Genomic DNA, 259,903 nt, shown 5'->3' on the forward strand with positions numbered 1-259,903 from the left:
GCTAGATTGCTGGGCATTCAGAAATTAACGGCAATGAGCAGGCTGACCAGCTCCCCGCGAAACATTGCACCGGGGCAGTGTTCAATCACTCACCCACAACTGCCGAAGGCAGTGAGAGATCCGTGAAGAACAACGGTAGAAACTGCTTGCGCGAAACTATCAAGGAGGTACACCTACAGCTGAGACTCACCAAGCATCTCTACCCATGACCTCATCAATCACTCACAGTGCTAGAGGCCCGACTTTTATGGCATATAGAATTTATTCTTCTAATCATTCCGTTTCTCCTTTTTCTCTGTAAATATAGATATGACCCCTGCTGTCCCGAATGCCCCTTTGCATATGCCATTCTGTCAATACTGCCTTTTCTGTTGCCCGGGAGCTCAGAAAGTCGACTTTTACTCTGCGCGTTTCCTTTCTGTCGCCAAATGTCGTGACTTGATCAGCGCTGAAGAACATCTAAAGGTTGTGCATGCGATGAATATTTTCGGCATTTAGTTTGTGACTGAAAATAAAAGTCTATTGCTTCCACAACTACTACTAGCAGTTGCACTTCTCCAGTTTGAATAATAGAATTTTTATGTTCGCAGTCACCCATTTTCTTTCCTTTTTCAACGGGTGGACCCAAATCTTGCCTAAGAAAGGTTTAGTGGGGTTGGGGTGAGCCCTACAGTTCTAGGTGTGTTTTTTTCTATGTCTTCGTTAGTTTCTCGCCTGCTAAGCCAATGCAGCGTATTTCACCCCGATATGTAGCAATCACCTCAACATTTATATACGTTACGAGGGATGACGACTGCCCAGACGTTTTCATTGGTCGTAGATGCATTGCTATAGCTAACATTCACTGGTGCTGTAGGCAAAATGGTACATTTTAATTGCTTCTGGAATGTTGTCATTGCAGATATTGGGTCACGAGATAATGCACGCATTCGACGTAAAACACTTGGATTACGAGTTCTTGAGAGACGAACAAATGGTAAAGGAATACACCAAGAGGGCGCTCTGCTTAAGGAGGTCGCATAGAGCAGTTGTAAGTATTACAGCCTTTTCAACACACACAAGCGCATAGAGGTATGCTTAAACAAGATGCCCCAATTGTGATTTGGCACTATTCTGAAACAGAGGGATGAAGGCTGGCGAAATAAGCCTAATGCAAGATATTTCAATGCACTAGACTAGCTAGTTCTATTTTTATTCAGGTTAGTTGACATAATTACCAAAATGTCAATGAAGCATACGCATGCATGTTAATATGGAACGTAAGTAGGCCATTTTCATTAGAGTGTATACGGGTACACTGTTAAAGGGAACATCGCTGCACACGGGGATCACTCGCTGCCATTGCCAGCCTCCGGCTGTGGCAAGTTTAGCGCAGGCGCAATGCCTGAAGGGAGGGTAGCTGTTTCGTAGTCTGAAACCGTGCGCCCCTGTTCGGCAAACTCAAGCGTAGCCAACTGTTGCCGGTACAAAAGAGGACCGCGCATGGTCCTCACTGTGCCTGCACAGAGCTCGTTGCATCCCCGTGTTGGGGCGATTTTGCCAAGCGGCAGCCACGTGCTCCAATGTTTAGCAAAGGACTCTGTGTACATTTTGCGAGCCAATTTTTTCGGATTGAATAAAAAAGCCCTCGAAATGTGAGAAATGCAGTAATAATTCAGTGAACCAAACTTAAAAAAGGACTCTAAAGTGTTCGGATTTCGTGGGAGCCTTAATTACTGGGTGGCCACTAGAATGAACCTATATCACGCCATTCTAGAATTATTATCAGAAACTAGGTACTAATACGCGTTTCTGGCAGTTTATTTCAAAAAAGTGAGCACAGGAGCCGTAAGGGCGAATTCATTAAATTGTTAAGTTACACATGAGACACAAACACCGACATATATTATTGTGAGATGTCAGCATGATGTGAATAATTGATGGTTTTATCCCCCTAAACGCATTTATTCATATAGAACAGTTAGTGCAATCAAACCTTAAAATAACCAGGACTTTGAATATGCCTGCTTTCTTCAGTATTGACATAATGACGAGCGTTTGCGACTTGCATAGGAGCTCCAGCGCAGCGCCCAAACTCAAATTCCCCAAAAAATTTTAACTCTTCATTGTTTCGCATAGCTCATAAATTCAGTTTTTTTTTTAATTTCACGATACAGTAAGATTAGTTTGGGCCGAGTTATGAAAAAAACGATAAAAAGAAGAAGTTTTCGAGTCGAATTAGTGTGTTTGGATCCCGATGCTGTCGAATCATTCAAAGTTCTTGTTCATTGAGTGTATACACGCGGTGGCACTGGGACCAGAGCGTCAATTCGAATAAACAAGAAGTTCAGACTAACCGAGTGCACATTGCCGAGCTTTTACTGCACCAATTGACCGCGCCTTCACGAGCGAGAGAGCAGCACACTCATTAGAGCTCACCACAAAATCCAACGCTTTTCATGAGGCCCATTGCTGAAGGCAGCGTTGCTCACTCTGACAAAAGTGCACGAGGAGCACCACCAGAACGAGCCACAATTTTCAACGGAGTCGTCCATATGATTTGTGGGCCATGATCATTTGGAAATTTCACAGCACACTGCATTGACATTTTCCCGCATTGATTCCGGCGGCATTGATAATGCAGACGGATCCATGTTCTTGTTATTGCAACTGTGCAGCACTACGGCAAAGAATTTTTTCGGCTGTGCAGTTGCATATACGTCAATTAAAATTTTCTGCCTTTTTCGGATATTGAGAGCATGTTCGAGAGCGCTGCTTATTGACGCGTGCTTTAGTTTAGTTGCGCGTCGTTCCTTTCAGAGCTAGCTCCTTTTACTCGCGGTCTGCCGTGCGGCTGCTGCCGCTGTGTACAACACTGTTGCCATTGTGTACAGCTTCGTGGTTACAGCTCAAAATCGCCTTTCGGGTGATTCTAACAATGTTCACTAAATGACGCGCCGCCACCCAGGGCATTGGTTTCCGACTGCCCGCGCCCTCACCCCTGCAATGGCTTTCAAGCAAATAAAATTGAAGATAAAACTGTAGCGTAGTCACTTTCATTCTTCCAGCAGGTCGCCTCCACAACGCTATACAGATTATGGGTAGTAAGAGGGAGAATTATAGGAATGTCACCAAGAGGGTGTCATTCATGGTGTTAGTAGTGTTCGGTCCAGCCGCGTGTCAACGCGAGCCATGCGGCAGAGAGGAAAGAAAAGTGTCAGGCAGGCCAGCAGGGTGATGAGGATCGTCGCGACTACGTCCACTTTGTTCTCAGTGCTTCGCAAGCAGTGCAGCACATGGCAAGTGCTGAGTGTTATGCCACTGCCGATATTCTCCCAAACCCCTTTACCTGCCTGCTGTCCACACCATTGAAGCACGCTCGATAGCTCTACGTTTGCGACCAGTATGGCATGAAGGGACCGGTGGTGAACGTTCTGAACGACGTGCCCAACACAGTAATGCCGGCTGCGGAACGTCCCCAGAAATGCTACCCTCGACATACTCATCGTGCACCGGCTCATTAACGAGCATTCTTACAGAAATAGTCAGGCAAAGAAACGCACCATGCATCTCTAAGCAAGCTTCTCTAACAGCACTCACTTTGTGGATAGGGCAGTGATTTTTTTTTATTTCACGGGCTTCCTGTATCATCCAGAAAATTGATCATTCACTTAGTAACTTGTTCACAGTATAATAGTTAGCTGTTCACAGATGTTAGCTGTTAAGCTAGTTAACATTTTGATGATTAGGTGAGTACTCGTCGCGTTGCATGTATATTCACAAATACTTAATCTAAGTGAACAAAATGTTAGCAGTCGCTACTCCAGCGACCTGGTGTGATGCTTCACTTTTCCCCAGTTATATATTGCGAGCACTATTTATGTACTTTATCTACTCATTTTAAAGTACCTCAGGTGGTCGAAATTTCTGGAGTGCTCTACTACGGTCCTTCTCATAATCATATGACAGTTTTGGGGCGTCAACCGCAACATATCAATCAATCAGTCTATCTACTCATTTGTACATACTCATCACCTTCACGCTGGCGTGGGTTATAAGACTCAGTCTCGGAGAATGAAAAAAGAAGTGTCTTACGCCCTAAATGTTGCCTTACAAAAGATAATGAGTGCTTTCCAGTCCTCTAGTCCTCTCCGTACTGCGGATCCTCATCAGCTGCCACTACAAAACACCCCTGCATCTACGTTCAGGTTGCCGTTTTTACAACGAGCCATCGGCCATGTCATGCGATGAGCACAGCACCTCGACTCTATCCTCCTAACTTGTGTCAGGGGGAGGAAAAGGCTTGTTATACCGTCAGCAGCCCTCGAAATGATCCACCAGTGTTGTCTGGCCTTCGCGGTGAAGATGATGAGGAATAGTTGGAGCAGTACTACGACGTATGTTTTTTCGGCCGCTGAGATGAGCGTACGAAACTCTCCCGCGTCCCGTTCTTTCTAACCGGGGTTGTCAAGACTTGATTTTTCAACCATGAGCTCGATTTCGGCTACTGGGCCACCTTTTCGCAGCTCCTCCATCAGATCTTCGCAAACCTTTCTGTCCGCTCCGACATCGTCAAACGGAAGCTTGCTGAGTGGGTCCAGCACTCAGGCGAGTCCTATCTGTCGTATACAGCAGACGTCCTCGCTCTTTGCCACCGCGTCGACAGCTAGATGGTGGGAAATGACCGCATTCAACATCTGCTCAAAGCTATGGAATCAGTGGCATTCAATGCTTTGGGAACAAATAATGCTATCACGGTAACAAATATATTCAGTGCTTGTCAGCGTCTCGATAATCTCCATCTTATCCGCTTGCCACCTGACGTACCTACCCCTAGGGCAACGAACGACAGTGAGCTGTGTACGTTTATCCGTTTTATAAATCATGAAGAACTACAACTCCAAGCTGTGTCGTGCTCTCTTCCGCTGTGCACGACAATTCCTGGTGGTAGCCTTCACACCACTGTGAGGAAAGAGTTGGCATCTATGGCATGCCCGCAAGTCCCAAGCCCGCATCCCGCACCAACGGCCACCAATGCTCAAGTTGCTGCTCTCGCACCACCTTCCCAGCACTCACCGCAGCCTGAGTCAGCAGTGCTCGCTTCGCTCAATGCTCTTTCCACAAGAGCGCCACCAGAGTTTTCCAACACTTGGTGACCACCTCGACAAGCCTGCTGTTACTTTGGAATTCATGGCCACATCTCAAGGTAGCCAACGGCGTCAACAAGACAAGAGGCATGGCTATGATGATTTTGAAAGGAATGAGTTTGCCCCTGTTTCCCAGAATCGCCACTCATACCCGTTTTGTCCTCGTCGTTCACCATCTCCGCCAGCCTTTGATGCAGCGGGTTCGTACCAGCCCACGCTTCATTACTCTCTATCGCCTACGTGGTGCTCCTCTTCTCTCTTTCGCCCGGCTACCACGGCATCTGTTCATCGTCAGAAAAACTAAACAATGCAGCTTCAGGAGAGAAAGCTGCATCTTACGGACTGCATAGAACTCCTGCGGAATGCACCTCAAAATATTTTGAATGTGTGTCGAAGGTGTGTGGACTAACCCCTTCGTGGACATGGGTGTGTCGCTTTCTGGTCATAGTGTTGAACTGTGTTCTCGCTTGCAAAAACTGAGGACTCCATATGACTGGCGTTTTCGCTGCGCTAACGAAGTTTTCGTTGATGCCTCCGGTGTTTGCACAGTACAAGTTTTTATTTAGAACATTCTACATCACATAAAATTTCTCGTTCGGCCCTCTTGTACTAACGCGTTAGTTTTGGGTTGGGGCTTTCTCTCCTTAGCTTCAGCGGTGATATCTTGTCGACAGAGTCATTCACATCACACACGCTGCACTTTCTTTTGGTATAGGTGGCCATCACTTGTGCTTTGTCACGATGGCTCATTGCTCCATTCCTACAAGTCTTGTGCATATTCTGAGCTGACATCATATACCATCATTATTGAGGATGTGCTCCTGGCACCGTGTGGACGTTATGTCTCTGGAGACCTTACCATTGCTTAATGCCTCTTGTACTTTCACTAGGTTCGATCAATTGCCACAGCTGTTAATCCTACTGCTTTTCCTGTTGTGCTTCAGCAGGGCGTCACTGTGACTTGCTTTACGAACATCGAACTCCTTTATTTAGTGTCTCTCCACGCTTCACCACTGTTTTTAGCTATCAGGGCCAGTAACGATGCTAAGATGACTGCTTTAACAGCCACCATAAATCCCAACCTCATGGTAGCACAAAAAGAAGAGCTTTTAGCTCTACTGCAAAAGCACACCCCTTCATTTACTGTCAGTTCCAAGATCTTGGGCCGCATTGCCGTCACTGTGCATCGTATTGAACCTAAAAGCAATTGAATTGTGCAGCCCCGCCTCTACTATGCGTATTTCGCTAAGCGGAGAATCATCGCACACAAAATGACCGACATGCTCAAACAAAACGTCATCCGGCCATCGTCCACTCTCTTGGTCGTCAACTGCAGTTTTGGTCTACAATAAAGACGAATCTCTGCGATTCTGCGTCGATTATAGAGCGCTTAACAAGAGTGCGCGCAAAGATGCTTACCCGATGCCCCGCATAGATGACGCACTTCACTCTTTGCAGGGGGTGAATTTTTTTCCAGCCGTGACCTCCGATGCGGGTATTGGCGAATACCTATGCATGAAGCGGAAAAGAATAAAAAGGTATTTTGCAGCACCAGATGGGCATTATGCTCCTGCCATATTCCAACGCATGATAGACACAGTTTTTCGTGGCCTCAAGTAGAAGAGGTGTTTTTGCGATATAGAAGACTTCGTAATAGTTTCCGCTTTTCTAGTCAACATCTTGAGCGACTGGACGCAGGTTTAACGTTCCTTTGCAACAGCGTAGTTCACCTTAACACAAAAAGTTGTCATTTCACCAAGACAAAAAATAAGGTGTTAGGCCCCCTTGTCAGCAAAAGACAGCTTTCGCCAAAATCCTGACAATTTCTGTCATGATGGGCTTCTTTCGCTCGCTAACTCGGAAACCCCTATGCAGCGTCTCGGGTCTGGCGTCCTACTTCCGCCCCTTCATCAGCCATTTTGCTACAATCGCCTCGCCACTGGACAAACTCATCACGTCAGGATTTGCCTTCGCGTGGAGCGACCACTGGGAGCGTGCTCTTCAAGCCCTCAAACGTGCCATAACATCCGACCCCATTTTATGTCATTTCGACGAAACTCACCTATGTTTTCACACACCGACGATAGTGGCCATGGAATTGGAGCAGTTCATTTAGAGCGAGACACCACTCCTCAAGCAAAAGTTGTTGCGTATGCCAGTCGTGCATCAACGGCCGCCGAGCAGAACTGCTGTATTACTGAGCAGAAATGCTTTACTGTAGTTTAGGCCGTACAAAAATTTAGACCGCATCTTTTGTTGTCTACAGATCATCACGCCTCAAGTTGGCAAGAGTTTGCTCTCCTTTATCACTGAAGACCTACTAAGGACAGCCGGCACAATGCACAAGACGACATCCGCCTACTTGTCTGGTTGACTGGGTCATTGAGCACTCAAGCTGCAACAGTTCAATTTCCACGTTCCTGGCAAAACAACCAAGATGCAGACGCTTTCATTTGTTGCCTTCTGCCACTATTGCCGTCAAGACCATTTGGTCAATCCTCGTCACATGAACCCGCCGCTGAGTCCCCCCAAACATTATCCCAACTATCGGTTGTTGACACGTAGGTTTCAAATCGCTATGCCCAGTTCGCCTTGAGCCAGCGTCATGATGCATACTGCTGGTGCATTACCGAACTCTTAAGTGGCAGATAACCTCATTCAATGCCTGATCACGACGACAACTGCGACAGTTTAGGATTGACTGCAATGTGCTACACTGTTACGTCTACACTACTGATAGAGACATGAGGGTTCCTGTTCTCCATTCTTTACGTCAGCAAGTACTCGAAGTCTTTCACGTCGACTCATGTGCAGACCACTTGGGATTCAACAACAGTAAAAGCTGCGCCAAGGAACGTTTCTTCTGGCCTCGCCTCTCCGAATTCGTGGACAAGTACATTGCATCTTGTCCATTACGTCACATTGACGGAAGCGACAAACTTCATCTGCGGCTGGCCTAACGCAACCCATTCCGTGTCTCGAGGCACCCTTCACCACCGTTGGGATAGACCTAGTTAGACCTCTTCTCATCACGCCAGCAGGTCATCGATGGATTGTGACAGCCGTTGATCACTTGACACGATACGCAAAGACGGCTCCCCCAACTACAAGCTCTGCATCTGACGTCGCCGATTTCTTTCTCAAAGCCATAGTGTTGCGTCATGGTGCACCTCGCATTCAGTTGAGTGATTGCAGCAAGCGTTTGCTTTCCTCTATCACTGAAGACCTACTGAGGACTTCCAGAAATGTGCACAAGACGACGTCAGCTTACCACCCTCAAACAAACGAGATTTTTCTCACGTTAACAGACATATTAGTGATGTATATCGTACCACACCACGACAAGTGGGATACGATTTTGCTTTTGTAACATTTGCACACAACACCGCTGTCCAAAAAACTACTGGCTATTCTCCTCTCTATCTCGTGTGGGGCCCTTTATTGACGTTCACCATCGACGTCTCTTTGCTGAATACTCTCGCTGATTCTTCAGTCATCTTATCCGAGCACTTCGTTTCCAGACTTGACCAATGCCATACGTGCTCGCCTCAACCCATAAGCTAGTCAGAAAGATCGAAGGCATCGCCACGACAGTTCCCATCACGATGTTTTCTTCAGTCCTGGGGATGAAGTGCTGCTTTGGACACCCACTTGTGCTCCGGGACTATGCGAAAAATACAGTCACGGTTTATTGGGCATATATTGTCCGTAAAAAACATCCGCACTGAAATATTGCGTCACTGCCACCGAGCTTTCGTCAGACCGCCAGTCCTGTGGTTCTAGGATTGCTCATGCTTTGCGTATGAAGCCACTTGTATGACGTCCCATTTCGTTTTAAGGCATGGCCGTGCCAGCCGCTCGCGTGCAAAGGGCGAAAAGTATTATGAGCACTATTCATGTACTTCCTCTACTCAGTTGTACATGCTCATCATAACCACGCTGGTGTGGGCTATAGGGCTCAGTCTCGGCAAATAAGAAGTGTCTTACGGCCTAAACGTTGCTTTACAATATATATGTTTATTCTACTAATTAACTAGCACAAGGGCAACGCGATAAAAAAGAACGCTATATTATATACGAACATGGCGCCACAGCATCCTTCATTCTTAATGTCGCCTTCGATGCTCAGTCCTTTTTCCACTAGCGTTTTTCTTAACCCGTGTATCTTTCCAGCGAGCGGAAACTGGTTAGGTGTCGACAGACAAACCGTCCCATTTTAGACGCTTGTTCAGTGCAATTTTGTTATGTTCATGCAAGTTCTCTAGTAGGCAGGTCACTGCTCCCAAAGAATGGACAATGCAATAAGGCTTCTCAAAAGCGTGGCATATGCTTTTTAGCATGGTCAGGTAGGCAAACCAGGAGTTCAACTAAGACAAAGTTCCCAGGTTTATAGGACTCTAGAAGGCGAGAGTTCTTCGTGTTGATCACTTGAGTTCATAGGTTGAAGTTGAGCAAACGTTGCCTTGCGTCAAGGCGTCGCTGATTCACTGTTTCTGAATTATCAGCACAGTGACTCCTCGGCACAGCGAACTCTGAGTTCTAAGAAATTGAAGTTCTCCCACGCACAAGAAATATTATAGTCACGCTTGTGGTCATTTTTTTGGGCGGGGGGGCGTCTTATTGATAGAGCTGTGCGCCACCACCCGTTTTTGCTCACGCCGTTCACTCCGCCACTCAAGTTTTCAGAGAGACCCCGCTGCCGCCACGCAACAACTGCAGCGTGCTGCCGTTTGTACTATTTGAACCCGAGTGAAAAATCTGGGCATAAAATGCATCACATCCTCGTTTCCTTTGCAGTTTTATGATTTTTCACTGTCGCGTTTGTGGTGTCTTGACTGCTCTGGTGTGTCCGTGTTTGTATACCCTATCTATATGAGGGCTGTAAAGCAGTTTTTGGTGGTAAACAATTAACATTTATTTTCTTGATCGTTTCTTGTTTTTCGGCACTCTTCGTGGCACCAGAATAGAGATTAACATGACACGATTAGAGCACATACTGTTGAGAGGTTTGTTTATTTTCTACCCTGCTTTACTTTGCGTTCGCCCCCTCCCCCGTAATTCTTCCTCGAAATTCGCGAGATTATCACGTGCGATAAACTTGTGATTTCACTGTACTTTTGGGAATTTCTGACGGCCTAATTAGAAATAACAAAGTGTAGCCCACAAGCTCGAGTTCCTGATAGAATCTGGGCTTAGAGATCACATTGCACTCGTGCTTTATGAAGACATAAATGTCGGAGAGACATAGCCTGCAAGAATTGTAGGGAAAGGAGTGCAGTGCAGTTCACTAGGCAACAAAACCAAAAGAATGGGCCCCGGATTATTTCATTTTCCTAACTAATGAATTATTTTCAGCGAATACGACAAAACACTCCAAAAAAAGGCCGACCTACTTCGAAGATTTTAGTATACATTTTGATTGCGAGAAAAATTATGACACTTTCTACAGGCTTTCATCCTCGCTGTCATGTTCTGCATAAAGTCTAAATCAATAATGTTTATACGCACAATGTATGCTCTTCCCAGAAATAACATATCACGAGCGCTAGCGAGGAACAATGCTGAAGCAATTGTGAACAAGCTGTACATCATGATCACCTGGAAGGTGCAAGTGATAACATCACTCCGCGTGTGATTCCTACCATCGATTGCTCCTCAAATGGAAGGATCTATTTATCGTCTCAGGCAAGGTGCTCGTACACTTTCCTGGCTGCTTTTGATCTTCTGTATTTATGTTATCAAGGCAAATGTATTCTTCAAAACTTGCTTTTTTTCGCTGCTGCCAGGCACCACCACTCAAGCCCAATGTGGCTTTGACGGGCCTAATATTTGTACCTCTTTCTTGTGAAAGGAGCAATAAAGATTATTATGTTACTGATATCATTAAAACGTTAGAAAGAATATTATTATTGATATTGTTACGAGAAGGAGACCGACTCGGAGGGGTAGTCAGAGATGTATTTACAGCCGGTTAAGCGAGCAACGCCAGCCACGAAGATTAGCTCGCGCCTGTTTTCATTGTCTCCATGCACTGGCACGTAGCATGACCCCCGGCGGTGGAGGCACCGTCCCGGTGCTTTAAAGGTCGTTATCTGACGCATTCTTGTAGGGCTTGATCCGCGATATGAGTAATACATTATTATTTCCAATACAATAACACAAAAAAATTTTACTCACGCAATCATAAACATCAGCCTATGAATTCAATGTTGTACACGTCACTTCTTTGCGCCAATGTAAATTCCCATTAGCTACCATATGCGTGTCAATACGAAATATTTTTGGATGGGCCATCTGCGGAGCAGTGCATTGCTTTGCAATTTGTGGGATCACCGGTGGGACGCGCCCCTGTCCTACTAGCGCAAAGTACGAAGGGAGGAGTGGGCTTGCGCCAATAACCGCAAGAGCGTAGCTGCACTCATGTCTCAACAAAAAATGCGGGCTTGCATTTGTGTAGTATGTATCTAGGGTAGTATGTATCTAGAGTATTCACAGCTGACATTGTGGTAGAGTAGATGGATATATGTAGAGTGGATGTTCTTTGCGTGTGCCTGAAAATCATACCTTTGTAGATGTACTCGGCTAGCAGTTGCGTTTCATCTTCTCAATAACTGTCTGAAAACATCTACCCTAGCGTGTTGAGGATCTTTCTTGTGACGTCATGTTGAGGCGTTCTCAATGGCTAACAAGACAGGTGTTTTTAGCTCCAAGAGAAAGCATCCAAATTTTCTGTGCAATTGCATTAGGTTGTAGTTAAGCAGTTTTTGGATGTCTGTTAGGAGTATGTTTATTTTCTGTCACCCCTTTTCGCGTGGTATGAAATGGTAGCGCGAGAAGGACGTGCAATATTGTGTTCGTTTCGTCTTCGATGTGTTTCTTCTTGCTTGGCGTGATTCGGGCTATCAAAGATGCGATGCTCATGACTGTGAGGCTGAAGTTTTCGGTCACTCATTTGATGACATGATTCTCATGAATATGCATGCCATGTGTACGTGCTTTCGAAAATTTAGATTAGTGAACATGTGATTTCAAGCTAATTCAAAGGCGCGCAATCTATATGGATTTGCATGTACCCAAAGTCGGGTCATCTAATGCCGGCTGATATGCTTTGCAGGATACGTTCTGTGACAGGCGGCTACACCAGTGTATTTAATTACCAGATAGATTTTTCAACTTTGCGTTAAGGCACGGCTAAAGTACGATACCAAGATAGGGAAGTATTTACATTCACTTCCAGAATCAAACTGATAAAGTCAAGTTATGCATCTTAGTTGTTATATTCCCAGCAATACTCTATTAAGTAATCTTACTTATAATGCGACTCTCTTTGCAGCGGTATTGGTTGCGTTTTTTGAAGAACGATGTTTTGAATGATGATTTGGACTCGGAGAACCTTGGTGACTCGGTCGGCACCAGACTTGATTATGAGGCCTTTGCCTCATTGCCCGACGACATCAGGAGGGTAAAACTTGCCGGCTTTGATAAGTCGCCGGAGCAACTCTTCTTCATCAGCCAGTGCAACAATTGGTGTGCCTGGTATGACGCAGACAAACAACGCCCGCGCTACGCACCACACCGATCACGGTGTCTTGTTCCTTTGAGGAACATGGCTGAATTTTCTCGTGCATTCGGCTGTGCGCCAGAGAGGGTGATGAATCCGAGTAAAAAGTGCTCATTATGGTAATGCATGATGCCCCCATATTTATGTTCTTAGCCATATTAAAGTCAATCTTTTTCCGCACTATTTGGTGAAATATAGGAAACTGTTCCTGAACACACAGCGAAACGTCTTGAGCTTGACGCGTTCTACTTTACACAGAGTGACGTGGTGTACAACAAACTGTAACTGTTAAGAACTTTATAGTCGAGCATAAGCTGAATATTATACGCTGCGGCTATAGAACCGCAAGACGTATGCTATAAACAATTCTGCTGATAGCTTCTTGTGTTGGTATTCATATAGCAAGTAAAATATTCGTAGATATAGGCTGGAGCATTTTCGAAAATATGCCATCGAACGATTAAGGCTTACTTTGAGGGAAGCTAATTTTTTTTCAATGCTGTGAACGACTTCATCTTACTATTCTATAGTTTATAACGTGCAAAAGGTCAGTGAACAGCTCTTTACTGCCCAACAAGAGCAAAAGCAGTCTGCCGCGGGAACTACCGCATTATAACTCGGTAGTACGCAGAGACAAAACACATATCATTACTGTTTTTGGTAACAGTATTAGGAGATGTATTTGAAAACGGAACGCCATGACGTGACGTAGTATGTCCCAAGTGTGGAGAAAGTAGTGAATCCCACAAGCATTTATAGAGCGCAAAAATGATAGAAATACTGCTATCAAGACACTATATGTCCAATGAATGCTTGTAGTTCCATCGGAATAACGAAATTGATTGCTGATACATAGAAGGGGCACAGGATATGCTCATTCTTTGAATACTCGGTGCCATCTTTTGTTGCCGTATCTATCTATCGAGTGATTTATCTAGGCAGACAGTACGTGTTTGTGACTACTGTCAGATTTCAGCATAAAATTTTATAACCCGCTCTAGGATAGTTTTTGAGCTTTTCAGAGCATTTAGGATATGTACGAAATAAGTTTTAGGAGTGTTTGTAAATATTTATTCTTCGTAAAATTTTGAGGGAATCTTACAGTCTTGTCATCACCTGGCTGAATTGGTGGTTAGATTAGCGAAAGAAAAAAGCAACATCAAAGTCAACATATCTTGTTTTAGTCTGGATGATACCACCGTTTTATTGTTAACGCCGTTCTCAAGCATTACAACAACTGCAGGCATTTCCGGGAATTCATTTCCGAGTATTTATATTTCTGACGCAGTGTCATGATGTGAAAATATTTTCTTCAAAGTTTGCGGATCCTTGCAGGTACTTTCGAGATTGCGAGTTTGTCGAAGCTGCAAACCACATTGTTTTTTTAAATCTTGCGAGCATACAAAAGGAATGTTGCTTAGGCAGATGTGATGTGAGTGCAGTGCTCATAAGCAACTATGTGTTTGTTCTTTCAAGCGCAAATGCAGGTGTCCATGCTGCCTTTTTTTATCTAGATAAATTAGCGTTTATGTTGAACGGCACACCTTATGGTAGTTGGCTTTTTTAATTTACTGCGTTTGTTGAAAGTGAATACAGATGTTTATCAGTACAAATAAATAGGTGTGCTCTTCATTATTCTTGTTTTTTGTATCTAAGTTATCTTCTTGACAATATTATTGGCCACCTTAGCTCGCTACAGTATAACACGTTATTCTCAGCTTCTGATTCTTGAAACAGATCTCAGTGCTCGTACAGCACTTTACTGATTTTCCGAAAATATTAGGCGTTCGAGCGCATTGAAAGACAGCCGATGTTACAAGATGTACTAATCCATTTAGCTACTTTAGCGAACCTGGGTTCTAGCGACGCGTCCCCACTGATGCGGTTCCCGAAATGTAAGGCTTACGTAGGACCCAGGCACCGTTTGGTAGATTGGAGGCTCTCCGATCAAAGGACTGATGCTGGCAAGTTGAGAAAACTAACACGAAGACATTTACTGACACGTTGTACAATTATTTACGACATGAAAAGAATAGAGTTCAGTGCTCCAAGAGCGTGGAGGATAGACCGTAACCCATTGTTCAGAGCAACATTTTGCACTTTGCAGCATCGTTTTAAGCTCTCAGTCCCACTCCTTCTTCTCGATTGAAAAACCAGCCACACATGCCACCAGACAATAACACACAGTCGTGGATGAGTCGTTGCACTCGCTGAAACGAATCTTACGGTATCCACCGTGAGGCAAGCTAGCGGACGTGTACTTAACTGCCATCTCTTTCTAGAATGTTAGCAAAAGATAACTGGCATAATTGCTTTGTCACGACCCACAAGGTTAGGTGGCCGGGCAGCCTCGCCAAACAAGTCATTGTGGAGAAAACGACTGTTTGGGCACTGGCTCGCGTTCAGTAGAAATTCCCCACATTCTTATCCCTTTGTGGCGTGTCCTGCCGCTGGACGCTCGTTTCAGAGAAAAGCGCAGGGATTTCAAGAGTTGAGAACCCGCCCGGCTACCCTCCTTATGGGCAGCACATCATGAACGACCAAGTGTCACAACAGCCTCCCCTTAGCCAGATGAGTCACGGGGGGAAACAGGCACGGCTGCTGCCTGAAAGTACGACGACACTCTCCGTATTTGAACGCCAGCAACTTGACTTCACTTGTGGCATTGTCTGGATATATGCCAAAAACTTTGCAGCGTCTCTGTAACTCCACCACATGTGCAATCAAGCATTCGGCGCCCTGCGAGCGAACAAAGCTAAAAGAGCGATGGTAAACAAACTTTCAGTATTCAGTTTTTACGAAAACTGGCGTACTCAGTACCCTAACGACTAACTTATGCTAAAAAACAAAACATACTGCATTACACGTTCTCACGGTGTGGTGCACAAAAAACTCAAAAAACAAATTAGAGACACTGCGAAGGGCATGCATGAATCACTTGGAAAGCGTGGCTATGCGCCCCAGGTTTTCTACTGAAATGTCTATTCTAATATTTATTGTCGAAGCGATATTGAAAAATCAAGCTTCACCACAAGAGGCGACTGTTCTGTTTCCAGCCAGGTAAACGTACAATGGTATGTCTTTACTGTCAAATTGGCACCTCCAAGATAGCACTGCTACTTTGAATGGCCGACACAATGAATCGCACTCTTCTTGAATTGTAGTATGCTATCGCGTGAAAGCTCAACTTCTGGCTCAAGTGTAGCATGGGGTGTTCATTACCATCATCTCTCTTCTTACTGAATGACACCTAGGTCTTGATCACTCACGTCGCCCTGGACTGTGAATTCTCGGTCGTGATCGCGAGTTTTATTCAAGACTGGAAGGCTGATCACTACTGCCTTCAAGCTTGAAAAGGCAGCTTTTTGCTTTAGATCTTAGATCACTTTCGTCGTTTTTGTCCCACGGAAATCATCGGTCGAGGCGCTTGCGATCGCTGAACAAGCTTGGCTTCTGGGAGTGCCAAATTTTTCCACAGTTTTTTAGGCTGCCAATAATCCTCCAGTGCTAAGATATTAGGCTCGATAGGTTTTCCGAAACCTTGGTCTACGTTGTAACCTAAATATACATTTACTACGGTGGCTCCTACCCCAATGCCAGTGAAACCCTATTATTCTGCTCTTACGATCAATTCCTCAATCTTTCTTCAAAGAAAGACAACACAACGTAGGAAAGAAACACCAGCCTATAACATGTTCGTTTGGTTAAACATACCTGCCTACGCCAACGCCGCTGAAAAAGCCACTGGGTCTTCCTGAGCACTTCAATTACTCTCATTCCAACTGCGTAGCAAAATACAAAGCACTAGTGACCGAGCGCATAATCCCTCACAGTTAATCTAAACGCTCATCGTGACTTTACGTTGTCACAAACAGTGTACAACCAAAATCAACCCGAGGTGCTATACACATCAAAAGCACCTCGACAAATTGGCATCAATTTTATAAAAAAACCAAGTGCCAAACGGCTGACGTTACTCTTAGTGTGTAATGAATCCTTTCGAATAAATTTTTAATTGATTTGATTTTATGCTAATATCATCCTCCGAATTCTCATTCAAGCAACATCGACGTGACAGTAATTGTATGCGTTATTCCACTTAAACCTCGAAAATACTAAAAATAAATCTTCCTCGTTTTTATCATCGTGACCATGCGTCTCACTTAAAATACGATTCCTCACACTTCTGTTCAAACATAAAATCCAAGCCGATGTCGCTGATTCTATATATGGCAGCATGTATTTAGGCACCCAGAACTATACTTTCATGTTGAAATAAAATACCACTTGCTGTGTACAACTGTCCCACATTTTTTTTCCAACTCAAGTTCTTGTTTGCAGATCTCTTGCTTCAGTCTTTGTTTCAAGCTCATCTTCTATAAGCGGCATTTCTTTCGTTCAGGTATCTTCCACTTTGTTACAGCAAACGTGCACGTAGAATGGGGGGAAAATGATTAAGAAGGAAGAATGAGAAAGGAATAGCTTGAGGTGAAGCATACAACCTTGTATACCCATCGAAGTAAAGAGGAATAAACTAAAAACATCCCGGCATATTGAAGTCTCTCCGTGGGATTAGCCGGGTGGCGCAGGGTCTGCCTTGTGTATTTTCTGGAGCAAAATGAGTGTTTCAATCAATATCCAAATATTGTAACGGAAAAGAAGAGACGCCGTATTGACGAGGTTGTGGATTAGATGTATTTGAAACCAGCGGTAATGGTGTCACCGGTTGACCAGCGATCAAGCGCAGACAACCCTTCGTCTTCCTCGTCAGGTACACACGCGCGTCACCCCCTGGAATATCAATATGCATGCATGTAGCATAGTTCATAGCCCCCGGCGGCATAAGTGCCATCTCGGCGCATATATATGTCAACGTCACTAGAAGAGTGGTAGGGCTTCAAGCGCGCAACATGTACATTATCGGTCGCCTGTTCGGCACGTGAAGGTGACGGAGCAACAGGACCCATTTCATGTGTCACAGGCGTAGCCACACGAAGGATTCGGTATGGACCTGTGTAGCGAGTAAGCAGTTTTTCTGACAAGCCAACTTGACGGGTTGGAGACTAGAGTAGGACCAAATAACCGGGCGGAAAGTGTACGTCACGGTGTCGTTGATCCTACAAACGCCGTTGCTTCTCTTGAGAGGTGAGAAGGCGGGTAAGGGTGATTGCGCGTGCGTGAGCGGCCAGGGTGATAGCGCCCATGGTATAATCACTGGTCGGTACTGTAGGGGACGATATGATGGTGTCTGGAGGGAATGTTTGTTCTCAGCCAAGCAACAGAAAAAAATGGAGAGTAACCAACAGTGTCATGGCGCGAAGAATTATAGGCAAATGTGTCGTACAGCAACGCAAGATCCTAGTCGGTGTGGTTGGTAGAAACATACTTAGTGAGCATGTCTTTAAGAGTTTGATTCAGACGCTCCATACGTTCATTGGTCTGCAGATGGTATGACGCAGCCAGCTTGTGTCTCGTTTGACAGGACTTCAAGGTGTCGGCTATGACCCTCGGCAAAACGGTGGGGCCATGGTCTGCAAGCAGCTGCTGTGGAGTTCCATGTTGCAAAATCACATCCTTGAGGAGGAAGTCGGTGACATTTGTGGCGCAGCTTTTTGGAAGAGCTCGTTTGATGGCAAAACGCATGACGTAGTCATTGGCCACGGCAATCCACTCGTTACCCGAGGAAGACAACGAGAAAGAGCCAAGTAGGTCCAAGCCAACGCAGAAGAATGGATCTGACGGAATGTCAAGTGGTTGAAGGCTTCCAGCGGGAAACGTCGATAGTGTTTTGCAGCGCTGACATTTCTCACAAGCCACAACATATCTTCTCACCTAGCGTGCAAGCCCTGGCCAAAATAATCGACGGTGTATTCGGCCGTATGTGCGTGACACACCAAGATGACCGGCTGTCGGAAGGTCATGAAGTTTATGAAAACCTTCCAAGCGAAGGTGTCACGAATTGACAAACAGCAGGGCCGGTCCAACCAGCTCAAAATTTGGCGGTATAATACGTCGTCGTGGAGCACGAATGAGCAATGAGACTGATTGGAAGATTGTAATTCGAGGCGCTCAATGATAGCACACAAATACGACTCACGGCGCTGCTCGTCAACGATGCATGTCATTTGCGAAAGGGAAAACACACAAGGGTCGGTGTCGGCGTCAGGCATAGCGCTCGACTCAGTAACCGGGTATCGGGACAGAAAGTCAGCGTCCTGGTGTGGGCGTCCGGACTTGTACGTCACCCTGTAGGTATACTCTTGCAGTCACAGAGCCCAGCCCCCGAGCCGGTCAGTAGGATCCTTCAGTGACGTAAGCCAATATAGCGCATGATGGTCAGTTAATAGAGATAAATTTCTGCCATATAAATATGGGCGGAACTTTGAGACTGCCCAAAAAAGAGCAAGACGTTCACCATCTGCAATGGAATAGTTGAGCTCAGCAGCTGGGAGGAGGCGGCTAGCGTAGGTGACAACTAGGTCTTGTCCCCGTTGGCGTTGGGCTAGGACGGCTCCTATCCTATGACCACTACCATCGGTTCGGATTTTTGTCGGAGCGGATGGGTCAAAGTGAGCCAATATGAGCGAAGCCGTCAGTGGCGTAAAGCAGCAGCTTGGTCGGTACCCCACGTAAATGCGAAGTCTTTCTTCAAAAGCTTAGCCAGGGGTCGAGTGATGAATGCAACATCTTTCACAAACCTTCTAAATTAGAAACAAAGTCCTACGAACCTCCGGACGTCTTTGACTGACTTGGGTACAGGAAAACTCGTGACTGCACAAATTTTCTCCGGGTCCGCCTGCACACCAGAGGCGTCGACAAGGTGGCCCAATGCCCCACAGCGTTGGTCTAGTGAATAAGATACTCGGCTGCTAGCCCGCAGATCGCGGGATTGAATCCCGGCTGTGGCGGCTGCATTTCCGATGGAGGTGGAAATGTTTTAGGCCCGTGTGTTCAGACTCAAGGAACCCCAGGCGGCCGAAATCTCAGGGCAGTCTCTGAAATTTCAGGGCAGAGTGCGACGACAGGAAGTCCATGCCGAAGATTAGATCGGGAGGGTAGTTTTCAAGCACCACACATAGAACGGGAAGATGGCGGCCGGCAATACTAACACGAGTGGAACACATTTCAGTGGTGGCCACAGTTCCACCATCAGCGACACGGAGGGCTTTAGTCGCTGCAGGCGGGAGGACGTTTATGAGTAGGCGACACAGATGAGCAATCATTATGGACACTTGAGCTCCAGCATCAACAAACGCCATCCAAGAAATACCGTCCTTATACAATTCTATTTCATTTTCTTTTCTTTTTCATTTTTCATTTTTATTGAAGGCAAAATTTTTACACTTTGCCTTGGGGGACACGACTAAAGGCTAAATAAACGCAAGTTCTTATTAGTAGGGATGTCAATAGAAGGTATGGGTACGTCGCAAATGATGCAGCACTACTTGCCAGAGCGGCATGACCTAGTTTTCCGTCCGAGAGGATCCATAGTTCACCGGCAACGGATAGCGGCGTATTTGGGGCGATGGGGAATGGTGGCTTTGAGGTGACGGCGAATGAGCCATGGCGCGACTGTTAGGGACGCCGGAAGAAGGGTATACAAGACTGCGCGTATACCAACGGGAGTCCTCATATGGGCGAGAAGAGGAAAATGGGCTCCAGTTTTAGGGCACCCAAGTGCTGCAGAAGTAGCGGGAATTATGACCAACTCGGTGGCAGCGGAAGCAGATCGGTTTGTCGTCTGCAGTTCTCTATTCGATCGGATTGCAGGATCGTGGAAGAAAAGGAGTCATGGCGTGGGGCATTCATTGTCATTAGTATGAAGGAGGCTTGGCAGACGGAGCCGGCCACAGGAAAACCAAGCTTTGCAATTGGCTGTCTGACGCCAGCATGAATAACGAAGACCGCCGGAGGCGTTTGTGTGGTGCCATGGTCGAGTTGAAGTGGAGGAAACAATGCCGGACTTGACACCCAAAGCTTCCTTTGAAATATACGTGTCACCCTGTCTTGCATGGGTGGTGCGGCACCGTGATCGGTGCAGGTTGATGTAACAGCCATGATAGGCAGCCACGTAAATTGAGGCAGAACACAGCGGATTTGGCCATTTCGAAGTGGCAGCATTCCTTAATAAACATATCTACGGCCGTGACGTTGGTGTAAACGAGAGAGTGAAAGGCGTCGTCCACGATGCATTTGAGTATGTGGCCTCACTCTCTGTCGTATTTGCTCATCCACTTTTTGGCACAACGTGAGCACGCCCTGTATATACGAGACATATGACTCAGTTGAGGACTGCACACGAGTGGCGAGTTTTTTTTTTTTCGCGCTTCCAATTGGCGACTGGGTCTCCAAAGTTGTCGCGTAGTCGCTCCTTGAAGATATCCCAGCTTGTGAGCTTGGTCTCATGGTCGTCGATTCAAACACGTTGGGTGCCGTCCAAGTAAATTATTACGTTTGCGAGCATCATGGTAGGATACCATTGGTGTTTCTGGCTAACATGTCTGTACATTCAGAGCCAATAGTAAACATCAACCCCAGATTGTGCGGAAAATGTGCTGGGATCACGGGGGTAGGGCATCGTCAGGTATGTAGTGGCTGGCACTACAGATGGAGGCGCTGACGGGTTGTTGCCATTGGTAGCCGTGGCCGGAGACTAAATGGTGCGGCCACTGCGAAGCTTCGTGGTGAGGACGGGGAACGTTCCACCTCCTCCAAATATGTTACAAAAAAGAAGAGACGCCATATCGTGAAGGTAGTTGATTAGATGTATTTGAAGCCAGTGGTAATGGTTTGTTGGTTGGTTTCTCAACACCTTGGTGCGACCCACCTTGGGGGATAGGCCATCAATGAGACGGTGCCTTGCTTTTTGAATAGTTCACTTCTTGATAGGGAGGTTTGGATTAACTAGGTAATACAGGTAATAATTTAAAAGTGTCAAATTTCTAAACAAACAAAAAAAAACTTGAAAAGGAAAATTCTAATAAACCCACAAAAAGTCTATACATATAACAACTGAAGTTATCTATTTTTAGCATTACATTCTTTTAGATTCTCATAAGAAATATGTAACAGCGATAAAAAACGTTCCTGTGACTGAAACCAAATGCGACTCGTCAAGTGAAGGAATCACCGGAAGTGTCAAGTTTCAGTTCAACTTTCGTAGGGGCTCTTCTAGCAGATTTTTCTTTTGACTTTCGAATTTTTGGCATGAGAAAAAGTAGTGCTCCAAAGATTCACTCTCATCACATAAAGGCACAAAGGTGACTGCGCCAGACCCGACCTGTGACGGTAAAAGTTCAATGAAGGGACTCGACAACGCAGTCTTGTATTTCTTCCTTTCTTGATAAACACCACTTGTGGTTCCAAGAAAACTTTAGCTGTGAATAGTCTGATAAAAACAAAGAAGATTTTTTGAAGTTACTGGCTGTTGTGCGTTTTTAAAAGCGTGCCCCTGTGATCTATTCCGAAGAAGGCGAAATAGGTAAAACGGACCAATCAAGGGAAGATACCGCTAGCTAGGGCTTCTGCATGCTCACTGAGAGCTAAATCTCTATAGCTTGGTACCAAAACTAGGAATGAGCGAGTTGTGAAGAAGAAGATGTGCCTGCAGCGAGCAGCATCGCCAACGACTGGCTCGCTCGGCTCGTGCTTCGGTCCGTTGCTGTGCCGATCGCTGGACGCTTTTTCACGCTGTCTCGTCGCTGTCTTTAACGGCTAATAAACCTCCTCACATTTGATGGAAGGTGCTGTTAATCCCCGTTGCTACATCCTGGAGCTTCGAAGCCGCACGCTACCACCTGTCATGACTGCCGACGCCAGTACATCGACGCCTTCGCTCCAGTTAAACTGTCCTGGCCATCCTACGCTACGGGAGCCGAAGGTCTTCAGCGGTGCGGATGGGACCGACGTCGAAGACTGGGTTGAGCACTACGAACTGGTGAGCGCCAACAATAAGTGGGATGAAGCCGACAAGCTGGGCCACGTGATATTTTATCTCACTGGCGTCGCCGAATTGTGGTTTAATAACCACAAACATAACATCCCCACATGGAGCGTCTTCAAGACGTCGTGTGCTGAAGTGTTCGGTCGGCCGGCTGTCCGCTAGCAGAGGGCAGAACAGCGCCTGCGCGTCCGCTCTCAGCAGACGGGCGAGACCTTTACCAGCTATATTGAGGACGTCGTCGACCTTTGTCGACGTGTGAATGACACCATGCCCGAATCTGACAAGGTCAAAAACATCCTGAAGGGCATCGACGACGGCGCATTTCAAATGCTCTTGGCAAGGAATCCAAGCACAGTTTCTGAAGTCGTCAGCTTGTGTCAGAGCTACAACGAGTTGAAAAAGCAATGCACTCTGACTAGGCAGCTTCAGCCTGGTGGTGAGTCGCTGTCCAGTTTCGACTCCATGCCCGACAATTCACCATTGCTTCAGCAAGTCCGAGCCTTCGTCCGTGAGGAAGTCGCCCGCCAACTTTCCCTAGTTCCCTTTACTCACGAGACCACCACCCGTCTACCTGCCCCGCTTCGCACTGCTATATCGGAAGAGGTTGCACAAGCTGTTCCTCTTGCGCACTACGAGCCACCTCTATCTAGCCATGGTCACTGCCCGGGTGTCGCACAGCCGGTAGGCGCTCCTGTCGCCTATCCGCCAGCCGTTCAGCCTGTGGCCGCGCCCCTAACCTATGCAACGCAGCCTGTGGCTCCTCCTGTCGCCTTTTCGCAAGAGATGCAGCCCGTAGCCGCGCCGCTCACATATGCAGACGCTGTACGTAGGCTCCCGCAACCACCCTACACCACGCGCTCACAGCCCGCACACCCGGCTGCTTATACTGCACCTTGGGCGGCGGCACCAGTCGCCAATCCCTGGAGGACGCCCGAAAACCGACCGATTTGCTACGCTTGCTTCACTCCCGGACACGTTGCTCGCTACTGCCGCCGTCGACCTCAGACGTTTGGCAACTATGCCCGGTCGTTGCATCCCGGCAGCCAACCCTTCGTCCAATACGGGCCGGTCTCGCCACCTCGCTATGCGCCTACTGACCACCTTGACTTCCAGCCGCAACGCGCACCCTCTCCTCGTCGGCAATCGCCACCCCCATGCGTCACCGGCCCGGACCTTCCGACCAGGAAAACTAAGCAACGCAGTCCAAGAGGCAAGAACTGCGCCGTTTTCGAACTGTCTAAGCCTTCGCTCCTCTCCTGCTAACGTGGTCGCAGTAACTGTTGAAGGTTATTGTACTTTTGCCCTTGTGGACACTTGCGCCGCTGTTTCTGTTATTGCCGCTAATCTCTGCCGTTTATTACGCAAAGTAACGACGCCGCTTTCGGGACTGTCGCTTCACACCGCAAGCGCACAGCAAGTAACACCTCTTGCAGCCTGCACTGCAAGAGTCTCCATTGAAGGCCTTCTTTACATCGTGGAGTTTATTGTTCTTCCTGTCTGTTCGCATGACGTCATCCTCGGGTGGGACTTCCTATCCCGCCATAATGCCGTTATAGACTGCGCGCGCGCCGAATTTGAGTTTTCACCCTTGTGTGATGGCCCATTACTGGACGCTCCTCATCAGCCGCCGAAGTTGCTTGTTCATGAAGATACCAATATTCCGCCTGAAAATTGCGCCCTTGTTCCCGTTTCATGCAACGCCTACACTGACGCTACAGTTCTTTTTATGCCTTCCGATATCTTCAAATTTCGTCGAGCTTTGCCGCTGCCTTTCGCAACAACTGACCTTGCCGCCGAAAGAAGCAACATGTTCGTAAGCAATCCGCTTTCCACACCTGTCACATTGCTTGCGGGGGAATGTCTCGGCTGCGTGCAGGATCTCGACCCTTCGTTTTTGTTTGATGTCCCGGACGACTACTGTGACCACCCAAATGCACTGTCGGCACTCGGGGAGTCGTCCAATGATACGTTTTCCAGCGCCATCGCCGACACTCTCACTCCCACCGAACATGCCGACCTGCTGGACCTTCTGCATGAGTTCAGGAGTTCGTTCGATGTGTTGCAACCTCAATTGGGCCGCACATCACAAGTCAAACATCATGTTGACACCGGACTACACCAGCCACTGTGTCAAAGACCATACCATGTCTCCGCTGAAGAGCGCCGCGTCATCAACGATCAAGTCGAAGATATGCTTCGTAGAGACGTCATTCGACCATCTCACAGTCCCTGGGCGTCTCCCGTCGTCCTGGTGCGTAAGAAAGACGGATCTATCCGATTTTGCGTAGGCTATCGTCGTTTGAATAAGATAACCAGCAAGGACGTCTATCCTTTGCCGCGCATTGATGACGCCATTGACAACCTTCACGGAGCGGAATTTCTCTCGTCGCTAGATTTGCGGTCTGGCTACTGGCAGGTCCCAATGGCAGAAGCCGATTGCCAAAAAACGGCATTTATTATACCAGACGGACTATATGAATTTAACGTCATGCCCTTTGGGCTTTGTAACGCGCCTGCCACGTTTGAACGTCTTATGGATAATACGCTACGTGGTCTCAAATGGGATATGTGCCTCTGTTACCTCGACGATGTCGTGGTTTTCTCCTATGACTTTCCTACGCACCTCCTTCGCCTCAGGCACGTTTTGAGTTGTCTGACCAACGCTGGTCTGCAGCTTAACCTGAAAAAATGCCGCTTCGCTGAACGCGAGCTCGTCATTTTAGGCCACATCGTGTCCAAGCACGGCGTATTACCAGACCCAGCAAAACTTCGAGCAGTCGCAGAATTTCCCAAGCCGACGACCATGAAAGAACTTCGCAGTTTTGTAGGCCTATGCTCCTATTTCCGGCGCTTTGTTCGCAATTTTGCATCTATCATGTCACCGTTAACCCAGCTTCTTCGCGGTGACGTGAACTTCACCTCCTGGTCCCCTGCGTGTGACGTTGCCTTCACTACTCTTCGCCGTCTGCTCACTTCCCCACCTATTCTTCGCCACTTCGACCCGACGGCTCCTACCGAAGTGCACACCGACGCCAGCGGCTTCGTGCTATGCGCGGTCCTCGCTCAACGAAAGCCCGGCTATTCAGAATACGTTTTAGCCTACGCTAGCCGCACTCTCACGAAAGCCGAAACTAATTACAGCGTGACAGAAAAAGAGTGTTTGGCTCTGGTGTGGGCACTTGGAAAGTTCCGGCCGTTTTTATACGGCCGCCCGTTCGATCTAGTAACTGATCACCACGCGCTTTGATGGCTCTCCACGTTGAAAGACCCTCCTGGCCGCCTTGCGCGATGGGCACTTCGCATCCAGGAGTACGACATTCGCGTCGTATACCGCTGCGGACGCAAACACTTTGACGCTGATGCCCTGTTCCGCTCACCTTTACCACCAAATCAGAAGTGCGGAAACACTTGCCTCCAGACCTTGTCATCGCTAAATCTCGACTCGATCGCCACCGAACAACGTCGTGACCCGTGGATCGCCTCTCTTATCGAATATTTATCTGGCACGCCCCACCTTCCAGTATCTCGATCCCTCCGACGTCAAGCTTTCCATTTCGCCATCCGCGATCAACTTCTTCATCGACGCAACTACGCTCCCGATGGCCGCCGGTGGTTGCTGGTCATTCCACGCACTTTACGATCGCAAGTATGCGCCTCCCTTCACGACGATCCGCAATGTGGCCACGCCGGAGTGTTCAAAACATATGAACGCCTTCGCCATCGCTATTACTGGCGCGGCATGTACAATTTTGTACGTAAATTCGTGCAGTGCTGTCCTGACTGCCAGCGACGTAAATCAACACTGCCACGTGCGACTGGCGCATTGCAGCCACTTCCATGCCCTGCCAAGCCATTTGATCGCGTCGGCGTTGACCTTCACGGTCCCCTTCCATTAACACCAGATGGTAATCGGTGGATTATAGTGGCGGTTGACCACCTGACACGCTACGCCGAAACAGCCGCTTTGCCGAGCGCTACAGCTTAGGATGTCGCCTCTTTCATTTTTCAACGCTTTATCCTTCGACATGGTGCACCTCGAGAGCTCCTTAGTGACAGAGGCCGCGCTTTCCTTTCCGAGGTCGTCGAAACTCTGATTTCGGAATGCCACGTCATTCATCGGAAAACGACAGCATACCACCCGCGGACTAACGGACTAACGGAACGGTTCAACCGCACGCTAGGTGATATGCTCTCAATGTACGTGGCATCTGATCATAGCAACTGGGACCGTGTTCTCCCATACGTCACGTTCGCATATAACACCGCAATACAAACCACCACGGGATTCTCACCTTTCTTTCTTCTTTACGGACGTGAGCTTTCCCATACAATTGATACCCTACTTTCTTACCGTCCTGATGCTTGCGACTGTCCACCTATCTCCGATGCTGCTAGAAAAGCCGAAGAGTGCCGCCAGCTCGCCCGTGCGTTCACCTCGGAAGAGCAACAACGCCAGAAAGAAACCCGTAGCACCTCTCTTCCGGATCCCAGCTATGCCCCAGGGTCTCTTGTGTGGCTTGCCATCCCATACCAAACACCGGGACTCTCCTCGAAACTTGTCCCCCGGTACGAGGGGCCTTACACCGTTTTGGAGAAAACCTCTCCGGTTAATTTCCTAATTGAACCAGTTTCCCGATCGGACGACATGCGCCGGCGTGCACGTGACATCGTCCATGTTTCCCGACTGAAACCGTACCATGAGCCTTTGCCTGAAACTTCTTAAGTCGCCAGGATGCCTCCTTTTTCAGCGGGGGCGATTGTGAAAAAGAAGATGTGCCTGCAGCGAGCAGCATCGCCAACGCCCGGCTCGCTCAGCTCGTGCTTCGGTCCGTCGCTGTGCCGATCGCTGGACACTTCTTCACGCTGTCTCGTCGCTGTCTTTAACGGCTAATAAACCTCCTCACAGAGTACACAAAAACGTTTGTGAGCTTAAGGCAGTACAGACCAAGAGACTGTCTGTTAGAGCAATCACCACTGATAGATCTTGGGGCACTTTACGCAATTCTCGGACTATTGCCAGTAGCTCAGCTTCGTAAATAGGGGTAAAGTCGGGTAATCGAATTCAGAAAGGCCAATCTAGAGAGGATGATACGATTCCTACGCCAGCGTTTTCTTCAAAAACCGAAGCGTCAGTCGCTATCACAATGAATGTTTCTAGATTGGCCAAATGATCTTCCAAAATGCCATATATATACTGATATGTGAAAAATTTGCATTCTTGGAAAATATATCATCAAATTCAACGCTAATTGAATCTACAGTGTTGAGTACAAGTATTTCCAGTTGGTTAACTTTTAAGGGGTCCAGAAGTTTCTGTATAATTATTACTTGAGGGCACTGTAGTTTAGAACATTGCTGGTTGAAAAATGAGGTCTGCTGGTTAATGAACACATGATGTGGCTTCCGCTAAGGTGATGCATAGATTTTAATGAATGTTCTTGCTGTTAGAATATGAAATCTTTTGATAAGAGAAAGCAAGCGGGATTCTTCGTAGAGGATATTGTTCGCAACATATTTAGGTAGCCCTAGATATAAGTGTAAAGATTCGTGTTCTAGCAGAATCAGTGGTCGAACTTTGTAAGCCGGAGCGCCAGAAAACAAAACAGAGCCGATTTATAATATCGATGAATGTACATGCATTATATCATGACGAGCACGTCTCTACGCAAACTGGCACAATAATTACTGAGCCTGCGCAGCATCCCTACGTCACGTGCTCCTTTAGCAACATTGTTTTCTATGTGGAAACTCCTGTTAAATGTTTCGGTGTAGGTTACCCCCAAGTACTTAACTGACTCGACATGAGAAATGGCGTCTTGTCGGTACAATAGTGAAATTTGCTCTGGGGCATTTTGTGCGATAACTATGATTGTGATTTTGTTTATATTGAGGCATAGGTTGATATCCTCCAGCCACGTTTCTAGGCTATTCATGTATGTCTGCAGAATCAGATACTGTGTGTGATTGTCCGCCGACGCAGCAAAAAATGCGATATCATCGGCATACACATATACCTTTACAGCTTGCTGTATGGGAATGGTGCATTGTAGTGCATTAAATAATAAGGGTGATAGTACTGACCCTTGTGGTAGACCTGTCGTTTGCCTATATAATAAAGAGTTGGCACCAGATTGCGAGCAGTAAAATTCTCTAACACCTAAGAGAGCATTGATCCAGGCCACAAAATATTGATGCAGTCCTAAGTTATGAAGCGAATCTAGCAGTTTCACATGCTCAGCGCTATCATAGGCTTTTGTGATATCTAAGGTTACCAAAGCGGAGTGTTGTTTCTGACATTGAGCAAGTTTAATTCTGCTTTCGAGATCCACGTGCGCACAACAAATGTAGCAACCATGTCTGAATCCAATTTGGCATGGGCTCAGTGTAAATTTTTCTGACATACATCGATATGTATAAGTCTATATAAAATTCTTTGAACAAGTTTTACTACGTTCGATTTAAGTGCAATGGGTCTGATATTATTTAAGGTAAACTCAGCACCTCCCTTTTTTAATAATAAAATAACTTTTGCCATTCTCCAATCGGGTGGAATCCAAGAGCATCTAAGTGAGTAAGCAATAATTTCGAGTAGGCCAAGTGGGTATATTTTATGTACTGATTTATTCAGCGACGTTATCATGCCATCAGGACCAAGAGCAGATTGGGGCAGTGTTCGGACTTCGTTTGCTAGTTCTGCAGGTGTGACCACTTCAAAATTTTCAGCCCTATGGGGGTGGGGTTTGGCATGAGAAAATCGTCGTAAAGCGACTTTTAAGGCCCTGTGCTATATCTTTTAGAAAGGCCTTCACTTCAACTGGTGACGATACTACATATTTTATATTTATGACAATACTACATATTCTATATTTCTTCGTACAGGAAGAACTTTCCTATTTTTCAGAAAGCAAAAAAGTGCTTTTCTATTGACCGGCTTTGAAAGGAACTCACTTCGGTCGTTGTTAAATTGGTTCTTCGCATTAGCCTTAGTTCTCCTAAAACTAGCGGCCACATATTTTTAATAACTCCAGTTCCAGGGAAACTGGTTAAAATAATTTTTCCATGCAGCTTTTCTTAGTCTTTAAGGCCACGAACAGTCTGCATTCCACCAAGGGTTGGTAGAAAGTTAAGAGCTTTCAATTGGGAATTTTAGTTTATTCAACACCTCTTTTAAAACGTCGCTTATTCTGATGGTGTGTAGTTCTGCATCATTCGTTAGGTTAGATAAAGCGCCTCGTAATACGATTTCTCGAATGTATTGAAGTTTTTATGCGTTACCGATGATGTATTCTTGGAGGTTATTGGACATACAACCTGGAACAATATTGGCATATGGTCACTACTTGTTCCCGAGTAAATTGCAGACCATAATAAGATGAACAGGATAGTGTTAAAAGAAGTTAGATCAAGCACTGAGGAGGACTGATTACTCATAAAAGTAGGAGTTTTTCTGTTATTAGATATAAAGTTATTCTTATTCACCCAATCCCCCACATGTTTGTCATTAAAATCATTTTTAAAATCACACGAAATATGATGAGAACTGAAGTCACCTATTAATACAATATCTTTTTGGCAATATTAAACTGCAGTATCTAGAGTGGAAGACTTTACAACACTCGAAGGAAAATAAGCATTAAGAAATAAAAATGGGAGGGACCCAGGAATAGTAATGCTTAACCCTAAAATCTCGCTTTCTGAAGTGATTGACTGATAGGACCATTTTAGCTCTACGGACGATTTTAGATGAGATAAATATTGCCAAACCTGTACCCCGAGTCGGGCGGTCTAGACAAAATGTCCGGTAATGTTTAATCCTAAAATACTTATTTTCTGCAAGCCAAGTTTGTTGTAAAGCAACAATATCAGAGGAATAATTATCGCGAAGATGAAAGTCTGTAGCTGCCGAAAAAATGGAGCGGCAATTCCTTTGTGGTACTTTTGAATTCCCTATTTTGAAGAAATACCAGCAGCACTCACTGCTTTCTCTAAGATGCCGTCCTTTCAAAAATTCTTTTTTGATGAAGTTTCCTTCTGATATTTTTTTATTTCTCAATATAGGACTAAGGAGCGTTGCGCCTCTATAAAAGCACGTCTTTTCATATATCTTAGTCACAGTGCGTTTGTTTTGGTGGTGAGACATGGGAATCGGAGTCCGAGCTCCAATCTAGGTCTTGCACAAGAGGCATAATTATTCTACGGCCATAGTTTGGCGTGTCTGGCTTTGACTTCGAAGGACCTGATTCCAATGGAATATCAGTAACCTTAACTGGTGAAGGTAGAGAAGGGGGCATGGAAGGTTGGTTACCTCCCTGCAAGATTGGAGTCAACTGAGTGCTCACTATTTGTGCCAATGAGTCCGTTAGTCTCACGAATAGAGAATATAGAGGCTTCGTCATGGTCCTTTCTACCATTGATGTTATTAGATCAGGCAACGACGACTCTAGCATCTGGTTTGCCCGGTTGGCAGTGGTGGCATAGCCACGTGAGCGCTCAGAGAGAATACAATGGGCCTCATGCCAGGAGCATCGTTGTTTTTCGATGATCTTTAGAAGTTGCAACTCATATGTCCTCTTGGGACAACTTTCATCGTCAGCTGCGTGATTTCCTCTGCGTAGGAAGCATCTCACCTTTTGGGTTGAACATTTATATTGTTTATGTTGGTCAGTACACGTGCGACAACTCACAACCAATCTACATCCCTTTAGGGTATGTCCATACCTTCAGCATTTCTTGCACTGCAGTGGGCGAGGGGATAGTGTATCTACACGACAAATTAGTGGCCATGCCCTTATTTCGGTTGGTCGAGCCGAGCCGGCAAAAGTAACGATCACTGATTTGGTGGGGACCTTTATGTTCTCAACGTTTCGCGAGAATACAGAGACTGCTCATGCAGCCACAAACATTTCAAGTATTTCAGGTGGTTTAAGGCTCAAGTCCACTCCTCGAACTAGTCCCTTCACACAGGCCAAACGGACAGGCACGAAACAGCCCACCGGCTTTGAGACAAACGTACATTTTAGGAGATCTGTCATGCAGGCCTGGTCCGGCGAGCAGCACAGGATGCCTCCACGTCCAAATTAACGCACCTCGGTAATCATTTAGTCCTTCTGATGTCACATCAGGGGTACCGCAAGGTAGCGTCCTTGGTCCTTTACTATTCTTAATTTACATTGATGACCTGCCAAACTATATATCATCTAGTATACGTATATTTGCTGACGACTGCATTGTTTATCGCTCTATAACAAGTGTGGATGATCACCAATCCCTCCAAAGTGACGTGGATTGCATTCACAACTGATGTAAAGCATGGCTGATGACTCTTAAGATTTCAAAATGTAAAACTATCTCATTTACCCGTAAATCAGCTTGTTCGCTCTTTCCTTACAACATGAATAACAATAGATTGACTAGAACCACAGGTTATAAGTATCTAGGCGTTCACCTCACACAAAATCTTTCCTGGGTCGACCATATAACTACCATTTCTGCTAATGCTTCAACATCATTGGGGCACCTTCGCCGCAACCTAAAATCCACTACTCCTCTCGTACGTAAACAGGCCTACCAAACATTTGTCCGGCCCCAGTTAGAGTACGCATCATCCATTTGGTCACCTCACCAAAATTATTTAATACAGAGGTTAGATGCTATTCAGAACAGGGCTTGTCGTTTTATCACGCGGAATTATAACATTTTATCCAGTGTAACCTAAAGCTCGAAGATAAAGCTCGAACTTTCGCGCAATCCATTAGCAATTTGTTGTGACATGGCGCTTTTGTCTCTCTTTCATAAATATGCCTACGCCACTCGATCACCGCTAGCGCAATTACAACTTTCCTCTCACTTATCGCACAGGTTGCACCATGACTTCAGCTACAACCGCCTCTACGGCACCACTAATGCTTTTAACTACTCGTCACTCCCGCATTGCATAGGACTGTGGAATGATCTTCCAAACAGCATCGCCCTCCAGCGTAATCACAACAAATTTTGCGAGCATCTTCTCAACCATTTCACTATTAATGCTTAGATTGTCCACTTACTCCCGGGATTCATATATCCCCTTTTTCTTTTTATTTCATCATCACAGTGAAGCTGTTGTTTAAATTTTTGTTCATTAACCCAAACCAGCACGGTAAAATGCGTAGTCTGTTTCACTACGCTTCATTTTGATCTGTCCAACACGCCATTGCATTTCTTTTATATGTTGTAAACTCACTTATTCATGTGGAATACATACGACTACTTCTGTACTTGGACATATTTTTGCTGTTGTTCACGTGCTACATTGTTCTTACTGACTTGTTAACCCAATTTGTTATTACTTTGTATCGACACCCCTCACACAATGCCTCTGCGAGGCCTGTAAGGTACTTGTAAGTAAATAAAGAAATGAAAGAAATAATAAATAAATAATCGGAAATCTTCCGGAGTTCTTTCTGAATTAGTTTCGGATTTTTTATGCGAATGGACTCTCCGTTGGTTGGAACCAGGGCCCCAGGAAAGCTCTTCAGACCACTGCGCAAAAACAGATTGATTGGAAAATCACTGTTAGGAAGGGAAGCCGACCAGGCAGATTATGTCTGGCTGGGAGAGGAGAAGACATCATGTTGATAGGCTTAACAGCACCGCCTGATCCGACCGCACACCCACAGGAGAAAGCATGAAGGTGCCCTTGAAGTAGCAGCTAAGGTATATCCCGAATCGAAACCGGACGCTCAGGCCTCAGAAAGCGCCGGCGAAAACCATGAGGGAAGCAGGGACGGAACAGAAGCTCCAAATACTTTGCGCGATGTCGCGTGAGCAGCGTTAGTCGTGAACAGTTGACCAGTGATCGAGCGGGGACAACCCTTCGTCTTCTTTGTTCAGACACGCACGCGCGTCGCACCCTAGAAAATCAACATGCATGCATGTAGCAATATTATTGAAGCAGTGAATGATGACTAGTGGGCGAAGCAGTGGTATCGTTGGTGTTATCGTAAATCACCTGCGACATTGAGCACTGGCGCATGTAAGTGAGAGCCGAGTAGCGTACTGTTATACACAATGTTTATTTGTTTTAAATGGTATGTGGGGTTGAGAATTTCCTTTCTCTTTGATTATTACTGCTTTTTGGTATCATTTGGAGCCTGACGTTGACAAAGACGAGGTCTGGGCACGTTCTCCTGCTTGTTATTGGTTGTTTGTTTATATGAAATACAACGCAGATCATATAGTGACCTTACGTGCGGCGAAAGCCAGTCATTGTCCTTGATCATCATCCTCATTGTTATGGGATATTGGGGGTGCCCTGCACGAGCCTATGCAAAAGTAAAACTTTTAGTCTGGAAAGCTCTTGTTCTTCATCGTTCTCAGTACCATCGTCTGTGGTGGCAGCGGTGCTGCACAGGACTGGCCTTGTTCATAAGCTACTCCACGTCACAAAGAAGTGGTGAGAAAGAGGAGTAGTAATAAATGACTTGAATAAAAGTTTTATATAGAGTCAGTATTCTAGTTCCTGTGCTCACGGTTCGAGGGAGAGCATCGTGACTACTCCGCTATCCAGGCATAAATAAATATAGTACGACTAGTCTGGTTAGTACGGTTACATCATTGAATATATGGAGAAAAGGGTCCCAGATTTAGAAAAAAACCCACCAAGACCCTCGCAGGCCGGTAGTAGAACCTCTCAGTCCCCTCTGCGTTTCCAGCCGCATGATAGCATAGAACGCATTATTATTATAGTCAAGAGTCCGAAGCGATCTCGTCTGGTCGGGGCAAACATAGTGCAAAGTAACGCAGACGCCGATCAAAGTGAAAAAAAGAGTGGCCATACGCCTTGCGAAGATTTGTATAGTCAAGAGTCCGACGGAATTCTGTCTGGGTGGGGACAAACCTTGGTCGGCGTTTTTGTCACTTTGGACTGCATTCTTATTAGCATGGCGAGACGCTTGTTGCTCCTCTTTTTGCTCAATTAGCTGTTTTGTCATGTAATTATTTGAGAGGGACACAGCGTGACACTTATCTACAAATTATATAATATACAGGCCATTTACCGCAGAAAAATGATTCATTTCACAGGCAAAACAGTATGTATGGCACTGCTGAGTACTCGGCAACTTCTTACGAAATTCGAGTCTTCTTACAAAATTCCTAAATTTGCGCACCTAATACAAAACACTCGGTCATGCTGCTCAAACTTCAAACTCTATTCCGTGACAAAATACACTTTCTTTCAAAGAAAGTCTTCTTTCGTACTTCCGAACATTGTATATTAGGCCTATAAGATGCCTTGAATTGGCGTGCCAGTATTTGCCCTTACAATGGGGAACATGTGTCCATTGCAAAAGAGTATCAATTATATGTGCCGAAAATACGAAACTGGAGCAATTCATTTGTTTTGCGTGCCTGAAATGCTTTACATTTATTTGTGTTCCTCTTTTCTGATAGTTTCATTTTTTTGGCTCGACACCAAGTAAAATTTGTTTTTGTGTACATGACGTCTTAATTTGCAAATGAACACGTAAGGTTTCAGACTGATGACAACGGACAATAAAATGCATTTTGTACATGTACACTTCCTTCCTAGCAAGGATGCAGTCAGTCATATCTAGCTCGCTAAATCGTCATGTACACAAAGTAATTATAACAGGGAGGCCATCAAACAGTACCTTAGTTCAAAAAGCGCTAGAATCTTGTTTGTAGAAAACGCAGGTGCAAAAAGCACACATCCTTCATTTACAAATTTTGCAAACTTGTTTCGGTTGGACCAAGCAGCACATGAAAATTATTTAAAGAAACAAATGAACCTATTATACTGAATTATTTACTTCTACTTCCAAGTTATTCACAAAGTAGGATAGAATTTTTGTCACCAAAGTAGGTGGCCTTCTTCGTATATACTGGCAGTAAGTCAATGTAAGTTGACGAGTCCACGGGCTACAGATATCCTCGAAAATATTCGGTAGGAGGCTATGGCTGTTGTCACTGCTCCGTGACGAATCAATCATATTTACAAGCTTTTTTTTTCTTCTACCTTCGTCTTGTTGCGCAGTTTTGTTAAACGAGCTCAGTCTTGAAACACGTTGCTTAAGTCGCAACAGAAACATCGTCTTTAGTGTTCTTTGAATCTCTTTCACCTTCTCTTGCCCGTTTTGCCAATGCAAGTGGTGTCGCTATGCTCCTAGTGTACTTTGTGGAGTGCCCCTTCATTTATCCGTAGGTGTGTGGTTTTGGGGCATTGTTAACACGTTCCAAGGCATGAAAAAACAGTAACCCGGCCTCCGAGATCACTCCCACGTCCACTATTCACCAGATGAGTGGACTTTGTGGTTTACGTGGCTACAGTATTGTTGTGTATATGGCTCTGTCAGGCGACTCACTGGATCTCTACGCGAGTAAAACAGATTTCATTGTCTTGACTTCTACCATACTTATTAATAAATGTGTTAACCGCTATACATAATCTCTAGCCAAGGTTAAAGCCTCGTACAAAGCAATCTCCATGAGGCTTTTGTTCAGCCTCAAAAATAAAAACAAACCTCAGGACGTCTTGGGCAGAGCAGTTCGATGTTGACTACCGAAAAGTGCATTTGTTGTGTGGATTCATAGGAGTCCCTACTGCGCAGCAAATGGTGTGGGAGAACTCGGGCATATTCATCAGGGGCACTATAACCGTGAGCGGTAAGGTTCGTAGCGTTTTCCTGGTATGGCGTTCTGAGCGCATAATTTCGTGCGGTTGTTAAAGAAGAACAGTTGTTCGGCAGTGAATTCTAGCCCAGCCAGTACTTCGTCCTTGTGCTCGTGATTCAAAGAATTGAATGCCTCGTTTGCAACCTTGCTGCGAACAAGATCAGCCTAGTTCTCGTCCAACGTTGTTTTCAGCACTTCTTGCTGTGCAGTTAAAAATAGCTGCAAACAAAGGCAGTGCTATCAAAGACAAACATCGCACAAATAAATGTCTTAAAATTTTGAAATTGGTGAGGATGCAATCGGCTTGTCAGCCCCACGTGAAGACTTAACGAAACACTAACAACTAAGATGCACTTCTATCGGTTTTGTCTGGAGTATAGGTCGAGATGCTCCATCTGCAAACCTATACAGCAGCTAGCAGACTAAAAAGTGCAGCATCTGATTAAATATACAAGGTCACATCGAGCTTTACCTGTACATCAAGCTAATATACTGTATTAAGTGTGCCACCTACAGAAAACAATATATATGCGAAACTGGGCAGCCAATTCATGTGAAAGTCACTGTGCAGACGCACAACACAACTTACCAAAAGCAGTAGCAGGTCACTTCAATCAACAAGACCGCAACTTCGACCGAGCCAAGTATTACGTTCTACAAACAAATTACCGGTTTCCACGAGAGAGAAAATACACATAACCATAATTTATACGTAAATTTGAGTCCCTACATCCATCAGGAATCAATATACCACCTGGGAATTTGGAATGTCTAAAAGCCATGGCGTAAATAAATTGATATTCACCGTCATGAGATACTTCTAACCTTAAAATAAACATAACTGGTATTAAATGATTCGCTGCTAGCCTACATTATACACTAATATTGTTCTCATTCACATTTTTTAAAATTAAGTAGAGATATGCTTATAACTATATATTACTATAAATGTTGCAAAAAACCTGTAATACACGGCTTCCTTCCAGCTTTCCTCGCTTCTAAAATCCCTCTTACTACGCATCGTCAAGGTCACTGCTATATCAGAAAGTTGTCTGCGGTTTATTCCGTCTCCTTACCCCGACGTGCCACCTACCCTTCTTTCTTTTTTTAACTAGTGTTTTATCACTTCCTTTCCATTTCCATTTCCAAATGACCATATTTTGGCCATTGATCTTCCCCAATAAACGCATGCTCTTCAGAACCCACGCAGCGTCGCTTGCCGTTGAAACCTTGTCATTCAAAACTACGCCATCTGCTTCTCCCCATTTTAATGCGACAGCGTTAAACAGCTCGTGTTGCAGAAAAATCGCTGCCGGCGTCGGCCACGTTGGTTGTGAGCGAAATATCGTCTGTGTGTCTGTTACCGAAAAATCAAGCTACCGATATAGCCGCGGGAGGCCGCTACTTGTCCACGCGTGCACGCGCGATCACACCGAAAAAGCCGTGCATCCGAAGGGGAAAAATGCTCAAAGACACGAGGTGCGGTAGTTTCTTTCATCCCTGCTTAGCTTCTAACGCTTTTGTCGGGACGAAGGAACATATAATGCAATTGCAGTATGCGACAAACCTTTGTAACTCCCTTCGCACTGGACGGATTCTTAAATTTTTGCGGTGTTGAATTCGTGAGGCAATTCCAGTTAAGTCATTCCATGGTTACTTGAAAAAATGCTTCAGGGCTGTTTTAACACATTTTTTCGACAGGTGTCACGACCAAATCGAGCCAATTTGGCGATGATAGCGCGCACTGCTCGAATGTACTGTGTGCGTGTTTGTTTGCGTGCGTGTGTGTGTGTGTGTGTGTGTGTGTGTGTAAAAATATATGAATAAGTATGCACTTAGATTTTGAAGAGTGCACTAGGTGCCGGATTTCGCTATCGCGTTCAACTTTTAAAGGCAAAGCGTAAGGGTGCCCTAATTTTTGTAACTGCTTTCTAGTTGTGTTTCTGCTTCACAAGCGTATGTCGCTCTCATAGGCAACTCTTTGTGATGGCTGGAGCAGCGTCCGACAGCCGGTTTCCAAGTTTCATGTCTTTCCTCTGTCTGTGACTGTAGCGACCACCACTTTGTAGCACAATGCTCCTATACTATGCGCTTTTTCGCCTTCCCCCCACCTCTGGGAAGAGGGCACTTGGTATCTTTCAACCTAACATTAAAGGAAAAAAGGGCTGCACTCCTCCACTTCATAGAATGGTTTTCTTTTTAGACGACGATTACCAACACAGACACGTGCCACCACTAGGAGATGTCGTCACTACAAACCCCCTTAAACTAACACGCCAAAGATGACAGGGCGCCTTTGACAAAGGCAGGTGCCCCCAACAAAACTCCAGCCAACCTGCCTGAGTCAACTCCACAGTTCACCCTGATTATCCCGCTACGTCCTTTTATCTCTCGGGTTCCACCTTGATTTTGTTATCGGGTGTAGTAAGGTTAGAAATGCTATGGAGATTTCTAGGAGAACAGTTTGAAACAATACGTACGAACTAGCTTATTTCTAGCAATTTGCCGAAACAACTATCAGGCTGTCCACGATCACACTGAAAATGGGGGCACAATTATTTTTCAAAATGCCTCTGCCATGTCAGTCGACTATATTTTACTTTTTTCCTGTCATCCAACGCCAACAGTTTTGCACTGGGCACTTCATCCATATCGGTGTGATACTTTAATGAGGCCCAATATATGGTTGGAAACGAGTTGTATACCCGACCTCGTCACCGTCTGTGTTCTATGTGTCTCCTATATATGGGTCCTTATATTTTTGCCATTCCGAAACGATGCCCATCCATACAATAATTAAGCCTGCTTGTTAGGCAAGCTCACTCATGAGGCCTTTACCGTAACAACACTGCCTGATGCCATTCTGTTCTCGAATTTCTTCGGGAGCCTCCTAAACACACCTAATGTGCAAGGAGAATATCCAGAGTACAAACGTTCGCAAATTCAAACACGCTAGTATAATGAAAAATATCAAAAAATAACACATTTACCCTCTCATACGCTGTGAGTTGGCATAATCAACGCAGCAAATGTCCAGTATCTTAGGAGTCAAGTGACTTTTAAAATCTTAGGATTCAAGTCCACATCTTAAGATTAGGACATTTGGATCTCAGGATTCAATGTCCACAATCTTAGGACCCAAGGGAGTTTTAAAAGAACCTTTTAAAATACGTAGGTCTTCCAATAGTTTGGTAAGACATGTAGCATCATGGAAAAATAATGGTGCAATGCAACAACAGCTTCGTGCAAAGAATGCGAATTTTATTCCTTCTGCCCACGTTATTTCTTGTAATTCTGAATCACCACTCAGTGAGTTGTAAATTTCAACTAGTAGAGAAGGTACTGCTTCAGGAAGCATTTCTTATACAATTTACGTTTTTCAACAAATCTGACATGTGAGACATTGCATATCAGTGTGTTGCTATGCATCTGACGCCACATTCTCGAATTGTTATCGTGTGACGTGCGATTGTTTTTACTGTGATGTATTTTAATCAAGCAGGTGGCTGAGCTAGCTAGTTGAGCCTATTTAAGGTTAGCAGCGTGAAATTTACAGCCTGAAAGCAACTCAAACAAGAAAGACATGAATTGTATTGTCAGAGAACTCTGCTCTTTGGGATGCGAGGTCGGCGCAACAGGCAAAGGGAATGTTGAAACTTTAATTATTTTTGTGTTCACAGATTTCTACTGTTAACTCGGCTATCTAAAAACTTTTGCGTTAATAAATTTTAGTTGGAAGTCATCGCTTGTGCAGTCTGTTTCCTGTCCATGGTCGTGCGTTATTCATGCGCTCTTAACCTTCATTTTTGGCGTAGTGCACCTGTGTGGTCAAAATAACGGTCATACTTGTGTTTTTTCGTAACAAAATACAAAAAAATGCCAGATCCCACGTACAGTGAGAGTTGATGATATGCGAAACACGAATGAGAAAGGTTGATATGTGACTTTGAAATGAGAAAACGTTATTACATGAAGGTAAATGATGCCCTAAATGACTTCCGCGTCATGATTATCATGTTTGGATGTGTTGTTGACCTTTGTCATCTATTCTGGTCACGCGATGCAAATTTAGTATATGCGGAGCTAGCGTAATGGCTGCGAGCATGGTATGAGCATGGTACGTTGTCATAATCTTACATGACACGCGTGTCAGAAATGTCATGTTTGCGTCAGTCATAAATTTTGTCAACCATTGAATTCACGTAGCATCAACGTTTGTATATGTGGAGCTAGCAAAACGGCCGCGAGGGCATCGTAAAGGGCCCAATTCACTCCAATGTAGCGTTGACGCACGCGCACGCTGGTCACAGCAACGCTACGCTAGCGTCCGTCGGCGTCCGCTACCAGCGTCCGTTGGCGCGGCCCGACGGCAACCAGTGCGAAATGTGACATGCTGCATTTCGCACCGATGCGTTACCCACACAACACTGCATCTGCCTTTTTTCGTGACGGAGGTACGCCAGACACGGTGAAAAGCGCATGCGTCAAAGCAACGCAGTGCGGTGCGGCTGGCGCCTGCGAGTATACATGGCAGGACCGGCGCCAGGCGTGGCAACACCGGCGCGACGCGACGAAATGAACGCCGCGTAGCACGCACACCACGTCACGTCGAAATGTATTGGCGGCTTGACTGTGGCATGTAGTCATTTTCTCACATGACACGCATCTCATGATTATTACGTTTGCACCAGTCTCATACCTTCGTAATCCATTGACGTCATGTAATGCCATATTTGGCATATGTGAAGCTAGCAAAACGGCGGTGAGTTCATCATGAGTGTGGCATGTAGTCAAGCTGTTACATGACACGCATGTCATAATTTTCATGTTAAGGTCTGTTGCTTGTGTTCGCTACGCAATCATTTCATACCACACCAGGTTTGCAACATGTCATGTGAACGAAGCTACCGCAAGAGCTGCAGAATCATGAAATATAAATCATACAATACTCATCCTGATTTTCATGTTATTACTAGTCAAATATTTTCCTAATACAGTCATGTTTTCCATACTAGGTTTGGTATTGATGCCATTATCGAAAGGGCCAGGAGAGCTAAAAGTGGTAGGCGGCTAAATAGATAGATAGATAGATAGATAGATAGATAGATAGATAGATAGATAGATAGATAGATAGATAGATAGATAGATAGATAGATAGATAGATAGATAGATAGATAGATAGATAGATAGATAGATAGATAGATAGATAGATACGCTCAAAGTCGCTGAAGTTCGCTAAGAAATGCGAAGGTCACTAAGAAAGTTCGCTAAGAAATGCTAAGAAATGAAAAACAGTTTTTGAAGAACACTTGTCTGTTACTTTTACTTCTGTATGCCGGCAAGCTCGGATAGTGCCTCTTCCGCTAAAAAGAATGAATTGTACGAAAAAATAATTTTCACTTGCTAGTGATGCTGATAAATTAGGTCATGCTTTCCTTACTTAAGATTTATATGTTGACAATAATTGATTGTAGCCCCGTCGCAGTGGTCTAGTGGCTAAGGTACTCGGCTGATGACCCGCAGGTCGCGGGATCAAATCCCGGCTGCGGCGGCTGCATTTCCTATGGAGGCAGAAATGTTGTAGGCTTGTGTGCCGAGGTTTGGATGCACGTTAAAGAACCCCAGGTGGTCGGAAGCTCCGGAGCCCTCCACTACGGCGTCTCTCATAATCATGCGATGGGTTCGGCACATTAAACTCCACATATCAATAAACGATTGTAAACGCGTGCGGGCGTTATGTGTGTACTAACGCAAAACAGTTCCGGAGTGTCGCAGGATGCCTTCCTTGCAAGACGACAACACACGTGCTTCACTCATGGCGCTAGAAGGCTTGTTAGGGAGAATAATAGAAAGCATTACGGCACTGCACATTTTTTTATCTACAGTTAATTTCCATTACACAGAATGTTTCGGTATGCGCTGAAGTCGTACGATTGTTAGTCGACGTCAAAAAGGTTTGCAGGCTTGCTTTCCTAAAATGGCATGAATACGCAAACCATTTCAATGGCCCCAAACATTCACTTTCACGGAAGAGCTGGGCAGTGGCCGCTTTCAAACAGATTGGCAGATAACTGTGTGCTGAAGAGTTGGGAGGGATTCGCTAGTTGTTGCCAAAATTAATTTATGGAGGTAAGCTTTGTAAACTTCACCGTTAATACAAATCCACTCGGTAGCTATTGGTTGCTCATCTTGGGGAATATTCTTTGTTCAGCTCCTTACTCAAAGTGCACGTAATTATTTCAATCACCGCGTGGTACGCTGTAGGACTAGCAATCAGTCCTACAAAAATCTAGCTGAACTGTTAATTGGTTCTTTGAGACTCAGTACACAGGCCCTTGAAGATATGTCACCTTGTCGGCTCAAGTAAGTAAGCCCGTAGCTAATAAATCATTTCGACGAAGTCACAATTATCAGTTAAAAAAGTTAATTCCTTATGAACAGACCTAATATATAACTGGACACTTCAGAAGAGGTTGCTGGATTCTTTCTGATTGTTCACTGATATTTTCACTAAATGCGGAAGGCAACAAAGCAAAAAGAAATAGGCTGAGTATGCAACAATCGTATGTGCGCAACCATTTGGGCCCATCGCCCTTTCTCTGTCATTCAATGCACCCAAGTTGTTACTTGCTATGTCATGTACATCAACCTTACTAATTGCTTACGATTATCTTCCTCTTTTATAACACCCATATGCTCGAAACTGCCGCAGGGATAGTGTTCAACAATTAAATCAGAAAAAATATCCTGAAGAAAATTTTCCGAGTAAAACTATCAAGATAGAGCTATCGACGACACTTGAAGGCTTATACATTTTCTTTACCCTGAACTATTGTCGAATAATATGGAGCCAACCCTTCGAAGTGACTGAACGCCAAAACTTCGCTTTGTGGCACAGGCGTAGATTTTATGCACTGAAGAGCCACTCTTGAATGACCCCGGCGCACTGCAAAAAGTAAACAAGTTTACCCACAGGTATCAATACATTATAATGAAGGAAAAATGCGAGACCAATTCACAACAGATTTGTGAGATTTCCGTAGGCACAGCGCTCTGTTGGTGTATTTTTTTATCACATAGTCGTTATTATGAGCTTCGTATCCTTCGAGCTCTTGTATGCCTTTCACACCAAATTCGTGCATATTCTCTTGGCCAATCATCTACAACAATAAAAAACTGCTTTGCCAGCCACATGAACTACTAGACAATGATGCCACGGAAAGCATATAGCGAATGCTATTATAAGTTCTATAGCGAAAATAACTTTCCCATTTTGCTACCCATGTCTCCCTGCGATTTGTTTCCTACATGTTCTGTCTCTGCAAGTGAATCATCTATGAAGTTGTGTAGGAATATCGCTGTGATAATCAAGCAGTAAATTTTCAGTTTACTATATGGTTCGAATCTGTAATCGCATAAATGTGGGAATGCCACCCTATAATATACTCACGTGATGCAGGAAACAATGTGAATTATCTTCTCGTAACGCGTGTTCTTTAGCTGTCTGTATCAATTTATTGTAAGTAGGTTCCACAACTGTAAACCCACAGAACTGAGCAGATAGAATGACCGAGTAGAATGAGTACGCCATGCGCGATTCGCAATGAAGATATCTTTACGTGCCATTCCGAGGCCACCGTAGGTCAGTGCAATTGGCCCGTTTGGATACATGAATGGACGGAGCATGTTGGCTGTCGCTACTGTAAAATCATTAAAATAGTGCGTATAATACGGGCTCTAACGAGCCTCATCGTACAGTGGTGTCGTCTGATCAGTCCAAATATAGTGAGTAGAGAGTGCCAAAGCCTTGATCTATGTCGGGAATAGTAAGTCTAGGGGTGCCTCCGGGTAAGGTTCTGCATCAGAAGATGAATAAAATGCACAGCTACTTCAGTCAACGCTAAGCAACCTCTTAAAGCACTTGTTGCTAGTTTCTATTACAAAACGAAGCAGTGGAAAATCGCCATCAATGAAAACTGTGCCAAGTGATTGCTAATGCGTAATGAGGCATGAATAAAGCGCCAAGGTGCCCGTTAATATAGTTTACAATGGTTTGAATACTCGTTTTGTCACCGCAGCTTCGCATGTAACGAAGTGTTTCTATCGACCTGCAGACACTGATGTGCAGGTTTCATTTGCGATGGCTTCTTTAAATGCAAAATGCAATGAGAACTTGCCTGTTTAAATAAATTAGTATCTAATGGTTGTAAACCGCGAATATGTTGCACACATTCTGCCGCTCTCGGAACCCATTTTGAAAACCCATGTGCACGTGCCAGAGCATCTGGGAGACGTGCTGGATGCAGACAAAAAATGACTCCACGTTTACAGTTACTCGCTTATAGGAAACGCGTACTCGTAGGTGACCACATGCAGCAGCGTCAAAATAAAAGCCACACTGCCTGGAGGAACCCGCTATGCACGACAGAGAACTGGAGAGTCAACCCCGCTATGCTTGCCACCCAACTCGGTGGTTTTCGCTAGCCGACAGTGGCGCCAGAACACACAGCCTTGCTAGTAGAAGCAGCACGCTCAATGCACGGCAGCAAATTTTGGTCGGGTCACGCATATTTGCTAAAGTTTAGAGATTATGGCGGCACCATGAGAGCCTTTGTCACCAGAAAGATGAAATGTGAAAGTAAAACACAATTTGGTGCATCCCAGTAGTCAAACTAGCCATTTTTTCCCCACTGAAGCTGAGGTCGGCGTCAAAATTCTAGCTTTCGAGGCTGTTTCCGAGCAGTTCCATGCAATTTTCTTGATTACTATGCTTTTAGAGCAGCTTGGCACGAAAAACGGAAATGCATCAAAAATGCGCAATGTGAGCAGCTGTCTCACTCCTTACCAATGCATGTGTGTTGGCAGTAAGGCTCAGGTTGCAACAGCCTCTTTTGCCCTACACATTAGCTTATTCCAAAGTGATTAAAGATGGATTGGCTGCATCTTTGGTACAGGAGGCTGTGTGCAAGTCATGTGTGCACAAGATATTGAGCAGTGCTTATGCTGAGATCCAGAGGTTTCCAACAGCAGGGTTTCCTGATTATGTGGTCACTAGATCCTGCGAAAAGGTGGCGAGATGGATCAAACATTTCAGCAAATGCGAAGTCTGTGAGAGAAATCATGAAAGCCGCTTTAGCCTGCTGCCCTACGTTCAAGTTCTTTATTGATACAAGCTCTTATTAGTACATGAAAATACAGAACACTTGTCAGACTTGTTCACAAAATGGCACAAAATTAGGAGTGTCGCATCCAGATATCATGCGGCAGTAGTATGTACGGCTCTCAAGAAGCTGGGCAGCACTTGCACACTTGTTAAGCTCGGGGCCAAAGGCAAAACTGAAAATAAAGGTGAATGTGATCAGAAACACTGAAGCTCCTCCATTCCTTGTGTTACAGGAGTAGTGTACAATATTCCTCAGTCATGCGCCAACAGTTATATTGGTCAGACTGGTAGGTGCATGTTAGATTAGGGGGGCACCAGAAGAAATGCGAGAATTTCCGAATATCAAACTTGTTTGCGTATTGAACACAGTGTCACTGAATAGCTACTGTTTAACAACAACAGGGGTGCAACAGCCGAAATACAACTTGGAGAAATTTTAGGAGCAGCAAAATATTACTTTTGGAGCACTAAAATGTAAATTTTGAGCAGGTTACAGAGAAAAAAATATGCAACTTTCATCACCAGATACCAAATTTTGAGCAGTATAAAAAAGAAGGCTTACATTTAGAAACAAAATAAGTATAAACCATTAGACATCACCTAAATTGTGCACTGTAAACATAAAGCACTGCTATTTCAATAAAAGTGGTATTTTGAACTACCCCACTGAGCCAACAATAATAAAGTCTATATTAGGATTTGCTGTGCCTTTAAAATCATTTGACAGACTCTACGAATTTAAAATGGATCTTCCAAGCTTGCGATCATGAAATTTGGGTCATTCCTGAAACCGAAGAGCACAGGTGGTGAAAAAAGAAACTAAAAACTGGTGTACAATTTAGTTTGTTTTCTTAGGGACGAAATGTCATACACTGCTCCGAAACTTTCCAGTAGCATATTTAGACATCAGTGATTACACTGATACTCATAATTAGGCAACGTACAAACGCATGACTAAGTGAGCATTATGTGCAGTGTCCCGTGACTAAGAATAACAGCCCCTTTTAAATCTTAATACGCTTTTCCCCAAAGCACAAGTGTAAAATGGCAAAGATGATCTATTCAGAATTCCCTGCACGGGTTAGACTCCCAAGCCAAGAAATTTTCTAATCACTATACCACAGCTTTCCCAACTTCCTACCTTGTTTTTTTTCTCTTTTTTTTCCATTGTGAGGTTAGGTATCGCTTCGGCTCTCCCTTGAAGGCGCATTCGACCAGGTAAAGTAACAACGGTGTGCACCCGTCGACCTAGCGACAGTACCGCAGATGTCCATCGCCAGGACCGTTGCCGGAACGACGCAACTTCAAGACAAAAAAAAAGAGGGGGGGGGGGGGGCTCAGAGCGTTCAATGAAATAGGGGTTGTGCAGTTTTTTAAGCTTTATTTACAAACTGTGCCATATTTCACAGCAGCTTTTGAAGATGAACTAGTTTTCGAAGCTTACCAAGTTTTCGCCTGTATATCAAAACAACATTGAGAGGAAGTGACAGTTACAATGGGCCCATCCTACAGACGTAATCTATAAGCAAAGAATTCTGTGAGCTGAGGTCGCAGATAGCAGAGGCGTTGCCAGAATGTTTTCGAAGGGGGCACCACCTTGATTAGAATGGGTCCCAACTAAGCAAGTAGATGTGGTAGACCGTCATTTTCTGCGCCTCTATATACCCTAGGAAAATATTGGGAGTGCAGAGGCACGGGCCTGGTGTGCCGCCCCCTGGCTACACTACTGCTGCATGGAAACCAGTGTGGTCGAGTACACATAAAGAGAAGAAGAGCCGGGGAGGAGGGTGGGAGTGGCACAGGCTCTTCTTAGGTTACCTTAGCGAGAGAAGTAGCTCTAACTGGAGCGGCACATGTATGATGTAAGAAAGAAGGTTTCATTCAACGTGCTGGCCGAACACACAGAGACAACTGACAACAAAATCGCCTGGAATAAGGTGAAATTACCAAAAAAAATGGGAAAAGAATTGAACTTCCGGGCTATGTCTAGACTCTCTGACAATTCGGACAACAACGGGGCACATTCTTGAGTATAATGAATATGATATTAACTTCCCTCAAATATACACACCTACATCCTATTTTGAAGTATACATATTTGGACAGTTCACACTATCATTTTTTAGTTTTAAAAGTGGCTCCTATGCGGAAACCTAAATGTTCCGCTTTTATGCGAACATTCATGGTCGGTGCTCATGTTAACCCCATAGTTGAATAACAACCACAACACAAAAAGAGAGAGGTGACAGTGGAACTGCAAGCCCCCGTGAGAGTACCCTCACTTATGTAACGCACTGTGGCATGCCACCAGTAACTTTTGCTGTTTTTACGGATTGTGTAGTCTGCAGAAGTCCGCGCACATGAAGCCAGAACTAAACAACGCTGTTCAAAAATGAAGACACTGCAAAGTCACATTAAAGTCACACATGCAACTGCCAGCTTTCCTTTGCCAGTGCGAGGCGAGATCACGTGATCCAACCCTGCACGTCACAGCGATTGCAGCACTCGCGCCTCCGGTGGTGGGCCTCATGCCCAATATGTTAGGGAAACCGCATGACCGACCCTTGGTACACTGGATGGTGCAGCAAGCAAGCAACCCTCCCCCTGTTAATATTTTTATACCCCAAGAGGAGCAAATATGTTATTTCAAATGGGGATCCTCTTCCTAATAAAAAATCTTATATCCAGCTTTGTGTGTCGTAAAATGTTAATAGATCTCTCAAATGTGTCAACAATGTTCAAAACTGAAAAAAATGCTGTTTTGGCAAATTGGTTACCCTTAACTGTGGGTGCGCTCCCTTGTGTTTACGCACAAAGGTGGTTTCGCAAATGCTCAGTAGACGATACACAACTGCCCTGCTGCGAACGGCGTGAATTTGCAAAGTGCAAATAAGCCCCGAAAGTGATGACGTGAACCCAAATATTTTACACCTACTGTGCTGTTTACGAGCACATGCCCCCCCCCCCCCCCCCCCAGAAGGTTATTCAATGAAATACCAGCTAATCAGCACCTACTTTAAGAATACGCTTTTCATTTTTCTTTTTCACGCACAGAACACTAGAAATTTAAAAAAAAACTTACTTGTGTGTTAATGCTATATATAGCATACGTTCATGACTATAGCAGCAAAGCATTATTTATTTGAAATATAAGGAAAGAGTAAAAAGTTTCATTTCAAGTTAGATGTGCGATAAATCGGAGGGGCTATTTTGTAAGTATTCTATCTAGAACAAGGCTGACATGAAACAAAAGAATGAAATGGAGCCACACTAGATTGGTCAAGGCTATTCTCATGGTCAAGACATGAGAATAGCCATGGAAGGTGCATAGAACAGGTGGAGGCCGAATTGCATCAATAAAATGGAGACAAAATGGCATCAGAACAACATGGAATCAATTGAAATGAAGAGCTTGAGCCTAAAGGATCAAATTAACCTGTTTCGCACCTCACTTACCATAATTATACTGCGAAAATCACAACAAATTGACTCCAGCAAATTGCAACACCAACTAGCATCTACTCAAGACACAAATAAATGGCTGAAGTCATCCCAGTCTGCAATCTCAAGCTTTCAAAAACAACATGTGCCAATATTTATGATGTGCTGTATTCATTTTATATTTTTACATGTGTTGAAAGCTATTCCAAATTTTCTTAGCTTGCCTACAAGCTTTTTGATCCCTCTTGCTCTTTCATTCTATCTCCTCCCATTCATATTAAATGCTTACAAGATAACCCCCACGTCGACATAGGCCGTTTCTAGTGAATTACACTTTGCAAAGGTGTACCAGAGCTTCCTTAGCCCCCAGTTGTGTCTCGTTATAGCCTCTTCTCAGCCACCCTGCACCTCATGAAGAGCAAATAACTAAAGCAATCGTTATTTTAAAATCCAGCGACCGCTGCGGACCATATAAAGGGCCCCTAAACTGCCTCCTATGATTTTTTTCAAATGTTTGAACTAAGCACCAGCATCATATGCAAAATTCTGCATGATCAATGATTCTCTACGTGGCAGCGCTATAAGCCGCCAGTGCTCCACAAATTCCAAGAAACAATCCCCCCATTCCCTTCGGGCTAGCACGTGACATGGAGAAGTTGAATCTGACGAGCAAATAAATATGCTTCATTGGTCAAGCAAGCACCTATGACTTCCTGTTAGCCTGCAAGAAGCTGTCCACGCAACTCGTCGTTTGTCGTGATGCCCGTGCTTGCACGTGCTTGCAAATCAGGTATTGTGGTCCGTAGGACAGGGTTCATACCGACACTATTCGTATAAGCACCGGCTGGCTCAGCAATAGTGATTCGCCAACAAGCACACAGTTGACAGGGGGGGGGGGGGAGTCGCGGCAACCGGAACAAGCCAGTGTTTGGAGCTCATCGATGATGTATGCCGCGCAAGATTTGGAGAGGTGCTCGGTAAGAGGGCAATGCAGCTTCGGAAGAGGTTCCAACGGAGGGTAGTGAAAAGAAGAATGAAAGGAGTAATTACTGTGCTTAAATAATCAAATGCATTAAACTCCGCTATTACAGCACCGTTTAAAAATTTCAACGGCTTTATGGCTGTTGTGCACTTGCGCACAACTTCTCCACCACAACTGAATTTCCACCTCTGGATGGGTAAATATTGCATCTGGTTTCTGGCTGTATGCAGTATAGCCCATATTGCGTGCCAGCACTGTTGAGGCATTAAAATATTTCTTGGCGTATGGCTGTGAGATTGGTGGCCTCGAAATCAAGCGGCAAATGTTTAGACCAGCAATGCAATTTCCACTGATTCACACTGTCAAACGTGGGACTCTGGTGCAGCATGGCATAATCTACATTGATTTTATTAGGATGGTGCAGGAAACTTAGTTGAGCACATTTGTGCGCAGAAGCAGCATCATTTGATGAGTAATGTGGGGTGTTTACATTATTAAAACCACACCAAGCTAACAGACAAGGTAAACATAGTAATTCAGATGAATTATTACTTGGAATTTCGTATTTTGTTTCTGACTAGCCACAATTGAATTTTCAAAACGAACTGAAAGGCATTGTTGGGCTTGCAAAGCAAGAAAAAAAGGAAAAAGTAACTGAGACCCCCTTTTGTTGTCTGCCAAGCTAACCCCGCTAGTAGCAATATAATCACCACAACAACTTTCTTTGCTGCGAAGTAACTGACATAAATGTTGGTGCTACTTTTACTTACTCGTATTGATGTCACGAAGCTTTTAAACGTCACTGCTCATTATATCTAATGTAGCTAGCAAGTCACACAAGCCTTGTCTAGCGTACTAACCCCCTACACAGAGAACTGCCTCTAGTTGCAATGGGCCACGCTGCACATAATGGCCACGCTGAACCCACGGCAGACTGCAGTAGTTGGCCTTGTTTTAGGTGCATCGTAAAGACGCGGTTATGCCAAATGGTGCGACATGTGCTACGAGTATGCACCATTTAGCTCACACTGCCGATCCACTCCACAAGTTTGACACACACGCACATAAAATTAGCATTGGTGACAGGCAGGCACTTTTCTAAAAGATACCCGAGACATAGGCAGACGACATAGGCTCCCGTCATGTTGCGGTAAGCTTAGACAAATTGGAAATTAAAAAATCACCTGTACTCGACTATGTAACCTCGAATCGAAAGAAAAAAGATCGATCACTCGGGTCGCTCGTACGCGACTAGCCGCAACTGTTCGTCCTACTTACTCGCCGAATACTCGCACACTGCGGCGAGCGGTTGATTAAGGTGCTCGTGAAAGGTATTAACAAGATGGCACTCGTACTCACAGATGTAATCTGGCTCGTCACTGGCGTTGCTGAGGCAGCTGAAATTTTCTTTTCTCTGCCAAAACCCGGATGACAAAATCAGTGTTGCCAGGTCTTGGTAAGGAAGCGTCGACGAAATCGAACAAAATCACCCGAAATGTGGCCAGGGAAGTATTTTTTCACAACAAAACAAACAACGATTTTAAGCCTCCCTAACAAAAGTGATATTCAGCACTCAGAAAGGCAGCGATGGTGTAGTCAACCAGCAAATGCCAAAATATACTGTCGCTCAGCTTGGCGAGCTGGTATCACGACCGAGGCCATGGTTGGCGCTAAAGACAGTGAAACGATTTTCTTAATAAAGTAGAATGCAACTGATAGCTTTTATACAGCACCAGCTGTCTGTATAACCAACAAAACAAGCGTACCACTTCTTACGACTGTGCTAAGCTTGCGTTGCGTGTCAGACGGACACCAATCATATCGGAGGGAATAAGACGGTTGCAATCTGCGCATCACAATTTCCGACTCTCAGGCCGTGATTTATCTAACGTCTTCGCCAAACGTTTGCGTGATTATGCGCCAAACACAACCTAAAGGGTCTCGTCACGATCAAAAGACACCGTTACAAAGAATTAGCAAAACAATTTGAGGCGATCTTCGCCAAAACGCGAAAACGCGAAAACCAGCATCAGCTGATCCGAAATCGCGAAAACCAGCATCAGCTGATCCGATTGCAGCGTATATTTCATTTCATCATGTCGGCGTTCCGGATGGTATGCAGTTGCAGTAGTCTTGAACTCGACATGCGTGAAAAGCCACGGTTGTGACGCGTGAATACCAAGCTAGAATGACGACCGTAGAGAGGCGAAGAAGCGCACCATTTTTGTCATAAATAAATTAGGTGGTAATAGAAGGCGCTAGGCGTTGCCACAAGGTTGGCTTCAAACTGTGAAATTCAATACAATAATACCGTTCAGCCACACCGTGGGTTCGATGCTTCACCCAGAAATAAACACTATTTACGCCCTTGAAAACGTGACCCAGCGTGGTCACATGTGTGTGTACTTTTAATCTCAGATACACCTCGCTCCGATTGTGACATACCAGACCACGTGAACACAATAAGGCAGCTCGTAAAACACAATAACTAAGCGTATACACGTGCATGCTTTATTAGTAAGAAATGTGCAAAGCGATAACAGTCCACCTACGCCTGTCCGCTATTAACTTAGTCCTAACAACATTAGATGTATACACTCTGGAAAAGTACCTCATTATGCTACCATCGAGCGTATAAGCAAAACATCGCTAAAATAACGAAGACTATGGTAGAGTGTGCACAATACGAGCGCTAGTTTTCAACATTTTTGACAGATTAAGCACCGAGGAAAGCTCTGCATCGGTGCAAAGCGATCGGCCAAATTATTACTTGTATTTCAAGGCATAGAAAAGGTAGCTGCTTCTTTTCATTGCAACAATATTATAGCACACTACATTATCACTGTTTCACATATTAAACCACGGAGCCACCACCACAGTATGGGATGGTTCTTTCTTTGAGAAAGAGCTGTAGTCTCAGGGCTCTGGTGACAGAGAAACAAAGAAGAAATAATTCTGCATATGACAACTCAACCATAAAACTGATGTACTACATAAATTATATTAGAAGCACTATCTCAATTGGGCTGCATTGCAAAAGAATTTTCGAGGCAGCCATTCGAAATTACGCACATATTTACAGATTTTGCCAACTTCACTCAGCCCAATGTTTGCTGTGTGTTGGTGTTACTGTGTTCTGAGAATGGTGCTGAAGTCTAAATCAGGATGCTGACGGCATAGCACCAACAGTCAACTGAGCCTAGCTGTTTCAACCCAGCACCTCACATTCGTATATGATGTCAGATATATGACACAGATTTCCTCCGAAATTAGCCTCATGTGGTTCAACCATCGAATCCTTTAGGAAGATGTGTAGATTTCAAATAACATAATGATAGTGACACCGTTCATCGTGTCTGATCTTCTACATATGTCATCCGGCACGACAAATTCCAGACATAGATTTCAGCATTTTCCCCAGCCTTGAATTCTGCCATGCTTGCCTCGACAACCTACTCATCGTGAGTTCATCTGATGAGCACAGTTCACATCTGAATTCTGTAATCCAACATCTGAACAAGGCACATTTGTCAGCATAAGCAGGTGTGCATTTGACGTCCAAAAGCTCACCTGTCCTATCCTCGTGTTCTCTGCATCCAGTATTCAGCTCTACCCAGGCAGATGTATAGGTATTGAGAGATTCCCATCTTCGAATACTAGATGCCGATAAGCCCTACAAGCTCCTTCACCTTATTTTTCTGAACTACGTACTATACTAACATTTCGTACCATGGTGCCAGGCCACTATACATATTCCCTCCACTTCGTGCCATTGATACACAGAAATGCTACTATATTGAGCTCCCTTAGACCAAGAACTCCCATAAATACTTTTGGGGATGAACAGATGCTTGCGCGACAGTATATGCTACTCCCTGAATATCAAATGAGAGTTCCACTACACATCATCGTACGACATATTGAATGCAATTTGTGCTAGATCACCGACTCGTCAAAGGAGTACAAATAGCGGCCAATCAGTTCCCTGACATGTCCTGAAAACTTATGCCCACTATCTGAATAGCATCACAGCATTTTTTTGTGGAGACTGAAGCCAATATATCCTCAAAAATGTCACTGTATCATGTGGTTCGCCCTGTAAACATATCCAGCAATGTGACAATGCGACTGAATCTTGAAGTGCCGAAAAACAATCTACTCGGGTGGTACGTACACCTACCTGATGCTATACTACACCTTATGGTATTTGCCTGGGAAAGTTTTTCGATTTCCCGTGTACTTGGGTGTATGTGAAAGACTTTCTAATTGTGATATATCTAATTGTGCTTACAAGTGAGCATAAATGGTAAGCGCTTATGTCATTGCATTATTACATGACAAAAATTACGTGATTTATTCGTGATAGGATATGTGAGCTCATCTCTTATCGGTACATGTTACACTCCCTCAGTTCAATCGTTGCATCTATTTTCCCGTGAACTACAGCAGATGTCAAGCATATCCGAAATATATCATAGGAGCTGTCAACATTGTCATTGATGCACTGTCATATAGCCCAAACAACATGTTCACCTGTCCCAGAGAAATAAACGCCATAAAAAAGTGGCGACTGGTTTACATGACAACTAATTCTGCCATCTGCAAGAAATATAAGCTTCGACGCTGCTAGCCTTTCAGTGGTGCAGGCTCATTCGCCAAAAATAGGAGACATATTAGCTTCAACACACGCTGTGACTTCAAAAACTGACCATTTATGCCAACGTGCAAACACAATTAGGCATGTTACTAGACTGCCTTTCATGCCCAAATACACGGGAAATCCAAAGGCTTCCCCTGGCAGATATCATAAGGTGTATGACATCACGTGGGCTTACGTACCACCTGTGTCGAATGCTTTGCAGCACTTCAAGATTCAATCACATTGTAACATTGCTGGATATGTTTGCAGGCCCAACTACTTGATTCAGCGACGTTTCTGAGGATCTTATCGTGCCATTAAATATACTGATGCCTTGCAAAAGACAAGCTCGTAGGGTCGTGTTGATGGCATGGTTCAGCCTCGGGTGAAATATATTCTTACTCCAGACATTTCTAGGCCACACACTGTTGCTCCTGCTTTTGTAGCTGCTGGCTGCATCACTCATGTCATCCTTGGTCCCAACAGATAAAGAAAGCCAATGTGGAGCGACAGTGTTCCACCAAGTCCTACCTCCCAATGAGCAATGAAAATGATGAAACCTAAATGCATGATATTCAAGGCAGACATTGCTTGCAACACTATAAAGCTTGCTTTAGGCGGGACTGTAGGTCTATCCAGTGACCATGTTCTTTTACTCTGATCGACACGAAGCCCACTTTCCTGCCAGTGACTACAATTCTCGTCTATGTTACATCATAAAGAAACTTCTACCTATAGCTGTGTGACAGCACATTGGAAGGCACATATGATGGCAGTGAACTAGACTCTTGTACACGCATGCATAATGAAATGATATGGGTTAAGCATCCCTCATTGGTGCGTGTTACCAACCTAAAAAAACCTTTCTCTTAAGTAACTTTTACTGAAGTTTCATGAAATAAGACAGATGATTCTTTTCCTAAGCAGAAGTCATCATCAGTGCACAAATGGCTTGAAACAGCAAAAATATCCCACTAACATAACATCAATAAGCATTCCCCGCAATGACGTGATTAAAACAGCATGTTAACTGGTTGTCAAATCAATCTAGCTAATAAAGCCTTTACCAGCATCATTTTTTCAGGCAAAGTGAAAATATTTTTTTGTGTTTATGCATTTGTTGTATCTGAAATTATAAATTGTGTGCGAAAAAAATGCCCCATTGAAGTTTTGACACCTGAGTTATGATGGCTACAAAAATTATTGAATAACAGCTGTAATTTAATCCTATGATTCAGTAAATCTGTTTTCCATGGGTTTACAAATGTGCTAGTTCTCGAGTGCCACAAATAAAAATGAGAATGTAATTTCTATTATTTATTGCCTGGTACTTACGCTCAAATGCCATGAAAAATAAAGTGTACCTTCATGTTTGCTGTGAGCTTGACGCCTGCAACAAGACCTCACTCAAAGAAAGGTTGAGGCACTATTCTAAATAACTGAATTTTCAATCAGTTGGAATAAAAAACAGTGTGGTCTTGCATCTCGAGCATTGTTTCATTAGTAGATCAACAAGCTCGTGGTCGTAAGTCATGCTTAATTGTCTTTCCTAACTCATTCACATCATGAAAGCACTGAAGCTTGTAAAGCCACATTTGCAAAACTTAAAGAATAAAGCCGTGCATGTGCCCCTGAATAGCAAAAAGCAATATTCACATAACCAATGTGATGAATGTGGTGAACCCTGTGGTACATCAAACGGTCCTCCAAACATTCTGAGAGGTATGCTTGGTCATATCTCTGACATGGTTTAGTAATAAAACTATAGGTGCCAGAAAGCTTGAATAGGACTGACAGATTAGGTTGCTATGGATTCATGATATTAGAACAGTACAATGAAGAAGTATAAAAACAAATGAGCCACAGGAAAACAAGCACCGATTAATGGCTGAAGTTTATTCAAAATTACAAAACAGATATATACTACATCCAGATGGCAGTACGCAAAATTGGTCAGCAATACCAAAAAATAAAAAAAAACAGTTGTAGATAAGAGTGGAGAACTTGTTTACCCTGCAGTATAATTGAAAGAAAGATGATGCATGATTGTTTTTCAATTTGACTGTACCTTCTCAATTGGTTCTTTTTTTTTCTTCAAAACATCATCACAGGACAACTCAGGAAGCCTGTGGTCGCACACGTTACTCAAGTCTTTTTTCCTTCTTTGTCGTGCCATTCTAAAAACCAGAAAGATACTGGATGTCAAGATTAGTTATAATAGTTCTTCCACTACTTGTTTATGTGAAAATTCACTAATATGAGCTCTTTTCGACTCTACTGTTGTGCATAATTGTTGTGCATCTTCTGCCTGAGTAGTTATGTTTTTAGTCAACTCTAGCACACTGAAATAATGCTACCATTCAGACTCCCGGCAGCTTAGTACAATGAACTGAATTTGTCGCTGACAGTAAGTCAATGAAGCAAATTCTCCTGCAGCTCACTGAATCAAACACACATTCAAGGCAAATGAAGAGAGATGACAGCTAGTGATAGCATTTTTCATATGGAAAAAGTCGTTTGGAGCAAGGGGCACAGCATTAGAGTTTAAGAAAGGCCATATAAATTGAGGAACATGTGAATATATATTAACAACAACAACAACAACAACAACAACAACAACAACAACAATAATAATAATAATAATAATAATAAATATTATTATTACTATACTATCCTCACTGTCACAATTCGAAAGCGACTACACTGAATGAAGGCCTGACCTTTTCAAGGCATGTTGCTTAACTAAAGAAAAAAACGGCATGTTTGATAACTCAGGAATATGAATACGATGATGAAAAAGGACTTAGGCCAAAGCCAATATACATAGCCCATGAAGCTGGCATTAAAGATACCTCATGTGATAAAAACTCGCATGAGCTCAAAAAATCACACAATAAAAGTGAGGGCTTAAAGTGGAACGAAATCCCGATCTCTACGTTGCTGTCAATTGTGTGTGTGAAATCGGTTTCTCATTAGAACCCACACTGTCCTTATGCTGGGCCAACAGTAGCGTAACCGGGTTGCGTGGTAGAAGCGTAGCATTGCGCCAAATAGTACACTATTTGAGTTCCGTTACAAGTATGTTTTTCAAAGGTGGTAAGTCATTGCAAAGAGCTGAGGTGAAGTTTATGATGATCTATATTCATCATCATCACCAGCGGCAGCATCGATCTGGGCACTGCCCTTGAAGACGCGGCTTTCGACGAAAAACGCAACGTGACCTTTCAAGCTCTTCTTATGAGAAGACGGTGATCATGAGGTTGAAGATGATGATGACGGCTTTCGCCTTCACGTCATCTTAGGAAGAAGCATGAGAAACGCTGCAAGATTGAAAATAAATTTAAATGGTAGTCGAGGAGTAAGTCGCCAAAGTTTAACGCCTAACAATACCTATCGGTGTACTAAGGCGTAAAACTAACTGCCTTCACGTCTGCCTTTCACGAATGCCCACATAAAGACAAAATACAAATAACGAAAAGCAACGTGACCTTTCAAGCTCTTTTTATGAGATGACGGTGATTATGATGATGAAGATGATGATGACGGCTTTCGCCTTCACGTCGTCTTAGGCAGAAGCATGGGAAACGCTGCAAGATTGAAAATAAATTTAAATGGTAGTCGAGGAGTAAGTCGCCAAAATTTAACGCCTAATAATAACTATCGGCGTAGTAAGGCGTAAAACTAACTGCCTTCACGTCTGCCTTTCACGAATGCACACATAAAGACAAAATACACATTACAGGATACGTACGTTGATTGGTAGGACGTCATGTTTATAGACGATGCTCAATATTGCAGCAAATTGGCACGCATGTCACTGGTGGTTAACGAAGGTGGAAATCTGTCTGCTACACTGTCAGTGGCGTCAAGATTAAAGAGACCGATAAAGTTGACGTAGCCTTGGCCATCGGCCACATGGGGGCTAGGGCGGTCGTCAGCGCTTCCACAAATTCTGTGTGAAATTCTGAATTGCGTTTGACAGACTGTCATTCATATGTTACACGGCACTTTAGGACACAGACTCATAAGGATCCAGGTCATTCAGGCACCAGCTCACCAGTAACTGACAGAACGAGGCCGCTCATTCGTTGAGCCATGGTCTCATTTGCCAGTAGACCAATTGAATGTCAAATGTCAGTGATATTATCAAGAAATGATACGTGCTAGTATTGCGCACTTCTCTCTGACGTTTTATGTTACTATCCTTTTGCACGTGTCGATACTGCCTTGCACGGCGCTTCATTATTTAAGAGCATGGCATTCCAGATTATTTAGCAATTGAGATTTTTTTGAGCCCACCAATGCAAACAGCTGCATTCATTTTAGATGAAACTCAACCACCGCGAATTACCGAGGAATGTTCCATGCCGCTTGTATAAAGGCTGACGCCGCTCAACGCTCGTCAGTTATTCGGTGACTGGCGTTCTGTGTGTTATTATGAGTACACAGCACCCATTGATTTCTGCGACTTGAGTATCCTTTCGCGGCCATAAGTTCAACCAAATAAAAACTCACTTAGAAGAATCCTACTGCGATGTTTTTCTCAACATCATACGATGTTTATTATGAGCGCGGTGGTCGCACTTCCACGAACACTTTGCGAATACAGCGATTCACGCGTCTCCAATTTCGAACGCAGAAGCATACAGGTCCCACGACAAATTTCGTGATGGAGCTGCAGATTTTCATAGCCAGCCTGTTTTAGAAAGACGCCGTGTTGTCAATACGTGGCCGCCTTGATGGCACGTAGAACAGAGTAAGGCGTCTTACCACAGAGATGGGCAAGCCACGGGGTATCCCTGGCTGTAGCGCACCTATGGCTCTATGTGTACAGATCAACATGGAAGTTTAAAATTCAGCCCATATGGGTAGATCACTGGCCAGGGTGCTCAACTGCTGTCCCTGACGTGGCAGGTTTAATTTCGAACGCGGTGGTCGCAATTGCATGAACACTTTGCGAATGAGGCACAGATCTCTGTCCAATAATGACACACGTCGGCTTCGCTATAGAAGCAGCAGAGTTTGCTGTTACAATCTTGTGCTGGACGCATGCGAAGTAGCGGCACGGGTTCAGTACCATATAAATCGCTCTCGAAAACCGATTGTGGCGCAAAATGAGGTGTTGGTGATGCGACGGCTTTTCAGCATGTAGGAATCTACGTGTAAAGATAATCATACGATGAAATACACATTATGCAACAGATTGCTCTTCATTTATTCATGATGTGCGTTGCCCAGAAACGATTGCAACTGCTCATCGCTTCAAAAGCCAGGAAAAGTTCTTTTGCCTAGAAATTATGACAGCGATTTATCACTGACACATGGTTTTTAAAAAACACCGCGGTGCAATAAGTACTACCAAAATTCGCACTTCTCGCTCGGATTCATCGGAGTTCCTGCTGCACACTTATACGCATTGGAGAACTCGGGCATGTTCATTAAAGGTACTATGCATCGAGAGCGATGTGGCACATAATTAGCGTCATATCTCGGGAATTGAGTACACCATTTTACGCAGTGGTTGTAAAAAAACAATTGCTCCGCTGACATGTCTAGCCCAGCTAGCGTTTCCGTTCTCTATTCTGGGATAAGGGAAGCAAAAACCCGATACGCAATCTTGGTCCCAACGAGGTCAGCCAGATTCTCATTGTCCCGATAGGCACTCAGGTTCTGCTCATTATTTAAAGACAGCTGAAAAGAAAAATCAAGGTATGTATTAAAATGAACACAGATAAATTTTGGTTAACGAGACAACTGCTATACGAGAACAAAATTTTGGGCGCAAGCATTCACTGGTAGATACAATGTACGACATAACCTGCAACTAGAGGGGTGCTTTGATCGGGCACTTGTTCTGTGTGGCCCATAACAAGCGTTTATCACAGATCTGCGATTCTCCGTATTTCGGGGTTTAATGCTTCATAATTCTCAATACCTTGATATTTTAGGTGAAATGTTACCTGAACATTCAGACTTCAAAATGCAAGAAGCTTATTTTCTTTGCCTGCAGGTTATTTGGTTTGTGTATATTATTGTTGAGGCTCCTCGAAGTCTGCATTGGTGGTCTAGTAGTCACGATGGTTGGCTGCTGATTGGAAGGTCATGGGCTTCATCTCGGTCGTTTCGGTGAAATATTGATGGAGGCGAAATGCTAGTGGTCCGTGTACTAAGCGATTTCAGTGTACAATAAAGAACACCAGATATGAAAATTTTCAAACACCTCCCATGGGACGTGCCTCGTAGTCATATGGCATTTGTCACATATGCTAAATTGAAGCACACTGTAAATTCCAGAAGGTATTCGCTTAAAGCTTTGCTGATTGAGACGGGGTTAGTCAGATTTCAACGCAATTCCCGGGCCTCCAATTTAGAATAAGTGGTTTAATTGTGGGCGACTACGGAGGAGACGTGTACACGCTATAGTCTGGCGGAAGGCGCAACCGACACGACCAGAATCCGTGCTATGAACCACAGGGGCAGAGCTGTTGTCACGTCTTGGCGCATATGAACGGACGTTAGCATGAGACCATCAATTCTTTCGCCTTAGGACCACATCTAGAGGAGACAAGAGCTCGCAGGCTTGCTGACCTACGATGGCTTCCCATATGATGTTAACGTTCAGTGAGACTGTCCTGGTGGTCTTGCAGCCATGGGGGAGAGCCTCAAGCGCATGCCTACAAACATAGGACCTGTGACGCTCGATGAGTGACTGGCATACTCCTCTCTAGACAGGCCTGTTCCCGTCGGCTAAACCTTGCTCTTTTAATAAGACACGTGATCTGAGGTTGTTTTAGCGTTTGAAATGTTGTCTTCTCTCTCTCTTTCTCTCTCTTGCTTTAAGACACCAGGTTATTTTAATAAAGCCTATTGTAAGATATGCAGGGATACTAAAGAGTTGTGTGCATTTCTTGTGATCTGGCAAACCATAGTGCCGTCATATGACAGCACTACGCTTTGCCATATGCCATACGATATGACTATGGTTTGCCAGATGACTGTATATCAAGATGTGCAGCTCTCCCTGGAGTCCTTCATACGTTGAGGTTTATTGTTTCATCTCAACACGGTGTTTCTTAAATAACCCATTTCTGTGGTCTACGAGGTACTGTTGAAGTAAAATTAACGGTATATGTGGCAAAATAGATGAATAATGAATTATTCTCATGCACATGTCGCAACATGCCGAAAGAACCTAACAGGGTCAGAATTGCCGTTGAAATATTGCATTTTTTCGCATTCGATGAAAATATTGAGTCCAAGTATTACCATTTCTTCTAATTGATGGCAATGACAAGAGAAGCGGTAAAAATTAGCCACTTGACCCCGCCATGGTGGTCTAGTGGCTAAGGTACTCGGCTGCTAACCCGCAGGTCGGGGGATCAAATCCCAGCTTTGGTGGCTACACTTCCGATGGAGGCGGAAAGGTTGTAGGCCCGTGTACTCGGATTTGGGTGCATGTTAAAGAACCCCAGGTGGTCAAAATTTCCGAAGCCCTCCACTACGCGTCTCTCATAATCAAATAGTGGTTTTGGGACGTTAAACCCCACGAATCAATCAAATAAGATTATGGTGGTTTTACAATTGATAACACAATGGCAATCATTTTGCAGGTTTATTGTTTTGGTTTGGCGACCAGCACTTATTGCGTATATAGCGTGTTGTTATTGAGGAGTAATGCTGAGACACCTGAAATCAAGAAAACTGCATTCACGCGCATCAAATTCGCCTCTCTCACTCTCTCTCTCTCTCTCTCTCTCTCTATATATATATATATATATATATATATATATCCTGATGAAGGCCACACTCTAGGCCGAAACGTCGAAATAAACCACGTTGTGACCGCTCACGGAGGATCTACTTGACAATATATATATATATATATATATGAATATATATATATACATATATATATATATATATATATATATATATATATACCAGTTAATGAGTATTACTCACGACAGACTTGTGTGACTTGCGCATGCAGAGCCCCCGATTCGTATATTCCTTAAGGAACGCTTTCATATCTTGCTGTTCGTAACTTCCGAAAGTGCGTATGCCTAGCACATCAAACGCGTGCATAAACTCGTGGGCGGTGATCTGCAATAAAAATGCTCTGTTACAGGGCAGATAAACGAACTAGGTAGTTCTATGATGTCAGAATTGTGAAAAGCAACACTGTCGCTGCTTTTGCCAGGTACTAAATTTTGCTCCCATAACTCGGCCGTGGCAGCGTTGTCACTAATTTTATTTTCTGTTTTTTTATTTATTATTCATTTGGTGTAAGTTGTGTAAATATCATTCGGCTATATTTAAAGGCTGCGCTAAAACAATATGGAAGCTTTACAGCTGGACCAAGGCCCGTTCCACTCGTCCAATCACACAAAGTGCATGTTACGATCATAGCTGGCTGCAGCATCAGCTGCGTTGAAAGCCCCGCTACTGTGCATGACAGGCATGTCAGCGCTGGTATCGCTGCACGATATCCGCAGCTATTGTTCACCCTGCACTCAATCTACCTCGCCAAACTCTATTTTGTGGCCTTTTTCCTCACACGTATGAAGGAGAAAAAAACTCGTAGAGGCTCTTCCACAAGAATTATAGAAAAAGTATGGAAACAACTACACAATATTGGCACTAGAGGTGTGCTCGGGTTTCGGGTGGCCAGAAAGCCCTGGCCCGGCCCATGGGCCGCGCTTGGGTAGGGCAACATCTTCTCATCTTGGGTCCAAGTTCAGATCAGGCAACTTCATTGAGCAGGCCGCGCCGATTACAAAGCCCATATCAAGTCAATAATCACGGTAAAAAGCACAAAACGCTAATAATGTCCAGTGAAGTGTATATGGGGTGAGCCTCAGCCCCAGCCTAGGCATCGGCCGTAAGCTCATTGGCTCGGTCGGCTTCCTCGGCTGTGTATCGAGTGTGTTATCTGAAGCGAGCCCACGCTATGCGCAGACGGTGCTCCGCGCAGGCTGTCACCCTTGCCCCTCGCATGTATATAAGCACACTCGATTAATTAAAGGCAGTGTTCGTTCTCCAGAAACCCGAGGCTGGCGTCTTGTTTTATCACATCGTGCGATACAAGGTGTCAGAAGTGGCGAGTCACCGGTTTTCATCGGCGTCCCGGGAGCCTGGAAAAGAACAGCGATGAAATTTGTGAAGCCACCGGACCTGCTACGTTTTACAGGGGACATCAGTAGGAACTCAAAGTTGTTCATACAGAAATTCAACCAGTTCCTGTCCTCTTCCGAAACAACCGACAAGAATCCCCGCCCGGAGACTGCAAAAGGTGCCCTTCTTTTGAGTATCGCATGCGAAGAAGCCATCGAGGTCTACAACACCTTCACTTTTGCGGTGGGCGAAAGAAGCCTTGACTACGCTACGGTGGTAAAAAAATTGAGGAGTTCTGCGACGCCCAACAAAACGAAGTCTACGAGTGATACGTCTTCCGAAAGAGGGTGCAGGAGCCGGGTGAGCCTTTCGAACATTTTCTGAGAGATTTGAAGACTCAAGCTCGAGCCTGCAACTTGGGTGCATTGGCTGATTCAATGGTCCGAGACCAAATCGTCTTCGGAACTAGAGACACTAAAGTAAGCGAGAAGCTGCTAGCAGACAACAAGCTTACCTTGGAAAATGCCGAGAAGACTTGCAAGGCGGCAGAAATATCCGCGGCACACCAAGAAGTTTGGGGTCAAGACACGAAGCAGGTTGACCCGGTGTGCAAACAAAGCCACGTGGCACGTACTGAGAGGTGCAGAGACTACAAGTGTCGGAAATGCGGGCGAACACACGAACCATGTAATTGCCCTGCGTTTGGAAAGGCATGCAGAAAGTGCAAAAGAAAGAACCACTTGGCAGTTTGCTGTAGGGCGAGTGCTAATGTCGACGAACTCGAAGAGTCTGAAGATGACTTCAACGTCCTCGAGATTTCAGTTAACAAAATCAACAGGAGATGCGACTGGACTGTAGAAGCGCGCGTGAAGAATGCGCCAGTGCAACTCAAAGTGGACACGGAATCTGAAGTTAACTTGCTGCCCTTCGGACCTTACAAAAAATGCACCCAAAACTACTACTTCAACCGAGCAGTACGGTCTTGCGTTCGTATGGTAGGGGTCTGATTAAACCCTTGGGTGTTATCAGGGCAGGAGTGGAAATTGACAGTCGCAAAACCATAATGAACTTCTTCAAATTGGCAGTCGCAAAACCATAATGAACTTCCTCAAATTGGCAGTGGCAAAACCATACTGAACTTCTTCGTGCGCAACGGACGTCAAGCGATACTTGGCCTGCAAGCAGTGAACAAGCAGGACTCCTGTCCCGACAAGTTCACAGGATATCTGAATATAGCTCAGAAAAAGTGGTTAAAGACTTTCCACACTTGTTTTCTGGCACGGCCTGTGTCCAGCGACGCTACCGGATGTTTCTTCGTGAGGGAGCAAATCCAGTCGTCCAAACAACTCGCCGGGTGCCCCTGGCCCTACACGAAACACTCGGGGAAGAACTACATCGCATGGAGTGAACCGGAATAGTCGTCAAAGTCAAGGAACCTACGAATTCGGAAGGCCCCCTTGTACTTGTACGAAAGAAAGACTTCAAGCTCTGTGTTTGCATTGACCCTCGAAAGATTAACGAAAGTCTAAAGCGGGAGCACTACGAAATGCCCCAACGCAAAGATATCGAAGCAGAACTCGCACACGACGTAGTCTTTTCACGATTAGATGCGAACTCTGGGTTTTATCAAATTTAATTAGATGACGAAACTTCGAGGATTTGCACATTCTCAACACCGTTTGGACGTTATCGATTTTTGAGGTTGCCATTTGACATTCCTTCGGCGTCAGAAGTCTTTCAGCAGACGCTCAATGAATTTTTTGAAGCAGTTCCTGGTGTAAAAAAGAATGTTGACGACATACTAATCTAGGGTACGTCAAGTAGAGCGCACGACGAGCGCCTTTGACTTTCATTACAGGCTGCAGAACGGGAGGGCTTGATGTTGAACCGAGCAAAGTGCACAGTCGGCGTCGAACAGATCGAATTCCTGGGTGGCGTTATCAGTGCTGAAGGCATCAGGCCCAGCCCTTCCCTAAAATGGGTATGATAGAAATGCCACCACCAGCCGATAAGGGCGCAGTTCAACGAATGCTGGGTGTTGTAAACTGTTTTGCCAAGTTCGTACCGTCGCTCACTGTGAAAACAACGCTGCTCAGAAGCTTGATCAAGAAGGACGCGGTTTTCGAATTGTCAGAAACCGCGCGCACGAATGGAAGCAATTATGCGATACCTTGAGCAAGAACCCACTGCTAGCAATATTCGATCACAAAAAAGAAAGTGACGCATCGCAAAATGAAATGGGCGCCGCGCTTCTGCAACGTCATGGCAGCCATTGGAAACCCGTGGCACATGCGTCGAAGGTATTATCGGATACGGCGCAGTGGTATTCTCAATTAGAAAAGGAGACAATGGCCATTCTGTACGCCTGTGAACGATTTGACCACTTCGTATACGGACGCAAAGTAATAGTCGAAACTGATCATCGCCCCTTGATTGCCATCTATAAAAAGCAATAGGCAATATCCCACCCAGGCTGCAGCGGTTTTTTCTACGGGTATTGCATTACAACATCGAACTATGCTTCGCTCCAGGGAAGCAGCTGGTGCTCGCCGACTTGTTATCAAGGGCCTCAATCAAAAGCGACGGGGCTGACATCACGGGTGACGACGCAGACATGCACGCTGTAGGTTTAGTGTTGTCACTTGTTAGCGACTACACGTGGAACAGGCTTACAACAGAAACCAGCAAAGACCCGTATCTAAGCACAGTTCGTAACAGCATTGTTGCCGGCCTGCCTATCAAAGGACAGCTCAAGCTATTTGCTGGCGAGCTATCTGAAGTCTAAGGCGTCCTTCTTAAAGGCTGCAAGATTATAATACCACCAAACGTGCGGAAGGAAATCTTGGAAAAGATCCACCATCGACACGTTGGCTTGAATAAGAGCAAATTAAGAGCGCGGCATTCAGTGTTTTGGTACGAAATGAATTCTGATATTGACAAATTTTTTTAGACCTGCGCAGTTTGCAAGAAGTATGCGTACTGCCAGCCACGAGAGCCACTTCAAATAAGTTCTGTGCCATACCAAGCCTGGTATAGGGTTGGTATAGACCTCTTTCACTACGGCGGAAAATCGTACCTCTGCGCCTACGACGCCTATTCAAACTTCCCCGAAATTGATGTGCTCACAGAAACGTCGGCGAGAGCGGTCATCGAATCAATCAGAGCTATCTTTGCCTGATATGGTATTCCCATGGAGGTCTGTACAGACAATGGCCCACAATTTGCAAGCAAAGAATTTGCTGCGTTTTCACGAGCGTACGAGTTCTGATAAGTTGCCTCCAGTCCAGGATTCCCACAGTCCAACGGGCTAGCGGAAAAAGGGGTACAAATAGTGAAAATGATATTAAAGGAAGCATGGAAGCTGCACAAGATGTTTGGCTGGATCTTCTCTCGTACAGGACTACACCGCTGGAAGCCGACGGCCGATCGCCTGCGGAGCTGCTCCAGGGTGGGATTTGCGCTCGACGTTGCCGTGCATCCCAAGGAAGGCCGAAACACCGGTCTTCAAGTGCCACCAAATGGAGACCAGCAAGCGCCCGCTGGCTCCTCTAAGGAAAAAAGATATCGTACGAGTGAAGAACGGGACGTGGACTACAAAAGCAAAGGTCGTAGTGCCGTTGCCTCAACCCCGGTCCTACAACGTCCTCACAGATGGAGATAGGCTACTGCGACGTAACCGGTAACACATTTTATTCACTCAAGAAGCGTTTTATAAAGATCCTCCAGAACTTCTTGAATGCGACGACGAAAGTGCTTCAACACAAGTGACACCATGGTGCCAATGCCCACAGCGCCTACAGTGCCCAGAGCTTCAACCTCGGCGTCACCTGTTCCAACTCTGCGGAAGTCGGTATACGGCAGCGTAAATCCCCTCGCCCCCTAACTTACAACAGAAACTTTGTGCAAGAGCCATGAAGCAGATGTGCAACCTTTGTTAATGACGGGACTGTCGTACAGATGAACCAGTGACGTGATCTACGCAAACTGCACTTTCTTGTGTTCCTTTCCAGTTCCGTGTTGCCTCCTCTCAAACAGAGGGGGATGTATCGAGTGTGTTATCTGAAGCGAGCCCGCGCTATGCGCAGACGGTGCTCCGCGCAGGCTGTCACCCTTGCCCCTCACATGTATATAAGCACACTCGAATAATGGCAGCGTTCGTTCTCCAGCAACTCGAGGTTGGCGTCTTGCTTTATCGCATCGCGCGATACAGGCTGGTTGGATGGTCCACAGTTCTAATGCGGGGAAGAGCAGAGGTTGAGATAACGTGACAGATCTTCAGTGATATCAGTAGGTTTGTTCTTTGAAAACTCACACTAGGTGGCGAACTGTGTTGTCTTCCCTCTTTGAGGAGTCTGCAAGCCTAAAAAGTCAAATTATGTCCTCTATCCATCTTGCAGCACTTTCGTCTCTGCGTTGAACTCTGGCCTCTATCGCAGACTTCGCTCTTTCCTCCCTCATCCACTCGAGCAAAGGTGATGAGAAAGGACCAAAGAAATTCACCCCACGACGTTGGCATTCCCTCATGTAGATGAAGGAGTAGGCCCCAGCCCCGGCCAAGGCATCAGCGGTAAGCCCATTGGCTCGGTCGGCTTCCTCGGCTGGCCGGATGGTCGACAGTTCTAATGAGGGGAAGAGCAGAGGCTCTGCTAATGTGAAAGATGTTCAGTGATAATATGAGCAGGTTTCTTCCTTGAAAAATTGCACAAGGTGGCGAACATTTTTGTCTTCAGCCAATGAGGAGTCGGCAAGCCTGAAAAGTAAATGCATGTGCTCTACCTATCTTGCAGCACTTTCTCCATTGCGTTGAACTGTGGCCTCTATCGTAAACTTGTGTCTCTCCTCCCTCATACGCTCGGGCAAAGGTATTGAGAAAGGGCCAACGAAATTCAGCCGACCACGTTGGCATTGCCTCATGTAGATGAAACCATGTGCCTGTGGAATTTTCAGAACAGCAGTACAAATAGCGTGAATGATGTTATCAGGTGCAGTCGTCGATAATGGCAATCCTGTTGAAATCCTCCAGCCAGACGTCGGCATTCTTGTAAAATGCCTTTGCCGTCAGGTGTGCTTGACGACAAGGTGTGCTGGCACTTGTGATGTAGTTGACATTTGTTTCGCAGTTATCCTGCATTTAGGTAGTCAACCACGCTGTGGCTGGAGGCCCTGTAAACGAAGACTGTTATGTACGTGTTGAGGCTCAAACTCAAACTACTTAGTGGCTTTGCGCCTTGGAGACTGTATTAGCTACCGTACATAGAATTTCCGACATAATCTCACTTGGCTAAGGCATATAGGCTAGATGCCAATCGAGAACGCGCATCCCCCGGCGATGTTTGGTATTTTCTCTCAAGCGGCTAACCACTGAAGTTGCCAGTCTACTTCACGTCGATATTTTTGAGTATGGTAATTACTGCATTTATTGAATATTGTGATAGGTCAGATCAAGTACACCATGGAAGAGTATGTGAAATAAAGAATGAAAGTGTACGTACCATTTTGAGCCCCCCATAGGTGAGTGCGACTGGCCCAAATGAATACGCGAATGGACGAAGCAAGTCAGCAGTCGGTATTGTAAAATCGTTGTAGACATACGAATAATAAGAGTTGCGGTTAGCCTCGTCGTACAGCGGGGTCGTCTGGTCAGTCCAAATGTAGTGTGAATGTAAAGAAAGGGCCTTTATCCATGTTGGGAACAATAGGTCGATTGGTGCATCCGGGTAGGGTTCTGTGGCAGGCGTTCAACAAGATTGTGTTACTCAAAGATGGGTCTGTTGCTGTTTACATACTTTAGTTGTTTTGTCAAATCGGCGGATTGCAACAATAAAAATTGTGCGACAAGCTCTGCAACAGGTCAATATGTTTTATTATCTGTTACCTTTTGCCACTTGCGAAAGTTTACATTCAATACCCTCCCAGAACGACATGCCGACCATAGCATTTGCCCCATTGTGATGTCTCGGCAGGGCTGCAAAGATGGTGGCGGCTTTACTATGAACACGTTTCACTATCGGCCACGAAAACATTAACCGCTGTTACTGCTTATCGCTGTCATGACCAGGGCGAGGGAAGCGTGTCGTTTGTGCGTGGAACGCCAGGATGCACTAGAATCATCGTGCACACTGGCATGTAGGCAGGTTTGTCACGTAGTTTTTGCATTTTGAGGGCATTTGTAATTGGTAGAAAAACGCTAATACTCAACAGATATAAATTTCAATACCGTCTATTCGGACGTTTTGCAAATCGCTGCACAACTTTGTCATTGAAATTTTTACCATGTTCGTTTCTTGAACAGTTAGGTAATAAGCAGATCTAACTAAACAATACTTGTCAGCACAAAAAATAGTATGATTAACTCCAGGCAACGCTTAGTAACATACTTTTGGCCGCGTCATGATTGCGTGTGCTGGCATATTTTTAAACTTAAGCTAAATATACCTGCTACACCCTATATAGCAGCCTACGCGTGGGTGCTGTCATGATCAGCCCCTTCACTTGGAATACATCAAATTATTATGGGAGGGTAAGATGGTTTGACGAATTCGATGCGCTGGTCATCACATCAACAATGTCACAATCTTGTCGTCTACGTCGTCAATCACTTTCCCCCCAAAGTTTTGGCAGATCCGTAATACCTGAAAATCGACGTTTTGTGAAGCATGCGGAGGGAAAGTTTCCGTGTTACAATTTGTCATTAAGCGACACGTCATGAAATGACGCTATATATGTACAAATGTTGCACGCACAGACATGTGTTGAAGAGTTCCAGATGTTTATATAACCAGTTGTTTGCACTTGCGGAATGATGCTCCCTTGTACATGCGTATTAGCAACTCCTGGAGCTGATATGAAGCGCTGATGCTTGCGAGAATGCTGGTCCTGGACGCTGCTACATAAATCATCTTCAGCGCATGGCAACTAACTACATTGACGTTATCCCAGCTTGACGGCTGTATCAATGGAGTACATATTTAACATTTATAAAATTGGGTATTCAGCCCCGCCACCAGTATTGACGTTTCAGAAAGATTTCTATTCGAAAAGTAGTTTCGAGGCCTGGCGTAGCTCTGTTGTAAAATGCTTCACTGCCACGCAGAATACTTGGGTTCGATTCCGGCTGGGACACTGGGTCGATGCTACCAATGTCGGGTATTTGTTAACACTCGCACGTTCAAATTGTCCGTGTGTGTTCTCGTCGTTCTTGTGTAGATACCTAGTGTCAATCATATGTGGCACAAAGCGCATAGCAGCTGCTTATACCCGCCTGTGGTTTTGAGCCACTGTCTGGCGGGAAGTGTTTGACAATGTGCGTGACCAGATTGGACATTATTCATATTTTGACGAGCACGTAAGTAGTAGTAGTAATAGACTTTTATTCAGCCAAATTTACAGGCCGAGCATTTCTACCGCCTGTGCGATCAGTCGACGCTGTTCTTCTTCCCCTTCGGCGCCGATCCAGTCGAGCCAGGAGATGATTGAAAGATATGGGGGAGGGTAATAGCTGGATTTCTGAGCAGTTGGGCAGTAAAACAGGCAGTGTGACAGGTCAGCGTATGGGGAAGGACAATTAGGACAGCAGGGGTTAGACCGTAATATTCGTCAAACCATCTAACCCTCCCATGCTATATTATGTTCACGCCAAGCTAAGGTGGTGAGCACGAGAGCACCCAAACTGAAGCTACTAGATAGATAGATAGATATGCTCAGTCACCAAACATGGCTTAGAAATGCTTCGCATTTAATAGTGGCAGAGAGCCGGGTCAGTTTTGTGCCACTCATAAGCCAGTATTGGCTTATGAGTGGCTCATAGGCAATTTATATCTATCCAGAAACGGTGAGAACACACATGGGTAATTTTAACGCTTGAGTTTCAAGAGAAGCCTCACAAAGGCAGTGTTGAACGTACGAATACAAAGAATGAATTTCAGTCTCCGAGCAATAATTGTACCCTATCATTCTGCGTGGAAATCACGTATTCTACCCCAGCGCCATGCCAAGTCTGAGAAACAAACTCTCCTGTTTGTGAAACGTCAATTCTGGTTGCAGCACTGACTATACATATTGAAAATGTAACGTATTTTTTTCTAAAATACCACCGTCCTCTCGAGTTAACGTCAATTATAGTGACGTGCCATCCGCTGATGTTGGCCTTTGCAGCAGTGTTTGGGACTGGCCTCCTCGTGAGCCCCAGCGCATACACCAGTGCTTCACGTCAGGTGACATGTTCTCGTGTTGGTAATGCCTATGTTGCTGTTGGCATCGTTGCGCAAGTGGAAACAACTACTAATATAAAGCATATGCGGCTCTTTGTGTATGTGTGGGTCCAATTGTGCATATCTGTAGAGCCAATTCATAGCTTCTCGCTCAATAGATGATTTAAACACGTTTACTTTGCATTCGATTGCTTCATAAAACATCGATTCTCAATATGCAGGGGATGTGCCACCCTTTTTTTTTATATAGGCAACATTGAAAGACAATATAGTTTTTCTGGCATTGCTCCTCAATTTCGTATTACATATTCCGCATTCTGTTCGACTTTTATTCTCGTGGGGTTTCTCTTCAGAATGTTACTTGTGTTATTCAGTAATGCGAAGTAGATGAGATGTTATGGCCAGACACGTTGCAATGGTGCAATTTACACTACCTATCCTAAGCAAGTCACATAATTAAACTGATAGTGCACCTTTAGCGGTGAGTCGAAGACACGTTCACTTGGGAAAACGCAGAGGTAAAGCCAACCAGCTGTCAAGCGGAGCAAACGCGAGAAGCAACAACACTCTTCGCCCCACCATGGTGGTCTAGTGGCTAAGGTACTCGGCTGCTGACCCGCGGGTCGGGGGTTCAAATCCCGGCTGCGGCGGCTGCATTTCCGGTGGAAGCGGAAATGTTGTAGGCCCGTGTGCTCAGATTTTGGTGCACGTTAAAGAACCCCAGGTGGTCCAAACTTCCGGAGTCCTCCACTACGGCGTCTCTCATAATCATATAGTGGTTTTGGGACGTTAAACTCACATATCAATCAATTCAACAACACTCTTCCTTCTCCTCTTTCGCTGGCATTCCTGCTTGTGTCATATATCAATGCTAAAATCATTCCTCCTCTTCCCCCCTCCCCCAAAAAAAGGAGCCTTCCTAGTGACCTACGGAACGAGTAGAACGGGTAGGTCGTAGTGCGGCTTCAGTCGATCGACACGAACAGTCTCGCGGCGGCCACGGCGTCGGTCTGTCGATAGTTTAACCGGCTCAACAATATAGTTAACCGGTGAGGCCTGACGTAGAACTTGGTGGAAGTTTTAGTACCTCGGCAACAGCTTGGTGGAATGACCAGGAAGAGATGAGGAAACTCGAAAGCATACCAACGTGCGAGGCGAATGTAACTGTGAAGCCAGGCTTTTGGTCGATAGGGTCCTTGTGGTACGCCTGATTTTGTGCGGTTAGGAAACGTGTGAGTTTTCTGCATTATTCCACATAGGTGGCGTTTTCGGACGGAGTTGTAGATTCTAAAGAGTCTAGACGATACAGGAAAATGGTCTCCATGAATGAGGAAGGGTCGCGCCCGTAGAATAGGAGGACGGAGAAGATCGCGCCCGTAGAATAGGAGGACGGAGAAGATAAGTTACAAAGGGAAGTATGTGGTCCCAGTTAGTGTGGTCAGCGTACACGAAAATGAATAAGATGTCGGCCAATAAGTGATTCAACCGTTCAGTCATTCCATTCGTTTTCGGATGGTATGCGCTGGTTGTCCGAAGCACAACGTTGAATTCACGAAGAACGGCTTGTACGGCTTTGGAGAGGAATGCGTATCCTCGGTCGCTGAGTAGTTCACGAGGCGTGACATTGCGAAAAACAAGACTGTGAAGGATAAATAAGCTAACTTCACGTGATGTGTCCTCTGGCAGCGCAGCAGTTTCAGCATAGCGGGTCAAGTCATCACTGGCGGCAATCACCCGGCCGCTCCCGTGAGACGTGTAAAGAAGGGGACCGTACAAGTCAATTCCGATGCGGTCGAAACGTCGGAAGGCGCAAGACAACGGCCGCAGTTGTCCAATGGTTATGTGCGGCGGGTTTTTTTGGCGTTGAAATTTTGAACACGAATGTACGTACTGGTGGACAAAGCGGTACATTCAGCGCCAACAACACCGAAGATGAAGGCGTGCATACGTTTTTATCACAGCAGTGTGGCCGCATTGAGGATCCGCGTGAAAGGAGTCGCAGTTAAAACACGTACACTCTAAGGCTAAATTACCCCAAAAAGAAGTAACCAAACCCAATGGGTGCGCGCGATGAACAGATAGACTGTTGGGGAGTAACTACAGAGGTATGGGTGCCACGTTCAAACAACTTAGTCTACCTTTTCTGTGCAAAGAGATGAACCGTGGGGGAGACCCGAGCCGTGCGCAAACCGTTGTTGAAGAAACTAGCCATCCTCCTCTCTCTTGGCTGGTGACGGTACGCGTTGCGTCACGCTCGGAGAGCTCGACGATGTAGGATTTACAGCCTGGTTGTATGTACGCTTGGATGAGGGTGAGCTGCTCGTTTTACGTTTTGCCGCACCTATGAAATCTGGTGCCGGTCTCGACACGTCGCCATGCTGCGCTGTATACCCCTGTCTTAGTCAAGATTGTAACGACCAACTCATGTATGACACCACTGGTCGGGAACAACGACTAACATGGCGGCCGAACAGTCACAGGTCTGTCGGATACATTATTTCAGTCTGACTCAGGGCAGAAATCAGCGCTGCTTTTTTTCACAAGTTGGTGATCATTTTCTATTCTGCCGTACTTGTCGGGTGTGCGATACGGATCGCACTTGCCGGCAGCGGGCACGGTCGTTTTTTATATCGCACGCACATATTGCACCGCAAATGTCGGATTCGGCGTCTGTAGTACGCCTGTGCTTTTTGACCACTCAGAAACGGGCCACCATTCCCCTCATCCGCCCAGAGAGAAGCTCGCTCATCGAGTGATTGCCTTTTTTCGCCGCCGTGAAGAGCTCTGGGCTGACGATTTCGGACGGATACCTCGTCGCTGTATTGCGAGTCATCCAAAACGCGAACGAGCTTGGTAGTAGTGTGTAGCACTTTGTTAGTGCACCGGCACAGGCTGGTGGGGCTTTCGCTAGCGCCAGAACTGAGTCTGTGAAAATTGGTTGCCATTACACTTCGTTTACCCGTTAATCGGAAGCAGGCAGCTCGGCGCAGACCATTGTTGGCTGCCACGGCGGCGGGCTTACGTTTCCCGTTGCACTCACTCGAGTTTGTGGAAAAGGACCACATTACCGTCGGTTTTTTTAGGCGCTTGCTCCAAGCCAACTCGGCGCTCTTTGTGGCGGCCGACGCTCCCCGTGCAAAGCTGTGTTTGGTCTCGCGTTCACTTGCTTGAGCTAAACGGTTGCACTCGCTTAGACCTCGCTGGTGGCATGGTAATTCGCCGCTTTTCGGTGTTATGAGTGCGGCTACCGCGCTTATGCTGTTGCGCTACGGCCATCGAAGTGCATCTTAGACGATATGTGACATCACGGTGAAATTATTTGCAAGTCCTGATTTACACGCAATTTTTTCATCTCACCTTGCACGTAGTTGTCATACCCATGCACATTCGTCCTTTCTCATGTGTGAATAACATTTTTTACAATCTCCTTGTGCAGCTGTGGGCACACAACATGCAGAAGGCTCTGTGCGCTGGCGTCTGCAATGTCTGTCATCTATCGCTTCCGTCGAAGGAGCTTCACAAGAACTGTACAATTGTGACAACAAAACTGGACTCGTACGTATGACCATAAATTATCTCAAAGAATGGAGAAGCTTAGTCAGTACAGAGAAAAATAAAAGACTTGAATGTCTTACTTTTGTATTTCGTTGTCGCAGTGACTCTGAAAGCAGTGACAGACAGCTGGCTAAATTTTTTTGTACGTGTTTTTCGGCGCCATTTGTTTCTTTATATTTAGTTTACTTAAATTTAGCACTTCTTTATATTTAGTTATAACCCAGCATGTGTGAGACAATCCAGGACATTTGCGAGGCACAGAAGATGGGTATCAAAGTCTTTTAAATAATGATGACAGTTAAAGAAACGACGACATCGAGACCTCAAAGTATGTTGTCCGAAAGACGCTCGAAGGCGACAGGGGCGTTGCAAAGGCCAAACGACATCACGTTAAACTCGTACAAGCCGTCCGGAGTTACAAACGCAGTATTGGCATGGTCAACCTAATCTAAGGGTACCTGCCAGTATCCCAATGAAAGATCCAGCGAGGAAAATAACTGTGCTCCAGGCAAACACTGGAGAGCGTGATTGATTCTGCAAAGTGGATAAACATATTTGTGAGTGATTTTGTTAGGGCACCTGTAATCAAAACAGAATCGAATGCTCCCGCCCTTCTTTTTGACCAGTACTTCAGGAGAGGCCCACAGACTCTTGGACGGCTGTATGACGCCAAGATCAAGCATAGGAGACACTTGATCGTGAATAACTTGGTGTTCAGCGTGAAAGACCTGGTATACACGCTGACGCAATGGTGCGTGGATTCCGGTGTCAATACGATGAACAAAGGCAGATGTTTGACCAAGATTCGTTTGTTTGAAGTCGAAATACGTCCGAAAGCGGTCGAGAAGTGTCAAGAGTTGGGTTCGTTGAACAACAGGAAGGAGAAAATCATTCTATGGCAGGAAAGCGTCTAGGGAAGAGGTTGCGGACGTGAGAGTGGGAGTAACACTGACGATCTGGAGGCTTCTTGCGTGAACGGGCAGATAACTGGTTCAAGCACAATCAATGTCCTCAAGGCGGCCGACGCATTCACGATGAAATATAGTGACTGGTACTGAAAGGAGATTTATGGCATAAATGGTTGCGTAAGTCATTTCGACCATCAGAAAAGCAAAAGGTAGAAGAACGATTTTTCGAGAAGTGAAGTCTTCTGACAGCGTGAACATGACGTTCGAAAAAGCGGTACGCTTCACGAGATCAACACAATAACAGAAGACAAAGATGGGATATCCGTCTCCGTGGCGACGACAACATCATAAATAGAAGACTTATTAGAATCGTCCTCGGAGAGCGATGGTAATTATAGTTCGGCTAGGGCACAATATACAATGGCATGATGTGGTGAAAGGAAGTCCCAGCCCAATATGACGTCGTGTGAGCAGTAATAAAAACGGTGAATTCAACCACGTACAGAACGTCCTAGATGAGTAGTGGAGCCGTGCACGTCATAGAATGGTTTAGGTGGTGCGCTGTTGCCATACGCAGGGAGAGACCAGAAAGCGGAATAGTTACTTTTTTTTAACTTACGACACATCGCTTCTCTCAATGCAGACACGGCAGCTCCGGTATCTAATAATGCTTGAATGGCAACACCTTCAATAAACAGAGTGGTTTCATTAGTGGGTAGAGAAGGAGGCTTTGTAGAGTTCGATGGTGGCTCAGTTCGTGCCTGCGGAACTGCGATGGTCCGTTTTGCGTTTGGGAAAGTGGTGCACACCAAAGCATCGGTGAAGGCGAGCGTCGACGTGGGTTGAAGGCGCAGTGGCTTGGCGAATAAGTGTCCAGAGATGGATGGAGTGGCAGCGTCTGTGGTGGTTCCGTATAGGCGTAGCCGCACGCTTCATCAATGGTACCTGGATGAGGGACGCGCCGGCGACAGAACCGCTCAACATGTCCAGGCAGTAGTAACAGATGGGTCTGCTATCCGATGTGTGCGAAGGGTTATTGGCAAGCGTTGAAGAACGGTGGTAAATGGGAACATGCTAGCCAGCCGGTACGCGTGTTGCGTAGAAGGCGTTCGTTTGGTGGGCAGAGTTGACGACGTTTGACGGCGCATGTGCTTGCCTTCTCGCGACGTCAGCGTTAGTCGCGTTAGTGCACACACATGGTGACTGGTACGTGATCGGAAGTGCCTCGCAGACGTGCTCTTCGATGGTTTCGTGCAGCGACGATGTGCAGCGATGTTTCATGCAGCGACGATACAGCGACGACCAGCCCATGAGTATTGCAGGAAAGAAAAGGTGCAAGGGACAACTGGCGTGCCACTTTCTCTCGGATGAATTGCTGGATTAGCGACGTCAATGCCGTCTGTTCCGGAGAAATTGCACCAACGCTCAATGCTGACGTGCTGGTCGTGTCTCGAAAGTCGGGCGTCCCGTTCAAATGCGCCATTTTCCCAACCCATCGTAACGTTGGCAGTTTTCGATAACTTCCGCAACTGTTTGCGGGTCTTTCGCCACCAGCATGTGAAAGGCAGCGCCTTCGATGCCCTTCCCAATATGTCCTACCTTGGCGGTTTCCGACATGCCACGATTGAAGCGACGGCAGAGGCCTACGACGTCCTCGATGTAGGACATAAAACCTTCCCCAGACAGTTGGGCGCAATCCCGCAAGCCCTGTTCTACGCGGAGCTTGTGCACTGTCAGTCGGTCAAACACGTCCGCGAAGGTAGTCTTGAAAGCGGCCCAGTCGGCGAGCTCAGCTTCGTGGCTGTTATCCGGAGCTCCACTACACCTTTGAGGTAGAAGTGGATGCGGCCAAGTTTATCGTTGTTGTCCCACCTATCATTGACGCTTACTTGTTTGAACGAAGGGGGCCAGTCTTAGAAGTTCTGCTCATCGGTGCAACTGAAGATAACCCGATCTCGCTATCTCGGGATGCCAAACAGCGGGCAGTTGGGGATGTAGGAGCGGTCAGCTGTGCAACGTCGGTGGACATCCTTCATGGCGAAGGTAAAGTTCGTATGTGAAGTTCAAGGAAGGAAAAGGGATCCAGCACTTTACACCACTTGATAGTGCGCCTTTAGCAGTGAGTTTAGGACACGTTTACTGGGGAAAACGCAGAGGTAATGCCGACCAGCTGTCAAGCAGGGTGAGCGTGAGAAGACACAACACAAACCCTTCCCTTCATTCACTGGCGTTCCCGCCTGTGCCATATATCAATGCTACAAAACCATGTTTCTATTGGTATTTAGGCACATATCATACACTATAGTTTATCAATTATGTTAGTGAAAAACATTACTTTCAGTCTTGCTACACTCTCATCACTCTTACTACATAGTTATAAAGGCTAATGCATTCGTCCACCTGACGATCGACAATATATTCACTCTCATCATGACCGGTGTAAATAATTAGCCACCTATATCACATTATACCAATACAAAATTTTATTGTCCTTCCGTTTTGTTGTTGCTTCAGCAGTGCTGCACAAGTACAAGGGTCTAAATACATTAAATTCAGTTGCACGGTGCTACTTGTTGAATATATTTAGGCAACCAACAGGCTCGCAAACACAAATATTCTTTTATTTGTATTCCTATGAGTTTTTGAGAGGCCTTATCTATCCGGTAATAAATGCCGTTTTGATATAGAACTTGAAGAATGCGAATCTGAGGGGTACCCTTATTTTACCGTTTGCAGAGTCTGTTCGAAGCACAAAAGTTCTACTTGCTAAGTGGTTGCTGTAGAACTGTTTGAGCCAATTTGTCTTTCGCATACCCATCTAGGTGGCTGTTACATTTACTTTTAAGCAAGGAAATGTGGGCTGTAGTTCATACTATCCAATATCATCAGCATAAATCATAAGAAATTATTTAGTACTTCCATCATTATTATTATCCATTATTATTACGATGTATCACTATGAAGGGTGTATTAAGTTTGTTAGTTACATAAAGAAAAAAACGGACTAACTGAAGTTTGCACTGGTAAAATTCAGATTCTTTTGATGTTGTGAAAGCAACTCTCCCCACTCGGCGACCGAGACGCACCACCCGAGGTGGTATAGCAAAGTGGGTAGAAGTAACGTACTGCCCTTATGCAAACAGCGGCTATTGACTCGATGGTCGCTCGAAGAGGAAGTGAAAAAGCTGGAGAAGCTCTAGTGAAGCTGATAAAATTTTATATTCACAGACTGTACAGAATAATCATACATAGTTATAGACCTAAAAATTACAAAAAAGAAATCTCTCCGGAAATTAACCATCTGTAGGGTGACCCAGCGAGATTCGGCTGAGCCGATGGTGTCCAACACCTTGAGCTCGGTTCAGAACGCTTAGCGGAGCACCGGGACTGCTTTTATTCCCTCATATTTACAAAATCGTCAACGAATCGTCACCTCTTTGTCCTGTGGTAGGACATCGCAGTCAGCAAATCAACAACCAATCCCGAGAACTCCACTTTCACGCACGTTGAGGGCTAATGCCCCCAGCGCCAAATAACGCAACAACTGAATGCAATTAAAGCAAACCTAAACCAAGGTCGACGTGTCAAGGGCAAGCTCAGTGGGTGCACAACTATCTAAAATTAAACCTATGCGTTCTGGGATTTGTGCCCATAAGACATGCATGGTAACACGTCCACTTATTGCTGACGGGAGTGTAATCCGCCCGTCCGCAGTGCGCCCTGAGTGAAACCGCTCGCTCCCCGCACGCCGTTCTACTTACGAGCTCGTTCTCTCAACTTCTGCCGTGGTGGTTTTTTTTTCAACCAGCATGAAAGGGGTAGCGCAGACAGAGCCGAAGGCATGCCAGTGCGACAGCTTTCATCAAAAGTGCCAACCGGACACCCGTTTTAAGCGCGAGGCAGACGTCCGATTTTCTCTGCGATTCAGCGTGCGGTGCGACGATGCGACTGCCGGAGTGGTGACATTTGATGACGTATCATCGCGTCGCACCGCCGCCCAGCCGGTGCGGCGAGCATCAAACCGGTCAGATATTTTCGTCGCAGCATCACACCGTCACATTGCAGCAGCCAATCACAGCGCGAGCATACAAGTGGCGTCACGATGCTAGTGGCGCCATCTCCATGCCGCCGCTTCCATCTCCCGTAGTCCAAGGCTCCAGGCGAGTCGCTGGAGCAGTGCGAGCGTGGATTTTCTGACATCGCCGACTACGGGGCATGTCAAACATCGAGTACATTTCCCTGGTTACGTGATATCATTCCGAATTGAACAAAGTGATGCTTGGAGGGTGCCTTTTTTGCACGAAAACGCCTGTTTTGAAACAGCTAGCGAGATCGGAGATCGTGAGCAGCGATGCAAGGTGATTTCGCAGGTAAGCATAGGCACCGGCGTCTCTGGCTGGCTCGCTTCGATTCACCTTTGCTCTTTACATCGATGGCATCAATAAAGTAATAATGTTTGCTAACGCATTACATAGGAGCGCAATGCTTGATAGTGTTGTCAAAAAGAAGCACTTGATGACGAGCTCGCGTGTGAACAGCGTAGGCGACAGCCGGCGCCCGCTGCTAGGCCTTCCTGTCGGAGTCGTGAATAATCAGCTGTTGCTGTGGTTACGACGTGCTTGTCGTTCACGAATGCGCTTTAATAATTATTTTTATAGAACAAAGCGTGGCTGTGCAATGTTGTTTGTTTTGAGCCTCAATACGAGAATACCAAGTCGTTCGACCCTGCATGCCGAGGCGCTGCATGGGGTGGAGCCTGCCGCTGATAGCTTCTTTGCCCTCGTGGGTCCCGAAACGTCGCATGCGGCACGCCGCACCATGCGACGCCGCACGCCGCATCGCACGTCTGTCTCGCGCTTTAAGCACGATACCGACATGCGATTTTCCATGCGATGCAGCGTCTGGCGCGAAGATGCGGCAGCCTGAGTGCATGATGACGTTTCGTGACGCCTCATCCTATCGCACCACCGCATGGCCTGTCCGGCGTGCATCAAACCGGTCAGATGTTTTCGCCGTCACATCGTATCACCACAAGGCCGAAGCCAATTACAGTGCTAGCAGACGATAGGCGTAACGCCGCTGGTGGCGCAATCTCGGTGTCGCCGCTTCAGTCACCCTGGTCCAGGCCAGTTCAGGCGAGACGACAGAGTGAAGGGAGCCTGGATTAGCTGATATTTAGTACCTTTCCCTTGTGACGTGAAATTATTCCATACTGAATACCGTGAAGTTTGAAGTGTGTCATTACTGCAAGACAACGCCTGTTTTGAAACGATTAGCGGTATTGTGAGCAATCATGCAAGGCTATTTCGCAGGTAGACAAGCAACACCGGCGTGTCTGTGAGCGGGCTCACTTAGCTTCCGCCTTTGCTCTTCACATCGATGACACCAGACAAAGTAATACCGTATGCTAATGCATTACGTACAAGTGCAAAGCCTAATGGTGTTGCCAAAAAGACGCGCTCCATGACGAGCTCGTGTGTGTGAACTGCGTAGGCGACGGCTGGTGCCCGCCATGCTAGGCCTACCTGTCGGAGCCGTAAATAATTAGCTGTTGCCGCTGTTTCAGCATCCTTGTCGTTTACGAAGGCATTTTATTCATAATTTTACGGAACGAATCGGGGCTGTGCAACGTTGTTTGTTTTGAGCTCCATTAAGGGGGATACGAAGTCGTCCCACCCTGCATGCCAATGCGCCGCATGGGGGTGGTGCCTGCCACTGATAGCTCCTTCGTCCCCATGTGTCTCGTAAGCCGCATGCCGCTGCCGGTACAACGTCGCGCCACAGGCAGCATCACACAGAAAATTGCGCATCTCTCTCGTGCTTCACTGCAAAGTGGCCAATGATTTCGGGTGTCACAAGCCCGCCAACTTCCGAGGGCTACCCGAAATGCACCGGACAGAAACGGGAAGTCGCCAGTGTCCACACAGTGTCGCAGTGCAAGCCGCCTTTCCTTGGCGGCGACTGTTACGAGCGCAAACAGCAAATGGTCGGGCCGTAAGCTGAACCAATGCGATGATCATACTGCCGCGCTGGGTTTCGGAAGAGGCCCATTCATGCACAGGGTGAAAGTGGAGTGAGGCAATCAGGGCGTCGTCAAAATGACGTTTCCATAAATACCTTTTTGTCGCCCACTTGGGTTTTAGTTCTTTTGTCTTGGGTTGATAAGAAACCAGAAAAGCTTGGTAATCTCAGGCACCCCAGCACTTCGCCGTGCAGGCACTGGAGTGTGTACGGTCAGGGTCGATGCGGTCTTACACTTCGATTGACTGCTGTCCAAATAATGCTACGTGCCGGAGCGAACGCAGCGCGAGGGCTGACATGCCTCCTTAAGCTCACCATACAAATAAAATATAAGAAAACTAATACTGCCGCACACCCACTTCTTACAGCAGCCCTATAACACTGTAGACTGCAATTCTGGCTACTACTGCTCGCAATACATAGAGCTCATTTTGCAGGCAGCTTGTTAAAGTGAAACAAATAAATGTGGGCAATTTCAATTTTTAACGGTGCAAAATGTATTCCTTTAGGCAAATAGCAAGCTATCTCGGTCGCAATGAAGCTGGCAAATCCCGGAACGCTGACATTGACGTACTATAGAGGAGTACGCATTGTAATATATACTCACTGTACACTTCTTCGACGTACTTCGAGTCTAGTCGATTGCCGGGACTTCCTACATAGGACGTAATGTTATTCAACTTTCGTATAGCAGCCTCTCGAATGCTGCGTCCAATCCACGTTGAAGATTCAAAAGCTTTCTGGTAGGTGCTGCGTATTGTTGACACCATCTTCTTGATTGCTCCTACCATGTATCCTAAAATCTCTGTTGGGAGAAGAATCATGTAAGCCTACAATTTCAGGACAATCTTTGCGCAATATATTGTTACGTGGAATAACGAGCAATATTTAGGTAATTTGCTGTTTTGTATATATTTAAGACTTCCCTCAAGTAAAGCTACTTGAAGCATATGGCTGCGGATTTTGCGAATGAAATTTCTGCCATCAACAACAAGAGGAAAGCCATAAGCGTTTTGTAAAAATAATGTTGCCAAAGATACTATAATAACATAAAACTCATTTTAGCTCGATTGGCATCGTTATGATCAAACTACTTAAAATCCACGGTAGACGTGAAACATAAAACACTCGTTCGCATTGGTTATTATTTTGTTTTAATTGAACATGTTGATGTAAAACATTTTGATTATACATCATTTTCTTAATATAAGGTAGGTATTTCCTCAGATATGAAGATTCCAATTGATAAGTAATAAATTAGTTCTGGCGGTAGAGTTATTGTGGTTTCACTATTACTGAACGCCTTTAAACCATATTGACAGCACGCAAGTTTTTTTAATTCATGTACCAAAAATGCACTAAAGATGTATTAAGCCAGGCACCGTGCCCTAACACCTACTTAAAAATGTGAAGCCTTTCTCAGTGGGCTGCAGACACTTTGACCGTTTTATCTATCTATCTATCTATCTATCTATCTATCTATCTATCTATCTATCTATCTATCTATCTATCTATCTATCTATCTATCTATCTATCTATCTATCTATCTATCTATATATCTATCTATCTATCTATCTATCTATCTATCTATCTATATATATATATATATATATATATATATATATTGATCTGTCTATCTATCTATCTATCTATCTATCTATCCAGCAGCTTATATCAGGGTACTCTGGTCATCGCGTCCGTTATTTAGGTAGGCCAAATCAACTATGGGCCAGGAAGAGGGTTGGACAAATATATAAGATTGATACTGATATGAATGTCATAAAAATCTTGTCGCGTATGTCATCAGATGCTTTCCTCCAGACGCATGTGGCATATACCCGTACACCCTAGGCTATATGCTAAGCCTGTATGTGCCACTGGCGATCGCAAAACCAGTAAGAAAAACTTACATCGGCAATGTTGACAAGACGATATAATAGAATAAGTTTCTTGGCCCCAACACAAAACTGAACATACGAATTCTGTATTGCAATGAAATACTGTAATACTGAGAGAGCCACGCCGAGTTTGAAAGCTACTTTGAAAGAACAAGAAATGCGAGTGCTATGTTGGTGAAACTCATATGTGGTTTCAGTGCTGGCTCTCCAATTTTACAAGCATCACATATGTACTCCTATGATACAGCCGTTACGTCGTGTTAATGCCAACTATAGTTTAGTGCCATTCACTGAAGTTCGTCGAGGTAGCATAGGCCAGGTCTACCATCTACAGAAACACTAGCGCTACATATCAGCTTACCATTTCTGATGTTCGTAATACTCATGTGTGTGTTGTCATTGATACGCAACAGTTAGCAACTGCTTGTACGAAACATATGAGATTGTTCAAAATATGTGTGTGCGTAAAACATTTGTAGATATTATGAGAGTCGTTTCGTAAGGTTTGCTTAAATAGGATACATCACAGTAACCATCCCTTCACATAGGCTTCCCATAACGTCGATTTCCGTGGTACACGGCTACTGCCAATTTTTAGGGGCGAAGCTCGTAATAGTCTGGGGTAGTCTGTCCCTCCAGACTAGCCAACACAGCATATCCGCAGACAGACCGACAAACAAACAAACAGACAGACAGACAGGCAGACAGACAGACAGACGAACGCACGGACAGATGGACGGACGGAAAAACAGACGGTTCACCCCACTCATCATCATTCACTTCGTGAATATGGTGCGACTTTATACAGTTCCGCAGTTCACGCCAAAAGCTGTTTCGTTGGTACCGGTTGCTTGTCTCTGAGGCAGCAAAGTTCCACACGCACATGCCCCCGTTGCCAAAGTTACATTTACTGGCAAAAATTAAATACCTCGCGAGTCCCATATTCTAGCGTACGGTGGTACTGTCAACACGAATAGAGCAAAATTTCACGTGAATGAGTAACAACGTCGTATCATGACGTTACGCGATAAGATATTTATTGTTGCCAAATCATGGGAACCCCTGATGACTTCGCAAGAAGTAAGTACAAGTTATCTGCGACATCACGTGATGTCCAGATGGCTTTCTGGCTCGCCAGGGCAACAACGAAGTCTACGGAGAATGACAGGTATTGAACAAGTGCCTTTTCGGGGCACCCGCTTCGCTTTGTGGTATGCTCAACGCAAGTCACAGGGAACCGACGAATTCTATATTGACGGTAGTTTTGCGAATACGACGGAAGGCAAGCACTGCAATAGACTTACCAGACTGAAAAAAGGGGGTGATAACCGCCAAATTCATGACTTTTCTGACGTGATTATAACAAGCGTCGCTTGCAAGCTTGCCCCGAAGAAACATGTATGGGTCAGTAAACTCGACCAACTGCCTGTAGACGCTCCAGGCTACTAAGTATTGTAGGCCCTTTTCGCCCATCGACTCGTTCTTGAAGAGTTTCACGAGCAGTGTGAGTACGTGCAGCACAACAAAAATTTGGTCTGGTCCTCCATATATGTCATTGGTGTACCTAGAAAAAAAGGTGTGCCATTCACCTGTCCTGAAAAGAGAAGCAGAGGTGAACAGAAAGTTATATTGTTGATAGTTATAGCACGAGAACAGAACGATGACAAAAGGACAAGAAGGAGATGAGCGCTCGTCTCCTTCTCACCCCTTTGTCACCGTTCTGTTCTCGCGCTACAACTATCACCATGTCATACTAACTAGTCCGAATCGCCACACCTCTAAGATATACTGGTGTCGAAATGCTGAACTGTCACATTGAACTGCACCGGCAGTACACTGCACACTCTACACTAACGGGTGGCATCTTCGAGAAACCAAAACACTGTAGACACATAATCGAATATTACATACTATTGTTTTCCGTAATCAAGTTTGAGCTCAATAAAATAATTTTGTATGAATTTTTTACTGAAAAGACGACTAAAAATGTCTACAAAACGGTGTTTCTCTTCAATTATTACGAATCCTTGTAACTAATGGATAGGTAATAATGATAATTATAGTGTTATTATTATTATAATATAATTATACAAAAGTAAACTCAGAACTCTATGCCCCAGGGAGCCTGTCTGCTACGAGATATGTCTCTGTTTCTTTGAATTCAATATACTGCGATCACTACCGAGATAACATGACAGTGCATTTCACAAGCGAGCGTGATGATGTAAGGTGCTGGGTAGATCGCGAGAGAACGCTTTGTGTCTCGAGTAGAGTTGGGTGGGGTGAAGTCCGAAAAAAAATTAAAAATATCATAGTGAATAGTTTTTATTTGAGCCCTTACAAATAAACACCAATGCAAAAAGTATCGTTGTAGTAAAAAGTATGTGCTACCTCAATATTGCCATGTTGGCACCATTATAAACATTATTTCGAAAATAATATGACATGCGCCAGATATCGAATTTTCCAACAACCTGCAGGGCAAAACGAGACGCTACGTTGGACGATACTATACAGTCTGAAAAAAAGTTATTTTGTTTTAGTTTTTGCCCTAAAAAACTTGAAATTCCCTCCGTGGGCACTTACGCAGTCCTAAGAAGCCCAGTCCTTGGACAGCACGCGTTGAATTTATACAGGAGCCGGTGTTGTGTTGCTCCGAGACTCTTTGCAGATCAAACATCGCCAGTTTTTGTTTGTGACAATTTACGTTTTTGTTCATGGCTCCCACCTCATTGAAATAATCAACTATTTGGCGCGAGATATCTTTTGACGTGTCTGCTTCACCTCTTTTTGCCATTTTTATGCAGATATGCTCAGGCGTTTTATGGCTTCTATCTTTGTTCACCAGGTATTGTGACACAATTTTTTCTAGCGCCTGTATCTTGTTTTCAATCAGGGAATCAGAGAAAAATCGTTAATACTAAATCCTGAGACGTGTTTGCGAACGACTTGACTTGGAGCTTCCATAATTTTTTATATGTCTCTTGAGAGCATCCTTGAGAACACGAAAAAACATCAATGCAGTGAGAATAGAGGAAGTCGTGTGCTGAACGGTGGTCACTTTTATTTTATGTGGATTTCCTTCCAGTGATTTCTATGTGATATTTCCCTGCATTTACGAACCTTCCTAAATGAATAAACTTGTTATATGATGTGTGTAATTGAATAGTTCATTTAAGACACTCTTTAAGGCAATGGCTGCCTTTTCTGCCGTGTTCTGCCCCTGTTACAAGCCAGATCTGAAAAAAAATTGCTTTGTTCCCGTGCACAAAAAGAGCCAAATTTTTTGGTGTTATGTGCTCGTAGTCAGGAGTAACAAAATAAATATTTACGTTGCTGTACTGACAAAAGAGTAGCTTCATGCATGGATCCGAAAAACCAACCGAGAAGAATTTCACCCCTTTTTGACGGGTCACGAAAACACTGACACTAGTCGCGTAGTTTTCCCCGTGCGAATGCTGTGAGCAACAATCAACCTTTACAGATTAAAAGGTAGGCAACAGCCGGCACTTATTGCTGCAAAAGGGAAACGAAAAATAGTAGTTTTCGTGTTAGCTACAGAGGCCAGCAAAATCAAAATGCCGAGGTTTACCCACGTCTCAAATTACCCCTCCCTACCCTATACCTCACAAGACAAAGTACACATTGAAAAGTTTTTTGTTCTGACCTGGAATATTTTCTATGCAAAACCAGATGAATGCATACTCTGACTTCTGGCAACCACACATGATATTTTTTTCCGTGACATGATATTGTTTCCCGTGAGTGATTAGCGTATCAGTTCCAAGTAACTTCATGCTTACAATGTCCGTAGCAGTCATCGTAAAAGCGTTGTGCAGGCCAATATCCTTGCATTATCTATGTAATATACAAAACTGTAGTTGCTCTAAATATGCGGTACAATAGGTTACTAAAGTGCTGCAGAGGTATTTTATCGCGCTATGTTCCAGTAGCCAACAGCCAGTCACTTTGCCCGCTCAGCATAACGTATTTAAGTTATAAGATGCTGCAATGGCGACACGTGTCTGCCCCTGTCACCCAGCTTGGCTTCGTCGTTATAAAGAACCGAAATAGCGTCATCACTTGTCGTGAAGTGGGATATATTTTGAGCCAGGATGGCAGCAAAGAAAGTTTCGGAGAACCTAAACGAGCAGGCAAAAATGCTTTCATACCTGGTGAAATGTATGGACTAGTCTCTCGGCCAAGGTTGAAAATAGTCATGTAAACTTGTTCAAGTTTAGGCAGGGTACCGTAGGTAGCGTCTACTGCAGTAAAAAATAAAGAGACGTACCATTTCATAAAATTCAGGAGAATTTGTTTTCATTTGTTCGAATGGTATGCAGCCAACAAATTATATCGCCCAATTTTAAAGCTAAGGATGTGGTAGCGCTAGTTCGTTCGTAGGTTCAGAAAACACTTGTATAGTTCTCGAAGATGATAATACGTTGAAATCATAGAACACGCACACTCGAAAAATGAACACTCACAACAGCGTTGATATCTTCAACGAAAAACATATTTAAAACTTCATAAGGCATATCTTACTAAATGATTACCAACAAAATGCACATATGTGGCGACACCATCTGCACGTTGGAATTCTGTAACGGTCCTAATGTACTAATCTAAGATTGTGACACTGCTGTGGCATCATAAGAAGAGTCGCGTGCACTGCAGTTTTCGACCAATGCCAGTGTCCATAACCACTATGGGGCATATTAAGTAGAAAGAAAAAAAAATGACTGCATATCTACGGAGTGAATGAAGGAGAGTGGGCCGTTTTTTTAGCTCCCAAGAAACTTGCTCAATTGTACCCGCCTATCTCATGCCATGAGCAAAAGGGCAACCAGAAGCAGCACACAAGACTTTTTAGGCGCTGCGCACAAGGCGTGGTATATGGGACTCCCCTAGGCTGTGGCAAGTTCTATATCGGTCAAACGGGGCGTTGAATTAATGAGAGACTGAAGGAGCATGCCAATACTTTAGGCAAAAGTGATCATGCGCATCTTCCAGCGCACTGTAAAGCCTGCGGATGTCTGCCAGTGTTTGAAAAAAAAACGGTGATTTTTGGTAGGAGCAAAAAACAAACAGCTAGAGAGTGCTTGGAAGCCTATTTTATCAAAAAGAGAGGACCCGATTGTATCAGTGATACATCTATTGTGTTGTATGCAACAGAAATGCATATTTTGGGTAACTTAGTGCTTTGATCATGATGCTGTGCGATGTTTGTTGGCTGTGCACGCATGCGCGGTTTTGTCTTCTTTCCTGTGCGTTTTCTAGACGGTCATTAAACAGTTGGTAGTTGGCGCTGTTCTGTCTTCTCTCCTGCTCTTCCTGCTTCACGATATGTTTTTGCGCCTCAGTCTTCTGCACCATGTCTTAGGACACTTTCACAGTGTTTAAAGGAGACATGCGTATCATTTCATTGTGACCAACCCCCTCTTATTGAGCGAAGTGTATCACTGAACGCATTTAGAAGTTCAGGAAGCGTCCAATTTTCGTACACGAGACGGGATCTTAGTGAAGTAGGCCATAGGCGCCAAGCAGTCGACGTGGGCGTCTTGCTGTAGTGCAGTGGAACGCACAACCTATCGGGTAAGAAAGCAATATGGAGGCTAGGCTGCTCAGAATGGAACGCGATGCGTGGGTTTTTCACTTATGCAGCGGTAGGCGGGCTGTGGCCAGGCTGCCGGGGGGGGGGGGGGCAGGGGGGGGGGGGGGTTGGTTGCGTGCACGCGTCAGTTTACTGCGGGGTCCTCACCGCCAACGAACCTCTTTTATTCAGTGGCCTCAAGCGCTTTGCGGACGCAGTCTGTCATAAGATAGTAATTGCGGCCGGCGTTTGCAAAGGTGATGCGGACACAACTAAATCAGTAAAAAATCGTCGCACTGTTGTTGAGCCACAGCGATCAAAGCAGCTCCCTCTGGTGAGTGGTTGGTGCCGATACAGCTTCGCTGCCGAGTATTCATTAGTTGTAATGAATTCTTTTTCGAAATTCCGACTGTCTCCCAAGACCAGCAGTTTTGCAGAATGCATCATTAAGTACTATTTTTGAAGCATTCTTAAGCACTACCTTTCGTTTAGATACGCAGTCTTGTACGAAATCAACAGTTGTGTTCTACAGCAGTTGTTCAAGTACACTGGACATCACATTTTCCGTGGAAAAGCTGTATTCATTACCAGTTTTTCTGTTACAAATGCAAAAAAAAAATCTCAGAAGGTACTGTTACACCTTGTGCCATTGACAATAATATCTGGAGATTTAGGTCCAGGAACCAATTCTCATAGTGTTCGCAAACGGTTTAGTATCAAATGCGAAGCGTTCCTAAGCATACTTCGGCGGCTTTGAGTCTATCTATTCATCTATCTATCTATCTATCTATCTATCTATCTATCTATCTATCTCTATCTATCTATCTATCTATCTATCTTTCTATCTATCTATCTATCTATCTATCTATCTGTCTATCTATCTATCTCTATCTATCTATCTATCTATCTCTATCTATCTATCTAACTATCTGTCTATCTATCTAACCGCCAACGACATTTAGCTTTTCTGCCTGTCTCAATACTAGTATCGATACAAAACTTGGTATGTCATAACATGGATGCATGATGAGCATAATTGACTAGTCATAACATGAAAATCAAGACGACAAGTATGTCATGATTTAAATTTCGTGGTCTTGCTGCTCTTGCGGTGGTTTCATTCACATGGCCTTTTGCAAAGCTCAAATGGTATGTGTGACATGACTGCCTAGAGAACATATTGACAGATCCTAACGAGGAAGCCGTGACAGGCATCTCATGATTTTCATGTTATGACTAGTTATCACTGCAAGCCACGCTCATGGTGCGCTCGCAGTCGTTTCACTAGCTTCACATGTGCCCAATTCGGTGCTACGTGACGTCAATGAATACCGAATGTATATGACGGCAAACCTAATCATGATATCCGTGTCATGAAAAAATTGGCTACATTCTACGCCTATATCTCCAGCTCCACATATAGTAAATTTTGAGTCACGTGACCTGAATATACGACAAAGGTAAATGACACGTCTAAACAAGATAATCATGATATGCGTGTCATGTGAAACAAGATCGCATGCTACGATCATAGCATGCTCGCGGCCATTTCGCTAGCCCCACATATACCAAACTTGGTATCAAGTGACGTGAATAGACGACTAAGGTAAACGACACGTCCAAACATGGTAATCTAGATATGCGTGTCATATAAAACATGACTATCTGCTACACCTTAGTGTTCTCGTTGCCGTTTCACTCGCAGCATATATACGAAATTCGGTAATACGGTACGTGCATGCACCACGAAGGTAAATGTCACATCCTAATATCATAATCTTGATATGCGTGTCATGTGAAACATGATTCTATGCTATGCTCATAGCATGCTCATGGGCGTTTCTCTAGCTCCACCTATACTTAATTTGGAATCAGGTGACGAGAATAGGCGACGAATTTGAATGACACGTCCAAACACGATAATAATGTTATGCGTGTCATGTAAAACATGACTACCTGTTACACTGATAACGTGCTCGTGGCAGTTTCACTCACTGCATATATACAAAATTTGCTAATACGTGATATTGATGGACGACGAAGGTAAATGTCACGTCCAAATAGCATAATTGTGATATTCGTGTCTTGTGAAACATGATTACAGTCTACGCTTATAGCGTGCTCACGGCCGTTTTGGTAGCTCCAGATATACACAATTTGGTATTACGTGATGTGAACAGAAAGGTGAATGACACTTCCAAAGATGATAATAGTTAATTTCTTCCTCCTCGGCTAGCTTCTACACTACCAAAGAAGGGAAGGTGTTTGAGGTTCGGAATGCACGCCCCTCGATGACCCGAGCACCCAGTGTCAGCGCGAAGGAAGAACCGTAGTTCGGTGAATAGACGCTTTAATGTAACACTCAGGCGTCTGCCCGGGTCCAAGCCCAAATCTCCGCTCTGTTTTTCTCAACCAAACACCCTCTTTCTAACTCTCGGTTGAACAAAGGGTCTCCACACAAGCCAATAACTCGTGTGGGCTCGCATCACCATAACCAATCGGAAAAACACTTTCATACCAGGCACCGCATTGCAAACAAGCACGTTAAAAATATAATGTGCGAAAATATAAGTTCTACGCATGCCACACTCTCTTCCATGCCAGGCCAACCTCTGTCAGTAGCCATTCTCACGCTCGAGATCCGCCAGCTCTCTCAATAAACGTGGCGTCGTCGAGGCTTCCTCAAGAGCGGTGAGTACGCAGTCAGGCTCTGTGCGCTGACAAGGTATGCATGCGACAGGGAGGCACCCGCCATCCTGCAACACACCGTAATGAATGATAGAGGGGGAGGATAAGCTTGTCTACGTGCCGCCACTAGGTCTCGGTCATCCGAGTGGTCGCGCGCCTGTTTCATTCTCAATGGCACACGTGCATGCCAACATGACTTACTCAGATGACCAGGTTTGACCTGATTCCTGCAAGACGTGCTTCCGATTAAGCTTTCCCCTTTAGTCCCAAACTGGGGGCAACCTTAACAGCTCTACCCGTGAACCACATGAAAGACGATGCCTCCATGTTCGAATGCGCGGGGCCTCCGCATTCGCTTTCGCAGACCCGATCAGCGTCGTCAGTTGACGCGTCGGCTACTCCTCCGCACTCTGCAGCAGCCGCATTAGTTGCGCTACACACAGCACGCCGCTGATGGGTGCCTCGTACAAACTATATTCATGGCATGGAAGTCACGCACGGCCTAATTTACGTCCACCTAACAACGTTGTTCTCATATTAAGTGACATATCAGCCTCATCATTCGTGCTTCGCATATGATCGATTCCCACAGTACGTGCGATCTGCCAATTTTTCGCACAGCTGGGTCAGAGTTTCCTGTTCATACATTGTAGTTTAGATCACGCCAAAAAAAATAAAAGACAATTTTTTTCAGCTCTACAAAAAACTTCAGATGTTGCACGCATAACGGTCTTCAGATTGCAGGTATCAGAGAATTAGTGATTTGGTAGGGTAAGTAGCATTGCAGACACGCAAAAATTCAGCGCGTGACCACAACATGATTTGGAAAAAAAACGTACAACGACCCTAAGCTTTGTTGTCTTTTGCGTTATGTAACTCTGCTTGCGTGTGAATTCGTAGCAATAATGGCATGTTGTACACATGTGTCATAAGGAGAAGCACAAATATATAATGCTATATAGTTAATTAAAATAAAATAAATAAATGCTTAACACTATATAACCTGTTTACCACGGGGAACTAAGCCAACAATTGCGTATCAAAGGGCACGACCTCCTTTGCTTGCTTCTGGCATCTTCCTTCTAAATATTTCCCACCAGTCCCTTTATGCATGATCGGCCCACCGAGTGGCTCCTAGCAATCTAGCAATCAATGTGTGAATTTTCCTTCCGGAATGTTTCGTTAGGTATTAGTGTGAAGCTAACAAGTATCTATACACAATTTAAGGAGGAAAGTGCATGCCATATACGATCTTCCCTCTGATGAGGGTGCATAATGGAGCCATGGAATGGTTATAGTACATATTGGTTTAGTGCCGGACAGTTTTTGATGTCCGTAAAGCAAGCGAAGAGCAATTTTCTCATCCAAGACAAAATAACAACAATTGCTTTTGGTGGTGGCTTAGAGTTTGCAGAAATCATAAAGCTTCACCGTAGGCACTCTTAAATGTGGCCTAAAAAGAGAATTAAAAATAGTAAAACCAGGGTCAACTCACAGTGGTCATTGTATGCTTTTATCTTAGAGGCGAGTTGCTTGTCCACAGGAGGCGTCGCGCCATACATTGTCATAGCTTTGATGTAGTCTTCCAATGCACGCTTTTTTCGTGATTCATGCAAGTATAATTGTTCTCTACTGTAGGAAAGCTGTAAATAAACAAGCCATAATTGCTCGCGGGTCATGTCAAGCCTAGATACCGGGGAAAAAAGTTTTGACGCGTAAAATAGCTGAGACACCCAAACTTTGGCGCAAACAGTAAACAGTATCAATTTTTATTTTCACCATTTGTGGGCTCAACCAGAATTTCTGCAAAAAAAACTGGATTTTACAGAAACTTAAGTCAGGAAACGATTAGGGTCTTTATCGCCATTAATAACGTGCAGGTACACCCATACTAGTTTCATATTGACTATACTAATTTACAAAACAAAGATGAATGACCACATGCCCAAGGTTTTCTTTGTTTTCCTTGTCTTCAATATTTGTTGGTTTATTTCTTATTATGAAGAATTGTATAAAAAGAGATGCATCGTACTTAAATCTTTCTTACTCGTCGTCGCCTGAAGTAACTTTCAGAATTTGGCTGTTTCCTTCGTCACGCATACTTTCGTGCAACTGCGAATATTTTTTAAACTTAATCACCATTCTTGGAACAATCGCTGATCACATTTCACAGACAAAGTATTGTGTGCTGCGTAGGCTCATGTATGTTTCATTTAGGATTTTAGCTGGACGAACAATATATGCCAACAAATGCACCAACACAAACAAGTCAAGCCTCATTGTTTAGGTGCAATGAAAATGCCTGTGTACGGGGACAGCAACATTTGGGAAAGCCTGACATGGCACGCTGAGAATGAAAGCAGGACAACTTATCTAAAAGTCATGTCGTTTCCTCAGCGTCCGAAGTCCTGTCTGCCAGCTCTACATCACTTCTCAGGGTTATCTTTTCGCCTGGCATTGCTCAGACTCTGTGGTTATCATCTTGGTGATTTATTCTTGGGTATCAATCACTACTTCTCAATGAAATATTGATTTTGTTTTAGTGTAGTCACAACCAGAGAGTTTGTGTTGAAGATATACAGGGGAATGCCATCGTTCGCTTTAGCGCTATCCCTGCCCGACTACGCCTAGATACTCATACGGAAACCACGCATGGCTCTACGAATACATTTTCCCTTTTACATCATTCCTAAAGAAGTCTGGGACCGATAACCCTTAATTTTGTTTCCAGAAGGAGAAAAAAAGTACGTGTATTTCTCGCACTAAGAGCTCCACCCATCTCTTAGTATATTTTGTTATACCAGGATTCCGTGCCACGCTTAAGGGCTGCATGTTGGCCGCTGGAGTTCTACACTCTTTCTAGTATTAACCTTCTGTAACTCGACTTGTCTGCGCTGAGTTGCGCTCAGGAGCCTGATATTTCGAGAGTTGTGTTTACTCTGCATTCCACTCTTCTTAATTATATGGAAGCCGCAATTTGATCAGTGCCGCAAATTTTCTATATGTTGCTTTCAAATCCTTCACGAAGATGACATTCTGACCAGTATTCTTTTTTTATTGGGGAACTCTGCAGAGGCATTTTGAAAATGACAAAAACATTTAGATATTTTCATTCAATGAAGACATCTACAAAGGCTACTCAAGCTCGAATGCTTTACAGCCAGCAGCTTCACGATGATATGTAATACCCCTTTCACACGTGGCAACTTAAGTGCACTTTCAAGGAGTGTACTAATGCTCACAATTGCCATTTGGGCGGTTCGATGCTACACGTGAAAGCGAGGTGTACTTTGGAAATGATGATGTGGCAATTGTCTGTTTGTAGCGGAACATATATTTGGTACTTTTGCGACCATGTCTCATCGTCGGACCACGTTGTCTTCGCTGAAGTAGCACAAGTGGCACATGCCATCTTAAACGACAAGACAACGAATGGCCTACACATGTGCAAGTGCGCCTTGAGGTAAACAACGAACGCGATGGACGCCGCCATTGCAGAGCCTGTGCTGCTGCATCCCCCTAGCGGATATGGCCGCAAACTGGCTGAGGGTGAGGGCAGCAAGGATGTTTCTTGAGTTATGACTTGTTTTAATACATATCAGTATCTGTTATAACGACAACAATAGTTAAAAATGGTAAGAGTTTCACTTTAGGCAACAGCCTATTCTGTGCAAGCCACTGGCAATGAGGCTACACACTTCGTGGCAGCAAAGTGTGTTTGGGGAACACACTTTCCGGCAAGTGTTCTTCTCAGCCAGTGTTACTTAACTCGCTCGTGTGGCAGCGCGCGAATGACACTCGCGGCTAAGTGCACTCGCTCTAAGTGCACCTAAGTTGCCACGTGTGACAGGGGTATAAAACTCCGAAGTCATACACAGACTAGGTGCGAATGAATAGTGATGTTTTTTGCTAGACTTTTGAAATCAATAGCATTGCGTAAATATTGAGCTTAACACTGACTTCAGGCCTACATTGTAGCCCAAAATTTTTAGCCCCCCTAGCGGCTCTATCTACATGAAGTGCAGTATTTTCTCGAGGTCGCATAATAATTCTCCAAGAAGCTGCGGTGAAATTTCACTGCTAAAGCGAAAAATGTACAGAGTTGCATATGTTTCCTCTCCATAACCATACAACTTCCTGATTACCGACGGTGCATATCATAACGACGCTGTTGGTAAGAGCCACAAATTGTCGTGATTGATATAATTTGATATACGGGGTTTAACGTTCCAAGCCATCATTTAAATATGAGAGACCAAGCCGTTGAGGGCTCCGGAAATTTCGACCATTTGGGTCTCTTTAACGTGCGGCGAAATTGGAGCACACGGGCATACACCAACAAATCGTCATGCGGTCTTGCCCTCTTTGCTATACGATGTTATGCAGGGACAGACTCACTTACTTTAATAACCCTCTTCTTGTTCAGAAAGTCTTTTTCGCCGAATTCAATAGAAAGCACAACATGAATTCCGAGGTCGAGAGAGCCGCGCACCATTATCTCAACCGGTTCGACTTTCGTCAATCTCGTCTCGTTCAATAGATCCAAGTTGAGTGACCTCATCCATTCGACGAGATACTGGGTCTGGGATGAAAGTATATCAAGAGATCAAACAATTCACAATTTTATGGCACATTTCGCGTTGTATCTCAATGCACCTCGCATTAGTATAGTTAACATGAACAATCGGAGAGACGCAGCTCTGTAGGCTCTGTATAGGAGACAACTAACATGTTCCAAGGTGACATCCGGCGAGCTGGTCCACGCTTACCTGATCGACTATGGGAACACAAACATCCTTTTTACTCAGTCAAGCACTCAAAGTGCGGTGTTTGTGCGTGTAGTCTAACTAGTTTCCATTTTTTGAGCGAAATCGGAATTCCGCTTCTCAGAAAATTTAACGTCTTATAAAAAAGTGATTCTGGCATATATACTTGTGTAGGTTTGCGCGACAAATAAAAGTAATATTATTGCTATAGCTAATATATAGACAATCTTGGTTGGATTTCGCCGCCAGCATCAGCGTCGATGTGACGTGCCGTATATGTATACGTATCTATATATATGAAAAAGCAAGAAAAAAAGAAATCAGGAAAAAAATATACTCCAGCGCACACAATCGAACGTGGTACCTCGGCGTCGTGAATGCGAGGCGACTGAGCTACCGAAGGATACCTCTTTCAACGTGCAGACGGCAAGCTATTTACACCTATCACTTACTGCTGTTGGTGGGCTTCTCGGGGGCAAACTATCGTGTTTTCAGCATTATCAGCAAAATGACGCATTGAGCTCGCGGGGCCACTTATCTATCACGTGTACCTTGGCCAACGGAAAGGAGGGGAGTGGAGGATCTATCACGCGCCCTTATCTCGAAGTGGGAGGGAGGGAAGGATCGTACGTCTCGACTGGTTTGGACTTCACCTGCAACGATGCTGTTGTGGTTACCGGGCACACAAAGGTCACTTCAATCATTGCAGTCTCCGTTTTCGATAAGCGTGGGCTTTTCAGACACAGCGATGTAACAACGGAGGCGCTTAGTCGCGTTCATCCGTACCTGTGAGTACGTTTCGTGCGTCATTTGTGCGAGAGAAACGTGGGGCATCTTTTGATCTGCTTGCCGTTCTGCGTGTGACCTTCTAATTTGTTGCAATTGCGTTCATTGCTTCGCCTTTGCGTGAACACTTGGACTTTTCTGTTATGACGCTCCTATTTGCACTCTCGCAACTTACACTCTGAAGAGATATTGTAAGATTGTACAGCCATTATGAGATTGTGCATAATAGATGTATAATGTACACATGTAAAATAATCTTTCACGATAAGAAGAGCTCAGAGTTGCCACTTGTTTGTGCTGTACATGTTCTTTAACACCGTACACCTAATTTACGTTCTTGTGTTTACAATTGTGAATGCACTAGCCCAGTACTGAATTCAAGCTACTGCCCAGGGGGCAAAGCCACTACAGCATGAATGCAAGTACGCAAGATATCAACTATATAAAATCCGGTGACATGCTAGGAATATTGATTTCACGCAAGAAAGTTGGAGAACGCAGCATGTGACAGATGTTCAGCTTTTAGTCAATGGTTCAAAGACGTATCGATACCTTCGGGCAAGTTGAGAAGCTGCCCGCATATTGGGGGCTCAATGGGGGACCAGCGCTGGATAGGTGGCACGCCGAAATATAGCACCTGGCGGAGATTAGCGACACAACTCAGCCTCTCGCGCACGCATGACCGACTGCAGTGTACCCACAGAGAAATATACTTTACAAAAAATGGCCACTGGAGCCTTTTTGCAGCCCAGCTGAAAAATGGTCTGACAAAGCACTAGATGACGTACCCATCCACGCTTTTACCTCTTTGTTAAGACATGTATTAGGCTCCTCAGGAGGACATTGAATACCAAATTTCGGCATCATTTTTTGAAAGAAGAAATCCTAATAATTTGTGCACTTTTTCACATCCGCACTACATCATGTTTCGCTGACGACATTTATGCATCACAACAAACAACAGTAAAGTATGACTAGGAAGTGTGGCCTTTCTGCATTTGTTTTGCCCAAAGAGGCACATTCATTTGGTTTAGATGTACTTTACTTGTATTCCCTTTGTGGAAGCATGGGTGTGTAGGCTAGTCGTAATGGGCACTCACTTTCAGAGTATGAGGGTACGGGTTCAAACCCCAACATCGAAAAGAAAAAAGAATGCTATTTTATTTATGCTGAAGACATTATCGCGTCTGACCAGCCGCTTGTGTCGCTGAAAGCAGCGCAGTAGCTGGGCCGCGTGGCCCTACGGGAATATCCACTCTCAGTATATTTCTCTATGGTGCACCACTCTGAGAGCAGGCTCGTGCGCCGCTGCCGCGCTTCAATTTGGAACGAACTGCTCGAAAAGCCATTGCGCCAGTAATACTGTACTGTAGTTTCGAAAAATAAATTTGTTTTAAGGCTACTCTCACATAAACAGTACTAAGAAACGGAGAGAAGCCCTGCAAAGCGGACTGCGTCTATGCGTATAGTATCGAAAAGACAGTGTTGTGCTGTGATGGCAGCTCCTTCTTCCTCATTTTCTGGTTGCGTGCTGGGTATGAGGCTAATTCTAGTGCTGGCTGACATGCCCCCATTTATAAGTTCATGCTGCGACGATTCCATACTGCCAAAATCTGCAGTAAACGAAACAAAAGCAGAGTAGAAGGAAGCTGCGTCAATCTTTTTCTGGCATCATTTCCACGTCCTGTCCGCGGTTTGTATGCACGGGGACGTTGATCAAGCAAACCTCCGTAGTAGCATAGCACGTGTGGTTTCGCACTGTTATTCTTGAGGGTGCGGTTACGATTAGCTACCACAGTCGCCTCACTTCAATGGGGGCAAAATGTAAAAATAACATCATGAACCAAGGTATATGTGCGAATAGAAGAACCACAAGTGGTCACAGTATTGATACGCACTTTACAGCGTTCCTCAAACTGATATCTTGTTTGGCACATGAAAGCCTAGTGATTATCGATGTCGAACTGACACCTTCATTTGAGGACGACACAGGAAAGCTAAAAAATTTCAACTGCGTTATTCGGCAACCTGAGAAACGTGTGAAAAACGAAGACATTTGATACTTCTCTAACAAGGCATACATTCCGATGTTACTTAGCCACGGCAGCCAGTGAGAAAACGCTTACCGCATCGGCTGGCCCCAGAAAACTGAGCATCGAGTAGTCCATTGCTTTGTTCAAAGCAAGAAATTTGTATTTTGCCCAAATTAAGCTAAAATGAGGCATCTCTGTATCGAGTCTTCACCGCAAGAGTATGTTTTATAACAGCGTAGAGGCGTAGATGAACGTGGCCTCGCCAAGTCTTGTGGACAAGACTGCTTTCATTTATAAGCAACTGTTCACCAAAAAATATATATATATATATATATATATATTTATATACTACCTGCCTATCGTATCACTCACTTCACGCGGTGGCATTGAAGTTTGGTTATGGTGGTGATATAGATGAAGGCATAAAAACTTAGTTCGTCCTAAAGTGCACGACTCAGCGCTCAGCAGGCCAGATGAAAAAAAATACATAGGCCGTATGTTGCTTAATACTCTTGTTTTATTTCCGGCAAAACGCCGTTCAAAACTCAACTATTTGGCCAGGGTTTCCACTGGTGGCTGTCTTCACTATCGAATAATTATAGCAGACACGTGCCGTTCGTCAGACAGGAGAGTGAAAGCAGAGTTTTGCTCGCCTGACCAGTTGGTTGCAACGCCGCTTCCTTTTTCTACGTCCTCCCTCTTTTTATATAAGGTTGCACTAAAATACGCAGCACTACCGCCAGCGCCGTTTGGTTTTCTTACGGCGAAGCGCGCACCCACCGCCTCTACCAGCGCGTGCTCTCACCGCCAAGGTGGTCGTGGAAACTCCAGTGCTGGTTCCCTATGAAGACGCTGGCTACACTGCGATGCTCATTGACTGACGTAAGCCAGCACTTTCGTAGAAGCAGATACGTTTGTTTTAGTGCCACGATACACAAGCTGCAGTGATATCAACTGCACATCATAAGAAGCTGTCGTAAGACTCTTCATGGAATCCTCGACAACAGCTTGAGGAGGCACAGACCAGTGAAGTTTTTGTTATTGATTAAATAGTCGTTGGCAAGTAATACTGCGCGAGTTGGCGTTGTCCGGACATGGCATTGGTATAGGGCAGTTTCGTTCCATAGATTTAGGCACTGTATGGCTTTTTAATAGAATACTTGCAGATTGCCTGGAATTTATTCCAGCTCGATCTGCGATTTTTGTTTTTGATATCATCAGAAACTGGCGTCTATCCAGAACGCCACCTTCACCAGCACTGTGTTTTTCATGACGCGAACTTTTCACAATGTTGTGTGAAGATTTCCGTAGTCTAGACTAATATAAACTACAAATCACCTGTGGTACCTACATACACACCATCGAAGGAGGTATGTAGGTATGTGCGCACAAGTATGTGGAATTGTCTTGATGAACTACACGAGGAATCCGTGAAGTTATTCATTTCATAACCTGTCACTAATATTCGCCATGAAGTCCTGTCTTCCTGTGCCATTTTGTTTTTGATTTTGACAGGACTTATATGATGGCCATGACAACGCCATGATGAAGGTGGCTCTGTAGATAGAAATGGTGAAAGTGTGTATTGTTGGCTTAGAAATACTTCGCAATTAAAATGCCGATGGGGCTTCTAGTGTTTTAATTGCGAATCATTTCTTAGCGAAATTCCGCGACTTTGATCGTATCTATCTATCTATCTATCTATCTATCTATCTATCTATCTATCTATCTATCTATCTATCTATCTATCTATCTATCTATCTATCTATCTATCTATCTATCTATCTATCTATCTATCTATCTATCTAGCCAAGCATGTGTTTGTAGCTCTTGTAACGGTTTCGATTATGTTATCGGTACCAAAACTTGTATGGCATAACATAACTATATGACGAGCATAAGCGACTAGTCATAGCATGAAAATGATAATATCCATGTCATGAATGTCATGACTTATATTTCATGGTGTTGCTACTGTTGCAGTGGTCGTAACACTGGTATGGTATGATATGACTTTATGGCGAACATAAGTGACAGACCCTAACGTAGGAACCATAGCATGCTTGTCATGGTAAACATGACTACATGCTATGCCCATTGAGTGCCCGCCGCCGTATAGCTAGTTTCGCATATACCAAAATATGTGTTAGGTGTCATCAATGGATGATTAAGATATATGATTGGTGCAAACATGATAATCACAATAAGTGTGTCATGTAAGAACATGACTAGATGCTACGCTCATGATGCGCTCGTGGTCATTTGACCAGCTTCACATATAGGAAACTTGGTATCACGGGACGTGAATGGATTGTGAAGGTATAAGACTGGTGCAATCACGATATTCAATATATGCGTGTCATGTAAAACATGTATACATGTTACGCTCATAGTGCGCTCACAGCAATGGTGCTAGCTTCACATATACTTAATTTGGTGTTGCGTGAGTTGAATGGATGGCGAAGGTATATGACTGGTACAAACATGATAATTATGATATACGTGTCATGTAAGAGCATGGCTCATGATGTGCCATACTTATGATGTGCTCGCCGCCGTTTCTCTAGCTTCACGCAGAGCAAATTTGATATTGCGTCGCGTGAATGAACCACGATGCTATGGCAGTTGCGAACATGATATTATTGACATGCGTGTCATTTAGGAACATGACTACGTGCCACGCTCATGATGCGCTCATGGGCGTTTTGCTAGCTTCACATATACCGAATTTGGTTTTACGTGACGCAAATGCACGACTAAGGTATATGAGACGTCTAAAAATGATAATCATAACATGCGTGTCACGTAAAACATCACTACATGCTACGCTCATAGCATACTCGCAGCCGTTTCGGTAGCTTCACTCATACTAAATTTGATATCATGTGACCTGAATAGACCGCGAAGGTAAATTACACGACTAAACATAATAATAATAACGTGGAAGTCATTTATGGCATCATTTACGTCTGCTTCATAACGCTGTGCTCATTTTAAAGCTACATGTCGACCTTTCTTATTCGTGATTCGCATATTATCAATTTCCACTAGACGTGAGATCTGCCAATTTTAATGAATTGCTATATTCAAGCGTGTGACACTGAAACACTAAGGCTTTATCGCTAGCATCTCCTCTCTAAAAAAACCAAAAACAAAACAGGACGCTTGAACACCTCCTTTAAGCACTCAGGCTTCATCGCTAGCATCCTGTTTAAAAAAAAAGGAAAAGCAGGACGCTTGAACTTCTCCTTTAAGGGCATTACACTATAGCTTAACCGGACCGAATTCACATCGCTTTTCAACAGTGCCACAATTATTGTTTACGTAACTTTGACTGCTTGAAACTATCCTAAAAGACGAATTGCAACTGCAGTGCCAAGTGCCCACTATGTCATTTCTTACCTTTATCAAAATCGTGAAGTACCCTCTAGGCATCCGTAGGGTGCCAGGAGTATACCTTCGCAGCTGCACTCTTTGCAAAGAGCGATCAGCTCAAAACCTCCGCATCGCTGCGCATTTCAGATGTTCTGACAACTGGTGAGATTCTATGATTCTGACACGCAATGTTGAATGCAATAAGCAGCTCCTCCCGGTACTTCACACTTTAAGGGCTCTTTATTTACAAAGCAGATTCAAACACTGGCATGGCTGCATGCCGAAACAGCTACTTGCTGGCAAAGAGGGCTCCTTTCAATTCTCACTTGGACTTTAGCCTTGTGTTTTATTTTTTTCAAAGTATCGCAAACATTCCCTCATATACAAAGCCGAGTTTTAGCTCATAAGAAGGGACGACGCTACCAACAGCGCACTTTCTGCTAAACGATATCTTTGTGGCCTCTGAGAAAAAAGAGCAGCGATGCTTTCTACGAGGTAAGCAATTTTGACAACACTGATCGTCCACAGTTTGTGCAACCATGCTATTTCTGCTTCACCTCCCTGTCCATTTAGGACGTGGTTATTGACAAGAAGGATACTCAATGACACGTGCATCTGCGCACGACTAAGGAGAATGGCACCTTCCTTTCATTAAACAGTTGGCATTTTGTATGTAAGCTTTGGCCCCTTGTTTATTGAAGACACGCGAATCCAAAGCAACACATGTATTGGGAGACAGTATCAACATTGAATGACCGTGAGAGCACCATTTCTTATAATGGTGCTTGCATATTACTTGTCGACCTAAAAGGTATTTATATGAAAGTAGGTTTTGAACGTTCACATACACTACGCAGTGTTGCCGTTTATAATAAGGTATAATTTGCACATAGCTCTGGCTCGTATGACGAAACAAAATTCAAACATGCATGGTACATCCCAGCTGCTTTCTGCCATGAATTTTGATTAGATTCTGATATGAGTGGAACGATGAGACGTATAAAAGTGAAGAGGCGAATAGAATCCTGAGTCTGGAAAAGCAACAGGAAAATATTACGAGGTCTTCATGAGGACGGCTTTTTTATTTTAACGTTCAGAATAAGAATAATTTGTTTAAACACAATTTAGCCAGTACTTAACCAGTACGTACATGAGTAGGTCCCGTAGTGACGAGTGGGACCTCATACCTATGATAACATGGTGAATCATATCGTAAAAATAGCCACACGCGCATATAACAAAAAAAAGATAGCCTTATACTACCAAGAAAATATTTCAAAAATAGTCTTATATAAAATCAATGAATGTGTAAAGGATATGGGCCCCATCCATGAGACTGAGTTTAACAGGGTAGTAGGTGCACGAATATATAAAAAACACGCAAAAAGCTAATGCCTTCAAGGTTAGAACGCGATAGCTTAATCAGCCCCCGCACCGACTTACTTCAAACGAGCTGCGAGGAAATAAATGTTTTTGCACGCAGCATTAGTCCTTTGAAACTATGCTACGCTGCTACTGAATATACATTTGCACATTGCTCCTTCGCCACAGATTTTTTTTTCTCATTTGCCGAAGTTGCACATATTGATCGGTACGGTTCCACATTTTCTTGCGCAGTTGCGGACTTTGTTATGGGTGGGCAGCTGAAAACTGCCCACAGGTAATGCAATGTAGTTGTTTAGAAACCTGATCTGTTTCTAGAATTCTACCAAGGAATAGTACATGCACTGAGAATACTGCTCTTACTAAATGACAATCATAGTACAATTTTTGCCAAAGCACGTCTACTCATTTAGGTGAATATGTGGCACAGCATCTTCTTGCTACGCAAGCAGTTCGTTTTTGATTCTCATTGGGAACTGATAATTTTTACTATTTATTCCATTTTGCTCGATTTTCAGGACACATATTTTTCGATCAAAAGCAGCGATTCGAACAATAACGCAGACGTTGCGATTTTTGCAAAATGAGCTATTTGGCTCTGCCACAATAAAAAAAAACAAGACCGACTTCATTTAACATCAAAACCTTTGAGCATTTAGTAATAATAGATGAGACTGTTATGGATTCTCAAAAGCAAGTGGTAAGTAAATAACGACCAGTGGCCCTATGGTGTGAACGTTGGGTAAACTGAAATTATTCTTGTTTGTAAGTCTGGTATTATTAATATTGATAAGGCATGTTTTTGGTAATAAGGCAATTACAGAAGAACCTATATTCCGTATGCCGAGGTACTCATACACCCTTATTCTTTAGTCATTGATAGCATCGTTTTTTAGAACATGTCGATTTAGGCTTGATAGTGTCACTTCCAAGCTGCCAACATATTGCTTCATAGCAAAAAAGTATTTAACAAAAATATTTCTCTAGAAGTGATACATGCTTGCTGTGCGCGAAAGCCGACCGTGTTTCATAAAAATTATACCACCCTGCTGGATAAGTTTCACTGTAGGGAACCAATGTAAATGCCATTTTTACCCTTCTGCAGAAGGCAGAGGACCAGATCTCCTAGCACTCATTTCATCAACCACTTGACAGCTTTGGTAATACAGCACCCATAATCAATTTAAGAACATGATGTGATGTTGCCAAGACTGTCCGTTGCTAAATACGCGAAATGTGTCGCAAAAGTGACAACGTGCGATGAGTGTTGTTTCACGGTGACAGAAAAAGGGACAGTAGTCACTCACAGTGAAGCATAGACACCACGACTGCTCTTTTTATCCCTCTTAGAGTATAAAAGACACCGAGTGAAAACTACCACCGTTTCCTCATTAAAACTACTCAATAACACAACAGCGTTTATGACATTCATGTAGTAATGACGAGAAAATACTGGGCTCATTGTTTTAAAGACCAAACGAAGATAACAGTGAACATATATAGATCTTGCAGAAGTATCGTTAAGAGGACAGTAAATCTGTAAGAGAAGGAAACGTTTTTATGGTTTGACCTAGTTTAGTAGAACAACTAGTGTAGCTCATTTGTCGAGCCTCTTGAAGTAACTTACCACTTGCACTTAAAGTGCGCATGTGCATGATCGTTTACACTTGTCTTTGTAGGTGTCTGTCTTGGAGAATGCACTAAACCTTTATCGACAAACCGGTAATTACTTTTTCACCTAAGTGTGCGTAGGGTACTTATGTCCAACATTCCTCCATGTAAATAAAATAAATTTTCGAAGCCTAGCAGGTCGTTTTCACTGTTAATAAAATTAACACTCATGGGCGCCATATCATGTTTCTGTTGATGATGTGCTTCTAATAGTTTGAGTTCTGTGGTCCTTGTCAAGACAAAAAACGTAAAGCTATTAATCGAGAAACAAATCGATGTTCAGTTTTCGACCAGTCTGAAGGTGCATCAGTTGAGTAAAAAGTGTGGGCGTTACTGTAAGTCTAAGTGTTATTCTTTCATTCAAGAAAATCTCACAAAAATAAGCGCATTGAGCTTGCACCATTCGGTTTCAGAGTGTTGGAAAAGTAAAGGATAAACGCTATTCAACTAAAATTACTTAGCTACCGGTTTTGCACAGTCATAGCTGATACCTGTATTTCATAGCTCGTACATGAACAATAAAAGCACCTCAGAAAGGGTATAGCGTTACGAGATTGAGATGTTGCTACGGGGCGCCAGAGATGAACATATTAGAAAAGAAGATGATGTTTGTTGTTATGTCGTGCAGATTGGGCTCCATCTTGTATGCCTGCCTGTTTATTGTTATATATTTATCCGACGCCTTTTTTGTGTAACAATTTGTAATATTCACACCATATTAGTAGTAACTTTGCAGCTTCATAAGTATCCTTGTATTTCTACGCATAAGTGAAATACAGTCGCACTTAAACTAAAATAATCGGTTGTGCGCCATTTTATTTCGGTTGTGTTACTGTTTTCTTCAGCGTGGTGTCAATTTGCGCTTTCGAAAAATCCCCGTCACCAGTCAGTCAAGAAAGAAACTAAGCCTGGTGAAAAAGTTTTAAATGAAATAACAGTGCGTTTACACGGTTCGGTATTGCTACAGCGAAATAGTAATGTTCAATGCAACGGGTAATTGTATGCGTAATCTTCAGTCAAGTTTATTTTGACACGCGTACATCTAACGCTTTATTGTGGCAGGATATAGCTTACTAATTGTGTTTCATGAGTTGCCAACCTCAATACACAAGCCGAGCGTAAATATTCCAGGAAAAAAAACTTAGAAACATGGGCGTTCGTTCTAATCAGCAAAATGCACAATGTTAGTTGAGACTCGAAGACAATAGCTGGACTAATCTTTACAAAAAGTACAATGTCAATTTTCTTGAAGATAATAGTAAACACGTGAATAAAAGTAGTGGCCATTCTGCTCTCATACTTGGGTAAACTCGTCGTTTCCCTTGAAGGTATTGCAGACAAATGCGTAGAAATCCTGGCACGGATCAACGCTGTGGTCGAGTTTCGCACGTATCCACTGTCCCAATGAACGGCAGCGACAGCCTCCGCATGCAGTGTCAGGTCGAAGATAGGACGGAATTTGATGCCGTGTCTCGGGTAATGCAGTCGTCCCTTCCGATCGAGGCACTCGCGATGGTCGTGTTACATCTAGCACCGAAGATTTGGGAACGTTGAGGGGAAACATTGTGCCCGTCTGGTGGTGAGGGACAAAAGTACTTTAGTACAATCATGAGCCAGCAATTTATTTGCTTACTGAGTAGGATACTTCTATCACAAGCAGCATTTTATTAAGCTGGCAAATAATGGAACGACAGTAAATGCTCCAATGAACGGGCGCTCTTACAGTAATAAAAATTACTTCACAACCTTTATGGGAGCAGAAATAGTTACTGTGAATAATGAGGATGTAGTTATAACACATTGACGACAAGAATTGCATCAGTAGAAAATGGTTCTGTGCACCATGGTGTATTTTTGCAAAATCTCTCCGTCAGGCCTATATTCTTTCAGCCTTATTGTTACCGTCCCGTGTTAAGGAAAATTATGACTTAGCATTTTAGCAGTGTAGAAAATCACACAATCTTTACATCTGCTTAAGCACCTGCTCAAGAAGGCCTAATCAAATTCCAGCCCCGGCAATGGCATTTCTCAGGAGGTGAAAGCTGAGATGTACCCAAATAAGATTTAGCGAAATTTGAAGAGTCCTCTCCTACCGCTGTCCCCGACTATAAATTCGTCACTTCGCAACTCAATACGCTGACACCTATATATTCAAGGATATTTTTCCGCATACAAAAAATTAATCAAGCAGGTGGGCACAGATCTAGGTGGAGGTCTCCCTACAAGGCAGGAATTTACTATATATGAATAGTTTGCAATGTTGATTAAATTTAGTGTCGGAGACTGCGCACTCTAAGCGCATTCGTTTTTGTTGTCACTACAGCTACAATACTGAGAAACCCTGGCGCACTTTGGCGTCATCGTTAGGAGTGAGTCTGTGTAAAGGACAGGGATGATAACATAGGGGTCACGCGTCTTTTGTGCCCCGCCGTGGTGATCTAGTGGCTCAGGTACTCGGCTGCTGACCCGCAGCGCACGTGTTCGAATCCCGGCTGGAGCGGCTGCATTTTAGATGGAGGCGGAAATGTTGTAGGCCCGTGCGCTCAATTTCGGGTGCACAATAAAGAACCGCAGGTGGTCGAAATTTCCGGAGCCATCCACTACGGCGTCTCTCATAATCATATGGTGGTTTTGGGACGTTAAACCCCACTTAGCAACGCGTCTTTTGTATTATGTAAGACCAAAAGTGCGCATAGGCTGCAGAATATCTCTATTCAAGCTGAGAGTAAACGCGTCGGCCGTCTTCAGTCAGGTCAACGCCCCACCGGGGTGAGCACACAGGTGTAAGAAACGCGAGAAGAGGTGGGCGGAATGGTTCTGTTGCATGGCTTTGGCAAGAACACCGTTCTTTCAAAATTTCTGAGTGGTAGCATGCACCCCCATTTTCAAAGGCATTAGGAACTGACTGATACATTTGTGCGTGCGCAGTAAACATTTAGCAATAGAAACAAGGTGCTGTGTTCTCTGTAGCTAACAATCTCATACTTAAGGGGAAAAAAGATTTAACTAACCAAGCACCCATATCAGGCATCCTTGCTGCGTTGGTTTAGTGGTTACGGTTCTCTAGCGACAACCCAAGTTTTCGGGTTAGGTCGTGGGTGCTTCATCGCACTCTGTTGAAAAGGAAATTCTTAGAAGCTGCGATGTTAGTCCCCGTTAGGGAACACCAAATGGGCGAAGTGTTGGAGCCCTCTACGCTTTCTGATGCCTCATCGAAATGGTAAGTTGTTTTAGCAGCATGATAACATGTTTGCTTTTAAGCGGTAACAACAACATTTGACTGGTTGATAACCTTGCATTTGACTTTGCAGGACACATCTAAAGTATTCTTCGAACCTTGCAACAGATGCATCTTCCTGCAGCTTTTCGGAATGCAACCGCTACACTTTGCAAAACATACCCGATTCTTTGTGTTTTAGCTTACATGTTTTTTTTTCTGCATGGTACATCACGAGCGCTTCTGCACTCGTGTGCGATAGCGATAAAAAATAAGGACTTACACACTGGTGAACAGTTTACTACTGTTCAGCACTTATGTGATGCTTACCGTGGTAGGAACCTCTTGCGATTGGTTGACGAACATGAATCGGAGTAAAAATAGGCAGCAGATTAGGCCTGGTCCAGCAGCGAGTAAAATGACCAGGCAGAGGCTCATCCATTGCATAGCCTGAGCCTTGTCAGTTTCCTGATCAAGAAGTTGTTCATACCGTAGTGCGTAAGCCTCGAGATCCTGGATAATTAGCCCCAATTACCGCGATCACCAGGTCTGACAATGTGAATAACATTTGTACAGCTATGTGCTTCTTGGGCCTTCAATGTAGTTTAATAAATTACAGTCGGGAAAGCTTACAAAGTTATTATCAAGAAATCATACCTACCGACAGGATGATTGACAAGAATAAAGCACCATTTCGTCAACTTATTTAGGTATTTTGTTGTTGATTTACTGTTGATTTACCCTTACTGCAACAGGCAGTTCAATTGTGAATGGTACAGAAAATACACAAAATCAAGGTAGTTTGCCAGCGTGAAAACTCAATAAACATAGTGGCTAATATAGCATTTTCATTTACTTCTTCGCTACTCTCATCTTTCCCCAATGGAAGAAAAAAAAAGGTAAGATGACTGCTAGCCCGTGACAATTTTCGCACTGATAGGCAGTAATATGAAAGTTTGGCAATCTCTCTCGTCTAGTTGTTCGCTCTTTAGAACTTAGTCGACACGTTTAAACACGTTAGTGAACTATGCGAGTCAGGCCAATCATATTGGTAAGCCGGCGTCATTGCCAAGTAGAGCGGAAGGTTACAAAACAAAACAAGCTGAAAAGTAACGCGTTTAAACTCGTTCGTGAACTATGCGTGTCAGGCCAATCATGTCAAATATTGGTCAGCCGGTGACTTCGTCAAGTAGAGCGGAAGGTTAGAAAACAAAACAAGCTAAAATGTAAATAAATATGGCAGGTTAAGAATCTCTACTCATGATGAAGGGTACCCGCTATGAAGGCCTAACAGGGCACGACGGCTGTCCCACATGTCTCAAATACTCTAACTTACCGAAGCTCTAAATGACAGCGTTCCTCAAAGTTACATCTTGGTTATGAGAAGCTCAATCTCAGTAGTCGTTTTATAAGCTGAAAACCACAACCAAGAAAGTGTAAGGAGACCGACATTGAAGTTTTCTCACACTTCTTGATGCTTCGAAGGGAAATACATGTACATTTAAGGGGTCGTTTTTATTGGTAGCTCAGTATTGATGGTCGTTAGCGTGCATTAATATTGCCTTAGGGCAAATTTTTGTCAGCATGGTTTAGGCAAGGTTTACAAAAAAGTTTGATACTTTAACTACCAACACGAAAAAAATTTTGACAACTAAAGCTGACACGCAAAAAAAAATCAGTGCATAATACAGATTTTGTAAAGCCCACATTTTCTAACGAAAGGAATGAAGAGTGTCAGAAAATATATTGCAGAAGGCGTGTCTTATAAAGCTGTCTTGACAAGTTAAAGTGTTTTTCGTGGCGACGTGGTTTAAGACACAAACGTTGCTGCACATGTTACGGTAGGTGGTTGTTTTGGTGAACATTAAGAAGGACAGCCGAAGGAGCTAACAGACAGGAAACACGAGAATACGCATATTGCACTCGCACCTTCATGCGTGTGGCTTCGCGTCTTGATCTTGAGGCTTGCAATATGTAACGTCTTTAGCAGTAGAAAGTTTTACCTTAATTTTTCAGGTTTTTGGCAACTGTTTGTGGAAGAATAAACCTGCTCCCTTTAACACCTCTCGTACACCTGGTCTATGAAATTGATGAGACCATGTCTTTTTGAAACCAACGGGCTACCTTATGCATCCACCTGATAGAAGAATAGATAGATAGATAGATAGATAGATAGATTGATTGATTGATTGATAGATAGATAGATAGATAGATAGAAACCGAACTAAAACAAATACCGAAGAGCTAGGTACCGAATGCGGGGGCCTGGGGTTCGAACCTGCGTTCGGACACCTCGCTGTGGCGCGTGTTCAGTAAGTGCAAACAGTCACGAAGTGCACGTCTTTCAAGATACTAATAGTAAACTGATGATACACCACGTTGTCCGCTAGTGGTCGAGCTGCTTCACAATGTTCAGAGTCACCCCCCCCCCCCCCCGTAGTATGGTGAAGAGAGATGGTTTCAAGTTCATCAACCCGCTTCGTAATTTTCCGTAGTCCACCTCCGAGCTCTACTTAGTTTTACTGGTAATTGTTACCCGTGCTTCATCTCTTATCTCATGTGTGTGTAGATTGGGAAGTCTTTTGATATCACTGTAAAGCGTGCGTTGAAGATATAGACGAGGAGAGATAAGAAAATATATAGAAGGGAGCTGCTGGTCTACAAGAGCCAATGTAGCGGTTAGCTGGATGTATATAGTGGACTCTTGCAAGGTGCTGCTGAAAAATAAATCAATAATTAGCAGCTTCGACTGATAACGCTCACATCTGTGTGTTTTTCCGTGCCTCTTTGTACTGCAGCAACGCGCTGCGTGACCTCTTTTTCTTTGTTTATTCGTGCGCTTGAACAGACAGTGACCTTCTTCATCAAACTTCCCTGTTTGTTGCTATCGCATTCATCACTTCAGCCTTGCGGTGTAACTGAAACGTTTTCGTTCTAAACATTGTATTGAGCCTTCCGTGGCCCTTTTGAGAACCTTTTTGCAACAAACGCATTTTTAAAGACTGCCTCTCCGGCATCAGAGGCATTCGAAGACTTTTTTCACTTCGCCTTGCTAAGCACTGCCTTCAGGGTTTGTTCATATTTGACCAATCTATGATGTATTGTGATGACGTCGCCATGCGACCTGACGCCATATTGACGGTAGAATGATATTTTCCAAGGATTAAGCCCGGCTTTCATGCGAGTACGATAAGAATAAAATTCACACGCATGCCGCCCAGTAATAGCAATCCTCCACACATTATTCAACATTGTCTTGCAAAAAAAAATACCGTTCAGTAAGGAAGAATCCAGAGACCCCTCTTGCGACGTCATTCATATCGACAGATTCGCTTGTCTAAGTTTGTCTGAAAAATATAGACCACATTACCATGATAGAGTAGAGTCCGCGTGGATCTTCCACAAGTACAGGTGCTTATCTTGGTTCTCGGGGTCTTCGCTTGGTACTAGTTAAAGTAGCGCCTTCCGATATAGGGTATCGAACATAAACGATATGATTTAGGAGGCAGCACGAGCGGTTTAGATGATGGAGACTGCGCCACTAGATGTCCCATACCCACTAGCACAAAGGTCACTATGGGGCTCGTGCTTGTGTTAAATATGATGTAAGAATACTGTAGTTAATTTTTTCACCGTTGTTTATTTGTTTCATTTGTTTACCTAACGTTTCGGTGTTCCGAGCATGACCACATTCTATTCACAAAAATAAATGTGACGTTTCGTCTTTCCCTGCATTTCCACAAACATATTTATTTACATCAATTGCAGGCTCTTTGTGCCATCCATGATAGGACGGTAGGAATATGTTTTACGGGATAAACAAACTGGACTGTGTTTTCATGCAGGCTAGCCCAGCGCTAACCATCGCTTTGTACTGTACTAGATAGTTTCAATTTAAAAATTGCCATTCTTTGCCTAAACAGGCAGGTGTGAAGGCATGCTTAGAGACCAAATATTTTTACCAATTTTTGAATGACGAAGATGAATGACTGCTGCGGCAGAGCAGTAAATACAGTGCTCGAATGCTTAACCAAATATCACAGGCTCGTTTTCCAATAAATATGTGTGTAATACTGAATTAATTGCTTTTGGGATAAAATAAAAAATTCTTTGAGAAACTTACCCGCACCAGACTATATAATGGTACTTGTGTTTATATTTAGGCACACTTCTTATACGTATTTGTATTCAGCTTCTTGTCTCGCAGTTATCAAAGTGTGCATTTAGTTTTTGTCCGGCGTTTTTTCGTGTCTTCTTTTCAGCGCTATATTAAAAGTATCTTTTCTCCCCTCAAAGCTTTATTGACAGTTTCAACCAGTCAATTTTTTGTAATATACTGAGGCAATACTTCACTAAAAATCTATTTATGGCTTCCTAAACTCATTGCACCTAACTGAATTCTGTTCCTCGCAATAATCCTCCTGATCACTAAGCGTCGTACCGATGGACACGCGGCAGATGCAGAAAATCAGAGTTTTCTATGAGATGGGTTACCTGTTGTGCGAGCGCGCCCTTCATCAAAGCATTCACAACCAGAATATGTCCACGGTGACCCGCCATTTTGTTTTGCAGAAGGTCTATATTATCCCATGCCACCGCTTTCAGCAACGCGAGGTGCCCTTGCGCTCGAAAAATCTATTATTTAGATGGTAGCAAATGTTTCCGTATTTCCTCACATTGTCTGTTTACTTATTTTATGGCATATCCTGGCAACTTCGTCAATACGTCTTGTGTGAATTTTCAAATTACAAAAGAAGAAATGCATGCTAATCAAGGAATAAAAAATATAACGAACCCCAACGCATAAGCGAATTATTGCAATTACTGTGAGAGTGAATAACAAGCCAATTGTTACATTAACCTCTTTGTTTCCACGCTCTTTGAGGCCGATCCCGCTCGGTTTTCCGTGGGAAACCTTTCGCAACCGCATTCGGCATAGCCTGTTTCATATAAGTTGCAATATTGTCCTAAAATGTCATGAATTAACAAGTCTTGTTTGATTATGTTTTGCAATGGTTCACTGCATCAACTGTTTCAATAAATTTTCTTCTTTGGGAAAGCTTTAGGCGCGCAATATTGTGAAGAAGAACTTCACAGTTGTCGCAGTTGTGGGCATGCGTGCTCATATTTCGGTGTACTTTAAAGAGCGCCAGGTTGTCGCCATTTCTGGGGCCCTCAACTATGGCGCCTCCTATAATCATATGGTAGTTTTGGGACATGAAATCTCGCACAACATATTAAAATAACAATTTTGGCATTCATTTTGTTTGCCAGGTTATGTGCTTTTTGAAATAAAAACAACTTTAAGGGTCGATTTATTTACTGGGTTTTTGAAAATACGACAAGGAAAATTAGCTCAGTCGGTGGCTTGTTGGCGCATTAAGATCGAGCACCCTTTGCCACTAAAGAGACACAGACACGCGTTTACAAATAATACCAACAACGCACAAATTATGTCAGTTTAGCGGGTGTATCTCAGTCTTTATTTCATATGCCGCACATTGTGCCTCGTATGATCACAGCCATGGAGGAGTATAGTGAGCGGTTAGGTGCGTTTCGCAATGCATTGATCGCAGTGGTTATTCTCGAATCTCAGGCGGTACAGACGTCGCAACTGGAGCCAAAGTGCCGCTTGAGAAACTCCCGCCGAAAGCGGATGTTAGCCCCGGTGAACGCACTCCCGTGATCATCACGTTGACGCCGCTACGCCACTTGATCGCCATAGGCACTGCGCCGTGTCACCTATAACAAAACGCAATAGGGTCCCTTTTTCCCTTCCACTCCATTTCCCTTCCCTTCCATTTCCACTCCATTTCCTTTCCATTTGTATGCTCAAATTATATGGGTTATGAAGCTTGGTACGAAAAAACTTCGGAAACCTTTTCCCACAAGCATCAACACCCGCCGACGATTGAAGTGTGATGGTGACGAGGGGTAAAATTTTAAAAACTAAAAAATTAATTTTTTTCAAATATGCCTAAGCTTATACATGTCGAAGTTAACCATAATTTTATTTAATGGTTTATTTCACACCTGGCTAAACTGTTGACTGCCTGTATGTTTGGTCGAGTGCCATAAAAGGGGGAGAGGGTACTCAGGCGATCTGCTATCAGAGCTTGTGTCTAGCACGGCGCATTGAGTGGTCCACGAGGCATCGCTAACTTTTAAAATGCGAAGCATTTCTTAGAGAACTTCAGTGACTGAGTGTATCTATCTATCTATCTATCTATCTATCTATCTATCTATCTATCTATCTATCTATCTATCTATCTATCTATCTATCTATCTATCTATCTATCCGCCTATGACTTTTAGCTCTCCTGGCTGCTTCGATTATGGTATCGATTTCAAACTTGGTATGGCATAACATGACCGTATGAGGAACATACTTGACAAGTCATAACATGAATATTGAATTTGTAGGTCATGATTGTCATGATTTACATTCCATAGTTCCGCAGCTTTTGCGGCGGTTTCGTTCACATGGCATTTTGCAAAATCGGTATGGTATGACAGTATTGCATAGCAAACACAAGCGACTCACCCTAAGATGCAAATCATGACATGCGTGACATGTAACAACATGACTACATGCCACGCTCATGATGCCCTCGTGGCCGCTTCGCTAGCGTTACATGTACGAAATCTGGTATTATGGGACGTGAATGGATGACGAAGGTGTTATGCTGGTGCAAGCATCATAAATATGATATGCGTCCTATGTAACAACATGACGACATGTTTCGCTAGCTTTCCTTACACCAAATATGGTATTACGGGACGTGAATGGATGATGAAGGTCTGTGACTGATGCAAAGATAATCATGAGATGTGTATCATGTGAGTACATGGCTACATGCCGCAGTCAAGGCGCCATACATTTCGACGTAACGCGGTGCGCATGCTCGCCGCCATTCATTTCGTCGCGTCACGAGCGTGTTGTGACGCCAGGCGCGCGCCGCTCGGCGTTGTTTTGACGCATGCGCGTTTCAGCGCGTCCGGCGTCCCTCTGTCTCGAAAACAGGGAGACGCAGTGTTGTCTGGGTAACGCATCGGTGCGAAATGCAGCATGCTGCATTTCGTGCCGGTTGCTGTCGGGCCCTGCCGACGGACACTGGTCGCGCATGTCGCGCCTGGCGTCAAACTATAGAGTTCTCGCGTATTGCTAACGGAGCGTCGCTTCACCCAGCGTGCGCGCGTGTCAACACTACGTTGGAGTATAATGGGTCCTTCATGATGCACTCTAGACCGTATTGCTAGCTCCACATTTGCCAAAGTTTCGTTACGTGACGTCATTGGATGACGAATTATATGATTGGTGCAAACATAATAATCCTGGCGGGCGTGTCGTGTAAGAACATGACAACATAGCACGCTCATATGTGCTCTCGTTTGTTTCGCTAGCTCCACATATACTAATTTGATATCACGTGACGTGAATAGATGACGAAGATAAACGACAAATCAAAACATGATAATCATGACATGTAAGTCATGTAGGGTATCATTTACCTCCACTTCCTAATGTTGTGCTGACCTTAAAGTGCCATATCAACCTTCCTCTTTCGTGCTTCGCATATAATCGATTCCCACTGTAGGTGGGATTTGCCAATTTTTCTTATTTGTTTTTAAGCAGTCAGCTGCCGCCTTCGTACGTAAATGGCGACAGCGGGAACGAGCCACCTAGTTGTGGACACATGGACTTCTACAGAAGGTACTCTACCAGTTTACATATACCTCGTTCATTCTCGGGTGCGGCGCTGTAGTAAGCGCATGAAATTGCGAGCTAACTTTGTGGTGTGGTTTGCAGGATGTTCCGACCACCGACCGGCACTTGCATAACCGTACACAATTTTGCGCGGATGGGAAGGCTGCTTGATTGTCGGTATGAAGTTGCCGCCAGAACTCGGCTTGCCGGGCTTGGTTTTGTGCCAGGACTGCAGCATGAGCCCTGAGAGTACGAGCTCATTCACATTTGCACTATCAGCACTATTCTTGAGTTTTCCGTGGCATACCCGCGTGGAAGATTTCATTAGAAACTTATGCACGCGTGCTCGTTGCGGCGGCTGCTGCGTGGTGGCGGCATCACTCACAACGCAGCCAATGGTGTGCTTGTTGGGTTTGATGCTGGGAATGACGTAACTGATAAGACAACCAGTGGAGACCAATCATCACACCACTGCCGCGCAGTTTTCGTTTTTCATAGTTACTTTCAGCTTTCACCGTAATAAACATTTTCTCAACAGCGAGGATTTTTTCGTTCAAAGCGCTTTTTGCTTCTCCTTTAGAGGTGGCGGAGCGCCGGTTATGTAAGCCGATATGTCAATCTGGACAGAATAGTTTCAAATTCATAAATTGAGTTTTAAAGTGTTTCAAGAACATATCGCTACTTTGTAAAAGTCAACCTGTAATTGGTATGCACTTCACTCATCTGAACCTCTCACCTCCTCTTCCTATGCCTGAGCCAATGTCTCAAAACAGTATGCACGAAGAACTTTTCGATATCCTTGTCGAACTATCAACGGGTGCACAGGCAGATGTTTATTGCCTAGCAATAAACACGAACAAGAGCTGTGGCTGAATTGAATCTGAGGCTTGCAGGCACGCTGGCACGCTGCCAGTGTGTACTTGCATGTCGTATGCCCCGCCGCGGTGATCTAGTGGCTAAGGTACTCGGCTGCTGATTCGCAGGTCAGCAGCCGAGTACCTTAGCTGCGGCGGCTGCATTTGCGATGGAGGCGGAAATGTTGTAGGCCCGTGTGCTCCGATTTGAGTGCACGTTAAAGAAACTCAGGTGGTCTCAATTTCCGGAGCCCTCCACTACGGCGTCTCTCATAATCATATAGTGGTTTGGGAACGTTAAACCCCACATATCAATCAATTGCATGTCGTACACCACAGGAGTGTTAGAAATTCAGCACTGACAACAAGAAGCCCTTTCGGCGAGTTAGTGGGTACAATTGGCCGCGGCCGCCCTGGGAGGCAAAAATTTTGTAATAAATCAATATGTCCTAAAATATTTACAAATAAACAATACTAAGAGTTCGTGCTATACAGATAGAGAAAAGCTCCTTTAAAACCGAAAAGTGCAGTTCTCAGGTAATCCCGTAGGAGCTTATATAACACAAACGCACCATTCTTAGAACTCGGGCATGTTCATGAGGTGAACTACACACCGTGAGTAGAATTGTGCGTATACCATCCTCATGATGTGCTGCGCTGAACACATCAATCTACACAACGAATTACGAAGAACACCGAAACCCCTACTAAATGGGTCGCGAAAGTTGGAACGAAAGTTTTTCGGAAACCTATTGCGACAGACATCCACAAGCGCGTGACGATTGAAACCTGACTAGGTAAAGAGGGGACAAACAATCATACCTAAAACTGCGCAGGATTGTTTCTTGAAATCGTTGAAATTTTATACTTGTCAAAGTTTACTGTAAACTTTCTTTACTGTGTATATGAAACCTGGTTGTATGGGTTATCGCCTCACATTTTCTTCGAGTGCAATAAATGGGTCAGGTGGGGAGGGGGGGGCGTATTCAGGCAGTTTGCTATTAGAGCTTGTGTTTAGTTCAGCGAGTTTTTTGGATTAGCGAATTCCCAGATCAATGGGCATCGTTCACGTTTCCGCGGTTTGCGTACCTTCAATAGTGTACTTAGTTTGCATGTTCTGTTTACTGGTGTGACATTTCTGAGCTGAACTAGCTCACAGATTGTGTAGATAGCCGCTCCTGTGACTGCCGACTGCTTTCGCTGGCGCACAGCTGGCATGCCCTCGCCTTGGTGACGGTCAACGAGACACGCTAAGAAATAAGACGATGTACACAACGCCTACCAAGTTATATTTTCAAAGTTTCTGTCTCGCTGCAGCGGTTCTTGACGATTGAGCAGCGTGAGTTTGCGAGCTGTTATGCTATTGTGCTCGTGAACATAGGTATCACACTCTCCTCCGTGAAGTTTTTTGTGCACATTGTGAGTACGTCATTTGGATAATAAAACAACTTTGCGTCCTTAAACTTTCTTTGTTTCTTTTCTCTCCCGCACGAACTTAGCGAGCCGGAAGGCGAAATAAAGACGCGTAATAATACCGACACATGAAAGGGTCAGCAATGAAAAAAAATTTCAATTTCGCGCAATGTAAGGCGAATGCGCGACTTCGCTACCACTTCGGGTTGTGCTGCTATAGTTTATTTTTATTTTTGTTCGCTGTTATTTGCCTCCTTATCACGTACATGGCGACAATGGCAACAAGCCGCCGACGACTGAGCCCATGGGCTTCAATGGAACTCACGCTACCAGTTTACATATAGCTTTGAACAGTTGCTCAAAATATTTCTTAAGCCCAGAAATTGTTTATTCTCTCTTCTGTGACGAAGGAAACAAGCACTGCGTACGCATTTAGGGTTCCCATGAGGTCAGCCAGGTTTTTGTTATAAGTGCGTAGTACAAGGTCTTGTGCTACCGATCGAAGGACAGCTTGAATGAAAGAGTCAAACTAACTAATTATTACTATAATGTGCTTACTTCGAAACCTAATTGAGAGTGCAATTGATTTTGGTCGAATGTGAAAAGGAAGTGCACTGATTTTGGGGGCCGGGCGCTCTAATTACTGCACTATCAACGCTCACGCATGGTGCTTCGCAAATGCACCTTTTATTGGTTGCGCCTGCTTCCTTTGATATTAATCTCGCTTGGAGCTGCATGCTAATGCCGTCTGGTGCGGGTGATGTGAAGTACTGCATCACGACGAGAACGCGCTGAGCAGTTGCCCTTAGCTGCTTTCAGCGGGAAACAGGGCAGCGCGAGGCAGGCCATTGGGAAGTGGAGCAAAACAGGACGCTCACAGCTCAAGTTTGAAACTCTGCCTCTCGCAATTCTCTAGGCCTCTGTTGTGTACGAATGAATGCAGGTACAAGTTGCTTCATTAAGAGCTTCCAATGGACGTTTTACACCTCAAGTGGCGATGCCTTCAATTCATGATGAATACCATTTTTGTATTCATGCAAACATCAGCTACGAAAAGACTGAAAGTGCCATTTTCGGCATTTGTAGAAGGGTTTAAGATGTGCCACCACTTTTTTTTTCTTGCGTGAATTCACAGTAAACGGTAATACTATTTCCAAACAGAAAAAAAAACACAGTGCAAGCAATTCCTATGACAAAGCGCTCAACCATATATGTTCGTGGGTGATTGATTGGCTGAATGCCCCTTTTATCCTGGCGCAAATCATCATGAGGGATATGCCCCTAATGATGCTGATGATGATGATGATATCTCAACAACGGCTCATACCCACGCAGAGAAATTGCACATACCTTGTAACAACACTGATTGTTGGCCTAGTTGGTACTTCATCAGTTGGTATTTACATACCTCATCGTTGTCCTCCATCGCTGCAATCATTTGACGTCGCTTTTGTTGGATTCGCATTGGGCCAAAATCTCCCACAGTTTTGTTGCGTATGCCTCAGACAACTTGTGCTGAAAGCGATGTTTTTGTTTATCAGTAAATGATTTGATCATCCCCCCCCTCCCCCCCCCCGCGCAATGATTTCTTTCTGCACCTAAGGTGATTCACACTTCCTCTAGTAAAGGAGGCATTGCAAGTTTTCTACGACTTATGTGTTTGTTTTGCGCTGATTAGAATTTCGGCACCCTTACCCAAGGACGTTTAAAGAAAAATTGCCGGAGTGAAAGCTCTTGCAATAAGGTATGGTATGGAGAACTTTATTGAAGTCCTGAGAATCAGTCAAAGACTGATGCTGGCTGCTCCCACGACGGGACAGAGAGGCCAAGCCCCGCTGCCGCCACACGGGCCTTCTAGACGGTCCTTATTTGGTCCGCCAGCACGTCACTGTGTCTCATTCACTGCCACCACTGTTGACCGTGAAAAGCCGCACCAGCCATTGCTGAACAGCGCTGAAGCATGCGTTCAAAATTGAGCAAGCCCCCACTCTTACCTAAACAAATCTAAACCCCGCATTCCGGATTAATTTTATTCATGACGACTGGGTTGGGGTACGTCAGCGTCTGAAGAAGCCACAATATAACCGCCTGTGGCTTGTTAAGTCTAAAATGTTGCGAGGGGAATTCCCCGCGCTTTAAGTAATAATGTTTGACTATATCGTTGTACGTGAACAGCTGGTTCCTAAACTCCTTAGCGGGAGATGCAGCTGCCCCAGGGATTGCAAGGCACACTAATGTTTGGACCTTCCTGTGCGCCACATTATTAAGGTTACGTAGGGCTCCCTCCACTGACCCAATGTGCGCCGGAAACCAAGTAATGATACGCGGAGTGATGTCCTTTTCCTGCAGCAGTCCGTAAGCCGGTTCGATAATAACTACTTCCAAGAAGGCTTTTGCAAAGCGAGAGTTGCTAAATACTAAAACTCTTCCCGAATCAATAAGAGCTAGGGAAATAGCCACATGCTCAGCGACCCCAAGATCTTTCGTATAAGAGGAAGCGGCGTTTTGAACGCTCCCTTTCCCATCTACCACCGCCACCACTGAGAAAGCATCTTTCCTGTTAATCCATACTGCGTCAACAAATGCTGACTCTTCCTCCTGACCCTTTACCTCGCGCAACAAAGCCATAGCTCTCGCCATTCGTCTCCTCATATCATGCACAGGGTGCAGAATTCCCGGAAACGGGGGGACCATGATATTAGCCCTGATCTTCACTGTTGCCTGCAAGATATGCCTACCAGCTGGCGTACCCAGCAACCACTCTCTCTGTGCTATACGCTGAGCCTCGGCAATTTCAACAAGATTATTATGTAAACCCAGCCACAACAACATATCCTTCAACGCACTCACAGGCAAACTGAGCGCTGCCTTAACGGCTTTTTAATTGAAGCTTCCAGTATGTGTTTCTACCTGTTTTTCAATTTAGCATAACAGCTACGTGCGAAAAATGGCACATAATAAATCCCTGAACCAAGCGCACCACATCTTCATCTCCTAATTCCCTCTGCCTGTTAGAGATCATTCGGATAGGTCTTATGGCCTACTGTGTCTTCTTGGTAATACGCTGAATAGTTATATTGTTCGATTTATTTGCATAAATTACAAAACCAAAGACCCTAATTCCATCGACTTTTGGTACCAACGACTCATTGCTGGTACAAGCTGTAATGCAAGTTTTTACTTCTGGTACCCAATTCTTTGGTCTACGACCTAACTTCTTGCATTTAAAGTTTGACAACTCTGACTTTTCAGAGGAACACTTGAGCCCCATAAGAAAGCCAACGCAATACCTTTCCAGCAAAAGTGAAGCCAGCGTTTTTTTTTTTCTCCCAAGACGTTGGAAACATGCTCTTTACTTGTAGTGCTCACTTCGAGATCAAGTGGTTTGATATGTTAGTGTGAATTCCACGTTAGTTTTATATTAACAGAGAAGTTTTCCCGACGAAATGACACACTGAAAATAGTATGATTGGCTGAATCTCCAAAAAACTTTGCCTCTAATTAGAGGCTTACAAAGGAAAATTAGTAACACTAAGACGCACTTGGAGCACTCTGTGTCCCGAAAACTTTTCCACATTACACTCGTTGGGCTTGCGAGGGAAACGCTCCGTCGTTTTGTGTTGTGCTCCTTTCGGCGTTCCAGTCTTCAACGCGACCAGCGTTCTGGCGGCATCGCTGCCAGGTGTCCACTCGCGACTTTGGCAGCCAGATACCTTGAGGCCTGATTCCACCGTCGTCGGCCTCTGCTGGGACCAGCAAGGATGGCGTAAAGGCCTGCGGCACTCCCCCTCAAGGAGCACTGCTTCAACTTCACCGTCCCGGAAGTGATGGCGTCCGTCGATGAGATAATCGGTGACCTCTAAGGCGTCATGGTGAGTGCTGTTCCTACAACACCTAAGAGTTTCGAAGTTCTTAGTTGCGGCTTGGTCCGCTGCACAAGCAACCGTGTTGATGGTAAACTAAGGTTTCAAGCTACAAGGTCACAAAATGCAAGTTGAAGCAATTGGGGCACCAAGTGTGCAAGGCAGTGTGCTCCGCCTCCCGCCGTATGTGTCAGATGACGCAGTTATTTAAGCTCTTCAGCCATACAGAAAAGTGGAGGGTATCACATTTGTTACTCAGCGAAGGCTTCAATCAACGTAATATCGGCGTCAAATTAAACAAGAACAGCGGAGCGCATGTTTCAAGCATCAGAAACAGTATAGTGTTGGCCGCCCAGTCGTCACCATTTACAGGCGTGCAGATCCGGTTTGGATGCACTGCGCGATCCCCCTGGAGTGCGTCATCTCCTTTTCTGCCCTAGTTTTCGTTTTGTGATAACGGTGGCCATCGTGGCCGTGCCAAGAGCTTTTTACTGTATCACTCGCGATTCCTCATTTTTACTTCAGCGTCGCCGTGCAATCAGTGTCTTGGCAAGATAAAACAAAAAGAGAAATCTTATCGATTTGCGGTTCATTTTAAAACAATCGTCGTATCTCGTTCACCAGCGCTGCTTCTCAAACACGCTTCTTTCAGAGAAAGACCCGAAAAGGCTTCACTTTAACTGGAAATGCCAAGAGTTTCTTTGAAAGAGATAGTGCAAATTGTTTCGCTTGACTGGAGCAAAGTGAAACGGCTTGACATTGTCCGCATTGTGAACCGAGTTTTGTCTACTCTAAATAGAATTTGCCACGCATTCTACGACTTCGCGATGAGAAACCATGCTACATTACTCGCCTTCTGCTCCAGTAGTTTTACCCCTGTATTTTTGTTATTTTGCTTCTTTAAAATATAATCACCATGCCTGGAACTCAAGCAGAAATACTGCACTATAGGGGGATCGCGCAACGCTGCCAAACCGGGTGTGGGGGTCTGTCTTGGTCAATGGGGAGTTTTAGAATAGCGCCCCGCGAGCCCTTACGGTGCGGTCGCTGCCTCTAAGCAAGCTTCGTACGCAAGTCGGTGTTCGCGTTTGCGGACCGCACGCAAAAAAATTCCAAAATTGCGTGCGGTAATGGCGGCCCGCACGTCACCCGCAAGCGCTGGTTTCGAGCCTACGGTGTCGCAGCGTAAAATCACTATATGGCTGTAGCCGAAACCATGGCCAAGGCGAGCCGAGCGGCAAGTCGCGGCAAGTCGCTGCTTTGCCGCTCACTTTCATGCGAACGAAACGCCGGTATGAAGCCTCCACAGAAGCGGTTTCGTTTCACTATTGAAAGTGACATATGCATGTTGCGTGAAGTTAGGGAGCAAGACCCCTACAAAGAGCCCACGTGCACGTTGGTTCTCAATAGCGGAAAACCTCTCCCTGGTGCTCGCAAGAGCTATCAGCGCGTGAGCCATCAGTGAGAGGTGCAACCTTCTCCTGGCGCAATTCGTTAGGGAAGACCGTGCCAACCTGAGAAAGTAAGTGCACTTTTACTTACTGTAGCATGTAACACTGTCTCGGAGGGTGTTTAGGTGGTGTGTAGGTCAAAGCTAAAGGTGCCACTTTTGCAGATCAGGAACAGAAGAACAATACGGGGAGAAAGAACATCTTCTTCAGGAAATTCTCGAGGTAGCCAGAGGACATGGCTACCGCATCCGTCCTGGGGTGGCCAGGAGGGCGGCGGGGGGCAGAAGTGCTTCGCTCTGCCAGGCTCCTTTGCCGGCAGCTGCAGCCGGCAGCATCGTGCGTGCGTTGCCGGCACCCACAACCGGCAGCGTTGAACGGGCCGAGCGAAGGCTCCCGACAGCGGTGCGTGACTCCGCGTGTGCCGCATTACGAGAGGACTCCGCGGAGTGCGCAGTGACCACTGGCGTCAGAGAGCCGAGTGTCTGTAAGCATAATGATTAGTAAATCAGAGAAAAGTGGCGGATTCATCCAAGTTCCCGCAACACAGTGTAGCGCTCTGTGTTGCGACAAAAAAAAAATTGTCGGCATCGTTTTGTATGTGGAGATTGCAATTGTGTGGCCTCAGTGAACATAACTCAAGCAGTGACTGAAAATGTCTGTCCTTCTTTAAAATGAAACTTTCTATGCCATTTTTTTATTATACATACTCGAAGGCAAGCCTGCAAATTTCGCTTTATCGACGCAGGCATACCGTGGCATGTGGGCGTGGATTGGTGCGTTGTCGTAGCAAGCATGAGAGGTGTGCTTGATTTCAGTTCACGCACTTGACGTGCTTAGCATGCCTACTCAGTAAGAAGGCAGAATAAACATAGCGCCGTGCATGGTTGAAAGAGTGGATGAAAGCGCTAAATTGTGAAGGTAATTTTCGTAGTACTTGATGGAAGATGTCACGTCTTATGAAACCTTTTCGTGCAGGGATAGTGATATGATTTGAATAGAAGGTATACTATTAATGCAAAGGGTGTGCCAGGAAATGAAGCACCTTACTAGCAACTACAATTTCCCTGTTAACGGTTATTGAAAGCTCTGAAAAAAGAGAATGCTTCGCCCAATGAAGTTGAATGTTGGAAAAATAATTGAACACGGTGTATCGGTAAACTATAGACGACATGTGCTGCCTGTAGGTAGCAGACATATGCATTCTTGAATCAGTTCGCACATTGCTTTTGCTAGGGAGGTTCAAACATGCGCAAGATTCAGCTGTCGCTTGCGCATGCTTCGATTGCTGCCTGTCATTGGTCACACAACTGTGTACATTTGATGTTTCTTTAACACAGCTTTAACATAGTTTCATAAGAGAAATGTGCAGTGGTAGGTCTACACAAGAATGTTTCATCTTCTAACGATTTTGCTTGCCATGAAGCGTTTGCGACACACTGAAGTAGTAAATGTGTGAACTGAAATTTTATGAGCAATTGTTATTTCATTAAGGGGCGACAGGCGCTTTCGAAAGCGTCGAAGTGGTTTGCTCGGCCCTTCAAGAGCCGTACGAGGTGCTGGCCCCCGTAACCTCGCCGCGCACGAAGGAGCGCAGCCCTTCCCAAGGTCGAGCTAGCTGCACCGGTCCAGCAGTCGATGCTGGTGCTGCCTCAGGTGCAGCAAGGGCACGCAGAGGTAAGTGTCGTGAAACCACTGCGGCAGTAAGAAATTCCCCTGGCTATGTTCTAGTTATGAAGACAGCAAAAGAAACCGAAGGACAAAAAAATGAGGGAAAAAAGCTTTAAGCTTTCCGTTATAGTAGCATGCAATAAGGAAAAAGTACTTGATCTGAATACAACCCTAAAAGTCTGCCATACTTTCTTCTCAAAGGGGAACGAACACAAGCCTGTCTAAATGGGCACTCTCTGTAGAGAAATCTTGTACTATTGGCTGATGAACTACTTTTCGCCGAGCATTGTCAGGTGCGGTCTTAGGACTATTTCTCGGGCCACACGAACAACTGCCTGCCACGCTTCGGTAACCTGGCCTGGGCCTCTGTGGACTTCTAAGGTTGTATCCGACTATTACTTAATGGAAGCATTCCTGGGACGGGTGCGTGGAGAAAGTGTAGCATGTACATACACTTTCTTAAACACTTTGCCACATGCGAATAAGGAGCAGTTGTTGCGGAACATGAAAAAATTTATTAGCCTGAGGGAACAGGTACTTGAACCATCGAAACAACCTTGAAATGTAACATGACTAAACATCATTTCGGAATACCAGAACAGCACACTATAGCACAACGGAAATGGTACATACGCCCCACCGCGGTGGTCAAATGGCTAAGGTACTCGGCTGCTGACCCGCACAGGTCGCGGGATCAAATCCCACCAGCGGCGGCTGCATTTCCGATGGAGGCGGAAATGTTGTAGGCCCGTGTGCTCAGATTTGGGCGCACGTTAAAGAACCCCAGGTGGTCGAAATTTTTGGAGCCCTCCACTACGGCGTCTCTCATATTCATATAGTGGTTTTGCGACGTTAAACCCCACAAATCAATCGAAATGGTACATACAACTCATACAGCAAACACGAACTTCTATGTAAGCACGTCTCTACAAGCAAGGCTCCCAGTGAGATCGTGTGACTAATCCATTGGTTGGCAAACTTGCTGATGAGCCGATGGACTCAGCGTGGGCCTTGAGACAATTTAGGTGTAGTAGAAGAAAAAAAAGCGGAGTTTGAGCATGAGTTAGTCAGCTGATGTGACCTTGAGCGTGCAAGGAGCTTATTCTAGTGAGATAGTCTGGGTAAGGGTTAATCAGTCAGAGCCCAGGTGAGCGTTTGGAAACTTGCAGAGAGTGCGAAATCAAGCAAGCCCTGAGAGGGAAATTTTTCTGCTAATTGAAGTACAATAGTTCTGCCAACCTATGGACGTATGAAACTTACAAGGATGACGGACGCTGTTCTAAAAGGTTCGGTGACATCGTGGCTTGAAGTCGAACGTACAACGTGTATAGAGCTTCATAGGGTCACGAAGGCGCAGCAGTGCGCAATGAACATCACACAGTCAATACCCTACTGCAGCATTTCTCTTTGAAGCGAAGCAAAACATATCTCACAACAGATGGGCCCAGTTGCACATATTTCCTGCGAGTTGAAATAAATGTTAACCACGATATTAAAAAAACGTAGCCGTTACGAGGCTTAACAAATGCGGCGAAAATACCAGTCGCGGAAATAAAATTACCCTTTCTTTCAGCTCGCATCTCTGGCAAAGCATCAAGTACTGGGGGTTGCCTTGTTTTGTGTGTCATGTGCAATGCTACAGTTTTTCTGATTGTGCAACCACAATGTATTTTCTCTTTGAACTAGTGTACTCTCAAGTCAGTTACATGTCAAAGTACATTGCTGCCTACTTGTGGCGCAAGAAAATTACATCAGGTAACCCGGTACAGAATGCATAAATTGTTCATTATGGGGTAATGCTCCAGGAATTTGTTTCCTTGCTTTTTTGTTTTACAATGTCTGGAAACACGCCGTGCATGCTGTCATTTCAGGAAGGAGGTGACCTGCTGACCGCCATCTTGAGTTTTTTTAAAGGCGGTTCGCCTTAGAGGCCGAAATGTGCGAAAGAGAGGCAGCCCTCGAAGAGAGACGCCTTAACATTGAAGAAAGGCGCCTGGCCATTTGAGAGCTGGAGCTGCAGCAACGAATGTGCGAGTTTGAGGCAGCACAAGAGGAGCGGCGTCAGGAGAGGGCTGCGCTCCTGCCGCAAAACCAGCTTCTAGCAAACGCACTTACGACACATGTCGACAGGCTGCAAAATTAATCGTTGTGTTAAATATCACTTTTTTTAAACACCCCCCTTTCAGCTGTAATCTGTTATGACTGCACGAGTTATGTGTCATAGTGGCCCATGTTAACTGTAGAATGCAAATAACTTTCGAGAAAGTGTGCATTGTGAAATAAAAATGAAAAATGTTGTTTGAAAAGTGTTGAAAACTGATGTCACGCTGTTTCCTTTTAGTTCGCTGAGCATATAAATAAACGACATTTTAAAGACGCTAATTGCTGTGGTGACATGGTAAAACAAAACGTGAAAGAAATTGTATCCTAATAGCTATATGACAACTGCAAAAAAATTTCCAAACACAAGAAATTGCCGTAAATTGCGGGTCACGAAATTTTTATTGGAAACGGAAAAATGGAGACTCTTCTGCGTGACAATGACGCGTTGTCTAAGATCTCTTTCAATATTGGAGCCTGAAAATCATATTTAATCTGAGCATATCGCTTTGGTGAAGTCCTCAAACAAAATGGAACAGTGAGGAGGTGGGTAACAATTTCCTGAGGAATGATCTTCGCAGCTTTTTAGAGCCTCCTTGAGCCCTTCATAGCTAGTTTTGGCCTTCTTCGAGTACATCTGCCTCAGTGGCTTTTTTTTTCAAAAAAAAAATCCGGCAATCCAACCTATAAAAATAACCAGAAGCGAAAATGTGTGATTTTGTTAAGAACTCTCATTTTTTGTATCGCATGTACCCTCAATGAATCACTTTACAGCCTGTCGACAGGTGCTTTAGGACGTTATGCTTACTGTATTTAGATAGTGTATTATAAACTTGTACACTGCTGTACTATTTATTGGGCTAAAAGTGTTTCCCAACCCTGTGCAAGTAACTGTCATTGACTATGCCACATTGTTTATTTGTTTAATGTTCTCTGTTAGTTACCTATGTAACTTCCTGTTTTACATTATCGCGCTAGCTATTGTATGTATTTGCTGATGGGCTTCTACGCACATGTGTAGTCAGGACTAAAAGGGGTCGTGCCACAATATGTGTGGCTTGCGCGCTCTTTGCTGCAAGCTTTAATTATTGCTCCAATAAGCACGACACACAAACCAAGATTCACTTATTCTCGCTATATAATTTGTTGTCGTTTTTATGTGCGCAATTTTGAGTTCCTGTATATGGGGACCGAGTTGGGCACGTAGCAGTGTAGCTGTTTTAGTCACGCGATCACAAAGCTTTGCACGCGTCATGCTGAGTATGCTCACTGTCGCACACATGTTGCGCACAAGCACCTGCAAAACAAACTCGCCACTATCTAGCGCACTGTTCAATGTTTCATGTTGTCGATGGGGTGCACTTTCGTTTAGCTAAGACGGTACGTCTTTCTGTATAATGCTATTGTGTTTATGCTGATTTCTTTCACATTACGAAAATTGATCTTAATGTTAATGTGCATCTGTTCATTTTTGTAACATTACGGAAAATATACTTATTGTTCATATGAATACATATCTGTTCATTTATTCGACGTTATATAAATTGTTCATATTTTTATTATGTGTGTGTTCAGTTGTTATACGTTACATAAATTGTTGTTATTGTTATTAGGTATATCCTAATTTCTTCAATGCTACATAAATTGTTTTTTTGTTTTTATGTACAAGGTCATTTGTTGTACGTTACATAAGTTGATGTTATTGCTATTATGTACATGTTCATTTATTCGACGTTATACAAATTGTTCCTACTTTTTTATGTATGTGTTCATTAATTCTACGTTACATAAATTGTTGTTGTTGTTATTATGTATATGTTCATTTGTTCAATGTTACATAAATTGTTTTTATAGTTATTAGGTATGTGTTCATTTGTGCTATGTTACGTAAATTGTTCTTTTTGTTAATATGTACGAGTTCATTTGTTGTACGTTACACAAATTGTTGTTATTGTTATTATTTTGTGTTCATTTGTTCTATGTTACATACATTGTTCTCTTTGTTAATATGTACGAGTTAATTTGTTGTACGTTACATGAATTGTTTTTCGTTATTATGTATGGGCTCATTTGTTTGACGTTACATAAATTGTTCTATTTGTAAAGTGGCAGCATCTATTTTTGAGTAATGATGAAGGTTCTTGCAACCAAAAACAAACTTCTGAATTGGTTCTCTTTGTTTCTCTATCATGGCTTTTCATTTTTTTCCAAGACGTCATGTGTGCATAGGACAGGGTGCTGGAGAAACGTTTCACTGTAAATGGTTTGCAGCACTCTTGGTGTGCCTACACTGCAGCGAAATCACCAAATAATTAAATTCTTACAGCAACCAATTTATCCCAAAGCCTACACGATATGAACATGGAGTCCAATTAGTTATCTTCCTATCATCATCGCAGAAATTTTCATGGATTGGTCCAACAATAACACGTATGCCACCAAGTGAGCACCAATTTCTTTGTTTGCCCACCTCATTACATAGTCATGAACACAGAATTTTCTAAATTGCTACACCGCTTGTTCAACATGTCTGCTTAACACATTTCCCAACACGAGTACTGTTGTGGCCACTGTCCTTCACAATTCGTTGCATGGTAAAAGCAAGCTTTTCTTTTTTTCCGCACCAAGAAAACTGCCTTCCCCACAAGTCTCTTAACAAACACACCAGCTCATCAGGCTTCAAGTGACAGCATGCACGAAAGTGCTTACATGCCTACAGACATTCAACAGACCATATCTGCTTTCGCGTGTATCTCTAGTGCCTCCCACATTAGGCTCACTATCAGCAACATGTTCGCCATTTTACAGAGATACTGCCTCCTAATAAACAACAAGCACTTGTTATGCTTAGGTGCAAACCTGAAATCATCTCCGCATTTGCGCAAGGCACACGAACAGGCAGCTGTTGTAGCACAGCACAGCGTCTCGTAATTCGTGCTTGCATGTTTAGGTTTCCTAAACAAGTGGCGACGAAAAGAACGCTTCTTTGCTAAGCATAGTGTAATGCGTCAAAAGCATAAAACATCACGTAACGCTACAACTATTACTAGAAATGCCATCTGCTTGGTGCGTCGCAAGAAAGTGCTACTACCGAACACTGCACATACCACACATGAAATGTCCGTTCGTACCCCTGAACAGTTTCTGACTAGCACCTTACTTGACAGTCAATACACAATTGCCCTCACCGTGCAAAACATTGCATGGAAAAGCACAATGAAATGAGTTAAAGTAATTACCAAACAAGGCCACACTGAAGCTGAACATGTCCAACTAAGAACAGTTCAGTTCGAATGTAACAACAAGTACTCCTCTAAAAGCGGTGGCCGAAGGCCAAAAAACATGCTGGTTTGGCTGCCGTACAAACACGTGTGGCAGTTTGCAAGCAATGTCACCACGCGGTACATTTGACCAACATTTTGAAGACCAATTATAATATTTTTCCTGAAATGAACAAAAGCAAACTCGGCTATCACCTTTCCGATCACCCACTCAACGGCCTGCCGAACGGTGCTCATGCCCTCGTTGAAAAGCTGTTGCTGCTCGGTGAGGGAAGCGCCGCCATGGAGCCGCATCAGCAGGGGCCGTAAAGGATACGCTGGGTCCCCATAAATGCAAAACAGGCACCGACGCATAAGGCGCTGCAGCTTGCTGTAGAGGCTGCTTTCTCCCAGGATGCCTGTGCACACACACACATGCACAAAACAAGAAAACGTTTGAGTTGCAGGTTTGCACATTTTAAGGTTGCAAATGTACGTCAGTGAAACATGTCATCACAGCACAAAGTTTTCGTGACAGTGCAATGTTTTCTACGTGACATATTATCACACACGTTAATCTTTGCCAGCCAAAAAAACGTGCAAACATAGGCATGCACAGTGACAGTGCGACGGCAGGGCTCCGTAAGAGGCAGGTGCTTGAATTTTAACATTTGCATGGTAACGACACTAATGTCATCTTTGCTAGTCCCTGCGATAATTACGTGCTTATTTTAGCAATACTTCACTCTCTTCACATTACGCCCATCCCACACTCATAGAGCACCAACGCTGAAGTTGTACCGTCTGTCAGATTTACTACAAGCCTTCGGCGCTAGGGAAGCAACAGACCTCCACTAACCAGCGTCGTGTCTCCTGCAGGATAAGGGTCATCCCGCTCGCACACAATACCGTAGGCCCCCATCACTGCCTGGTACTTCACAACGTGCGTCCGCTTGTGACCGGAGAAGTACTCGCTTTGGTCGACAGATGGACGGAAGATCGGTCGTGCAGTGCCATCGACAAAGCCCCAACAGTTGATCAAAGTGGCGCCGTGGTTGTGTACAGCCTGCATGGGTGAAATGAAATGGCCACATCACGTCAAATGTTACGCTATTACAACGCCACCACACTTCGAAGTAACTTAAAGCTCGATTATTAGCAAGGCAGTTTCTCGAACACTCATTCAATGAGGTCAACTATCGCTCTTTCGTGGTGCTTATACATCACAATATTTGTTCAAGCTCACCTGAGAAAACACGTTGAGGTTGTCAAGCGTAAGCCATGTGTGGGTCGTAAGGTTGTTGAGCAAGTGCCCGATAACACGATCGACGTGACTCATCACTTGGCTGACAACACTTGGCATGGTGCAAGTTGCCCGCCCAAACAGTGGTTCGAGGTTGCACCACCGGTTCGGATAGGCGAGCCGTCGCAGTGTCATTAGAAGGGCCTCTTCGCCAGGCACGACGACACCCTGCACGCTCGGCATGACCTGGGTATGCGCAGACCATCCTTCAGTTGTTTAAGGTGCTCCTGTTCTAAACGGAACCATCGTAGGAAGGTCTGGGGGTCCAGGGCGCTGGCGTTGATGACTCCGCCAGCAGACTTGTACGTGCGTGGTCTCGGTATCACGGGCACTTCAAAGAAGAGGTCCTCCAGATCACTCCGCGACATGTCAAAGTAAGCCATTTCATGGTACAAAACGTTGCGACACAGTCTTCGATGCCAAGGAATTTTAGCGGGAAATGAGACAGCCAACGTTTCACCAAAAACGACAAGAAGAACCCCTTAGGATTGGATTACGTTGGCTCCGTTTGTGGCTGCGCCTTTTCCATTGAAAACATTTTCATTCACTAGAAACACTTCGCGGGTACTAACTTTATTGACCATAAAGCTAGATATATTTTTCAATTACAACTTGTCTGCGCGTGCATTTTCTTTACAGTTTGGTATGATGTCGCTGCGATCATGCGTTGCGCTTTGCAGCAGGCCAAACGCTATTTTAAAACTCATATGGCGTGCGTTACGCCGGCAACACCCGCACCGCTTGCCAACGGTATTCTAAAGCTCCCTAAAGAATGCCGGACGGCACGCATGATAAGGCTTGTGCCATGCGCTCCACTGTTCGCGTTTCATTTGATGCCGATAGTACACTGGTACCTACAGCGTCCACATCGATATGACCAAGCCCGCCCCTACTTCCTATCAATTAGGCTCACCGCGGTATGCTCGAGTATCGTGGTATGCGCAGAGTGTCATGTTGTGGCTACCAGATAAGGTCATGTTGTGGCTACTTGCACAAGACCCTTCTGCCAACGATGTGGCACCTCCATCCATACATCTGAGGATTCTGTGTCCAAGTGAAGCTCTGTAATGAAGACCACGTGACGAAAAATTGCTTCCGTTCCAAGTCATACGCAGACGCAGCGCAGAGCACCTCACAGTCGCTGAAAAAATTCCCAGAACTAGGAGAGTCTCCTTCGAAGACGAATAACCAAGTTAGAACTTCCAGGTACATGGAAGTTTCGCAACGCAAAACCAAACCACGACAACAGAAGATTCCAGAATATTGGAATGACAACAGCACAACCGAGACAGAATTTCATGACGCCAAGTCGGAATACGCCAGCGGGTTTGATGCCGCGTCGCCATGCACAACGAGTGACAACAAAGTTTCTGCGCTGACTGGGGACACCGCGGCGTTGTCATCTCTGTCAACGTCGCCAGAGGAGACCAGCAACGCTGCGGAGAAGCGAAGTGCATCTGCTACGTCTTCAATAGAGGAACTGAAGGCCACAGAAAACGAACAATCCTCGAACGCATCACCGCTGGAGGAAGCGTCGAAAGCACCTCGGGGTGCTGGTCAACCGGTTAAATTGCTCACCAATATCCGACCTCCTGAAACGAGTGCAAGTGACGACCCTGATGAACGGCCCCCTGCGGGCCTGGAAGAAAGCGTGAAGACAACCCCAACGAAAGAAGTACAGACGGCGTATTCAGGGAAACCTAAAACGCCTCGCACACATGCTGTACAGGCCCAAGAATAAGCATCAGAATAGACATCCAGACACTGTAGTAGGCGGTCACCATAACGAAAATTAAGGAGTGACAGATTTTTGAAGCCACACGATCGATATCTTTGTCTCCTGAAAAAGAAAATGGCAGATTCCACATATAGAGTGAATCGATGATATGCGAAGCACGAACAGGAAAGGTTCATACGTCACTTTCAAATCACCTCAACGTTACAAGCTGGAGGTAAATTATGCCGTACACGACATCCGTGTCAAGATTATCATGTTTTGTTGTGTCGTTTACCTTCTTCATCTATTCACGTCACGTGACAACAAACGTAGCATATGTGGAGCTAGCGAAACAGCCGTGAGCACGCTATAAACGTGGTAGGTTGTCTCGTTCTTACATGACACGCGTGTCAGGACTATTATGATTGCGCCAGTCATATACTTTGTCATTCATTGGCGTCACGTAACACCAAGTTTGGTGTATGTGGAGCTAACAAGCGGCCGCCACCACATCATGAAGGACCCAATATACTGCAATGTAGCGTTAACGCACGCGCACGCTGGTCACAGCGACGTTACGCTAGCAAAACGCGAGCACTCAATAGTCTGACGCCAGACGCGACCGGCGCGACCAGCGTCTGTTGACGTGGCCGACGGCAACCAGCGCGAAATGCGACGTGCTACATTTCGCGCTGATGCGTCACCCAGACAACACTGCATCTCCCTCTTTTCAGGATGGAGGGACGCCGGACACGCTGAAATGCACATGCGTCAAAGCAACGCAGCGCGGCACGCACTTGCGAACATATGGCAGGACCGGTGCCCGTCGTGGCAATGCCGGCGTGAGGCGACGAAATGAATGCCGGTGAGTACGCGCACCACGTCACGTCGAAATGTATTGTCGCCTTGACTGTGGCTTGTAGTCATGTTCTCACATGACATGCATCTCATAACTATCATGTTTGCACCAGTCACATACCTTCGTCATTCATTGACGTCACGTAGTACGAAATTTCGCATGTGTGAAGCTAGCGAAACGGCCACGAGCGCATCAAGAGTGTGGCATGTAGTCATAAGGTTACATGAAACCCATGTCACGATTATCATGTCTGGATGTGTTATTTACCTAAGCCGTCCGTTCTCGTTGCGTAAAACCGAGTTTAGTACATCTTTATAATCTTTATTGCACTCATATCTTATACAAAATACGCACAAACTTTATGGTCCCATAGCCAAAGGCTAGTGCGGGTCCTAGCCTGTGAAGCTAGCGAAACGGCCGCGAGAGCGTCTAGAGCGCAGCATGTAATAATGTTGCTACATGACATGCATCTCACTTTTATAATGTTTGCACCAGTATCATACCTTCGTCTTCCATTCACGTCCCGTAATACCAAATTCGTTATAAGTGAAGCTAGCGAAACGGCTGCCAGTGCATGATGAGTATGGCATGTAGTCGTGTGTACATGAAGCGCATCTCATGATTATCTTCTTTGCACCAGTCACATACCTTCTTCATTCATTCACGCACCGCAATATCAAATTTAGTATAAGTTACGCTAGCGAAACAGCCGTGAGCGTATCATGAGCGTGGCATTTAGTCATGTTGTTACATGACACGAATGTCATGGTTCTCATGCTGGTGTCTGTCGCTTGTGTTCGCCATGCAATCATGTCATACCATACCAGTTTTGCAACATTCAATGAGAATGGAACCACCGCAAGAGCTGCAGAACCAGCGAATGTAAATTGTGACATTCATGACATAAATATGATTTTCTTATTGTGACTAGTCAAATATGTTCTTCATGCAGTCATGTTATGCCTTACCAAGTGTGGTATTGATACCGGTATTGAAGCAGCCAGGAGAGCTAAAAGTCATAGGTGGCTAGATACATAGATAGACAGATACGCTCGAAGTCGCCGAAGTTCGCTAAGCAATGCTTTGAATTTAATGCGTATTCTCCCGACAAGTTGTCTACAGCCCCAGATAACACGGAACTCTAGAGCCCCAAACTCTCAGCGTCACTCCAAGCCTTGTAGCTCAAGCAGTGTAAGTGATGTCATCACCTCTGTAACGTCCAAAAAGACTCCAGTAGATTCACAAAACCAAGATCCATCACCTGATGCGGGTGAGGACGATATGTTTTTTATTTTGTGCTGCCCACGTTCATTCTTTTTGCTTCCTGTTGCCTGTACCGTTGAAATACTTGCTACCCAGCCCTACAACCACTATTCGTTTGTTGTCTCTGATGCACGCAAACTGTCTAGTATTTCATATGTTTCTGTCAATCACAATGAAACCTTCATGCACTAATTTGTGAGTTCTCTGCTGTGGTGGCTATGCCCTGTTATAGTAATTGCATCATGTGAGTTACAATGCATGCTGCGTGTACTATTGCTGTTATTATTGGCGTTGCTTAGTTTGTCCGTTATACCTGTGCGCGTGGGTAAATTGCAGCGCCAGTCCTTCGAGTATCATCACGTTGACTTCATCTGCTGCAGCTTGACACAGGAGAGGCCATAGAGGCCTCTTACTCATTGCTTTTATGAAAAAGTTGATTGCTTTGTTTCCCCCGAAACTTATTTTAAATGGGCAGGCTATCTTTCATGACATTAAACGTTCGTGGTTTCAAGCATCTTGTCAAACAACAGGAGATAATGAGCCTTGCGTGCTCGCTCACTGTGGACGTGCTTTTTTTGCAAAAGACCAACTTTCGAACGCGGCATGACGTCATGACCTTCCGTACTAGCTTTTCGGTCGAAGCCTTCTTCTCCTTAACGCAGTCGAAGCTACGTGGCACCGGTGTCGTGTTTCTCAATTCGAGGTTCAGGCGGGGTGCGCATTGCCTCTTCAATGCAGAAGGCCGAGTTATCACGGTGGACATGTGTATTGACAGCCAGAAAATTTGATTCACCAACCTTTACGTGCCCGTTAATAGGTCTCTTGTCAATGACTTTCTTAGAAGGGCCAGGTCGTTTCTGCTAAATTCAGCACCGTGCGTGTTGCTAAGTGATTTGAACTGCGTTTTTGAATCGATTCCAGATGTTCGAGATCCTAGTCAAGCACGAAGCACCTTCCATTCGAAAGAGCTACAGAAAATATGTAGAGAGTCGAAGCTTGTCGATGCATGGACAACGCTTCACGGGAATACCTTTAAAGCTGCGCGCGTTCAGGGTATGTCTCAGAGCAGGATTGACGGAGTCTATATTCTTAACGGGCTCGCTGCAAGTTGAGAGACATGCGATGTTATTTCTTTAGCGCCTGGGCAACGCAAGCTCAGCGACTACAAGCCAGTGCTGTTCATCTTGAAGGCCCAGCTAGAAAGACATTGCTACAAGTTGTGGCAAATGGATTTATCAATCCTAAATGATGAAGTTTCGGCATCTGTAATACGCATTCATATTTATGCGTCTCTGGAAGACACGCCGCAAATAGCGCACACAGCATGGGAGCACTTGAAGGCCAGATGGCGTATGATTGCGCACGAGGCAGGGAAAAGGTGCCATTCACGTCTAACATCACAAATGAATAAAACATTGAGGCGTATTCAAGTCGTCGAGCGCGCAGGTAATCTAACCGGCGCAATGCAAGAGTACATTAGCCAAAAAAAAGCTAAATATGACCTCTTGCTGAGGGCAAGTTCCGGGGCTTTTACACGCGCAGAGGATTTGCACCTGCCTGCGAATGATTTAGGCAACTTGGCATACGCACAGCGAGCAGGGGTGAGCAAACACCAGCCCAGTACTATCAGCGAAGCACGAGCGGAGTGTGGGAGAATCGTCACAGATGTCAAATAAATCAATGAGGTCTTTCGGGCACATTTTGAAAGGCTCTCCTCTGGAGACCATCGCTCAAAAGACAACAACCAGCATCACAGAATAGCAGACTTTTATGAAGGCTTGCCCACACTCTGTCCTGAGGCACCTGATATGATCTGCGCTGAGGCGACAAAAGATGTTTTGCAATTTCTGAGGAAAATGAAGGCTACCACTCTTACAGGTCGAGACGGAATACTGACGGGGTTTTATATAAGTTTCTTCGAAGTCATAGGCGAGGCACTTACTGACATGATCAACGGGTTCATTGTTGATGGGAAAAAACTAAAGTCTTTCGGTAAGGGCCTTGCTGTCTCGCTGCCAAAAGAGGGCAAGGATCCTGATGATCCACGTTCATGGGGGCCGATTACCCTCCTTAACACGGACTACAAACTTGTAGCTGCGATGCTTGGCCTGAGGCTAAAGCCTTTTTTGCCCGATATAGTGTCACCCGCGCAAACGTGTGCAGTGCCGGGTAGGTCGATTTTCCAAACACTTACTCTGATAAGAGATTTGTTCTACTATGCCAACGTTGAAAACGTTACCGGGGCTGTCGTCTCGTTAGATCAAGCTAAGGCCTTCGACAGGGTCGAACATGACTACTAATACTGCGTACTTAGGATGTTTGGTTTGCCTGAGCAGTACGTCGGCTGTATAAAGCTTCTATACATCTACATGACTAGACGACTCCTCATAAATGGTGTGGAGACAACAAGCTGGCCAGTAAAACGTGTTCGCCAGGAATGCCCAAACAGACCGGTGCTCTTTGTTCTTTCCATAGATCTTCTTCTTAGGAAAGTGTTAATGTGCCGTAATAATCCGGGCTTTCTAATGACAAGTCTGGGGTCAGTTAACATCAAAGCTTATGCTGATGACATCTTTGTGTTCGTGTAAAATCAAGCCAGTTTATCAATCCCCAGGCTTTCTCGGAGCTGTTTGAACAGTATGCTAGTTTATCGGGTACTTTCCTGAATGCGGAGAAAGTCAAAGCCCTTCGTTTCGGTGGCTTTCACGGCTCTTTGCCGGGAGATATTTAATACGTGGTTGCCGTAAATGTTCTCGGGGTATACTTTCAAGACAGGGAGGTGGCCCAAAGAAATTGGGAGGATGCCGTACATAGAGCCACGCAAGTCTTAACGTGTTTCACCGACTTTAATTTATCACTTGACGCCAAAGTGACGGTGGTGAAAACCAAAGCATGCATTCGCATATGCTTTTTATAACGAACACATTACACTAAAACCCAAACTTTTTGTGAGCCACCTTGCGTCAATAATTGGAGCCTTTCTATGAGACGGGAAGACACCAAAAGTTCCGCAAAAGTTCCTGAAGCTTTAAAAAGTTGTGGAGGACTCAGTCTGCCAGATGTTGCGACATTCAAAAAGGCACTTGCAGCTAAAACAGTTCAAAAGTTGTTTCAGTACAATGTTTACTCTTGTCATGGTATATTGCTATTATGGACCGGAACTCTTGGAGCCGCATTCGCGTCGCAAAGGTATCGGGAGCCTCAAGCAAAATACCCACATGCCTTTTATAAAACAGCAGAGGGTCTCAAGCGTTCGGTTGATGGTGACGCCACCGAAGAATACTTTGCAAAGCTTGCACCCGCACGCATTAGCGAAATAATATTCTGTTGCTCTATTACTGACGAGTAAACACAGAGATGGATGCCCAGCAAGTGAAATTGCGGAGAAACCACGTACCGGAAATAGCTCGAGAATTTGATTAGCTGTGGCAGTGAGACGCGTTGCCCACTCGTCAGAGACTATCAAAGTGGGGCGTCGTTCACAATGAACACTGCCCCAACTACGGGAAAAGAGAAACCATCCACCACACGATGTTTGAATGCGTAGCGCCCAAAGGCGTGTGACACGTCATGCGTCGTTATTTCGGAATGTCGATTCCTTCGGGCACACAGCGCAGAAGGGGCTTATTTGAACAACTCACACAGTTCGTCACAAGGTTCGTCTTTTGGCGTTGCCGCTGTATGGCCGAAGCATGGTAACGATCCCAACGAGCTCCATACCCAGCGTTACAGAAGATTAGAAAGATCATGGTTCAGTATTTTACCGAACAGATTGAAATGCAGGGTGAAGAAGCCTTAATCACAAGGGGCCATGTACGTTCTTTAGGGGCGAAGCTCCTTATAGCGGCAACCGTTTGTCCCTCGTAGCCGTTGTAGTATGTAACAAGTATAACATTTTGGCCTTCAAGGTGGTGCCGGTGAGTGATTTCTTCTTTGCGTCGATGAACAATAGTGCTCAATGTACAGACCAATGGCTGCTAATGGGGAATGAGAGACCGGAGCATTCGGCTTTTAGTTAACGCGCATGCTGCGATCTCCATTAGCAGCCTTTAGCATGTGCATTGAGCACTATCTGACAAGAAAGGGTTGCTACGTTATACTCGCTGGTTGTAACCTCCTTAGTTTGAGAAAGGTTTAGCGAGCGTTCAGCTGCAGTGCAATGAATACAATGAGCTAGTATATACCATAAATGAAACCGAGGTGTTTATATGTGGGAAGTAGATAAGAAGCGCAAGCCGTAAGAAAGTTAAAGTCGAATTCTCCTGTCTCTCATTTCCCATTAGCAGCCATTGGCATGTACAATGAGCACTATCTGACACGAAAAGGTTGTTACATTATACTCGCTGGGCGTAACCTCCTTGGTTTTAGAAAGGTTTAGCGAGCGTTGGCCCGCAGTGCCATACAGTGAACTAGTATATACCATGAACTCGAGGTGGTTAAAGGTGGGAAGTAGACCCAAAGCGCAAGCCGTAAGAAAATGTGCGTGTGCCACCTCCTGTTTATACCTTGAAATGTCCGCTGGATGGCGGTGCTTCTATATGGGGAGTATATGATGAAAAGATGCGAGATGGTGGTACTTGGAGTGTTGAATAGATGGACGAACGGACACACAGACAGATGCATGGATGGACGCTCGAACGGACGCAGGGGTGGATGCATGGATGAACGCAGGGACGGACGCACGAACAGACGCACGCACGGACAGGCTGATGGACGCATGGACGATCACACAGACGGACGCATGGACGAACGGAAGCAAGAACGAATGGACGGGTGAATGTTTAGCCCCAGTCTCCATCATTCACTCCGTAGATATGCTGCCATTTTTTTTGTAAAGCTCGGATTGCGAACATTGAATTTCCTTTACTGCCGTTTAACTGGGGGAAAAATCGCTTCTTTCCGCACGTAATATGTGAATCTGTTCAAACAATTGCTCTTCGCGTTTATTTGTCTCTTTGTTTTCTTGAGTGATTTGTGATCTGTGAGAATCTTGAAATGCTGAGTGTTACATTATGTGTATGTTCTGTTGTTTGTACACGCCACTGAATTGATTTTGTTTCGCCAGACAGTTACTTGAAACGTTGTCACCAGTTTGCAATAAACTTACCTGTCTTAACCACTGAACCATGATATTTCATCATGCCCCTAGTAAGATGACGGTAGCAGCCGTCATGTTGCCAAAGGCACGCCGTCACTTCTCGGCATTGATTTTCACTCCAGGAAAATTTTTAACCTCCTTGCATTAACCAAACAACCATAATGTGATGATAATGCACTGTTTTCGAAATGTTGAAGTAATAACGTGGTAATGATGTTTTGCGAAAGTTGTGTTGACACCATGGACACTCAAATTTCGCGTTCTAATAGCATCGAAGGCTTCGCTTTGATCTATTGCTGACTCGGTCATACTGTCAGCCCCGACGTCGCTAAGCAGGCCGAGAAAGTGTTGAACACTTCGCTTTAAGAGATGTAAATAGGTAAGTGTCATTTCACTTTACCTATGCCGATTTACGAGAGTGATATAAATCGCTGACAAAAAAGCTTCATGTCATATTATGAAGCCCCACTTTGAATGCAATTCAGATTTAATGAGAGCACTGAACTAAATAATTATGGTGATGGAAGAACAACACTGCCATACAGAGATACGTTTCCAGTGGGTATTGATCATAGTTTCCAAGGTCTGAATCATTATGGAAATAACTCGTAGCGATTGACGTATGCATGGCCGTTGTTCGACCATCAGTTCATAAATCGCCTCTAGGTACTTAAATGACCAGTTAGCACAATATGTAGCTCACCTAGAGATAAGCAATATTATTGCGACTGATGCTTCTGTGTCAAAAGAAAAGGCTGGGGTTGGCAACTTCTCTCCTTCTATGAACTGGTCCTTTTCGATTCGACTCCCAGATTATATATTCATCGCAGAATTATTGGCTGTTGCTCTTGCCCCACGCAAATTACCTTCAAGCGAATCATTAGCAGTTATCATTACAGATTCGTTGTCAGTTTGTAAAGCACTTTCTGCGGCAGCAAAGGCAGAGCTGATGCATACGTTTCGGCATTTAGTTCCCAGAAACGTAAAAAAAACTGCATTTGCTATGGGTACCAGGCTACCATGGATTATATTGGAACCAAATGGCGGACTCTTTAGCAGCAGTATCCCTGAGTGGGCCCGCTAACCCAGTTTTGCCAGATATGGCTTACGTGACAGCGCTAAGGTACCGAAAGGCTTTTCTGCAATGGTGAATAGGTGAATGTGTAAATATAAAGATGTGGAGCATTTGAGGTATTGCTGGAATGAACAGTGGTGTGTATCTCGCCAGTTAGAGGTCACTTATGTCATATTGCACTCTGCAGTTCCACAACTAAATTATTACATTAGCAAAGCTCGATTCAAGGTGTCACCGCTGTGCATTTTTGCAATGAAATTGAAACAATTGAACATTTCTTTTCTATTCTGTCATCGTTACTCTTATCAGCGAAAACGATTTTAGTAGCTGCATTGCAAAAGCTAGGAATACAAGTAAATCTACCAGTACGTTTATCACTTGGCGGCACTTCATTTGGTTACTGCCACAGGGGTACATGCTCCACTGTGTTTGATTACATGAACGCAACTAAATGATAACCGTGCTAGTGGGCCCTAACCTTTTCAGATCTTTAGTTTATAATTCGTAGCGTAGTCTGTCAAAAACAAGAGATGGCTTGACCGCTTGCTCAGCAAACATTTTTGTTTATTGGTATTATTATCTCTAAACGAATTTTTCAGATTGGCTTTTTTTTCAGTTTAGTTTCATTTAAGTATCCTGCCGCCCGGTTCTTGGCGCATCCCTCTCTGTGGGTGAGCGCCATTTATCTCAGGTCATCAGCATCAGCATCGCCTCATTTTTGCGCACACGCGATCATCGCCTCTTTTTCCTGGAAAGTGCCTGGACACTACGCCATATCATGGTGACGTGACTGCTCTCATTGCTTATTCCTAGTCCTTATTCTTCACGAGCACTCATTGGAGATGTATATGATTGATACAGGAGGTTTAGCCTTCGAAAACTACCATATGAATATGAGAGACCCCGTAATGAAAGGCTTCGTAAATTTCGGCTAGCTGTGGTTCTTTACACCTTACCCAATTTTGAGCCCATTGACCTACAGCACTTTAGACTCCTTTAAAAATGCAACTGCCGCAACCGGGATTGAATCCTGCGACCTGCAGATCAGCAGCCAATTGCCTTAGCCACCATGCCACCGCGGCAAGGCACAAGGATTTATCTTTTTGACAGTTTATCCTTCAAACCACTCATTCATTATGACAGGTCGTGGAGGACCACTTCAAATGAATTATGACAATTTTTATCGAATGTTAGTATTTAAAAGGTATAGTTGAGTAACAGTGGGTTCCCGAGAAGGCAACAGCATCGCAGAAGGTAACCACAAAGAGGCCTTGCAAACACGCGAATTTTGAAGCTTTGATTATACTATGAATTTCTGTAACTTTCGGTTTTTTATGGTAGTAGAAAACAGCGTGTGCCTGTAGCCCTGAATAAACAGTCGTATAGCAGTATTGTGAGAGCTGTTTCTCATGCTAAAAAATTCAATCGGCATGACTTTCTTCGGAGAAAAGTGGGCAAAGTTTTAAATTAACGAGGAACGCTAGGCTGCCGTTCTGGTGAAGCGTAGGATGATTTTCATGCTGATGTTTCGTTGAATTTTGTGTCAACACGTTTGTCAATATTTATTATGAAACGACGTTATAGAATATAATACGCTTTATAGGAATTTGCATAACTAGATATGTGCACCCTATTGACATGTATGAATAATCATATGGACTTAAGGAAAACTTACAGATACCGTTTAGATAACATCTTTCCAAAGTCAGGTGGAAGCGACGTTGTTCTACGACGACTTGCATTATTGAGTGTTTGCCAGCTCTCAGGCAGTTCTCTTTGTAGAAACGATGAGCCTTGGCCAGATGAACTGCACTATTTACTTTAACCTATAAATGAATGTTCTTTTATTGAGTTACAAGGAACGCACACTACGAGAGCGGTAATATTTAGGTGATTTCTGTATTTTATTTATTTGTCTTTTATTTACGATGTATCAGATCTAGCTTTCGCTCAACACACTTCAATTACCACTGCTCGTATCTTCCGCCTCCGGTTCAAACGACTTATTGCTGTCTAAATCATTCTAAACATGTCTTCGCGGGGTGCCCCATGAAACATTATGTGGGCCCTCAGTACTCTATGTCACAGGTGTTAACATGTGCTATCTTCAGTAGCGCTAAGCGTGAGGCATCGCGTTCACACAGATCCGCTCGTGAAATACCAGGTTGTTACGCGTGACTCGAATAATAATTAACGTTCATCAAGAAGTTCTCTACATCATCAGAGACCACTGAATAGGGAAATATTTCGCAAGTTTCGCTTCGCTTAATTATCTCAATAGGGGACGGACGCAAACTCTACTGTATCACGTCTTTTGGACCGCACAAGACCTAGCAAGATTGGCACTGCCCATGGAAACTTTTTACGTGCAATGTCAATGTTGTAAGATATTGTGCGTTCTAAAGTTTTTTTTTGTTCTAAATGTAGCGACCAATAAACTTCCTTGTTGCGGAGCGAATTCACTTTGAGAAGTTAAAGTTCACTTTGGTTACAGCATCACAGCTAGAATAAAAGTGGTGCATGATGATATACATCCCTAATAAGCAATCTAAGGACACAGTGTGCCAACCTCAAGGATTGTCGTTAAAAGGTCTGTCAGAGGCACAGGCGCGTCATGTTACTGAAACTACCCAATCATGATGATTTTGACTGCGGCAGTTATGGGTCGAATAAGTAAAAACGCCAGAAAAGGCTGAAAGATGTCGAATTGATCCTAACACTGTAACTGTCAACAAACCAAAATATGAAGTAATATTTAAGCCCTGATTTATGTCTCGTTCATGGGACATAGAAATGAATATTGAATTTTGGGGGCAAATCAACTAGTCTGGTACTAGACCGAAACCATCCTATGTGCCACTGGAAGACACCTCGTATACGAGACATTGAGCGAAAAGAAAATGCAGGTGGTTGCATTGCCTTAGGATTCACGCATCGACCACCGTCATATCGTTGACTTTCATAAAATTCATAAGGGGTTAGGCAGTTCGTGATTGGGAATAACCAGGTTAACTGCTCTCGGACAGGACCAATAATTAAAATACCAACTTTCAAGCATTTTCATAGAGTAATTGTAGCCAAAGTAAAATATCGAAATCCTTGGAGCCATGGTAGGAGCCATTTTCACACACAATTCTAAAGTGAAATTTCGGCTTCCCTTTTTCTTCTGCATTCATGACGGTGACAATCACATTTAGTTTTCATCACACAATTTACCTATCCATAATGACTGGTTGTTTCAGTGTCTCTTGAAAACCGTTCAGTGAATGATTCAAACAAAAGGTTGAAACCACGAATGGCCAACGTAGTCTCTGACTTCGTCTGTGAGCATTCGTGGAAATATGCTCAGCTCATTCTCGCTGCGTTTTTAAATGCGAAGCATATCTTGGCGAACTTCGGTGACTTTGAACGTATCTATCTATCTATCTATCTATCTATCTATCTATCTATCTATCTATCTATCTATCTATCTATCTATCTATCTATCTATCTATCTATCAATCTATCTATCTATCTAGCCGCCTACAACTTTTATCTCTCCTGGCCGTTTCTATATTTGTAGTAATACCAAACTTGGTATGGCATAACATCACTCTATGAAGAACATATTTGACTAAGTGATAACATGAAAATCATGGCGTGGTTGTCATGAATGTCATTACTTACGTTTTATGGTCCTGCAGCTCTTGCGGCAGTTTCGTTCACATGACATGTTGCAAAACTGGTGTGGTATGGCCTGATTGCAAGGCGAACACAAGCGACAGACCCTAACATAAAAATCATGACATGCGTGTCATGTACAACATGACTACTTGCCACGCGTATGAAGCGCTCGCGGCCGTTTCGCTTGTTTCAGGTATGCCAAATTTGGTATTACGTGGCTCCAATGAATGACGAAGGCACGTGACTGGTGCAAATATGATAATCATGAAATGCCTGTCATGTGAGCACATGACTACATGCCACAGTAGAGGCGCCAATACATTTCGACGTGATGCAGTGTGCGCGCTCGCCCGCGTTCTTTTCGTCGCGTCAGGCCGGCGTTGCCACGCCAGGAGCCGGTCCTGCCATAAACTCGCAGGCGCGTACCGCGCTGCGCTGCTTCAACGCATGCGCGTTTAAGCGTGTCCGGCGTCCCTCCGCTGCGAAAAGACGGAGACACAGTGTTGTCTGGGTCATGCATCGGCGCAAAACGCAGAATGTCGTAATTCGCGCACCGGTTGCCGTCAGGCGCGCCGATGGTTGCTGGTCGCGCCTGGCGTCAGACTAAAGAGAGCTCGTGTTTGCTAACGTAGCGTCGCCGTGCCCAGCGTGCGCGCGCGTCAACGCTACATTGGAGTATATTGGGCCCTTCATGATGCGCTCGTGGCCATTTTCTTAGCTCCACATATACAAAAATTCATGTTATTTGACATCAATGAGTGACGAAATATATGACTTGTGGAACCATGATAATCCTAACACGCGTGTCATGTTAGAACATGACAACTTACCACGGTCGTAGCATGCTCGTGGCCGTTTCGATAGCTCCACTTATACAAAATTTTGTATCATGTGACATGAATAGATGACGAAGGTAAACGACACATGCAAACATAATAATCATGACACGAATGTCATGTACGGCATCATCTACTTTAACTTCGTAACGTTGTGCTGATTTTAAAGTGACATATCAACAATTCTCATTCGTGCTTCGCATACCATCGATTCCTTCTCTACGTGGGATTTGCCATTTGGTTTTGTTTGTTTGTTCACGTACAGGTGCATCAAAGCTGCTGTAATGTTACTAACTGTTACACTGCTACTTTTTTACCACTGACGCTGAAACTGCAGGAGTCCGAGGAACACCCGCTATACAATAGCTGGCAGGCCCAGGATGATTCTGAAGAGCAACATAAACCCAATTGGATGACTTCGTGGATGGTGGCCGTGCTCGCTTTGGGATTAACACTATTGTGCAGCGTTATCGCATTCGCCTTTGTACAGACCGCACCATCGTTCCGCAACAAAGCGACAACGGTAAGAACTGTGAGAGCGTGCACTATGTCGAATGCTACCGTAATTATGAGCACGTGCAGTTTTCCGCTTTCATTTCCCGATGTTCTTACACGGACATATACAGAGTAACTACATGCCGGAAAGAAAGAAGTGAAATTTAAGGTTTCTTGCTTCTTTGTTGGATGAAATGTTTATTATAACTAGCAGACCACCATGGCAAGAAAAAAAAACGGCTATTGTTATGTGTCGTGATAATGAGGCAAATGTCACGAAATATTTTGACCAAAAGGTGAACTGCCGTCAGAAAAGACAAAATCTGCAACCTTCAAAGTAAACGTGCAATGCTCGAGGAATTGACCTACTGGCATCTATCGGTGTATTTAAAGCCATTCGTGCATTTAAACTGCAACAAGGACGGTAAACGTAGATCACTACTTTTCAATGCTTGTTTGCGTTACTCAGCAAAAGATCAGTTTATGAGCTGGGAGCTGACCGCTGGCCAATGAAGCTCCCGTAATGACAGGGGTAGGCTATACGACCCCGAAAACACCGTTTGTGAATATGAGTGACACCATAGTGGAGAGCTTTGGAAATTTCGGCCTTCGGCAATGTTTTACGTTTTTTTAACAGGAACCTACACCATAGTATACAGACCTCAAGCATTTTTTACTTTATCGAAAATACGGCCGCCGCGACCGCGATCCCACAACCTGCGGGTCAGCAGTCGAATACGAGAACCAGCAACGCGCTCATTCACAGCGAGGGTCTCATTCTTGCGTCGCTGACCCTGTTGAAATAGAACTTGTATTTTGAACATGGATTAGTTGATGATTTCATTCTCTCAGCTTGTAAAATATGTAAATAGAAAAAAATTCGCTGCTCTCTCCAGAAAATCTGGGTGAAGCGTGTGAGTGTGAGCATCACCACTGTTTGTATTCGTGTTTCCATAGCAATAAAGCATTTCGTTGAAAAGTTGTGCAGGTGCTGTGTCGGTCCTTTTTGTTCTTGTGTTACTCGCCACAACGTATCGTTTGATGCCTAGCAACAACGCCAGTTTGATCTCTGTCGTGATCTGCAGGCGGACACCAGGGCTCCTCACCATCTCGTAAAAAGTGCGTCATCAAGGATAACAACAACATATAAGCGGACTCCTCTACTTACAGCCAACGCCTCAGCAAATCCTTTGTTAATGGCCGACGTTCCAGTCAGAGCGGAATGTCAAACGCCGTACTGCCATATGCTGTCAGGCGGGTTACGGATAAAGCTCGACTACAACGTGAACCCATGTACCGACTTCTATAAGTTCGTCTGCAATAGCTTCAGTGGCAAGGACGAGTTCGTCCACGTAAGTGCGTATGCCGGTCATAAAAACTGTAGATAGCACCACCTTGGTTCCACTAGTTTCTAAGATATTTTCTATAAGTAGTAAAGAAAGCCCTAACCGTTAAAATGTTTCATTGTCCTTGGAAATAATTGGCAATCGATCATTCATGTGATCATTCAAACACCACGAACCTAAAGACAAATAGTGTGAACAAGCTTATTAGCTCAATACGTTAACAGAAAGACCTCACTTCGCACCTCGCTTTCTTATGCGCATCATGTTGGCATCATAAGCAGGAAACATTCAAAATGAGAGTTCTCAAAAAAGAACAGCGCTTTTTCACTAGTAAGTTGGTGATTGACCTATAAAACTGATTATTCCAGTTGGAATCGCAGTGTGTGAGAGAGTTCAACTGTGGCGTTAGAGTAAAAAACCGACAGTGAAAAAAAGCAGCCATACTTAGTGTTAATAATGAAACTTTATAATTAAACGTTTCAAGAAAGCCTACTTTACAAAATAACCCCCATTTACTGAAACCTGTTTTGAGTGACCAATGACAAAAACTGATTTTTTAAATTTTGCCACTTTCGAAGTGTTCTTAAAATTTATTTACCTACTAAATGCGAATATATCTGTCTATGTCTATCTTTATTTCTTTATATTTTTTTCTATCTACTTATCACTTATGCATGGAGGCCCTTTTGGGGATCGTATAGGTGACAATTGACAAACACCGATTTACGGATGGGAGGGCATGAGCGTATGGTGAAGATTATGAACAGGTGAATATTATTATGAATATGGTGACATGCTTATCCCGTATATCAAGAAACTGTTTACTTGAGTCAACTGTAGCACATACCTGTACACAACACCCCAAGGAATTCGGTTATGAGACAAATGTTATTGGCATATCCTATCAACTTAAAAGTGGCGGCAACAGACTCTTCAAGAATAATGACACCATCGCATTATGAAAATTTTGTCGAGAAAATGGGGAACACGCGTCGGCGACGTTGTCGGTGCGGATAAAATCAAAGGGATAAACAGGTATAAATTGCATGGTAAGAACTGCAATCAATCTCAGGTATCTTGCGTGGCAGTCAACTGTTTTACCACAGAGCTGCGCAAATGATTCAAGCTGCTCACGAAATAGACCCTATGAAGTATTGTATCACGACAACGTCGACTCTAGTTCCAGTCTTCATTGTTGGCTTATTTATTTATGTAATAAACGATACCAAATCCCACCCATGAATCGCCGAACAATGATAGACTATTACTCGACCCGGAGGAAAACTGTTAAAAAAGTACTTCGTATGCTATGCACTTTTCACCGTAGCATGCTTTCTCAGAATCAGAATCAGAAATAATTTTGTTTTCCAACGAAATTATTGGGGGTCCTTCAGGCGAAAAGCTGCGTAGTACAACTTGAATGTGCCTGAATGCGATTCTTTCATGCTTTGTCCTGTTACATCGTCTACTGATAGCTGCAGCCTATGACGGTTCACGAAGTGGAACTTTCGCATAATGGGACAAACATCTGTATGTTTCATCCAAGAGTAAACTCTTTCTTTTTACCATCTTCTGTATTCAAATAGTAAGTTATCGGTTTTATCGATGTAAATACAGCGGGGTTGAATTGTCATTGACTCAGGCTTTGCACTCACTCGTGAGAATATTCTTATAATCCAGTTACAAATACCTGTGGTGTTTGAATAAAACACTGCATTTGTCTTCTTCACAGATCAAGGAAAGCCTTCGAAGAACCACCCTGGAAGATCTGCAGAATACGGTAGTACCACCTTACAACCAAAATGCTTGGGAAAAGGCAGCTGCGATGTACCAAGCCTGCGTATCTTTCGCATCGTCATACATGCCTGAGGTAACCGTTCATTGTGACTTTTATTAGAGGAGCTATAACATTTTCTACAGCCAGAAATATGTGAGGCGTGTATACAAACACGCTGTCAGTACAGTGATTTTGAAAACGGCGTTTATTCGTAGAGACTATAAAATACCCTACTAGTATCGCTTTTTTTCTATCTTGCATTGTAGCTAGTGCAAGATAGGGCAAATTCAAGTAAGTAGAATTAGTACCTAACAAATCGGCTTAGTAAAAGACCACCAATACACCTTCTTCCGGGTGCCATCACACATGAGCCGTTCTCTTAGCATGGAAGTCTCGAAACGTAGTGTTAGGCCTCTACACGTCTTTTGATCTCTATTGATATTGTTCTGGCGATTCTAGCTGCCCCCGAAAACTCTGCAAAGCTCCTTGGCCTTACGAAAATGAAAAAGGTGATTAGAACATGCAGGTACACACAATTCCTCTCTGAGGGGATAAGCGTGTTGCGTGAAGCTTATCGACATCTCGTCCATCTGATGCGCCACTCACTTATATATCGTGAAATCAGGAGACTTTTCTTGAGAACTTCCTATTACATTCGACAGGTATATGTATAAGCCCGTGATATCCTTTACATCAGGTCTGAATTGTGGTCACATTATGGTCACATTGTGGTTGCATGGTGCGCAGTGTTCAAGTCATTGAAATGGAAGAATGATCCAGCCTCTCTGGAGTTTGACGCTTCATAAAACAAGTGCGACCACTTCCGAACTACATTAAAGTAGCCATATTGAAAGGGCGGGGCAATATCTCTACAATATGGTCACAGTCTCTAGTGCGGATGCAGCCGGCCTGCACCACGGGGATTGGTGCACGAAATTCGTTATTGAACCGAACACTGAACTTGAACGGCTTACTTTCTGTGCACAAGCATTATATTCGAAGAGGAGATCGCCATTGCAGTGGTCGCCACAGTTACAAGGCTCCTGGTAACTATCACGGATCCTAAGGGTGCGTGTCGCAACGTTGAGCAATGGTATATTGCATGCCATGTTTTAGGATCCTCCACGCTTGCTAGTAAACATCGTATCTAATTCGTCGTATGGTAATGTGGGCTTCAAGTCAGTGGCGTCTGCAGGACAACGAGACAGCCAGATTTTCCGCCCGTACTCTTACTCACCGTGCATCACCGTATTCGTGTTAAGCTCGAAAACCTGCCCGGAAATGTGGAGGAGCACTGGCTTTTTCGCCTCTTCAGCAGTACTGTACTGCGCCTGGTAGTACCGATGCATGTAAGGCCGGCCTCATTGGCTACGGGTCCGCACTGTGCTGAAAAATTGACTGACATCAATCACATCGTATATGAATGCCCGTGCAGTTTTCTTATTTGCCCTACTCCACTCAATAGAATTTGAAAGCTACCCTGCACGACTCCTCCGACCTGCAATCCCAAGAGGCTTTGAAAGTGGGCCACCGCAGGAGCTATATGTATCTCGGGCTAGAGTTCCTTCATAGTGGTTATAAAGGGTGGGTCTTTACGACTCGCCCCATCGAAAATAATTCACGTAGCTGAACAAACGTTTTTTTGAGCACCATCGAACTAACGAAAGAGACCAAATAACATAACAAAGCAAAAAGATATGATGAAACACATAGCGCTCCTGCTAGCTTGATTTCGCCTCACGCTAGGGTGAAATTCATCATTCCTTCCCTGAAATGGACCTACTGACAATTTTTGCCAATTAGGTTCGCACGCAATTTCATTTTCTGCAGAATTGAGAATTTTATTGTCAACAGTGCTCGAGGTTTATACGGTCTTGTTACCACATACATCTATCTGTTAATCTGCGCTGTTACACTTGCTTACGTTTGGTGCAGATGAGGTTGTTCGCTGTCATTTATTTTCTTTTTACCAAAGATGTGGTTTTTTACGTTTTTTGTGCTCGAAGAAGAAACTATTAGCATTAAGACAAATATCCACTTTCCTGCTGCTTGTCAGAGCTTCTACCACACGTACATTGCGAAAATATGCATTCACAGCGTGAACATTCGGAGAAGCTTTACAATGAACACAAGAATCTCTCGTATATTACTGCCATCTCACGCAGCGTGTAAATACCATAATACAGAATCTAATTAAAATAAGGGCATATTAGACAAATAGATTAATTCAAAAATGTGTCAGTTGATACCTTAAAATCATTATTCGCAACATTTTGTTTTAAGTAACATGATACACTTCGCCGTATTATACGTCGATGTGGTTCATTGTACCAAACTTTCCACTTTTTTTTATTTACAAAAAAAGAACCTCACAATTTTCTTCATGTCTAGTGTCTGAAATTTGTTTTGTATTCTCTGCTGGCCATGTGTGAGAAAATGGGTAATTGTGGATGAAATTCACTAGAACAGTCTCTTAGGGGTGCTAATACTATGCTCACACCTCAGACAGGTGAGCTGAGGAGGTGGATGATCTCGATGAACTTGGACCTCTACAACTACACGACATTGTCGAAAGTCCACTCAGTCGAGATGATGGTTCGAGGCTCTCTTGACCTCGGACTGCATGTTATGCTGTACATATCGTTCGCGCAGAGGACCTTCATAGGGGACAGGCGACACATGCAGGTGAGTGCAAGAATGGTAACTTAACGTGAAGCAGTTGTAACGAGACAAAATCAGAATGCGTGTGCTCTTATGAGCAACGCTGGAACTATACTTGTAGACATATGTGCTAGTATTCCTGAAAATCAAATTTTTGTAGCTACGCATATGAGACATTGCTTCGTGTGTCTACTTTACCTAGTATATAGCAATAATGACAATCCTAGATTGGAATACCAGCCTTCCAGGCTACTTTTTGTAAAGGATAATTCAAGCTAGAGGAAGAAGATTCAGAATCGATGCTGAAGTTTTGTCAAATAGCCTCTATAAAGTTGTATAGAACAACCAGCAAAATTTTACAACTATGCGAACATGCAAGTCTGCGGCCATTCATAACCTTTTTAAGGGATGTACTACTGGCAATGTCTTGTTGTTGTGGCTACTTAGTAACGCTTGAGTAATTATTCCGGGAAGAAGAGAATGCTATTGTGAAGGCTGAGCACTCGTGGTGCGTATGAGTGTTTAGAAACTTCAAAAGAAAAATGATTCACTTGCTCCGCTCACTGCGGAGCAAGTGAATCATTTTTGTGCCGCGAATCATACTTGTGCCGTTTAACCAAGGATTATATTATAACGAAGTCCATAAATGTGACCAGGCTGGCGTAAGAAAATCGTACAACGCTTGACACCTTCAGCATTAATGAAGGTTAGCAGGGCCCTTTGAGAAATTTTGAATTATTGTGGAGAGCCGTTGCTGATCCTGTGTCCGAAGGACCAGTTGGGGTTATTTGATGCCAGATATTCACTGGCATTTAAATTTGCGTCTTTGTTAGTGTTATCACTGATTACATGGAAATGTTTTTCTGATGTTTCTCCTAGGCAACATTATGCAATGTTCGCCGCAGCTGGCATACATCTATGACGTAGATTTACTGCTACGTACAGAAGAAGTCTTGCTCTACGCTATTACGTAATGTCTTGCGTTGGTCTTTCGTTGCACAGTAATACTTACAGAGGTCTCAGTGACGCGTTAAAATTTATATTTATATCTTATCTTGTCGATATTCCACAATCTTATTCAAGTCCAGGACTACCGGTCCATTTTTGAGAACAGAAGACAATAATTACGAATTTTACAATACTGATAACCGTGCAGTAGTTGTTATACTAAGTGAAGAATGAAATTTAAATAAAAGGAATGTTATTTTAGCGCACAGTGCTTTTCCCGGTAGGGGGACTAAAATTGTTCTTAAGAATCTGCGTCTAGACAGCGCTGACCTTGCAAGATGTCCTTTACTTCATTTTTTGACGAATCCCCTTCAAAAGTTGCGAAAAACCTTTTCAAGTAATAATTAGGCAACATTGCCTTCAAAGCTATTAAAGAATGAAGATATGTTGATAACATGCTTGGAAAGCCGTCAACTATGGGTGAACAAAGCTCTTGTTACCAGTACAAAAACTACCTGGGAGAGTCCTAACAGTAAGACTGGTTAATGTTGACAAGGAGATAGTACAAAAAGCAACACATAATCCATTTAGCTCTAGTAATGTACGCGATGTTAGTCTTAACTCGAAATAGAGGGAACGACAGATATTATTACTTCAAGTGTGACTGTGAGGTAACAGAGAACGAAGTGGGTCATGGACAAGTTGTCTAACGTTGATGTATTTTTTTTAATTTCAACCCTTTTAACACTCGTTTTCTAGCATGTTCTACTAGACCACGCCAGAGAACGATTGTTAGAAGCATCAAAATTAAGGAGATTTCACGCCAAGAAATTATTTAGTATAAATGCATGGATCACTACTACATACCAGTATTACACGATGGCTGAATAATAGCTGCTACTAAGAGCTTGTAGTTTAGAAGTAAGTGCAATGGCAACACTGCTAAATGCGTTCAGAAGGTGGAAAATTCTTTGAAAAAAAAAAACTAAAAATTAGCGAAATCACAGAGATGCCTAAATCAACTTTTTATATAAAATTGTCTTAACTGTTTGAGCCAGTGAAGAATATGACTACAGAATATACACAACTGGAATTCTCATAAACGAGGAATGAAAGCAATCTGTTGGCTGCAGAATTGGTTGCACCAAAAATTTTGGCAGTATCCCAATTCTCATAGAAATGTAGTTTCCATGGTAATCTGAACGGTTCAGGTAATTTCTAGTGCGACGCTTTAGTATCACAGACACAAATATCCATAAGGCCGAAGAGCCTCAATGGTTACCGCGATTTCGGCTGTGAAAAATGGCACTAGAATGGTTGCTTTACTACTTCCATGTATGTATGTATGTATGTAAGTATGTATGTATGTATGTATGTATGTATGTATGTATGTATGTATGTATGTATGTATGTATGTATGTATGTATGTATGTATGTATGTATGTATGTATGTATGTATGTATGTATGTATGTATGTATGTATGTATGTATGTATGTATGTATGTATGTATGTAGGTATGTATGTATGTATGTATGTATGTATGTGGCTAGCATCTTCTCCATATTATTATTCTGCTACCCCACGCCAGTTCGGAATGTCTTCTGTGCACTCTGATTCGCTATTGTTTATTTTCTGGCTTTCAGAACAAGGTTTACTGTGTACGCAGCATTTAATTGTGCGCCATTTGTTACTTCAGACACTGATAGCATCAATCGCGATCCCTTTTTGTCTACTGGGCAACGCGTAAAACTTACAGCACTCTAAATAGAAGTCAGACTAACACCGACAGGAGTAATATTTTACTTTATGATTACCGCTTGAAACATTGAGATTCTAATCATTGCTGATTTGCTTGCGTTCTCCTCCGTCAGTTGCGGCGATTGCATTTGCAAAGCAAGTGTACCTATGCTCACGTCATTTTTGTTGTTAGCATCGCTGACGTTATTGTTATCATGTTCACTGGTAGATGGGCTTCAGCAAAGAACAAGACGAGTGGCTGCTAAAGAGAGACGATAAAGGATTCCTGCAGAACATCGGCGACTACTCATTACTCTTCCTTATGTATGGTGTAAGAAGAGGGGATGACTCCGACCTCGCTGCGATGATGGTCAGATACGAACGAAAACGTGAGATAAATTGTCTATTTCTTTTAGTTCTACTAAACTCGATAAATACACAATGCTCTCTTCATGAAGCTACTGTATCACTAATGAGTTTTTTTTTTTCATTCAAGGTGGAACACTTGTATTGCATATGTTTTAGACGTTATCATGGTAACACACAGCTGCTTAAGCATGAAAACGATAAAAAATTTTGTCCAACTTTACAAACTAGGCACTGTTAGTTAGCACAATTAAAAATAAAAAAAATTGTGCTAAATTGACATTCCATAGAGTACCAAATTTTAGGTAATTTTGATATGTTTCCGCCTTATTGCCAGACCAAATCATTAGTGTCTGTATTTGGTGGTATCAGAAGTACTTGTGTAGCAGTTATGAATTTTTTAAAGCACCATCCATTTTTGCTATTCAGGTAGGAAATTGATCATTGATTATGTAGTAAACAGCAACGACTACTGCTGCACCCACATGTGCACAGCCTCGCGCAAAGGAGCATGAGCTGCATACCGTACTTGCACCCCCACGATTCTTCTCGCTATCATTTCGATGACAAAAACGTTTTTTTAGGTTACAATTATGATAATCTTCTACAGAGGGCAATCATCATTCTAGGTAATATTCAAGAATTCGTCCTGTGCCGTTTAGTTCCAAAAACAAAAGAATTAATGAAGACGCCAACTAGACGCCAATGAATGCTTCAAACTTCACGACGTCAATTATTTTTGAATATGGCGGCAAAGTACTTTAAGTGCAAAATCAATTCTTATCGAACGCAAGCAACTTTAAGCGTATCTATCTATCTATCTATCTATCTATCTATCTATCTATCTATCTATCTATCTATCTATCTATCTATCTATCTATCTATCTATCTATCTATCTATCTATCTGTCTGTCTGTCTGTCTATCTATCTATCTATCTATCTATCTATCTATCTATCTATCTATCTATCTATCTATCTATCTATCTATCTATCTATCTATCTATCTATCCATCTATTCCTCCATCCCCGACCTTCTATTCTCGTGCCATTTCACTTTGCGTTGATACCTACAAACACCGGTATTGCACAACTTGGCCGTATTGCAATCACGAATATCAAAGCCACAAACTAAAGCTCAGGATATACTTGGAATGCTTTATACTGCACTGCCATTGTGCTCTCTCGGCCGTTTTGTTAGCTTGCTATATGCGACATCGCTGTGTCAGGACGTGAGTATAAGACAAACTTAAGTAAAACTGTTAGTGAAACTTGTGACATGCTCATCAAGTATACATCGCGATTCATATAGTAAAAGAGAGGACCGAATATGCATGAAACTTACGAGAACGTACGTTAAATTAGCATAGTACATACCAAAATTCACAAGCTTGCATGCATGCATGAGAAACATGCGAGACTGAAATGTCTACGCCATAAATGGTTCGATTTGTTTCATAGCCAAGCAATGCGTCTTACGCAGCTCCTCAATGACTTCTACGTCGTATATTGTTTTGTCACAGTGCACAGAATCTCTGAAAATATTTTTTGTTGTCAACATGTAAAGTAGGTGCGGTACGTATTGAGCATGCACATAACAACATTTCAATGCACGTATACAACAGAACCAATGACGATGATACTTTAGGGGCGACGCTCCTTCGTTCGTTCCCTCGTAAGTATAGTACTAGTAGCCATTTCTCTATAGTCATAAGAATTGCTCATTAGATTGCGTGTGTATATGTCCCTGGAAATAATATCGCTAGATGGCATTAGTGATTTCCGTATAGCTGACAAATAAAGCTGATAGATGGCGCTGTTATAAAAAATTCACAAAATATCAACGGAGTGAATTAGGATGAGTGGGACGAAACTTCTGTCCGTCCGTCTGTCTGTCACACTGTATGTCACACAGACAGACAAACAGACAGACAGACAGACAGACAGACAGACAGACCGACAGACAGACAGACAGACAGACAGACAGACAGACAGACAGGCAGGCAGGCAGGCAGGCAGGCAGGCAGGCAGGCAGGCAGGCAAGCAAACAGGCGAGCGGGCGGACGGGCAGGCAGCCAGCCAGCCAACCAGCCAGGCAGCCAGGCAGCCAAGCAGCCAGACAGACAGAAAGTCGGGCAGCCAGCCAGCCAGCCAGCCAGCCAGCCAGCCAGCCAGCCAGCCAGCCAGCCAGCCAGGCAGACAGACAGACAGACAGACAGACAGACAGAGGCTTCGCCCCACTCATTATTATTTACTCCGTAGATATGCTGTGATTTTCATTACTATTTCATAGATTTCAACCAACTAGGTTGATTTTTATATTATTGTATTTCAATCATTCTGCAGTTTTGGATGTCGTAAGAAGAGTACGTTCCAAACCTGACAATCCACGGTACATGTTCATCCATGAGCTCGGAAATAGGACAGATCCATACGTTTTTTCAGGTGGGCATGGTTTTTACTCAAGTTAATCTGCACATTGCACAGGTTCAATGCAGGTAATAATGAATGCTCAACAAAAGTTAGTGAATATAAAATGAAGGTTGGTAGGCATTGTATCAGCGGTCAGTAGAGCGTTTCAGTCTGCACGATATTCGAAAAAGCATAGCGTATAACTAAATAACGCGGGCGGAAACTGGCGCTTGGACAGGCGCTACCGGCTGTCGAGGGTTAGGAAAAAATAGCAAACGCATAATGTACACCCTTCATGATTTGAGAAGTAGCCATCGTCGCACAATAAGCCTACGAAGTTGGTGTTTTGTGTGTTTCTCTGAAAAACAACACCAAACCGGAACAAAAACTTTTGTAAAAATTAGCACATGAATCTATCTAAATAATAGCACTAGCTGAAAGCTTAAGAGCTACAGAGTGCACAACGATCACTTCATATATCCAAGGTGGCTGATAACTGAGTCTGGCTGGCTCTTCAGCCAAGAATAAGTTCTCGAAGATTGCGTAACTTTGGCTATGCTGCACGGAACTTGATAAATACTACAAGGTGGAGCAGTAATTTTTTGACGCAAGCATGAATATCTGCAGGTTTTGACGGTCTCAAAACTGACAAATAGAGAATGTGGGTACACCTATTTAAACTGAATTTACTTAGAACGCTTCTTAAAATATTTTCTAGGCAATATAAATGGAAGAATGGGAATATAGTTTGGCATCGCGCTGACAGGAGATTTTTTGACAAATGAGATAGGCAGCTGTTCCGTAGGGCCGGTCTACCACACATAGCCAAGTATGTGACTGTAAGGTATGCGCGGTTAACAAAAGAAGCCAGTGCAGTGCTATTCAAAGTTTACTCACTCTCTGTATTATTTTGTTTTTGACCAGATGATTGGGTGTCCTTTTTTTACAAGTACACAAACGGCACCTATAGGCACATCGACTTGGTTCAGCACCAACCTCATACCACCGCAATATTATTGGCCCTGTTCAAGAGTCAGTATGTGGGCATAAAAGGTTTGCGATACTTGGTCGCCTGGAGCATCTATCGACAGCTGGCCGAATTCACTGAGCCATATTTATTTCGAGGGGAAAGAACTGCCAGTGACGCTTGCTACACCCATGTAGAGACACCGATGCACTTGGTGATCATCTCGAAGTACTTTAATGACGGTGCGTATACTTTTCCGAAACTAATGTGATGTTTAAATTGCTTATCTATTCAAGACATGATAAATGTTTTATTCTTTGGCCGCAGTCACCTTTGCATTTGTCCGTGGTCTAACGAAAATTCTTGAAAGCTCTGAGGCATACTGTACAGTTCCTCGTATTTATTATGAGAAAAATCCTTGTGACATCACAATTTGCATCAGGAACTATATTGTCACGACGTCAAAACAGAGATGTTGTCGCAGAGATTGAGACACCAGAAGCAGGTTGACCTTTTTAATTAGAACGCGCAAGCGAGTTCTTTTTCGTCCATTTCGTAGTCCTTCGTGGCACATGCACAACTGCCATCGTCTTTCTTGAGCAAGCCCTTGACATTTGCCTCCCTCCGGAAGTGGTCGTACGAAAACGGCAACCGGGAGCTAATTAACTCTATAAATACGGTTTCATATGCACGACGTGCACGACTTTGGGCAAATGCTTTTGGCGCTTAGAACTACAATTAGTGTCGAGAACAACTTCGTAGTTCACGTCGTTCAAGCGTCACGTGACGCTGTATGGACCAAAGTACCGTCTTAGCAGTTTTTCAGACAGTCCACGTCGACGTATCGGAATCCAGACCCACACTTTGTCGCCTGGTGTGTAGCTAATAAACTGGTGTCGGATGTCGTAGCGTTGTGCATCTTGATGCTGCTGATGAAAGATGCGCACGCGCGCGAGCTGTCTAGCTTCTTTGGCAGGCTGAGTGAATTCTTCGGCGTCTACATGGATGTCGTCACACTCATGCGGCAACATGGCGTCCAATGCTGTCGTGACTTCGCGACCATAGATTAGACTGAACGGTGTCATCCCAGTGGTTTCTTGTCGAGCGGTGTTATAAGCGAAGGCCACGTACGGAAATCAATATCTGATCCCAGTTGTTATGTTCCGTGTCAACGTACATGCTCATCGTGTCTGTGAGGGTCCTATTGAGGCGCTCCGTCAGTCCGTTTGTCTGCGGATGGTATGCAGTTGTTCTCCGGTGAGCTGTACCGCTGAGTCTGAGAACCGACTCCAAAGGCTCTGCGGTAAAGGCAGGTCGTCTGCCTGTGATCACTGTTGTCGGAGCACCATGCCGAAGGACGATGTTTTCGATGAAGAATTGAGCGGCTTCTGCTGCTGTGCCGCGCTGCATTGCTTTAGTCTCCGCATAACGAGACAGGTAATCAGTGACCACAATAATCCATCTGTTTCCTGTTGTGGAAGTTGGAAAGGGACCCAGGAAATCCATTTCAAACTCGGTGAACGGCTTTTCTGGCGCTTCGACTGGATATAAAAGACCGGCTGGCTTGCTGGGAGGCGCTTTGCGTGTTTGGCAGTCGGTGCAAGTTCGCACGTGATAATTAACAGCAGCAGGTCACTTTTACCATTAGTACTTGCATCGTAGTCGGCACAATGTTCGGGTGTAGCCTAGATGACCAGAAGTTGCTTCATCATAGCACGCTTCTATAATTTCATTTCGAAGAGAGGCAGGCACGACGAGCTAGTGCGGGTTACCGATTGGCGAGAAGTTTTTCTTATAGAGAACACCGTTTCGCAAGCAAAAAGATAGTCTTCTAGCAAATAACCGCGGCACGTCTTTACGTCGTCCTTCTTAATATTGAATGAGTGGTAACAGCTCAGGGTCACTGCGCTGCTCTCGTGCAATAGTGGCCGTGTTGACAACTCCCAAGAATGCCACGTCGATGTTTTCGTCATCAGGAGCGACAGTTTCCACTGGCGACCGTGAGAGACAGTCGGCATCAGTGTGCCTCTTCCCATATTTATAGACGATGGTCATGTCAAACTCTTGAAGCCTTAGGCTCCAGCGCGCCAAACGACCACATGGATCTTTAAGGTTGGTGAGGCAGCACAAAGAGGGATGGTCGCTAACAACCTTGAAGGAGCGGCCGTAAAGATACGGACGAAATTTGATGACTGCCCACACCACGGCGAGACACTCCTTCTCCGTGGTCGAGTAGTTCTTTTCTGTGTGAGAGAGAGTTCTGTTGGCGTAGGCTATCACTCTTTCACAGCCGTCTTGCCACTGCACAAGAACGGCACCTAGACCTACATTGCTGGCGTCATCGTGAAGTACTGTAGGGGCGTCCTGGTAGAAGTGCGCCAGGACTCGAGGTGTTTGCAGGCGTCGTCGTAGTTCATTGAATGCCATTTGCTCCTGTTCACCCCAAAAGAAGGGGACATCATCACGTGTAAGTCGTGTCAATGGCGCCGCAATAGACGAAAAGTCCTCGATAAATCGCCGGTAATAAGCACACAACCCTAAGAAGCGTCTCACCTCCTTTTTGTCATGGGGTGCAGGAAATTGCGCTACGGCGTCTATTCTGGCCGGGTCAGGTCGAACACCCTCGTCACTGACGACGTGGCCTAGGAAGCTAAGTTCGTTGAAACCAAAAGGACATTTTTTTCTGGTTTTAAAGTCAGGCCGACCGAGCGTATGGCTGGGAGTACGGTGAATATATAAATAAATAGACGGCTGAGATGTTCCTCTAATGATGCTGAGAACACAATAACATCATCCAGATAGACCAAGTATGTTTGCCACTTCAGGCCCGATAGTAGGGTGTACTTGAGACGCTGAAAAGTGGCTGGCGTCGAGCACAACCCAAAAGGAAGCACCTTAAATTCGTAAAGGCCATCAGGCGTCAGAAAGGCCATTTTTTCACGATCTTTCGCGACGACTTCTATCTGCCAGTAGCCGCTGCGGAGGTCCATTGAAGAAAAGTAGCGCGCATGACGCAGCCGATCGAGGGAATCGTCTATGCGGGGCAGTGGATAGACGTCTTTCTTCGTGACTTGGTTCAACTTGCAATAATCAATACAGAAACGCGACCTGCCGTCTTTCTTCTTGACCAAAACCACGGGGGACGCCCAAGGACTTTTGGAAGGTTGTATGACGTCATCCACGAGCATCGTCTGTACTTGCTTCTGAATCTCCTCGCGTTCTTTCGGAGCCACACGGTAGGAGTTTTGCCGAATTGGTCGCGTGTTGTCTTCAGTAATGATGCGGTGCTTGGTCAATGGTGTCCGCTGGACCTTTGACGTACGTGAAAAGCAGTCTTCGAATTGGTGTATAAGTCCAAGCAGGCGCTTCCTATCCGAGGGCCGTAGCGTGAAGCAGATTTCCACCGACAAAGTTGTCGAGGCAGGGACTGTCGCGTCGTCTGGTTGCAAAGCACAGCAATCGCCGGTTTGGTCTATACCGTCGAAGTAGGCAATTGCGGTACCCTTCTGGATTTGACGGCGCTCGTTGCTGAAGTTTGTGAGGAGCGATTCTGCCTGTCCACCAGTAAGCGTTAGGATGCCTCTCGCGATGGAAATGCCTTGCGTGAGCAAAAAAGCGACTATGTGCTCCACTATCACATCTTTATAGGAAGGGCACCCACTGGACACAGACACAAGGCAGCATGATCTTGGTGGGAGCGTCACATCGTCGGCTATTCGCAAACGGCCGCGTAGTTCGTCGCTGCTGTCGTCGACATACGGATGTGCGCAAAACGTCACCATAAGTTGAGGGATGTTGATAACAGCGCCATGATCTTGAAGAAAATCCATGCCCAAAATTAGCTCTTTACAGCAGTCTGGCAACAGGACGAAAGTGGCCACGAAGCTAGAATCCCGAATGCGAAGTCGAGTGGTGCATTTACCCGCGGGAGTCATCAGCTGACCACCAGCACTCCTTATGTGTGGCCCTGTCCACCGTGTCTTGACCTTTCTAAGGCGGTCGGCGAGTTCTTGTCGCATGATTGAAAAGTCGGCGCCAGTGTCGACCAGTGCAGTAACGTAATGTCCGTCAATTAAAACGCCAAGATCAGCACGTACAACTTCACCGGCATTAGTATTAGTCGTCGTATTCATCGTCGTATTCGTCGTGGTTGTCGTCGTATCTTTTTGCGATGATAGGGGGAACTTTTCGGTGTTTCGACAATTGGCAACTTTGCCCCCGGAGGTCGCAGCAGTTGGTTTCCCCGGCGCGGGCTAGGCGAACGGCCTCTGGTGGCGTCCGCGTAGCTCTGAGGGAAGTCACTGTGATGTGCAGGAGATGGAGATCGCCAGCGACGCGGTGTAGTTGGTTGGCCAGTCGACAGTTGATCGGCATCGTGGGCACGACGGTCTTCAGAGCGGAAAGAAGCGGGACGAGAAAAGTTCCTGAACCCGGAATCGCTATGAGGGCAATAGCGGGCAATGTGACCTGACTCTCCGTAGCGGAAGCAAATAGGTCGACGGTCAGCCATGCGCCACAAGTCAGTTCGGCGAACTTGTGGTCGTCTCATGGAATCCCGTTGCCACCAAGCTACGGCAGTGGGTCGTGGCTGGAAGGGTGTCGCCACAAATGACGGTGGAGGACGACGGACCGCATCAGCGTAGGTCGCTGGATGTAGCTCAAGATTTGGCGCGGGTGGTGTAACGGCTTGCCTCAACTCCTGGCGGACGATTTCGACAACAGATGCGACGGCCGGTTGGGTAGGAGAGACGAAGAGGGCCCGAAGTTCCTCACGCAGTATTTTCCTAATCATTTATCGCAGGAAACTTTCACATACCGCAGTGTTCTCAGCTGCAGCACTTACTGCCGTGTGGTTCCGCAGGCGGTCAAAGTGTCGGTATCGTTGTCACAGTGCGAGCTCGATGACAGTCGCCTCTCTTATGAACTTATCTACTGTTGTAGGTGGATTTCGTACGAGGCCCGCAAACGCTGGTTCTTTGACACCCTGCCTTAGGTGACGCACCTTTTTCGGCTCGGGCATGTCAGGGTCAGCTCGTCAAAACAGATCGATCATACCCTCTGCTTACATGGCGGCTGTTTCGTTGGGTTTTTGTACGCGAGCCTCAATCAGTTGCTGTGCGCAATCCCGTCCGTCCGTGTTCGAAAATGTGGCGAGGAGCTTTCAACGGAAATCTTCCCAAGATTGGAAAGTAGCCTCGTGCTTCTCGTATCACGTTCGAGGGCTATCTTCCAGGGCGAAATATGCACGGCCAAGTTTGTGCTGTTCGTTCGAGTGGTTAGATACAGCGACCCGTTCGAACTGTTCGAGCCAGTCCTTGACGTCCTCGTACTCTTCCCCATGGAAAACTTCAGGAACGCGAGGATGTTCAAGAGTCACCTGGGAGGGAAGAGAGGTCTGCGATGGAAGGGTAGCCGTCGATGTGGTAGGAGCTACCATGCTGGTTAGAGGCGGAACAGGTGTGGACTGCAGACGTAGGCCTACTAGGCGCCGACTGAATCGGTGCAGCGGAGTCGTGACGAGAGGCTAGGTCTCTGGACTAGGTGAACGGGTCCGAGCAAGACTGTCCAGCATCCGGTTGTAGACCCCGGCACCTCCACCAGTGTCGCGACGTCGAAACAGAGGTCTTGCCGCAGAGATTGAGACACCAGAAGCAGGTTTATCTTTTTTATTAGAACGCGCAAGCGAGTTCTTTTTTTCGTCCATTTCGTAGTCCTTCGTGGCACATGCACAACTGCCATCGTCTTTCTTGAGCAAGCACGTCACAATATGATGCTGAGGAAAAACTGACAGACAATCCACAATACAAAGCTGACGATGGAGCGAAGCTCCTTCGATGAGTATGTAATGTTTTTGAAATGTTCAATCTATGGCTGTGATGGTCTCAGACATTGTTTCCTAAAATCAGCTAGAGAAGACTCTGGCGCTGCGATCGTTCAGAGACTATGGGAATGATGGGTAGTACACGGATTTACCGATTTGCCTAGTCTTCGTACTTGCAGGTGGCGAATCGTACCTATGGCTTCGTTTAATGCTGTGTTTCGGTTTAGTTTCGAATGAAATAACGAACTCTTTTGAACTTCGTTACCCCATTCGAAAAGGTAAGCCTAAAGAAATAAGGTGGTGAAGCGTGAGCGCTGAACTCTTGCTATTTTTGTGCTGTGAGAAAACAGCTTTGAGCCACACGAATACACACGAAGCCACATGCAGTCCAAAAGTACGATGATTACCCATCATTTCCATGCTTACTGAAGCGCCGTGCGTTGCAGCTCCCATAGACGCTAGCGTCTGAGTTCCCTCTGGTGTTTATTAGGAAACTTCATGATCCCAGGTAGCCGCCAGAATGCTCTATAGCCAGTCGATGTCAACATACGCCAGCTGCATCGGTCACGCGTCACGTCGCACACTACAGCACTCGCGTTTCCTTCCGTAGCGGCACTGTGCTCAGCCCATGCAGTCGAGTTTTCCAGTGTGACAGCAGCGACAGAACGTAATGCTTAACGAAGAAAAAACGCAATAATAGGCTGAGGTCAGTCAAAATGAAACGTGAAGCCCACGTTTCTCTGCCCGCGGGAGTGAGCGGACTGCGTGCCCCTGAGAGCCATTGTCAGCGAACATAGAGTTTCATACACTATTACCTAGAGAGGAATCTGGCGCTTCGATCATGTAATCTCATGAGAATTGTCGGAAGTACAGGCTTCGGATTGGATTGTGTTAGCCAGTGAACTGTCTACGTATCTTTTTTTGTAGTTTCAGTTTTGTTCTTTGCATTGAGTGGGTAGTGGGGTGGGTGTGAAGAACTGAAGCTGTGCCTTTGTTGTTCAATGAAGGTGAAAACTGCTACGCCTCTGAATTTACTGCAACGCTGGAGCTGTATAAGTCGTGTTTGACAGTTTCAGCGATGCGTCGTCAACTCACCGCTGCGCATAGGTGCAGCGTTCCATGCCAGTGCAGGATGTTACGCCGAGATCACGTTTGTTCTTAGTGCTTCTTGCCAATACTCGTTGAAATCAACTGAAAAGTGACGGCGACACGGAGTAGACGCACCGCCACGCTCTTCTGACTCGACTTCACAACAAAACCAGAGGTGCGTTGGGGGCAGACTACTTGAACAGACACACCTGGCGTCGCTGCAGACAAAATGTTTAGTGTTCCTTCCAAACACTTGGCTGTTATTTTGATAAACAGATATTACGTACATTGGAGGAAAAACGAAGTATGTTTGTTCTTAAATGTTGTAAAAAATAATTCATTGCATCTTGATGCCAAATCTAGAACGCAATGGCGAAGTAATGCATACCCTGGTCGATATTTAGTCGAGTTTTGTTGAAGTTTGTCGAGGTTTAACTTCTACCGCCTCGTCACAAGAACCGTTTGCGTACAAAAAATGAAGCAAGTTTCAATTTATTATAGTTTCTCATTTATATCATTCACATTCAGAAAAGAAGCGTCACGAATCTCAAGAACGAGATTTATCCGAAGCAGATCCGAAGCCTGCAATTCCCATCATTCCCATTCGGGTACAAGCGCCGCTGAAGGAGCCCGCGTAGACACTAGCGCAAGATTCCACTCTAGCTATTATTGTATGAAACTCTATGCCAGCAAACTTATGATGGGCTAGTGCTAGCAACGCAGCTCCCTCTGGTCAGCGAACGGTTCTTCCTAATTCACTATAGCTCAGGGCGTCCAATGTTGCAAGACTTGTGCGTCACGTTTGATATCTAGGATGCACTGCCTAGAGCACAGTGGCGCTGCGTATAGTGTCGTAAAGCAAGATGTCGTTCGTTCAACGTATTTTGATGAAACTGTTATTTTCTTTGCTATCTGGCCATGCGTATTTTTGTGACGTCCTTTTTGTGACAAAAATGCATCATTATAGTGTTGGTGAGCAGCGCCGTAACGCACCTTATTGGTAACAATAAGGAAACCTTAACGTGATTTCAAGGTGTGTGGGCATGACACTTGGTCGTCACGTATGAACTGTGTACTTTCATCTACGCTCACTTTTTTTTAAAACTCTTGATTGGACAAGTGGTGTTCTGTGTCAGTAAGTTCCTTATGCAAGAATATCTTGTAGTTAGGCTTTTAGATTAGTTATCAAAATGCATATTTGAGTGCTGCGAGGCTGCCACGGAGACCGTGTCATGGCTGTTCCCTAGACGACGGAATTCTGATAAAATTGACGATGTGGCAGGAGCAACAGCGTGCGGCTACAATGTTTTTATTGTTGATACCATCTTTGGCCGTGCTGCCTGAATGTCATTATCAAAGTACGTAGCACAAATTTCCCAATAAACTACCCTTATATGTTTCTTTATGTATGGAGCAGTGGGGTCCCTGGTCTTGGAGCGGCGTACGAAGGTCATGGTGTCCCACATCCTCGATATTTTCAAGCAAGTAATAGCGAACTCCTCATGGGTTGGCCAGGAACCTTTCGAAGCCCTAAAGGCAAAGCTGGATGACTTAGTGGTAAATGTGGGAGATCCAGGAGACCGACTAGACAGCGAGTTCATCGAGAGGTTTTTCGGTGGGTATTCAAAAGATTTCACACCCTTAAATGCGAACGAAAGACGAGAACAACGAGAGTTTGTAGGTTGCTTCTTCCAAGTGGTAAGTAGTTTCAATCAGGCAGCTTTATTTACCAAAGTGCGAAATATGCAAGAAGATAATGGGTGCAGTTGCACGCGAAAAAGGCATTTTCGTTCATAACTCTGAAAGGAAGGAGTAATGGTAACCAGGTGAGAGCAGAATATACTTCTGATGTTCAGCTTAGCTCGGCAAAATGATAACGCTGAGGTCACCGTATCGCATTCGCAGAATGCTTTCTATACAGTGTTTGTATTCGAATATAATCAGTATCGGCATACTGCGCTTGCATAGGTGGCAAAATTAACGTGGCGGCGTCCAGCATCCGCGCGGCCATTTTCGCGTCCCATGGGGTGACAGCATTTCCCTCCCATACTGCACGCGCGGCTACTTTACAAGCGTTCTGTAATTTGCTCGCATTCCTTTGCAACTGGTGACTGCTTTTTCAAAACTTGAAAGGCTTTGGTTAACTTTTAGAAAGGAAAAATTGAATAAAGGCAAGCTTCTGTACAGGACACAAATTGTACGTAATGGTAAAGAACTTGCATCTGCGAACGGAAGTGTGTAGACAGGTCGGTGTGTGTACTAAACACACCGCAGCTTCATCGTGTACTATAAAATCGACAGTGAAAGGTGCTTTTATTCAATGGCATTATTTTATTTATTCTGTCTCCTTTCAAAGCTCTATATAGAGAGATGCGCCAATGACGCGACGTGCGACTGCAGAGAAGGCAAGTGCGCTGCGCCAGAGGCCGTGCACCTGCAGAAATTCGAAAGTAAATCAAAACAAGTAATACCGAAGTCGCATCAGAATCATCTGCGAGGCAGTCGCAACTATCAAAAAACAATATTACTCTACAAAACAATAATACTACAAAAAATATTTTAGAAGAGCGTTTCTTGTTATTTAAATCTAACGAAAATAACATACAACCATGCATAGCGCGAAACATGCACACCAGCTTGCAACATATAAACTAGGAAGCCAATGCATCGTGAACGAAACCGATATACGTTGTTGTCAAGCCTAAAGAACGCGGGAAACGCACGTACATATTACCGTATTCCTCAGCGTTTATATGAGCGAGCTATAGCAACCTTTATGTTAGGACAAGGAAAAATTGTTGGGCGGTAGGCAAGGTATTAGGGTGCGTCGATGCGCGCGACCCCACTCAGGGTGCTGCCACCTTTGGTACTGCTCACTCCGTCAGTGCAGTGCCTGCAGCGTTTTCGCCTAGCTCTAGGGCTCACATGCCGGCTTTTTAGAGGCGAAGCTCCTTATAGCGGCCCCTGTTCGTCCCTCGTAGTCGTAGTAGTAGTCGTAGTGTGTAACCAGTCTTACATTTTGACCTTCAAGCTGGTGCTGGTGAGATAATTCTTTGCGTTGTTGAACAATAAAAACTTCGCAACGTGCGCGTTAACTGAAAGCCGAATCCTCCTGTGTCTGATTCCCCTTTAGCTGCCTTTGGCATGTACATTGAGAATTAACTGACAAGAAAGGGTTGCTACGTTATACTGGCTGGGCATAACCTTTTTGGTTTCAGACAGGTTTATTGAGCGTTGGGCCACAGTGCCATGAATACAGTGAACTAGTACACACCATGAACTTGATGTGGTTAAAGGTGGGAAGTAGACCCGAAGCACAAGCCGTAAGAAAGTGTGCGTGTGCCACCTCTCGTTTAGTCCATGTATTGTCCGCTGGATGTCGGTGCTTCTATATGGGGAATATATCATGGGAAGACGCGAGATGGTGGTACTGGAGTGTTGACTAGATGGACGAAGGGACACACAGACAGAAGCATGGACGGACTCACGGATGGCTGCACCCACGGATGGACGCATGGACGGACGCAGGGGTGGATGCATCGACGAACGCAGGGACAGACGCACAGATGGACGTGTGGACGCACGAACAGACGCACGCACAGACGGGCGAATGGACGCACGGACGGTCACACAGACGGATGCATGAACGGACGGAAGCAAGAACGAATGAACGCAAAGATCCTTCGCCCCACTCTCCATCATTCACCCCATAGATTTGCTGCCATTTTTTCTGTATATTTGGCCTGAATGTTGAGTTTCTCAGTGCTACAACCATTTCCTTTGGGTTAGGGGCCACTACGCGTCAGAGCAAAACCTGTCTGCAGCGGGAACAATGGGGGCGGCCGCCGCACATGTATCCAGGAGTGGGCAACGAGGCAGTGTTCTAGTATATAGAAATGCACTGGCATTTCCTACGATATTCAAGTGTAAGATCTGCGATTTTCTGTCGGTGCACACTCTGTTCAATCAACGGTGTTCGTAAAATACCATGAAAAGTTTAACTATATGAAAGCCACTCAGCGTGAAAACATGTACATCTGTCCAGGCTATAATTATTGGGTATATAGCATTTAGGGCAGCTCTAAATCAATGTTTCACTTCAAGGGCGCCTTCCTTATGGTGAGAAAAGCATAACAGCTTGCGCTGAATAAAAAAAAAGCAAAAGTATTACCTGTCACGGCGAATGTTGGCGTCTCTCCTCCCAGCGAGCTTTCATCAAGCAGTAAAACTTCGTTGCAGGTGAATCACTGTAAGCACTGCGTTAATCTTCAACACAAGAAACCTCGCAGCTGCGAACCTCAGCCATGAAATAACTGCTAAAGAATAAATGTAAAGGAAATAGCAGCACATCCACGGGGTGAATGATAGAGAGTAGGGCGAAGCATCCATCCGTCTATCGTTCTCGCTTCCTTCCGTCCATAAGTTCGTCCGTGTGACCGTCCATGCGTCCATCCGCCCGTCCGTGCGTGCGTCTGTTCATGCGCCCGCACGTCCATCCGTGCGTCCGTCCCCGTGTTCGTCCATGCATTCACCCCGGCGTCCGTCTATGCGCTCATCCGTCTGTGCAGTCATCCGTGCGTCCGTCCATGCATCTCTCTGTGTGTCCGTTCATCCATCTAGTCAACACTTCAAGTACTACCATCTCGTATCTTTTCATCATATATGCGTTCGTCTGTGTGACCGTCCATGCGTCCATCCGCCCGTCCGTGCGTGCGTCTGTTCATCACGTCTATTCATGCGTCCATCCCTGCGTTCGTCCATGCATCCGCCCCACCGTCTGTCCATGCGTCCATCCGTCCGTGCAGCCATCCGTGCGTCCGTCCATGCTTCTGTCTGTGTGTCCGTTCGTCCATCTGGACAGCACTCCAAGTACCACCATCTCGCACCTTCCCATGATATATTCCACATATAGAAGCACCGCCACCCCGCTGATATTCCAAGGAGTAAACGAGAGGCGGCACACGCACACTTTCTTAGGGCTTGCGGTTCTTGTCTACTTCCCACCTTTAACGACCACCAATTCATGGTATATACTAGTTCACTGTATTCATGGCACTGCTGCCCAACGCTCACTAAACCTTTCTAAAACCAAGGAGGTTACGCCCAGCGAGGATAGCGTAGCAACCCTTTCTTGTCAGATAGTGCTCTATATGCATGCCAATGGCTGCTATTTGGGACTGAGAGACAGGAAAATTCGGCTTTAAGTTAACGCGCACGCTCCGAATATTTTATTGATCAACAACGCACAGGAGAAATCTCCCACCGGCACCACCTTGCAGGTCAAAGCGTAAGACTGGTTAGGCACTACGACTATGACGAGAGATGAACAGTGCCGTTTTAAGGAGCTTCGCCCCTTGAACTGCTAAAGTACACGAAAGAGCCCGCACGGATGCTGCCACCAGCGACGGCGTTCATAAGCTCATAGCACCCCACGGACGCACACTGCCTCGAGAGGAGCTCCCGTCAGGGGAGAATTAGAAGCTTGCTGTGTTCATACCTCGGAGCTAACCACGCATTAGCCCACAGTAACGAAGCGGACATTAAGTTTTTTTTTGCCTTTACAATGTTTTCCTCAACATTTGCTTAGCGACTCCGTTTTCTTCGCTTAAGCTCTATTTCACCCAAAGTTACAATTGGAAAGCGTGTGTGGGTGCGATTGCCAATACTTATAGGAGTTTGAAAGTTTCATGTAAATGCAGTCAAGTGTGAACACACCGGCCAACTAAGGTGCAACGCAAAGCACTCGTGTAGTTTCTTAGACATTTTCTCTACTGCCGAGCTATACTACATTTGTTGTGCCGTTACGCTTTCACATAAATATTGATCATCATGAATCAAACATGCCTTTATCACGTGTATAGGAAAGTGACGCCGTTGGAAACCCTTACTGACCGTTGCTGCTTTTTACTCGCTCCACAAATGTGAGTGCGTGGCGTGCATTATCCCGCAGCCACAATTTTTCTGGTGCCAGATGCATTAAATTAGTTGGGCGACAGCTAGATTTTCGGCAAGACACCTTAGCTTGAATAAATACATCTACTGACGACAAATTGCTGGACATTACCTCTTCGAAGAGAGCGTCTTGACAACCCTTACTACGACATCTTAGTGTGAATAATTGCCGCATTTAAATAAATAGATCTACTCTAAATAAATGTGCAAATACTTTTTTTTCTGCGTATGCTATGTTGAAGCAGACTGCATTTGCCATAATGACGCTGTTTATTCTCCAATAGGTCATTTAAAGGTGGGCTATTTCGGTTGTGTTGTCACCGAATATAGTGTCATCTAAAAGAGCCAACCATAAGTTTATGCCCTTTATAGAAACCACCATCAGTGAAAATTCATCATCTTCTTCGATTCGGCTTTATGGCTACAGCAAGACAGCAGCGCAGGCCTTCCTCCATTTGTACAAGCGTCTTCTGCAGTGGTGCTTTTAAGAGACAAGAAAATGCAATTGCGCTTATAATTTCCCCCAATGTTTGCAGGCAGTGTGGTCGACTGTTATTGCCATAAATTCTTTTAGCACGAAGGAAGCTTAATTTAATGCTCGTACTGAATGTTTATGTTGTTTTACGACATCTTTTTATATCCTTATATGCCATTATTGTCCCAATACTAAACCCAATGGGTGAGTTCGTTTTTTTTATTTTTTATTTTACTTGTTATGTAGTAGGCGAACAAAACTTGAGCGAAACCTAATTGTTTAATGCCTGCCGCAGCACCTTTGGGCGATGTGCCAGTCACCGGTCTTTTTCGTTCGTGGATGAAAGCGTCGTCGGTAACCGCCCACTACGCTTGGAGCGACCAGAAGACTCCGCTGTACGACGAGGCAGATTTCACGGCTCGTTACTATAACAACTACAATATAGTGACAGTACCATCAGCCTTAATACACTGGCCGTTCATATTCCCTGATGGGCCCATAGCAATGGACTATGGTGGACTTGGAATGGTGAGTGTACACTCTTTCTTGACAGAAGCACTGAGTAATACACTTGTTTGACTTTCACTCATATTTAATGAAACACTGCCAAGTTTCTGAGCACCCAATAAGTCTTCTGAAAAATAGAAATCTGTGGCTCTGGTTCAATTTCACACTCATGTCAGATACATGCCACTTCAGAGTGTAAGCTTTTTATGATGAAACTAAAAGAATGCCAAGAATAATGAACGCTCATAATTGAGTTTACAGAGATTTCGTTACAAAATGCGATCATCACGTCAGTTCGGAGCGAAGACTTCCCTTGCGTGTTTTTGTCAGTGTTGCCCCTGCGATGCCTTTCAGCAGAACACCAACGAATGCGACTTGCATGTGCTTCTACCAGAGCCTCACATCGAAGACTTGTGCCACCTATAGATTTCTTCGTTCACTCCTAAGTGTCGAGGTTGCTTCACATCAGGAGAATTCAATCGCGTGGATGGTCGACAACCCCACAGAGTAGCTGTACAGCACGCATAAGTTGCACGGACTTGGACCAGCAAAACCAAGTCCGCCAAACATCTGGTGGATTGCAGCCTGCGACAACGACATTTACGTTCATATAACGTACAATGGGCACCAGGCATTTATGCCTACATACAGGCAAACAATAACGTTCTGTAATGCTAGAATAGGGCTTTCTATAGTGGAATTTAAAAGAGAAAGCATAGCGCTCCAACAAAGAAACAACTCAACCTATCATGAAAAACCATGAAATGCACTGGCCGTCAATCAACCAACCACTGCCATGATGAACAACGCCAATGGTAAGTGGTCGATGTTGATCTCACTAAAGAGTTTGTTATCTAATGTGTAATGTGTTGTTAGTTTATTTAGAAAGAAAAGCTGTATTTGAAGAATTTCGCAAGGCAGGTGCCTTATTCAGTATGATGCATTGTATGACAAGCATTGTTGAGATTTTTGTGATTAGCGTTAAAAATTCTTTCTAGGCTTTTTGGGGCAGTAGTTCTGCGATATAGAACCTGAAATATGCAAGTAAAAAGAAGGTACCTGATACGGGACTCATCTTGAAGTATTGAAAAGAATAGAAGCAAATTGTTGAGGCAAACGCTTGCGTACAGAGCATGAGCCAAGGGGAGCGGCTGAGGTGAATGCTGTCAAATCTAAAAAGGACAAAAAGTTTCAAACTTGGCCGTATACTACGTTTAGAGGCACCCGCGACATTATCAATGGCCGAGCGACTTTACTAGAAGAGAATTGTGACGTAAATGAAAGCGGTTACTCGATCCGACAGTTTTTTTTTAAATCCGTTAAAATAGTGCCGCAATAGCTTTCCATCTTTATCGCTTTACCTTCGACGCATGTATCGCCAATACATAATCAACGCGTCAGTGATTAACTTATGATAGTACAGCGTCTTAATGAAAACGCCCCTCGCTGATAAAGAGAGCGCATCAGTTGGGACCGGTCTAGTATTTTCGCTTTCGGCACTGCTGTTCTGTTCTGTCTCTAGGGCGCACGTGAGCCTATTGAAACGGAGTTGTTGCGGCTTGCCCCCCATGCAACCTTGCACGTATTTTCATCGTTGCGTCTGTGGGACAACTGGTGGAACTGCCGGGTATGCAGCAGGTTCCTGATGCTACTGCTGCATGAAACAACAAGACCTCCCAAACCACCAAGTGATTCGCCGTAGCTGCCATCTGCAAGGGTTTCCACCAGAACTCGGAACACTACCTGAGCACACTCGACAGAAAAACAATCCTCGACGTTAATTAAGAGCCAACCAACTAGCCGCACCCACCGCTGTCGCATTGCAGCAGCCGCGAGTGCCTCCGAATTTCTACGCTTCGCTTGTAAAAAAAATGCAGAAGATTGGCTTGCCCAGTTCCCTCGGGTGGCTTCTCTAATTAGTGGGGATAATGAAATGAAGCAGCGTCATGTTTTCTTTGCCCTCGACAGCCTTTCTATACGAAAAAAAACTTGCGGGAAATCATACGCGAAGTCGTGTGCGAAGAGCTGCGGCTACTGACCCCATCATCCTCCCAGCCTGCGGAGGCATCACTGACAAATATGATACGTGAAGGAGTTCTTTGGGGGCTTATCGGCCGGTGACTCAAAGTGAATGAAACTTCGCTATTAGTTGCGGAGCGGCCGCACGCAGACCAGGAGATTTGGTCAACACGCGCCGTGAGCATTACGAACGACGCCAGCGATCACAGTTACCAGTCTACTGCCACGTTGTTTTGGAAGTTTCAAAAAAAGCAGACCTCTGAAGCACCTCCGACCAACAGCGTCCAATGTGCTTTCACTGAGCGTAGCCTGGTCACTTCCTTAGAATATGCCCCACCATGGTGGTATAGTTGCCAAGGTACTCGGCTGCTAACTAACAGGTTGCGGGATCAAATACAGCAGTGGCCGCCGAATTTTTCATTGAAGGCGAAAATGTTATAGGCCTATGCGCTCTGATTTGGGTGCACTTTAAAGAACCCCCGATGGTGCGACACTTCCGGAGCCCTCCACTACAGCGTCTCTCATAATAACATGGTGTTTTGGGGAAGTTAAAACACAGATATCAATGAGCATCCTCAAGTTTTGCCCGTACAGACGCATGGGGCATCGTGGTTTGGCGCTTAACGCCCCACGAGCACGACCCGGAGAGCGCCACCGCTAAGTTGCATCGTGCTACTACTTGCAACGTGCTGAGTACTCGCCCTCCAGTTCATCACAATCACCATTACTGTCGTACAGCTATTTCTTATCACCGGGCCGTAGCTATGCGGAAGCAGCGCAAGAAAAGTTTCCTAGCCCTCATTGGGGAAACTAAATAAAGTGGCCTTGAGAGGCAAGGTTCCTTACCGGCAAACAGATGAAGTACCTCTACTGACCACAGCTCATGATGATGGTGTCCCGATGGAGACACCAGGGCTGCTACGACGAGAGCTTGCAATGAGCTCGACGACACACCCCGACCAAACTTGAAGCACTTGCACCAGGCGTGTTCGACACCAAGATGGACGTCCAGCTCCAGAACTTGAATGTCTGATCTTGGCGTACTTACAGACTACCGTAGTTTGACAGCTTATAATGGAGTGGAAGCTATCTTTTCTGCAACAACCGGTGCCTTCTCAGAGCAACTAAAGAAAGTAACGCCAAAATAGGGTTTTCCCGTGATTCGTCCTGCCGACAGACGTTTTGTGTTGGCAGCGGGACAGTGTACAGTACGAATGACTGTCAGCGGTCGTGCTTACCCAGTATGCTTCATTGTCCTGTGGCAATATTTTCGCGATGTCGTATTGGGCATGGATTCCCTTACCGAACAAAGGACAATCATCGACCTTCGTTCAAGACACATCTCTCTTTCTACGAAACAATCTGTATAGTCGAAGACAACTCTAGGGGGCCATGTCATCGTCAGTGTTCTAGATGAATAGGTCAGCATACTTCCGTGGTCAAGCGCCCAAATACTTGTAGGTGCAGGTAACACAGACGATATTGAAAGTGTGATTGAGGGTAACGCACAGTTCTTCTCTGACCGATAACTTGGCTACACCAGAGGCATCGCCTAATTGAAGAATGGACAAACCGGCTAAATAGTGGATACTTGCGCTGGTTGGTACTGCATTTTTGAAAGAAATATACTGCCTTTGTTCGCAAGGAGCGTTTCAGAAGGAATATAGAGCAGAGAGATAGGACAGAGCACACACTTACAACCTATTTGATCGCACAGATGGCGGCAATATATATACATTCAAGAGGGTGAGGAGATCACACACAGAAGAAAGAAAAAATAATGCCGCATACAACGGAGCACCTTCTTCTAGTCTTGAAACAGCAATTTAACTAAAATGATACTTGTATTCATTATCAAACAGATTGAGTGACGGAGCACTTGCACACTCAGTTCCTTCTTTACGAATCGAAAAAGCTTCAAGTCCACACGTGCCCTCTTGTCCCTATATCTTGTCATTACCTCTCATTCATCAAACTTCAGGGTGCTCGTGCAATTCTAACAGAGACATGCAATGTGGCTGCCCACGGATCCGCGCATCAAATATGCGTACTCCCTAAGGCGATCGTTCAGACAACACCCCGTCTGACCGATGTATTATCGACCACACAATAAATAAATCAAGTACACAACGCCTATAATATTTTCTAAAAACATCTTTGCGTGCTTCCTCTTGCAACCAACCCTTAAATATCTTTCGTAGTTAACTCTTTTACAAAGGGAGCTCAGATTGTTTTTGACGTGAGGACAACCTTTACCCAAGTATTTCTCAACGATTATTTTAGGCATTGCGAAACATTGTGCACCTAATGATTGGCAGAGAATTTCGGCTTTGTCTCGTCCTGGGATGCATGCCGTGCATTCTTGCCCTGCTTCAAGGCATTCAAAAGTTATTCTGCTATGCCTGAGAGCAGGTGATCAGGAAATAGTGGTTTCTTAAGTCTGTTAATTCGGCTGCTAGAACTCCTCTGAACCTGGTGATGACAAGACCTTGAAAATCATGCCATCATACATGATTTGGCAATTCCTCGCTTAACTAGCTTGGAGTGTGCAGAAATAAAGGGTAACAGGGCTTTCTTGGAGTGGTGAGTGTATGGCCAGCACACGTGTTCTGGCAGAAAGATAAGCTCTAGGTCTGAAAATCTAAGTCTGTTATTGTCAGGCAACTTCATCGTCAGCTGCAGATTAGTCACGTTCTCAGAAAAAAATGCTGAAACTCTTGTTGACATGCTGCCTTGCTTCACACCTTTCTGCACTAGAAAAGGATAAAATTCATTAACATAGCAGAATACCTTAACGGTATGTGCCTCAGCAAGCCTCACTTGTATGCGTTTGTCATAACGAGCTAATGAAATATCACTGAGGACTGGAGCAAAACATGACCCAATACACACGACCAGTCCTTGAATGTACCATTTGTCGTTTCTCGTAACGAATGTTGACTGAAAATAAAAGTTCAGAAGTTTAAGAAAGCTATCCATTTTGATTCTTTGCTCAGCAGCGGTGGTCTAGTGGCTGAGGTACTCGGCGGCCGACCCGCAGGTCGTGGAATGAAATTGACGCTTCGACGGCTGCATTTCCGATGGGGGCGATAATGTTTTAGGCCCCTGTACTCAAATTTGAGTGCACGTTAAAGAACCCAAGGTAGTCGAAATTTCCGGAGCCCTAACTACAGCGTCCCTCATGATCATATGGTGGTTTTGGGACGTTTAACCCCACATATCAATAAATTATGTCGGTTCCACAATCTCTACAAAAAACATTCTCACCATAGCGCTGGATGCACTTTTTCACCACCTCGCACAAAATGATCTTAGGTAGGAAATAAAATAATTCCTTAACGTCCACAGAAAAAGCTCAAGCACTTTGGGGACACCTATCACGTAGAAAGCCTGAGACATCCTGGGGTTCTCTTATGACGAATGGTTCTTACGTGGTCAAGGCTGTAATTTGCATTTGTAGATAACTCCGAAGAAGTTTTACCAGGAGTCACACTGCGATACGTTGACGCCAAAGGGACACAGTTTTTGTAGGTCTTGTCCGTAAAGAGTACAGAAAGGCTTGCAACTTTGCACGTCCTCACTGTTAGGGAAAATGTAGTGAGCTCGTTATTTCATACAGCTTCTCAGCTTCTCGCTTCACTTTTGTCGGAGCTACTTTCGGCAGTTCTCTGAAGTTTCCTGATAAGGCTGCTACCACCTTTTTTCAGAGTGGTTTGAGAACCATGACAAATCCTTGTTCCCTGTCAGACTGGAGTAACTTGATGTCGCTTTTTTTTAAGCAGACACAACTTGCCAAATTTTCAAAGTTGTTTCTGTCATGGGTTCCTTGGGAAAACGCTTGACTGCCTGTTAAATGCAGCTCTCGAATTCATCAGCATTTGTTCTGCCGGAAGCTTGGCTGACGCGACTGACCAATTCAGTTTTATGAAGTCTCAGATGGACGCTCTATTTTGGACGGAGTTCTGAAAGGCACTACATGTCATTGGAACTCCTTTCGTTGCCAAGAAAGACCACTTTCTGTCCCTAAAGGGGTATGTTTGGTTTTTTCATTGGAAGTCTAACTACCGAGGACCGCCGAAGGAACTCAGCAGTTTGCGGGGCATCCTGCAGATCATGCCGGAACACTTCCTTCGTTTTCTTAAAGGGACCCTGCTTCAAGTTAATGGCTAGAATACAATCGATCAAGAAATTTACCAGGCTTCAAACCTCTCCTTTTAGCATCTCGCACATTATCTTCATGTGGCCCAAGAAAGTTTCCAGTCCACCCAAAAGGCCAGAAACGTCCTGTGCTGGGTAAGCATTTTTCACGGAAAAAACGCAAAGCCTGGTATTGCACGTTGCCTCCACGATCAAACTTATGCACGCCTGTCTCGAACAGGTTTGTTAGGGAAGGAAAGGAGCCCAATGTACTTGAAATATACTGCAAAAGAGTGGTTACTTGGGCTGGTTTGTACTGCATTTCTGAAAAAAATATACTATATAGCGCGCAAGGACCCTTTCAGAAGGAAGATAGCACAGAGAGTTAGGACAGAGCACACACTTACAACCAATTTTTGCACAGATGGCGGAATTATATATACAGTTCTGAGGGCGAGGAGATCACACCCAGAAAAAATCACAAATGATGGCGCATGCACTGGATCACCTTATTTCAATATTAAACTGGCAACTTGACTGAAAAGATACTTTTATTCAATATCCAAACCACAGATTGACGGAGAACCTACACAGTCAGTTTCTGCTTTGCGAATCGAAAAAGCTTCATATATTTCGCGTGCACTCTTGTCCTCATGTCTTGCAATTACTTGGCATTAACGAAACTTCGGGGGGCACCCACAATTTGTGCCGAGAGTCACTAAGTGGCTGCCCACTGATTCGCGCATCAGATTTTCGTGCTCCCTAAGGTGATCGTTCACACAGCGTCCCGTCTCACTGGTGTAGTATCGACCAAATGATGAATAATGCAGGTACACAACGCCTACGATACATTCAACAAACATCTTTGCGTGCTTTTTATTGCACCCAACACTTGAAGATCGTTCGTAGTTAAATCTTTTACAAAGAGAGCTTAGCTTGTTTTTGGCGTGAAGACAACCTTTACCCCAGTTTTTTCAATGATTCTTTTTAAGCAGTCCGAAACTTTCTGCACATAAAGAATGGCAAACATTTTCGACTTTGGCTAGTTCACAGACGCGTGCCGTGCATTCTTGCCCTGCTTCAATGCAATCAAAAGTGATTGTGCTATGCCCGTTAGCAAGTGGTCAGGAAAGAATGCTTTCTTAAGTCTGTTAACATAGTTGCCGAAACCGCTATGTACCTGGTAATGTCAAGACCTTGACAATGATGCCATCATACATGCTTTGGCAGTTCGTTGCTTAGGAGTCTTGGAGTGTGAAGAAATAATGGGTAACAGGGCTTTCTTGGAGCAGCTTGCGCATGACCAGCACACGTGTTCTGGCAGAATTATGAGCTCTAGGTCTAAAAATTCCAGTCTGTTAATATCAGAGAACTCCGTCGTCACTTGCAGATTAGCCATGTTTTCAAAATTGCTGAAATTTCATCGACATCTGCCTCGTGTTACACTTTTCTGCACTATAAAAGACTAAAATGCTTAACGTAGCGGAATACCTTAACGGTATGTGCCTCGCCGAGCCTCGCTTGTAAGCGTTTGCCATAACGAGCTAATAAATGGTCGACTGGAGCTATACAGGATCCAATACACACGACCTGTCTTTGAATGTACCATTTGTCGTTTCACGTGATTAACGTCGACTGCAAATAAAAGTTGAAAGTTCAAGGAAGCTATCTATGTCGGCTCCACAAAGTTTACAAAAAACATGCTCACTATAGCACTGCATGCACTTTTTCACCTCCTCGCACAAAATGTCCTGAGGTAGGAACTAAAATAAGTCCTTAACGTCCACAGAAAATCACAAGCACTTTGGGGACACCTATCACGTAGAAAATCTGAAACGTCCTGGGGTTTTCTTACGGTCAACGAATGCCCAATGGTCAGCACTGTATTATCACTTGTAGATACTATCTAACAAGTTTTTGCCAGGAGTCACGCTTCGATACGGTGACCTGAAAAGGAAACAGTTTCTTGTGGGTCTTGGCCATGAAGAGCCCGGAGAGACTTGTACCTAGGCATGTTCTCGCCGTCAGGACAAATTTAGTGAGCCCAGCTATTTCCCACAGATTCTCAGCTTCTCGCTTCACTTTTGCTGGAGCTACTTTCAGCAGTTCTCTGAAGTTACCTGATAAGGCTGGTACCACTTTTTCTTCATAGAGTTGTTCATAGAGTACATCGAGCTCTTTTCTCTTCCCTGCCTGTTCGAGACAGGTGTGCATAACTTTGATTGTTATTGCAAGGTGCAAAGCCAGGCCTTACGCATTTCCCTGAATAACTTCTACCTATCATCAGAAGTTTCACGTCTTTTAGGAGGACCGGAACTTTCCTGGGGCCACAAAAAATGATGTGCAATATGCTAAAAGGAAAGTCTTGGAGACAGGTGAGCTTCTTCACCGATTGTCTTCTTGCCATTAATCTGGAGCAGGACCCCTTCAACAAAGCGAAGGACATGTTCTGGCAGAATCTGCGAGAGGCCTCCAAGCTTCTGAGTTTGGTGGTCCTTGGTGGTTAGGCTGCCAAAGAAAAAAAAACAAAATTAGCCGTTTTGGGAAAGAAAGTGGTCGTTCTTGGCAACGAAATAATTTCCAAAGACAACCAAGTCAACTGACTAAGAAAGCTTTTTTTTTCCTAATCACCTGCTTTTCGGCATAGCAGAATCACTTTTGAATGAATTGAAACAGAGCAAGAATGCACGGCACGCATCTCTGGACGCGCCAAAGCCGAAAGTGTTGGCCATTCCTTGTGTGCACAAACTTTCACACTACTTAAAAAGACTTGTTGAAGAAACTTGAATAAAGGCTTCTTCCCGCCAAAAACAAGATGAGCCCCCTTTTGTAAAAGATTTAACTGCGAAGGATCTTTAAGTGTTGGGTGCAATAAGAAGCACGCAAAGATGTTCGTTGAAGGCAGTTTAGGTAATGTGTATTTGATTTATTTTCATGTGGTTGATACTACACCAGTTAGAAGGGGCGCTGTCCTAACGATCACCTTAGGGAGCACGAAAATATGGTTGCCGGATTAGGGGCAGCCACTTGGCAAGTCACTGTGTGAATTGTGGGTGCACTCTGAAGTTCCATAATTCCAAGTAATGGCAAGATGTTAGGAGAAGCGGGCACTTGAAATATATGAAGCTTTTTTGATTGAGAAAGCAAAACTGATTGCGTAAGTGCTCCGTCAGTCAGTCGTTTGAATAATGAATACAAGTATCTTTCCAGTTAAGTTGCCAGTTCAAGATTGCAATAAGGTGGTTTGGTGCATGCACCATCATTTGTGCTTTTTACTCTGTGTGATCTCCTTGCCCTCTCAACTGTATATATATTCCCGCCATCTGCGCAACAAAACTCGTTGTAAGTGTGCGCTCTGTCCTATCTTTCTACCCTATCTTCCTTCTGAAACGTTCCCGGTGCATCAAGGAAGTATATTTCTTAAAAAAAAGACAAACCGACGTGCTCGTTCCGAACTGCAAGCAAGGCACTCTGACACCTAAATAAAGACGCCATGATTCGTTTTTTAGACGAAATACGCGACATTCCAGACACGTTCGCCATCTCTGACCAGTTCATTGAAGACTTGTCCAAGCAATCGACGAAGGTCGCACGGCGGGCTTGCAGGTTATTCATGTTGTTCGAGGTATAGCGCATCCAGGACGGGACAGAGAAGAAAACACAGAAGAAAACACAGCGCCATGTATGAGTTCTGTGTTTTCTTCTCTGTCCCGTCCTGGATGCGCTATACCTCGAACAACAAGTCCGTGCAAAACCAGGCGGCTGTATTTGGCATCAACGCTGACATTTCTTGTGACAGGTGAACTCGGACCCGCAGTCTCCTAAAAACGTACGGCGGCTGTTTTTCGACCACGTCAAGGTGGCACAGGCACCCTTTGCAAAGCCAAGCATGGGATCGTAACCAGTGAGCACGCCCGCCCTCTCCGCCAAAGCCCGTACTGTGTGTGGCCGCGAGAAGTGAAGCCATTCGCAATCAATTGGACAAAATTGGCGAAAGTGGACTCTTGTTTCAACTAAATACAGGACAATTTACGGCACGTAATCACGTGACTGTCAAGTAGTGGACATATGTAACAGTTTGCCTTCTGTTTTTTTATCATAGATAAGCAGATCTTTATATTATTCTGAAAAAGTAGGATTGCTCTTTCATCCACAATGAAGCGCTTCTTGGTGAGGATGTACGTGCATTTGTATTTCACCACTTCCAGTTTCTACTTCTGCTCTCTAATTGTACTCCACTGTGTTTCAAGTATATGGTTCGAATAACGCGTTCTATGCTCTACCACTGTTCAAGTTTATAGTTGCATATACTGTGTGCTCCTTATAGATATTTTTTTGAGTTGCTTACAGCGATGTTCTTATTTGTGCTGCATTTCGTGTATTCACTTATTTAACTGCTGTCCTTGTTATTTTCACGTGCCGGGCTATGGGCCTAGTCAGAAAACAGTTACGTCTACTTTCTTTATCCTGATCTCAGTGGCATTCAACTGTAACATGCCAGAATAAAATGTTATATTAGAAATGGTTTGCGATGATACCATTCAGCCTTCGAAAAGCCTTTAGGCAGCACTAGTCGTCATCGTGAAGAAAAAAGATGGATGCCTTTGGCTGTTCGCTGAATATCGCAGACTGAACAAGATAACGAAGAAAAATGTCAGCCCGCTCCCAAGGACAGAGGACGCCCTAGGCCGAGTCTGCCTTGACAAGTAATTCTCGTGCATGGAACTCGAAAGCGGGTATTGACACACTGAAATTGATGAAATGTACAAAAACAGAACGGCTTTCATTACTTAAGGCGGGTTATTTGAGGTTATGTCACGCCATTTGGCCTTTGTACCGCATCGGCAAAGTTTCAACGAGTGATGAACACGATGTTGGCAGGCCTGAAGTGGCAAACCTCCCTTGTGCATCCTGACCACGTTGTAGTTTTTGCGGCAACACTTGATGAACATCTGCGCAGACTGAAAGTTGTACTTTGTGCCATCCAGTCTTCAGGTCTCACACAAAATGTCGAGAAGAGCCGTTTCGCATACCAGGAACTGTTATTTATTGGCTACATCATCGTCAATGGTGGTGTACGACTTGATCTCCAGAAGACTACAGCTATAAAGCATTTTCCGTGCCCGACTTACAAAATAGGCATATGAAGGTTTCATTGCTTGTGCGCTTAAAGCAGAGGGTTAGTGAGAAACTTTTCATGCCTAAGTGACGCTTTGGACGAGTTGACAAAGGCTGGTGCATATTCTCACTTGGAAGCGCCGCGAGAAGCCTTTAGAGAACTCTAGCGCCGCGTACAGTCCCCTCCCATCCTTTCACACATTGATGACATGACGAAATAGAAATTCATACCAGCGCAGGCAATATGGTCATAAATGCAGTCCTCGGTAAGAGATACGACGCGTTTGCGAAAGTGATCGCATATGTTAGTCGTTCACTATAAAAGTTGGAGATCAATTATTCAACTACTGAGGAGGAATGCCTAACAATCATCTAGGCGATGCCTTAATTCCGACCATATATCTACGGCTGGCCGTTCAAGGTTGTGAGCGGCCATCACGCCCACTGCTGGCTTGCTATTTTGAAAGACTCCTTTGGTTGCCTCGCTCGATGTCGCTCTATGGGGTCTTCGTATCTAGGAATTCGATGTCACCGTAACATACAAACTGTGAGAAACCATTCGGACGCAGACTGCTTGCCGAGGGCCCCTGTCGATGACCCCCGAAGAATTAGGACGACAATGACAGATTCCACAGGCCTATAGGCAGCAGCGCATTCGCGCCACACCACTTACACTCTGAGCTAAAGCATCTTCATGAATACCTGGAAGGCAGAACTTCATCCGTTTCCAGAACTTCATACTGCGCCTGTTTAGCAGGGACTCTCGTCCTTTTGTCTACAAAAGGGCATCTTAATAAAGAAGAACTTTGCACCTAACAAGACTTCTTATCTCATTGTCGTTCTCAGAAACCTTCGAGAACAGGCACTACGGGCTTCCCACGTTGAACGGACAGCCGGGCACCTTAGATATTCGCACACTCTTTTTCGAATACAAAAGAAATACTACTGGCCTCGACTACCTGCGGAAGTTGTAGTGGTACGTAAAGAACTGCCGTGTATGCCAAAGCAGAAACAAGCGCCCGATCAGAGCAGCTGGATTGCTGAACCTCATACTACGCCCAATCGAGCCTTTCAAAAGGATTCAACTGGACCTTCTGGGCCCCTTTGCGACCTTAAGTTCGGGCAATAGAATGGCCATCGTAGACACTGACAACGTGATCTGTTAGGCCTAAGCAAAATCCCTACCGAACAATACAGCACAGGAGGTTGCAAAGTTATTTGTTAATTGCATCTTGTTGCTACATGGAGCACCCAAGGTTTTAATCGTGGCCCAAACAACAGCGTTCACGGTGTAGCTGCTGCGAGCTATTCAACACCACATTCAAACTAGCCTTCGGAGCCCCGCCATGGTGGTACGTCTAGGGGCTATGGCACTCAGCTGCTGACCTGCACATCACGGGATGAAACTCCGGCTGTGGTGGCCGCATTTTCAATTTAGCCGAAAACGCTGAGGCCTGTGTGCTCAGTTTTATGTGCACATTAAAGAACCCCAGGTGGTCAAATTTTACGGAGCCCTCCACTACGATGGCTCTCATAAACATATCGTGGCTTTTGGACTTCTAACGCCACTTATCTAACCACCCTCCCGAAGACGACTGCGTATCATCTAGGAGAAACGGCCTCGAGGAACGACAAAGGTAAATAAATGATCGCTCGCCTGCTTGCCATGTATGCCAATGCAAAACACTGAAACTGGGACAGCCTCCTCCCATACGCCGTATTTGCCTACTACATTGCAACACAGAAGACTTCGGGGATGACACCCTTTATCCTCGTCTATGGCAGGGAGGCAGCAACAACGCTAGTTACTATGCTTTCAGATTTCATAGAAGAAAACTACGACATCACCGCATATCTTCAACGCGCAAAAAAAGTCACAGCTTTGCTACAAAGGCGAAGCAATGAACGCGATAGCAACGATTTGAAAGGTCACGCGCAGAATGGAAAGCAGATCAAAAGAAGCCCCGCGTTTCTAGCGGACTAATTACGCACAAAACGTACTCAGAGGTACGGCTGCACGTGAATAAGCATCTCATTTGTTACTTCGCTGAGTCTGAAAAGCGCGGCTTTTCGCGAACGGGGAGTGCATTGATTGCAGTGGCCTTTGTGTGCCTGGTAACTACTGCAGAGGCGTTCACGTAAAGCCCGAGGCCAGGCAAGGCGTGCGAGCTTTTCCTCTTCACCACCACTAGATAAGGGCGCGCGAAGAAGCGTCGCTCTTTTACTCTAAGTCGGGCAAAGTACGCGTAGAAGATTTGAGTGGGCGCCACTGCACGATATGGCGAAACGCGCTCATTGGTCCATATTTCTGGTAATGCCAACAACACGGCAGTGGTAAATGGCAGATAGAAATAGCTTGAGGCTTGAACGGTGAAGTATGTTCTAAGGGGTGGCTGAGTGGTTAACGGCTTGCTTTCACGTTCGATTTCGCGCCGGAGTGCTTTTTTCTGTATTTTTTCTATCTTGCGATTTCATATATATATATATATATATATATATATATATATATATATATATATATATATATATATATATATATATATATATATATATATATATTTATATATATACATATATATATATATATATGTATATATATGTATACATATATTTAGGTATACAAATACGGTGCATGACATCGACGCTGACGCCAGCGGCAAAATCCAGCTGAGAGTGTCCGTATAAATGCTATTGTAATAAAAGCACGACAACTTGCACGCCTGTGGAATAAGGAGCAACAATGCACCTATGCTTGGCGTTATATTTGGTTCTGCCACTACACGTAATAACAAACTGTTGAACGTGTGTGGATTTAGACGCATACTCGGCACCGAGGACTCAGCAACAAAATATTGTGCCGCTAATTTGGACCTTACAAGCTCATAGGTCTTGTTAGTGAACTGGATTATGAAGTTGCCCCTGATGGGACTTCACCGCAAAGGCTTCGCACTCGCCCAGAACATGCGCATGTCGTGCGCCTGAAACACTATTACACGCGACAGAATGTCTTACTGCTTACCATGTCAATTGTCAGCTTTGATCTTAATTTAGTTTTCATGCGTTTTCATATCAGACGCCGTTCTCGATTTTAAACGCGAATCCTTTTTTAAGCATTCGGTAAATGCCTATTTAGGAATGCAGTAATGCCACTATAAATTTCCATCTTTATCTCTTTACTTTCAACACGTGTATCGACAGTGCATCATGGATAATCAACTTATGGTGGATCTGCGTCTTACTTATAACGCCCCTCACCGATAAAGCGGGGGCACCAGTTGGAACCGGGGTATAGTTTTTCCACCGTTGGTACTGCTGTTCTGCTGTGTCTTTCGGGCGTAGGTCTGCCTACTGAAATAAATAGTTGTTTTGGCTTGCCCCGCATCCTGCCTCGCGCGTCCCTTCAGTGCTGCGCCTGTGTGTCAATATAAGGGCCCCCTAGTCCTTCGGAACTTGTATTCAATAAAGCAGCTTTTTTTCTACTATAGAATGATGTCACTTCAAGCGGCTACTTTGGTACCTTTAGGTAATCTTGCTGTTCTCTAGGCTGTAGTTTTAATCAGCACATTTAGGGTTACTATGTCATTCTGCCATTTTTCTGAAGACTCGACGCGGGGTTTACTCGAAACAATATGCACCTTTCTGCCTAATGACGCGATGTGGGAAAATTAGTGGAAACATGAAATAAACGAAGTCCTGTGCCACACGAACTGATGACAGCACTTACACAAAGTAAGCTGCGTTTACCGAGCAGACCTCTGCTGACAGCTCTCTGTCAAGCACCGACGATGGTAATGTGCTTCATTCCACCAATGCACACACTCCAGTATTGTTCATTTCACTTAAACTGATAGACTATATATAGTCAATAACGCAAATTTCATTTGTGGCAAATGGGCGAAACCCTAATTGTTCACAGAGCATCAGCTGCGCGCGAAAGTTGGCTCCAACTATTCCCGAATCTTCGGAGTTAGAATGTCCAGCTACGCTTTTTGCCGGGTTGTTCAGACGCACCGATATCTCCTACATTGCACTCTTGTGATGTAAGTTTCGATGGTTCGAAACGTTCATAATCGAAACTTGCAACAAGGCTTCCGGAGTAAAAGTGGAGGTTCGGCAGTTGCATCAAATGCATGTGCCGAGAAGACTTTTATATATCGTTAGAAGGGTTTTCATATACCCATGAATAGTTCGCACAAGAAATATTAGGGTTATCGTACCTCTCTGCACATATGTAAATACAACGAACACGTAAGTACAACGAACACGTAAATTGGCGCTATCAAATTTTGACTAGCTTACGCTTGAACCAATGGTATGATTGATTTTGCACTTCTCTTCATCTTCGTTGCATTTGCAACGCACCTATCATTGCCCGTTCTTCATGATGGTGTACTAGCTCTCAGGTGAAAGCTGCCTCTTTCCGAGAAAGACAGCCCAATCATAATTGAATTTTTGGTTTATTCTAACTACAAAGTGGTGATCTAAGCGTGTTTTTCCTACAAAATATTGCACATGGATTCAAAATTAGTCTACATGTTTTGAAAACTGCTTATCTTACTTCATCGGCGTGTCTTGACCATAAACTCTCGGTCTGACGGACTTTTCGTTGCAGGTAGTCGGGCATGAGTTTATGCACTCTTTGGGCGTACAAGCTATTCAGCGTGCAACATGGGCCACGAAAGATTTTTTAGGAAACTACACTGAAAAAGTGTTCTACCTGCGGAGGTCCCACCAGTCTGTCGTGAGTAGACATATATTTCACCACACAATACTGCTTCTCGCAAACACATGCGAAGAATTATATATATATATATATCCTCTTTGACTTTTGTTTTTGTTCTTTGTGCTTTTTCCTGAAGGGAAATTCGTGTTGTTGCTTGAAGCCCCTCCTTGTCATTTGTGCAACCACTGTTATTAGTTTCGATGTTATAACTTGCCTTGTATTGTTATTAGTTATTAGTTGCTCTGTATTATGGCAGAAGTATCATCCACTAGCATACTTTCTATGTACCCGCCCCCTTACTCTATGCCTTGTAATGGGGCAAGTAAGGTAATTTTAAATAAATAAAATATACACACCTTATATATATATATATATATATATATATATATATATATATATATATATATATATATATATATATATATATTATTTATTTATTTATTTATTTATTTATTTATTTATAGGCAGGCGTGGTGGTTGAGTGGCCGTAGCGTTGCATATAGTCCAGTAGATCCTCCGTGAGCGGTCACAACGTGGTTTATTGCGACGTTTTGGCCTAGAGTCTGGCCTTCATCAACTGCTTATGAAGCGACCACCACGAGAAGACCCACAATGAACAAACCTCTGCTTTACTTACATCACAAACTTCCCCAATGTAAACAAAATCTTTATACGACATTACAACATTCTGAAACAAAGTGAACGTCTGAAACGCGCATTCCCATCCGCTCCAGGCGTCGTTTACCGACGACCACGTAACCTCAAAGACAACCTTGTCCCCTCCCAAATTAACACATCACCCCCCAATAATTCATGTCGCCCTTGTTTAAAGCCACGATGTCTTGTATGTAAGGCGATGCGAGAAACAGACAAAGCAACCAGCACGCAATCCAAGTTTTCGATTAACATACGAGGAAACCTAACATGCGATTCCTCTAATGTGGTATGTCTACTCGAATGCAACGTTTGTGGTATGCAATACATCGGACAAAAAGAAACACCATTTGGGATTCGCTTCAATAATCACAGAGCCCATGCGAAATCAGCCCCAAGTCTACCTCTATCAAAACATGTCAATCTTCCCGACCATGCATTCGACAAATTATGAGTAACGCTCGTAGAGACGGGATTTAAATCAAATCGAGAACGTGAACAACAAGAGTCATACCTTATCCACCGATTTAACACCCTCGATAGAGAAATAAATGAGAGTGCTGGTACACTTGCAGCAATTAAAGCATTTGAAAGCAATAACGGCAACAATGAAAATAGTAACTGAGTCCACGGCACTGCAGCTGCGAAGGGCACTGGACTACCCAAAACAATTCCAAGTGTAACTACTCTTCTTAAATGCAGCTGTCGTCTGTTTTCTGTTTTATTTTACTACCCAATCAATTGTGCCATGCATGACATGCCCAACAGCAACCCTGTGCACAGCCGGGAGGCCCCCACTACACTCGTAATCCATAAGCGGGCAAGGAATTCGCATTGCGCCCGCTTGCCAGCCTCAACCGCAATACGGGGCACCCCTCTTTTTACGACGAAATGTTGACAGGGCGCCGAGTAGTTAAAGGCTTAGAACTTCCTAAAACGCCCGCTTACCAGCCTCTGCCACAATACGCGGCACCCCTCCTTCTACGACGAATTGTTTACGGAACTACGAGTAGTTAAACGCTTAGGACTTCCTAAAAAAGAGTACCTAAAGGCTTAGGACTTCCTAAAAAAGCTCTTTTTTGCCCCACACCGAACCGCCAGTGCCAGGAGGCGCCGTCTGATCGGGAGGAATGCGTTAGTGAAAGGAAACATACACAGACCGCTGACATTAGAAAGGTGAAGGGGAGAAGAGGGAGAGAGATGAAGGGGGAAGTGGAGGAAAGAGTAGAGGGGGAAGTGGAAGGAAGAGTGGAAGGGGGGCGCCCGAGGGGAGTCTACCGTATATTATGTTTCTCTTCTTCTTCTCTTTTTTTATTTTTCTTTTCTTTTCCTTTTTTCTTCTTTCTTTTTTTTCTTTTCTGTCTTTTTTCCTCTTTCCTTTCCCTCTGATTTGAGATTGTATAAAGCTGAGCACCAACAAACTGTATCTTTAATCCTGATGAAGGCCAGACTCTAGGCCGAAACGTCGAAATAAACCACGTTGTGACCGCTCACGGAGGATCTACTTGACTGTATATATATATATATATATATATATATATATATATATATATATATATATATATATATATATATATATATATATATATATATATATATATATATATATATATATATATATATATATATATATATATATATATTCCAACAGACAGTAATGCCAAGGAATGTACAGGGGAAGTCATTAGAACCATTGGAATGTAAATAAGAAGAAAGAAAAGTTGATGAAAAAATAACCAACCGTGAGCAGGAATCGAACCTACGACCTTAGAATAACGCGTTCGGTGCTATTTGAAGGTCGTAGGTTCGATTACTGCTCACGGCTGGTTGTTTTTATCCACTTTTCTTTCTTCTTATTTACATTCGATTGGTTCTAATCACTTCCCCTGTACATTCCTTGGCATTACTGTCTGTTGGATCTCATAAATATTGCGTTAAAACACGGAAAGACGAGCCCTTAGGTATACACTTTTTTACCTTATATATTGCTACGGGGTGCCACAAATGAACACTGTAGAAAAGAGGACGATGTTAAGGGCGAGCTCGTGCAGACCGGGCTTCATATTGTATGCCTGCCTGTTTACCAGAAGTAAAGGCATTTTTCAGACGCCTTCTCCCCGTAACATTTTGGTGGAGAGTGCGGGGCTTCCCACAGTCAACACCACGACGTTCTTTGGCTGCCTGTGCGATGCCTGACTACCCCAACCGTGCTTCGTCCAAATACGCAGCAACCAACAGCACTGCATCCAGCTGCTACTAACCGCACCGTCGTCCTGACTCAACCGCGTGACCCAAGCACATTTTCGGGCACTGACAGTACTGACGTGGAGGAATGGCTTCAGCTGTACGAAAGGGTGAGCGCCCTATACAACTGGGATCCGGCGCTCATGTTGGCCAATAATATTTTCTACCTTGATGGTACAGCTAAAGTTTGGTTTTCCAACCACGAGGAAGATATCACGAGTTGGGACATCTGTAAGCAGAAACTCATCGATCTCTTCGGCAAGCCCATCGGGCGTCGTCGTGCTGCGCAGAAAGAACTAGCGTCCCGACTCCAGTCCGGCACCGAGTCGTACGTCACATACATACAACATGTGCTCGCCCTCTGCCGGAAGGTTGATGACAAGATGCCGGAATCCGAAAAGGTCGCGCACATCCTCAAAGGAATGCCTTCAATCTCCTCGTATTTCGAAACTCATTGACCGTAGACGACGTTATTAATGAATGCCGACACTTCAAAGACGCGAAAAGTCGCCGTATCACTCCACACTTTTCGTGTCTTCCCAACACGGCTGCAACATCAACCTGCGAGGACGCCCGTTTGGCACCACCCCTGCTGCTTCCGACAATATCATGCGCGTCGTGCGCCACGAAATCGAGGCAGCATCTCCCCTGTCTGACCAAGTCCAGGCCCCTGACGACTCTCGCGCCACGATTTCTTTGATCAAGAGTGTCGTACGCCAGGAACTGGCCAACGCCGGACTTCAGACGCTATGCCCCGTAAACCAACCTGACTACCGACTGCCCCGTACACCTAGTATGTCCCGCGGACCGAACAACCGCCCACATTACCGGAACCCGGCAGAATGGCGAACTTCCGATGACAGGCCGATCTGCTTCAACTGTGGACGAGTCGGCCATATTTCACGTCATTGCCGCACTTCCTGGGGTTGGCAGCCATGGTCGCATTATTCCAACACCCGACGCCCACCTGCTGGCTCTCGAATGCCGATCTACACGGCACAAGGTGATGCTTCGCCATTCAGGCCCGCCCAACCAAGCCGCTCCCCGTCGCCATCTGGACGTATGTCCCACTCAACTAAGTGACGTCGCTCCCCCTCACCCTCCTACCACCAGTCCTCGGAAAACTGACGGGCGCAGCTCCTTGAGGTGAGCCTGCTTCGACGACCCGACCAGAAATTCCTCTACACACGATACCCGGACACAACAACTTGATAAAAGTAAGTGTTGACGGTACTTCTGTGGCAGCACTCATTATTACCGGCGCTCACATAACAGTCATGCACTCCAGCCTTTGTGCTCGACTCAAGAAATTGCTCACTCCTGCTCCGAACACTCTTGTCCGAGTAGCTGATGGTGCAACACCAGCGGTCACAGGGATGTGTGCCGCCCATGTCACTGTTGCTGGACGTCATACCACTGTTCTGCTTTACGTACTGGACCACTGCCCACATGACATCATTTTGGGACTCGATTTTCTGTCGAAGCATTCCGCCCTAATTGACTGTTCTGCTGGTGTTGTTCAGCTCGTCCTACCACACGCCGTTGACCTTCCTAATCTTGCGCCGCCAAAGCTATGCTCCGCCGACTGTGTTCGCCTATCTTGTCGAGCTGTGACGTATATCGACGTCTCTTCTGATCCACCTGTGGCTGACGGCGATTATGTCATCTCACCTAATCCTACAGTTCTCTGTTCGCTCAATGTTACGTTCCCCCACACCAACTTCACAATGAAGAACAACGTGGCATGTCTCCCTATTGTGAACTTTGGACTTTACTCTGAAGTGCTGCCACAAGGAATATCCCTTGCAACCCTTGCTCCGGCCGGCGACTACCACATATCGGCCTTAACAGAGGATACACCGTCGTCTTCAAGTATTCAGTCGCACAGTACACTAGACTACATAACTGGAATGATTGCCTCTGATCTTCCGGCTGAGCATGTGTCTGCGCTTCGTTACCTTCTTGCGTCGTATCAAGACGTCTTTGATCTCTGCGACCAACCCCTAGGTCGAACGACCGTCGTGTAGCATCGGATCAACACCGGTGATGCAAATCCAGTACATTGGTGACCCTATAGGGTTTCCTCTACCGAGCGCCACGTGATCCAGCAAGAAGTCGACAAGATGCTTGCCCGAGACATCATTGAACCTTCAAGTCCTTGGGCTTCGCCCGTTGTGCTTGTGAGAAAGAAGGATTACAGCTGGCGCTTCTGTGTCGACTACAGAAACCTTAACAAGGTTACAAAAAAGACGTGTATCCTCTGCCGCGGATAGACGACGCTCTTGACTGCCTTAGGGAAGCAAAATATTTCTCTTCCATTGACCTTCGTTCCGGGTACTGGCAGATATCAGTTGATGATTTGGACAGTGAAAAGACGGCATTTATAACTCCCGACGGGCTCTATCAGTTCAAAGTAATGCCATTCGGGTTATGCAATGCCCCGGCTACATTCGAACGAATGATCGACGCTCTTCTTCACAGTTTCAAGTGGTCAATCTGCTTATGCTACCTTGATGACGTCATCGTTTTTTCGCCAACTTTTGAAACTCACCTCGAGCGTCTCTCAACAATTCTTTCGGTTTTCCGCAAAGCAGGGCTCCAACTGAACTCGTTGAAATGTCACTTCGGTCGCCGGCATCTCACTGTCCTTGGACACCTTGTCGATTCTTCTGGTGTTCATCCCGATACTGAGAAAATCGGCGCCGTCAAAGATTTCCCTGTGCTGACCTCTGTGAACGATTGTTCGAAGCTTTGTGGGCCTTAGTTCTTACTTTCGTAGATTTGTGCGGATTTTTGCTGACGTCGCACGCCCGCTCACGAAACTACTAAAAAAATGTGACTTTTGTGTGGGGACCTTAACAAACCGGAGCATTTGTTGAACTGACGAGTAGACTTACGACGCCACCGATTCTCGGCCACTTTGATATATGCGCTCCAACAGAAGTGCGTACCGACGCCAGCGTCCACGGAATCGGAGCCGTTTTGCCACAACGACAGCATGGCTGCGAGCGCGTTATTGCATACGCTAGCCGTCTTTTATCGCCAGCAGAGCGAAATTACTCCATCACAGAATGCGAATGCCTCGCACTCGTCTGGGCAGTGGCTAAAGTTCGGCCATATTTGTATGAACGCCATTTCGCGGTTGTCACTGATCACCACACCTTATGCTGGTTGTCGTCCTCAAAAGATCCTAGTGGACGTCTCGGCCGGTGGGCTCTACGACTACAGGAATATTCCTACACAGTTATCTACAAATCAGGTCGCCGCCATGAGGATGCTGATTGCTTGTCGCGTCATCCAGTAGACCCAGCAGACCTTTCTGAGAGCGATGAGTCTACTTGAGTTTTGGCACTGTCCGCGTTTAGTAACATCGGAGATCAGCAACGCCGTGATCAACACCTCAGAGATATGATCCTTCGGCTTAGTGGTCCCACAACTCCTCCGTCTCTCCGTATGTTCCTGCTCCAAGATGGCGCCTTATATCGCTACAGCATGCATCCTGACGGACCTGAGCTGCTGTTGGTCATACCACAACATATGCGTCAGACTGTCCTTGCACAGTTGCATGATATTCCGACAGCTGGTCACCTGGGAGCTTCAAGAACTTATGACCGCGTTCGACATCGCTTCTTTTGGCCCGGTATTTACCGATTCGTCTGCCATTACGTCGCCTCATGCAAATCCTGTCAACACCGCAAAAAAACCAGCAACCCTTCCAGCGGGACGCCTTCAGCCCATTTAGATCCCATCCGAACCATTTTATAAAGTAGGTGTTGACTTACTAAGACCGTTCCCTTTATCGGCCAGCGGAAACAAGTGGACAGAAGTCGCCACGGATTACACCACTCGGTATACCATCACACGGGCCCTTCCTACCAGTTGTGCGACCGACGTCGCTAACTTTCTTCTAGAAGACGTCATATTACACCACGGCGCTCCTCGGCAACTGCTTACCGATCGAGGTCGCTACTTTTATCACAAGTCATTCAAGACATATTACACTCTTGCGCTACACAGCACAAGTTCACAACGGCGTATCATCCTCAAACCAACGGGCTCACGGAGCGGCTAAATAGAACCATCACGGACATGCTCGCCATTTACGTTTCTTCCGACCATCGTGACTGGGACTCCGCCCTTCCATTTGTAACATTTGCCAATAATACGTCTCGGCATAACACTGCAGGTTTCTCGCCATTTTTCCTCCTGTACTGACGAGAACCTACGTTGCCTTTGGACACGCTCCTTCCTCCCGTTAGCCACACGTCAGAATATGCCCGCGATGTGATTTCTAGAGCTATAGAGGCACCTGAGATTGCTCGCTGGCGTCTGAGCGATTCGCAGGAACGACAACGACAGGTCTACAACGCGTGCAATCGTGATGTTAACTTCAGTCAAGGTGACACAGTCCTTCTCTAGACGCCGTCGCGGCGAGTTGGCCTGTGCGAAAAGCTGACTTCACCCTACTCGGGTCCGTACCGTGTGGTGTGCCAAGTCACCGACGTGACATATAAAACAGAACCTCTTAACGCCACCAGCGCGCGATCAAGTTCTGACGTTGTTCATGTCACTTGGCTGAAACGATATTACTCAGACCAACCAAGCACCGAGACGGTGCCTTCGCCGCCGGGGGTCATGCTACGGGATGCTACAAATGAACATTGTAGAAAAGAGGACGATGTTTAAGGCGAGCTCATGCAGACCGTGCTCCATATTGTATGCCTGCCTGTTTACCAGAAGTAAAGACATTTTTCAGACGCCTTCTCCCCGTAACAATATATATATATATATATATACATTGTGAGCGCTGACTATGTACTTCATCTTCATCTGTATGACCAAACCAATGTAGTGATCATCATCGTATCTCACGCGGGCTGGCTCTCTGGCTCGTGCGTCTGGATTAAAAAAGATAATCTGGTTGCTGCCGTACCGGACGTGGTCTCATAAGTGGTGGAGCGTGCTTTGGTTCCCCCGTCCTCCTGCTCTACCCGTCACCCCTGGAGCTCCGGTCTGGTCGACGGTTGTGCCCTCAAGCAACCGCGATGGCAGAACACAACGCGTCCGCCGCTGCAACCGCTCCTTCTCAACCACTTAGGCTTCACTACACCGTGAGTACCTCTCATCGAAACCCTCCGGTATTTTCCGGCCTTCGCAACGAAGACGTCGAAGAATGGCTGGACAGTTATGATCCAACCAGCGTTTGTAATTATTGGGCCGAGGCACACAACTGCGCTACGTTCATTTTTACCTCAATGGCGTAGCTAAAACCTGGTATTTCATCCACGAGGGCGACTTCTTCAATTGGTCGGCCTTCACGGGGCATCTCCGTCAGGTATTTGGCACGTCTGCAGGATGTTCTGTAGTAGCGAAACAGAAGCTCGCAACCCGCATCCAGGGGGACGACGAATCGTATACGTTCTACATTGAAGATATTCTGGCTCTCTGTCGCCGAGCACAAAATGACATGACGGAGGCCGATCGCATCCGATATCTACTGAAAGGAATCAACTCTGTGGCCTTCAATGCTCTCGTGATCAAGAATCCGACTACCGTCCGGGACGTCATCACTACATCCCAACGCCTGGACGCGCTTCATCCCATGTGCCTTCCACACGCCTCCTGCTACGCTCGCTTTACCAAAGAGCATGAATTGCGGGTCCTTATCCGCACAGTTGTCAGAGAAGAACTTCATGGCTTTATTCCAGGCAACCCTACCGTTGCGTCTGTCCACACACCTCCTTCCAACCTGCGAGAGATAATCAAGGACGAACTAGCATCAATGACAAGCGCTGCACATGCGCCGTCTTCTGTGCGCTTTCCAGTGCCTTCGTATGCAGAAGTTGCATCATGGGCCCCTGCACCAGTTCCAACCGTGCCTGCGGATGTCGGATGTGACGATGTGGCTGCGATGACAACGCAAGCGCCAAGGCCACGCCACTATTTTACATGGCGTCCTCCGCGCCCCATCTGCTTCTACTGTGGCATAAGGGGTCATATATCCCGTTTTTGCTGCCGCCGTCAGCAGGATGAATGCCGTGGTTACTCAGCTTACGAGAGAGACTTTGCCCCGAGACCGGATGAATACAATCCCGCACCGTACCTATAAACCTCCCGTCAGTCGCCCTCCCCTCCACGGTCTCATGCTGGGCCTCATCCTTCTCGTTCATCTCGCCGCCGTTTTCCGTCACCGTTTCGGCGTACGTCATCACCCCTGCGTCCCGCTCCGATCTCTCTAGACTCGGAAAACTAGAAGGTGCAGTTTTTGGAGGGGAAACTGCTTGTTGTCAGAACGTTACAACTCCTCCGTCTCGTCCAGCTAATTTACTGCCTGTTTGTGTGGAAGGTGTTTTTGTTGACGCCCTTATAGGCACAGGAGCCGCAATTTCGGTAATTAATCGTGAATTGTGTTTTCGCCTGCGTAAAGTGCAAACTCCTTATGCCGGTCCCATGTTATGCGGTGCTAATGACAGTCCAATTCGCCTGACCAGGTTGTGCACTGCTCGTATTCTCATCGATGGAATCCGTCATCACATACAACTGGCTGTGCTGTCTTCGTGTGCTTATCAGATAATCTTAAGCTGGGACTTCTTGTCAGCGGTGTCTGCTGTGATTTCGTGTGGTCACCCCCTCATTCGTATTACGGACACTGAGCTTTCTTCTGCTGCCGACCTTTCGTCGCCCAACCTTGTGACAGCTGCGGATTTCCACCTGCCTCCCGGACAAGAACGTGTCCTTGCGATCAAGTCACGAGACATTCTAGATGGTGACGCTGTGGTTGTTCCTTGCCATCGCTGCATTTTCGAGGGATCACCATCGCATCTTGTTTAGTGTGGTTCTCCCATGGTTATGCAAAAATCACGACCTGCAAGACGACGCCAGAACCACTTCTTTTGCCAGAGGGGACCACTCTTGCCAGCATTACCGAAGAAGCACCGCTTTGTATCGTCACTGGTTCATCTGCTTCTTCATTCTCAAAGTGTATGCAACGGAAGATGCATTTCCTCCTCTCAAGGCCACTTTGTGCGAACATCTCAACGCAACACAAACTGATGCCTTGCTAGCGTTATTAATGAAGCACAAAACTTGCTTTGACGTTTGTTCCGAAGGTCTGGGTCAAACAACAGTGACCACCCATCGTGTCGACACCGACGGATCCCGTGTGAGTCGCCTCCGCCCTTACCGTGTGTCGGCTTCTGAACGCAAGCTTATAGAAGAACAAGCCAACGACATGCTCGCGTGCAACGTCATCAGGCCTTCGACAAGCGCGTGGTCTTCTCCTGTCGTACTAGTGAAGAAAAAAAGGATGGCTCGGTACGGTTTTGCATTTATTACAGATCACTCAACAAAATCACTCGTAAGGACGTCTACCCAATGCCTCGCATTGACGACGCTCTTGATACTTTACAAGGTGCCGAGTCGACTTGCGCTCCGGTTATTGGCAGATTCCAATGCATGAGTCTGATAAAGAGAAGACTGCGTTTGCTACGCCAGATGGTCTCTTTGAATTCAATGTGATGCCTTTCGGCCTGTGCAATGCCCCAGCCACATTCGAACAGATGATAGACACGGTACTGCGGGGATTAATAAAGAAGACCTGCCTTTGCTACCTGGACGACATTGTCATCTTTTCGTCCAGCTTCTCACAGCAGCTGGAATGGCTAGACGAAGTCCTCACGTGTTTTTCTAAGGCCGGTCTCCAGCTCAACACTAAGAAGCGTCGGTTTGCCAGTCACAGCATCAAGGTATTAGGTCACGTCGTCAGTAAACATGGCGTTGAGCCCGATCCCGACAAGGTTGCCGCAGTTCTGCACTTTCCTACACCAACCATACAGAAAGCCATCCGCAGCTTCCTTGGCTTAGCGTCATATTTCCGCCGCTTTGTACGTGATTTAGCTACTATTGCGGCTCCTCTGCACAAACTTCTGACCACGAGCGCACCCTTTGTCTGGTCGGATGACTGCGAAGCAGCTTTTCACACCCTAAAGCGATGCCTCACATCACGGCCAGTGCTTCGCCATTTCGACCCTGCGCACCTACTGTGCTACACACAGACGCAAGTGGACTTGGCATCGGTGCTGTCCTTCTTCAGCGGAACCACGCTTCCGAAGAACAAGTCATGGCCTACGTGAGCCGTACTCTGTCACCTGCTGAGCGAAACTACAGAATCACTGAACAAGAATGTCTCGCCATCGTGTGGTCCATACAAAAGTTTCGTCCTTACTTATACGGCCGGCATTTCACAATAGTGACTGACCATCATGCTCTGTGTTGGTTATCGTCTCTCAAAAATTTGTCGGGACGCCTTGGCCGTTGGGTACTACGATGCCACGAGTATGACTACAGCGTCACATATAGTTCAGGCCGAGAGCACCAAGATGCCGACGCTTTGTCCCGTTGCCCGCTCTCGCAAAGCGCTGAAGTGTCACCTTCCATTAGTTCGTCACCGCCCGCCAAAGTGACCAAACAGACGGCTTCTGCTTCGAAACAGTTGGTTCCCTCGCCGGACCTTCTTTCGTCCACAGATCTCGCCTCCCTCCAACATGCCAATACCTACTGAGGCACAATCATCGATCGGCTCGCTGGCTTATGGCGTGCTCCAAACAGCCGCCTAAGACGACAACTTGCCCGTTTCAAGCTTCAAGAGGGAACATTATGTCGGCAAGCTTACTATCCTCTCGGTAACCAATGGGTTCCCGTCATTCCTCGCTCACTTCTTCTGGAAGTCCTACAAGCGTTTCATGACGATGCGACAGCTGGCCACTTAGGGTTCCACAAGACCTACGACCACGTCAAGACTCGCTGCTTTTGGCCTGGCCTCTCCACTTCTGTCGCCAAGTACGTCGCTTCCTGCGCGTCATGCCAGCACCGAAAACGTACCACGTCTCTTCCCGTGGGGCCATTGCAACCACTGCCGCGCCCGTCCACTCCCTTTGAATTTGTGGGCATAGACTTCTACGGACGTCTTCCGCTTACGCCAGCCGGTCACCGCTAGATTGTTACTGCCGTAGACCACCTTACTCGCTACGCGAAGACGGCAGCTCTTTCATCTGGTGCTACCTCTGAAGTAGCCGATTTTTTCCTTCGCGCCATCATTTTACGACATGGCGCACCGCGTGTGCTCCTTAGTGACCGTGGCAAGACATTTCTTTCACACGTCCTTGCTGAAGTCCTCCAGGCCTCTAACACCATCCACAAGACCACATCAGCGGATCACCCAGAAACTAATGGTCTGACTGAGCGTTTTCATCGAACTTTGTCCGACATGATCTCTATGTACGTGCAACCGGATCACAAAAACTGGGACACAATACTTCCTTTCGTTACGTTCGCATATAACACTGCCATACAGCGTACGACAAATTTCAGCCCTTTTTTTCTCGTGTATGGCCGTGTACCGACTTTTGTTCTGGACACCACCTTCTTGTCAACATCTTCCAATCCATCTTCATCTCTCCCAGAAAAGTTCGCCGCTCGCGTCGCCCGCTGCCGCGAAATCGCCCGCGCCAACACTGCTACCATTCAGGACAAGAGAAAAATCGACATTGATGCGAAGCGTCGAGTTGTAGCGTTCCGCCCAGGCGACGAAGTCCTTTTGTGGACACCTGTTCCTGTACGTGGGACCTGCGAAAAATTCCTTCACCAATATTCCGGTCCATACACCGTCCTGGAACGAACATCTGAAGTCAACTATCGCGTTGCTCCTGTCAACGCGGATCCTGATCACCGTCGCCGCCACAACGAGATCGCCCACGTCTCTCGACTGAAACGATATATTCGGCGTCCCAAGCTTTACTAACTTGCTACCCTCTTTCGCGAAGGAGGGAAAATAGTGTGAGCGCTGACTATGTACTTCATCTTCATCTGTATGACCAAACCATTGTAGTGATCATCATCGTATGTCACGCGGGCTGGCTCTTTGGTTCGTGTGTCTGGATTAAAAAAGATAACCTGGTTGCTGGCGTACCAGACGTGGTTTCATAATATATATATATATATATATATATATATATATATATATGTATATATATATATATATATATGTATATATATATGTATATATATATATATATATATGTATATATACAGTGGTTAACTGTCGCCGACGCCTCGGGAGTTATGTGGGTGGCGATACGGTTTCCTCCCAGCAGTTAAATCACTTTAGAGAGGGCGATCAAGAAATGGTAAAACGCAGCCTATAAAATGTTTCAGTAATTTACCTCAGTGTATTTTGAAAAGTTTCCGCTACAGGCTTTGTGTCAAAAGCATCGCTATGAACTTACAATCACCGCAGTTGAAGGCTAATTACCAAGGGGTTCTTTAAAAAATATAGAGCCTAATTATGCTCCTTCGAGCTAAAATGAACACACACACACACATATATATATATATATATATATAGATATATATATATATATATATAAAAATAACCAGGCGTGAGCAGGATCCTGCTCACGGCTGGTTATTTTTTCATCCACTTTTCTTTGTTCTTATTTACATTCCATTGGTTCTAATAACTTCCACTGTACATTCCTTGGCATTATTGTCAGTTAGATATTATACATATATATACATATATATATATATATATAAATATATATATTAATATATATATACATATAATGAGTTCTAACAGACAATAATGCCAAGGAATGTACACGAGAAGTTATTAGACCTAACTAGGATGTAAATGTTAATAAGAAGAATGGGTGAAAAGATAACTTTCGTAAGCAGGATCCGAACTTGCTATCTTAGAAATGAAGGGGTGCGTCATCTGCGTGAAGCGAATTGGCGGTTTTGGTATTATGTAGGTCGCGTTGGCGGCAGCAGATGGACGTGTAGGCCGTTAAAAGTAAGTCCTATCTTATTATTATCTGTTCAGTGCACGAACTAGTCACTGCAAATTGCACATGTTGGAGAAGTCCATCAATGTAGACACGAACAGTGCACATGGCAGAAGGTCGGATGGCGTCCCTTAGAGCAGCGAACAACGTAAGTCCATGTGTCCATCGTATTGCGTAGTAACTTTGTGGAGACGCGCACAGAAATCTTTGTGAATAACTGAGAAACTAGCACAACTGTCTATTACTGCTTCTACTTCTATGCCTTCGACCGAAACAGATATCTTATTATCAGGATTTTCTGGAGGAATTTTTTTCCACTTCGCTAATGCAGCTTTTCCCCCAGAAGCTGTGTAATTTAGTTTTCCGACGACGGTCGGCGAACTGAGAGGCTGGTCGAAGTGGCGATGTAGAGCGACGAAGAGGGGATAGCAAGCGATGCCTGGCACCACGGTAGCGAGGAGCCATTTCAGGAGTTCCTGATGGCGAGGAAGAGCGACCGTGAAGCGCGGCGTAAGGATGGTGCTGGAAAGTGGTTGCTGTGGCATAGTCATTCCCTTCTTAAGTGTCAAACCCACGACGCTTTTCTCGCTGACGCTTGCGACAGACACGTGCAATGTGTCAACGACATCCGCAATTGTAGCATTTAGGTCTCCTCGGGCGCCATGTTTGATAGTAGGGTTGCGTGTTTGGGCTGGGGAGTACGGAAGCCAGGTGTGCTGGCGCTGTTCGTGCATAGTAAAGCTGGGTTTGCGCGCTGGGCGCCAGGGACGCCCGATGGGCTGCCGTCGTCGTCGGCGGTATCGGTGGAACGAAGGCTGGAGTAACTGCGGCGACTTGCGCGTGAGCCAGTGGTGCTTTCAGGATGTGAGGCTCTTTGCACACATTACCAGGTATAGCCGCCAACTTCTCTTTGCCGACGTCCCCGTCCCGTAACATTGTACTGGAGGTGTCAGAAGGAAACTGACGCGCTAAAAACTGAGTGACTGCAGTTCTTTTTGCATCATACTGCGGATCATGGCTCGTAAGGAGGGCTCGTAAGTAGGGTTGTCAGGGATAGCTGCAGGAGAGTTGTACAGCTGCAGCCGTGCGGATTCGAGCTCGTCCAGGCACTGGCACATAGCTACAATGTCAGCAACGATGCTTAGGCCCTTTACGACCAAGGAATTCAAGGCAACTGGCCCCATGCCTTTAAGCGCATGGCGCACTTGCTCTGTCTGGCGTGGCGAAGACTTGGTTTTTTAACCGCCAGATTGACATGCCCAACTGGAACTTCTTCAAAGAACATCTGCGACAAGTCTTCACTACTCCGGCAGTTCGAGCCAGTCTGACGAAGAAAACACTTGATGGTCGCATACAACAACTAGGCGAGTCTAATGACCGAGACAGACAAAGTGCGCCATCTGCTCAAAGGCATAGGGCCTGTGGCTTTCAATGATTTTGTCGTAAAGGACCCAAACACCTTATTGTCCCAAACAACCAACCCTACTATATATATATATATATATATATATATATATATATATATATATATATATATATATATATATATATATATATATATAAATATATATATTTATTTATATATATATGAATATATATATATATATTTATATATATACATACATATATATATATATATATATATATATATATATATATATATATATATATATATATATATATATATATATAGTTGATACTTAAGAGCCAGTTTTTCCGTGCTTTGACACAACATTGAGATCTAACAGACAATAATACCGAGGAATACATAGGGGAAGGTATGAGACCAATTTTAATGTAAATGTAAAGAATAAAGTGGGTGAAACGATAACTTGCCCTGAGCAGGAACCGAACTGGCGAGCTTCGAATAACGCATTCGACGCTCTACCACTGAGCTATCATGATGGCTATCCCCCCATGCCAATTTATTGAGTTTATATGTGAATTAAACATGGGAAGGTCAGTCAGCGTCACCCGTAGCCATGGAGGCAAGTGTGACATGCTCTTTATGAGCCTGTTTGTCTTCACGTAGCACGTGAACCTATTATGTTAATTAGGGAAACATTCCCCGGGTTAACACCAAGGGCTCATATATCTGCCCTCCAAATCGCACCAGGAAAGAACTAACAGTTTTGGATTGGTCTTTTTAGTGTGCCAGCGAACACTGTTTGTGGAACTAAAAACGAGGCAGAGCCAAGAATAGGTAACAAAAACTAAATAAATTTTCAGATAAGGCAGGAGGATCAACGCACAAACATGCACACTCACCAGTTATCAAATACAATACGACAGCACTCACAAAATACTGCAATAAATGCTGTAGACCCGTGTGCTCTGATTTGAGTGAACGGTAAAGAACCCCAGGTGGCCAAAATTATTCTGTCCTCCAGTACGGCGTCTCTCATAAACATATGGTGCTTTTCGGACGGTAAACCACACATATTATCACTCCAATATATCACAAAAGAATGGGCTGAAATACCGACACAAGATACACTAATAGTAATGGCCAAAAACAGCAACACATGCTGCAGTGCATTGTTATGCTTTAACTGACACATTGCATACTAAAATGTTCCTCAAACGTATTCGGTTCAAAGTTCTTGAAACAAAGCTTCAATGCTTCTCATCCAGCGAATACCAAAAATTGAGCGCCAGTTATCGTCCCACTTCGTCTGAGATTTCTCTTTTAGAAAACTCTCCTGTCGTCATATGTCTACACTCAATAGACAAAACTTCTTTGCCAGGAACACGTCGGCCACAGGCGTGCTGTGACTGCAGAACTGTCTTTACTTACAGGCGGTAAACACAGAATTTTCTTGCTTGTGAGACAAACCTTCACCCACAGGTGGAAAACAGACTTCTTTGTCTCTGTTTGGTCACTGTAGAACAAGCCTTCGCCTCACGGCGAAAACCTCTTCTCATCTCCTCATGCGACTCCCTCCCTTGTTGGCCTATATGAACTAACCGGTGGGTTCTGGAAAATTTTATCCGTGTCGTCAGCAGGCACTGTAAAAAGAGCTGGGCCTCTTTTATATCTTTGCGCAACTGTGCAGCACCACACTCCTTTTCTTCGGGATGTTTCCAGAGATCGCTCGGCGTTAGTTGCGAGGAGGTTGGTCGGCGTGACGGTGACGTTTTTGACGGGGAGAAGAGGCGCGTGCACGGCCTTCTTTGGTGCTTATTCTCTGCGCCGGCTTTTGTCACGTCTGACCAGTGCCTTGATTTAACGCAGTGGTTGGAATTTGGAGGTGCATGCTTTGTTGAGCACTCGTTTGTGACACTGTCCCCCTCCCCTTTAGGAATATTTTCACATAATATCCTAAACAAAAAATTGAGCATGAACAATCACCACACAACTAAAGTTTGTAGCACAGTTCATCGCTCATGACACGTTATATTCACAACAAAACAATCATAATATTTCACAATGCAAAAAAATGTTCAATACGTGAAATACAACCAAAGGCACGTGAGTACAACACTACATTAGAAATTTGAAAAATTCAAACGTACAAGGGTTCTGCCATCAAACAACTTGCAATCATATATCTATGACCTCGCATCACTGCAACAGACACTTTTGCTCAATCAGCATTCATAAATTTGGAGATATAATAGTACTGAACAACTCAATGAGGTTAAAACAACCTAAAACATTCTAGTTAAACCTCAACACCTATCCTTGAAGCTTCATGTCGCGTTTGCGCCCTTTGTTGCGGGACTCACACAAACTTTTATTTTTTTCTTTCTCTTCTGGCGAGCAGTTTTGAACGATGGTTTCTGAAACCTTGTCACATGGGCACTTGCGAACACCATTTAACTCTCTCGGCCTTACGGTAAGGGACATGCGGCCCGTGTCACACGGCCACTTTAATGTGAACGGAGGTAAACGGAGCACTTCGCAAAAAATTTCGGTGATCTCTCTTCGCAGCTGAACGAGGTACTTTTTTCCACACTAGTCTGCAGGTCAAAAATATTTCGGACACTACATTCCCGCAAAGAAAACATTAACACTTTTTGGTCAATACTGAACGTTTTTACGTTGCAGTATTAATTCATAACGTGCATTTCTTCACATATACAAACACACGCCAGAGTGCAGTGACTCTCCACACAGATTCCTTCCACACTGTGCCTCGGTTGTTGGGATGGGCTTTTTCGTCCATGCGAGTGGTTTTTCTCATCGGCATGTTCGCGTTTGCCCGAGACAGGAATGATCCACAGCACTGCATCATCGCCACTTGCTGAAGACACAGCATGGTATGCAGAAAACCAAATGTGCGCTTATGAGGCAAAGAATCACAAGAACTTTCGTAGACAAACTAGTCGAGCACAGCGCGATTGTGTCCAGCGTCACTGCCAGCAACGCTACATTTAAAGGAGTACTGGCACGAACAATTTTCGGATTTCTGCTGTAAATAAAAGCAGCGGTATTGAGGACCCAAGAAACAGTATTCTGCTGCCTCAAAACGCATTGAATGTTTTTTTTATTATCGCTTTTTCTAAACCCACTTTCAGTTTCGATTTCGAAATAGTGGCTTTACAGTGACGTATGAATTCAGGCTTTCGTATGCCTCAGTGACGTGGGGACTGAGACATTCGCTGAAAATCGTGGCGTACCAATGCAGCTCTGTCGTCTTCTAGAAACACAGACGCTTGTGTGTGGGCTCTGATGCTGGATTTGCTTCGCGATGTTGTGCTGAAGCAGTTTAGAGCGTGGGCACAGCTTCTGGCTCCAGATATCGCTTCTTTGGCAGCGGAATGTCCAACTCAAGAAGGTACCGATGAATCCCGATCCGGTAGCAGTCGGCGCCAAAATGCAGCGAGCTAATCCGGCTTCGCTTGGCTGGCGTCCATTCTTAGCTGCGGTCACGGTGCACAAAATCTACCCACACTTGTCCCACCGCTGGGTCATTCGGGAAACTGTTCATACTAACGTCACCCCCGGCCTTGGAATCACAATCTTTGATGGCACAAGGAGTGGGCGGCATTGTGAAACAGAGATGCAGTGATCCGAAGAACAATTAAGTCACACTCGCATCGTTTCGCATACAACGGAGGTCTCTCACCACTCGATCACTGTCGATGTGACCACGAAGCGTCACAGCAAAATGGACAGCGCACAGCGAAACTACGAATGACGCCGGTCAATGGTGCACCGCTAAATAGGCAGTCGAGAAGGTGCGCCGGTCGCACTCTTTTCCGTTTTATTTTTGTGGTTACTTCAACTCGCGCACATTTACATGACGTCATTTTTTGTGCACCTGATTTGAAACGTCAAGCGCTGCGCCTGATGGTGGAGCTGCCTTGCGAGAACCAGGGGATGAAAACTTCAAATTAAAATTATATGTTTTACACGTGTTTCCTGAATTTGGTGCGGTGAGAACGTTCACACTACATTTCAAGAAAATGAAAAACGTCTGTTCTGCCGCACCTCAGAATCGTGTCACTACTCCTTTAAAGGTTGTGTTTTTTGCAACAAGTTTTCATGCTTTGTTCCCTCAGACCTACCTAATCGTGTGTTTTTGTTGACGCCACATAACAAAGATTTGAAGAAAAATTAACTATAGATAAAAAAAGAATACTTCTGCAACGTTCGAACCGCACTGGCTGAGCCCTTCACGGCAACTTTGAGAATTTTGTAATTGAATTGTTACACTGCTACAACTACATCTCCGTCGAAAGCCCTAGGAGAAATTATCGTTAGTGGTGTTTAACGGAGTTTGGTGGTGGCAGTGTGACAGGAGTATAAGGTGGCGTCTCTACCATCGTTCACAGTTTTGTTACTGTTAAGGTGTGAGCACGTTCAACCGGTCGATGCTGGTTTTTCGTCAGCTCTTGCAGGACTTGGCTTTGGGCCTGCCTAGCCGACTTTGACAATTTTCACTCTTAGTTGATGGTGGTCGTTTTGCTGCAGTCTCATCTCCATGGCTTGTTTTGTCGAGGGAAACGATGACCTCATGGCCCTTCCTTTGCACCACGGCTTCATCTTGAGCTCGGGTGAAATCTTTCGCAGGATTCTCCTCCACTGTATCTTGCTGTTCCTGCGTTGACGAGGGCTCTATCTTCCACACCTCCTCTGAATCGCTCGGCCATCGCGCTGCATCGATCTTCGTGATGATGAGGTCGCACAAGCGGTCGTATGCACAGGGGGTGATAGTGCACATGCCAACATTTCCGCCCATTTAAGGTGTCTCAACCTCAATCTCTGCTTCAGGAGGCATCCGAATCGAACTATCAACTAGGAAAAATGGCCTTGTTTTTCCTGGTAGCTCTCCGTTACGTACCTAACTCCTCCGCACGAGAGCAGTGGTGCTTCCTCAGGCTATACACGGTCATAACTTTTAGGGGCGAAGCTCCTTATAGCGGCACCCGTTCGTCCCTCATAGTCGTAGTCATAGTCATAGTCGTAGTGTGTAACCAGTCTTACGCTTTGACCTCCAAGGTGGTGTCGGTGGGAGATTTTTCCTGTGCGTTGTTGAACAATAAAAAAAATTCACAGCATGCGCGTTAACTAAAAGCCGCATTCTTCTGTCTCTCATTCCCAATTAGCAGCCATTGGCATGTTTCAGTAGGAAACGTTAGTAAAAGTAGAAGTGTTAAAAGCCGACTTCTGCTGTCTCTCATTCCCAGCAGCCGCCATTGTTTACCTGCAAGGTAGTGCCTGGTGATACTTCTCTTGTGCGTGAATAAACAACAAAAACTTTTGTTCAAAACGCCATTGATCGATGAAGTAAACCAACGAAAGACACCAGAAATTTTCTAAAAGCAAAACGAAAAGACGCCAGATGTTTCTAGAGCGAAACAAAAAGAAGACTTCAGCTGCTTAACGAAAGACGCCAGGTGTTGTCTAAAGCAATGGTTTTATAATCAAAATCTTATCGATACAGGTTTGCAGTTGCCTATGCTCGTTGCCGTTGGTGGGCCTCTTATGGATAAGGATGCCGAAATGTGGGCGTGCAGGGGAGCGGCGGCACGCGCTCGCAGACAAGACCCTGAAGTGAGAGCACGTGAGGCTAAAGCGTGCCGGGAAGCTGCACGACGTCGCCGCCAAGATCCTACTGTATGGGGACAAGAAAACACATCAGCAAGACAGCGTCGAAAAGATCCCGCCGTATGTGAACAAGAAACTGTAGCGGCACGTCAGCGTCGGCAAGATCCTTCCGTACGAGAATGAAAGGCCACATCAGTAAGACAGCGTCGGCAAGATTCTGCTGTACGGGAACAAGAAGCCACATCAACAATTCGGCGTCGGCAAGATCCCGTCGTACGTGAACAAGAAGTTGCAGCGGCACGTCAGCGTCGGCAAGATTCTTCCCACAGCCCCACCACGGTGGTCTAGTGGCTAAGCTACTCGGCTGCTGACCCGCAGGTCGCGGGACCAAATCCCGGCTGTGGCGGCTGCATTTCCGATGAAGGCGGAAATGTTGTAGGCCTGTGTACTCAGATTTCGGTGCACGTTAAAGAACCCCAGGTGGTCGAAATTTCCGGAGCCCTCCACTACGGCGTCTCTCATAATCATATGGTGGTTTTGGGACGTTAAACCCCACAAATCAAGATTCTTCCCACAGGAATGAGAGGCCGAAACAGCACGTCAACGTCGCGAAGCAGATCTTGAAAACGTTCGGCAATGCGAAGCGGCGGGGAAGCGCGCATTACGCTAGGCGAATTGTCCTTTTTCGCGACGAGTACAGCGCCCTTAGCGGCGAGAGTCAGAAGCAAATTTGGTGGCTTTCTGGTCAACGCGACAGCGTGGCAGCTTGCGCGTTCCTTGGCACCAATTGCGTCCGAGATGGTGCGCCGACAGGTTTCGGAGGCCACTAGCCACCAAAAACGTTTCGGAGTGGCACGTTCGAAGCATTTCCAGTGCGCATGCGCAGATGGTGCCCGTGAAAAAGGTCCATTAACGCAAGGAAATGTCATGGTATTACTTCCAGGAGCTTCACTCAATCTCATCATTATTCTCCTCGTGGATCTGCTGTCAATTTTTTTCTCGCAGTAATTCCAGGAAGCGTTCACATCCTCTTCGGTACACCTGTTTGGTGCGTTGTTATGACAGCACCCAGAACTGAAAGCTCCTCTGTGCTTTTGGGAAGAGAGAGAGAATAAACATTTATAAATAACAAATGCACACTGAGCCTTCTTTGGGTGGGGCCCTAAGTCCAGGGCTCCATTGCCTTGCGCAACCCTGCGAGCCCGCTGGACCAGCTGCTGCTGTTCCTGCCGGCGTAAGCTGAGCAGTGCAGGCTCCCAAGAGGAAGGGGTGGGATTGGGAAAGAGAGGCACGCCCTGTGGGGCAGAGCATTCCCACGTGGAGTGGTACACCGTCAGTACGGATCCACAGAAGGGGCAGTAGGTGGGTTAGAGAGTCAGATGAAAGCGATTTAGCATATAAAGGCAAGGAAATGAATTGGTCTGTAGTTGCCGCCAAGCGACAGCATCTGCTCTGTTAAGTGAAGGATGAGGGGGAGGATACGTATAACGGCTCTGTCGATAGTACTGCAGCGTAGCGTTGTAGTTTAGTGGTTCTGTCGATGCGTCGTCTGGATTGGACAGCTCTTCCAATGGAGCCGGCCGGTCAGCTCTCGGGCAACCGCATGAACGCGTTCATTACCATGGAGAGAGGCGTGTCCAGGCGTCCAGACGATACGCACAGGACGTAATGCGGACGGTGAGACAGAAGAGAGGATATTGTGTGTATGTGCAGCCACAAGTCCTTGAGCGAAAGCACGGCGCAGCTTGTGAATCTGTTACAATTGTGACTAGGGAGCCATGTGACAGTGTCGTAGCGTGAACAATTGCCAGAGCGAGAGCTCCCTCCTCTGCCAGACCACTGTCTGTAGTGCGAAGTGTGGCAGACGCCACAAGGGCGTCTGTGTCATCTGTCACGGCTAAACACATGGCTGACTTCTCTGGGTAGCGTGCAACATCAGTGTAAAGTATTTGTAAGTCTGATGTACCATCACCAAAGACGCGTGTCATAGCGTGAACTCGGGCACGTCGACGACCGGCGTGGCGGGAAGGATTCATATTGCGTGGAATTGGAAGTACTTTGATGAGTGCGCGGACAGTAGAAGCAAGTTTATGTCGCGGTACTTGTGCGGATTTTTGAGGAATTGCGTAGCCAAGACGAGACAGGATGGCGCAGCTCTGACGGGTCTGCCTGAGCCGTTGGAGCTGATTGTTGTGCTGGGCCTCGATGAGTTCGGTTATGGTGTTGTGTACTCCTAATTGAAGGAGGCGTTGTGTAGATGCGTGTGGAGGCAAGCCGATAGCCGCCTTCACAGCTGTCCGTAGAAGGATGTCCATCTTTTTTATTTGAGCTAGAGTGAGATTGTGAAAGGGAAGATGATAGGTGAGCCGACTAACTATGAGTGCTTGTACTAAGCGGAGGACATCCTTTTCACAGAGGCCTCTCCTGCAATTGGTGATGCGTTGGATCATGTGTGTAATTTGAGTTATCTGCTGAGCCAGAAGGTGTGTAGTGTACGAGGCCTTGCTGTCGGACTGAAGGTAGAGGCCTAAAACGCGAATTCGTGGTACCAGAGGGATAGGATGGCTGTCAAGAAACAGCGAAATGTCAGGAGAATCAGCTATTTTGCGGCACCGCTTGTATACCAATAACAACTCCGACTTATACACTGAGCACGTAAGGCTGCCGGCAGCAGCATAGTCTTGTACCACAGACACAGCTTCCTGTAGAGCGTCCTGAATGGTTCCGTCTGATCCTTTGGTCGCCCAAATTGTAATGTCATCTGCATAGATGGCATGCTGGATGTTGGGAACCTGTTGTAATAGGGAAGGGAGTTTAGCCATAGCCACGTTGAACAAAGCGGGCGAGAGAACCAAGCCCTGTGGTGTTCCTCTGCCTGCGAGACGAATGACGTCCAAACGGAGGTCTCCAATCCCAATGGTGGCCGTGCGGTCAGAAAGAAAGGACCTGACGTAATTGTAGATACGTGAGCCACACTGAGATGAAGCGAGATTGTCAAGAATAAGGTCGTGCGAGACGTCAAAAGCACCCTTCAGATCCAGGGCCAGAATAGCTCGGACCTGGTTTGAAGTGTGGCTATCCAACACGTCCTCCTTAAGCTGTAATAATACGTCCTGTGTAGAGATACCAGGACGGTAGCCGAATAGTGTATCAGGAAAAAGTGATTGTCTTCGAGAAATGGTTGTAGCCGAGAGAGAACAACGCGTTCAAAGAGTTTAGCTACACATGAAGTTAAGAATATAGGGCGAAGATTCTGGAGAGATAGCGGCTTGCCAGGCTTTGGAATAAGTATGATTTCTGCGTGTCGCCACTCCTGTGGTAACGTGCCGTTTTTCCAATGTTCGTTGTAAAAAGCGGGTAAATATTCGATGGACTGGTCATCTAAATTACGCAAAAGTGTGTACGTAATCCCGTCTGTACCGGGTGCTGTGTTGCGCCTAATGCTTTGCAAAGCTGCCCTAACCTCTGCTTCTGTAATGTCCTCATGTAGAGGCGTATCGTGTACGTGTGAATAATCACGGTAGGCGGGACGGGGGCCCGTGGATACATAGTGTTGCTTTAAGGTGTGCAGCAGAGTGTTATCGTCGAGCCCTGATTTGCGGAGAATGGTGCGGATGGCGTTAGCAGTGTGTGATTGTGTCTGCGTGGGGTTTAAAAGAGCACGGAGTATATGCCACGTTCGAGGTGTACTTAGTGAGCCGTTGAGTCGATCACAGAAGTTATGCCAATTGTTGCTAGTGAGGATGTTCGCATAGTCCTGTGCCTCAGTAGCTAGTTTAGCGATTCGGAGACGAAGTTTTCGGTTATGTTTCTGTCGCCGCCACCGCCGTGTCAAGCCTCTGTGGGCATCCCAGAGATGTATCAGATGCCGGTCCACATCTGGCGTTTCTGTCGTCACAGCAATGAGTTTGGTAGTTCTTTGAAAATCGGAGTGAAGTTGTAATATCCAAGCCTCTAGGAAAGGAGAGTCCTGATGGGTAGTTGTACGATTACGCCTAAATGCATCCCAATTCGTTAGTTTTATGATGTGCTCTGGGGTACGCGTGGCTGCTACTTGGAGCTCTGTAGTTAGTATATGGTGATTACTGCCTAGATTCACCATAAGGTTGCACCAGGAATGGTGACTAACGCCCTTGACTATCATGAGGTCGGGGCATGTGTCCCTGCTCACACTATTACCTAGGCGAGTGGGTTGATCAGGTTCTGTTAGCAGGGTCACGCGATGAATCGCGAAAACCTGTGCGAGTCGTCGGCCTTTAGGCGTTTCTGTTGCGTAGCCCCAAGCCGGATGGGAGGCATTGAAATATCCTACAATAACTACGTGTTTACCCAACTTGCAGATTTGTGCAAATAGATGACCGAAGTCATCGTTCCTGGAGTTAGATGCACTGTAAACGTTAAGCACGTACAGGCTGCTACTGGAACGAGAGCACGAGACTAATTCGAGAAGTACGTGTAAGATGGAGGTGCTTTGAAGGGTGTGTTATATGACAGTGACATGCTTAGAAACTAATGTAGCTGTGCGATGTGGTGTATTGTTCGTTACGTCCGTGTATGTGGTGTAACCCGGAAGCGTAGGGGTACATTGTACTTCTTGTAACGCTATGACATCGGGAGTAATCTGCTGCGTCGCAATGAATTGCATTAGAGCTCCGCGTTTCCTACGATACCCCCTGCAATTCCACTGCCACACACGTAGGAGTTGAGGGGTGTCACGCGTTGACCTACGGTTTCTCGCCATGATCATGCAATGGCGGGGCCTCGGTAGTACACGGAGGCGTTTCAGACTGTGCTAAATCTTGGTGGAGGGTGGTGGGAAGCGGGACTGCAGCACCTGCGGCTGTTAGGACGGTGATAGGAAACGGGAGGGGCGTATGTAAGGATGCGGTCGCTGTGTTTCACGCGTCAGAGTCGTGGTTCGTTTTGGTGCAGATGGCGAAATATCAAGTTGGCCAAGTGCAGCCGATATCTGCTGTTTAACATCCGTTACAATCTGCTGCACAGCAGGTTGCAGGACCTCCTGGATCAATTGTTGGAGTGGAGCTGTTAGTTCAGCCATAATGCTATCCTTCATTATCTGCATTTCTACCTGCATCATAGTTGCGAATTTGTTCCTTAAAGAAGTAGCCATTTTGTTCAACGCCTCTTGTGTGCAATAGTCGGATCGTGCCGTAGTTGACGACATGTCAGGGTGAAATTGAGTGTCTACTGACATGGGTTGTGGTAGTCTGGGTGGCGTTGGTTGTGGCGTTCTTTCCTGCATTGATGTTTGTGTGAGGGAGTAGGACTGATGTAGAGAAGGAGGGAGAGAACGGAACTGCCCTGCCCAGCTTACCGTTTGTGCTTTCTTGTGGGAACCGCTTTGCTGGTCATGATGATGCGTTGTCCCGTCCGTGTGCCAGCCTTGAGATCCCGGCTGGCCAGCGAAACCACTCCGCGATGACGAGTTTTCTCGCTTGGGCCCCGACTTATGACTGGAATGGCTCCTTCGCCTGGCTGCACTCCCGGACGCACTGCTCAGCTGTCCGGGGCTGGGAGATGGTGACTGGGCTTCTTGGTGGGAGTAGCTGACCGGGGTGGTTTGCGTCGGTTGACAGGTGGCAAAAACCGTTTTGGGCATGGTTTGGCAGCCGTCGGGTGGTCGCCACCACAAAGCATGCAAGAAGGGCGGCACTCGTGGTTGTTGGGTGATAGTGAATCCCCGCACACTCGACATTTCGGTTTGTCAGGAAGCTGTGGCCACACATCCTCACGGTGTCCAGTTTTGTTGCACTTTCTACAGTGGGGAATAGTCCGTTTGTAGAGGTAGCAGCGGAGAGCCTGTCCGTACGCGTTCACGAAGAAAGGAACTCGCTTGCCACAAAATGTGAGCACCATTGCTCCGGAGTTGCCGAGGCGTCTGCACATATGGACCTCGTAGCCCGGTACTTCAACTTCTGTCACGAAGTCGTCTGGTGTGATTTCATGGCTTATTCCGTTGACCACCCCTTTGCACGAATTATCAGGCGCAATATCATAAGAGGTGATGTCGTAGGTTGCTGCGTGAACTGTAATTTTGGTGATTTGTCCAAGTGCCATGGCGATGTGTTCAGATGAGGTGCTTATTGTTAGCACATTTTGGATTTTCGTCAACTCGATGCTTGATATCAGGCTTCTCACTGCGTATATTTGCTGCATGAACTACGGCGAGAAGTAATGTGTTGGGGCTAACCTTGCTGAGATTTAATCCACCATGGGGACGGATTGCTAGCTTGTAGCCCTCGGCAGGGAGCGGTGGGAGTCTTGGTAGACGCGTCTTAGGCCGGCTCTGGCGTAGAGCGGGCTCAGACGGCGTGCTGGGCAGCTGTTGAGTCGGTACGGTATGGGGTTGCAGCTGTCGGCGTTTGTTCGCTCTCTTGGTAACAGTGATCCATGGATTTGCGTTCTGCTCATTGCTCACCTGCGTATCGGTGTCTTGACTGGTCTGCGTATCCATCATATGGTCCGTGGAGCGAGAGGGCAATGAGTGCTTCTCGTCGGCTGCGACGCTACCAGAGACGCTCGCCATCCGCTGTAGAGCGGGGCGGCGTTCTGTCCAAGCCGCGTCTCCGGCTTGTTAGGGTTAGCGAGGTGGACCTCTTCAAAGAACTTTCGAAAGCGTTAAAACGTTTAAAAGCGCACTCACGGGTTGAAGTCCGGTATAGGCTTGATTGTGGTGATGCTACAAACAAGTTCCTATTGTTGCAACAGGTCGCCAGGAAGAAATTCTTCTTGAAATTGAACCTGAGCCGGAGCCGATGTGATTCGCGTCCGTCGCATGCTCTCGCTACTCGGCGACCACCTGTGCTTTTGAGCTTCACAATTCTTTGATAACATCTTTATTATTGTACTTTGGTGGCAGATACAAATAGGCTACTGGGTGTTTTACTCACTTCGTAACGACATGCGTCGGCCTTGTGTCCTGTCTGACCACATTAAAAAGAAAAACTGGCAGGTCCCACGTACACTGGGAGTCGAATATATGCGAAGCACTAATGAAAAATGTTGATATGTCACTTTAAAATCAGTACAACGTTACGAGGTGGAGCTGAATGATACCGTACATGGCTTCCGTGTCATCATTATCATGTTTAGATGTGTCGTTTACCTTCGTCAACTATTCACGTCACGTGATACCAAATTTAGTATATGGGCAACTCGCGAAACTCCCGCGAGCATGCTATGAGCAGGGTATGTTGTCTGGTTCTTACATGACACACCTGCCAGGATTATCATGTTTGCACCAGTCACGCATTTTGTCATCCACTGATATCATGTAACACAAAATTAAATATATTTGGAGCTAGCAAAACAGGCGCGATCACATCATGAAGAGCCCAATATACTCCAATGTAGCGTCGACGTGTGCGCAGGCTGGGCACAGCGACGAAACGTTTGTAAAACGCGAGCACTCTATAGTCTGACACCAGGCGCGACCAGCGTCCGTCAGCGCGGCTCAAGAGTGACTGGTGCGAAATACAACATGCTGCATGCGTGATGGAGGGACGCCAGACGCGCCGAAACGCGCACGCGTCAAAGCAAGGCAGCACGGCACGCCCCGGCGAGTATATAGTAGGACCGGCGCCTGGCGTGGCAATGCCGCCGCGATGCGACGAAATGAACGCCGGCGAGCACGCGCACCGCGTCACGTCGAACTGTTTTGGCGCCTTGACTGTGGCTTGTAGTCATGTTCTAACATGACAGGCATTTCATGATTATCATGTTTGCACTAGCCATATACCTTCGCCATCTATTGACGTCACGTAATACCAAATTTGACATATGTGAAGCTAGCGAAATGGCCGTGAGCGCATCATCAGTGTGACATGTAGTCTTGTTGTTACTTGACATGCATGTCGGGATTATCATGTTTGGATGTGTGATTTACTATTGTCGTCCGTTCGCGCCACGTAATACCGAGTTTGGTACATGTGAAGCTAGAAACGGCCGCGAGCGCAATATGAGCGCGGCATGTAGTCATGTCGTTACATGACACGCATTTCATGTTCATCATGTTTGCACCAGTATCGTTACTTTTTTATCCATTCACGTCTCGTATTACCTTACTTGGTGTAAGCAAAGCTAGCGACATGGCCGCCTGCGCATCATGAGCGTGGCACGTAGTCATGTTGTCACATGACACGCATTTTATAATTTTCATGTTAGGGTTTGTCACTTGTGTTCACCATGCAATCATGCCATACCATACCGATTTTGTCACATGCCATGTGAACGAATCTACCTCAACAGCTGTAGGACCACGAAATGTAAATCAAGACATTCATGACAAGCATATCACTATTTTCATGTGATGACTAGCCAAATATGTTTTTCATACAGTCATGTTATGTCATACTAAGTTTGCTATCGATACCATTATCGAAACGGCCAGGAGAGATAAAAGTCGTAGGCGGCCATATAGATAGATAGATAGATAGATAGATATATAGATAGATAGATAGATAGATAGATAGATAGATACGCTCAAAGTCGCCGAAGTTCGCTAAGAAATGCTTCGCATTTAAAACATTTCTTTGCACTGGGACGCATAAAGTGGGTTCGGCAACTGATACCGTGATGACCCACTAGGTTACAAAGAAGGCATCGCGTAACACTCTCCGGCGCATGCTTTTAAATGCGAAGAATTTTATGGCGAACTTCGGTGACTTTGAGCGCATCTGTCTATCTAGCCGCCTACGACTTTAAGCTCTCCTGACCGTTTCAATAATGGTATTATAGCAAATTTGGTATGGCATAACATCACTATATGAAAAGAAAATTGCCCGCAGCTTCCCTCGGGGGAACACTGAGGAGGATGCGGAGCATATAATTGGTTAACGGGGTGTTAAAGTGCGACTTACTTGGGTCGATGGCTAAATTGGTTAACGTGGTTGTGAACTGGGGTGTTAAATTGCGACTTACTTGGGTCGATGGCTAAATTGGTTAACGTGGTTGTAGGAGGGGGTGTTAAATGAGTGAACACGTACACACGTATGCGAAAGGGCGGCGCTGGTCGAAGGGACGTCGATCATTGTGTTTGTGGATTCGTTGGAATTCATTTCACCACGACCTTGGACGTCGACGCGCCGTACAAACCAACCGACGAGTGGCAACTGAGCGAGCGAGCGCCGACCTTGAGTATATATACAGCGCGACGGCGCATGCACTGTCAGCTGTCGAATGTTCGAGAAGGGGGAGAAGCGCAACGGCGCATGCGCGCGCGTCAGCTGCCGATGTTCTCGAAGCGCGACGGCGCATGCGCGCGCGTCAGCTGCCGATGTTCTCGAAGCGTGACGGTGCATGCGCGCTACATTATACAGATAGCGAATGTTCGTGAAGAGGAGAAGCGCACGTGGTGTGTAGAGGAGGAAGGCTGCACAGATGGTGGAGGAGTGAAGCGCGCGCGGTGTGTAGAGGAGGAAGGGATGCACAGATGGTGGAAGAAGGAGGAGGAAGCTTGCGGACGGCGCCGCACTACAAGCCTCGAGTATTAGATGCTCCGCATCTAAAACATACTTGAATAGTCGTGACATGAAAATCATGATACGTATGCCATGAATGTCCTGATTTAACTTTTATGGTCCTGCAGCTCTTGCGGTGGTTTTGTTCGCATGTTATGTTGCAAAACTGGTATGGTGTGACATGATTGCATGGCGAACACAAGTGACAGACCATAACATGAAAATCATGGCATGCGTGTCATTCAAAGACATGACTACATGCCATGCTCATGATGCGCACGCGGCCGTTTCGCTAGCGTCACACGCGCTGCCATGGTGGTCTAGTGGCAAAGGTTCTCGGCTGCTGACCCGCAGGTCGTGGCTTCGGATCCCAGCTCTGGTGGCTGCATTTCCGATGGAGGTGGAAATGTTGTAGACCCGTGTGCTCAGATTAAGGCGCACGTTGAAGAACCCCAGGTGTTCGAAATTTCCGGAGCCCTCCAATACGGCGTCTCTCATATACAAATGGTGGTTTTGGTACGTTAAACCCTACATATCAATAAATGAATCGCTAGCGTCATGTAAACCAAATTCGGTATTACGGTACGTGAATGGTGGATAAAGTCATGTGAGTGGTGCAAACATGATAATCATTAGATGCGTGTCTTCTAACTACACGACTACATGCGACGCTCATGATGCTAAGGCGGCCGTTTTGCTACCTTCACTTATACCAAATTTGGTATAACGGCACATGAATGGATGACGAAGGTATGATACTGTTGCAAATGTGTTAAACATGAGATGCGTGTCATGTAACATCATGACTACATGCTATGCTCATGTTGTACTCGCGGCCATTTCGCTAGGTAAACATGTACCAAACTCGGTATCACGCGACGCGAACGGACGACAGAGGTGAATGACACATCCAAGCGTGATAATAACGACATGCGTGTCATGTAACAACATGACTACGTGCCACACTGATGATGTTCGCGCGACCGTTTCACTAGGTTCACATATGCAACTTTGGTATTACGTAACGCCAGTGGATGACGAAGCAATGTGACTGGTGCAAACATAATATTCATGAGATGCGTGTCATATGAAAACAAGACTACATGCCACAGTCAAGGTGCCAATACGTTTCAACATGACACGGAGCAGTAGCTCACCGGCGTTCATTTTGTGGCGTCGCGCCGGCGTTGCCACGCCAGGCACCGGTCCTGCCACATACTCGCAGGTGCACGCTGCGCTGCGTTGCTTAGACGCATGCGCGTTCCAGCACGTCCGGTGTCCCTCAGTCGAGAAAAGAGGGAGACACAGTTATGTCTGGGTAAAGCATCGGCGCGAATTTCGCGCCGGTTGTTGTCGGGCCGCGCCGATGGCCGCTGGTTGCGTCGGGCGTCAGAGTGCTCACGTTTTGCTAACGTAGTGTCGCTGTGCCCAGCGCGCGCGCGCGTCAGCGCTACTTTGGAGTATAATGGGCCCTTCATGATGCACTTGCGGCCCTTTTGCTAGCTCCACATATATCAAACGTGGCGTTACGTGGCGTCAATGAATGACGAAATATATGACTAAGGCAAACATGATAATCCTGACACGCGTGTCATGTAACAACATGAAAATATACCACGCTCTTAGCATGCTCACTGGAGTTTATTAAATTTGGTATCACGTGACGTGAATAGATGACGAAGCAAACGACACATTTAAACATGATAATCATGACATGGAAGTCATGTACGGCTTCATTAACCTCCACATCGTAACGTTGTGCTGATTTTAAAGTGACATATCAACCTTTCTTATTTGTGCTTCGCATATCATCGATTCCTACCGTACGTGGGATCTGCCAACTTTTTAAAATGCAAAGCATTCCTTAGCGTACTTCGGTGCCTTTGAGAGTATCTATCTATCTATCTATCTATCTATCTATCTATCTATCTATCTATCTATCTATCTATCTATCTATCTATCTATCTATCTAGCCAGCTATGGCTTTTAGATCTCCTGGCTGCTTCGTTAACCGTATTGATACCACATTTGGTATGGCATAACATGACTGTATGAAGAACGTATTTGACTAGTCATAACATGAAAATCTTGAGAAGTATGTCATGAATGTCATAATTGATATTTCATGGTCCCGCAGCCCTTACGGTGGTTTCGTTCACATGGCATGTTGCAAAACTGGTACGGTATGACATGATTGCATTGCGAACGCAATCATGCCATACCAAATGATCCCAACATGAAAATCTTGACATGCGTGTCATGTAAGAACATGACTGCTTACCACGCTCATGATGCGCTGGCGGCCGCTTCGCTAGCTTCACTTATACCAAAGTTGCTATTACGGGACGTGAATAGATAACGAAGGTATGATACTGGTGCAAACATGATAAACGTTGGATGCGTGTCCCGTGACAACATGACTACATGCCACACTGATGAAGCACTCGCGGTCGTTTCACTAGCTTTAGCAATGCCAAATTTGGTATGACGTGAAGCCAATGGATAACGAAGGTATGTGACTGTTGCAAACGTTATAATCATAAGATTCATGTCGTTTGAGAACATGGCCACGTGCTACAGCCAAGGCGAAAATGCATTTCAACGTGACGCGGTGCGCGTGCTCGCCGTCGTTCGTTTCGTTGCGTCACGCCGGCACTGCCACGCCAGGCACCGGTCCAGCCATCTACTCGCAGGTGCGCGCCGCGCTGCGTTGCTTTGACGCATGCGTGTTTCAGCGCGTCCGGCGTCTCTCCGTCACAAGAAGAGGGAGACGCAGTGTTTTCTGGGTTGAATCTTGATCTTGAACAAATTCGTGCCACCTTGTGCTTGAGAGAATCGATTGATCAATTCAAGCATATATTCAAGCGACGTACCTCTCTTATTATTCATTTACAGCGACAAGCTGGGGTGCAAAGCTATGATAAGTATATCTCGATTAAGGACCTCTCTAATCTAACTACCCTGCTGTGCTGTCTCTGAATGCTCGATCCATCTGTCAAAATAACGGTAAGTCGCGTGGCACACTGTGTAACTGCCACACCATCAGCTAGTTTTCCCGTCCGAAATTTGTCTCGGACGCCTTCCACAGAAAATATATCGCTTCAGTAAAGCAGCTTTTACTTTTGCATAGTTAGCTGCATCGGTAGGCGTGGACCTTTTGTACACACTAAGCGCTTCGCCCCTCAAACAAGTACTCAAAGCTGTTGCCCATTAATACAGCGGCTAAATCTGGCTTCTTGAATTCGTCTCATATCTGTGAAAGTACGCATCAAGGTCATCCTTCCTCTCCACAAGCACTACGAGCAGTTTGCTTGGATTTAAACGTAAGCGATTATCTTCCCTTTCGCTGCTTTCAAGTGTAGCACGAATGGGAGTTTCACTTGGCTACTGCAAATGGAGCCGTTCAAGTTCTCTCTTGTGCTTCCGCTGCTTTTCCCTCTCAGCCATGTCTGCTTGCATCTGCCTCTCTTGCAAAGCTCTTTCCGCCTTCAAATGTCACTCTTTCGCCTCTCTTTCATCTTTCCTTCTCTCAGGTGCCAACCTTTCTGTCTCAAGTTGGGTTGCTTTTTCCGCTTAAGCCCTTTCAACCGCCATCCTTACTATTTCGAGCTCAATCACCTTTTCTGGTTTGGCCCTATCTTTTATTCTTTTTTCATCTGCGTTAACCACTATATCGGCGCCATAAAGACCTATCTTTTCACTGAGGGCTACTTATTTCTGATCATTCATGGTGTCTCTTAAATAAAAAGCTTGCTGCGTGCATAAAATATCTGACTTATTGTGGCTATTTAAAACTTTCCGCACACTCGTTAGCGTGAGTGCCTTGTAACGCATACACTCGTTCTCATAGCACTTGCAAACGACTCGAGGCTCTTTCTCCCTACTTTGGACATACAGTGCACCAAAACGTTTCTGTAGCAGATGTCAGAGTAATTGTCATTTGTCCTTTTATTTGGGGAGGCAATCACCGGGATTCATGAAAGGGCTGGCGTATCGGCATCAAAATCACACCAGTAAAGCACGAACAATTTAAAATTGATCACTTTCAGTGTGCCAGCGAACGCCGGCCGTAGCCCAAAGAACGAGGCAGAGCAGAGAGTTGATAACGAAAACAAAAATATATACGCAAATTAGGTAGAACGGTCAACACACAAACATACACACTTGGCACTTATTCAATACGATACACCACTCACAAGATTCTCCGATTAATTATAATCAGCGGGCTCAAACAACAACACAACAAGATGCAGACAAAACAATGGACAGAAACAACAACTTGCGCTAGAATCCAATCTTAGGCACCAACTAAGACTTGTGCAATAAATGTTAGTAAAACTCATTCGATCCAAAGTTTTTGGAACAAACAACATTCTTTTAAAGTCCATCGCCGGTTGTCGTCCTCCTTCGTCCGGGTTTCTCCTCCAGAAAACTCTCGCGTCGTCAAATGTCTGCACTGCCATAACGAAATTTCTTCTCCGGTAAAATGACGGCCTCTAACGCTTTGCGGCTGCAAAACACGCCTTCTCTCACATGCGGTAAACACACACTTTTCTCCTGCTTGTAAGACAAGGCTTCCCCCATAGGTGGAAAACACTCTTCGTCTCTGCTTGGTCACTGCTGAACAAGTCTTCACCTGACAGCGGAGAACTCTCTTCATCTCTTCATTCGACTACCTCTGCTGCTGACCTATAAGGCCTAGCAGCTGGATTCTCGAAATTTCAAGGCATTTTGTCGGCACGCAAGGCTGTCAAGGCTGTAGAAATTGGGGGACCTCTCTCATAACGTAGCGAAACTGGGCAGCATCACGCCCGTTTCCTTCAAATTCTTTCCAGAGGTCACTCGGCGATAGATGCGAGGATGTTGGTCCACATTGCGGCAGTGTTTTCGAGGAGAGAAGTGCGCACGTGGCTTCCTTTGATGCTCATTCTTTTTGCGTGCTTTTTTCGCGTCTGTCTGGTGCCTCGATTTGTCGCAGCAGTTAGAATTTGGAGGCGTGCGCTTTGTCTAGTGCTTGTTTGTGGTTCCCAGGCCCAACTGCGGATAAGGTCTTCGAGGCAAGACACCTAGACGCAGAAGTTCGGGTGTCCATGAACTTGCCCTTTCTCGGAGGTCAAGCTCACAAGGCGCTGCTCCCCCCTGGTGCAGCTGTTCCCGGTGCCCGCTCCATAGACAGCTTCCCAGAATGCCCTGTGTCAATCATCGTCACAAGCTGCGCCTTGTACTCCTACGTGAAGGCATCCGACTGGACGTCGATTCTAGTTAAGCTATTCCACTTGACAAAGCTCAAGACCGTCTACAACCCCGAGCTGCCGGTGAGCCGGCATCCAAGCTGGTCAGAGCCAAGAAGCTTGGTTGCGTCGACTTGCAGCGTCGCGACGTATGTTCCTTTACTACCCACTGGAGATGAAGCACAAGTCAACTGGCCAACTCGGCTCGACTGCACGTCACAAACACCAGCAAGAGCTACCACCCGTTCAACATCAGCAATGCCGCAAGAGCACAACTTGGCTCGCAAGTCGGTGCATGAAGTCTGCAAGCATTGTCTCTGATGTCTAGCGAGGTGGCTAGTCGGATTTTCACTCGCCCTGAACAGGGCTGGCGTCCCCGTTCATTGTGGGCAGTCACAGTACTGAATTCTACATTTCCTGCATTGTCGTCGAAGCTGCGAATAGGTAGTCGTCATGATGGCCTGCTACCAATGCGACCACTCTGCATCAGGCAGTATCAATCGCTGTGTTCTTATTGTGGACGTGAATATATTGGCAGCGCGGACAAAACCTGCAACCACCACCTGTACACAGCCAGTGTCGTCCACCAGAGTATATGAAAGTTGAACACGAAAGCTCGAGGTTTAAACCTGACTAACCCCAACGGCTCTCTCAGGGCCACCTTCCAGGCATGATTTCGGCAGCTACGCGCGCTCGCAGTCATGGCCGAGTATAATCATAAAGAATGGTAACGAAGCTTCGGATGTCATGCTCGTCCAGCAAAATGAGGACAAAGGCGAAGATAGATTAAGACTTTTAGACCTGTATTACAATTTTCTCATTGTGAAAATGATGAAGAAATGAACATGGGCCTGGCATGTAGCACGTAGGCAGGATAACCACTGGTCATTAGGTGTAACTGACTGTATTTCTATAAAAGGCAATGCACGAAGGGAGGACAGAAAGTTAGGTGGGCCAATGAGAATAAAAAGTTCGCAGGTATAAGGTGGCATAAGAAAGCACAAGACCGGGTTTATTGGCGGATCACGCGAGAAATATCTTCTCTACGATTGGCGTGGTCAGGCTGATGATGATTGTCGCCACTTTTCTATGTCACGCGCCTCGTGCATCTTCTTTACTCATCACAGACCATGATGATGATGAGGCAATTTAATACATGCCGTAGATTCAAGTTAGAAAATCATTTACGTGATATTGAATTGAATTCATCCATGCTCCAGGTTTTTTATGCTTTTGGAGCCTCTATTTCTGGGTTTGCCAGTGTAAATGTTTGCCTGACTGTGTGTAATTACCTGATTGATACCAAAGGACCAACAAAGTGATCGATATCACCATCCTTCATTGTCAACATATGAAGAGCTTGTCTTTAATTATTCCTTTGTTCATTTTAAGTCACTTTTTTGGTCTCAGTTGTTATCCATTTCAAATAAAAATCTTTATATTATGTAGATTTTAGTGAGCATAAAGAGTTTGCCCTAAAATTTGTAAGTTTAATTTTATAACCTCCATCACTCTGAAATAGAATAAAATTGGATTAGACTTGTCAAATATTGTCTAATCCCCCACAGTGAGTAGAAGCGACGAGAGGAGGTCTACAAGGACAACAACAGCCAGCACTCAGCAACGGGGCTGTATCTTGTGTCTGTTTCTTCACGGCAACATATCATTATTCATTTGCAGTGTGAAAGCACTGCAATTGAATATTGAATACATAAACAATGCTTCTGTGTAAGTGTGATGCTGACAGTGGTAACGAAAAAAAATTACGAATTTTGAGTCAATGACATAGCGAATGAAAGACACATTATATGAAGAGACAGTGGTAGCTAGGGGCAATGAAGCTTGTAAGACGAGTCACACGGTAATATTAAAGAGTACTCGATTACACGAACACTACAACCACCCACGAGCCACAAATTTCCTAACTTTACCTCAACAGGCAGAGGGTGCTCTTTGAAAAGCATCTCTCAGTGTTAGCCCCTTTACTTGAGCAAATCAATTCACAAGCTTGTTGTATGATCCTAGTTTTTTTACTGAAAGTCTCAGTTACGTAAACCATGCAATTCAGATAATGGCCTTCATTTGCAGCTGTCCTTAAGCCGCCTGCAGGAGACGATTGACGAGATACTGGATTCGGAAAACTTGGCTGACTTGGTAGGAACCAGTCTTGCGTACACGGCCTTTACTTTGCTGGACCCAAAAGATGTTGGTTATACTCTACCCGGTCTCGACATGACATCGGAGCAGCTGTTCTTTGTCCTCAACTGCGTAAAATTGTGTACCACGTTCACTAGATATCCAAAGAGATACGCCCCATACCGCTCACGATGCAACGTCCCTCTCATGAACATGGACGAATTCGCAAACGCTTTTGGCTGCTCGCAAGGTGCACCGATGAACCCGCCCGGGAAGTGCTATTTTTGGTAGAAAAGAGAGTAGGGCCCTGTCTTTCTTTATCCACATTTTGATCATGTTCATCCTCTTTTGCCTTTTCTACCTAGTCATCTAACATCCTAAATTAAGATGCAATAAAGATGAATTGCTATATGTAGACAGATTGACCCATTTTGAGGAGACCTATTTCGCAGAAAACTTTATGTTACAATAAGTATTCGGAATTTCCTGTTGTGATATTACACTACATTCTAGTTCTCATGCACCGAACACACAGAGAGAAAAGTTCCTTCGATAGATTGTATACTTCAACATATTGCCATTGTTAGTTGCCATTTTGTCGGTAAGAATTTCGATATGCAGGTTGGCTTCATAGAAATACACGGGGATATTATATATATATTTTGTTTTATTTGAATACAGTTTGTAATTACGGATGTTGTGGGTGCGAGTGTTTGGAAAGTCGGCTTGTGCGCGAGAAAATTGCGGGGTAAATGCAAACAGTTTGCAAACAGTTCATCAATAACTTCGTACGCAGCCTCGCGTAAATGTATGGTGACGGAAACTTTCAGCACTCCTTGGCCGTTGTCTCGGTATTGTTTTTCACACCATGATCAGAGTGTTTCTTGAGTTGCTGTACGCAGCGGCAATGTTGGACTTCTTTTAGCGCTACAGCGTCAACTACATTATCTCGCAGAAAGTTCGATCTCGTTGTCAGCAGTGGAGGTGGCGGCGTCTCTCGCTGTGAACAAAAACGTCGTTGAACATGAATGAAACTTTCAGCTAGATGGAGATAAAGTAGGGGTATGCGAATATTCCGTGTTTTGAATTTGAATCGAATTCGAACGATCAAATTCACTTCCACATAGCGACTATTCAATGTTCGGAGTACTTTGACTGGCAGCTTGGAATGCACACTTTTTTGGTGCGAAGTGCTCTTACAATGATGTAGAAGTGCTGCGTTGAAACAATATTTGTTCCAACACCGCAATTTCAATAGGAATTGAAGAACTGTTTTATTATTTTCAGAAAAGTGAAGTTCTTTTGGCTGCACGTTAACAAAATGAGCGAGCAGCGTGCAAAAAAGTTGTTCTGTTGGACTAATATCGTTTTACTTGAGAAACACGACGGTTCCCTTGTACAGCTGGCTTTATGTGCAAAAGAAGGGATAAGAATAAGCTAAAGAGTGATTACAAAGCTTTGTGAGTTATTTACCACACTGCAGAAGGTTTAACTTCTAAAGGGTGTAAAACAAGTGTACGCAATAAAAGCATTCTTGTGAACACCCTTTTACACTAACTTCAAAATTTGAGGTGTTCGGGAATAAAACGCCCTCTACACACCCCGCATACACCCTTATATTTGGGGTGTTAGGAACAAGGTTATAATTGAATAATTGATTGATATCTGGTGTTTAACGCCCCAAAACCACAATATGACTATGAGAGATGCCGAGGTGGAGGGCTCCGGAAATTTCGACCACCTGGGGCTCTTCAACGTGCACATGAATCTGAGTGGAGGGGACTACAAGGCTACCAATGCATGGCTTTTTGGGCAGATATGCTTATATTGTTAGTATACATTAACAATCTTGATATCAGCAAGGCTCCCAGAACTAGCTGCTTCCTGGTATAGTACTGAATCGAAGCAGAAGGTAATGTAACCCAACGCAGTTTTCATTGATAAAGCACAGAAACTACTAGAAGAAAGATACAACGGGAGCACCGTTTTCCAATAGAGTAAGAGCCAATGCTCTTGTATCTGTTCCTTTCATCTGTGTCATTAGCGTGATTATTCAACACTCTAAAAGTGAACTAATTGGCCTGAACAATGTAACGTTGCTCACGTTGGCGTAACCATGCCTGGAACACTCCCCCCTCCCCCCGTCCCACATAAGATCGATGCTTTTGAAGCTAGAGGTAAAACTTCCACCACCTGCAAAATAAACCATCTGCACAGTTGTTTAGCCATAACAACGACATCAATGGGCCATGAGGTTCCTTAAAACCAACACGAACGTGATTTATTTTTAGCAGGCACGTTTCATTTTATTACTGTAGTGAGCGTTTCTCTTCATGTGTCGTTAATTGTGTGTCATGGAAATCAGAAAGAGGACACCGACATTACAGAAAAATGCAGAATAAAGCCATTTCGATGACGTTCATACAGCCTTTCTGACAAAGACGGGAGCCTTGTTGACTAAAGTTCGAACAAGGAGAGCCGAAACGCATTTTCCAGTTGTAGATGTAGATGTATATCCTAAGCTCGTGGCTCACACCCATCCTGTTGGTCAGCCAAGAATCGGGTAGCTTACGAAAAAAACACGAGTGTATAAAATAAATACTGGCGAAAAGAAAATTAGGAAAAGTTTTGTTTTTAATTAGTTTTGAGAAAAAGTTTGATGAAATAGTTTCTACTAAATAAGCAATAAATGATTGATATCAAAGAAAATTTTTCAATGGCCTACATAGGTTTACTGAGAACCTTTTCATATTGAGGTTATTAAGTAAATCTTTTAGAATGTGCAATGAAATCTTGCACGGCCTCGCACACTTTTCCGTTGCTGTGCCCTAGGGTATGTGCACCTAACAATAGTAAAGTTGACGTTGTCAAAGATAAGCCAAGGTTTCGTAATGGTATTTCTAGTGATACCTTTCGTAATGCTGAAAATGTTCTACAAGAGATAAAGAAGTGCTCCACAGTTTCCTGTTCTCCGCAAAAAGAACAATGTGGAAAGGGATTCAAGCCTGCTCCGAACAAACATTAAAGGATAAATACGGTGGCGTAATCGAGTGAATAAAACTTCCAGGCATCAGTTATGACATGAAGTTTTCTAGGGCGTCATTAGATGGTTAAAATCCAGAGATTTTTTTAAAGATGGTGTAGAGAACTCTCGCATGATCCTTTGCCTCTGAATTTCAGAAGCTACTATAAAGGCTGTTGTAGGGGTAGTATTGATAGCTGGTCCGTCTAATGCCGCTTTCGCTAGTGCATCAGCTGTTTCATTTAGAGTTATGCCTCTATGCTCCGGCACCCCTACTAATCGCACCTAAGTGAAGTAAATCGGTACTAAGGAGTTCAATTCGTATAATGCTTTTGAATCACTGGATGCCAGGAGCGCACTGCTGACCGACAAGGAGTCTGTTATTGTAATGACGGAATTCATTATAGTTGGCAGTTTTCGAAGGGCCAATGCTATATAAAAATTCTGCAATAAAGATTGGTGTGAAATCTGCAATTCAGAGGGAAAAAGACAAGTCTAGAACAGGGCAGAATATACCGATGCCACTTTTTTTATCTCGCTATGAAGCGTCCATCGCAATGATGACATGTGCTTGCATACCTAGCAAATAGTCCAGTAAAGTAGCTCTTAACAATTTACTCGGCAGGTGTTTAGCACTAATAGAGAAAATGTCATCAAAGTATATTTGGAGAGAACTTGTCGAGCTACAAATTGACAGGACCTTCGTAATTTGCGCAGTCAGTGACTCGAGAAGAGACTGCACAAACTTTTCTTGAAGTGTGTGATATTGATGCCATTGACAGTTGAAAAATAAACCACGTTGCCCATTGAAAACTGTTTCTTTACGTCTCAAAGAAGATTCAAATGCCCTTAAGTAGGTTTACAGTCAATATTTAGAATCTAGTGAGGAGTGCGGGAATTCTAGCTTCTATATATTAAGCGTTATTCGGTACAAATTTAGGTAGCCCTAAGCACGTGGGCAGTGCCTGTTTATCCAGAAAAACAAGGGTACGTAGCTCATAGGCAGGTGCCCCGGAGTACAAGACACATTCATATTCTGGAGTCGGTCTCACTTACATGCGGTATATTGATAATAACATGGCTAGGCGCATTCCTAGTCACCTGTTGCTTATCCTTCGTAATAAGCCAACTGCCCGAACACCCTTTGTCGTAAAATATTTCATGTGGTTTCGCCATACTAGAAGCTGTCGTATATCACTCCTAGATATTTGATGATTTGAACCTGTAGAATGGTAGCAGGTTTGTATAAGAGAGATATGTATACTGGGTCTTTTATCGGAAATACTAATAATGCAGACTTGTTCACGTTTAGGGATAGATGAATAAAGTCGAGCCAGTAGTCTATTTCAGCTAAGTACATTTGGAGGTTTTATAGTGAGCGTGAATGTCATGAGTGGACGAAAAGAACGTGATATCGTCAGCATATACATACGTCTGAACATTCTCATTGGAATGAATCGAGATTAATAAAATATTGAGTAGTACCAGAGAAATAACAGCGCCCAGCGGTACACTTTTTTTCGTGTTTACATGTACTTGACGAAACACCGTCTTGCGAACAGTAAAATGTTCTATTTCCTAAAACTTCCGTTATCCACGCTTCTAAATTATCCGGAAAAATAATTTCTCTCGGACGACTGACTAGTACACATTATTCCACGCTATCATACGCTTTTGTTATGTCCCGGGTAACTAGAGCTGCGTACTGCCCTTGACGCCACGCCTGATATATGCGACTCTCTAGGTCGATATGCGCTTGCCATATGGAACATCCCTGCCTGAAGCCGATTTGACATGGGCGAATAACCCTTTCTCCATGAACAAATTTCATTATGTGAACATGCACTGCTCTCTGTATTACTTTGACAAAGTTGGACGTTTGTGTAATTGGCCTAATATTGTCTAAAACGTAACCTTCACTAGGTTTCTTTTTGGAATATGCATGACTTTGGCAATTTTTTATTCAGAAGGAATCCAAGCTTCTCTTATTTAATACTTCATTGCATTAAGTACATCCTCCCGTGACTCATTGAATAAAATTTTAGCATTGTTGAAGCGACTTCATCCTGGCCTGGAGCCGCCATCGGAAGTTTTCTCATAATTTCTGCCACTTTCTCTATCGATATTTTGGTGAAACTGTCACTTGATCGTGAGATTACTTGAGGGGGATAAACATTAGTCAAGAATCGCATTTCCGATCGTTGAGCTATGTTTCCCATTAACTGCTTCAATTCATGAAGGGATAAAACTATAGATTCAGGATTTACTGCTCAAGGAGTTGGTTTCCTATGTCTCAGACATCCAAATAGAGCTTTTTTGTTATATTACTTCAAAGGAAGTTTAAAATGCTTTTCATCATACCCTGCCTTTGCTTTAGCCACTATTCGTTTAAAGCACCTGTTTTTTCTGACCAGTTTTTTATACAATGATTGTGTATTACCTTCTTCCAGGCAGCAGTTCTACGCCTGAAAGCCGAGCAAAGTTATCAATCCACCATCGCGACACAGGTTTTTATTCAACTCATTGAACCTCATATTCCACTTCGCTACGCGACTGCTGTATTACTGAACAAATGTTCAATGCTTTTTGCTTTACCGTTGCTTCATACAGACTCCATGAATCCTCGCAAGGTCTTTTTAAAAATACTGTAATTTATGCACGTATGTTTTCTTGTAGGAACAGTTATTAGTAGGCACCCAAGGTCGAATGTAACTGGAATGTTACCGCTATTAGTCGCAGTGTCAACAGTCGACCAAGAAATAAATGCTTAATCCCGAAAAAGGTAATTCTAAAGATGACGATGGCATCCCTTTGATAAAAGTGGGAATACCTGAGTTTTCACAAGTGAGACTATTACCCTGCGGCCAGTCCCATAATCTAGTACCGCACGAGTCTGTCCTTGAGCCCCAAGTTATGAGATAGGAGTTGAAATCTCCCGCCAACAGGACATTATTACCGTTTATAAAATTTACACTCAGCCAAGGGTTTGCGTCATGAACTGACGGATAATATTTATTTGCTATGTGAAATGTTCTACATGAAGGAAGACTGAAAAAAATTACTAAAATTTCCTACTCTGACGACAGAAGCTGGAGCGTTATTTTTTCATTTCAGCGAAATCTGGTAGAGAGTAAAGTAAATAACCACCCCCTCTTGAGAATCGATTTAAATGAAATAATCTATATTTTTTAATAAAAATACTAATCTGGAACTAAGGAAGTTTCTTGTAGCAATAATATGTCCGTTTTTTTCAACAATGAGACAAGGCAAATCTGTGGAAGCTGTAAAAATAGAACAAGAAGTCCACTGTAAGAGTTATAACGGCTCAATGGTGTTCCGGCAAAAGTTGCGATGACTGACTCGGTGGCTACGTTTACCTTGTCTACTACTCAGAATGCTGCTACAGCCGTTGTGTAGAAAGAGATCGAGGGAAATGTCATCTGATCGGAAAGAGGCAGTTCATGCCGAACTGCCTTGCCCAGGAGAATTCCTGGACATTGCTGTGATCGCTTGATCCCTGAAAGTAAACTATCAAGAATAAACAGATACAAATGGACTCAAAGATATCAAGCTACCCTATCCTCAACGATCAAAACCACCAGAACGAAGCACGAAAGTCGTTTTCAACGTCTCTCTCTTTCTCTATCTGTTTTTTGTGGATCCTTTTTTTAAATTTATGTTACATCCCCCAGTAGACTTTGTCTACTTAGGACAGGTAATAACCGCAGAGCCAAACCATGAGGTTCAAGTAACTAGAAGAATAAGAATGGGGTGGAGCACATTTGGCAAGCACTCTCAAATTACGACAGGTAGATTTCCCTATCCCTAAAGAGGGAGGTTTATAACAGCTGTATCTTGATGGTACTCAGCTACGGAACAGGCACCTCGAGACTTGCAAACAGAATTCAGCTTAAATTGAGGACGTCGCAGCGAGCAATGGGATGAAAAATGGTTGGTGTAGCCTTAAAAGACAAGAAGAGAGCAGAGTGGATTAGGGGGTTAAGAATATCATAGTTGAATAAGAAGAGAAGGAATTCCACGTGGGCCGGGCATGTAGCGCGTACACAGGATAGGTGCTGGTCATTAAGAGTAACTAACTGGATTCCCAAAGAAGGCAAGCGGGTTAGGGGAGACAGAAGGTGAGGTTGGCAGATTAGATTAAGAAGTTTTGGGTATAAATTGGCAGCAACAAGCACAGGACCGGGTTGACTGGCGGAACTTGGGTGACGCCTTTGTTCTGCAGTTGACGTAATCAAGCTAATGATGATGATGTTGATGATGACTTCTGTAGCAACTGTGCCTCGGTCAAAGCCTTGACTTTGTAGGTAGTGACAAATCAACAGTGACGAAATATTTTCAGCTGAGGTCTTGCTCCAAAGACTGCAAGCTAAATACAAATATATTGTCCCGACGTGAAGACAGAAGTAGTATTTAACAGGTTGAGAAAGTAGCAGCAGGCTAGTAAACGAATCGGAATTTATTTTACTTAGCAAGAATATTTGTCCTGTTTCAAGGAAATGACCGAGTTTTTTGTTTGTTTGTTTGTTTGTTTGTTTGGATTGTTTGGAGTACAAAGCAGAGTGAGCATGCGCGGCCGTGGTTTAGGAAAGAATTCAAACTGATTTTTGCGGTGCCTTTTGTTGGCAGCCGTGTTTAACAGGGCCCGCTCGTGATGCACATCAATTTTAGTTTACTAATTCATACATGTGTTGGGACGGCGCTTGTTAGCTCTAAGCATCAACTGTTTCTAAGACGCATAAGCTTGAGCCTGTTGGTAGTTCATTCGCTCTCTCTTTTTTTATTGCAGAAAAAAACCGAGAACAGAAAACAATGGCGTGGTATTTATGTTGTTATTTTCGGTGTTATTTCGCTCTTTGCGCTAATACTACCGTAATAACCCGCGTTGATGCATCGGGTGACAGCACAGCATAATGCTTCGCGTTAGGTGCGCGTCACGAAGTTTGCCTACTTGATAGTACATTCAATTTTGTTAAATTAGTTTTCGCCGGTATTTTCATTCACCCGCAACGAAGCGTGAGACGGCCAGCAGCCGCACCTGTGTAGCGGATCGAGCACTGAAGCTGGATATGTGTTTGAACGGACCTTTCCTCCGTTTGTGTGGTCTAATCGCCTACTTGAACAGTGCAAACGTTTGTTTGGGCATAACTACTAACGTTCGAGCCCATTTTATTTCATTCCGCTTGTTTCCATATTTGTAACTTTCATATTATTCGTGTTATTCAGAATGTTACTAATAAACGCCTTGCTTTGGCGTTTAACTTCGCTAAGTACTTCAGATGTTAAAGGCGCAGTCGCTACGTGAAGAATAACATTAGTTTTTTTTTTGCACGAAAAACACTCATGGTGTACATACTGCACGGTCTCTAAGCAAGTGTTATAGCCAAAATGTGAGACTGGGCAGCATATTTATCTGGGAACACAACAGGCACAGCCACTGAACAGCCTACGTTGCATCAATAAGGAGCCTGCTTTCTGAGCCTGCTAGAATGATTTAAACAAATGACAATAATTTAGCAGTATGTCATGCTCACTGATTGAAAGTAACAGAGTCACTTTATTCCAAATTTTCCAGCCAATTTGACGGCTATGGTAAATGTGTTTGAAAAAAACAATTGTGCTGATTTGTTGCACAGAAAACAGTAAACTGCTAGAATATTTCGAAAAAAAAATTTGGACACGTGGTTGCCTTTTAAGCTTCCCAGACTGTTGTCTGAGTGTTGCTTGTGACAAAAAAATTTCAGAAGTACCGCTTCTTCTTTCAATATCAAGTTTGGTTCATGTTAAGCAAAGAGGCCTATGTAAGGTGTTTGAAACTCAATAATATTAATACAATTTTCGGCCACATACGTCTTCAAGAATTGAGTCAAAATGTGTTATGTTTGCAATTTTTCATTGCGATACGGCACTTTGTATATCTGAGCTGTGACTACTTACTTCACAGAAAATCTAATGTGATAAAAAATTATGTTTAGACATTTCAAGCTTTTAACCTCTACGAGAAAAGATCACTCATTTCACAGAATTGTTATTTGTGTCCATATTGGGACGAAATTTGCACCTTGTGGTAGTTCAATAAAAATCACCTTTTACCTAAATGCAAAGCAAATAACCAGTTTATTGTATGCGAATTGTTTATTCATTACAATTGCTAATTTAAGGAATAAAATATTTTTGAATTTTCCCACGAATGGCAATAGGGAACTTCGAAGCGTCGGCTGCCATAACACCAAACGGAGAATGGGGAACTTCAAGAAATATTTAGGGGCAAAGCTCTTGAAGTCGTGTGTCGTTCCGTCTTCTGTAGTCGTACTAGTAGTACGTAGCCACTTCATGAGTTACACAATAGATGGCGATAGTGGTTTTCACAGCATATACAAAAACAAACAGATGATTAGTGGGGCGAATCGTTTATGCGTGCATTTGCGCTTTCGTCCATCCATCCGTACATTTGTCCGTCCGGGCTTCCGTCTGTCCGTATGACTGTGAGTCTGTCTGTCTTTCTGTCCGTCCATTTTTGCGTCAGACTGTCTGTCCATCCGTTTGTCCGAGCGGACGGATGGACGCTTCACCCCACTCATCATCGTTTACTCCGTGGATATGCTGTGATCTTTTTCTCAAAACATGTGGGACGTTAAACCCCACAAATCAATCAAATCATTTTCTCAAAACATAAATTGCTATGACAAATTTCGCACATGACACGAACTGTCTATTTGCTTTCCATTTTGGGTACAAAGGTTAATTTATTTCGACCACCACATGATGCAACTTGCGTCTCATTATAGGCAAAACAACTATTTTGTGAAATTTGCGATTTCCACTCGTGAAGTTTGACAGCTTGAGAGGTCTAAAAGATTTTTCTCTCAAAATATGCCTTATGTATATTAAGTGTGCACTCCTCAGATATTCATTCAAAGTGCAGTATTGATATAGAAAAGTGCAGATACAACACATATTGGCTAAATCTTTTGAGGCGTGTGCGCTCGAAAATGGGTAATAATATTACGGGGTTTCAAACACTTTACACACTCCCTTTACTTAACTTGTAGACCAAATTTGGCACGGAAGAAAAAAAGGTGCTTATAAAGTAATTTTTTTTACAAACACCCAGACGACAATCCAGGAAGTTAAGGAGGCCGCCACGTGACCAGAAAATCACTTGCCTGTGAAATATTCTAGCAGTAAACTTTTCAATGCAGTAAATCAGCGCGGTTTTTTTTCGAATACATTTGAGATGGTCAACCAAATAGCTGGGACGTCTGACGTGGAATGACCCAATAGCCAATTCTTCCATTATATGATCGTGTCAATGTGAGCCGGTTCAAGAAAAGTAGTATCATTCGCATTTTAACACGTACCTACACACACTAAATTTTACAAGTTACCTGCACTGCATACCTCCTCAATATGCATACCGTCATGTATGTTAAGTGGCATTGTGCTTTTTTTCGATACAGATAAAATAAGTATATGTTGTTGCGCGTTGTACTGCATTTCTTTTATTGAACTAATCGAATGAGGACCATGGTACATCTGCAGAAATATACATGTAGCTGTGTTAATGCATACTTAAGCATGGATGTTGACATGCACTTGGATTGGTCGATGCATGCAGCTAATGGAACATTATGAACTTGGAGCTGCACCTTTTTATTAGCGTGCGCGAGCGAGCTAGGAGGGTAAAGTAAGGTTCATATCTACGGCATGAACGGTATAGTGATCCTACCACAGTGCGCTTTCTATGGCGTTTATTTCTCAGCATACATTTTCTTACATTTCTCCCTGCAGTGTAGCCCGATGCCACTGAATATGCTTGCTATGCACTCAAATTATACTTACACATAAGAAAGGAGTAAGTTATGCAGGGTGCATACTGTATGTTGCACTCTTTGTGAAATTTTGGTCATTGTTTCTTGTGTACTGCAGGACTGAAATAAAGTTTTTTCATTCCATTCCATTCCAGTCCTTGTGTATTCATTTTATGCTTCCGGTAATGAGATTTCTCGACAGCAAAAAACAGCATGGCCCCACTTCTCTCGGAGGCAACAGTCATCTCAGCAGCTGAAGATGATTGTGCAAGCAGCGCTGTGGTTTCGCATTTAGAAGTATACCAACACTGACATTACAATCATCCAAAGCCAATTACACTACCTTGTCGAATTTTCTCCTTCCTATTGTCAAAAATTATACTGCGACATATAATAGGTTTTAAATCTGACTCTAGAAAGTCGTTTACTCTGTTTAAGTGTTTTAATTGTGTCGTTCTCAATCAAGGCCATACATCTCAGTTGTTTGCCCGACTAGCGCAAATGTGTTTGAAAGATGTGGGGATATGTTTTAATGAAAACAATGATTTTCTAGTATAGAGAGAAAACGAAAGTGGTCACGTGAGATATTTCACAACTTTGCAGAATGCTGTCACAGACCTGTGTGTCAGACTTCTTGCCGTTTTTCTATAAATAAAGCCACATGCGAACATATAGGTTTCATTGTTGTTTGTTTCGTCGTTATGTTCAGTTGAACCTTACGCTACTGCTTACTGCTTACACTACTGTGGTGTGGTGCATGCGTGTGTATTTGTGTATGTGTTCTTGCAGCGTCCTACTTTGTCCTTTTTTGGCCCAGTCTACCAACACATACACTGGTGTTATGCAGCTTGTTCAAGACCACGTCACCTTATTTTATCAACATCATGGATGCAGGCATAATAAGTGCGGTGGGTGACACCAGTATCTTCCTTCTTCCTAGTCAGCCGCAGAGAAGGTTCATATATGCTTCTCTCAGAGAACAGTTGAGGCTTTGGTCAGTTGGCGATGCATATTTGATGGAACGAAGTGCTGAACGGCTCTCCTAAACACACAAGACGAAGCGTTACCTCCCGTGTCTCTCCTTTTGTTGTCCCGTTGATTGCGCTTCACTTTATCATGTATGCTTATCCATGTAACGGCCATCGTTTCAAGGGTGTTTTTCGTGTTACGCCCCACTCGCACGGGTTTAGCTTCATCCAACACCCATGGTATTGGAGTGTTCATAACCACCTGTAAAAGTAGGGTGTAACGCTTTTTTACACGCTAAGTTTTCAGGGAATTTCTGAACACCTTATTGTTTTGGGTGTTCCTAAACACCCTAAAAAGATGTAGTGCATGGGATAAAGAATACACCATTATAGGTGTAGAATGTTTTGCAGTGCAGTGTTTCCCAATGCAGCTAGCAGCAGTTTACAGGATGATAAAATAGGGCACGATTTCTGTTATGTCGATGATTTTATGTACTTTTACACTATAACGAACGCGAGAACATAAATTTTTTTGCTACAGAAAATTTAACGACCTTTGCCGCGTGTTTTCAAGACTTAAAGTTCACTTACAAACTTTGCATAATAAATCGGTAGGCTTTTTACCGTAGTGTTAGACTACAGCAGGGATGGTTCTGCCTATAAGTGTTATGCGCCGAAGAGTAAAAAAAAAACAGTTCTGTTTGAATCACGTCACTCAAACCTTGTCAAAAAAGTATTGTTTCTTTGTGTCTTGAGAACTCTTTCTGTACATTCAATGCGCATTAGTCTCCAACAGCCAGGCTAAGGTCCGCAGGCTACCCAGGACTCTTGCTGCTTTTTGTGGCGTACTTATGCTCACAAAAGCTGAAAGGAAAAATTAAGAAAACAGACGAGTTGGCAGATGATTTACCAATAACTTGTTACACAAGGCGATGCCATATTTGCATGGAGTATACCACAACCTAAAGAGAGTAGCCACGAATAGTGGCGTCAGGCTCGCGCTGGCTACATCGTGCAAGCTCTTCGTGTTGGCTGCACCATGCACCATGCAATCAGGTGGAGGGAAGGTAACTGTGGTGCATTTTTTACAGAAAAAGTTTTTATGAGATCACATCAAGGGTCGCACGCACCATCGTAGTTCACCACTATCGGGTTCCGTAACCACTATAGCACGAACTGAAAAAAACTTGATAAAAAATTACCAAAGACACACTGAGATTTGAACCCAGTATTCGACAACCTAGCCACAACGATGCCTCAACGACGCTTTTCCGACATCAAGGCAGGCTTGATGTAGGAAAAGAAATTGATTTTATTTAGGTAATGAAGCATTTTAGAACAGCAAAGAAATAACCAGGTGTCACACAAATAAAATTACTCAAAAAGTAAGTTGTCGAATGCTCCAGCCGAATGAAAAGCTTGGTCTGTTCACCTACTAAGCTTGGCGTATAACCATCTGGTAAAATTCTTCATACCGTGGTCATCCACAACAAAAAATGTATAGAGTTCACTATGATTGTGCAGCAGGTACCACGCTTCTCTGAAGAATGAACAAGAATGGCACAGTGAATGCCTTCCTACTTTTCATTTATTTATGGTGTAGTGGGTATTGGGTACTACCCTACAGGGTAGCACCATGCAAGTAGGCTTGGAGCAGCTACCCAAAGAGTGGTAGAAAAGCATTGAAAAGCAGATTTTTCAGCTTTCGCTGTGACAGTACTGCATATTTCGTGCCAGCCTGAACTTTTTTGTTGTAGTTGTGAATGTTTTTATTTTTCAGTGAAATGGTATGGAATGACGCTAAACATGTGTACAAATGTTATACGCAAAAACGTGGTACGCTGAACAGTCAGTTATGTTTTAGTAAACTGGTTTTGTAAAGATGTGTAAAGATGATGTCGATGATACATGGATAGCCCCCGCCGCCGTGGTCTAGTGGCTAAGGTACTGAGCTGCTTACCCGAAGGTCACGGGATCACATCCCGGCTGCAGCGGCTGCATTTAAAATGGGGGCGGAAATGTTGTAGGCCCGTGTGCTAAGATTTGGGTGCAAGTTAAAGAACCCAAAGTGGTTGAAATTTCCGGAGCCTTTCACTACGGCGTCTCTCATAAGCGTATAGTAATTTTGCGACGTCAAAACCCCACATATCAATCAATCAGTCAATCAATCAATCAATCAAATAGTGGGTATCAATAAATTCACCTGTAAGCTCACATATAGCAAAATAAGCTGACACAAAACGAAATAACTGGCATCCACTTCAGCGTATGGTGCTAAACTAGAATTAGACATTGAAACAGTGGTACGCTTGTGTTGGTATAGTAGATATTTGACCATTATAAACTGGACGGGCAGCATCGCACTCACAATTGACGTTTCATGAACATTGTGGCTGCGTAGGGTCTCTTTTTATACAGCAGTTCGGAGACCTGGCGTGGCTATGTGGTAGAATACTTGATTGCCACGCAGAATGCTTGGGTTCAATTGCTGCTGGGACAATAACAGATCATCTGCATTCATTGGGTCGAAGCTCCTAATGTCGGCTTTTTTAACATTCTAGCCCTTGAATTAACAATGACTGCTCTCGCCACTGTTCTACCTGCGGCGCATACCGCGGCCCGTGGTATATTGGTATTTGCCGCAAGTGTCTGCAGAAACTGGTTTCACGTCGTTTCTGGCGGGATTTTCTTCTTATTCGTGTCATCACCAGACAGGCATAGTTGTAAAACCATATTATGCTAATATTAATCCACACCATATTAAGCAGGTGATGAAGCAGGTGATAGATAGAAACGCTCGAAGTGTCTGCAGTACGTATAAAACTGCTCCACATTAAAAAAACAAAAAAGTGCTGAAAGAGCGCAACTTTAATCTGCCACGGTCTATCTTTAGGGTTTCGTTTAAATAAAATAGCCCGGTCTTGCTTTCGTTTTAAACTTCAGGAAACACTTTTACATCCCGGCGACATCACCTGAATCAAGGCAATGCATGTGGAATAGTTTTCTGTTTCTTCGAGACAATTATTAGTCTTCTCTGTAAGACTAACTGACCGCTTTATGTGCTTTCGGACATCTCTATCTCTGTTTTTTTTCTTGAACTATCAGTAAACTCTACCGTATTGGATATTCTATAATTTCGGCTGTGTTCCGGTGCACTAAAATTAAACTCAATATAAAATTTTGTCGTCGGCACACACCTAAATAACAATATGAAACTGAGGTTGTCCATAGTTTGACTAACCTTGCGGAATGGTTTATGTGTCCATCGAGAAGCGAAGACAAGATAGCAATTGAAAGGGCGATACGAACAACGCCCGTAGTGATCTATACAATTGCTGCTACCACTTCCGAGGAAGACAGGTGCGAGGAGGGGCTGCACCCTCTCTTCAAGGCAGGGCGATGGTGCACGCCTATGGTGTGTGTGTGTGTGTGTGTGTGTTTCTGTATGTGTGTGTGCTTGCGTGTGTGTGTGTGTGTGTGTGTTTCTGTATGTGTGTGTGCTTGCGTGTGTGTGTGTGTGGGTGTGTGTGTGTGTGTGTGTGTGTGTGTGTATGGATCCGCTAAAATTCAATAACAGTATAAGTGTCGGATTGGAGATACCTCTTTTATCTCACGTACGAAGAGTCACACTGTGATATGCTTGACCGTGCGCTATCAGACCTTGGACCTATGCCTCGCTTTTACCACTAAAACGAAAGTATGACTAGTTAAAATTATCGTAGTTGTCGACTGCGGGGCGCTCTGTTGCGGCTGGTACAAGTATGACAGCCAGTGCACTAATAATCGTGTCACCGAACTGACCTAAAACGCTCGGGGCCGAGATTCCCGGCCAAATCTTACTGAGTACCAAAGCCTTGACAAACAACGCGACACGTGTTGGTAATATTTAATGTAAATGGGCCCAGTAATGGTAGTACCACAACTTAGATTCCTAATTATGTCAGCGCGAGGCAACGAAAATGAAACTTTGTAAGGGGCCAGGGGATTGCGCGAAAATTCTGGCGGTGGGGAAGAGTGTCAACCTCCCCAAACCTCTGGGTATGCCCCTGCTATTGAACCTACAGCAAGTTCACTTGGTGAGTGAAGTTAAATGAAATCGATTTATTTTTAAAATTAAATACTTTCATTAGAAAGATCTCTACAATTGTCTTTGTTAAGATGTTGACTTGTTAAGCTAGCATGTATCATAGTGCGACTTAAACGTCCTAAACAGAGCTTTTTTCCTCGTTATACAAGTCTCTGCGTTACCCTTGAATAGAGGTCGCCTAATTATTGAACACTTTGCATGATCAAACAGCATAACAAGTTAGGAAATCCGCGTCTCCTGCATTGAAATTGCCTTTACGCAAGCTTGCAAGAGCACGCTGAAAAAATCGAACGCCACCGTCGTTTAATTTCTAGTCCAACAAGCACCAGTTGCCACCCCCACGCCCCTGCTCCACCAGATAAACTAAGGGCTGCAGACTGTTTTCTAGAGAAGAGTAACACGACAAGGCTAGCTTACCAAAGCTCTAGGACTGTAGAGCAGATTACAATGCATTCGTAGCTCTGACCACCACTGAGCTCTGATGTATAATGTGTAAGGCGTGAACATCCTGCGTTGCTGCTGGTGACACAAGAATGGTAAGGGAGACCCATGAACAGTTCAACGTGTGACAGCCAAGAAATTACAGTATTGCTACCAAGATAATAGATACCGATTAAAATGGCATCAAATATCTGGTTGCGGCACTGTTATTGTTTGCTGTCCGCCATCTTAATTTGCGCTGTGTTGGTACTTGCACCATTAAAAACTACTCATCATCAGTCTTTCCGCTGTTCAGAGCACAGAGGAAGACGATGCGGAAAAAATTATAGGATACAAACAAACAAACAATAGCGCGTCTACTCCAATCAACCAGACTGGGTGAAACCATGCGGAAAGGCTATCATTATCGTCATCATTATTTACAATTATATTTCAGCCAATGTTCTGAAGATACCCCGGACACTTCCTGATTTTTTATATATATTTCAATTCGTGATATTTCTTCCTCTAGATTTTAGAGGAAGTCAGTGCCGAAGAAGTTGAGGCCACCATGTATAATTTCTTCACTATACTACCCTATGTTTGGTACTTGCCCCGTAGTGGGTGCACGGAACTGCTGTCAACTGCCTCCCGAACACTGGAACTGCTTCCCGAAGGTTGCAGTGTTCATTGATTCTGGTCGGCGGGATAGGCTTTTTTATTTCGGACCGAGGGGGCACACCGCTTTTCAGCAAGTGTGACCATCGATACTGTACCTCATCACTTGAAGCGCAGTCGTGTGAAACACGGTGAGCTGATTTATTAAGCGACACACTTACTGAGGAGCAATGCAAGCGTGCAAAGTAGTTTCTGCGAGCAACGCAGCAAGGGAATTTTGTAATGATCTTGAAGCTTTCATGTATCAGTTTTTGTTGATGGAGAGATCAAGTTGGAAGGGCAGAAACAATTTTTAAAGACGCAAGCGCGACGTGAGTCCAATTATTAACTGCGAAATCACTCGAACTACGCACAAGGAGGTTGGTTGCGACTTCATATAGTATGTCATTTGTTTTTCTCATCTTATTTTTTAAAATAGAAAGCGTGTAGTGCTAGTTAGACAATTATCACTTTATGCCACACGTCTATTGAACATAAATATGGTATGTTTGACGCCTTCTTTTGTAATTACGTGATCAATTTTTGTGGACTATTTTCGTTCTGGGTGCAGCAGCCGATGAGTTTGTGGTAGCGGCAATCTCGTAGGTCACAGGTGTGACCTGACGAAGGACTTGGTAGAGCCCAGTGTATCGTGATAGTAGTTTCTCACAGAGGCCGACACGTCGAGATGGGAGCCACAGGAGAACAAGAGATCCCGCAGAAAACACGGCATCCCTAGGTCGACAGTCGTAAAGGGACTTTTGTGATGTCTGCGACGACGATAACCGAGCGCGGGCTACCACGCGTGCCGTGGGAGCACGGGTGATCGCATCCTGAACGTACGAAGTGGACAATGGTTGCCCTGACTAAAGCAGTATGTCGAAGGGCAGTAAGAAATGACGTCAGAAGAGTAGATAAAATGGGGAGTAGACTGCTGTTTCATGACGCGACGAGTTAAAGCCGAAGGTGACGAACAGCAGAGCTATGTCCCAATCAGTGTGGTTGGTGGATACGTAAATGGAAATCATATCTGTCAATGTGTGGTTTAGGCTCTCTGTAAGGCCGTCGGGTGTGATAAATGCTGTCTTCTCCCGGTCATGGTCGTCGACCGAATTTTGCCAGTAGCCGGATTGAAGGTCAATGGGGGAGAAATAGTTAGCGCCGTTGAGGCAGTCGAGCGCATTATTAATTTGGGGTTGAGGATAAACGTCCTTCTTGGTGATTCGATTCAGGTGGCGATAGTCGACGCAAAAGCACCAGGTATTGTCCTTCATTTTAACTAAGACCACAGGAGATGCCCAAGGACTCAATGAAGGCTCAATGATGTCTTTTCTAAGCATTTTCTTGACCTCCGCCTGTATAACTTGGCGCTCAGCATGTGACATGCAATAAGGGTGTTTGTGGAGTGAATTGGCGTCACTGGTTTCTATGAGGTAGGTCACGGCACTTGTACGGCCCAGGAGACGGTTGTAGACGTCAAAGATATCCAGGTAAGAAAATAAAACACCCCGGAGCGTTGCAAACTGGGAAGGTAAGAGGTCGCTGGATATCACTTTGTCGAGGAACGCCTTATACTGCGAAGTGGTGACAGGTTTCGCCACCGTCTTGGTGCCAGGGGTAAAAGAACAAATCGAAAATTCATCAAGAGTGGAAAAGATCGGCTAAAGTGATGCCTTAAGGAAGAACTTGGGTCGGTGTAGAGAAGTTCAGAGTCGGAAGTAGCGTCGTGTTGTTAGCAACAACCACTGAAGTATGTGGCAGTGCGATGTGGTGCGTAGGGGTCAAATCAATTAGGGGAGCCACCAGATAGTCTCAATCAGGAACGGATGGAAAGGGCGACACAGGAATGTACATAGCAGCCTGCGGCGGTAGCCGCAAAGACTCCACGGATCGTAGCCGAGTGCGACTTGGAGTAAAATTGGTGCACAAAGGCTATTCAAGCCATAAGATATCTGTAGAACAATCGATGTGGGTGGAGTGGGCGGTTAAGAAATCAATTTCAAGAATGAAGTCGTGTGGGCAAGCATCAAGGACTGCAAAGAAAACGGAAGTGTTGTGGCCGGCAACAGTAACGCGGGCAGTGCACATGCCAAGCACCGATGTTGATTTGATTGATTTGTGGGGTTTAACGTCCCAAAACCAAGCACCGATGTTCGGCTTCCATTGGCCACTCGAACAATAGAGAACATAGCAGGTGCGAGAACATTTTTTCAGGCGAGATCGAAGTGTTGAACTCATAACAGATACTTGTGCACCAATGTCAATTAGAGCAGTAAAAGCGTGGCCATCAAGGAACACTCGATGTAAATTGCGTTTTGAATTTGTAGCCGGTGGAGGGTTTTCGTTCCGGAGCTGCACTCCGGAACCAGACCAGGAGCTGCACTCGTCAGTTTTCCGGGGGATCACCAGAATAAGGCGGTGATGGAGAGCGGTGGCGTTGAGCCGACCCTGAGGTGACAGCCGACCCTGAGGTGACGGCTGACCCTGAGGTGACAGCGAGCGGCTAGACCAGTTTCTTTGGGCGATGACGTCGGCGTAGGATGATTCGGAGCGTAGAGATGAACGGCGAGGTGAAGGGTCCTGAAGATGGTCATCTGGAAAAGAAGGTTGTGAATAATGTCCACGGTCTTGACGATGTTCGACATTAGGAAAGCGTGGCCGAAAATACTACCTGTTTCGGCAATGGCGGCAGATGTGCCCAACTTGAGAGCAAGAAAAGCAGATGGGTCGATCATCGTGCGTGCGCCCCTCAGATAGATTCCGGTAGCGTGGTGGAAACCGAGAAGTCGAAGCTGCCGCAGCGACAAGTGGAGTAGAGTGGTGGTCAGCGTTCTCAACGGGAGTGCTCATGGGCTGTGGCATGATCCTGGCGGGCTGGGGAACCTGGACGCCCAGGTTAGTAAACTCCTGACGTACGACGGCTACAATAAGCGAGACTGTTACCCAGTTGTCTTGCGCAGGGGGCTTTAAGAAGCGGGTGCCATGGCCTCCAGCTCCTGGCAAACAATCTTTGTGACCTTGGCAGGAGGCGCAAGTTAACGGGGCGCTGCAGAATCCTCACAAGACGAAGTCGCAGCGGTGTTTGGTAGTCTCGTGAAGTGGTGGGTCATTCGCCTGCTTTTAGCTTGTTCAAATCGTCGGCAGTCAAACATTATCGAGTCGACAGTGGAACAGTTCTTACACATTAGTATGTTGATAGCATCATCAGCAATGCCTTTCAACACGTTGCTGATCTTGTCCGCCTTGGACATGTTTTTGTCAGTCTTCCGGCACAGTGCAGTACGTCTTGGATGTACGTGACGTACGGCTCCGTCGATGATTGAACACACGACGCGAGTTCCTGTCTGGCTGACATCTGACGAGCAATTGACTGACCGAACAAGTCGCGAAGCTTTTGCTTGCATGTGTCCCAGCTGGTTAATTCTTCTTCATGCATCTCGTACCAGGCGCGTGCTGTACCCCGTAGGTAGAATAGAATATTTGACAGCATAAGCGTCTCGTCCCACATGTAGTGCTTGCTGATGCGCTCGAATAATGCGAGCAATTCTTCAATGTCCATGCTGTCCGTCCCGGAAAACGTCCCAGGGTCAAGAAGATGGGAAGGGGAAATTAGTGGTGATGGAGCCAGCGTGAATGGTGAGGCCTGAGTGCTGGTTTGAGGCATCGTGGTTGGACAAAGCTGGCGTCCACTGCGGAGTTCCGGAGCTGGGTTGTGTGAGGACCCTGCACCTTCCACCAATAGATGTTACGGGGAAGATTTATTCACCGACAGCAGGTCTTGCTAACGGCTTAAATAGCGCACAGTCATGCAGGCCAACGGGAAAAACTCGAGAGACGAACCGACAACAACCACGTTGTCGTCTTACTCCTTTCGGGTGCCATTTCAGCTGTGCCGAAGCGACAGTTCCTTATACGTATCAATATATATAAATATATATATGTATATATATATATATATATATATATATATATATATATATATATATATATATATATATATATATATTGTAGCGAAGCCTCCGAACCCTGAAATGGGTCGAACTCTTGAGTACCTTCTAGTGGGGCTACCCAACAAGGACGCCGTTCACGCTGAGAGCCCGTGCTTGGCTGTGACTGTCGCCATTGTATATTCTCGCTCGTTGCCGGCTAATAAACGCCTTAACATTTTGGTGGAGAGTGCTGCGAACCCTGTCTATGCCTTTGGAGCTACGATCACGTACCCTGCCATCTACTATGTACCACGACGCTTCTCAGCAAACGCCTCCTCCAATGCCACCCCCTTGTCCCGGTGTCCCCAGAATCCGCGATCCACCCATCTTCACTGGCGCTGAAGGCACTGACGTGAAGGACTAGCTCGCCATTTACGAGCGCGTGAGCGTCCCCAACAAATGGGACGAGGACGGCAAGCTGACCAGCTTGGTGTTTTACCTTGCCGGTGTCGCCAGTTTGTGGTACAACAACCACGCATCCGATTTTGCCACCTGGTCCGATTTCAAGACCGCAATCGTCAAAGTCTTCGGCCGCCCACCTGTTCGCAAGCTGCAAGCCGAGCAGCGCTTGCGTGAGCGTGCTCAGGAGGCTGGTGAGTCATTCACCAGCTATATTGAAGATGTCCTGGACCTATGTAACAAATCCAATCACACCATGTCCGAGTCTGACAAGATCCGAAACATCATGAAAGGCATTGACGATGATGCCTTCACGATGCTGCTCGCCCAAAACCCCGGCACGGTGGCTGAGGTCATCACACTGTGCCAGAGCTACGAGGAGCTCCGCCGGCAGCGTTCGATGATCCGACGCTCCCCACCACGAGCTGCAACGCTTGCTGGCTTGGAGGCCAGTTGTGACCAAGTGGCGTTGATGGCAGACCTGAAGTCCTTTATCCGTGAGGAAATCGCGCGTCAGTTCTCGCTCCTGCCCTTTGCCCACCAACCTGCTGTTCAACAATTGGCTACTACCCTTCTCCCTCCCATCCGCCGAGCGATTGAACAGGAAATAGTGGAGGTAATGCCTGCTTACCACCCCCAACAGCCTCCGGCTCCTGCGTCCCTGAGTTACGCGATAGTGGTCGCCAGGCCGCCCCAAGTCGTTCAAGCACCCGCCCCTCTGACCTACGCTGAAGCTGCTGCATGACCTCCGTCCTTTGCAGCGGGTATGCCCGCTACGTATGTTGACGTAACCCCTCAGCCTCAGCTTCAGTCCACCATGCAGCCACCAATCCGTCCATCGGCCCTTACGACATGGGTGAGACCTACCCCGGTGAACAGATGACGCACACGCGACAACTGGCCCATCTGCTTTGCCTGTGGTTACGCCGGTCACGTAGCCCGTTATTGCCATCGCCTACAGCCGGCTCCGATTTCTTCACCTGTTTTTGGCCAACTCAGCCGTCCTTATCACGAAGAACTGCCGTCTATGTCACCTCGGTCTCGCCCAGGTCCATCTCGAAGATCGCCGTCTCCACGACGTCGTTCCCTGTCCCCCATGCGGCCAAGTGCGGCTGCTCATAAGTGGGAAAACTATTCGTCGCAGTCCCCGAGGCAAGGACTGCGACGCTATCGCAATGTGAAAGCCCTAAGAGCAGCCCTTCGAATGTCATTGACGTGCTTGTGGACGGTGTTTGTGCATCGGCTCTTATTGACGCTGGAGCTGCCGTATCAGTTATGGACGAAAAACTCTGCCGCTTACTTCGAAAAGTGACGACGCCACTTTGTGGGTTATCCCTCCGTACTGCAAGTTTGCACCGCATTCATCCTACAGCAGGGTGCACAGCTCGCGTTGTCATCCAGGATGTCCTGTATGTCGCCCAGTTCATTATCATTCAGGCATGCTTTCATGACGTCATCCTGGGATGGGACTTTCTCTCCCGCCATGACGCCGTCATCCATTGTGCCGCCGCCGAAATTGAGCTCTCACCCTTCTCGCATTTGACGCCAGAAGACAGTCCCCCGACACTGAGCAAGATTCTAACGAAAGACGATACAACAGTGCCTCCAAACTCGACGACGGCTGTGTCTGTCTACTGCGCTGGTCTCTCCGACACCATTGGACTTGTTTCGCCATCTGACCGCGCTTGCAGCAGGAAAGGGTTGCTAGTACCTTTCGCGACCGTGCAGGTCAACCAGGGCAACACTGCTATTTTTGTAACCAACCCGTCCCTGTACGCTGTTACCTTGCTTCGAGGGGAATGTCTCGGCAGAGTGGAACCAGTCGACGACGCACAAGTCCTGGACGTACCCGATGACACGCGCGGTCCAAGGTCGTGTACCATCAATGCTGTTTCCACTTCTGATTCGTCATCTGCTGATGTATTTGGCCCCTCCATCGCTGACAACCTTACGGCCGTACAGCGTTCCCAACTTCTGGACCTGTTGCAAGAATATCGTTCTTCTTTCGATGTCGGGCGAAGTTCTCTCGGTCGCACGTCCGCTGTTTCGCATCGCATCGAGACTGGTGCCCATCCACCTTTACGGCAACGTCCATATCGCGTGTCGCCTGCTGAACGTCGAGTAATTAATGATCAGGTTGATGATATGCTCAGACGCGACGTTATTCGGCCCTCGGACAGTCCATGGGAGTCTCCTGTTGTTGTTGTTGCGAAGAAAGACGGTTCTGTGCGGTTCTGTGTGGACTACAGACGACTCAATAAGATTACTCGCAAGGATGTTTATCCACTGCCACGCATTGATGACGCGATTGACAGCCTTCATGGAGCCGATTTTTTTCTTCTCTCGATCTGCGCTCGGGGTTCTGGCAAGTACCCATGGCTGACGACGCTCGACCAAAGACCGCCTTCGTCACGCCAGACGGCTTGTACGAGTTCAACGTCATGCCGTTTGGTCTATGTAATGCACATGCGACCTTTGAGCGCATGATGGACACCGTTCTGCGCAACTTGAAATGGTACACCTGCTTGTGTTACCTCGACGATGTCATTGTCTTTGCTCCGGATTTCTCCACGCATCTCCAACGTCTGAAAGAAGTTCTCGCACGTGTGAGCAATGCCGGCTTGCAACTAAATCTAAAAAAGTGCCGCTTTGCAGATCGGCAACTCACCATACTGGGGTACGTCGTGTCCAAAGACGGCATTCTTCCTGATCCTGCCAAGCTTCAGGCCGTGGCCGAATTCCCCAAACCTGCATCTGTCAAAAAACTGCGTAGTTTCGTGGGCCTGTGCTCAAACTTCCGACGCTTCATACGACATTTCGCCACGATAATATCACCGCTGACGAAGCTCCTTGGAAGCAACGGGCCCTTCAATTCGCGGTCATCCGAGTGTGACGACGCGTTCGCGAAGCTCCGCCATTTGTTGACGTCGCCTCCCATTCTACGCCACTACGACCCTACAGCCCCAACAGAGGTGCACACGGACGCCAGTGGTGTAGGCCTCGACGCTGTCCTGGCGCAGCGAAAACCCGGATTCCCTGAATATGTCGTAGCATATGCAAGCCGTACGCTCACGAGAGCCGAGAAAAACTACACCGTCACGGAGAAAGAGTGCCTGGCGATCGTCTGGGCTCTTACAAAGTTTCGGCCTCATTTGTATGGTCGCCCATTCGATGTCGTCACCAACCATCATGCACTAAGCTGGCTTTCATCATTGAAGGATCCCTCAGGCCGTCTCGCCCGTTGGGCTCTTCGCTTACAAGACTACGACATCCGCGTGCTCTACCGCAACGGACGCCAGCGTGCTGGCGCCGACGCCCTCTCGCGCTCCCCTCTGCCTGAAGGTGATGTGCCCTGCTCAGTATCCTCGGCTGCTGTTTCTGCCATTGATGTTGACATTATCGCTACCGAACAGCGAAAGGATGATTGGATAGGCCCGCTCATCGACATGCTGTCTGATCCATCCGCAACGCCATCCACGCGTGCCTTGCGTCGTCAAGTTCGCCATTTCGCCATTCGTGACGGCCTCCTACACCGACGCAATTATGACGCCGACGGCCGGCAGTGGTTACTCGTGATACCCCGCAGTCTGTGGTCAGAGATATGTGAATCCTTCCATTCTGATCCGCAATGCGCGCACTCTGGGGTATTGAAAACCTACCATCGCATTCGAAAACGCTACTTCTGGGGCGGGATGTACCGCTATGTGCAGCAGTTCGTTCGCTCTTGCCTAACTTGCCAACGCCGTAAACCGTCAGCCCACATGTCGCACGCTGGTCTGCAACCGTTACCTTGCCCTGACCGTCCCTTTGGGCGCGTAGGTATCAATTTGTATGGACCACTTCCTCTGACGTCGGCTGGTAACCGCTGGGCCATCGTTGCCGTTGACCATTTAACGCGATACGCCGAAACCGCCGCTCTCCCTGCGGCTACTGCGCGCGATGTTGCGTCCTTCCTGCTGCATCAATTTATACTGCGCCACGGACCACCCCAAGAGCTTTTTAGTGATCGAGGCCGTGTCTTCTTGTCGGAAGTCGTCGAAGCCATTCTGACAGAGTGCCATTCTGTCCACCGTAAAACTACTGCTTACCACCCACAGACGAATGGCCTCACCGAACGCTTTAACCGCACCCTCGGTGACATGGTTTCCATGTACGTCGCTGCCAACCACACTAATTGGGATAATATACTGCCCTTCGTCACCTACGCCTACAACACCGCCCCTCAGAGCACGACTGGTTTTTCACCTTTCTACTTGCTGTACGGAAGGCACCCGTCGCACACCATGGACACAATGCTCCCGTACACGCCGGATCCATCTGAGTGTACACATATTTCCGAGACAGCCAGGCTTGCTGAAGAGTGTCGCGAGCTTGCCAAGACTTACGACGCAAGAGCAAGAGCGGCAGAAGAGTATTCGTGATGGCTCCACCACTTCTGAGCCCACGTTTCTTCCTGGTGCGCTTGTATGGCTCTCGATCCCGACCTCCGCAGCTGGCCTCTCTTCCAAACTACGTCCCAATTACGAAGGCCCCTACCGTGTTATCGAGCGCACCTCACCCGTCAACTATCTGATCGAACCCGTTGAACAATCTTCGGACATGCGCCGCCGTGGGCGAGACATCGTCAACGTGGAGCGCCTGAAGGCTTATTATGACCCGCTCATAGAAACAAGCTGTTAGGTCGCCAGGCGGTTCCCTCTTCGACCCCGGGGTAATTGTAGCAAAGCCTCCGAACCCTGAAATGGGTCGAACTCTTGAGTACCTTCGAGTGGGGCTACCCAACAAGGACGCCGCTCGCGCTGAGAGCCCGTGCTTGGCTGTGACTGTCGCCATTGTATATTCTCGCTCGTTGCTGGCTAATAAACGCCTTAACAATATATATATTGTAAGATGGCGTCGAGAACACTCAAGAATCTTCTTTATTGACTCGAGTATGTGCCCCACAACCTAAACTTAACTGGTGATGATGATTATGTACAGATGAAAAGATGGAACGCATAAATAATGCTCACACTTATTTTCCCCGCGCACTTGAGCGGCCGGCCCGGCCGAAACTTAGGCGGGAAAGGTACGGCGCACGAAGGGTTTAAGACGTGAAACGTGGAATATCTCGGAGGCACGGTAACGACGGTCCGAGGAACCCTCGACGGGAGTGAGAAGGTAATTGACCTTGTCAATGATGATTATGTACAGATGAAAAGTTGGGACGCATAAATAATGCTCACAACATATATATATATATATATATATATATATATATATATATATATATATATATATATATATATATATATATACACACATATATATATATATATATATATATATATATATACACGTAAGAAAACGTAGGAAAACTTAGTTGCCTACCTGCGTAACCTTTATTACCCTGTCCATCCTTTTTCAACCTTGCTCAGCAAGTCGCACTACATTGTCTGTATCCGTTGATTACGTAGCCGCTCTGTAACGTCTTTCTCATTTTTATTAGTATTTTATAGTTTTTTTCTTTTTTTCTTTGCTTTTAGCGGTCGTACTACTCATTCATGTCATGTGCTTTATCTATTATGCGTTTTATGCTTTATCTTTTATTTGTAAACAACGTGCTAGCCACGTGCTCGCTCATGGAAGCAATATCTTCTTACTCGTAGATTAGGTGCCCTTCATATTGTGTGACTTGCATATATATATATGCCCATATATCGCCTTTCATGCCGGTTTTCATATTTGTATCTTACTGATATGCACATGTATATAGACAGCACTCGCGCCGTAAACTGTATTCTGATGAAGGCCGGACTCACGGCCAAAACGTCAATAAAATCACTTCGTACGTGCGTCTTCTTTCTTATACGAATATATATATATATATACATATATAGATATAGTGGGAGTAATATTTCAATGGGCCAGATAGGCTTCGTGAAGGTATGGGATATGGAACAACGGGAGCGTTGTCAACAAGAATAAATATATTTATTTCCCAACAGTTTCGGGAGGGGTCCTCCCTCCCGAAACTGGGGATGAGTTGAACACATCAGGGGATGAGTTGAACTCATCCCCTGATGAAGGGAGGACCCCTACTAAAACTGTTGAGAAATAAATATAGTTATTCTTGTTGACAACGCTCCCATTGTGCCATATCCCGTATATATATATATATATACATATAAATATGTATATATATATATATATATATATAATTTTTACTGTTATACGGGGTTTCGTCGGGGTTTGCAAACAAGTGCTACTTGTTCGCAAACCCTTACGAGGACCGGCCCATCCGGTTGAAACCAAAACCGGTGGAGATAAAATTAAGGCAGCCGCTAAGTGGTGTCTTTTCTGTTCTCCCTCTCTCTCTCATTGTATCTATATATATTACAAACTGATTTAATGTATCGGAGCTTTATATTTGGTGGAGCTATGTTGGGTACCGCTTCCCTGCGTCATCTTGGAACTTCGTATCCACAGACGCTTCCTTCGCCACCCGTCACCTGCGCTGGAAGTGTTCTCCTGCGAGAGCCTTCAATCTTCAGCGGAACCGAAGAAAACGATGTTAAAGCCTGGCTGTCGATTTTCGAAAGCGTGAGCAATCTTAGCAAGTGCGTTGACGCGGAGAAGATAACGCGGGTATTGTTCAATCTTTTGGGTGTGGCCAGTTTGTGGTTCAGAAACCATGCGGGTGACGTGGGAACGTGGCCACTCTCCGAGACTGCAGTTATAGCATTATTTTATTAACCCGCCGTCAGAAAACTCTGCGCCAAACAGCGCCTGCACTCGCGTGCACAGGACACGAGGGAGACGTTCACCAGTTACATTGAAGACGTTGTGAACCTGTGCAGACGCCTCAGCGCTGACAGGACGTAAACTAACAATGTAAAGCTTGTCATGAAAGGGATCGATGATGATAATTCTCAAAAGCTGCTGGCGAAGAACCCGATCACAATCGGTGACGTTATTAGCTTGTGCCAGAGCTTCGACAAATTACGCAAGCAGCGAGCCCTCGCAAAGCGAGTTCCACGACCAAATGCGGCGCCACTCTCGAGCATCACCAACGTACCCGAAAGCGTGCCGTCTCTGACAAAAATTAAGGCCTTCACTCGCAAAGAATTTGCAAGGCAGCTCTCACTGGTGTCCTTCACTCAAGAGCAGACCTAAACTCAGCAGTTCTTCATTCGTGACGTCATCCAAGAAGAGGTTGCTGAGTTGCTTCCCTCCGCCCGTGAGCAGCTTCTTGTGGCTACCCCACTTATATACGCCGCGGTAGCTTCTATGCCCACCCGAGGAGGACCAGTGTCACTTACCCAGCGTCCTCTGAGCCGTACTCCTCCTCCTCTTCCTATTTCCTGGTCCAACAATGCTCATGTACACCCATGGCGAACGCTCGACAATCGCCCCAAATGCTTCGCCTGTAGAAACCCTGGAAACGTCGCTAGGCACTTCCGCCGCCGCGATCAGACCTTCGATGACAGCCAACGGGTGCCTTACTTCTAACGGGAATCTGACGCGCCTTATGCTCCCTCCATCGCACCGTAAACTCGCTACCACGCTGATTGTCGCCCTCGATTCAAACATCTCTGCTCACCATCCCCTCGTTGGCGATGCGTTGATGACCACCTACCGACGAGGGAAACTAGACAACGCAGTTCCCGAGGCAAGAACTGCGATATTCCGAGTTTGCCCAAGTCCTCGGTCTTCCTCCAGTAATGTCATTGACGTCTTAGTCAAAAATGTCGCAACAGTTGCTCTTGTCGATACCGTAGTTGCTGAATCAGTAATCGATGCTGAATTTTGTCGCTCACTTCGTAAAATCACGACGCCTCTTTTTGGATTATCGCTTCGAACAGCAAGTCCTCAGCCCCTTCAACCAACCACAGCGTGTACCGTGCGTGTGACCATTAAAGACATTGTGTACACAATACAACTTATTGTGCTTTCATCATGCTCCCAAGACATCATCTTAGGGTGGGACTTTTTTTTCGCGTCGCAACGCCATATTTGACTGTGCTCAGGCGGAGGTTGGATTCTCCTTCCTCGCCGACTTGACCTCCATCGCCCATCAATCTGCCGCTAAGCTTATCGTGAAGGAAGACACCAATGTCCACCCATGCTCTTCGGAATTTGTACAGGTGTCATGCAGTGCCATATATGACGAAATGGCCTTGTTCCTGCCGTCTCGAAACTTTGTTACACCAAGAGCCCTTCCGTTGACTTTTGCTGCTTTTGATTTGGCTGGTCGTTTTGGCGCTATGCCCATTCACAATCTTCTTTCGACATCGCTGTCATTCCTTCGTTGCAAGTGCCTTCGTAATGTCAAACTCATCGACTCGGCACTAATTTTCTCCGTCCCCGATGAGGTATCTTCAACAGCCCCCTGTGAAGTGGGTGTACTTTCCATGTCTGATGAAGCATCTACGGATGTAGTCAGCCTGTTCATCGCCGAAGATTTGACGTATTCGCAGTGGTCGCAGCTCCTTACCATGCTTCAGCACTTCCGCCCTTCAGTCGATCTTGCACAAGCATCACTAGGCCGTGCATTCACAGTTGAACACCACATCTATACTGGCTCTCACTCACCACTGCGGCAACGACAATATCACGTGTCCCCTACAGAACGTCGGATCATTGCGGAAGCGTCATCCAAACTTCGCAGAGCCCACGGGTTTCCCCAGTGGTACTCGTCACAAAGAAAGCCGGGTCCATTCGGTTCTGCGTTGATTTTTAGAGATCGAAAAGATCACGCTGAAGGATGTTACCCAGCACCTCCACCAAATGTAAAGGTGCTTTATTGTACTGGAGCTGTTGGCTCATCGCACACAGGTTCGAGCCCAGTCTGCTGGCTCGTGCCTCTGACGCACGCACAATGCTGCTGCACTTGCGCTAATGTACTTTTTATCGATATATATATATATATATATATATATATATATATATATATATATATATATATATATATATATATATATATTTGTTAGGGTATGCAAACGCTTTTAAAACGGAGCTTTTATAAGCGTTAACTATGAACAACTATGGTAGCAATTGTGTTAGTCAGGTGTCTGTTGTCTTGTTAGCCTCGGTCAAAAAGACAGACAAACAACTTTATTTTGGTCATAAAAGGTGAGGCAGCGGGCCTCACCCAGTAGTTGACTCGTCTCATGTCGGAAGAGAGAGGCCATACCTCTCCACAGGCTCTCGATCCCTCTGAACTGCCGGAAGCTGGACGTCTTGCTTACCGTCTGTAATCACCATGATTCCAGTGTTCTTCCCTTTGAATGTCCTGTAACACAGTGCACTGGCAGAGCATGTGACTGAGAGAATAATAGTCATCACAATGCTACCAGAGTGAATCAACTTGGGATGAAGCATGCTCAAAAAGCATTTTGTGAGACTTAACCCTGTCTGCAGCTTTTGGGGTGTGCTTGCTTGAGACCTGTGGCTCTTATAATGAAAAAACACAGGTTGTCTCTCTCGAACTGTATATTTGTCATATCGGCCTAGCGCCTCCTGTAGCCTGTCAAATGTAACAGTCGCGCCTGCGTGTTAAGTACATAAATTTCGTGCCAATATTTTTTCATTAAATTTGTTAGTGTGGTTGTATGTTTTTCATGTGTCTTTTTTGCGGTACATTATCACTTTCCACTGTGTCCATTATAAAAAAGGGTAACCAGAAATGGTTGACAATAGGCCTTTTCTGGGTTCTAGCAGCACCTACAGTGTAGACTGCTGAAACCGAAACTGGTGGCATTTAACCTTCATAACAATCGGTCACGTGCTGATAAGCCATTGTTGGGGCCTTTCTTCGGGGCAAGCATTTGATTGTTTGTGACCACAGATTTTGCTTCGCCCGCAAATGACGTCGCGATTGAGCAACCAAAACTCAAGGCGCGTCTCTATGCTGCCACCCAAGCGCGCACTGCCTAACCGCAGAATACCCACGCCTACACAATGACTAAACTTGTAGTCCCAGACGTTTTATAATCGCTAATATTATCACTTGGCAGAGTTGTTCAGAAAGATTTGTTAATTTTCTATTAGTGCAGTTAGGCTGCTGTGCTTCATGAGAGAAGTGCGGTACTTTGTTCGGATACCTCTTTGGAGCTTTCACATCTCGAACAATTCGAAAAAAAAGCCTCTAGTAATAATTGTGAACTAAGGCAATTTTTTTCTTCTTACCGAGAAAACTTTCTCAGCAGTCCCATGTGTATACCTCCGCGCAGGTAAGCTGTTTTTACTCACGAAGTGAAAAAAAGTTTATTCTCAGTTATTAGCCTACGAGCAATAAAAAATGTTTTTTCCTGTGCTGAAGCAAGTTCTCAAGAATAATGTGAGAAACAATTTAATCTCAATTTTGTTAGTGTTATCATCTGTTTTCTGAGACACCAATCACCGAGTTTCTTGTGTTATGCGTTTGTGGATCAGCTGGACGTTAGTGCCGTTACAATAATCCATTCCCGTTTGCTGCAGAACCGTACCCCGACGCACCAATGGACAGATTTTTCCCCACATGGATACAGGTCCGCTTT

The 259,903-nt window shown here is 45.1% G+C and overlaps 2 protein-coding genes across 5 annotated transcripts; one reads left to right on the forward strand and one right to left on the reverse strand.

The window, feature by feature from the left end:
• Positions 1-45,450: 45,450 nt before the first annotated feature.
• Positions 45,451-97,754, reverse strand: LOC142803344 (uncharacterized). 4 transcript variants are annotated; one of them, XM_075888458.1, is made up of 8 exons: positions 97,647-97,734; positions 96,919-97,098; positions 94,012-94,159; positions 88,408-88,500; positions 85,540-85,824; positions 82,945-83,142; positions 46,609-46,769; positions 45,451-45,640 (listed from the first exon to the last, which is right to left on the reverse strand). In XM_075888458.1, exons 2-8 carry the CDS (start codon positions 97,075-97,077, stop codon positions 45,617-45,619), a joined length of 1,068 nt encoding a protein of 355 aa, XP_075744573.1. In that variant the 5' UTR covers positions 97,078-97,098; positions 97,647-97,734; the 3' UTR covers positions 45,451-45,616. The 4 variants fall into 4 exon arrangements, with proteins under 4 accessions (XP_075744573.1, XP_075744576.1, XP_075744575.1 ...); XM_075888461.1 differs by lacking the exon at positions 96,919-97,098 and having other exon boundaries at positions 97,647-97,754; XM_075888460.1 differs by lacking the exon at positions 96,919-97,098 and having other exon boundaries at positions 97,630-97,753.
• Positions 97,755-97,928: 174 nt separating this feature from the next.
• LOC142803917 (neprilysin-21-like) lies at positions 97,929-228,427 on the forward strand. Its single transcript, XM_075890210.1, has 13 exons — positions 97,929-98,070; positions 100,833-100,983; positions 148,216-148,401; positions 149,459-149,725; positions 151,452-151,589; positions 154,002-154,181; positions 157,073-157,232; positions 159,554-159,652; positions 160,544-160,828; positions 168,914-169,111; positions 174,219-174,451; positions 190,317-190,445; positions 227,965-228,427. The coding sequence occupies exons 2-13, from the start codon at positions 100,945-100,947 to the stop codon at positions 228,301-228,303; spliced, it is 2,253 nt and encodes a 750-aa protein (XP_075746325.1). The 5' UTR covers positions 97,929-98,070; positions 100,833-100,944; the 3' UTR covers positions 228,304-228,427.
• The last annotated feature ends 31,476 nt before the right edge of the window (positions 228,428-259,903 follow it).

This window comes from Rhipicephalus microplus, chromosome 3 (genome assembly GCF_043290135.1).
Source record: "Rhipicephalus microplus isolate Deutch F79 chromosome 3, USDA_Rmic, whole genome shotgun sequence".
Classification (NCBI taxonomy): domain Eukaryota; kingdom Metazoa; phylum Arthropoda; class Arachnida; order Ixodida; family Ixodidae; genus Rhipicephalus; species Rhipicephalus microplus.

Excerpts from the sequence above, each read along its gene's own strand:
- LOC142803344 (XM_075888458.1), bottom strand. The coding sequence starts at position 97,077 with ATGAGGTCACTCAACTTGGATCTATTGAACGAGACGAGATTGACGAAA. Across the intron at positions 46,770-82,944 it reads GTACGTCGAAGAAGTGTACA|TTGCGTCGTTCCGGCAACGG; the intron begins GTGAGTATATAT and ends TTTGTCTTGAAG. Across the intron at positions 45,641-46,608 it reads AAAAAGAGAAAAAAAACAAG|TTTTGCCTTTGGCCCCGAGC; the intron begins GTAGGAAGTTGG and ends CTTTATTTTCAG.
- LOC142803917 (XM_075890210.1), top strand. The coding sequence starts at position 100,945 with ATGAAGACGCTGGCTACACTGCGATGCTCATTGACTGAC. Across the intron at positions 148,402-149,458 it reads TCCGCAACAAAGCGACAACG|GCGGACACCAGGGCTCCTCA; the intron begins GTAAGAACTGTG and ends CGTGATCTGCAG. Across the intron at positions 157,233-159,553 it reads GGTCAGATACGAACGAAAAC|TTTTGGATGTCGTAAGAAGA; the intron begins GTGAGATAAATT and ends ATCATTCTGCAG.